At 51.2% G+C, this 206,713-nt stretch overlaps 5 protein-coding genes across 5 annotated transcripts; 4 read left to right on the forward strand and 1 right to left on the reverse strand.

Annotated features, from left to right (window-relative positions):
* The first annotated feature begins 58,438 nt into the window (after window positions 1-58,438).
* On the forward strand, window positions 58,439-85,647 carry Gpc1 (glypican 1). The gene is made up of 9 exons (XM_051154368.1): window positions 58,439-58,757; window positions 79,924-80,082; window positions 81,359-81,750; window positions 82,414-82,579; window positions 83,396-83,526; window positions 83,664-83,783; window positions 83,885-84,018; window positions 84,247-84,422; window positions 84,745-85,647. The coding sequence occupies exons 1-9, from the start codon at window positions 58,592-58,594 to the stop codon at window positions 84,975-84,977; spliced, it is 1,677 nt and encodes a 558-aa protein (XP_051010325.1). The 5' UTR covers window positions 58,439-58,591; the 3' UTR covers window positions 84,978-85,647.
* Window positions 85,648-87,421: 1,774 nt separating this feature from the next.
* On the reverse strand, window positions 87,422-137,295 carry Ankmy1 (ankyrin repeat and MYND domain containing 1). The gene is made up of 18 exons (XM_051154369.1): window positions 137,093-137,295; window positions 130,398-130,560; window positions 126,632-126,821; window positions 124,924-125,067; window positions 114,949-115,421; window positions 112,996-113,212; window positions 112,492-112,650; window positions 111,158-111,618; window positions 110,101-110,272; window positions 108,071-108,211; window positions 107,259-107,399; window positions 105,441-105,548; window positions 104,479-104,610; window positions 103,251-103,364; window positions 102,775-102,940; window positions 98,695-98,770; window positions 97,800-97,960; window positions 87,422-87,819 (listed from the first exon to the last, which is right to left on the reverse strand). Exons 1-18 carry the CDS (start codon window positions 137,151-137,153, stop codon window positions 87,704-87,706), a joined length of 3,195 nt encoding a protein of 1,064 aa, XP_051010326.1. The 5' UTR covers window positions 137,154-137,295; the 3' UTR covers window positions 87,422-87,703.
* A 3,597-nt stretch (window positions 137,296-140,892) lies between these two features.
* Window positions 140,893-150,816, forward strand: Rnpepl1 (arginyl aminopeptidase like 1). The gene is made up of 11 exons (XM_051154370.1): window positions 140,893-141,490; window positions 144,880-145,020; window positions 145,769-145,920; window positions 146,271-146,387; window positions 146,615-146,850; window positions 147,059-147,172; window positions 147,531-147,643; window positions 147,900-148,008; window positions 148,783-149,013; window positions 149,094-149,236; window positions 149,785-150,816. The coding sequence occupies exons 1-11, from the start codon at window positions 140,978-140,980 to the stop codon at window positions 150,076-150,078; spliced, it is 2,163 nt and encodes a 720-aa protein (XP_051010327.1). The 5' UTR covers window positions 140,893-140,977; the 3' UTR covers window positions 150,079-150,816.
* Window positions 150,817-161,793: 10,977 nt separating this feature from the next.
* On the forward strand, window positions 161,794-174,415 carry Capn10 (calpain 10). Its single transcript, XM_051154371.1, has 12 exons — window positions 161,794-162,197; window positions 165,343-165,474; window positions 166,682-166,878; window positions 167,605-167,822; window positions 169,322-169,463; window positions 170,310-170,476; window positions 170,715-170,977; window positions 171,736-171,938; window positions 172,080-172,341; window positions 173,617-173,816; window positions 174,040-174,085; window positions 174,354-174,415. The coding sequence occupies exons 1-12, from the start codon at window positions 162,057-162,059 to the stop codon at window positions 174,381-174,383; spliced, it is 2,001 nt and encodes a 666-aa protein (XP_051010328.1). The 5' UTR covers window positions 161,794-162,056; the 3' UTR covers window positions 174,384-174,415.
* Window positions 174,416-177,276: 2,861 nt separating this feature from the next.
* Gpr35 (G protein-coupled receptor 35) lies at window positions 177,277-197,859 on the forward strand. The gene is made up of 2 exons (XM_051154372.1): window positions 177,277-177,542; window positions 196,224-197,859. The coding sequence occupies exon 2, from the start codon at window positions 196,234-196,236 to the stop codon at window positions 197,143-197,145; it is 912 nt and encodes a 303-aa protein (XP_051010329.1). The 5' UTR covers window positions 177,277-177,542; window positions 196,224-196,233; the 3' UTR covers window positions 197,146-197,859.
* Window positions 197,860-206,713: the final 8,854 nt, after the last annotated feature.

A 206,713-nucleotide genomic window follows, 5' to 3' on the forward strand; every position in this document is an offset into this window, starting at 1 on the left:
TGAGAGCAAAGTCACTGCATTTTCCAGTAATTGCCTCTGCTTCTCATTTTGGAGGCTGTGCACCTGGGTGTCGAGTTGCTGGTTTCCCCACTAGCTCTGTGCCAGTGTCATGCAGATGCGTGGTGAGCTGTGGTAATGGTCACACGGGTGACTTTTCAGAAACTCTAAGGTCCAGTTAGCTAAACCACTGACTCTTGACTAGAGTGAAGAAACATCTAGAGGGTGAGTGAAAAATGGGTCGAGGGACTGGCATCTCTGCATACTGTGTCTGTACCTTTTGTTGCCACAGCCTTCGACCAAGACTCCACTCAGCTGTGTACAAAGGCACATTGGGTATCGAGACATGGTTCGTCCAAGACACTAATGCAGAGTGAACTCTACCTGTCAATCACTGGAACTGGGGTGTATTTCTTTCATGATGCCCCACCCCTCCCCTTATGCTTTCTCAGCAGCTCAGGCATTGAAGTCGCTTGACTTCATCATAAGCTCAGGCCGAACTACGAGGTCAGAATATTTATGCAAGATGAGTAACTCAGCAGCTCCTGGGTTAAGTCACTGCCCGTCAGCCTGCAAACCTCAAGGCCAGAATGCTATGCATGAGAAGAAAACATCTTTTGAAACCGTGCCCAAGACCAATGGACAACTGCCAAACTTTAGCCCACCCCAGGCAACCAATAATGCCTCAGTTCCCTTTGTTCTGCGGGCTCCCCTCCCGCTCTGCTTTTCCTTCGCCCTGAGCTGAAGTTGATCTGCTGGAGCTAACGTCAGAGTGATGGAGTCTGTCTGTCTGTCTGTAAGTCATGGTTTGCTCCTACTTCTGCTCTGCTCTGTGCACACTTAGAAAGCACCTCTCACCAGACACCATCCCTGCCAGTGCCTTGGCCTTGGCCTTCCACATCTTGCCTATTTGTTATAAAGGCAGGCAGGCAGGCAGACAGACAGACAGATAGACAGACAGACTAGGTTGATCTGTTACACAGCTTGGAATCCAGAACAGAAGGCTTCTCCCTTCTACCCTGAAGAGGGCTCCAGTTCCACTAGGGAACCTTGGGAGAAGTGTGAGTAGACACTGCCTCGCCTTCAACAGCCCTCCCTGGACCCTACCCCTGCCCCCACCCCCGTGCAGAGCTCCCTACCTCCAGAGAGGCCGGAGGAGCACTAGATGAGGGCTCCATGCCACAGAACATACCCTCAGACTCAGCTCTGGGGCATGCAGAAGAGTCTTCCGGCATCTCAAGTGAGGGACAAACTCAGCCTGTGTTCCTAAGCCTGAAATCCACCCCGCTGCTGCCCAGTGCAATCCCAGCCGCATCACTACAGCCCCAGGTCCACCTTGTCTGCCAGCTCTCAAGCCAATTGGTCTGACTCCATCATCTAGGCAAAGTAGTGGGGCAGCACTCTCCCTGTTTACCCACAGCAGCCTCACACCTCAACTCTAGGAGCTCCGGCCCACCCACCCATGAGGCTCCCAGGCAGCATGTGGTGTATGCTGATTACAACTATGGAGCCAGCCCCACAGTGTACAGCTCATCTAGCCAACCTGCCACCCTTACTAAGGCCCACACTCTGCACATCTGCACATCATCCTGCTATGAACGGCCCGGTTTCTACATGGCTTCTGTCGTATTCTTCCTTTGTAACAAACACATTTCTAAAACATTTGTAATCATGGGAGAAGTATAATGATAAAGGGGGTCATATGATTTCATGTAAAGCAAAAACCAAATCATATCAAGAAGAAACCCAAGTAAAATCTAAGGAGTGATGGGAAACAGCCTGCAGGTGGCTTGAGCATCTCCTGTTCGGTACCCACACCTAGCCCTGAAGGCCAAGTGCAGAGGAAGCACAAGCTCCTCCGAGGCTGTTCAGCACAGAAACTCTCCCAGGTCCTCAACTTTATTACTGTGTGAGCTAGTTTTATGTCAACTCTACACAAGCTAGAGGCACTTTTGGAGGAGGGAACTTCAACAGAGAAAATGCCACCTCCAGCTGGGCCTGTGGGCAAGCCTGTGGTACATTTTCTTAATTGATGAGTGGGTGTGGAGGCCCCAGATCACTGTGGGTGGTGCCATCCCTGAGCTGGGTGGTCCTGGGTGCTATAAGAAAGCAGACTGAGCAAGCCATGAGGAGCAAGCCAGTAAGCAGCACCCCTCCATGGCCTCTGCATCAGCTCTTGCCTCCAGGTTCCTGCCCTGTTTGAGTCCCTGCCCTAACTTTCTTCAAATATATACTGTGCCCGGGGAGCACAAGATAAAACATACCTTCACCTCCACAAGTTGCCTCTGATCATGGCGTTTTTATCACAGCAATAGAAACCCTAAAACAATTTCTACAGGTAGTTTTGTTCGCTTTCTGTAATGGACCCCCAAATTTAGTTTAGGGCCTCTCAAATACCTTCACGTTCTTTAAGGGACTACTACTTGAGACCTTCACCAATCCCAAGAGGAACCGACAGTATTGGCAGGGGGAGGGGGGGCGGAGGGGGGTGTCGGCAGAAGATACATTCCAACAGTGTAAGCCAATTGAGAAGTGGCTGACTCTCATGGATGAAAGTTCTAGAAGGACTGTGATTAACAGCATTGTTGCTTCATCCAGAAATTTGAAGTCATCTCTCAGACCTTACCATGCCAGCAACAGGATCCCAGCCCGTGGGCACTAGAAATGTGCCCTGACTACCCTGAGATGAGCCAAAAGTAAAACAACCTGATTTTGACGAGCCAGTAAAAATGTCTCATCTCCGAGTCATCATTTTTAATTGATTTACATACTGAAATGATGATATTTGTGTCACGTCAAGCCACTATGTTTATAGTGTTGAGCAGCAATTGGAAACTGGCACTGACGGGTATTTCAGCATCCATGAGGTCACCTAAGCTGATGATGCAGCAGTGGGTTCAAAGGGCAAGGTGACTGCACAGCACTGCTACAGCAGGACCCGCAGGCTGTCTAACCAACAGGCTGAGTGATGCAGGAAACTTCTATGGCTTCCATGTCAAAATGGACAAGCACTCTCACGGTTCCTGGTCCGATACATTTGTTTCGAATTACAGTGGTTAAAAAAGAAATCATGGAGGCTGTGGCCTGTTCCTGGTAGCTTACCTCTGCAGCCATTTTCACTAGCGCAGTCACTTCAGGGGGCGCAGGGCGGGAAATGAACTACAGCAGTAAGGATGGCTCAGGAAACTGTGCACACGGATTGTCTGTAGACAAGCCCTGTCATCATGGGCCACTATTTGCAAGGCATTATGTCAAGTGCCTCTCATTGCTCATCATGTGCAAATGGTTTGCTTCTTGTTAAAATCCAATCCTGGTTTGGGTTTCTCTCTGCAAAGCTCTTGATGAGGACAGGCTGCGTCTGGTTTGAGTCTGGTTTGGGTCTGGTTTGTGTCAGCTGCATCCTTTACTAAAATCAGCTCCTTCTGTGCCCCAGTGAGTCTGATCGTCTGCCATGATCTTTTGTGGCCTGGTCACATGAGATGCCTGAGCGTGCCGGACAGAAGTGTCAGCAAGCAAGCCCATGTCCAGCGCAGGGAACCGGAGGCCAGATGCCATTCTTAGCAGCCACCACAGGGCCATCCCTGTGGTAGCGGGAGGTGGCATCAGCTCTCTGCCTCCAGGATCCCCGGCTCCTTTGAAGTGCCAGCATGAGACAAAGTGAAAAGGATTTGCGTCAAATACGATCTAAGGGCACGTCACTCCTCGGTCCCCTGTCTGTGCGGTTCTGTGCCTTAGACGGGCCTTATCGCTGATGAAAGGCTGGTCGGGGGGATTAGTAATCAGACACACTCAACAATTTGGGAGAGCCTTGCTTTTTATTTCCTGGGAGTTCCCTCTTTTTATAAATCCTTAAGGAGTGTGTGCAAACTTCCAGGCGCAGCTGGCTTCCAGATGATCCAGGGGAGCGGACATCGCCACTGTGAAGTGACTGTGGTCTCCTTGGGACCCATGTGAGGAGCACCTCTATGATGAGAAACAGTGGGCTAGAAGCTCAGGGAGTAGTGAATCTGCTGGCAAGGGAGGTATGTAAGCAAGGTTGATACCATGCGAATCCTGTGGGCAGGGCTGCAGATAGGGTTGCAAACGGGCTGGGCTGTCAGTAAAGTTGCTTAGCCCTTCTGTTTTAGGTCGGCGCCCTGTCCTGTGGCTGTTTCAGTGGTGGGCAGACAGCCTTCTCAGCTCTCAAGAGCAAAAGGCATCGGTATTTTTAAAAAAGCCTAGATGTCAAGACCCATCTATACATCTTACTACTTTTTTCTTGCTGCTGCCCTGCTCAGCGTTGCAAGTGGATGGTGCGATATCTAACCAGCTGCAGCTCTGTACAATTTCACATCGGTGTGCCTGCTTGGCTGTGAGTCTTTTGGAAGTGGCTTTGGATCTCGGAGTGTTTGTCCTTGCTTTATTGTAGCCTCTTCAACATTTATGATGGTCTCTTCTCTCTCCAGCCCACAGTGCTCTTTTTGTTTTGTTTTGGTTCTTCTTCTTCTTCTTCTTCTTCTTTTTTTTTTTTTTTTTTTTTTTTTTTTTTTTTTTCTTTCCTTCTTTTCTTTTTTGGCAAGTTTTTTGGTTTGCAGGGTGTGTTTTTATTTTGTTTTGGTTTCCTTGAAACAGATCAAAGCATTAGGAAAGGGGTTTTCCAGCGGTCACTGTTGTAATCACCTGGGTCTCTGTATATTACGTATTCCCCTGTGGCTCTTAGGGAACCAGGAGCTCTAGGCATATGGGTACACAAACACACACACACACACACACACACACACTATACATATCATTTACAGGCACATGTATACATCATACATACACATACACACACACAAAGCACATATCATGAACATGCATATATCCCTCTCACACATGTGATACATCACACAGACACACACACACACACACACACACACACACACACACAAGGATAAGCGTCTGGCTCTAAATCCAGTCATACTGGTCCCATGAGAAATAGCCTGGGACCCCCACAATGGTAGGAGTGACAGTGCCATAGTGGAGCCTTCCTGGCCTAATGACCCCACATCTGTTTGTGGGTGGGACCTGACTGAGTGAGAACATGCTGGAGCCTAAAGGGTAGTAAGCTCTATGTCCACCCAGCATCAGATGCCTCCAAGCTCAGTCTTGGCCTCCAGGCAGACTCCCATCAAGACTCCTGCAAACTCACCAGCCAAGATACCCCAGGAAGCCACTTGGTGGTGTCATAAAAGATGGCTAGAGGTACACAAAAATTGCACATAGGCAAAGACTAATTCCCTTCGTGTTGACAGCTCTACATTTTAAAGACTAACAAGCTGAGTTTCCAAATGAAAGGCATGTAGCTCTAAGCCCCACAAACCAATGGCTCCAAATTTTAAGCTTTCAGAGCCGGGGCTGATAGCTGATAGCAGCTGATAGCTGCCGAGGCTCACTGCCCAGGGCTTAGAGCATCTCCATCCAGTTAGCACTCTGGAGATTTGAGTAAGAACCCTCAGCTCTCAGGCGTCTCTCTTGAGCTCTCCTGGCCTCCTGGAGCCCCGGCCTGCCAGCTCAACTCCCACTTCTGGTTCTTCACAGCCTCTCACGCTTTGTCAGTTCAGCTTCTGTAGCGTCTCTCGCCTTCTCTTTTCATCCACGGCCTATAGTCATTCTCTGGAACTCTCTAGCATCCTTCTGGTGTTCTGAGAAGTTCAAAGCTTCTTATATCAGGACCTAAGTCCCAGCAACTCTCTGAAACTATTCAGCTGCAGCTACTAAAAGCCCCATGCCTCTGTCTGCTTTTTACCCAAACAGCCCAGCAGACTCTACCCCATAATAAAGACCAAAAGTAGCTAAAAGCCCATTCACATGACACCTTGAATGGGACCTAACCTTTGCAACACCAGAGGTCAGTACCCAGGAGAGGAACCTGATTGTGTGGCAATAGAGGAATGGGCTGCTTCTTCCCAGAGTATAATTCCACAAGCCTCAGCCTTGCATGCGTATAGCATTGGATTCTGCCAGTCACGGCCATCATGATGTATAGATCATAGGCTTTTTGCTGAGTCCCTGGGGAGGTGATCTTCCTCCTCTCCTGAGTGGCTGCAGGGCACCCAGGTTCACCGAGAGGTCTCTGAGGCTTATGACACTGAGTGGAGTTGTCTGCAGCAGTCCCAGCTGGAGAAAGTTCTTCTCTGAAGCAGAAGCATGTGACTCCAGCAGCGGCCGTGGCTGCAGAGGTCCTGGCAGCTGAAGTGCAATCTCTCAAGCTATTTAAAACATTTAGGATGCCAGGACAGCCCAGCCAGCTAACAAAGGAGGGGCTGCTTGGGTGACAGCTCCCTGCTCAGGGCAGTTGGGCACCAGTGAGGGGTCTGGCAGATATCAACCAAAGAATCAAATCATCAGAGATCCCAACAGCTTAGTTCATTTGAAGGAAAAATTAGCATTAAAGGGTGCTTACCATAAAGATAAGAACATTCTTAACACCATTTAACTGTGCTTAACATAAGGCTGGAGATATAGCTCAGCGGTAGAGCTCTTGCTTAGCATTACTGGGGCCATGGGTTCGATCCCTAGTACAAGACACTGTCAAGGAGAATTGAGCATTTCTGACTCCATGCTTTTTAGCCTCACTTTCCCCAGTGTGGGTGGGACTGCAGACCTCCCACATACCCACACCCTCTTGAGGACATTAAGAATCGGCAGAGAAAGGACAGAGTATCTGCTCTAGATGTAACAGGTGTTTGCTGGCAGCTGCAAGCTCCCCACCCTGAAGCCACAGCCACCTACTCTCATGTCCAGCAAGAACTTTCCATCTGTGCCTCTCTTTACAGGTGTCTGGACAATAGACTGGTCGGGGAAAAAAATGTACACGTGGAAAGAAAAGACTGCCAGGAGCTAAGCTAGCCTCTAAGCTGGCCTTCCACACAGTTCCCTCTATGGTGCCAGACTGATCCATGTACTCCCCGAGAGACGGACCAGCCTATGGGAAAAACAAGTGAATAACACCTACAGGAGAGAAACACACAAGAAAAAGCATCCTGTCCCAGCTGGACCGCACCCTCCTCATTCCTGTTAACCCTTGCTGCATGTCTGTTCTGTGCTTCTTTCCTGGGATCAAAATGCAACATTTGCTGCACAGCCATGTGAGCCAAGCCACCTGTCATGCCATAATGTCAGCCACCCTGTGAGCAGCAGCCGCAGAAGCCCAGTCCCCACCTGCACCATGCATATAGGCTGCCCCCTCGAGTACTTGCAGCAGCTATCAGCGCCTCCGAAAGCTTAGGATTCAGAGCCATTTGGTTCGTGGGGCTTAGAGCTACATGACTTTCATTTGGAAACTCAGCTTGTGAGTCTCTAAAATGTAGAGCTGACAACATGAAGGGAACTAGTCTTTGCCTATCTGCAGCTTTTGTGTTATCTCTAACCATCTTTTATGACACCATCAAGTGGCTTCCTAGGGTAGCTTGGCCGGTGAGTTTGCAGGAGCCCTGATGGGAGTCTGCCTGGAGGCCAAGACTGAGCTTGGAGGCATCTGATGCTGGGTGGACACAGAGCTTACTACCCTTTAGGCTCCAGCATGTCCCCACTCAGAATGCCGGGTGCCACCCACAAGCAGGTGTCGGGTTATTAGCCCAGGAAGGCTCCAGCAGGGCACTGTGGGTCCTGTAGGCAGCACTGAGTCCGCAGCCCACCTGCACACCCTCTAACATTTGTGAGAGTGACAGGATGGACACAAACCCCCAAGATGCCTGGTATCCAGACCCGAGGGGCTCCAAATTCAGCACCGCAAAGCCTAGCTGAATCCTCTAAGGACAGTGAGCCCATCCTTCAAGCCTCCTGTGGGGGCCATGAAAGTGTTCATCCTTGTGTTCAGGCTAGGAAGCTTGGAGGCTGGAACTTTCCATGATTACCCATTAGTGATACACAGTGAGAAGGTCTGGAAGCTCTGAGAAGGAGTCGGTGGGTGGTTTGGTCGTAAGGGTAGAGGAGAGATGTCAGAAGGTGTGTTGTAATGTGAAATGCCCCGCCCCAGGGGCTTAGGTGGCTGAACACTTGGTACCTAGCTATTGGTGCTGTTTGGAGATGCCTTTAGGAGGTGCCTTTAGGAGATGATGGCGCCCTGCTGGAGGAAGGTGCATCTCCTGGGTGCTTTATTGATGCTTTATTGCACAGCCCCATGTCCTGTTCCTTCTCTGCTTTCTGACTGCTCTACCATGTAAAGAACTGGTCTCACACACCTGCTGCCATGCCTTCCCCACCATGCCGGACTCTAACGCTGTGGAACTGTAAGCCAAAATAAAACTTTTATTCCTTGAGTTGTGTGCTTTAGTCTGAGTACTCTATCAAAGCAACAGAAGAGAAGCTAAGACATACAGTGTCCGAGAACCTGCTTTTGACATTCAGAGGTCCCTCTTGCCAGAGTAGTGTTTGCTTTGTATAAGTAATGTGTGGTAGAAGATGTCATGGCCATGATGAAGTGGCCTCCAGGCTCTCATCTGTCCCCTCATGAGCCCCTGAGGACCATTGCTTGGAGGTGGCCTCTGCCCATAGTTCCTAAACAGTTTAAGACACCAGCTTATTCCTCCTATTAGAGGAATCTGGAATTCCACCCATGGAGGCTGACGCTGTCCAGAGGATGATGACAGATGGCACTGAGGTAGGAGTGGAGCCTTATCAGGTGCCTCACAATACCCTGTAACTCTACATCCAGGGGATCCACATACATGTGCACATACACATGTGCATGTACATGTAATTAAAAATGATAAAATTAAATGTTAAAAAAGATTAGTGACACACACTAAAAGACTCTGTTTCAAGAAGCAAAGTGCATGGTGCCTGGGGAATGACACGATCGGTCCCTGACCTCCCTTATGCACATGTACACATGCCACCACTATAGCCATCACACAATGATAGTCTTAGAAATGGCTTTGCCAAAGAACCTGACATGCTCCATGCAAGGGAGGACCCAGATATCCCCCTGGGAATGTTGGAGGGGCAGAGCTATAAGACAGAAAACAAATCCAAATGGAGAGTCAGGAGACTCGGTGTCACATCTGTTATCCAAAGTCACAGGGGACAGGGAGGCAGAAAAGCCAATAGTGCAGCCCACGAAAGAGTGACAGGGAAGACCTCACCACAAAGGAAGAGCAGAGACTACTGACAGTTAAGGGAACACTGACAAGTCAAGGGATGCTATTAGGAAAAACACATACCGTTTGGTGTGTCAAGGGACTTGGAAGAGCACATTCTCAATGTCCATGGAAAAGCAGAACCCTGAGAGAATTGGTACCACAGTGCCAGCTTGTGCAACGCAGGAGACAGCCAGGAGTGTTCTCAGAAGGGAATTAACTTTGGCTCTCTAGCCCAGCCCAGCCTTTCATGCAAGAGACAGAAGCTCCTTGGACCTCCAATACCCCAGATGGCCCCAACCACATCTGTTGGACTCACTGCAAGAGCCACTGCAGAGAACTGGGCACCAACAGGACAGGGCTGCAAAGGGGTGGAAATGCTGATCAGAAGGCGCCTGGAGTGACAGGGACAACAGGGGCTTCACCCAGAGAGCTAGAGGAAAGCTGCAGAGGCCACTGGGGCCCTTATTCCAATGGACAAGAGACCCTCATGAGCAAAGGCGGGGGGGGGGGCTCTAGTAGGACCCAGACAAGCACGCATCTCAATGAGCCTTTCTGTTGAGTCTTCTGTTTCCTTGGGAAGTGTGAGCCTGAAGAGTGATCAGTGTTCATGAGGACAAGGGTGTGGTATAGAGACTGTTCAGAAATACATGCCAGCAGCTGGGAAGAGGGCTCAGCTGGTAAAATGCTTATTGCTCAAGCAGGAGGACTTGAGTTCAATTCCCAGTGCCGACAGAACCAGCTTGTGGGACAGTGCACGCTTGTAATCACAGCACTGAGGAGGTGGAGACAGGCGACTTCCTAGGGCTCCCTGGCCAGTCAGTCTAGTCAGGCTGGAGAAGCCCCAAGACCCAGTGAGAGACCCTGTTTCAAAAACAAAGAGTGGATGGCTCCTGAGGAATAACACCTGAGATCAACCTCTACTCTCTACTTGTGCACACAGAGGTGTGTGCTCACACAAACATACACAGACAAATGGACACACATGCAGACACACAGTCAGACACACACACACATAAAGATGCACATATACACAAAGATGCACATGCACACACATGGAGACAGACACATATACAGATGCACACACACACACAGACACACACTTCCATACGTAGGATTTTTTTCCTCCATTTTTGAAATTTGTTACAAACAAATGGTCTCAGAAGAGGAAGACACGAGCCCTAGACATGTGTCTGTTCCCTGTGTGGGCCATGGAGCCTTAGTGTACTTTGGCTTTCTGAGCACCGTTGTCCTTTCTGCCCTAAGTGTAGACTCCAGAGTAGCCAACTGGGGCAGACCCCGGTCACAGCAGTAAGGACAGGAAAGCTCACCTCTGAATGCACAAGCAGAAGGCAGAGAGGGTACAGTGAATGGCATAAATCACTCGAAACTTCAAAATCCACAGCCAGCGGCAAACCTCCTCTGGCAAACCCTCATCTTCCCAAAACAGCTCCACCAACTGGGGACCAAGTATTCAACTGTATGAACCAATGGAGGTTGCTCTCGTTCGAACCATGGTAGGACACCCTGCCCACGCACTCCACCAGTGGAGTGCAGGGAACTCACAGAAATAGGAGGATAGCAGCATGTCCAGCCTATCCTTAGAAGGTGAGGGGGTCCTGGTACGTAGAGGGTACCTTGAGCAAGGTCACACCGTTCAGATCTTATAGAACCAGGATGACATGCTGTCCTCCGTGGCAGTACCCTTCAGCCACCGCCTTCTGAGTTTATCTTCCTGAAAAGCCTTTGGCTTAAAAGTAATTGGAAATTGATTTTTATTTTACTCTGTGGTCCTTGGATTTAAAAGGGTATTGTTCCAGAGCAAGCTAAGCGTCTTCCTCGGCCACAGCATGCCCCCCTACCCCCAAGGACAGTAGCTGTTTCCTAGACGCCCCCTTCCCCACAGGTTCTCCCACCCCAGGCCTTAGACACAGGAAGTCCTTGCCAGGACAGAATTGTATTCCCAGCCCCAGTGTTCTGAATTTCCAGCCTCCTGAATGCTCACACAGAGGCTCTTTTAAATGGCCTCCATCATTTTCAGAACACAGACCACAATGTCAGCTGTGACACCGTCATTGTGTACAGAGCCACCTTGCTCACCTCAGAACATCAGCTTAAACAACTCAAGTGGGTAGCCAGCACCTGCTGCGTACAGAGTTCATACAGCCAGCAGGAGCTCTGACACCACTGAGGCTACACCTGAGGCCTCTCGGCTACTGGCCCTTCCTATCCAGTGCCAGTGGAGCAGTCACTGCCCCCGCCCCCCCCCGTACCACCCCCAACCCCCCCATCCCCCATCCCACTAGTCCATCTCACTTCACCATGGTGCTTAGATCCCTCCACCCAGAAAGCTCTCTCTTTATTCCCATTGGCCCAGCCAAGACTCCATTGTGGAGGAGAGGCTGTGTCACATCTGCACTGCACTCCCCTCCCCTAGCTCATGAAAACCTCACAGAACCCCAGAAGGGTCACTCCATTTGTAAAGATGCCTCGACTTCATGAGGTCCAGACTCACTTGGGAGATGCCGCTTAGCGTGTCTGTGAGTGATTCTAGATTCGTGCAAGAAGGGCCTGACACTGTAGGCAGCACCGTTCCCTACACAGTGGACCCTGAACTGAATAAAAAGAAAAGTGGGGGGGGGGTGAATACCAGCATTCATTCATCTCCCTACTTTTTGTTTTGTTTTGTTATTTTTGTTTTTTGAGACAGAGTTTCACTGTGTAGCCCTGCCTGTCCTGGAACCAGCTCTGTAAACCAGGTTGGCCTCGAACTCACAGAGATCCATCTGTCTCTGCCTCTGCCTCCCCAGTGCTGAGATTAAAGACATGTGCTACCACCACCACCCAAAGACTCTCTCCCTACTTGTTAACTCTATACACAACGTCACCAGCTCAAGCTCCTGCCATCAAGATGAACCAAATAAACCTTTCCTTCCTTCTGCCGTGCATTTAATCACAGCAACAAGAAATACATGGGCTTAGAGAAGCCGAGCCTTCTCCCAAGCTTTCACATCAAGAGGGTGTGGTGAGCCCTGCTCTGATCAGCCAGCTCTCAAAGTCCCCATGAGCTAACCTTGGCTGAATGTGAGTCTGTTGACCAGCCCTGGCTCAGAACCTCCAAGACACCCAGGAGACCACAAGAGCCCTGTGCCAGTCCCCACCCACTGCCAGGTCTCCTTCTTGGACCCACCAAGTAGGAGTCAGGAAGAGATGGTTGGCTGTGGGGACAGAACTGCTTCCTCACAGTTCTCGAGTCTTCCAGCTCATCAGCCTGCTTGTGGGTAACTGGAAAGGACGCAGCTCACTCCCGCCTGTGTGGAGTCCTTTACAGGAGGAGAGGTCACACCACATACTCTGCATGCCATCCCTTTGCAGGGCATCAAAGAGAACTCAAAAATACCCTCTTGTTCCCTATCATAGGGCCCTCCCTAGCCCATACCTACACTCCTAGGAAGCTGGGCTCATCCTAATTGGGTCATCAGGGGAAAAGGAGGGTAGCCCTGAAGGTGAGCCAGTCAGCGCTGAGCTGCAGCTTTTGTCATCTCACAGTCCCGAGTAGCAGCTATTCTCTCTGCCCTGAAGGTCAGGACCTCAACCCCGAGAGGACCTCGGTGTCCTGCCCTGCCCTGCCCCCACTCCACATGCTGTCAGGACACAATATCCCAGGGGGTCTGCCCTCCACCCCCTCAGCACACACAGATGTCTGTCTGTGCAGGAAGAAGCCCTTGTGGTGTGGTGGTTCAGGCAGCATCTTGGGCGATGCCTGCCGAATCTAGGATGAAGTCGCAGCCTGGCTTACTTAGTTCAAGCCTGTGGGTTCCGGCTGGCCAGAGCGCAGATGAGAGTTTCTTGGCTGCACCCTGGCTTCTGGATGTTCTTTTTCCTCCACCCTGTGGCTTTGGGCGCCTCAAGAAAGGCACAGCTCACAGCAGGCCCTAGGATCAGTATCTTTCCTCAGTGCTGGACCTGAGGTGCTCAGGCTATACAGGCATTCCAGGCTTAGCACCCCTAAAACATCTTTCTCCCTCTGGGAAGCTTTCCCCAAGCTCCCAAGGCTTTTTTTCAGCATAGCTTGGATTCTGAATCTGATTTTGGTCTCAGAGGCATGTTTGAGCTCTAAACTGGTCCCCCTCCCCATAGAAACTGAGCAACATGGCCACTCCCTCCCAAGGCCAGCAGTGCTGGTTGTGAGCATAAGGACACCTCTGTTACCTCTAACCACAACTGTCCAGAGAGCTCAGGCTCAGCAGGGCCAGTAGCAGCCCGCCCAGCTTCCTCGGTCACTTACGACCTCCAGGAACAGGCAGCCTTCTCCACTCTGAGATGAAAACCCTGAACCATCTGCCACAGACTCCAAAGCAGCCAGAGAAAAGCAAGGCTGCCCCTCCTTTACCCTGTGTGGGCCCAGAAATCCAAGCTGTGCAGTCCTGGGAGTACACCCAGTGACCTTTATTCTGCTCTGACCTCAGAGGCCCCAGAAACCACATAGTCCAGGAAAGCCAAGACTTGCCAGGCCACACAGCCTCAGCCAGCCCTGAAAGGAGTAGACTTACATGTGCCCCTCCCCAGTCTTCTCTTAGGATGTGGCTGTCAGCTGGCAGCCTGTGGGAATAGGGTTCCTTGCTTTCCTGTGGAGCAGGGATCACTTCCTTTGTCTGCCTCCCCAAGCCAGGGGCAAACATGGTGTCTCCATGGACATCCATTTTGGGCACTGAAGCTCCTGAGAGAAGCTCTACCCAGTGCAGGGTGTGAAAAGTTCAGTGTGGTGGGACAGGATGGCTCTTCCTAGGCTCAGGAAGCTATGAGCCAAGGGCTGGGTGGAGGTAGGATGGTGGTTAGCTTCCGGATCTGCTCACAAGTCCTCTGCTGGGATGAATCAGGAAGAAGCTGACTCTTAGCCTGGAGAGGTAGGAATGAGACACACATGGCAGGCTGAAAGGACTCCAGGGCCCTCAGCAGAGCCCTCACTGTCAGAGCTGAGGAGCATGGAAGAACATGGACCAAACCAAAGCAGCTGAGACTCGATGGGGAAGAAGATAGAAATCCGGGGATAGCATCTCCCCAACAGGCATGCTCACTAGCTGACAACCACCAAGGGTGAGCACACAGCTCACACTGTACTGTATAAAGAGAAAGCATTAAGTATCCCGAACTAAGAATAAACACCAGCCTTATCTGCTGCTTAGGTTACCAAGAAGACACCCAGTGGGGACACTCAGGAGGGGCAGGGGTAACAAGAGGGATTAGAGAGCAGATTTAGCCCCTTGCTCTGAGAAAGGGCTCTGCGATGAAGTTGCTTACTCCACACAGGAGAGAGGGAACACTGTAAGCCTGGAAGGCATGGCCTCCGCTATGACCTCAGTCAGGGCTGATGACCTGTCGAGTCAAACTCCACATCCCAGCTAGATCGAGCACCGGGAGCATCTTCATCCATGCGGACACCTAATCTGAGTTCCAGTCAGGCCTCTGCCACTTCCTACACCTGAGCCCTATTGGAACTCAGGACTCCCCATCCTGAGGATGCTAGGACCATGCATCTTAGTAAAGGGCTTGTGAGCAGAGCTCCTTGGTTTCAAGGTTCCTGTCAGGAAGGACCCTTGGTACCTACCTTCTCTCCGAGGGCATCATGGACCCTGCTTCCCAGTGCCTGTTCTGTTCCCAGGTAGGGGATCCTTTACTTGTTTTTGCAGCTGAGGTATTCTGAAGGCAGACACGACACAGGATGGTCACATGGAGTACTTGAGGCCCTGTCCTACCGAAAACAAGTGTGGCTTCACCTTGAGTGCTTGGAAGGCAGGCCCAGCCAGACTCAGCCCCCAGATAGCACCTATAACCCTGACCCTCAGCTCCCAGAGCCACCTGCGCTGGACCTAGGACTTGCCTGCTACCATATTCCTATGGTCAGAAGGTTTACGTGCCCTAAATCCACATACTGAAACCTATACTATTGAGAGCCTTTGAGGATGAGTGCCTCATGAAAACATAGCCCTTATAAAGAGACTATCTAAAAAATAAGATGGAGAGAAATTGGGTAAAATACCCAAGGTTGACCTCTAGGCTACACACACACACACACACACACACACACACACACACACACACACACACAGAGAGAGAGAGAGAGAGAGAGAGAGAGAGAGAGAGAGAGAGAGAGAGAGAGAGAGAGAGAGAGATGGGGGGAGGTAGTCTCTTTGCCTCTTGCATCCGTGTGAGAACACAATGACACAACACCACCTATGGAAAACTTGGCCCCCAATGTCATAAAGAATGCTGCATCTGCTTCTGCCTTGATTGGATTTCAAGGTCTCCTGGGTGGTAACAAACAAGGTTATACTGTTCATGAGCCATTTTGTCTATGGGATTTGGGTTCAGCAGCCAGAACAGATGAAGCCTGGAGAAGGTGGGGTACTTAAAGTTCCCACAGAAATTCTGGAAAGACAGAGGTCAGATCAGTGGGCATGCTTTGTCCCCAAGGGCTACATTCTAGCTTAGGCTTGGGTACCTCTGGGTCCTGGGTGGAACATCTGGTATCCAGGGCCAGGCAGGTCCTATCTGGAAGCAGCCATAGCCTTTGGTTTTGTCCCCAGGCTGGAACAAGCAGGTACACAGGTGTTCTGCCAAGCATGCTCCATGAACATGTGTCCTTGGCCCATTGGCCTTCTCAAGATAACCCTACCCCCCAGTGACCTCCACCACCTCCTTCCAGGGCCCTCTGCCCCTCCCTCCTTGACCCTTGACCCTATTCCATTGCTCTCCCACTCAGAATTCCATGATGGGTCCTGTTGCCAAAGTATCCTAACACTAAAGTCACCTGTCCAATTGCCCTCCTGTGTCATCTGCTCCTACCACACCACACAACATTGTATCTGCTCCCTCGCCTGACCCACAGTGAAGAGATGCTTAAAGGTCTCTCCTCCCACTGCTGCTTCTGCACAGAGCTGCCCGGCCCACGGCCAAGGGCACAGTCTCCAAGGTGAAGAGCAAGGTGCATATTCCAGGATCAGAGTGCACGTTCAGGACACAGGCTCCGACCCAGGGCCAAGCCTGATGCAGTCCTTAACATTAGCTCTTGAGATACATGCAGGCAACAAGAGGAAGGGCAATCAATGTGGTTCTTCATTTGCATGTGCTCCCAACTGTGAGAGAGAGAGACAAGGCTAGCCCTGATGAGCAGCAAACCTCCCTGTTTCCTGACCACCTCTCAAGGGAAAATCTCAGGGCTTGGGAAGGCACAGGGTAGGAGGGTCTGGGGAGAATTTTCCAGACCTCCTATTTGCCAAGATACGGTAGGCCTTGCCATTCATCTGGGGGTGCCAGGCTCTTCCTCACTAACTGTGAACGCTACCAAGGCTGCCCTGCCAGCTTCTTCCTTCCAGCTCTGCTGTGATCCTGAGACCCAGCACAAGGCCAGCTTTCCCCTGCTAGGCACTGATCCCCACCCTCAGGCAGGGACCAGCTGTGTCTATGGGGGAAGAGAGGCCTGCAGAGGCAGTAGGAAAGGGACAGATGTGCAACAAGAGAGGTATTGTCCACAGTCTGATCAGACTCCCAGGAGCTCCAGGGGTGGGAACAGCTAGGCAAGGCTCTGAGCTGGAGGCTCCCAAAATAGCCAGGGTGCGGCTGGTGGCCGGGCTGGGCAGCTGACTTCACGCCACAGGCACGCTGGGCAGCCCAGCTGTCTGGGGCCGCACCTGCTCGGTCTGAACAGAACGCTGCCCTCCTCCATGGAATGGGATGGGCAGCCTGGGGCTTGGCCCACCCACAGCCCAGCTCCTGGCTAGGTCCCAGAGGGGCCCTCCAGGCCCACTGAAGCACCATATTACTCCCTGATCCTGCCCAATTGGGCTAAGCTTACCCCCTTGACAGGCTTGGGCCATTCAAAGAGGTGGGCTGTTGTCTGTGAAGGTAGAGACTCTGTCTTCTTCTTGGGACATCTCTGAGGGGAGAAAGAATAACTCCATGGGGCCCTCATGGGTAAAGATCTGGATTGTGGGTACCTCCCACTCCTCCACATCCACACTGCCTCACACAAGAGCATCCTCAGGTACAGACACCTCTCACTGAGGCAAATATACTCTACACAGAGAGAGAGACATACACAGACACAGAGACACAGAGACAGACAGAGAGACAGAGACAGAGAGACAGAGACAGACAGACAGACAGACAGACAGAAAGCAACAGAGAGAGACAGAAAGGGAGGCAGAGAGAGAGAGAGACAGAGAGAGAGAGAGACAGAGAGACAGAGAGAGAGAGAGAGAGACAGAGGCAGAGAGAGAGGTCCAATCCTGATATTAGGTCAGTGACATCAGAGTTCCTAATCCTATCCCTCAGTTAGCCTTTCCTGGCCCTTCTTCCTCCAAGTGGGATATAACTCCTAGCTGCACAGCCAGTACAGGAGCCCCAGCACCTGTGCAGGAAGCCTCAGGACTGGTCTGAGGTCAGACTCCACCCTTGAGCCTTCGCAGTCCTTGCTGTCTGTAGAGCCCAGTGTTCTGAGGAGCCCAGTGGTCCCAATGATACTCTGTCCAGTGCCAATCCCAGGCTTCCATACCCTTCCCAACATTGGATCCCATAAGGCCTGCATGTACTGTCCCTGCCTAACCCTTGCCTTGTCCTCCTGGCTGCATGTGTGATTCTGAGGTCTAGGGCCACCTGGCTCAGAGACAGTGGTGATGGGGGTCAGCAGACATTCAAAGATGTCCAAGATAAGGGTGTGTCACATGGCACGCCCTCACAGACCAACCTCCTGCATACTCTAGCTGCCTTACAAGGGCAGCCACTGTGGCTCAAACTGTCCTCAGAACAATAGTCCTGGGGACCAGAGAAGGGTGATACCCTGGACCCAAGGGTCTAGAGAGAGGCTAGCACATACGCTGCTGCAGCTGGAGCCAACACCTCAAGGAGTGATGCAGCCAGCCATGTTATCACCGGCTGTCCTTTGGAGAAGGGACCCACTCAAGCAGCTTCTGGCCAAGTTGTAAGGACTCATCTGGCAAATGCCCCTCCTCTCACATGTACTACATCATGTGATGAGCCTGTGGGCACAGTAAAGACCAAGGTCCCAGGGGAGGGAGCATCAGGTTCCTGAACTAAGGAGGGCCTACAGTCACATCAATCAAGATGGTACAGGTGATCAGGCCCCATGCAGGTACGGCAGCCCCAAGAGGTACCAGCTTTTCCCCTGCCCCTCAGCAAAGGGGTTGTTTACCTCCCCATCAGAAGCCCAGCACCCCAAAGGGCTACCAGTTCCACCCTAGACAGATACATCCCCTACCAGCACCCAAGAGCCTCTGGAGGGAAGGTCAGCTCCACGGTGCTCCAGGCTGTGTTAAGCAGGGATGCGCTATACTCTACTGATTTCTGAAGAGAGCTGGTACCAGCAGAGTAAATGTGAGGCTTGCCTGGCTGTAGCCAGCCTGTGGCCATTAATCTGTTTTGCTGACCCACGCTTCTCTGGGTCTCTTGAAAGACACGTCCTCAGCAGCTATGAGCAGATGCCTCAGTTTCTCCCAGTGCTCTCTTTTAATAAGGTTACCACTACCTCCTCAGCCAAGTGACTCCATACTTTCAGTTCCATGAGGTCCCTGGAGTGTCTAATGGAGGCCAGCCCAGGGTGCTGTCCATTTGTGGGTTGGACCAACAAACTTGGTCTTTATCTGGATACCTACACCACAGGTGTCTCTAGCAGCTCTTGGTGGCCTTTCAGCTTGCTTCTGAGTTCTGGCTGCTGGGGAATGCAGTAAGGGCCATTTGTGTTCTATCTTGGTGTCTTGGTGTCTATCTATATGTCTGGTTTTGGGCGGGTGTGGATAGACACAGAGACATTGAGATGATCTTTAGTGCCACAAAGCTCTGTGGTACAATTTCCCAAAGAGACTTTACCAGGTTACACTCAATGAGTGGCAGTCCCTCCTTCTGACACGGCGTTGTCAGTGTTTGCTTTGGCTAGTTGTGTGGCCCTGTGTTGGTAACCAACTGTAGCCCTAAGCACGTCTCCCTGACACCAAGAGCCTGGCACCTCTTCTTGGGCCTCTGAGCATCTGAGTCTCTTCTGGATGTGCAAGTCCCAGTGCCCTGCCTGGTGTCCTGTCCAGTCCCCTGTTGTTGTTGTTGTTTTTTGTTTTTTTTTTTTGTTTTTTTTTTTTTTTTAGTGATCTGAGGTTCTCTCTGCATATCCCAGACTCTGAAGCACATTAGTTCTGATGCTGTTGTTACCTTCTTCCGTTCTGTGCCTTGATGCCACGTCTGTGGGCTTCCCTCCCTCCCTCCCTCCTTCTCTCCTTCCCTCCCTCCCTCCCTCCCTCTACAAATCCTCATTAAGCATGTCACTCCAGTGCTCAGTACAAGCAGACAAAATGGACATGTGAAACAGCCCCGCTCTCTTCAGCTCCCCACAGGGTGTAGGCAGCTCCGAGGAAGCCCAGGACCTATCCCGTGGTAGATCCACGGAGGGAGCAAGATCAGGAAGACGTCAGGCTCTCAGACAGAAAAGTTGGGAATATTTTACTACAGGGCAGCTGCAGGGTGTTTGCGAGGGGCTGCGTGGGGGGTGGGGAAAGCTCAAGGCTCTGTAGCTCCAGATGACCTTGGTGCTGTGAAGCAATCAATCATCCCACCCCCTCAGTTCCTTGGGAGGTGCCAAGCTCACAGCACCCTCTTGGCATTAGTTCTTGGGAACAAGAAACAAAGAACACCCCCCCCCAAGTCTGTGCCTCTGTCTTGGTCAGTCCTCAGAGTGCCTCCTTCAGGAGGCTGCACAGGACGAGTTCAGCAAAGGAATCTGTCTATCCCTCTGCCTTTTAAGCTAATGTGGCTCCTAGACAAAGTGGGATAGTGATGACAGGACGGATGTAGAGAGGAGAGACGCAGGTGAACAGAAGACAGAGGGGGAGGGGGGCCTTGGAGAGCTCTACCCGGCCCATCATCCCGAAGAGAGGAAAGGAAAGAAAGTGGAAGGGATGGAAGAGGGGCAGAATGGAAAGAAGAAAAAAGGCCTCAGCTTTAAGTGTCTCGAATGGTGTGCACAGCACAGACCTCTCTGCAGCCGTGTGCAGTGAGCAGCTCCCCCTGAGAAATTAAAACTCTGGCACAGAGAGCTTTAGGTCAGAATGTCATGCCTGCCCTGCATGCCTCATAGCCCCGCCCCCCATTCCTGGACCCAGACACCGATGAGGATAAGAGCCGAACACTGCCTATCTGGAGGGGCAGACAACACGTGGGAGCTGGCGTCTGGAGGACTGATACTAATTAGGAGAGCCAGACAGGAACCTGAGGGTCTGTGAGCCAGACCTGCAAAACCAGGAAGCATTCATTCCCAGATGCTGCCCTGACACATGTCCCCTCCCTGCTCAGTACCCAGCCACATGCCCCACCCAAATGACCTCTGCCCCCATGCCTGGAGAGTGGCCCTGACACCTCCACCCCGACAGCAGCAGCTTGGCTCAGGACACTGAGCCAACACCTAAGTGGGAAAGACCTCTGTGAGGGCTGATGGGTTAGCATCCTCCCAGGGGTGCCCGGAGAAGGCTCCCTGGGCCAAAGTTCCTTCTGAGACAGGCAGCTGAGGTACAGCAACCCCTGCCTAACCTTGTCCAAACCTGTCTCCACCAAACTAGATAAAACAGAGCCAATGACAGGAGGAAAAGTTCTGAAGGGGGAGCTGGAAATTGATTCATAGTTGAGCGATTAACACAGCACGATTCTCTGGAGACTGAGAGATGGGAGGTTATATCTGGGGGCAGGAAGAAGGACTCTTTTGGAGAGGCGCTGAGTTAAGCAACTAGTCGTAGGGAGTGGTTGAACTTCCGGTAGGCCTTGGAGATAGGATACTATGTATCCCAAGCTGGCCTCCAATTTGCTGTTTCCAAGATGACCTTGGACTTCTGATCCCCTTGCTTCCCCATCCCAAAAGCTGTTATTCCAGACACGTGTCTCCATGCCAGGTGTAGGCAGTGTTGGATATTGAACCCAAGCCTGTGTGTATGTTAATAAGGAGGCACTCAACCAACTAAGCCGCATCCCCAGTCCTGACCCTCTACTACATAGCAGGTTCAAGACCAGCCTGGGATATATGAGATGCTCGCCATAACTCCATCCCTTTCCCACTCCCCATTATCTCCTGGTGTCTCAGGGTTCTGAGGGACCACAGAGAAAACTACTATCCCAACACTTCCTAGGGCGCATGGAGCTTCCCATTCCTGTGGACCGTGTCCCATCTTTGTGTCCACACAAGCCTGATGGACTAAAGGTGTAGACAGAGTTCTTAGTACCCTGAGCCCTCCTCAGGACCCAGGGGACATGCAGGTGTGGGCAAGAACCTAAGATGGCCAGAGGCATCTTTGTAGCTACACTTGACTTGGATACAAAGCCACCTCCTTTCATCTGTATGTTCAGAAATGGCCCTCTGCCCACAAAGATCCTGAGGACTTTACTAGCGCGACCCAGGAAGATTGAAAGCACACCTTCAGTCACATGACATTCTTACACCAGCATGTCTGCTTCAACTCTGTAACAGGTGCACTCTCTGCCCTCAACACCAACAACACCTTTCCCCCCAGCACACGAGTGCTTTTCCTATGTCAATCGCTCACTTAACCACAGGGAATATCTTAACAAATTCTGCAGAAAAAAAAAAAAAAAGGAAAAAAGGAAAGAAAAGAAAACAAAGAACCCCTCTTCGTGTGAATGCAATCAAGGTGCATAAATTAGCTTGGTTTTTTTGTTTTGTTTTGTTTTTTGTTTTGTTTTGTTTTGTTTTGTTTTGTTTTTGCTTCCCTTCTAAGCATTGTGCTTTTATCCTGGACGCTAGTGTGTGAGAGCCCATGGAGAGGGCAGGTTGGAGTTAGGAAGGACAAAAGGCACAGTTCTTTTAGGCTGCAAGATCATGAGGAGTGCACGCAATTATGTAACTTGTACTTTCCAATTTGTAAGGCACACTCTAAAACACCACCACCCCAAATCAGATACTACAGAAGCTATATTTTGTGACAGTCAAATTTTTAACATAACAAATCCTTCCTTAGACGTTTGTACAAAAGGACCCTAGGACGGCTATGGACACGGCTCCATTTGTAGAGTGCTTGTTTAGCTAGCTCTGGCTCCAGGGCCCAGCCGTGCAGAGAACCAGGTGTAGGGCACGCCTGTGATGCCATCGCATAGGAGGTGGAGGCAGGGAGATTAGAAGTTCAAGATCATCCTTGGGTACACTGTGAGTTCCAGGCCAGCGTGGGTTACACAAAGCCCTGCCTCAGAACAACAACAAAAAGCAAATTAAAGAAAACGATCTACTATCTACATCAAAGGAGCGATTCCAGCGATAACCACAACCCCTTGGAAAGTGGGAGCGATGCGAACACTAGGTAGGGGCATGGGAATCCTGACTAAAGTCATCCCTCCGCAGCTGGTGCCTGTCTGCTTCCTGAGGCTTGTCATATCGTCATCTCTTCCTGCATTCTCCCCCGGCCCTGGCTCTCCCTCCATTTCCATCATGGCTACCATGGCTACTTGAGTCTGATAACATGAGTTGTTCCTGCTGGACCCTGAGCTATGGTGGATGACCAGGCAGAATGGCACCCGCAGAGATGTCATTACTGTGAGAAGCAGGAACACCATAGACATCTAGGTGAGATCAGGAAGGAGTGGCCATTGCTAGGAGGTCCCAGGGAGGTACCAGTGTGAAGAGCGGGTAGACACTGCTCAAGGAAGGGGAACATAGTCCGATGGGCCCCTTTTGAGCCCAGGAGGGCTGAGCCAGGTTGTGGGGCACAAAGTAGCAAGGGAATGGGGTCATACTGAGAGGTGACCTCATATGACTGTCACTAAGCATGGAAGGGCAGGTGAGAGAGAAGACAGAGGAGACCACAGAGTCCAGGTGACAGATAAAGCAGGAAACAGAGAATGTAAAGGCCAGAGGGGCTTTGGTGGGAACATCACAGAGGCCTTAGACTGTGCTGTGTCCAGGTGGTGTTTCAGCCCTCTGCCATGCTATAATCATTTCTTACTCTAAAATGTTTTCTTCCTGCCTCTCCTCAGTTCTCTATTAGTCCCTAATGCTTATCCTCGCCACCCAGGCTCCATTCTTGCTCCCCCTTCCTCTGCACTCACATTCCATGCCACACTTGACCTGTAGACCTGACCTGACCATGCTATCATATCCAGCCCAGGTCTGGACCCCACAGCACACACCTCTGAGCAAAACTTTTAGCTGTTCTGGAAGGTACCTCAGTATTCCTGTGCCAGGAGCCCACCTGACCCAGATACACAGTGAGTGGTGCCCTCTGCCTTCCCCATGCTCAAGCCACAGAGCCTGAAGGTACTGATGTGACCCCATGTCTTCACCATTTTCAAATCCAGCTTCACAGCAAATGTTCTCTGCTCCCTGTCCTGCCCACGCCCATACCCCGCCTCCACTGCCTTCCTGCACATAGTTATGTGCAGATATGAGAGTGTCACCATCTTTAACACTCAGCTCATATCCTGAGTCCTGCGCCTCCCCCTGCCCCCGCAACCACCACCACAAGATTGTTGCTGCCCTGAGGTGATACTTGCCACTGCCCTGCTGACCCAGACAAAGTGGAGAAATGAGAACGGATGGGTCCCCTCTCCTCCCTGCCTGCTGCAACTGGACTGCCAGTGTCCTCCTGGCCAGAATCTACACCACTGGCTCTCTGCTTCTGGGGCCTTTTATATGGACTGAGCTACACTATAGGCTGCTTTGGGTCTCAGCTGTCGTAGAGCAGACCATGGGACCTGTCACCCTCCACAACCTTATGCGCCAAGGCCTCATTTTATACATACGCCTTATTGAATCCACACGGTATTGATTGGTAGTCTCTCTGTAGAAAGGGGTCAGGAGGAATTGCATATTCATGAGGATGAGCCCTCCATGTTTGTGGGACCCATGCCTTTGGAGACAACAAAATGTGAAGAGATGAAGAGAAACGTCATTTGTACTGAACACTCACTGACTTTTTAATTCCCTAAACAGTAGAAAAGAATAGCCATTTTCATACCCCTTAGCCTGTGTCAGTATCGAGCGATACCCAGTTATGGAACAAAGTCTGTGGAAAGATTGGCCCACATCTTTCTTCCCAAATCCCATGGGGGTGTTATATGACTTCAGCAGCAGAGGGCCTTTGAATCTTGACATCAGTACCCTGTGGACACAGAGGCTTTCAGTATTCGATTAGTTCTATTTCTCTTAACAGCCCTGATCAATATAGCATACATATTACTGCAAGTGCTCGGGATCCAGGCTCAGTTCTTCATGTATACACAGGATCTTAGCCCACTGGGCATCTTCCCACCTCTGAAAATTGGTTTTCTTTCATGAGCAAAAGACTTGGAAGATCATTCACAAAGTGGCAGGTGAACATGAAAGTGTTAATCACTCCAGAAATGAGAATTTAAGGCTCCCATTCCACCTGGAAAATCAAAAGGTCTGATGATCTGAGGACTCAAGGGTTAAAGCCTGTCAAGGGAGACACACACTCTGAGTGTAAAAGTGAATGGGGTTTCTGAGTAGCTTCCGAGCTATGCCTTCTGAAGTGGAACATTGCCGTCTCTGAAACACCCCCACACATGGGCCCAGATCCCTACGCTATAGACAGCAAGCATCCACTGGCTGGAGTCCAGAGGAAAGCTTGCAGGCAACGTGCTTTCACACAACCAAGCACAGCGGTAAAGAACAATACACTTCTATCCCACCAGAGCCGACAAACCTCACAAACAGAATCTGAGAAAAAAAAAAAAAAAGGCAGGCACTGCGCTGCACAATTTGATTGATGTAACAAATCACATCGAACAAAGCTGGGCAGTCTCATCTACAGGCTCAGCACAGTGATGGTGGAGCACCAAAGCCCATCCCATGTCTGAGTGGTGCTTTCAGGAGCATGCTCAACACTCACGAGTTTAAATGTTTCAAGCTGAATGGTTAGTTTTTTTGGACTCAATATATATATAAAAATTTTTTTCATCCATAAAAAGTCAAGTTTGGGGCAGGGAACCATGCATGAGCTCTCTTAGATGTACCCCGGCAGTTTGTGCTGCTCAGCTCTGAGTCCACACACAACATAAACCAGAGACAGGTGAGTTCACCTGAGGTGGCTGCTGCCTCAGATCCCCTCTGCTTCTGAGCCTCACGTATCTGTTTCCAATATTCACTGGCTCACCATCCCCGGCTCCTCCAAGACCAGAGATGTTAAAGGGCTCAGAAGAGTCTTAGCATGGCATTCTTGGCTTTGGAAACACAATTTATATCCACCACCGCCATCCCAAAAGTCAGATACTGAAAGTAAACTTTGTCCTCTAAGGATGACTCTGACTTTTTGGCTCTCTGTTCTGGAGCATAATATGGTGAGTCATGCTCAAGATCATTTCAGTTCCTACGCAACAAAAATGCACTCATGCCAGCCACCTGCTTTCTGCAGCTCCCCAAGAGGGGAGTCCCGTGGAGCTGGCTGGAGAGGCAGCCCCAGGCGAGAAGTTAAGAGATGACAAAGGACAGCCACCTATGGCTCTCCTGCATCTCCCTCTTTGTCAGGCTGGGTACCTGGGCAGCCTCCACTCAGTTTCCTTTTTCATGGGAAATTCCCACCTACCACAGACCATCTTCTCAGTCCTCTAGGCTGTGTCTGAGGACTGTAGAAGGTCATGTCCTGGGTCAGAGGCGCCTCTATCTGGTGTCCAGCCTCCCCTGAAGAGCCCAGTCCTCTATAGGTATCACTGACACCCCTCTCCTCAGGCCCAGCACCGTGCTTCCAATAGGCCCACACCTAAGTCTTCTGCTAGCAGTTGAAGTCTCTGCTGCTCACAATGGGCAATGCCTTCAAATGCTGCCATGCCCCCCCCACATGGGATTTGCATCCATGTACCTGGTAGGACATCCTTAGCCACTGCAGCATGGAACGGCAAGGCAGACCTCCCCTGGTTACTCAGCGGATGAGTTACTGGTGATGTACTGGTGAATGCCTAGGTCTCAGTAGGGGTTGGGCTGATTTGCAGCAACTGTCAATGTCCATGGTAGAGACCACCACAGTGGCAGAGTCATGATATCTCAGTGTTTCCAGCCACATATGCCCCTGGGTTCCTCATCGCCATCTATCCTGGCTTCCCAGCCTACCCTGCAGAATTAGGGAATAGAAAGTTTGAAAAACAAACAAACAAATAAGCAAACAAAAAGAGAGAAATATGAGTCCTGAAATTTACCTCCCCCGCCCCCCGCCCCAAGCTCAGCATTGAGGATGCTGCAGTTTTCCTAACTGAATCTCTTGTCTTTCATGTTTGTATTCTCAAGTCCCTAATCACTGAAGCACACTTTTACACAATTCTACACCACAAGTGAAAATGCAAGCGTACACAGGCTCGCTGAAGGGGTGGCATGCTGCTACAGAGAACCACACCGAAGGTTTCTGGGCTTTTCTGTGCTCAGAATTGTCAAATCATGTACAGTCACAGTAGACAGGTAGATGCTATCCCTGGATTTAATGAGACTATGTGGGTCTCAGGCATGTCTGAATGTTGTCTAATAGCCTCTGCGTTCCCAAGCCTGCACCAGAAGGGTGATGACTCACTCTTCTTACAGTAGCTGAGTCACGAAACCTCCCCTGGCTGCACAGTAGATCTGAAAATGACTCACGCATTGCTGAGTCATGATGTCCCCAGTCCCGGAACCTCAGAGCTGAAAGTTCCAGAAGCTACCCAGGGGCCCTCAGCTTTGGAGTGGCCCTATACCTGCTACTGTGGCCTTCAGGAAAGGACCTGGGAACATCCAGGCTCCTCTTCAGTTTCTAGCCTGAGGCACTGTAGTTGCACAAGCAGAGATTCTATCAGGCTGGGAAAAGATGTGATGTTAGGAAACACTTAGCCAGAGGTCCCTACGGCAGCCGAGGAGCATCTCAGCAGTCCCCCAGCAGGAGCCAACTGGCCAATACCTTACCAGGGTTACCTGGAGCCCTTCAGGGCCACACTCAAATAGCCTCTCCTTGCAGACCCTTTGCCCAGCACGTGAGCAGGGCCTCCCCAGAGTCTTCCTCAGCCAGGAGGAGACATGGCTAAAAGACAGCAAGACCTACAGACCTTCTCCAAACACCACACCCTAGCCAGGACCAACAAGGCTTATCCAGGACAGCACCTGACAACCTGAGGCTGCTGGCTGGCTCCTCAGCAATACAGGAGCCTGAGGCTCACAGAGAGACTCACCACCAGCGCCCCTGGCAGGAACACTAATTATAGAGTGGATTACCATTGGCCAGCCCAGCTCAGAGCAAAGCATCTGGAGGAGCAGCCGCTGAGCCTTAGAAGAAGACCTGGGGGCTTGTCCATGGGAAGGAAGCACAAAGAGTGTCAGGCAGGTACCTAAGGGACCCGTGGCCCCCAAGTGACAAGCAAAGCTCAGGTTTGGGAAAGGACTTCAGAGATCAGCTCTCTTTGACTCTGGTCACCAAGAGTCAAGGCTGGGCACAGGCTAGGGCCACTTTAGGGAACACACTGGTGATGGAAGCTGGAGAAGGGGCTAGACTGGAGGCCAAACTCTGTCTGGGCCACTGGAGAACAGACTGGAACTGAATAAGCAAGGCAATACAACCTGACTCCTGGTCCAGTTTCTGGTCCTGGCAGCTGCTGGTGAGACATAAAGAGATGGTCCAGGGACAGGAGGCTTGGGATAATTCAAAAGGGTTTAATAGCTTTGGGGTGGGGGGAGGGGGGAAGGAAGGGGTGGGGGAGGGATGGGAGGGGAGGGGAGGCGGGGAGGCTTCTGGAGGGAGGTTCCAGGAACCACTACTATATAGAGCTGGCAGAGAAGTCCTTAGTAGCAGGCTAATCCTGTGGCCCTGGGGGCATTGAGAGAGGTAAGGCACACACAGGAAGATGGTCCCCAAGTAGCCAATGCTACATGGGGCCAAACTGGGTCACATACAGGCTATGGACAATTGAGTGGCAGAAGCCTCAGTGTACTGTATGGACTGGTCAGGAATAGCATTTCTCGGGCCTCCCTAACTACTCCCATCAAAGCCCCTCAGCCCATTTGCTGCCTCCCTCAAAGGAGAGCGGGCCGGTACCGTAGATCATCTATGGGAGACAGACCAGATGTGAAGAGCTGAGCGCCCGCACACCCGATGCTGAAAAGCAGGTAGCGGCAAGGAACAGTGAGGAGCGAACAGGTCCATCTCTGTCTCTCATGCCCAGATCTGTGGTATCAAGCTGAGTTGTGGCAGAGAGTGAGCTAAGCCTTGTCTTCTGGGAGACGCTCTGGGCAGTGCCCAGAGAGGCTTCACAAGCACATCCAAGCCTGGACCAGCTTCAGAGTAAAGAAAGAGCCCATAGACTCTACAAGGAAACTCTACAAGAAAAATAAAGCCCTCCTCAAGTGTCCCACAAACCTGAGCCCTGAGGGGACTTCTGGAGCTTCATCTGACTGCAACAATCCCAGGGAACCTGTGGAGTGTGCAGAACTTCGCTCGCAGCACTCATCTGGTCAGAAGCCATGGCATATGTGTAGCATTGTGTAACAGGTGCAGTTCCGTCAGCATGTGGCTCCCCTAACAGTGGGAGTAGGGGCTGTCTCTGACTCTGTTGCCTGTCTTTGCATCCATTACCCCTAGCTGGGCTGCCTTGTCTGGCCTCAGTGGGAGGGGATGCACTTAGTCCTGCTGCAACTTGAGGTGCCAGGGTGGGTTGGTATCCCTTGGGGTGGGGGGTATGGGAGGAGAAGGACATGAGGGTGAGACTGGGAGGAGAGGAGAGAGGGGGCTGGGATCAGGCTGTAAAGTAGTTAAATAAATAAACAAATAAATATAAATAAATAAATAGTGTGGCTTTTGATCATCCATCTTTATATAACAGAGGGAAGCTGATCAACTGTGTCTTATACACATCGCATTTGACCCCAGTGTTTGGCCTTGGACGGCAACAGGCCCAAGTACCTGGGAGTTACAGAGCAGGAGGCCACCATCTCTGAACCCCATCAGACATGAAAGAGTCGAACATTCCTGGGCAGCCCAGTTGTCCCGTCCAGGTCAGGGGAGAATATGCCAGCAAGAGGCAGGCTTGTAAAGGAGTCTGAGCCACACCTACAGAACCAGAGAGTCTCCTCCGTGGAGACTGACCTCCGCTGGCCACTGCCAAGATCCAGGTCCTAAGAGAGCTGCACAACCTTCTGCAGGTTCAGAGGCCCCTCCCTCACTGCAGTTTGCTTTGTTTCCTGTGTCACACAGTGAACACAGGAAGTGTCTCCCATGGTTTTTCTTACATTAGAGCCACTAAGGTAAGTCTCTCACACATGAAGCACACCCTAAAGGCCCTGCTCCATCCCAGCGTCCTGAGGAGGCATCAAGGAAAAAGGGGTGTAAAGTGGGGGGCTGGGCTCTGTCTCCAAGGTGCCCGGGAAGGAGGTTGCAAAGCTATCATAAAACTGTTTCATTAAGGTAGAAGGCAGGACTTTCCTGCCTTATCAAGCTGTTTTCTTCCTGTTTTCTTCACAATAGAGAGTGCAGAGGTGTGACTTGTAGTGTGTGGCTTGGGGGAGGGGGTGCTCAGGGGGCCTGCACTGGAGTTGTACTAGTCTGGGCCCAGGGAATAGGGCTGTTCTGGACACCTCTGCCCTCTTGGACGTCCATCTTACCCTCGTATTCACACTTCTCAGCAGAACCAGTTATGTGAGCTCCACAGTTCTGAGATGTGATCATCTCCTGCACAAAACAGCCAGCTGTGCTGTCCCACAAACTACCTCATGGATCGGGAAAGAGGAGCCCAGGCAAGAACTAAGGTCTGTCCCAGGGAGACACCTCAGGCCAAGAGTCATAGACTCCTACCCATGCTTGTCTAGACATTGCTTCCTTTTTTCCAGCCTCAGTTTCCCTATTTGGGGATTGGAAGCAATAGAAAGTAAAGGAAAGGTTTCCAAACAAAAACAGAAACCTGGCCTTCAGGACAAGCAGGTAAGTTGGGCTGGACCCTGCAACTGCCCTCAGGACAGGCAAGTACCCTTGTCACTGACCTCGGGGACCCACAGCTGAGAAGGTAGGGGCATGCTACCTGCCCAGGCAAGGCCCAGCCTGGGAGGTTAGAGGACAGAGACATCAAAGGGACAGGCTGGAGCTCAGCCAGTTTCTCTCTAATGTCTTCCTGTGAGGCAATAAGTCACACACCCCAGAGGGGGAGGGGGAACCCACAGACAGAAAGCAGTCTCCCAAGCAGGGCCCTCATCAAGGGTCACTGGAGCTCAGGGGAGGCTCAAAGACTATCCCAGGACTCCAGGGAGGACCTTGGGGTTCTCCAAGAACCAGCCGCGGCTTGGTGAGTGGCAGCACACGTCTGTGAGGAGTGGCCAGAGAGAAGCCTCAAGTGTAACTTGTGCTTCAACTCACTACGGCTGTACTTGATCTCAAGGGACCCTATGTGAGCTGGGTGTGTCCTTACTCCCCAGTCTCAATCCTAACCTACATACACAGATATAGCTCCATCAGTCCACGCTTGGGTAACAACGCTCTCTGATCTCTGAGGCTCCACCCACTACTTCTAGACTGTAGGTGAGGTTGAACAAGGCCTTGGTCTTACCTCCAAGTACAGAGCCATGTTCTGTGAGGCTAGCAGGGCAGACAGGTCTCATAGCTGCCTTTGCCTTCTATTGAAAGACTCTCTCTTGGGAGGCCTGTAGAGAGACTAGGAGGGGAAGGCTTGGATAGTGGACAGAGTAACCAGCACTTCCTCTGAGATCCCGTGGTCCCCTGGTGAGCTCCAGGAGGCAGCAGGCATGGTAATTAAAGGGAGGTCTGGCTAGAGAGCTGGACACAGGCCTCTGACAGTGAGCCCATCTCCAGGTATACCCAGAAAGAGTGACCCACTCAGAAACAAGATGACTGTCTGTCAGTGGCCTTCCTGCTAAACAGATAAAACACAGCCTGTGATACCCATGAATGGAAAGGTTAGCATCATAGGGGTGGGACAGTAAACCTAGGACAGAGTGGAGAAGACACGGGGGTGCCTTTAGAAGCAGGAAAGGACAGGCAATGATTTCTCCAGGGGCCACCAGAGAGGCTAGGCATGATCCCTCCAATACTTCCATGTAAAGGCTCCACCCTTCAAAACTGTAGGAGAGCAGATTTCTGTTGACTTAAGCCACTGATTTGGGGGTGTATTTTACAGCCACCCCATAAATGTAAAACAGGCTACAGTGAGAACAACCTAAGATCTCACTATGTTCAGGAAGCATGGCCAGTTCTCACACAGGGAGCTAGCACAACAGGGAACAGGTAGCTGTTGTCATAGGCCACCACATCTCACACTCCCAGGGACAGTGAGGTACAGACCTGCTCATCAACCGTGCAAGACTGAGGGACTCAGAAATGCAAACCAATATCATTTAGATGCTAGCCCGCCTGTTAGCCTTTAAATTCACAAGAATGGATGACATGCTTCCTACGCTGTTTTAGTTCTCAGCAAATCATTGTTGGGGGGGGGAGGGGAACAAAGTAAGATGTGTCTCCCACTTCATACTAAAAGACCCCATTAAGTTCTTCCTGGGCCCAGAACGTTACCAGGAAGTTGGCTGGGGTTCTCTATCTGGAAAAACTCACAAACAGTCAGCTTCATCAGTATGGAGGGTTCTGGTCCTTGAGCGGCAAGAACAAAAAGGTTTAACTGCTTCGGAGGCATATAGCTCTGGGTCCTGAGAGCCACAGACATGTGGCTTCAGGCTCTAAAGGCCAGAGACTTATACATCGAAGTGCTCAGGTCAGAGGCCTGATGCTCAGGGCCTTGACTGTCAGTGGTCCCTTACTCAGCAGCCAGTGGTTTGTTTGTGACTTATGGCAGTGTCTGCAATGGCAGGTGATGGCCAGTGCTATCCCCCTCAGCTCCTGGGACATCATCTGTTGTTGAAGCACTCACGCCTTGGGAGCCAGACATCCTGGACCCTTAGGAGGTAGTAGTCCCCTGCCTCTTCCTGGTAACCAGGACCCACGGTCTCTCAACTTGACTCCTCACCACCTTCTGTCTTCCCTCTCCTTCTTGCACTGTGTTTCCACATCTCTTCTGTCTCCATCTCTGACTTTGCCCCAGGAATTTCTGAAGTGGCTTTTTGCTGCTACTGTCACGGCATCACTAACGACCATCATGGCTGCCAATGGGGTGAGGGCCATAGTCTCAGCCTTCAGGCAAGAAAAACCCACTCACAGGCAGTCTTTTATTGGGCTTAAATTTACAATCTGGGCATAGTCCAGGAGGGTATCTCTGAACATGCTCAAGAAGTAAGCCAAATATTTGGTGATAAAGCCAAAAAGAGGGCGTGGCATGAGTGTGGCATGCAAATGAAACACTAGACTGTGCACCAGCTTATAGTTCTACCAACCACAGGCCTCACATATGGACCAGTTATACACCCCACATACACTATTCACAAGCTTTCTACAGAACCCCTAGGGTAAGTGCTCCTGACCTTTGGCCCGGATGAGAATGGTTACAGGATAAACAAGCTTGTCTAGAGTTCACCAAGGCTTGTATTGCAGTGGTGTCTTCTAAGACAGGTGTGATGGTTGAAGAAAAATGGCCTTCATAGACCCATAGAGAGCGGCATTATTAGGAGCTGTGGCCTTGTTAGATGACGTGTGTCTCTGGGAGAGGGCTTTGAGGTCTCAGAAGCCCAAGCCAGGCCTACTGGCTCCCTGTCTCTTCCTAATACCCTCAAATCCAGATGTGGAACCCACAGCTACGTCTCCAGCACCATGTTTGCCTGCGTGCCCCCATGTGTCCTGCCACAATGACAGTGAACTAAACCTTTGAACCGTAAGCCAGCCCCAACTAACATTTTCCTTTATAGGAGTTGCCATGCAGCTAGGCATAGTGGTGCACGCCTGTAATCCCAGCACTCAGGGAGGCAGAGGGAGGTGGATCACTGTAAGTTCAAGGCCAGCCTGGTGTACAAAGTGAGTCCAGGACAGACAAGGCTGCACAGAGAAACCCTGTCTCAAAAACAAAGCAAACCAACCAAACAAAAAAAGTTACCATGGTCACGGTGTCTTTTGACAGCAATAGAAGCCCTAAAACAACAAGTGAGTTTTTTTTGGAGCAGGGGTGACTAGAGCAAGGCCTCCTGGGTGTGCCATGCTCATAGAGCAGTGATCCTTTATAACGTCTGTAGTTCTAGATGGGATCTCATAATGCCCAAAGAAGCCAGGCTACTATGAGGACAGTCCAACCAGCTTTGACAAAGTAGGTGTAAGGAGGGAAGGGTCTATCAGCTGCCACTCGAGGACTCACACACCAGCCCTGAGCGGTGCACTCCTTCACAGAGCACCAAAGGGTGTTCCTGATGAAGATGTAACAAAGACTCAACCCCAAACTAACCTCCACAGCAACACCCCTTAGCACTTAACCTCATCAAACACCCTCAGGAAGAGCTGGGAAGCTCTGATCTGGCTCAGAGCCGCTTGAAGTGATGACTCACCCCCATCAAGCAGTGGGTTTATGTCTTGCGTGTTAAGAAGATCAGCAATACGTGCTGAGCTGTGTTTACTTTTGCCCAATTTTGAGTGGCTTTGTGGAAATGTCATTTACATACCACGGAGTTCTCTCAATTACTGCAAACCACTTAGCGATTTTTTAAAACATATTTACAGAGTTGCACAACCACAACCCTGATCTGACTTTTAAACACCTTTGTCATCTCAAAGGAAAACCTTCTACCATTGGTAGTCACCTCCTTCCATCTGGTCCTAGATGTCCCCAGACCAACTGCCTCTAGCTATGTTGCAGGCATTGCATTCAAGTAGAGACTTGTAAAACCTGGTCTCTGTTGAGTGCCTGATTTTGTTAGAACCGTATCTATGCCCCATTCCAGGCCATTGCCATTTTATACTCCTGTGTGTGGATACAGATTCTGATTGTTCAGGAACCAGATGATGGACACTGAGTTGCTTTTATGCTGGGCTGTTACAATGTTGCATTTGTAGACAAGGCTTTGAGTGGCTGTGTGCTTCTGCACCTCTGGGGCACACCCCGGCAGAAGTTCTAAGGCACAAAGACCAGTCAGGGAACCTTCCAGTTTGCATCCTCCTAGCAGAGTCTCTGCTCATCGCAGGTATCTGCCTTTAGGCGGAAAGCTGAGATGCGCAGCAGCAGCAGCAGCAGCAGCAGCAGCAGCGTTATCTCAATGGCCCCTGAAGGCCCTGCAAGAGGAAGCACTAAGTTAGCAAGTGTTAAGACAGGAAAGGCCATGGGAAATTACCAACAGAAATCTAAAGACCTAGAGCCTTTGCCATGCCACAGGACCTACACTGACACAACATCTCCGGTAACCCAAGACCCTCAGAGCCCTTGCACAAGGCAGTACCCCAGAGCTTCCATCCTACTTACCCACACTCAGCTGTGGGAAACAGCAAAGCAGATAAGTAACTGACCTGAGACCATCTCTAAGGCGGCCTAATCAGTGCCCCATCTGTGGGACCAGTGTGGCAGAGGGTACCATAGGTTTCCAGCAAGGCAGATGCTCTTGTATGTGGGAAGATGGTGCCCACAATAGAATCTGGAGAAGGGAGCTGAGAGAGGGGTCCTCAGGTCCAAGCATGCCAAGAGGGAGGAAAGTACCACAGTAAAAGGGGGCTTGACCTGCAGGAAGTGTACACCAGGTTCTGGAGACTTGTGCATTTCATCTGTGGCTATAATTCACAAACAACGGTCATAATCTACTGTCTTCATCACCCTCCCCCACCCAAAGAAATCATGTCCCCAGAGCACCCTTAAGCCCTTTTTCTTTCAGCCTTAGAGATGGTCCTCATGCATGCTAGGTGAGCAGTCTCCCTGAGCTGCTTGCCACAGCCTGGCCTTAAACTTCCTCATAGCACGCGCTATGATAGAAGACAAACCAAATTCAAACCCTGAGCAATAAGCATCCCTAAACACAGTTTCCAAAAACTCATGCGGACAAAACTGCTACATGATAAGGTTCAGTGAAAGCAAAGCACAAGAAGAAAAGCCGCCACGGCAGGAGTGGCAAGGCACCTACGCCTCGCTGCACTGAGGGAGTGAGGCTGATAGAGATGTGGCCAGCATGTGACAGACACCCGGATGTCAGCCAGCCCGAGGCTTAGAAATACAGTGAATAGTTAGCGTTGGAGGAAAGGTGAAGAGGAGGGGAATATGCTGATTCTATCAACTCCGTAACGAGAGCATCATTTCCAAGTTCCTAAGTCAAGTAAGGATGAGACGATAGCATTCAGTGGCCACAAGACATCATGAAGAACTCTAACCCTGGGCTGGAGATAGAGTCAGGTGCTGGGTGACAGTGGAGAAGTCCTGGGCTCTAGCGCCAGCAGCTCAGACACTGGGTGCTGTGGCACATGCCTACGATCCCGGGACTCAAGGGGTAGAGGCAGAAGGATCTGAAGTTCCAAGTTGTTCTCATCCCAAGACCAAAGCCAGCTTGGGATGTTTGAGGTCCTGTCACAACAACAACAAACCTGTATGGAAGCTGATCAATTTCTGATGCTGAGTCTGGGTGTTCAAGAAGACAAGCTGCCTCCTGTGGTGTTGTGAGGTGAGGAAGCCAATCTTCAGCCAGGCTAAAAAAAAAAAAAAAAAAAAGCCCAACGTCAAACATCCACATGTCATCACACTTCTCTGCTGTGATAAAGCACCATGACAAAAAGGTTGATTCAGATTACAACTCACAAGCCACACTCTGTCTTTGAGAGATCAGGGAAGGAGCTCTAGTTCTGGAGGCAGAACTGAAGCAGCTGAGGCTGCGCCTTCGCTAATGGACTCTCCTGACACCAACCCCGAGCTGCTCTCCATACCCCTTCATGCCTTCAAAACTAGTACCCCCTTGGGTGACTCTTACACATTACCAAGTTCAGTGCCACAGTGAGTGAGGTACAACCTTGACCCCCTCTGGAGCACAGGTTCTGGGTGCTGACCCTGAGGTCACACTTCCCAGAAGGTTTCCCCTTAATGGTGAAAAAAAAAAAAGTTTAACTTTGGTAGTTCTGGTCTCTGGTTATTCACAGCCAACTCTCGGGCCTCAGCTGACCAGACACAGATTCTTAATCCAGAATATTGAATGGCCCATATAGAGCTTTAAGGACTCTCAGATTTTCCTTTGAAATGCCACAAGCCACACCTCTGTTGTTTTCATAGCTCTCAGGTTTCTGATCTTCCAGACTTACCAAACAGCCCACTGAGCTCTGAGAACTCCCCTGGCTTTTCCAGCCCAAATTCTAAACTCCTTCCACAGTCCTGTCAAAAACATGGCTAGGTCTGTCACAGTGATACCCCACTCCTGGTACCAATTTCTGTTTTAGTTACAGTTTCTTGTCGCTGTGGCAAAACACCATGACCAAAAGCAACTTGGGGAGGAAAAGATTTATCTCAGCTTACAACTCTCAGGTCACAATCCATCGCTGAGGGAAGCCAGGGATCTGGAGGCAGTGGCCATGGAGGAGAGCTGCTTACTGCATCGCTGAGGGAAGCCAGGGATCTGGAGGCAGTGGCCATGGAGGAGAGCTGCTTACTGAATTTCTCACTCTTGTTTAGTTATGTTGCTTCCTTTTACAACCCAGGACCATGGCCTTCAGGAGTTCCTAGTGGGTTGGGTCCTTACACACCACAGGCTTGCCCAGAGACCAATCTAGTGGGTGCATTTTTCTCAACTGTGGCTTCTTCTTCTCAAATGACTCTAGCTTGTTTGTACAAATTTTAAAAACTAACCATGATGAGATGTCTGGAATTAAGAAGTCTTCATAACACAGCAGGAAGGGTAAACCTTAAACACGTGCTTGGATAGCTAAAGGTACTTGAAAGGGGTTAGGCAGGTAGTTCACACTCAAGATCAAAAAGTGATGAAAATCATTGAAAATGAGGCAGATGAGCAGGGCACAGTGGTGCACACCTGTAATCCCAACACTCGGGAGACAGAGGCAAGTGGACCTTTGTGAGTTCAAGGCCAGCCTGGACTACAAAGTGAGTCCAGGACAGCCAGGGTTACACAGAGAAACCCTGTCTCCAAAAACAAAACAAACAAACCAACAACAACAAAAAAAGACAGATGAAAGGGTCTCATCTCTCCTGGGGCAATAAAAATACAAAGCTTTTTCCGCACTACTAAAGACTTGGATAGCTGTTACTGGTCGTAGTAAGCCTTTAGTACAAGCCTCTTTGATTGTCCTTTTCAAACATTGAACTTTAGAGGCCAAGGTGAATTGACTCCCTAGTTGACAGATATCAGACCCCTCCATGATTATCATCCAAGACTGCCCTCAGACCAGCCTAGATGCACTAAACACCCCATGTTCATCTTGGGAAAGCTACACTGAGACTACAGCTGCTTGCTGCCAAGGTGACTACTTCCAACTGCTAACACTGGACAAAATTTTGTCACCACAAAAGCCTTAGTGGAGTCTAGATGACTCTGAGTTACTTTCACCCAGCAAAGAAGCTAGTATTTCTCCTAGATGTCCAGCAAAAGGCCTGTGACTGGTACATTTGCATGAAGTTCTCCTGGGATCGATGCAAACACCTTTACCATACTCCCATCCTGACTACACAGCAGGCTGAGCCTCACAATGGAGAACCAGCTAAGAGACACTTTGGCTGCCCCCAGTTCTAGACTTCTCAAGTGGTCTGTTATTTCTCCTTTAGATCTTCACCATTGTTAGATGGGGCAGGGGTAGTAACAGGGAGAAAAGCTACAACAGAATTGTCACAGTGGGAACATCAACATTAGCCAAAAGTGTTATAGAGTGGCTAAGTCAGAAACATAGGAAGTTGAGGCAATGAAAGCAACAGGGTTGAAGATGAGAGACTGTGGACTTTGGTCACTGTATTTGTTCTAGGGATCTTGTTTGATTGAGAAGGACCAAGGGTCTCAGACAACATATTCCTAAAAGTTACAGCACTTGGCTGGTTCTTAGTTTTAACTGTCATCTTGACAGTTAGACACAGGTGACATAGAATCACCTGGGAAGAGACTTTCTATGAGGAGCCATTGTCTAGGTCAGGTTGACCTGTGGGGCATGTGTTAGTGGGTTTTCTTTTTAAGCTATTTTATTGGGTTCTTATAATTCTACCTCCCTTCCAACCTTAATTCCACTGTAATCTCTTCCAAGTCCCTAGACACTAGGTAGGAGGGAAAAAAAGATTAGAGGGGAAAGGGGGTGTAGGCCTCTACAGGCTACTTCTTGCTGATGAGGGACATAAAGTTCCTCGAGGCAAGTCCAGTCTTCGTCATCAGAATGTACAGCAGTCCAGCAACCCAGCAATAGCAAACACAGCAGCAGGATGAACCAGCAGCAGCAGCAGGAGCAGCAACAGGGGGAGCAGCCACCACTCCCTCTCAGGGCTCTTTCATTTATACCCTCTCTAGAGTCCTCAGAATTAAACCATCTGCAGCTGGCAAAGATCATGTCCCTGCTAGTGTACAAGGAAAATCATAATCACCTGATGTGAAGAAGCCTCTTATCCCACACCTGGGATTAAAGCAAAAACATAGTCATATAACATAACTAGTTTTTTAAAGAAACCAAACTGTCACAACAGGCATGTATCTTAGTTAGGGTTTTGTTGCTGTGAAAAGACACCATGACCACGGCAACTCTTATAAAGGAAAACATTTAATTGGGGATGGCTTCAATTTTCAGACATTTAGTCCATTATCATCATGGCAGGAAGAATGGCAGAGTGTAGGCAGACTTGGTGCTGGAACTGAGAGTTCTACATCTTGCTCCACAGGCAGCAGAACACAGGGTGTGGCTTGATCACATTTGAGACCTCAAAGCCTCACAGTGACACACTTCCTCCAACATGGCCACACCTCCTAATAGTGCGACTCCCTATGAGCCAAACATTCAAACACATGAATATATGGGGGGAGGGTATACGTATTCAAACCATGTCAGTATGTCTATTGGGGTGTTGTCTTGATGGCTTTAAGTGATGTGGGAAAGCCCAGCCTGAGAGTGGGCAGACCCACGCCTGGGTTTTGGACCTTGGCCTGTATGAGTAGAGACAGTTAGCTGAGGACATGCAGACACGCAATCATTGCTCTCTGAGTTTGAGTACGTACAAGATTCGCTGCTTCCAGCTCCTGTGGCTTTGGTTTTCCCCACAACAATGGGCTGCAATCTGGAACCGAGCTAAAATAAACCCTTTTGCCTTTGTCAGGATATTTTATCACAGCAACAGAAATGAGTCTAGAACACGTGTCACTACAGGCCTGCCAGACAGCTGTAGCACTTGCGGGCGCTGCCTGCCGACGCTTCTCTGCTTCCACTTACCGCCGACAAGCGCTAAAGATGATGACGGCTGGAGTTATCCCACAGCAACAAGCCTCCAACCTGTTGCCGAGAGCCTCAACATCTCTGGCTTCTAAAGGCTGGAGGAACAGAGTCCTACCATTCAAAATTTGGAGTTGGAAGCCTCTGGGTCTGTTACTCTAGCATCGAAGCTAAGCCTTGGTCACAGGGCCCAGGACTGCCAGCCTTGGGACAACTTCTCCTCACCTACTCATGATTTCTCCCTGAGTGGAACAAAAGCATCCAGGCCAGTTGACTGAAAACAAAAGCCCAAACACAGTCACAGAACCACACAGGCATGCTTGTACGTCTGGATCCTGGAGTGAGACCTTTCCCATACAGGATCAAACCTTAGAACCACAACAAAGTGGCCCAAATCCAGGACCTTTGCCACTGTTGGGGTGTGGAAGCAAACATGGAAGAATATGGCTGCCAAGCTGGAAGAGCAAGCTTTTAGAACTGACTTTCATAACCTACCTAGGGATTGGGAGCAAGATAGCTGAGCCAGCTGAAACCCAAAAGTGACAGACCCTGGGAAGACAGGAGACACATGGGGTCCCCTTCAGCAAAGCTGCAAGGCAGGTACATGGTACACTTCCAGTTTAGTAAAATTGTAAGGACTAGTATGAAGCCAGAAGGGATATCAGCCTTACCATAGTCACAACCCACCCATTGTCACAGCCTACCCATTGTCACAGATCTTATGGTCATAGATCCCCCCCCCTACGGTCACAGCATCTATAGTCACAGCTCCCATAGTTATAAACCCCATGGTCACAGCCACTCATGCTTGCAAGCCCAAGAGCAGTATTACAGGGCACGAGAGAGGAAGATGTCCCCTCCTTGGAGGTCTATACTGAGAGAGCACAGTAGGGCCCCCATGACTCTACAGAGCTTGCTGCTAGAACCCTTGCTGACTGGCATAGCATAAAACTTGCCCTTGGACGACAATGAGAACACAGCCTCATGTCTTTGACCTCTGGGCTCAGGAAGAATTTAGCCCTAGGACATCCCTAACCCATTTACAGGAGAAATATGCCCTCAAAATGTCCTAACATTTCTGTCCTGCCTGCAGGCACACAACCAACACCATTGACACCATTGTGTTGAGTGCACCTCCGAGCTGGCTGCTCCATTTTGAGGTCCATGCCCGCATTAGCCCTTGCCTTTCCTATGACTGAAGATGATACTGAGTGAGAAAGTACGCACGCAGGGCCAGCTTTGCCCTGCCCCAGACTCAGGCTTCCAGGAGGAACAGTAGGCGAGACCTACCCCCTTACCCCCTGACAGAACCCCCAGAATCACCCTGAGCCATGACATTCCAAGATTCCCCCATAGAAGCCACATCCCAAGAGTATATATCAGCACCCCAAAGGGACCCCTGCCTTCCCCATCCTCACTCCACACTGGTCATGACTCGACACAAGGCAGAGGCAGGCCAGCTGCCTGCTCTGGGGCACATGGGGTCATTCCCTCCCTCTAGGTCTCAGGCTGGGGTGGGAGCAGGTAGCAGGTGAGAAAGGACCAGGCAGGGGTTTCCGCAGCTGCTCTCAGCTAAACAGCGGAGTCGTTTCCACAGAGCTCAGGAATCCAGGCCAGTGCAGGGCTGGGCAGTTTTACAAGCAACTTCAGAAGATCTTGTCCCACACCCTGGAGGCCCATGCTGGGGAGACACTGGCTGGGCCTGCCCGAGCCTTCACATTTGAAGGAAAAGCATAGGGTAAAGAGTATCCAGGCCTGCCTCACAGTCGGGGCAGGAAAAACAACAAAACAAAACACTAGTCCACATGGGCCTCTCCAAGTCCATGGCCTGTGTCCCCAATATCCTGCCACGGCCTCCAGATCCACCGTGAGGCGTCTTGGCCTCCTTGTGTCCCAGTGTCTGAGGGAGTCCCAGACATGTGGGCACTGAAGACCCTTCCTTGATGCCCACAACACAGCTGTATTGAGGTTTATGAATTTTATGAACATCTAAATGTCCTCAGGCCACTGTTCCTCAGCTAAGAAATGTCGCAGTAAGGAGGGCACTAGGAAAGTCCTGGGACGCAGCCCAGGGCCACAGTGTGGTAGCACAGAGGGCCCAGCCCAAGACTCCCGGTCGCAGAGTTAAGCTTGTCTTCAGGGCTGTCAGCACCCACCTCAGATTTCGGGCAAAATCAAATCCTTTTTAGAGTTTAGTCAAAAATCTTGTGTTTTTTTTTTTTTTTTCAAATAGTTTGGGCTTGGCAAGTCTCAAGTTGTATTTTGCCAGGCCCTCCGCCCTCCTATAATTTAAAGGAGGAAAGAGCACAAGAGACAAAACCACTGTGCATTCCGAGGGAGCTGCGGTCTGCTGCTACTGCCACGATCGTCAGAATTTATCCAAGCACCAGAGAGGCCCCTCCCCAGCTCTATGTACTTTTAGTTTAGGTTAGGTTTTCTTTTTAGCTTAATTAGGTTAAGTTGGGTTAGATAATGCAGTTTAGTTACAGCAGGTTAATTTAGTTTAGTTGTTTAATTTACCCCTATCAATCAGGTGGTCTTTAAAGGGAGTTAGCACCCTCCCAGCCCAGGCCACTTATGTCATGTCACTAAGTTAGCATGTGAGTACCATGAGAAATAGGGACAGGAGGAACAGCCTGTAGCAGTTCTTGAAAGGAAACCCAAGCTCTGAGACCCATCCTTCGCCCTGTTCAGGGTCACTTCAAAACCTTTGCCTGGACTCCTCAGCATCCTCCTCCCCACCCCCCACCCCCGAAGGAAGGAACAGACAGCAGAGGCCACCCTGGAGTCCCAGAGTCTCAGTATCCTTATGACACAGGAAGGGGCTGGGAACAGAGCAGGCCTTGGCGCGTGGGGGATGCTTGGCCTAGGAATTCGTTGTGTAAGGGAAAAGGCAGTCAGGAAGTCAGGAGGGCCGAAGGGTAGCTTCTCCAGCAAGATGGTAGCCCAAGCCAGAGTTCCAAGCCGGCTTGGACAGTGGGATTCCAGAGACCTGGCTAGGCTTTAGGGACAGGCAGAGTCCCAGGGTCCCTTCCTGCTCTGCTTCCCAGCCCACCTGGAGCTGTGCATGCCTTGGTATATCTGCAGTGGGGGATGGTGAGGGCTCTGGGCCATCTGCAGATGGGCACCACACCCTGTGGTTGCCGCTGAGCCCCAAGCCCACATGTAATGACAAGGCTGGCCGGCCTGTCCCTAGGGCTCAGAGCCAAGCATCAACAATTCTGAGCACTGCTTTCTGCTCTCTTTCTTAAAAGACTCGGGATGGGAGTCTTCACTTCCACTGCACACCCAATTTTGCAGATCAACTGAGAAGCTGAGCCCTAGTGCACAGAGGCATACCAGGCCATGAGAGACCCAAACCAGCATCCAGCCCTCACTCAAGTGCCTCTGTCCCCAGCCCTCGGACAGCTCTCATGTCCACCTCTCTGAGTTTAGCTTGCCAAAGTTTACAAAGGTATGGTAGGGGCTAAGGAGATGGCTCAGTGAAGTGCTCACCATGCAAACATGAAGACCTGTGTTCAACACCCAGCACCCATGAAAAAAGATGGACACAAAAGCATGGACATCTAATCACTGGAGAGGCCCAGAGAGAGATCCTTGGGACTTGCTGGTTACCCATCCTAGCCTGCTCAGTGAGCTGAAATAAACCCTTTCTTCCCCTGAGTAGCTTTTGGTCAAAATGTTTTATCACAGCAGCAGAGATGAAATTAGAATAATGGCGGACTTTTAAAAATATATTACTTTGATATTTGTTGGCTTGGTTTTTTGTTGTTGTTGTTGTTGTTGTTGTTGTTATTCCAATCTAAAAGATGCCTGGGACAACTTAAAGGGAAAACAATGTATTTTGGTTTATGGCTTTAGGGCTAAAGTCTATGGTTGCTTGACTCTGCTGTTTCTAGGCAGGGGTGAGGCAGAGCATCAGAGCAGAGGACACAGGGTGGGGATTGTGTGGAGAAGCAGAGATGCTCACTGCATGGTACCAGGAGGCAGAAAGGGAGAGTATGGGGTGAATCTTCCCAGGACAGGCTCCCAGGGACCTGTTGCTCCAACTAAGTCCTACCTCCTAATTTACCACTGTTTCCCAATAAAACCATCACATTATGACTCCATTCATTCATGGCGTCAGAGGGCTTATGGTCAAGTCACTTCCCAAAGCTTAGATCAGAGCACTGCTACACTGAGAACCAGGCTTCAGCATGTGAGCCATTCAGAAAACACCTCATATCCAAAAGAGCACAGTGAAGGCAATGAATGTGCGTGTGTCTGTCTGTCTGTCTGTCTGTCTGTGTATCTGTCTGTGTGTGTATCTGTGTCTGTGTGTCTGTGTGTTTGTATGCATGTGTGTATGCATGTGCATGAATGTGTATGTTTGTGTTTTCATGTGTGTGCAAGCATGCACACATCTGTGCATGTGCTTGTGGAAACCACAGGACACCTCTGTGTCACTCCTCAGGAATGTCATCCACCTATTTCAAGACATCTCTCAGTGGCCTAGAACTTGCTCATTAGACCAGTTGGGCTGGTCCGTGAGAACCAAAGATCTGCCTGTCTCTGCTTCCCCATTGTTGGGATTACAAGCATGTACCACCGTGCTCTGTTTTGTTTTTGGTTTTTGGTTTTGTTTTAACATGAATTCTAGAGATTGAACTCAAGTCCTGGTGCTTGCAAGGCGGGCACTTCACCAGCTGAACCACTTTCCCAGCCTGAAATGGCATAATTTTATAAAAATGAGAAGCATAAATATTTTAAAATTAAAAGTGCACTACAGTAGCTGAAACAAATACACAAGTCCTGCACATGATCAAGCCCATTAAAATCCCAGTGTGGTCAGGGCTCCAGAAGGCCCACCCTATCTGAGGACTATTGGCACTCGATGGCTGCCAGGGACAGAGAGTCAGAGTTCGTTAGAGAGCATACACACATGCATACAAACACACAGACACACAGATACATACATACAGACAGACAGACAGACAGACAGACACACACACACACACACACACACACACACAGGCCCAGCGGATTGTCCTGCACCCAGGAAACTATACGCAGCACTAAGTGGACTCCGTGGGCTTTAGGGGGGAAATAATACCTGACGTTGGGGGAAAGTGGTGAGGGGGTGAGAATAATTGAAGAAAAGGCTATGGGGTGGATTTGATCAAAACATAGTAAATGGATGTAAGAAATTTTCAACTATTTAAAAAAAAAAACGTTATTTAAGATGGGCAGTGGTGACAAACACCTTTAATCCCAACACTGGGGATGCAGAGGCAGGCAGATCTCTGTGAATTCTAAGAAGCCAGGGCTACACAGAAAAACCCTGTCTTGAAAAACAAAAGGAAAATTAATTAAAATATAAGAGTTTTTTTTTTTTTTTTAAGTCCAAGGTATCAGCCACAGAGATGCTATGTTTCCTGAAAATTAGGAAGTGTAACTAAAACAATGATGAGCCAGGTCAACGGCTCTGTGGAGTGACCGTTACCATTCTGCAGTTGGTATCTGCTACACACAACAACACTTAGCCCTGCAGAAGATGGAGGCACAGGATGCAGCCCCACTTCACCAAGTCCCAATCTTGTACAGCACTTAACTTTTTGAGAAAGACTAACTAGAGAAGATGGAAGCAGGTCTATACAGTGAAAACTGTGAAACTTTGTTAAAAAGCCATCAAATAGATGAACCAAAGGGGAAAACTCGGCATACACAGTAAATTCTGGGATGCAGACTCAGGTTTGAGAAGAGGTCATTTCTCCAGGCAACAATCCATCAATTTCGGGAGATTCCAGCCCGTGCTTATGAGATTGACGGGTTGAGTTCAAGCTTCACATGGAAAATATTTGAAAGAAAGGTCAAGGCATTTTGGAAAGCCTAAAATATATATCCTGTAAAAACAGGATACTTAAAAAGTGCAGGCTTAGCCCCAGTACATGGCCAACAACAAGAGGGGACATCTTGAAGCTGGACCAAACACCTGCCAGCATTTCACACAAGTCACCCAGGGAACGATGAGAGCATCTGTTAGGGCAAAACCCCACGACCTGATCCTCTGTGGAGACGCCCTCACAGACGCACCCATAGGTGAACTTTGCTAACTCCTCACCCAGCCAACTGACAATCTAGCCAGAGCACCACACAGTTCCTGAATCCCACCCATTTTCCGCCCAACAGTTCTTGAGTTGCAGCCATTTTTCCATTGTTTTTGGAAATTTTTTAGTCCAATGGTGTGATTTTTAAGTTATTAGAAATCTGAACTTGGTCAGAGTCTTTTTTAATAAACCTCTCAAAATTTTGTATTAGAGCTGCTTTAAACATCTTTCACAGGGAGAAGAATTGGGATTGCTTTGTGGCATACTGTATATGAACAATAATTCTATTTATGACTGATAGTATCATACAAAGATACACCAGCTTGCTCAGAAATTCATATGATCTATGCATTTACCACATCCAAGAAACCCATCTAACTTAACATCTTTTAAGTCGTCATCATCATCATCATCAGCAGCAGCAGCAGCAGCAGCATCATCATCAATGTGCGTGTCCATATACTCCATGCTATCCATGGTGGGTGTGTGGAGAGCAGAGGACAATTCTATGGAATCATTTATCTCCTTCTACCTGGTGTTCTAGAGATCAAACCCTGGTCGGTAGGAAGTTGGGCCATCTTGCTGGGCCAAAAGCTCTATTTTAAGGTCAGAAAGGTTATTCTTTTGAGAGGTTCCAGGAACCTGGAGTTAACTCAAGGCTACAAGGACCTGTTTAGAATTTGGTTTGGGGACACTATCAATAATGCCAAAGGGTTTGAAACATTTGCCTAAGGTCCCAGGTCACTGTGAGACAAACCAACGTGGCAATATACAAAGTTGCATGGTGCTTAAGAAGAAAGTGACAAAGAATGTACATCTTTTATACTTTCCTTAAATGAGCAAAGGGCAATTAATAAAAGACAACATGAAAAACTGATAAAATACAATATCGTGTTGCCTAGGCTAATTGCTTAAAATATAAGGAGAAACAAACAAAATACAAATCTTAGATTCAATATCAACCCAAAACTCCAAAATCCTTGTCCTCTCAACACTGCAACCTTCAGCCTCCCATCAATGGATTACAGAACTTACTTTTTAATCATAAATAAATGCTGTCAGTCTTAGAATAGTGACAATAAATAAAATTCCTCCTTCATAGACCTCTTCCTTTCTATACACAGAGTAATTGCTGGGATTGGGTACTTGCTCATTGGTTTAGTTTGATAAGGACCTCACTATAGTCCAAGCTATGCTCCTGCCTCAGCTTGCAAGTGCTGGGACTACAGTTATGTGTCACCACAATTGCCAATTTTGTTCCATCAGGTTTGATGTTAGTGTCTTTTTTCTTTTGTATTCCATAGTCAATTGCCTTAAGACAAAAGTGCTCTTTCTTTCTTCTAATTAAAACATGCCCTACAGACTTTCCCTTATTAAAATCATATCCTTTCTTTGACCATATTAAATATACGGTCACACCCCCTTCATCCATGGTCTTGCTTTCCCTTTTCTTCAGCTACTGAGGGACAACCATGCCCCAAAACAAATATTAAATGACAAATTTATATAAGCAATCACGGTTTTAAGTTGCACAGTGTTTTGAATAACAGGAAGAAATCTGATGCTGTCTCATTGTGTTCGCCGGGGATGGAAAGCTATCCCTGTCCAGTGTGTCCATGCTGTGTATACCACCCACCTGCTACTCACACAGTGACCTCTTCAGCTGTCAGATCTACTGTGTCAGTATGAAGAGTTGAGAGAGACCACACCCCACCCTCACCCCCGCCACCCCACCCGTTGCAAAGCTTTTGTTACAGTGTATTGTTACAGCTGTTCTACTTTGTTAGTAGTAACTGTTAATTGTTAATTATCACCTGTTCGTATGTAGAGGGAAAATAGTATCCACTAGGATTGCTACCTACTCTCATTGGTTGGAGGCATGCCCTGGGGGCTCTTCAGAAGTTTCCATGAGTGATAAGGGGGAAAACTGTGATTGTTGTTCTTAATCCTATTACTTTGATAGTTTTAATTTCAGATATGAATCAGAATCTTAAACTATCTGTAACCTTAATGTTCAGTGAAAACTAAGATGCAACTTGGCCTCTGGGATCATCTTGACTACACTGACTGCGGTGGGAAGGTGGGCCTGTGTGGGTGGGAATCGCCAGCTGGGATGGCAGGAGGAAGGGCGCCCAGCCGCAGCATGTGCGCACCTCTCTTCTTCCTGATGGTGGATGTGATGACAAAGCTTCAGGCTCCAGATGCCTTGACTTCCCCACATGATGGGCTACACCTTGGACTGTGAGTCAGAATAAACCTTTTCCAATGTCAGTTTCCTCAGAGTATATTACACAGCAATAGAAAAAGAAACCTAGATGCTGAGGAGCCAAAGTATATCACTAGTTTCTCTGTAATAAGAAGTCAAAAGGTAGGAATTTAAAAGCACAGAGGATCTGCACAGGTATTTTCCCACAGAGGACAGGCCGTCTTACACAACACCTAAGTTTGATGGCTGCTTCTGAACAGGCTTAAGCTCTCTCATCTTATTCTATTTATTGTATATATAGGGGCGTCTTGTCTGAATCTGTGTCTGTGCACCACATGCTTGCAGATGGAGGCAAGAAGAGATCGGTGTACTCCCTGGGACTAGAGTTACAGTCATGAGCCATCGCCTGGGGGCTGGGAATTGAACCTGGGTCTTCTAACAAGAGAAGCCAGTGCTCTTAACCACTGAGCCATCTCTCCAGCCCCTCTGTCACTCTTTGGGTGTGTACAAGAATCAAATAAAGTCATATTTAGCTTGTATATGCAAGTCAAGCAAGGTTGGGCTCCCAGAGGCCTGGCTGGCCAGTGACTCCCTCCAGTCTCCTGTCCAATATGTATGCTCTGTGGCCTGGTGTGGCCATAACTAAAACAATGCCACATGCTGAGTAATTTATAAAGCACACAGTGTTTCCTATGGCTGTGGAGGCTCTAGTGGCCAGGAAATCCAAAATCAAGACGCCCACAGTCTTGCAAGATGGCGCCTTGAATGCTGTGTTTTCTGGTGGGACAGCTTCTGTATCCTCACATGACCTAGAAAGACAGCAACCCCACTCCCACAAGACCTTTACATAATGGCACTAATGCCACCAGTGGAGCCCCAGTCCCAGCACTGCCGCCCTGGAGACGGAGTTTCCACGCGAGTCTTGAAGAGGGATTTAAACCACAACAAGGTCTCTATGGCAACATGGCAGTGCTCTGGGTGTATGAAAGGTCAGCCCATGAGCAGTGGGCTGCGGACTGGAAACTGAGCTAAGGTCCCTGTCCCCGCCACCCCCCACCCCAGGAGCTTGGCAAGCTTCACTTCAGCTCAGTGGCTCCCTGTCCCTCTCCCTCCCACTGAGCAGCCCAACAGGACCCTTGGTGCCTCATCCAGAGTGAAACCTAAGGCTGCTGAGGGGTGAGGAAAGAGGTTGGCTGCGGACAAGCCCTCAAATCAAGAAAGCCAATGAGGACTGAGGCTAAACTGAAGGTGCTAGCTCCCGATGGCGCCTTCCCTGTCACGGAGAGAGCTGGTGGCACAGCATGGTAAAGACTGATACTCGGTGCCAGTACTTACAAAACGGAAGAGGAATGCCCTCCGATGGGATTTGTAATCCCAGCACTCAGGAGAATGGGGCGGAAGGGCTGCAAGTTCAAGGCTGTCTGGGCAACTTAAGGAGCTCCTGCTTCGAAACAGAAGGGGGAGGAGCCATGAACACATAGCTCATTGAGAGACAAGCCCTAACATGTACAAAGCCCTGGCTTCAACCTTCAGCACAAAGAAGGAGCTCGTTGCAGATTGTTTGACAGGAGACCGAGGCCAGCTCACTCTGGCTCCCTTGCTGATGCTAGTTTTTAACTCTGTTTTCTTTGGTCTTTTGAAGCCTTTACCTCCCTTCTACCTTCTACCAACCCCTTAAACTTGGGTGTGAGAAAGATTAGTGGGGAGAGAGCTGCGACAGACCCCTTTACTTCTTGGATCTGTTTGGGGGCAATACCAATCTCCAGTAACAACAAAGGCAGCAAGCAGTTTCCTCTGAGTCAATACATTGAAACAATTCTCTCCGTCTCCAAGTCAGCACACCATCAGTCTCTGGTCTCTCCAAACTGCTACATGCCACATGCCACCACTGCATGCTACACTTTCTTTCTCCTATTTATCTTCCTCAGAGCCGCAGACCATGCCTCTCTCCATGAGGGGCACGAGGCGGCCCTTTCCAGCTGGCAAAGACCACGCCCCGCAGGAGGCACTTATCAGCTGTGGACAAACCAAAATCCCACACTTGGGATTAAAATGAAAACATATTTATTTATATAACATAACTGAGTTTACAAAGAAATCAAAACTTCCATTACATTCCCTCTTCCCTCCCATGGCAAGGAAGAGACTGGCTCATTCTGTTGCCTGTCCTGTAGTGAGGAAGAGAAAGGCTGGTTGTAACAGGTCTTGCTAGAGGCCCCTTCCCAGGGTCGTTGGCTCTGATCTGTCCTGCAGCTATTGACTGAATCGCTTGCTTCTAATTGAGGTTCCAGAGGCCTGTTCTGCCCTTCAGCTTCCGATCAGAAGAGAAGCCCCGCGGCAGTGCAGGGCTGGTGGGGGCAGGGGCCTGTGCACATTCATCCTGAAAAACAGCTCCTCGGTTTTTAAGGACAGGGAAGTTGCCACCATGGCTCTGTTCCCCCAACCTCCACCACATTCTAACTCTGGTACTCCATGCAGCAGCCACTTTGGAAGGAGGACAGTGTCAGCCCTGCATGGAGCTGGTGCCACACCAGACTGCCCAACTTACTCCTCAGGAACATGCTGTTCTCTTGGGTTTTACTGGAATAAGGTTCTCACAACAAAGTCACCATAGACCCATTTATGCCATTGTGGAAAATACCTATTCAGCTCCTCTGCCCTTTCTACAGTTGACCTTTCTACCTTTGATTATAAAGCCTCTTTATACTTTCTGAACACTACATCCCTGTCAGGGGCACTTTGCAGGACTTTTCTCTGAGCCTCCGGGGTGTCCTTTTACTTTTTTTTTTTTTTTTTTTTTTTTTTTTTTTTTTTTTTTTTTGATAACACTCCCTTGGTGCAGAGTTTTTATGTTTGGTGAAGTTGAATTTATCTACTCTTTAAATTTTGTTGCTTGCCAAAAAAAAAATCACAGCCAGGGATCCCTTTCTAAATCCCAAAGGTTTTTACCTAGGATTTTTCTTCTAAGAGTTTTATAATCTTAGCTCTCTAGGGCTTTTTGATCCATTTAGTTCACCTTTGTGTATGGTGTGAGGGGAAAGTCTAGCTTCAGTTGTCCTGGACTCGCTTGTTAAAGGGACTGACTAGTCTTTCTCCCATAATAGTCTCGGTATTCTTGTCAGTGGCAAACGACCACAGATGAACAGGCTTTATGCCTGAGCCCTCAACGCCATTGGTCTGTATGTCTGCTTTGATTACCACAGCTTTGTAGTGAATGTTTAATGTGAGTCTCCAGCTTTAATATGGGGACTTTCTTGTGGCTACTCAGGGAACACCCTATGCTTCTTCCAGGGGCTCAGTGGCTAGATGACTGTTGACATACAGAATGGCACCTCCACCACCCTCTGTGGTCTCCAGCCATCTTAAGAAGAAAAGCGCTTTGACATGAGGCCCTCAGAAGGGTGACGCCGTCACATCTGTTTGCTTCTATAGAGACACTTCGGCCAGACTGCTTCTATAGAGACACTTCGGCCAGACTATCACCTGAGAGCAAGAGTCGAGGGCCAGGCCAACTATCAGTGCCACCAATCACCTCTAAGAAGGGCACTCCATTTCCTGTGTCCACCTTCTCCCCGGCAAGGCTAGGGCATGCAACTAGGTTTGGCTACTAGCTAGCTAACTTCTGGTCAGGTCACTGCCATAGGCTCTGGGTACCAGCTTCTTGGACTATACTCATCAGCTGTCGGGGGGGAGGGCATCGCTTCAGTATTATTCCCCACTCCTCCTCCTGGGTTGGCCAGTAGCCATTTGCAAGCACCCAACACCCAACACCATGGCTGGAATCCTCTTCCACCTCTAGCAGCACCTGGTTGGGTGAGACCAAACTCCCTGACCCATCCAGGATCCTGGAATAGATTTGTATCCCTCCCAGTCCCTCAGCGTGGCTAACCTCTCTTGGAGCAAGATGCTGGCACTCACAGAAAATGCAGACCCTGCTGTCTCTCCTCCAAATGTCAAGAAGCTATGCACCCCACCTGTCCAGGTCCACTGCCTTTAGCTCTTGCCCCCTAGAGACCACCTGCTGAAGGTATCTTTACAGGGGAGAACACATATGATATATTGAGTTACAGCTCACCTGCTAATGTTGTCCAACCTGCTCTCTAGGTCCTTGCAATGCCTCCCTTTATAACAAGATTCTACCTTATGGGCCCTTCTCTCCTGCCTTAGACCAGTGCCTACAGTGTACACCTGAGTCCTGCCTAGGACAACTTGAGCCTGAGTCCAAGTGTGCAGTGGCCTCCCCTGCCTGTCAGCTGCCAGCAAGGGTTACTGAGGCCACAGCCACTTCGCAGCAGGCCTATGGATCTTAGCCCCAGATGGAGGTGGGCATCCACTCTTGCTCTCTTTTTCCATGGCTGGGAGGTGAAGGCCCCCTGCCTGGCCCCTGCTTCTTGTCCAGTTCAGCTCTGAGGTAACTCTCCCTAGGGATCATCCTGTGAGCAAGATCGAGGAGTCCCGTCACTGCCTCACCAGGGGCAGCAGTGTCTGGAATGACCACAAGGAAGGCAGGGTCCTTCTTCCTCATTGCTCAGAGTGGCTGTGTTTCTGCTCAGCTGCCATATAGGATCTACTTTAGTGTTTTGGCCCTGAGTGAAGTCATATCTGTGGATGTACACAAAATCCAGATGGTGACATTGTCCAGGTGAGGAGGTGGGGGAGTTTCTAACCAGACTCCTGTTAGCTCATGGCCTTGTCCAGGGTAGGGTCAGAGTGTATGCGACTGCCACAGGGACCCTGGCACTGAATCACATACACAGGAGCTCTTCTAGGACACACTTTAAACAACAATGGAGGTCCCAAGGAGTTAGGTGGTGGGTGTTCTACATGTTAGCGGGCTCCTCCCTAAAGCAGAAGGAAGTTCACCGAGGCGGATGTAGATGGGGATGCCAGGGCTGGCCCCTCAGGCAGCACTAATCTCCACAGCTACTCACCAGGTATGTTCAGTTTGCCTTACCCACCTGGTAGAGGTGGCACACGGCTAAAATCCCAGACCTTGGGATGCAGAGGCAGGTGATCTCTGAGTTCTAGGGCCAGCCTGGTCTACAAAGAGAGATCTCCAGGACCCTACCTCAAAACAAAAAAAATGCCTTAAGCCTTGGAAACGACTGTTTGGAACACAGAATGAGACCTGGATCGAGGTCAGCTTAGGAGCCATGCGCATCACACAAGAATGATGAAGGCCAGAGGCCTTGCTGCCTCTTGAGGGTTCAGGAACTGTATGAGTACAAAACCCTTCATCTCCAACCCTCTGGAGCTTGAAGTGCTGTGAAGCCTCACCTGTCTTAGGGGAGAAGCTGGAATCTGAGGGAGGGGGCAGGTGGAGCACTCGGCTCAATAGAAACGCCCTTCCAAAGATATAAAAGGGGCCCTGTCACACACACCCAGGGCCCTGGGCTCTGTTCTGCAGGCCAAGTTCCTGTAGGCTTCTGATTGAAGCTGGTTTTTACAAAAGAAAGAACAACCGGGCTGCACGCGTTGTAGAAGAACAGACTAGAAGCTGGCAGCTAAGTAGAAGAGTTGCAAGGGAGGCAGGCAGAAGCCACACAGAGAAAGGAAAGCAGATGAGCCTAGGAAAACAGCCCAGCCCTTACTGTCCCAGGGCTCTGAGATTACCAGCACACTGGTTTCCTAGCACCTAGCAGCCATGTGGAGAGCTTTGTCCAAGCACATCAGACCTGGCTACTTGTGGTCAAGTTTCCTCTATCCTCAGTGACCTGTCTCGGGGTCAGGGCAGCAGAACAGAGAAAGGGTCCCAAGGATACAAGGACAGCTCGGCCAGGGCTGAGTATCTGGGGCAATCTCCTGCTGGGGCACTCAGACAGGGACAGAAATGGGCTTCTGCAAGGGCATAGCTGCAGCCCATATGGGTGGCCCAACCTTGTCTGAGCAGGCCTTCTTTCAGCTGGCCTGGGTACGGAGACATGCCCAGACTTCCGGCTGATCAAAGGGACGTGGGATTCAGCAGAGCCGAGCAGCTGCCAGTGTGCTTCCTTGATGTGGAGTGCCCGCAGGGGTTTGGGGCAGGCAGAGGGTGAGCACAGGTAGGACCACCCTTGAGCACAATGTGTTTGTGTTGTCTCCGTCCTGTACCCCCATGCACCTCATGCCCACTCCAGCAGCCCCCAACTCTTGGAAGCAAAGGCAGCTCTGGAACTCAGAACTCTGTACTGGGGACCTAATCCAGGACTGGGAGGACATTCCGGGGGCTTATTTAAGTAAATGGGGAAACAGGACCCTACTTGCCAGAGCCCACACAGGGGCAATCTTTAGGGCTGAGACCCCCATGTGAGACCTCAGACGTCATCCCAACTTAACACAGTAATGCGACTACATGTCCCCCAGACGTGGAGAGAAAAGGCAAAGTACGCTGCAGTTCTTAGGGCTGCAAAGGCGGGAAGGGCAGCTCTCCCCGGTCCATTGCCCAGGCTCTACCGAGGCACTCATGGCCCTGCTTCCTTCTGGCAGGGACTCTAATGCCATTTGCTGAAAGCTCTCTAGGGATGTGGCTGTCCTGATCCCCTGTGGTGCCCCATGCTGCCAGTGGCTCCTGAAGCCCCCTTTTCTCTCAAAGGGTCCCTTATAGCATTTGCTTCTTCAGGGTGCTTCCCAGGGTGAGCTCCCTTACAGAGATATGGGCATTCTAGGTTTTCCATAGTCCCCAGGCACCATCTTACCTCCTACGGGGTCAAAGTGCTGTCCCCTGAGCCTACTCCATGCCTTTGACTGCTGGCACCACTCTGCACCTGGAACAGATGGCAGTGACTCTGACTGCTGTCTCTTTGCAAGTTGGCTTTTGGAGCCGCCACTGGAAGAAGATCATGAAGCCAAAGAGACCATGAAACATGTTGCTTCCAGCAGCTGGGGAAGGTAGTGTCAGATCACAGGAAAGAGGGGGGAGGCTGGTAAGCCGGCTAGGAATCAGCAGATCTCTAACCTGTTCCCATGTCCCTCTGAGCAAGTGGGGCTCAATATCCATGTACCCCCCCACACACACACTCGCCCCAGATCCCTTCAGGACTCTGTGGAAGCTGGGTTTTTGGGGCAAGCACTCTGTTGGTCCTCTCTCCTCAGTTTCACACTCTGTGACAATAGAAATGCAGGTCCTAATACGTGCAGTAAACATCGAACCCCTACCCAGATCTTGCCAATGGACAGGACATTCTCCGCAGTTGAGTGGAGGGTGGGGACTGACTTCCACATGCACTCTGGTGCCCCATATTTGACCACACCCCCTGGAAGGGGAGGCCTGGTAGCACTCAAAGGAAAGATAGCAGGCTACCAAGAAGAGACTTGATACCCTATGAGCATATACAGGGGGAGGAGGTCCCCCTCAGTCAAGCCATAAGGGAGGGGAGTAGGGGGAAAGTGGGAGGGAGGGAGGAATGGGAGGATATACGGGATGGGATAACAATTGAGATGTAATATGAATAAATTAGTAACATTTTTTAAAGAAATGCAGGTCCTAGCTTCAACTAGCTTGGAGGAGTGCAGTCCCCCACCCCACTTCCTCTCCCCACTCATCTGATTTCTGTCTTACAACCATACCACACTTGGGCAGGCAAGGAGCCCAAAGCATCCCCAGGTGCTCTGTATACAGTTACCCCAGCACCCACCTTCCCAAAATCTGTCATTGTGACCCCATTCCCAGATGCTACAGGAGGCAAGCCCTAACCAAGTAAAACCCTGGATTTGACATCCAATGGCCTAGAGGTACTTGTGCCAAGCTATGCCATGGCATAGCTGAGGGACAGCTACATTGTTGCTTGTGTTGCCTCCTGTATGACTATATCTATAGCTGTAGCCAGGAACCCAGGGAGGGGCAAGTAAGGCAGGGTCTGGTGGGTGTGGCTCTAACATCAGGATTAATGAGGTTGCAGCCCTTTGGGATGCAAGATCGCTCTTAGCTACTGTTGCTCTAAAATGTAACCATTCTCCGGTCTTAGTACGCTGGTGAGCAGCAAAGGAGGAGACTGTATGGGTGAGGACCGTTGAGCAGGAGAGGCACTGGGGTGGTGTGGGGCCAACATCTTCTCTCTGTTCCTGCAAAGATCTTGTCACCTTGACTGCCGCTGGCAGCATCAGCAAAGTCCCCTCTGTCATGAGGTTGCCTCAGCTCCGGCTGCCTGAGCAGCTATTCCCTCTCAGCCTCCTTGCTTTTTATCACCAAGGCCTTGCCTACCTAGAGCTTGAGAGCCCTGATTGCCTATGCCTCTCCCTGCCCTTTGGCTGAAACCCTGTCGAGGCTATGGGCTGAGATGGTGGCAGATCCTCACGGTATCTCCCAGAAAGGATGGAGGACCTACCTCTGCAAACTCTTAAAGACAGCACCTAGCAGTGGGGCAGCGTGTTTCCTGTGCGTTTGGCTTATCCCACATGTTGTGGTAAACAAACACTTCTTCCACCCCCAGAGGAGACATGGATGCTGCCCTGTGACCTGGGTCCACCTGTGCAGTTGGTGAGTGGTGGACCCCATCCGGTCCCAGGTCTGTTTCCTTTTATCCAAGGCTGAGACAAGTGAGTTAGCTCAGGTCCCACCTAACTAGCTGTCCTGCTCAGTAAAAGTAGGAAGAGAACGTTGGTCATGGCATGACATACCCATCCAAGGTGACCCCCTCCCCCTGGGAGCACCAAAGCTACTGCTGTCCCAGGTGCCCCACCTTGCAAGGGAGGTGAGGGGCTGCTGGAGACCTGCCCACCCTTATACCCTGACCTCAGGCTTCTTTTGTCAGTTCCATAGCAATCCCTAGGCTGCTCACATATGTGGTCCCTCAAGGTTATGGAGACCCCAGTGTGGGGAGGAGCACCCCTCTGGAGCATCGTCTTGGCTGCCAGCAGTGTGACCCATGGGGGAAATGCTATGCTGCCCCTTTGCAGGTAGAGTGGTAAGGATTTCCCTAGAGGAAAGAGCTACCCCATCTATACAGGGCATCACTTGACCTGGGATCATAAGAAGGGCCATCATATCCTAGAGATCTGCCATTGGGGGCCCAGAAGTGGCTCAGCCAGTGAACCTGCTCCCATGAAACTATCAGGCTGGCCACAAAGAGGCATACAAAGGTGACGGTGACAGGTGACACAGAGGGTCCTCAGTTGAGCTCAGCCCAGGTTTAACCCTGAGTCGCTAATCCCCAGGCAAGCGGTAGGAGGCCAGAGGACATGGAGAGCAGCAAAGCAAGCAGGAGAAGCCTGGGGCCGGGTGCAAGTCCCCTACTGAGGGTGGCAGGAGCCCACGCTGGCCAACAGGCTGCAGCGCATGCAATGGACAGGAGCTGGGCAGTCAGGAAAAAGCGGTACAATGCAGGGGTTCCTGTTGTTGCTCTCAAGCAATGACTGTATGCATGGATGAACTGGGTCTAGACCCTGGAAGTTAGGGCAGGAAACCCAGCACCCCTGAGGTTGACAGGCCAACAATAACAGTTTAGGAGCCACTGATGGGAGGGGTAACCTGAGGCATGGGCGATTAGGGGTGTTGCCGCAAGCCCATAGACCCCCCAACCCCAGCCCCGGCTCAGCTCAATCCAAGAACCCTGCGCTCTTTTGTCTCTTAGGGTTTATCAACCAAGAAAGGCACTTCAATTGCTTTCTTTCCATTTCCAGATAAGGTATCTGGATTCACAGTCTAATCTCACTTATGATGGTCTCTGGGGCCTTCACTCACAGGGTTGAGGGGAGCAAGAGGGGCAGTGTCACCAGAAGCTGCCAAGCAAGAAACTCCAAACCTAGTACCACCAGCCCCTAGGTGGAGTGCCAGGCACCTTCCTTCCCTCCCCCAGCGCCCGCCCCTCATCATCTCTGCAGCTGCGTGACAGTTGGTGGTCCGCCACACCTGACCTGGAGTTGAGCTGCTCTGCATACTCTCCTGTTCACCCTACTCCTTTTTCCAGAGGTCACCTGCCACGCTGCACCCAAGCCCACAGACCTGCCTCTGCCCCGTTGCTTTTGTCGCCCGAGCACCTAAGGAGTCGCGAAGAGGGGACCAAAACACCCGCTGACAATCTGCAACAATTGAAGTAATCTGAGCTGGCGAAGGCTAGTTTTTTTGGCCAGTTTCCCGCCTTCAGCCCCCTCACCCTCCTCCAAAACACGTCAGAAGAGAATTGGAGCCCCGCAGGAGCGGCTAGAAAGGACGTAGGGAGGTAGGAGCTGTTGTGGGGGTGCAGGTGAGCAGGGAAGTGACCGGGACCGGGACTGAGTAGTGGAAGCGCTGAGAGAGCAAGTCTGGTACACTGAAGGATGGAGAGGAGCAAAGGGGTGCCGAATTTGGCTGTGGGCGGGGAAGCCCCTGATTGGCCGGCGGAGGACGTGATGTCACGTCCGGCGAGGAAAGCCCTGCCTCAGCTGCCCCCCCCCCCCCCCCCCCCCCCCCCCCCCCCCCACAGGTGGTGCCGCCGCCCTGGGTGTTAGGCGCCCTAGGGGCGCCTTCGGGGACCCTGGACTTGGCCTTTGAACTCCCGGCTCCCCCGCTGCTTCATCCGAGCGATGGAGCACATCGCGTGGGTTGGAAGGGCTCGCACGCCTCCCCCTCCGTAGAGCGAAGGAGAGCCGGGTGCGCCCAGATCGCGCCCCCAGCCGCGCCCCGCCCCGCCCCGCCTCGCCCCGCCCGGACGCTCCCCTCTTCCCGCCCGCGCTCCCCGCCCCTCCCTGCCCCTCTCGGCGGCCGCCTTGAGGCCGGGCGGGCGGCGGGGGAGGCGCCGAGCCGGGACTGCGCGTTCGCCCGCCGCGCTCTGGGCGGCCCGACTGAGCGGCCGGACCTCGCGCCTCGCGTCCCGCGCCGCAGCCGCAGCCGGCTTTTGTTGTCTCCGCCTCCTCGGCCGCCGCCGCCTCTGGACCACGAGCCGCGCGCGCTGGGACCTTGGCTCTGCCCTTCGCAGACTGGGCTGAGCGGGCCGGTCGGGACCAAGGGTGGAGGGCGGCCAGAGAGCCGCGGGCCCCGCCATGGAGCTCCGGGCCCGAGGCTGGTGGCTGTTGTGCGCGGCCACCGCGCTGGTCGCCTGCGCCCGCGGGGACCCCGCCAGCAAGAGCCGGAGCTGCAGCGAAGTCCGCCAGATCTACGGGGCTAAGGGCTTTAGCCTGAGCGACGTGCCCCAGGCAGAGATCTCGGGTGAGTGAGGGAGCTGCGTCCGGGGGCACCGGACCCCAGTACTCAGGAGATCTGCTCTGGGTCTCTACCCGCGCCGCAGCTAGCCCCGGGCGCCAGAACCCGCCGCCTAGACTTGGAGTGGCCTCCTGCGCCTCAACTGGTCTGTACTCCGCGGCCCTCGCCTCCGAGCTCCGATCCGCTCTGTTGCTTCCCAGTTCGCAGTCACTATGCGCTGGGGTCCCTTCCCCAAAGCGCTGTTCTGGCCCGGCTAGGGAAGACTACTGGACTCAGGCACGGTGCGCTCCTTTTGGGTCAGGGCTGGAGCTAGGTGTCTTCGGCCCCTAGCCTGGCCCAGTGTGCCGGCGGGGCGACAGTCTCAGCTCCGGGACAGCTTGCCTGTCGCCCTTGCGGCGAAGCAAGCGGTAGCTCAGGGGCGATCTGTTGGGATGCAGATCCTGGTGGCAGCGGGTTAAGAACTTCTCTATGCGGACTTCTCCCTCCGGCGTCAAGGGTTGTGTTTAGGAATTCACGCGGGTCACAGCAGGAGCAGCCTAAGTGGGATTTATGGGCAGATCCTATCTTGCAAGCCTGGCTTCCAAGGAATTGTGAGCCCGCTGTGCGCTTCAGGCGACCCCAGGGCTCGCGGGGATTCCTGCCCAGGAACTTATGCCGGCCAGCGCCCCTGCCCTAGCGCTCTTGAGGTCGGACCCGGCGCTTGGGGCCCCCCTGGAGCTGCGAGCCCAGCTGCAGGTGGTCGGCGTCTTGGATCCCGCCCAGGGGCCTTGTCATCTCTTTGTAAGAAGAGCGGCCCTCCTGGCGGCGGCCCTCGGCCTGCAGCGCGTGAGAGCAATCTCTCCATTCCCTCCCTTCCCGTCCTTCTTCCCTTCCTTCATCCTTCCCTTTTACATTCCCTTTACCTTTCCCCGTTCCCTTCCCTTCCCCCTTCCCTTCCCCCTTCCCTTCCCTTTCCCCTTCCCTTTCCCCTTCCCTTCTTCCTCGGGAGCTCTGGGAACCGAATCTTTATGAGCTTGTAAAGACAGTGCAGTGTCCTGAGGACCTCCCAAGCCCCAGGCTTCACCCGAAAATGTATGTGGAGTTTTTCTGGATAAGTGTAACACCAGGGCCTTGGTGAAGAGAGAATTCCTGCTGCAACTGAGGGGGCTTGCAGACCAGAGGGCAAACTCAACTGGTGCCTTAGAGACTGAATGAGCAAAGTGACAGGATCACTCAGAGGGCATGGCCTGTGGCCTAACCTTGCTTGGGAGTGGTAGTAGGTTACCAGGCCTTGGAGCCCCTGTTCCTGGGACGAGACAGGAACCCACAGACACCTTGCTTGGCCTGAGTCTCTTGACTCTCTCCCTCTCAAGTGCTCCCCAGTACAGGCCTTTCTATGCCTCTCTCTACAGGCAGCCCTGTCATTGTCAAGGCCACCTCCTGAACTCCTCTGAGCACTGTCCGCCCTGGTGCCTGGCTGCAGAGGGTGCCCTGTTCACTTTCTGCCCTCCTCCAAACACAAATAAATAGGAACTTATGCCCATGACATCCTTGTATATCTTTTAACCCTGCCAGACTCCAGTGCATGGCATGCATGGGCGCATACACACACACACACACACACACACACACACACACACACACACACACACCAGCTTCAGGCCTTCTAGCCTACAGCTCCCCTTGGCATGGCTAGGCCTACTCATCCTGATGCCTTCTTGGGAACTGTCTTGAGCTTGTACCCACCCACAGTTACTGGGCCCATGTAGGCAGAGACTAGTAGAGTAATCAGTGACAAGGGCACTGAGAGGGCAAAATAAAGAAGCAGAGGTATTGGCGCTTCCAGAGAGCCTAGATCTGTCCTGAGGCTGGGGCATTAGGAACTCCAGACAAGCAAAATGCTTTGATGTCTGTGATGGCCTCTGATACTGTCAGTCTGGCTGGTGTGTGTGTGTGTGTGTGTGTGTGTGTGTGTGTGTGTGTGTGTATCCTGCAGAATTACAGCAGTCATACCAGTTGGGGTCCAATGTTTGTTCAGGGTCACCCTATTTATTGGCATGCAAGGCCCGTGTTCTTCTACCTTGCCTATTTGTGCTCCTCATAGCTGGTGCCACGCTTCCCTGAAACGGCCTAGCCTGCACCTCACAGCCTTCAGAGTGGGAGAGTATCTACGCACCCCAGGCCACTGAAGACAGTATTAGCACATGGACTGAGAGGAGCAGGGTGACCTCCCAGGATAGCAGCAGCTCAAGGGGCAGCCAAGCTCAGGGTCCTGTCTGGTTCTGTGCCACCAGACCTGGACTCTAAGGACCAGGCGCCCTCTGGTGGCCTCTAGTGGCACAGTCCTCCCTGGAGCTCTAATTTCTTATGCGATCCCTTTCCTACAGTCCTGTCCTGAGCTCCAAAGAAGCCTCTCTTCTAAGGAGTGTGAGGATCCCCCAGGTGATAGTACCTGCTGTTCTACTGGAGTCAGTGGGTGGTTGGGAGAGAGCACGGGTGGCTTTTTCTGCTCCCATCTTGGGGACCAGAAACAGCAGTGGGTAACAGAAGACTTCCCTTTTTATCAAACAGCACTGTATCAGACGAGCTGGCTCCCCCATTGAGGGCACTTTTTGGTTTTCTAGATGGCCTAACCAGGCGGCAGTGATGACAGCTGTCTCATTCCATAGACAAGAAGCAGTCTGGGGAGGTAGCCACTATGGTGGTGCCCTCCCTCTATGCCAGGGCCCTACAAGGGAGCAAGGTCTGGGTGAAATTGCTAGGAGACCACTGATGAACCACAGACATGGCCAAGCAAGTCTCTCTTGGCTTGCAGGACTGCTCTGGGCCACGAGTGTTACTAAGTGTGCCCCATGTGGTTAGTTCTGTCTCGGAGTGTTCACTTTGGACTCCAGGGCAGAGACTACCCCTGCCTGGTCTGGGTTGTCACCACAGAGCCTATCCAGGCTACTGGCCCCAAGTAGGTTCTTGGTGAACAATGGCAGATCGCGACACATGCCTCCCAGAAGCTGGAGTGCAGCATGATGTGGGGGGTGAAGACGGCCTCAGCAGAGCACACACAGCCCTCCTTAGGGTCTCCAGCCTGGGCAGAAGCGGGGGCTGGGCATCAGAAGATCTGAGAACTGCCGAGCTTCTCCTGTGCCCCAGAGTCACAGTGTTCCTGCCTGCCTGCCTGCCAGCCAGCCAGGGTGGGCACCTCACACCCGAAACCCACACTGAGTACCCACTAAGCCCCCAACAGGACTCTAGGTCTCTATGTGGGCTCGGGAATCTGAGGTGCCTGGGCCCGGGTGCCGTTCGCACCTCTTAGAAAGAGTTGTCTGACTTTCTCCAGAACCCAACAGAGTCCATCCCTCAGTTGAGGTCTGTGGCTCTCGGAAGTCACTGCCCCATTCCCCCACTCTGCACCACAAGTTTCTATGCGCCTTGTTCCTCCCAGAGAGAGACGCCCCCTGTGTGGCTGAGCATGAAGCCCGAGGTGGTCCTCACGCCCTGGAGTGGCACTAGGAGCTTGACTTTCATCATCCCCAGCGCATCACTCGGGCTTCTGTGTGCCCAAGGGAGCTGTGTTCCAGCAGGGCCGTCCGTGTGATGCAATGGCCTGGGCCTTTGCTGTAGCACCGAGGCTCTCGTGCTGGACAGGCTATCCTGTGTCTCCATGGAAACTTCCCATCTTGGGCTCCAGAGGCTTTCTGCAGCGTCAGCACACACTGCCCAAAGCAATGGTGTCCATCCGCTGAGAGTGTCCACAGAGGCTTTTTTTTTACAACTCCCGCACAAGCACTTATGAGAGAGAGGGACCGTGTGAAACACTGGCTAGAAGAGGACATCAATGCCAAGGAGGCCACATGTCTGGCTTTCTTAGGACACTGTCTGGCTAATCCCAAAACTTGTACTGGCAGCTATATCTCAGAAAAGCCAGAGCAGACCTCCTTTTCCAGGCTCTGTGTTCTGGAAGCCTCATGCCATCTCAGCTTGGAGAACTCAAGTAGGATTTTGCAACGTAGGCCTGGTAGGGCCTCAGAGCTGCTCTCTTTACTCTGCCTTTGGCTCCTTCTCGGGGGGGAGGGGCGGCTAGAAAGTCCTTTAACTGACACTACACAGACCAGAACAATGACCCTTCTCAGGCTCAAAGCACGTGACACAGGTGACCCAGAGTGGACACAGAGGTCTCCCGGTTATGTTTCTTGTCAGCCAATGACCGGCAGAGGCAAGCTGATCTTCATGAGCCAAGTCCCAAAAGAGTAGTAGACAGGCAGACGCCCTGTATACAGGGCAAGCCAAGGAGTATGGCAGGTGGGCCTGCCAATGATAGCAGTCCTAAATGACTGCTTGTGCAAGCCTCTGGTGAGTCTCCTTCACCTCGGAAGTGCCCACCCACCTCCAAAGCACTGCCGATGTACTGTCATGCATGCCGAGCAACAGGGCTGAGCCTTAGAGCCAGGTAGTTTCACTCAGCATATGAACAGGCCTCCACTTATGCTGCTGTTGTTATGTCTGTGCTATGTTCCTATAATCAGAATCTAGGCTGAAGACACACACACACCACACCCCAAGCTTAGAGCCTCTGTCCAGCCCTGACCTAACCTGACTGTGGGCACAGTCATCTGCTACAGGATGTCACTCATGTCCTTTGGTGGCTTCAAGCTTCTGCCTCCTGCCGGAACCCAAGCACCTTGCTGATGTTCTGCTGTCAGCCCTTTCTGGTGGTGTGTGAGAGAAGGCCTGGGCAGGCACCTGTATTGCTGGAATTCTCCTGTATGAGATTGTTGAGGCATGGTCCCCTGGGTTAATATGGTCCTCTCTCTTTTCCTTGGCCTCAGCTCCACCCCGACACCATGGAAGGGCTGTTGTGGGTGAGAGCACAGGGCAGCCAGGGTTGGGTGAGATGAGGGTGCCTAGATCTCTTGGTTCTTTTCCATCAGCGCCCCCATGCCAAGGAAGCCACTCCATTATGTGACAAGAATCCTTGGTGACCCCCTTAGAAACCAGCTCACCTCATCTCCTCCTCTGCCTATGCCCTCCCACTGCCTTCTCATTGCCCTGTCATGTGACCCCTGCCTCCTAGGACAGCCCCTCCTGTGCCCACCCAGGGCCACCTCTACCACTGTTGTGCCCAGTGTTCCCCAGCAGGCACATACACCCCTGCTTTGACTCTCACCTGGTCTTAGGTCCATTCGTGTGCTGAAAACCCCACGGTCTTCCTTTATGTCGTGTAGGGGACCAGCCCTGGAATTTGCCAGCGTTTCTACTTCTCAGAGTCGCCGTTCCAAAGCACAGTGAACAGGAAGATTTTAGTTTATTGCTTCACGGTTTGGGATGCTGGGGGCCTGAGTGCAGGCAGCAGGCAGGGTCCTCCCTTGGTGTACCTGTGGGAGGCCGTGAGCCCAGCCTCTCCCAGCATCCCGAGATTCGCTGGTGTCCCTGGCTTGTAAACCCAACCCGTCATCTTCGCATCACTCCTCCCATACATCTGTCTCTAAACTTCTAATAAAAAGCACTAGTTGTCTTGGGTTAGGGCCCGCTCGCATGCTCTTAATAGTTAATGTCTGCAGAGATCTCACACCCAAATAAAAATTACACCCGTGAGTCTGGGTGAGGGAGTCATGCTTGAATATACAGGTTTTGGAGACTCGGCTCAACAAAGACACCGCGATATCTACATCTCATTCTCGGCGCTTGTTTGGCATTTTCCCATCTGGCTGCAGAAATCCTGGGTTCCGTGTTTTCTGTCACACCTCTCCCCCGCCTGCCCCTTGCCCTGCCCGCATGAAGCCCTCTCAGCAGAGCTTCTCCCCATGGCTGCCCCTGCCTCTCGGAAGGACCTTCCTTCCACATCCAGGTGGCAGGTCAGAGTTCTCTTGCCGATATTCCAGGTCTGACACTATGCCATCCGTGGCCAGAACTGTAACTGCTAGCCCAGGGACGCATCTCTGCTCTATGTCACACAACTGCCCAGGGTGGGCAGGCAGTGAGGTCGTAGCCTGAAGATCCTTGGCTGGCAGCCAGTGGCACCAGTGGTACCTCAGACAGGCCACTTGCGAGCAGAAGACTCAAGCCAGACCGGAGGATCAACCCTTGGAAAGAGAGTCTTGGAGGACAGTAGAGGAGCAATGAACGAGACAGGCTGAGTCTGCTGGGGAGCCCCACAGCATGCCAAGCAGGCCACCTCCCCCGGGGCAAGGGCCAGCCAAACAGGCCGCTGCTCACTTGTACAGAATGCTCCCTAGATTCTGAGGAGGACTTGGCCAGGTGACAGGGCAGCCCCTGGGGGCTCCGTCAATCTTGCTCCCTGGCCACCTGCCCAGCCTCCCCCACCCACCCACCCTGAGAGGCAAGGGCCATGACAGAGAGCAAAACAGACAGAGAGTAAGCCCCCTGCGGACTGAACCTAGAAGCCAGTGCCAGAAGGTCAGCCTGTTGTGTCTTTGTGTGGGCATTACAGGTGGATGAGGCAAGCCTAGTTGGATCCTGGCCAATGCAAGGGCTCAGGAAGGAAATGCTACAAGATGGCCAAGAGATAAATGCTTCTGAGATCTGGCAGAGTGGGCACTCCTTAGCAGGCAGAGTCCCAGAGACTGAGCCCAGAGCCTAGCCTCACCGGAGGCCTTCTACCCTATCTAATTCCCACTTATATTCAGAATAAGTCACTGTCCCAGCCCAGATTTGGCAAGTGCATGTGTGGGGTACCAGCCGATGGTACTAACCTGAGCACTCACAAGTGCCTTATTTGAAATAGGAGACCTTCAAGTAGGCCTGTCTCATAGGTGCTGAAAATAGTGTCCAAGCCGCAAGGGTGTGAGATCGTGGGGGTAGAAATCTAGTTTGCAAGCCACAGACTCCCTCAGGTACAAGAAGGAATGGCACACTAAGGCATCAGAAGCCTGCACTGAAAGGATCAGATCAGGAGACTGTAGTATAGGTCCTCAGGGGTCACGTGAGGACACACCTCTTGGCCAGCTGGCTGAGTGGACAATGGTACAAGCTCGCCTCCATCTCAGCTAGCCACACCCAGGTAGCTCTCTTAAGGTCAGAGCTCGCCTTTCCCTAGTCACAGATGTCTGAGCCAAGCTGGCCTTCCGCCTCCTGAAGGACAGCGGAAAGCTGTCCAGTCTGGAAGACTTTTTTTTCCCCCTTTTGTCCCTGACTCAACACATTTAAGATCTAATGGGAAATTTAGTTGGAGCTCCCAGACCTTCCCAAATCCTGTGGTCCCCAGAATACAAAATGCAGCTACACCCACTGGTTTATAGTGAGGTCGGTGTGTTTGGCTTGCAACACTACCAGATGTGGGACGGGAGGGTGCTGATGAGGCCTTGAACAGGTCCCCACCTCCCCTAAGCTGTCCTGGCTTACTGTCACCTCAGATACACCTTCAGAAGTATTCCCAACCCCCCAGGACAGCTGTCGAGCATATCCGTGGCTGTGATCTGTGGGTGGCCATCCCTCCTGTTGTGTCTGACTACCTGTGGTCCTCTGAATTCATCCCCATGGTAACCTATAAAGACGTTTGAGGTGTGTCCTCAAGCATCACGGCCGCAAGTGCCCGCAAGAGGCTCTGGGGGCTACAGGGAATACATCCCACTTACTTATGACCATCTGCCAGTCTCTGGGGAAAAAGCTGATGCCACCTGCTGCCGGGGTTGGCTCAGGCGTTTACACATCTGTGGTTGTCATGGAGCTCGGGACACACTGGACGACACAGTTATCTCGAAGGGTGAGGCTCTTAGTTAATTCATTGTAATTCTTAGTAAATCACCAAAATTCCTACTACTAATTCACCATTTCTAACTTCTGCCTCTCCCACACTCTTGTTGTATCAGTACCCAGCACTCTCTGTACATCCTGGTATCCTAGGACTCCAGATTGGCACATCTCATCCAGTATGTATGCAATAGAGCTCTGGGCTGGTGGCCGTACATGAGACCCCCTGGGCACACCTGTCCATGGGTGAGGTGATGCTCTCCTAGCCAGGATCCACTGCCTGGACCCTCAGCAGCGCACTGTTCCTAGCAGTCAGGGGGTCCTGTGCTTAGCATGCTTCCCCAGGAGTTGGTAGGAACTCCCACAAACACCAGCAGAAGCACTTGAGTGGGAGTCATAGGCCCACAGGTCATGGGGACCTTGGGGTGGGGAGCAGAAGTGGACTCAAATCCAGAAGGGTGACAAATAGGCTGTAAACGGGGAGTAGCAAGCCAGGGGTCCTTACAGGAGCACAAGTGGACCTCAGAGTTCAGGAGTGTGGGTAGGGAGACTGACCCCCAGCTGGACTGTCAACAGTAGGACCTAAGACTTGGCTGGTGTAGAAACCACCAATGTTTTCATGTCCCTTTACTTTTTTGTAGCAGATAATTTGGAAGGTGGCATGCCTATCACAAGTTGGAAACTCCAGTGGGCTCTAAACCAGCTATCAGGTCTCACAACATAGTGTGCCCACAGGGAAAGGTGCACTACTTTGTTCTATAACAGTCTCACGTGCTTACTGAGTCTTGCGGGAAATAGAGGCCGGCTCCTCGGGTCAAAGAGGAGCCCTGGGTGTCCTCCACGGTCCTCTCATTCCATGCTTCAGAACTACACTCAGTCCTGAGGAGCTGACAGCCTCCACCAGATGGCACTGGGGCCCAGAACGGAGCCCAGGTGGCAAGCCTGGCCAGGCAGCGCTAATCTGTGACTAGGGTTGGGATGAGAAATGGCTGTGATCACCAGCCTGGACAGTGATGAGGTATGGGAAGGACACTGCTGGAGCACCTACTGTGTGCTGGGTGCTGTTCTTGGTGCTGAATCGTGGCAGCAGGCAGAGGGTTCTCCAGCCTGTGCAGCTGATAGGGTCAGTGAAGGTAGGCAGGCGGCAGTCTCCCTCTGAGCATGGCCTTGCTTGGCCCACAACCAAGTGTTGCTCACATCATTTAAAAGTATAGGGTTGAGCCTGGCACGGTGGCACATGCCTGTAGTCCTGGCACTCAGAGGCAGAGGCAGGAGGATCTCTGTGAGTTCGAGGCCAGCCTAGTCTACAAAGTGAGTCCAGGACAGCCAAGACTACACAGAGAAACCCTGTCTCAAAGACAAAAAATAAAATAAAATAAATAAAGGGTTATGGGGGTGCTAGGAGACCACTATGATGGCTCAGCAGATAAATATGTTTGCTGTACAAGCCTGAAGGACCTGTTTGATCCCCCAAAACCTATGTAAAAGTAAAAAGAAAGAACTGCCTGCACAAAGTTGTCCTTTGACTTCCACACCAGCGGGACGCACATACACATTACATGGACATATATACGTACGTACGTACGTACATACATACATACATACGTGCAAGAAGGGGGCTGTAAGTAAGTGTGGCTCAGTGGTGGAGCTCTGGCCCAGCACATGCAAGGCCGTGGGTCTTGTCCCCAGTACCATGAGGAAAAGAATGTGCTGAGAAATGGGGAGTGCTCGGGAGCACTGAGGCTGACAGCCACACACCTGCCTGAGTGACCCAACCCTAGGCTGCACAGGGCTGCGGCAACCATATACCTGACAAGGCAATTTAAGGGAAGAAGCATTTATTTTGGCTTACAGTTCAAGGATGCAGCCCATCGGGATGGTGGGAGGAGCCAGAGGTAGCTGGCTGCGTTATGTCCACAGCCAAGAAGCAGATAGTAAATGGCTGGTGCTCAGCTTGCTTTCTCCTTTTTGTTCTGTTTTCTTGCCATGCTGGGGAATCTGCCTTACTTAGGTCGTTGCTGTTATTAAACACCATGAAACGACTTGGGAAGGAAAGAGTGTTTTTCAGGTCCATTTGTGCAGAGAGAAGCCAAAACAGGAATTCAGACAGGGCAGGAACCTGGAGGCGGGAGCTGATGCAGAGGCCATGAGGGGTGCTGCTTACTGGCTTGCTCCTCAAGGCTTACTCAGCTGCTCTCTGAAAGCTCAGGGATGACACCGCCCATGATGGACTAGAGCCTCCAATGTCAATCTCTAAGTACGAAAATGCCCTGCAGGCTTGACTCTAGGGCCATTCTTATAAGAGCATTTTCTCAACTGAGGTTCTCTTTTCCCTAAATGACTTATCTGTGTCAAGTTGGCATAAAACTAGCCAGGACAGGGGGCTGGAGAGATGGCTCAGCGGTTAAGAGCACTGACTACCCTCCAGAAGTCCTGAGTTCAATTCCCAGCAACCACATGGTGGCTCACAGCCATCTGTAATGAGATCTGATGTGCACTGTATACATAATAAATAAATAAATCTTAAAAAAAAAAAAACAAAACTAGCCAGGACAGATTAAAGCCAGCATACACAACCTGTGTGTGCTAGGCAAGTGTTCTACCACTGAGCTACGTCCCTAGACCCCTTTTCCTTCTTTATCAATAGACTACAGCCCACGAGATGGTCCTACACGTGTCGAGTGGGCCTTCCCATTTGTGCCCAATCTAGAAACTTCCTCTGACAAGCCAAAAAGTTTATCTTCTAGAGGATCCTAAACCCTACCAAATTGATAAATTAACCAACACAGAGGTGATGGTCACGCCAGTGGCTGAGAATGTAGTGGCCTGTCTCCAAAGCAGGGCAGGGCCAGAGGTCAGCTCTGTGACTCTGGTGTGGGGTACCTAACTTAGCCTGTGTCTCCTCCTTGGAGTGGGGCTCCCTGAGCTGCCCTGGCAGACACAGTCCATTCTGAGTGTCAGGAAACAGCCTCCAGAGCTTCTGTTTGGCAGAATGGAAGTCTAGGGTCAGTGTGGTGGCATCTGAGCTGAGCTGTGTGGAAACAGGGAAAGGAAGGCATGCTCTCTGGCTGTTTGTGCTGTGTGCAACCCCAGCTCAGTGACACTGGGCTCTGAAAGAATGTTTGCCTGGGCTGTTGGAGAAAGCCACACCCTTGGCTGAGAACCTCCTCTTAAGGAAAGTAACCTGCTCAGTGGCCATTATCCTAGCACCAAGAACATCCCCTCAGTATCCAAGCCTGGTCTGTTGGACCCAGCTAACCCATCCAGGTTCAAGGTTGGCTGTGTGACCAAGGGCAGACAGCTGTGCCTCTGTATTTGTTCTGTGCCCCTTCTGAGGAGCTAGTGAGGAACAGGAAGGCCTGTTCTTCCACAGTGCTGTTTCTTCCAGGCAAGCTGAGAGGGAGAAACCCTCAGGAGAGAGAGAGAAGGCCAGGATCTGGGGAGGCTGAGGAGCCACAGAGCAGGGAGGTCCTGACTGCAGGAGAGAGACCTTCAGCAGCAGCCCACAGTGCTCCCTCCTGAGGGCCTGTCATGGAAAGCCAAGAATCGCAAGGAGGGCAGTGTCCCCAGGACCCAGCAGTAGTGAAGACAGGGCTGTGTGGATGGCAGGGCCCCAATCACTCTCAGGGCCACTGTTGAAAAATGGGAGCTGACTTTTAGGAAGGAAGCCAAGGGGAGGAGGGGCCAGGGAACATCACAGGTCTCAGGAAAGGCAGGAGGGAACAGGAGGGTGTCACGGGACCAGCTTCTTGCCAAGCCTGTGCAGGTAGCAGCCAGCAGTGACAGCGTCTCTGTATTGGATCCCACGCCCCGACCCAGGGCTGATGCTCCCTTGGGTAAGTGCTGGCTTCTTCCTTCAACCTCCAGGGAGCCAAGCTGCCTGCCCAGAGCCCCACCTGTGTGGATCAGTGTCACTGGATCCCTCAGTTCCTCTGTCTGCCAGCAGTCAGTGCCGGAGGCTGAGCCTGAGTGCATACTGGGGGGGACAGGGAGGACAAGACACCACCTCAGAACAGCTATGTGAGCATCCCTAAGAAGTGAGTTGAGGCAGAGAGTGGTCCCAGAAGTGCTTGGTGGGGCTGAGAGGGGCCTTTCTGTAATGGGTTGTGAGACTTTCGCCAGTAACAGGAAAAGTGGTTCTCCAGCAGGGCCTTGGCAGGCACTTGCCAGCAGTCTGAGGCTTCATTCTCAGAAAACTTGGCCAGGACCAGACAGGAATTTTGCCGACCAGTGCAATGGCAACATCTGACTCCAGCAAGGCCCACTGAGCCCCCTGGTTTTGCAGGTGAGGGTTCATCTGCATCTCTCATATCAGCCAAGCCTGGGCCCAGGGTCTGATGTGAGTGAGTCACTTCTGGGAACCTCCGTCATCTCCTCTGAACTGTGTGCCTGTGGGCAGATGTCCACTGGTGACAATGACTTCCGTTAGACCACGCCCCATGTCTTAGTTAGGGTTTCTGTTGCTGCAGACAAACACCATGACCAAAAAGCAAATTGGGAAGGAAAGAGTTTGTCCTGCTTACATTTCTATTTCTCTGTTCATTAAGGAGGTCAGGACAGGAACTCAAACCGGGCAGGAACCTGGAGGCAGGAGCTGATGCAGAGGCCACAGAGGGGTGCTGCTTACTGGCTCACTCCCTCATAGCTTGCCAGCCTGCTTCCTTATAGAACCCAGAACCACCAGCCCAGGGCTGGCCACACCCACAATAAGCCCTCCCCCATCAATCACTAATTAGGAAGATGCTTTACCGATGGATCTTATGGAGGCATTTTCTCAGTTGAGGCTCCCTCCTTTTTGATAACTAGCTTGTGTCAAGTTGATATAAAACTGTTCACCAAGGACTGCAAGATACAGCCATGAAAAGGCAGGACACCTCCGTGGGGAGACAATGACTGGCTGCCCAGCATAGTATGCAGTTACTAATTAACCTCTGTCCCCATTAAACGCTAATCCCCTGTTCTAGTTTTATTTTGTTGCTGTTGTTAAAAACAAAACCAAAAACAACAACAACAAAAAACACCCTGACCAAAAGCAACTAAAGGAAGTAACGGGTTTGTTTGACTTAAATTTCCAGGGTACAGTACAGGAAAATCAGAAGCAGGAACTTGAGACATATAGACACAGCACAGCCACAGTAAAGAGCTGAGAAATGCAAGTGCACCTATGCTGATGGCTTGTTTGCTGTCAGCCTTCTTCACTCTTACCCAGGGCGGGGCCTAGCCTAGGGGATGGTGCTGCCTACAGTGGACTGGATCCCACAGACATGATCTAGATAATTCCTCACTAGGGCTCTCTTCCCAGATGATTCTAGATTGTGTCAAGTTGAAGGTCAAAACTAGCACACTCTCCAGACCTCTCCCCTGCTTCTGACATGCACAATCTCGCTCCCTGTCTCTTGTGGGTTTGACAGTACTAGGGACCTCACTTGGCTTCGTTTATTGAGCTTGATATCCATCTTATAGCATCTCAGAATTGCAATATTCCATTTTATTGTTATAATTTGTTTACCCATTCAAACACCTGTCTTTACTGTTTGGTTTTGTGCATACTGTATGTGATATTCTTCCTTCATTCCCCCTCTCTCCTTTTGGCTCTCTTCTTTTATATGAAAAATTAATGAATTGTTTATCTGAGATTCATGGGTAACTGGTGGGTGGGTGTGTGAGATGGCTTAGAAGCAAAGTACATTTGCTGCCAAGCCTGGTGACCTGAGCTGACCCACAGAACCTACATCGTGACACATGCTCTGTGGCTCATGTGTACACACACACATGAATGTAAAAAACAAAACAAAACACCCAACTGGCACAGGCACCCTGGTTCCCTGCTACCCTCCTCTAACTGTGCTTGCAGGGAAGGGTGGAACCACAGCTAGAAGCACACGCATGCCCTTGCTGGGCAAACAGAGGTGCTGTCTGGGCAGCCCAGCCGAGGGAAGCTGTCCAGGCTCCTGCCTCTCAGCAGAGCATGTTGATACCTGCTGTAGTCTTTGACTTCCGCCTAGGAATTCCCCTGAGATGGGAACCTAGGGAAGGCAGCACTGGTCACATGGCCATTTCCAGCCAGTGACCTTGGGCACGTTGATTTGCCACCAGGTCAGAGGTAGACAATGTGTGTAGAGGAAGGGATTCTAACCCTGAAGCCATACTTGTGCTGCCTGACTTGCCTCTTGAACTTGCTTGGAGGAAGGAGGAGTGAGCTGGTTATAGCGGTGGCCTTGTTGCAGGACCGTCCACGCTGGGCAAATGTGCCCCTGCCTATTGTATGTACACATGTTTTATTTAACATGAGAACTGACATAGCTGCTGGGGAGAGGTGAGAAAAAGGAAGTGGAGCTTACTGGGGGTAGTGAGGTGAGCAGGCCTTGCCACGAGATAGGGGCTATGCCCAGGAGGATGGCTACCAAGCCAGGAGGAACAGCTGGGCTGGCAACCAATGGCCCCGTGCTTTGCCGTGGGCTCCATCCTGGCTGGGTTGTAGTATCTCTTTACCATGTGTGCCAGTTTGGGATTTACAGGGCTATGGTGGAGCCTGAACTGTGTAGCTGTATTCCATGTGGACACATCTGAGGAAGCAGGACCAGCCTATCCCGTAGGCCTCCTCAGCAGCCCTGTGGCCCAGAAGTGGTCTGGTTCTCCAACTAGATGAGAAAACAGTGTAGAATGCCAGGATGGATGGTGTGAACCCTCTGTTTCACATATATCCTGCCTGAACCCCCACGCTGCCCCACCTGGGGATTGGCTATGAACAAGGAGGCGAGGCTGAGGTTCCTTGAGTTGGTGAAACAACCACAAGCCCTGAGTGGGCTCTGCCCTGCAGCCAAGTCACAAGGCATGGTCTTGGTAGACATAAACACTGGGGCAAAGCCTTTTGCACCAGAGAGACTTTTTGCCGTGCTGAGGCACCTCCTACCCAGTATTCACAGGTTAGGTGGCCTGAACGGGGAGTAGGTAGTTTAGAGGGCAGCCATTGGGTCTTCTTTTGAGAGTCTTCCAGGTCCAAAGTCCCTTGTTTGAACAGCTGCTCACCCAGCAGAGTCCTATTTCCCCGGCAGTGTGACTAGGAAGGCTGAGGGGACCTATGTATTTCAGGTAGGAAGTGTAAGTAGGTGGCTTTCCCCAACTGGAATCAAAGACTGGAAAGGGGAGGCAATCAACTGAGTAGGAGAGTAGCCTGAGAAGAGTTTGGGGCTAGTTTGGCTGGTATGGATGAGAGACACTATCAGAGACCTGGAGGCAGGGCCTTATGGGATTGGGTCCTCAGGGCAAGGGGTATTAGGACTGAGAGACTGTGGTGACCTCTGAGCACCCAGAAAACAGTGGAGAGCTGGTGTTCTGCTGGAGAGGGACCCCCTCAGTGCAGTCACCATCCATGGTCCTCTCTAGCTAGCCCTAGGTGCCCATGAGTATGTGCCCTGCCCAAGCCAATAAGCCAGAGTACCCACTTCATGCCATCCCTACCCCTGGCCTGAGACTGGCAGAAAAGGCCTGATCCACAAGTCATCAGAAATGCGGGAAAACACCCACTGCAGGCCTAAAATGAGGGGGAGGGGGTCCGCAGTCGCCTACTGTTTCCAGGGAGACAGGGGAGGGCGGCGCTGACATGCCATTGAAGGCTATGGGAGGAGGTGCGTCCCAGGGAGCCGCCTTCAGCTGTGTGCACCATTGAGACTGCCGCTGCCCTGCTGGCCTGGGCTGCGGAGTCCACCATGCTGCCCAGAGCCCATACCCTCATCTTGGCCTTTCCTGCTGAGTCCTGCTGCTCTGTATTTCACTGGCACTCGGAATCCCACTTGCCATCCGGAGTGCATCCACAGCTGGGGACACCGCTGGAGCAGCCATCCAGGAAGAGGGTTCTAAGTAAGGCCAGGAGGGTGCCCACTAAGCTGGTACCAGGCTAAGTCTCCTAGCCGCCATCTCCATCACCATTCCTCCCTGCATCCCCCTCCCCCCATGTTTTCACCTCTTATCTTCAGCTCCATTTTCTCACAGCAGCTGCACCCCAACCACAGCCTGTCTATGTCTTATTCCCTTCCCATCAAAGAGCTTGGTCACTAGCCCTGGTTTCTACTTAATGTCTCTCCAGCTCCCACCTTCATCCCATCCCCATCTCCCCGAAGTTGTACTGCACCATCCTGACTACCCCTGCCTAACCCCATCCTTCTGTTTGCACCCCCACCTGGCTGCCGCAGCACCCTTCCTCTCCTGAGCCCAACCCCCTGCCTTTCCCCCAACCCCCACCGCAGCCTTAGCGCACCCTTTCCTCCCCCCCATCTGCCGCGCCCACTGCGGCAAGCCCCTACCCTGCCAATCACATCGCCTTCTCTCCCCTCCCTCCATCTCCTCCTTGCCGCAGCCCCCCTCTAAGTGCCCCCCTATGCCTGCCGCAGAGCTCAGCACTCTGTGCCAGCCGCGCCCACTGCACCAGTGCCCCCTCCTCACCGCGCCGCCGCCAGAGCAGGCGCCAGCATCTGCAGATCCTGCTTGCCGGCTCCAGCTGCACAGAGCCATCCCTGTTGCGGAGGAGGCAGCGGTGGGAGCTGCAGGTGTCGCCCAGGCTTTGTTCGCCTGGGCCTGGCCTGATGCTGGAGAGGCAGCTGGCAGGAGCCCTTGCCTGCCCGGAGATGACCCCTCCCATGGAGCCCATAGAAGTGCCAGCAGCCGATGCCCCCCCAGTTAGGGGTCCTCATGCGTGATGGAGGCTCTTCTTGGTGATGTTGTCATTTGGGTGAAATGGAGACAGGAGTTTGGGGTCATGAAAGCATCCAGGAGGGTGGGAAATATCTGGAGTGAGGGGGAGGGTAATGCTTGGTGCTTTTCCCATTTCAGAGATGGGGTTGAAATGCCTTCCTTCAGGTGTGACCCTCGGGGACTAGACTGGTGCAGGTTTGTTGGGGACCACAGACAGGCAGCAGTAAAGGCCCCTGGAGCCTGGGCAGCCCTCAGAAAGTTGAGCCATTTGCTCCTGGCTCTTGGATACCACCGGGCTGTCACATGCTGGAGACCTTCTGCCTCTGGAAAAGAATCCAGGAGCACTGGGAGCTGGTTGACTTCTCCAGCATTGGTCAACAGAAAGACCTGCTCTCGGAGACAGCACCTGGGGAGGGGAGCGGAGGGGAGGGGAAAGGAGGGGAGCCGGGGCATCTCTCTTGGCTGTGGCAGCTGTGGTTGCTGAGAGCTAGCCTCTGATTAGGGGTGGTGTGGGAAGCAGGTTTTCCATTCTGTACCGTCTGTCCATCCAGTGAGCACAGGAAGCTTCTGGAGGGATGGGCTTGGGGGGAGGGAGTGTGGCATGACTCCGCAGTCTCTTGTGAAGGGTGGAGGGTTTCAGAGCATTGGGGGGGGCGTGCAGGACAGGTCAGAGAGGACCGTGGGCAGCATCAGAAATGCCCTCAGGATGCTGGACTTGGCTAAAGCCCTGTGGTGACTGCGATGATCAAGAGGGAGTGCTATCTCTGTCAGGGAGGAGCAGACGCTGCAGCTGGCAGCAGGTGGCAGGAGGGTGTGACCCTGAAAGGTAGGAAGCCACAGGCTGCTGTCTGCTCTGGAGGATAATAGGGGTGGGGGTGGGCGTGCAGACAGCCAGATCTGGGAAGAGGTAAAGAAGAGGTTGCTGCCCATGGGTTTGCTGCAATGGGGGCGCCATGCTGGGTGTCCCAAAATTCAGGAGCCTGGGAATTGAGGAGGCTTTGGGTTTTAGGGGGCAAGGCTTAGAAAAAGGAACTACGGTGGGGGAAACCTGCCATGAACAAATAGCTTTTCCCCCAGATGAAACCTGGAAGCCCCAGGGGAGGGCAGTACCCTAAAAACCAAGGAGGGAAAGATCTGAAAAAATGAAATCAACTCTGGTTGATAGAGATGGATGGGGTCAGAGGGGATCAATACTGCTGCTCCCTCACACCTTCAGCGCTGGGAAGGAGGAAGCTACTGGTGAGCTTATCCCTTTAGGGTGGAAGTTAACCTCCTTTCCTCCCCCCCCCCACCCCCGATCTCCACCCTGGGGATTGGACTGAGAGAAGGCACAGGTATTTGGGAGGTACTCCAGCGCTTCTCTGCACGTGTGGAGAGCTTTGCAGAGCCTGCCTCTGCCACGTTGAGCACCTCAGCTGACAGAGCCACCTGCGGTTCCAGCCTCAACTGGGCTAGGGTTCAGCAGGCAGTTGAGAACCTTCCTGCCTTTGACCCTTCAGCAAGCAGCTCTGCCCTGCATGGGCTTCTGGGCAGCCTGGCCCAGCCTGCCCGGGGCCCTCAGGCCGGTGCCCGGGCTCTGGCTCCGTGTCTTCACTCCCGTGTTTGTCCGAGGAGGGAGGGAGGGACGGGGGCGGTGCTGGGGCAACTGGAAGAGCGCAGGTCACCGGGCTGGCTGGGTGAGGTGGCCAGGCAGAGCTTGGGGGGGGGGGAGGGGCGGGGTGGGACTTGAGGGGAGACCGTCGGATGGGGTGTGTTCATAGTGGCTAACCAATAATCTCATGAGTCTCACACATCCAGAGCCCGCAGTGGAGTGAAGCAGGTGCCTGTTTCTTGAGTGTGTGTCCTTACTTAACCTCTTCTTGTTTCAGCTTCGCTCTCCCATCTATATGGTGAGGGGTGGCACCTGGGTCCGCCAAGATGGAGGAGAAGATCAGGGGAGAGGGAACAGTGGGAGGGGCCAGCGAGGATGTGCCCATCTCTATTCTGCCAGAGCTCTAGTGTGCATCCTGGTCCTTGATTTTTTTTTCCACCTGAAATCATAGGCCTACACCACATGCCTTTACCCTGGGTGCCCCTGCCACAGCTGAGCCCGAGGTGAACCCCATACTGACACCTGTAGCCTTCACCCAGCTCAGTGCTGGAGTCAGGGATGGATCTTCCTCTACAATGCTCCCCATAACCCTTCCTCAGGCTGTAGGAGTGACCCCTTCAATTCCCCTACTCAGAGAGAGGCAAGAAGCTATGGCCTGGAGCAGAGCAAATGGAAGGTCCTGTGCTCAGCCCTGCACCTCGTTGGGCAGGTGGTCTGCTCACTGTGCCCAGCCCTTCCTATTCTAGAAGAAGGGATTAGAACAGATGCAGACCGGGGCAGAGGGAGGGGGGGCACCCAGGCTTGCAGCTCCCAGCTGTCTGGACCCCACCCCATCCTTTTCTTGAGGTTGGGTGCTTGATAGCATGTTGGCTCCTAGGACCTACAGCCTCTGTGAGGGGGCAGGTACTCTGGACAGGAGGAAGAAAGCAGAGGGCACAAGGTAGGGGAGCAGTGGGAGGGGCAGTCAGCATGTGCCTCCTACCCCTGACCCCCTTTTCACTTGATTCCCCCAAGCACCCTTGAATCAGAATACAATTCCTTCTGTTCTCCTACCAGCTGTCAGCCACTGCCCTGCTCTGTGGGCCTTTGGGGACCCTGAGACCAGATGGGACTCAGCTTGTGGGGATGAAAGTCCCCACAGGGTTCTGGGATAAAACACAGCTCCCCTACCTCAGTAAGCAGGAGGAAGGGCCTCAAGGCCAAGCCTGAGACCTGAGAGAGCAGAGCTGAAGGTTGCAGTGCCGCAGGGTGCTGGAGGGGGTATAAAAGGGGTGAAGAGCCGTCACCTATCCTGGCTCTTCTTGCCGTCTGGTACCCCCCTGACACCTCCCCCCAGGTCCACATCTCCAAGCAGCTTTAGCACCTGGGAATATGTCTCTTCCATGTCATGTCAAAGTCACAGAGGCCACACACAGGTCCGTCCTGCAGCCCACACTCACACAAGACAAGAATGTGATCATGTCTCTTTTTTTTTTTTTTTTTTTTTTTTTTTTTTTTTTTTTTGGTTTTTTGAGACAGGGTTTCTCTGTGTATCCTTGGCTGTCCTGGACTCACTTTGTAGACCAGGCTATCCTCGAACTCACAGCGATCCGCCTGCCTCTGCCTCCCGAGTGCTGGGATTAAAGGCGTGCGCCACCACACCCGGCTCTGTGATCATGTCTCTTAAGGGTGAATTCACCCTCAGAATCATTCCTGAGGCGGGGGTCTCCACTCCCATCCGGTGGGTGAGGATTCACAGAAGCCAGGCCTCTGTCCCCTACACATAATGAACACATCCTGAGGTAGATTTCTGCCCCTATACACTTCGTGGTATGCTGTCTGCTTTCCTCTGGCTCACCTCAGAGTCCTCCATCCCGTGATGGCAGCTTGTAGCATCACATCCCTGAGTCCTCAGCACCTCACCTTTCCCGTCCTTCTACCTTTCCACCAACCAAGGTTAAGCAAGGTTAAGGCAAGACAGTCTTTGGCACCCAGGGGCCAGCCCTGGCACCTACTCTGGGCTCTGAAAACTGCATCTCACTGGCTTTCTGGTTTCAGCCCTACAATTATAACATCAAGGTCAGCATGCCAGGCTGAGGGAAGCTTCTAGAATCCCTGCTGGCCCTACCCTCTTTCTAGACCCTCCACCTAAGGCTGGCCACCTATCTCTACCTCTCCTCTGTCTGACCCGTCCACTTCCTGTGGGGGCTGTAGGGCTCTCCTCAGGCTCAGACACAGCAATGTGACCTGTGAGGAGGGAGTGGGACAGCCCAGGGGCAGGGGCAGGGGCAGGCCCACTGGGTCTTGAATAACTCAGCCTCTCAGTTCATTAGGACAAAGTCTGATCTGCAAGCCTCACATTCTCTGTAAACAGGTCCCCGAGGCCTTAGAAGAAGGGTTAACACATCCCTTTGAGAGTTTCTTCTGATACCAGCAAACTCTCTTGGGTGTGAGGCATCTGTCCAGTGTGTGCCGTAAAGGCTCCGTGGTAGACACTTCACGGCTGGTTGTGTGTCCAGAGCAAACCCTGTTTGCAAGTAGAAATCAACATTGCCTTGAGTGGTGCTGCTTCAGTGCCACCAGGAGCTGACACCCCCCACGTGGCAGCCGAGGATAATATGGGAGCGTGCCCAGCTGCGTGGGAACCTTAGGCCAGGGATTGGGTGGCCTCTTTGGGACCCAGTGCCTTCACGGAGCATGCTTTTCTTCACACTGGTACCCGGGGTCCTGCAGAATGCAGCCGCTGGCCCCATGGAACTGTCTTCACTGGGCGCTTCACTGTCTGTTGTCATTCAGGGGTGGCTGGCTGGCTGAAGCTAGGTGACCTCTGAGACTGGGGCGGGCCAAGAAGAGGCTGGGATTTTTTTCTTCTTCTTCCTCCCCTGGCTGAGGCATCTGCCAGGTTTCCAACCTAAGTTGGGCCCCTCCCTCTCCATGCAGTGTCCCAGCTGGCTCTTTGGGAGCCCTGCTACGGCTCTGCTTGTGTGCCTGAGATGCTGGGATATGTCACATAGTACTCCTGTTCCAAGGCTCAGCCCTCTGATAACTCAAGAACACCTGTTATCCCCCATACCTGAATCTTACCAGAGACCCTGAAGCACAGAGCCACAGGAGCCCAGACTTGCCCTACCCCCACCCCGTCCCTGCCTTCACAAAGGGCTCCTGCCCTGAGCGGAGCCGTGTCTTGGGCCACTTCTCCCCCTCATGCCACCTTTTCCCACCCCACAGGCGAGCACCTGCGGATCTGCCCCCAGGGCTACACCTGCTGCACGAGTGAGATGGAAGAGAACCTGGCCAACCATAGCCGAATGGAGCTGGAAACAGCACTCCATGACAGCAGCCGTGCCCTGCAGGCCACGCTGGCCACCCAGCTACACGGCATTGACGGTGAGTGGGGGCTGGAGGGCGGGGACTTGTAGGTGTGGGGTAGGACTTGGGACTATGATTTGGACGGTTAGTGTAAGCAAAGGGTTCCCCTCTTCCTGCCGGGTTTGAATGGAACAATGAACCCCAAGTTGTCAGAGCCCTGGGGAGATGGACCTTCTCCTCAGAGGGGAACAGCTGTTCTTGGAGTGCCTTTGTGTCCCCTGAGGACCTATAGAGGGCTAGCCTGTATCTTCTGGGGTCCATGTGGTAGGCCTGCTCTCCCAGCTCCCTGCCCTGAGGTGGCTGCCTCTTGGCCAGGGGCAGAAAGACTCCTGTGCGCTTCAAGAGGCCAAGTTAGCTGCCTTTTAGCACCACTTGTTTCCGAACCCCTCATGTGGTCTCACTGCATATGGGCAGAGAACAGCGGCCCAAACGATGATGGCGTGTTTAACTGGAACTGTGTGGTATTCGTGGTTAAAAGAGTCTCCTAGAAAGGTAACCTGTCAGCATAGAGGTTCATTGTCTCCAAAAGGGATACAGGGCCCAGGCAAAGATGCGCTCCCTGCCACAGGGTGGAGCTGGGAAAATAGAAACTGTAAAGCACGATGCTGTGAGTCTGTCTAACCGCAGCTGGGCCATAGCCTCCAGCAGACACCCCAGAAAATAGCAGCTGGAGATATGAGGGAGCCTCTAGGCTTCTGCGTACTCTGACACTCTGTTACTCAGCGTGGGAGGGAGGGCTCCATGCCAGACATGTGGAATGCAGTGAGACCTCCTCGGACCTTAGAAGCTGCTGTGCGTGCTCACACCTTTCCACCCTCACCACAAAATGTCCATCTGAGGTGCTGGTTTGCAGCAGGGTGGGGTTTGCTGGGGAGCAAGAGAAAGAGAAGGGTTGCTTGGGGCAACTGAGAACACTGGGGTGGTGAGAGAGACAAGGCAATTGGCAGGTAAGCAAGGGTCCTCTCCCAGTAGCACCCACTACTGCCCCTCCGAGAATGCATTGTGCATCTCAGCATCTGTTGATTTCTAAGGCCCAACTCAGGAATGGCCTCAGGAGCTGGCGGCTCCACAGGGGCCTACATCCCTACAGAGGGCGTTCCTGATTTCTGCACCCCTAGTGAGGAAAGAGAGGTCTCCAAGAGCCCGAGGGACTCCCTGCAAGATGCTACCCAGCTTTTATTGACCATATAAGCAGGTTCTGAAGAGCAGGGGGTATCCTACCAAGCCCATGAGTAGACTGGCAGAGAAACAGAGCCCCCTCAAGAGGTCATGCCTCTCCTCTGTGTGTGCACAGACCACTTCCAGCGCCTGCTGAATGACTCGGAACGCACACTGCAGGATGCCTTCCCCGGAGCCTTTGGGGACCTGTACACGCAGAACACTCGGGCCTTCAGGGACCTTTACACCGAGCTGCGCCTCTACTACCGTGGTGCCAACCTGCACCTGGAGGAGACACTGGCCGAGTTCTGGGCTCGGCTGCTGGAGCGCCTCTTCAAGCAGCTGCACCCCCAGCTGCTGCTGCCTGATGACTACCTGGACTGCCTGGGCAAGCAGGCAGAGGCGCTGCGGCCTTTTGGGGATGCCCCACGGGAACTGCGCCTGCGGGCCACCCGTGCTTTTGTGGCAGCACGCTCCTTCGTGCAGGGCCTGGGTGTGGCCAGTGATGTAGTCCGGAAGGTGGCTCAGGTACACATACTGCCCAAGGCTCTGAGCAGACCCTTGGGAGTCCCTCGTGCTATGCCCTCGGTGCTTGGTGTCCCCCACACTCCTCCCTATTCTCTGAGCCTTTTGGGCCCTCAGCTTCACAGCTGCAGCCCATTGTCAGTTGCTCACTGTGGGGCCTCACATGAGCGTCCACTCTTAAGCCTGTCCATCCGCTGCCCAGTCCTGTGTCCTTAGCTAAATGAAGCTGTGGGCAGGATGGAGAGGGCCAGTGGACTGCTGGGCTCAGGAAACAAGAAAACGATATAGCTGGGCCTTGAGCAAGCTGAGGCCTTGCAGGCAAGCACAGTAGCTCACTGCATGAGGCAGCGCATGGCAGGCCCACCTGGGGAAAGGGTATGGGGAGGGCACCAGCATTAAACTGCACTGCCCCATCTCTAGCTAGGTGCAGTAAGTCACCTCCCAACTTGGTTACCTTATCTGCTGTGAAGCCTAGTGACAGCAGGATGCCGTAGTGTCCTGGGACTGTGACACTAGAATGGGTACCTGAGACAGCCTGAGCTAGGCGAAGTCCCACAGCCAGCTAGAGCAAAGCCTGGATGTTCTGGCTTGCATCCCAAGCCCTTCACACTGGGTGACCTGTAGCACAAGGACAACAGGGGGGCTCAGGCTGCCTTTGTTCTCCAGGTACCTCTGGCCCCAGAATGCTCTCGGGCCATCATGAAGTTGGTTTACTGTGCTCATTGCCGGGGAGTCCCTGGTGCCCGGCCCTGTCCTGACTATTGCCGAAATGTGCTCAAAGGCTGCCTTGCCAACCAGGCCGACCTAGACGCCGAGTGGAGGAACCTCCTGGGTGAGCTCCGCCCCCAGGCTGTCTGGCCTGCCCTTGGGAGCACCATACAGGGGTCCTGGGAGGCAGTAGTCCCTAGCGTGGGCCAAATGAATGGCTTGAGGGCCTGATCTGGGCGGGGTTTAGGAGTCAAGGGACAGAATTTATTGTCCCAAGGCATATGGTGGAATAGCTGCCTCAGCATGCATAGACACCAGCACATAGGTGATAAATACCAATGTACATAGACTTACACGTGTGCAATCTGGCATGAAATGTATGCTACACACAGTGGGCCAGTCTGTGTGGTGTGCACAGACCAAGTGCAGGTGTGCCTACATGTACATGTGCTGGCATACACACTTGCCAACACGTATGAATCCCTCTGTACATCTGTTGATATGAGGCAAGTTAGCCTGCATACATGTTGGCACTATGAGTCAATATGTGCATGCCATTACATCTGTGCTGTATGAAAGCATGCACACGCAGACACAGAGTTCGTGTGTTCAGGGTCTGGTGTGAGGCATATCTACACACATATACATCAGCTTATGTAGTGGGCCAGCAGCTAGTCATGCATGTTCAACACCTGCATGAGCTAACATGGACATACATGGACACGAACTAGGCAAGATTACCAGATGGGCCTGTGTGTTTGTGAAAACCTATGCACTGTGTGTTGGTATCCACTCTTTAATGAGTGCTCTGAGCTGCACTGGAGTGTAAGATGGTACAGTCTGAATGTGAGCTCATGTGACCCTCTGACTGGTGCTGCCGAGACTGTGTCACTAGCGTGCACATGTGATGTATGTGCATACATCTTAACACCTCTGCCAGACTCCATGGTGCTCATCACTGACAAGTTCTGGGGGCCATCGGGTGCGGAGAATGTCATTGGCAGTGTGCACATGTGGCTGGCGGAGGCCATCAACGCCCTCCAGGACAACAAGGACATACTCACAGCCAAGGTGTGTGAGGGCCGGGGGCTTGTGGGGGGCGGGGAGGGTGGACACTGCGGGCATTGAAGGGTCTGTCCCAGATACGGCCCTACCTGGGCCTGAGAAACCCCGCTGTCCCTCCAGACCCCTCTTCGGTATCTCCCCAGGTCATCCAGGGCTGTGGAAACCCCAAGGTCAATCCCCATAGCTCTGGGCCTGAGGAGAAGCGTCGACATGGCAAACTAGCCCTACAAGAGAAGCCCCCGACAGGTTCTCTGGAAAAACTGGTTAGTTCAACCATCTCAGCGACCACACCCATGTCTACGTGGGCGGGGATAAAGGTAGTCTGTCCCCCAGGCTTCTCACTGGTCTGACTGACATCCAACAGGTCTCTGAGGCCAAGGCCCAGCTCCGAGACGTTCAGGACTTCTGGATCAGCCTCCCGGGGACACTGTGCAGTGAGAGGATGGCCATGAGCCCTGCCAGTGACGACCGCTGCTGGAATGGAATATCCAAGGGCCGGTAGGTACTCAGCACTGGCCACACTATGAGTGGCCTGGAGCGTGGCAAGCCTGGCTAGAGGATCACACACCTTCACCAGCTCCTAGCATTGAGCACATGACCCCAGCCATGGGGCCTGCGTGAGGCTCACTGGCTCTCGAGGTGTTGTAGGGGTGCAATGTGCTATATGGTTAGTCTCCTTTGCAAAAGCTAACGTAATGAGTTGTGGCTCTGACTACCCCTTTCCAGGTACCTACCTGAGGTGATGGGTGATGGACTGGCCAACCAGATTAACAACCCTGAAGTGGAAGTGGACATCACCAAGCCAGACATGACCATCCGGCAGCAGATCATGCAACTCAAGATCATGACAAACCGTTTACGTGGAGCCTATGGTGGCAATGACGTGGACTTCCAGGATGCCAGTGAGGCCCGCCGGGGCTAGGGTGGGCAGGGGAAGGGATCTGCCCTGCTCAGAAGAGGAAGGGTACGAGGCCTCTCCAGACTTCTCTGCCAGGGCCCCTCAGCCCTTTGCCCTCATGGATGCTGTAAGGGCCCCACGTCCTTATAGCACAGTTGAAGCCCAGCCAGGATATCCATCTGGCTATCATGGAACAGGTGGGAACAGCAGAAGGCAGACCTAGGGACTGTGTCTTCAGGTACAGCAGGCCGTAGACTCCCAGTGTCACCTAGCACTCAGGTGCCCAGGTAGGAAGAGCCTGCTATACAGCCTCCTGTCCTCCCCAGGTGATGATGGCAGTGGCTCAGGCAGCGGTGGTGGATGCCCAGATGACACCTGCGGCCGGAGGGTCAGCAAGAAGAGCTCCAGCTCCCGGACCCCCTTGACCCATGCCCTCCCTGGCCTCTCAGAGCAGGAGGGACAGAAGACCTCAGCCGCCAGCTGCCCAGAGCCCCACAGCTTCTTCTTGCTCTTCCTCTTCACCTTGGCCCTTGCAGCAGCCAGGCCCAGGTGGCGGTAACTGCCCCCTAGCCCCAAGGACTGTCTTGGCCAAAACATACAACAGACAATATTTAATTCCCTTGGCCCTCAAGGCTGAGGGTGGGATATGGAGACAGTAGCTCTGAGTGCTGGGGCAGGGTGCATGGGGATCCTGGCCTCCTGGGTCTGGCCATGCCTGTCACCCTAGCTTTTAATTTTGTATCAGGTCAGCTGCGAGCCAGTGTCCCCAAAAGCCATGTATTTCAGGGACCTCAGGGGCACTTCTGGCTGCACACTCCTCCCCTACCCTCCTGCACCACCCCCAGAAGCTCATGAGGCCAACCGGAAGGGTGACTTTTAGCTACAACCTCCTGGAGACCTCAAGTGAGCCTGTGCCTTCCTCTCCTGCCTCTTCCCACTGGGGACTCCCCACCAGACCCCATGGGTCATAGATGTCAAAAACTGAGGCCCATCCCTCAGCTCCCCAGGAAGCCTGCAGGGGACACCGGTATGTCATTGTCCAGGCTCTGGCAGGGCCTTCATGATATGCATGACACCTTCTACTCAGAAGAAGCTCTGCAGCCAGGATCTCCACACACACCAGACCAGGACCCTGTGCCACTGTGGAACTCAGTGAATGTGGTCCTCAAAGAAGACCCACTGTGGGGTTCCTCTAGTGTGACATAGCTGAGGTGGCAGCTGGCATGGCCACACTGGGCTTAACTCTGCCACACTACTTGAGGGTGTGCTCTGTCCTCCCACCCACACATGGGCTCACAAAGACTGGCCTTGGGGGTCCAGATGAGAAACCTCACTTCAGGGGAATAGCCAGCCAGCCAGCCAGATCTAGCCCCTGTCCCACTTAGAAAGGTCACCTGGCCACAGGGATGCTGGGTGGCTGGTGAAACTTCAGCTCAGGATCAATGGGACCTGGCACTGCAGGTCAGGAGGATGCCTGGGCCCCTTCCTGACCCAAGCAGCTCTGCAGGAGCTGGGGGAACATTGGCAGTCAAGGGCTTTTACAGACACGCACATCCAGACCCTCGGTGTCCTTGTCCGCTGAGCGCTGCATCTCAGCCTTCCCTGACAGCACTGGAGAGGCTCAGGCAACACTTGCATCCTGTTATCCTCCTGCAGCCTTGAGACCTGGGGGCACCTGGCTTACCGAGGCTGTCAAGGCTCCTTCCCCTCCAGGGCCTTGGGGATGCTGAGCTGCTATAGCCAGGAAGACAGTGGTCCTGATATGCTGAAGGCCTAGGAAGAGGCTGCTTACCGCTTTTTTGCTTTTGTCACTGGGTTAGGGAGGCTACTGCCAGCACAGTGAACCAAGGCCGGCCCAGTAGTCAGGTCCCCTGGCCCAGGATGGGTATTCTCTGCGGTTGGTCCATGGGTTTGTTGGGCCCATGCCCTGAGCACACCCACCCTGCCACAGCCCTGCTAGTGCCACTTAGACAGGGGTGGCAGGAGACAGACTTGGGCTCTAGGGTGTGAGGACAGCAGCACAGCACCCATGCTGCACAGGGCAGCCAGGATAGTGGCCAAGCTACTCTGTCCTTCCTCAGTGAGGCTCCCTGTCACTCAGCACCAGTGGATAACATGTGTTCTTTGAGTCCTTGTATGAATTAAAGGCTGGAGACCTACAGTGGATGTGACCTCATGTAACTCGGGTGAGACTTCACGTGTGTACATGTGAGGATGGCACATGCACAGATTGGGGCTTGTTGGAAGGGGTTTGAGCCTGGGTTGTGCCCCTAGTAAGGTCCTAGGGTTTCCATGTGGTGGCAATCATTGAACATCTCCAAGTCCTGCCCAGGAAGATGCCAATCTTTGCCAACTGAATGTGCCAACAGTCATGGGAGGAGGGGGCCAGGATACCAGGGCCAGCCAGCCTGCGCTGGCTCCACCTACCTTCCATCTCCTCTAACTCACCTCAATGCACGTGTCATTGTCTTACCCCATAGAAAGGTTCTCATGCCTACCAGGGTGCCTCAGGAGTACCCAGGGGAACAGTGTAGGGGCCAGGGATGCCCTGACACTCCAGTCTGTCCCAAGCTGCAGACAGGTTCTAAAAAGCTTAAGGCATCCAGGGCTAGCTCACCTTCAACTCAAGGAGCTGACCTGTCCTTATGTAAGCACACAGTGCCTACCTCCATGGCTAGAAAGCTCACTTAGTAGCCAGACTTGAAGAAGCCCTGCTCAGCCTGGTGTGGCACATCTGCTTTATCTGGGAGTTGTGGCCCACACTGCTGCCCAAGTACATGTTACAGTGTTGCCACTTGGTGAGCAAGCCTAGGGAGTAGAACCTCACCTCACATGCTGCTAGGCCACACATCTCAGGGAGACCTCCAAAAAGCTCCCAGAAGGGAGGCCCCTCCAAAGGGCACAGCTACTGCTGGGTGTCAAGGTTCCACCCAAGGATACCTGTAGTGCCCCAGGCCCAGGTGGTAGCTTCACCCTCACTCTCCGCCTCCTTGCAAGTCCTGGGAAGTCCTGGTGCCAAGTGGCCCAGATTCTTTCCTGGGAGTGGCCAGGATAGACAGCCATGGAGTGAGGTAGAGGCTCAGTAGAGCCCTGTGGGGGACAGATGGGCAACCAGCTGCTTGCTGGTGACCGCAGATGGAGCAGCGTGTCAGGCAGTCCAGCAGGTTCTCCGCTTTGTGTTCTTCGGGTTCTTTTTGAGCTGGATACACAATGACACCTGCTCCTGCATCTCATCCAAGGTCTTTGTGAGTTCAACATCTGTGGACTCCTGGTTCTGGCCCTTGTTCACGTTCTCTTGAATTTGACATGCAGGGACTTCTGACTCAAGCGCTTTTTGAGTTTGACATGCCTGGACTTTTGGTTCTGCTCTTCGTACTTTTGGGACTGGATAATCATTCTCTCTGAGAGGAAAAGGAGAATATATGAGCCAGGTACCCAACATGGGAGTCAGTAGCCAGGCCCAGAACAGGGCGGGCTCAATGACTTCTACAGCCTTGCCCTTTGAGTACCAGGCAAACGCCATGTCAGCACTTTGCTCTAAGCCCTGCTACAATGCTCCCCATGAGGCTAGGAAGAAGTCCCTTCTCTGCCATCACTATATCTCAGTCTTTTTTATGGGAACCAGGAAAGCACAGGCATGCTGAACAGCCAGCGCTACCCACCCCATCCCCCACCCCTGTGAGCATCATACACACCTGCAGGCAATCCTGCAGACTAGTGCAATGCTTTTAGCCCACACACATGCACTCACCCATACTCATCCATTCACATGCCTGTACAGTTTGAGCCGTCAAAGAATGGTTAGAGAGCCAGCAAGGTGACACTGTGGGTTGGTGGGGTGCTAGAAATCCTGGCAGCAAAGCTGTAAAGTTTGCAGGTTACTTGACTGAGGCACCATGGTGCCTGGTGAGGAACGGAGGCAGTCATTGTTCAGCAGTCTTTCCTCGATGAGGAATACCCCATGTACACAAAACAAATGAATTGCCTCTGAGAGTAAGACTTCAGTGACTAAACGCTTCCCTCTTATGTGTCCCAAAAAGATGAGTAGGATCACTTGTTTCCAGCACAGACCTACTTCTAAGCTCAATCTGATAGAGCACTGAAGTGAGCCAGCCAAAAGTGGGCAAGCCCTCAGAATGTGAAGCATCAACCCACGTAACCAGCCCAACCACCCTGTGTGATGACATGTTAGAAGGGTTGGATTTGACAGGTTACAGGAACCCCTTTCCACCCAAACATCAAAACGGGGGTGTGAATGTTTCACAGTCAACAGTACCTATGTAAGATTTCACATGGACTAGACCCTGGGGTGAGGACAGTCACTGAGAGCTACCGTAACCAGGCAGATAGATCCATGTGCCAGATGTAGAGCTACACCTGTGGTGGAAGATAAGACTGAGTCCACGTTTGGCCAAACACCATGAGGCAACAAGGTTCAGCTTCTCAGGAGAGACTAAGGTTGTACTGCTTCCCAGGCCCCCACAAGAGAGTCAGTGGCTGGTGGCTGTGTACAATGAGTGAATATAAAGGACTTGGAGGGGGTCACCCACATAGAAGCAGTGAGATCCTTTCAGAGAAAGAAGCCAAAAAGCTCTGGAGTGGTAAGCTGAGATTTGTAAATCACAATATGGCAACAGAGTTTGCCACCAGGTTCAGCACCCTGGGAACCAGATGACAGGCAAACCAAAATTGTCTATAGGTGTTACCAGACAGAAAAGGTGGAAAAAATGGCTATAAGGTTAGGACAACCCTTTGAGGATGATCTCAAAAAATAATACTTAGACAAGCCCCAGAAGAGGGGTGACTCAGAAAGCTTTACTTAAAGGCATAATAGCTAAAAGGTATCAAAATCTTGGTATGGGGAGGTTATCCACAGCTATGACACTCAAAGGATTCTAGCAAAATCAGCCTGAAGACGAATGCCTGAGACAAAACCAGGCAACAGCAGATTCATCACATAAGGTTCTCTCTCTCTCTCTCTCTCTCTCTCTCTCTCTCTCTCTCTCTCTCTCTCTCTCTCTCTGTGTGTGTGTGTGTGTGTGTGTGTGTGTCTGTGTGTGTCTGTGTGTGTAGAATTCTCAGCAGAAACCTTGTAGGCCAGAAGGGAATGAGATGATGAAACCAAAGTTCTGAAAGGAAAAATAACTTCCGAGCACTATGCTAAGACAAGCAGCATCCAGAAATTAATGTAAAATAAAGATATTCCCAGAAATAAGCTAGATGAGAGATTTCCAGGCATCATGTCCTAACCATTGCCTAACCAGAAGTGGCAACGGGAACTTGTCACATTGCCTTGATACCAACTAGCAATGTGAAAGCATGAAACTGTGCCACTCTAGGGGAGGAAGTGCATGGCTGGGCTCAGAACACTTGGCAGTGTTTCACCCTGAGTGAAATGTAGCTGTAGAGGTTTGCCAGTGGGCACGCAGTATAGAAAGACTAGCATAAAATGGGGCGGGGAATAACAATATAAAGTTCGCAAAGGAAAAGTCACTAGCAATTTAAAGTAGAAGTTAAGGCTCAGGGATCATTGCAGAATAGGGAGCAGGAAGATTTTATATGGCTAGAGGACCTGGACATATGCTGTAAGATGGTGCCTTCTAGACATGCCGGGGAGCCACAGCCATGAATCTCAAAAACATGGCCACTGAAACAAGACCTGCACAGTGACAATACCAATTAATGTGTCGATATGGGTGGGGGAAATCTCACAAGCCCCACTCTTAGAATAAGAACTACACGCAAGCAATGGCTTCTGGGAAAGGAATAGGTTATCCAACCCCAGGTGGTCAGCCCAAAATGCACATATGCAGCACTAAATGGACTCAGTAGGTTGAATTTATATATGTGTACATGTGTGTATTATGTGACTGATACCATTGAAAATGGCACCTATAAGCCAGGTGTGGCGGCGCATGCCTTTAATCCCAGCACTCAGGAGGCAGAGGCAGGTGGATCTCTGTGAGTTTGAGGCCAGCCTGGTCTACAAAGTGAGTCCAGGACAGCCAAGACTACACAGAGAAACCCTGTCGCAGAAAAGAAAAAAAAAGAAAGAAAGAAAGAAAAGGGCACCTATAGGCTCATATGTTTGAGTGCTTGGGTCCCCAGCTGATGGAGCTCTTGGCGAAGGATTAGAAGATGTGGCCTTGTTGGCAGAGGTGTATAACTGGTGGGCTTTGAGGTTTGGCTTTTTTTTCTCTGCTAAGCTCTCAGCTACTGCTCCAGCACATGCCTGCCTGCTGCCATACCTGCTGCCTGCCATGCCTGCTGCCACACCTGCCTGCTGCCATGCCTACCTGCCTGCTACCATGTCTGCCTGCTGCAATGCCTGCTGCCATAATGGTCACGGACTCACTCTGAAACTGTGAGCCCCCATAAATTCTTTCTTCTACAGAGATTTTAAAATAGGTCCCATGCAAACAGTAACTAAAAGACAACAATAGAAGTGTCTCTATCAGCCCAACAGACTTGCAATCCAAGTCACAAGGTCACTGTATGATCACAAAGAAGGCAATTCATCAAGTAGATATAATTGTAGATACATGTGCATCTAATGTCAGTACATTAAATATAAAAAATGGACACTGAGGGGAATGTAAACAGTAACTTCCGCATCGCACATTCTGTGATGAGTGTATAATCCAGACAGAACAAGGAAACACAGACTGGAAAAATATTGAGGACCAAAGGTGCTAACATGCACAGAGATAAATCCATACACGGCCGAAATATGCCCAAGCATATACACCCAGCTACTCAGCAAGGCCAGAATACGGTGGGGAAATGATGCCCTCCACTAAGCGGTGGCCCCCTACTAAGCGGTGTGCCCGCCCCCACTAAGCAGTGTAGCCTGCACAGGCCTCCTGGCTTCAGTCAGGGGACGCCAGGATCCAGGGGAAAACAGAGGGAACTGGATAGCTTCCCCAGGCTTCAAGAGAACAAACTAGCAGGGGGAGCCACAGTGCAGGCCTCAGCTACACTGCCTCTCCCTGGCTACCTACTGCTCCGTCTCCAGAGAACGCAGCAGCCCCCAGGCTTCCACAGGGAACCCTGGTGCCCATGTTCTAGGCTTCTATCTCCATCACAACCCAAGCTACCCTCTCTGTTGCCATCTGAGACCCTCTTGGGTCCATCCACAGCTCCCAAGCTCTGGATGGCCACCTGGCCTGGACCCTGGCATCATCCCACTCACTCTCCCAAAAGTCCAGGTATGGGAGGGGGTTGAGAACAACCCCTACTGCTCTACAGCCAGCCTCTAGCCCCATCTCCCAGACCCTGCCCTCCCTTGGTACCCCTGTTGACTTCCTAGTCTATATGGAGCCATAATCTCTGTGTCCATAGCCTTCCGGGTCTTGCCTCCCTCAGAGACATCCCCCCTCCAGATACAACTTGTCTTGATCCTGATTGCTGGCCTAGCCATCACATACATACATACATACATACATACATACATACATACATACATACATAGCTACATATATACATACATACATACATACCACTCCTGGCTCTTCCCACTAGAGCCCTGTCTTCATTTCCCACGCTGACCTGGAGTCTATGTGTTCTCTCAAGGCACTGATCCTTTGCCACACCCCATATCCCATCGCCCTGCCTCCTTGCTTCAGCCTCGTTCCCTGTGTACCTCTGAGGGCTCAGGCGAAAGGCAAGACAAAAAGGGTAGGGCAGCTGAGTCTAGCCAAAAGAAGAACCCAAGATTCCAGGTGAACTCTGAGAAGGGGGTTCTGGAGGGACTGATATTGAGACCCGCAGGCCTCAGAACCTATCTGGGAAAGGGAAGCCAGGTCTCAGGGAAAGGGCTCCTCATCTTTCCCAGCCCCCTCAGAAGAGTCTCTAGGTGCCTCAGCTTCATCAAGTACGTCAGTATCTGCCCCCTTTGTCCTCTTTTATCTCACCAGGAACAGGAGCACACGGGCTGGGCCGAGTTATAACCACTTGGGCATGCACTATGTGCTTTACACATTCAAGTTCCTGGGCAGCAACTGGAAGCCATCGGGACGGCAGCTCAGGAGCAGCCTGAAGACAGACGTGTGTTTCAGGCTGCACTGCAGAGGCTAAGCATCAGCTTTGCTCTGCTCATGGAAACCCTCACCACTTTCCCTGACCTTGGGGCGCCTGATGGGGTTTCATGTGCTGTTAAGCAAGCTGGACCCTAAGCTGCATCCAGAACCCCTGCTGCCACAGCTCAGCAGAGGGGGCCCTCAGGAAGCACAGGCCCGGGGCAGGTGTAACTACCCAAGGGCTGCCTGCCTGCCTTTACTTTAGGAAAGTGCCAACCCTAGCGCGAGAGAAGGAACGCATCATCTCCCAACAGGAGTATAGATTCGGGGTGGAGGCTCGGCAGATGAATAGCCAGGACACAGCCTGCTAGAAACAGGGAAGAGCAGCTGTTGAGGCTTGAGGCAGCTCCTGCCCCTACTGTCCCATCCCTGCCTTGGGACAGCACAGAAGGTTCAGCCAGTGGCCTCAATACTATGTCGGAATCCCTTGAAGGTACAAAGAGTGCTGGTGGCAGAAGCCACAGGATGAGTTCTGAGATTCTGGGACAAACAAGTGCTTGGACTTGCTCCTGGAGAGGGCTGGGTTGAAATGCCAGTGGCTAGCAGGTGTCTAGGGGGAGAAGGCCCCTCCCTCCACCTGGCCATGTGCCGGCCTCTCCTACTTCTATCCTTTATGTTCTCAAGTGACCCCACAGCTCATACAGGCCACCTGGCCCAGAATGCCCACAATATCCACAGATTGCTCAACAGCACTGCTGCAGCAGCGCTACTGTGTGGTGAAGAGGAAGGAGGTTCTGCTCTGAGCCCAGCTTTGGGTGTCCCGCCCCTTCCCTGCAGGCAGGAACAGCACTGGCATGGGACCACTTTAGAACTGCCTCACTTTTTCTCCTGTTTCTTGGTGTGATGGTACAGGCCTCCAACTGCTCTGGATTGCAAGCCAGCCTGATCCCATGGATAAGATAACTGCTCTGCAGGGGTTGCCGAGGCCCTGAGAAGATAGGGAAGGGGCTGCTCCTGGAGAGAGCAGAGGTACAGCTTCCTCCTGGGTCTCCAGCACCATCCCTGCCCTAGCATCTCACCTCTTCTCCCTAGAGACAGCTTTCCCAGCTAAGAGAGGTTTTATGGAACATATGCCACAAAGACCCTCCTTGCTCTAATGAGCATCCCCACCCACCCACCCACCCCCTTTAACCCTCAATTCTCTCCGCCATCACACAGCAAATGTAACTGGAAGTTCTGGAATGTGGGTTTCTAAGACACAAAGATCGAGGCATCCAGTCCTAACCCAGAGGGTGAGGGCTCCCAACAGATCATGCTGCTCTGAGCCTGCAGCTAACAGGAAAGGCACAGACAGGGACCCAGTGAAAGCCACTCAGTAGAGGTGGGCACTGCAGAAAACCAAAAAAGGCCAGCATGTCTGGGTGGGGCTAAAGATAGGCATGTGCTGCAACGGCAGGGAGGACAAGGGGTCAGAGCAGCAAGGTCAGGAGGAGTTGTTTAAGGAGTGGACAGAAACGCCAGGAACATCTAGGATGGTGAGGCGGGAGGGACGGGCCTCCACTGAGCTTTGCTTTTGAAGGCAGAGATAAGCTGACTTCCATGGGTAAGATGTGGAAGCCAAAGAGGAGGCAGGTGCAAATGCCATAAGAAGAAACGATGGAACCACAGCCTCACATCAAACCTGGAGCTCTCAGCACTCCCAGGCTCCCCATTGTCTCTCCTTGAAACCAGTCAACTGCAAAGTCCCAACAAGATAATTGAGTTTGATGACCAAATCCACAATCTATCTGAAAAGGTTTCAGGCAGATATGAGTTGGCTTGACCAGCAGACAGGAAAAGGTGTCACCGCACTGCAGGTTGAGGCCACAGAGCTTAGGAGGAGCTTAGCAGTGCATGGGGAGAGGCGTGGATACCAGTTCCTACTGACAATCTTGAGGAAGGCCCAGGCCTTTCAGTTCTAAGCTGATGATGAAATCGTGCCCAATTAAACAATGACATACTAAAATAGCTATAGACACCTGGGCTAAGTCACTCCTATTTGCAGTCCCGTCTGGAGACCACTCCCTCAAGCCTGTTGGGGATGGATACATCTGACAACATAATAGAAGCTTCGGTGTGGTACAGTTTGGGCTGCAAGAAGCCGCTTCAGAGGTGAGACCGAAAGAAGAGTCACTGCCACAGAGGACTCCATATCAGAGAATGAGAAAGAGGATGACAGAATATAAATATTACACCAACACAGATGTCACACGAAGTCACTCTGTGACACAATCTCTGCGAGCACACGTCAGAATATAGAGAAGGTTTCCTGGAAGCCCACAGAAAGGGTGAAAGCCTGACGAGTGTGTGTGTGTGTGTGTGTGTGTGTGTGTGTGAGAGAGAGAGAGAGAGAGAGAGAGAGAGAGCGGAGAGAGGGGAGGAGGAAGAGGAGAAGAGGAGAGATGAGAGAGAGAGAGAGAGAGAGAGAGAGAGAGAGAGACCCTTTGTAGACCGAAGGACAAAATGGCCTGACTAACAGTCTGGCACTTGGGGACACCCTCCAAGTGTAGTAACATTGGTCACAACTAATTTTGAAATGATGGGACCAACACATTAGAAATCAAGCTTTAGGTCACATTAACTGTTCAAGGCAAAGGTCAGCAGAGGGGTGTGTGTGCATGTGTGCAAGCCATCTTAGAGTGCTGTGTGCAAGCACAGATTAAAATCTAAATATAGCCCCCCAAAATGTTTAGAATGAACCCAGGGGTTAATATGATTGTCACTATTATCTCCTATAAAACCACTAGGGGGTGACTGCAAAAATGGCTCAGTGGTTAAGAGCATTGGCTGCCCTTCCAGAAGGCCCCGGTTCAATTCCCAGCACCCACATGGCAGTTTAGAACCACCTAAAACTCCGGTTCCAGGAGATGTGGCGCCCTCTTCTGGCCTCCACAGGCAGCAGCCGTGCATGTGACATATATAGAGACAAGCAGGCAAAACTTTCATACAGGATAAAAACTAAAATGGAAGGATAATTAGCACCTATTTTATACAGAGTAAAGAATGGAAAGGTTTCCATTTGGAGCAAATGTTGCAGAATAAATACAGATATACGGTGTCTACAGCCTTGTTTGGAACAAGTGATGCCCTTACTCTTCAATATGCATATGTGTACATGCCTGGCTAGGCCCCGCATCCCTGCATATATGGAGAGCTGTGGGGGCCCACTTGGAAGGACAGACAATGGGTGACAAGGGCCCTTTCTGGTATCCTGGAAACATTTCATTTGCCTGTTTTTGTTTTACATACGGAGGTGCAGAAGCATCTTCCTTGCTAATAGATGGAGTGGGGTGCTCCTGCAGCTGCTAACACAGGCAACAACACCACAGCCCCCAAGCCCCCACCAGCATTGGCCCTCTGGAACAAGGACCTAGGTCGCCCATGGTGACAACTGATTAGTGCCAGGGGACAAAGTTCCAGCACCTGCCTGTCAAGAGCCCTTCTTGGAAAGCCACGTATGGCTGAGTTCTATAAAGGGACAGCTTGGTCCTCTGTCCATGGGCCTTGCCTGCCACCTCTGTGACCCTCTACCTTAGAGTAGAAATCAAAAACCAGGCAGCAACACTGCTATGCTGCTGTCATGACAAAGGCTACCTAGCTGGGGTCTTCCCCGACACTCACAGGCTCTATAGCTCCTTTCTACCTCTTCCCCAGTGCTGCTCCCATCCACTCTGGTCTCTGTTCCACATCTGCCCCACACATCCTTAGGCCTGTCTACCTTCAGGCAAATCGAATGCTTCAATCCTCACTACCTGCCCTCCCCCCCTCTCGCCATGAACGTGGGTCTGATTCTCCAGGGCAGACTTGCCATTCTTGGCCACACCACCTTGCTCCATCCCTGCCCCTTTATCCTCATCAATCCCCATGACTTCCACTTCCACTGTGGCCCCAGGACAATCCCAGCACATAGCAGACAATGAATGCTGTGCAAGAGCAGCCTGGACCCCATGGGTAGTTAGAGTTGATGGAAGGAACCTTGACAGCAGAGAATGGCTCTTCCTTGGGGTTGGGAGATGCCTACAACTGGGAAAGCCAGTGCCAGCATGAGCCAGGAGCCACCACTGTCCTGTAGTCAGCTCTCTAGCATGGACCCGTGGCCTACCTGTCTACCAGCCCTTCTGTAGAGCACAGGCCAGCCCAGGCCCTATGAAAGACCAACATTGCAGGCATAACTGACATGCATAGGGATTCCAAGACTTGACCCAGATAATGGCAGAGCAGGCTACAGACTTGAGAACACACCATAGGTCACTTTATTGCCATGTCAGAAGGACGAGACTGTTGTGTCATGAAGCTGAAGTAGCGCAGACACTTCTTGCATGAGACCACCACAGGGTGCAATCCTGGGCTCCTCCCCAGGCTCAGCATCAATCACTGTCCCCTTCACTGAGGTCCTGTCACCCTCTAAGACAAGTCTTCCAAGTGGGGCACTGGGTAGAGAAGAGGAGGCACCGGGAAGAGAACATGGAGGGCCACCTGCTGGGCCTGAGCAAGAGTCTCAAGGGATAGATAAGCCTGGACTGTCCCTAGGAGGCCAGCTCCAGGAGCAGTGACCACTAAGCTTATACCAAAATGACAGTCCCTGTGCACACCCCCCCTACTCTCCAGGGGTAAGGAGAGCCCCCACCTCACTGGGCTATGGCCTACAATCAACCCTCCCTATGCTTGGACCAGTGCTTGCAAGTGCTTGCCTGCAGCAATGGCTTGGCAGGTACCGCATCCCTGGGCAGTAGATGATGCCCCAGATTACCAGTGCTGGAATACACCTGCCTTTCACCACCTCAGGAAAGCCAGGGAGAGAAAGAACGGAAGGGGAGGGGACAGAGTCAGGTAGGAGGAGCGGGGATGCCATTATAGAAGCAGATAACTGTTGGGACCCACATGGCTGATAGTTCTAAGAAGGACTGCTAGGCAGACACTCCAGAAGCAGCCCAGATGTTAAGTGTCTTAGGGTGCACATGACTAGAAGAGGCCCCCAGTGACAGCAAAAGTTCTAGGCACCCATGTCATGCCACAGCTTTGCAAGGAAGTGACATGTCCACTTTCCAGGAGGCAGCCATGCATAGTGACATCATGACAGATGAAGAAGAGCCAGAATGGCCCCCTGGCGTGCGCGCGCACGTGCGCACACACACCACACACACACACACACACACACACACACACACACACACACACACACACACACACACACTCCTAGCTGTAAATCCTAGAAAAACATCCTGAACCTGAAGGCAATGGTGACTCTCTCCCCGGGCCTACCTCCTTGTCCTGGGAAGCAGGAGGCCCCTCCCCAGCCTATTCCAAAACGGTATTCAACCTACTCATGGCTATGATGTCATTGCAGTCCTTTTTGTGGAATTCAGCCCAGGCCTTGGTCTTGCAGTACTTGCTGCAGGTCAGGATCCCATAGCAGCGGGGACAGGGTGTGAGGCGGACCCCAATGGAGCGACCACACTGGTAGCAAAACTTGTAAAAGGCAAGTCTGAAACAGAATCCCAAGGTCAGGTCTATGCTCACCCCTGAACTCCTGAGATATCTGTGCCCACCCATCCCGTCAGCAGGGCAGCCCTCGCATATGGACAGAAGACCTGTTATCACCTCCCAGAATGGTCCCCACTTGGTTATCCTGAACAGTTAATGTACACCAGGCCTTTGGGCCCACCATGGGTTCTAGAAAGACTGCTCAAACAAAAACAGTTCAACATGGCAGGCGGGGGCATCTTGCAATCCCAGGGAAATGGGCTGTAGGAAGTACCTGACTGACAGCAGAGGCCTCTGAGCTCCTGTTTGGGGTGAGACTTAAGACACAAAACTCCTCCATTCCCAAAGGAGATGTCCCTCCCTATCACCCTTCTCTCTCCCTGCCCTGTCCCTCAGGATTAAAGTTGCAGATGTCCCCAAGAATGCATGGGTCCTTCCTAGAGGGTGCACAGGTGACTCCTGTGTCACAGAAACTCCCTGCAAGGAGATGTCAGGGGCTTCTTGGAAAGCAAAAACAGCGGTGAGCTGCCCTAGGAGGGGGCCATCATCCTGAGGATGCAGACCTCAACTCTGCCCCACCTAGGTGACACTCAAGACAGCCCCGCTCACTGAGCGTGTCCTGAGACTCCATCTGTGAGCCTCATTCTGACCAGGACCTGGACAAGGCTATGCTACTTAGGACACAGAGAGAAGGTGGCTCCTAAGACTAGTAGGGCCAGAGCCTACAGCACTCACTGCTGCTTTTCCACCGCTGGGCTCTTAGACTGGGTGGAACCTCTCTTCTTCAGCCTGTGACAGGGGGACAGCTCCGCTGCGGAGAGATATGAGTCAGCATCTGGGGAGGGGGAGGCTGCAGCTCAAGGAGGGACCCCCACCCATCCTCTGCACCTGCATGGGGCTTACCCACCTGCAGGCCCTGCCTAGGTCCCCCTTCACCACCCACTTCCACTCAGGATTTGCCTCACTACACCGCTTTAGACAGCCTTGCCCAGTTCACAGACTCTCTGAAGGAGTTGGCCTGATGACCTCCTGTTTTTCTCTGAAGTCCTTTTCCTTGTTCTTTCTCAGAGGCCACTTGCTACTTGCTTAGAAACCTAATTTAGTGCAGTCTGCAGTGCTGGGTAACCTCATCAGCTTGGTGGGATTTAAGAATCACCTAGGAGATGAACCTCTGTGTCAGTGAGGGCACATCTAGACAGGCTTAACTGACATGGCTCCACCAACCCTGGAGATAGGTGGCACCATCCAGTGGGAGAGGAGCCCAGAGTAAATGAAAAGGAGACATGGCCTGAGCACCAGCATTCATCTCTCTCTGCTATGGGACCAAGGAAACAAGGTGACCAGTCACCTCATGTTCCTGTCACCGTGACTTTCCCCTTTTATTTCCCCTTAAATAAATGCTTAAGTTGCATGCATTAGGTGTTTTGTCATCGTAACCAGAAAGGGAACTAAACCAGAAAATCAGTGTTGGCAGGGAGGGGGAGGCTGCTGCTGTGACACATCTGGTCATGTGGGAGGAAATGTAGAAGAGTTTGGAGCTGCAGGGTAGCCAAGTCCTGGACTGTTGTAAACAGAACCCACTGAGCAGTTCTGGTGGGAGTTTGGAAAACCAGGATGCCTGAAGTAACATGAACAAGTAGGCCTCCGTTCATCAAGTTTTCTGACAGGGGATCTGGCTTCATTCTGCCCATGTCTGCGGAATGGGAGGGAGGACTTATTGCTACTGCGGTAACTTCTTTGGCAGAAGACAGCCTGGCCCTCAGGCTGTGGCATGGTCACTGGTCACTGGTCACTGTTACTCAGCTCAGCAGTGAGGAGAGCAGAGCTGGCATGGGAGAGACTATGTGGCTGCAGCAGAACTTGAGCATGAGGCTATCCAAAGTGTCTGGGAGTCCATATAATTCTAGAAAACCCGTAGATGGTTAGGCATGGAGCTGTAGGATTTGGTGTTTGCTTTGTTGGGATTTGGTCTTCTTTTGCTGTCTGTCTTGGATGGTTTTCTATTGCTGTGGTAAGACACCATGACCAAGGCTGTGGTCCTGGAGCTGGCAGTGGAAACAATGGTACACTTCTCCCTAATGACACCCCCCACATTAGGAGCTGAGTTCCCAGTGCAGAGTAGGAGGTCTTCTCAGCTTGTTTCTCCTGGAGTGGAATCCTGCCCTACCAACTGGTGGTCAGAGTCCCAGGATCCTTATGGGCACTGAAACTAAGACTATACCTCTATCCCACAGTGAAAACAAAGTGCAGAAAAAAAAAAGTCTATCTTCCAGCCACATGGGAAGTGCACTCAACCTAGAGTCTGGACTTCGAAGCAGGCAGCCAGAGACAGCATGGAGATTGCTGACCTCCGTGCTCTCTGGAAAGAAAGCCTCCTGTTGGTGCTTTCTTGGCTGTGGCATCCTGGAGTGGGTGTCCTGCCTCCCTGAGTTGGCAATAAAAAGAGGAAGAGTGGGCCCCAGTTTAACATTCAATACGGCACAGAGCTTAACAAATTGTGCTAACTAATCATTTCCTTACACCTTGCACGATCTTTGGATCACTTGTAAAAACCCTACATAGTGGGTGCTGCATTTGTTTTGTTTTGTTTATAAGTTTTGGTTGTCTTTGGTCTGCAGATGATACCAGGATACCATGTCAAAGGTGGATGCTAGACCTGCCATTTTATGAGAGCTATACCTATTGTGGAGGAGGAGGAAGAGGAGGAGGAGGAAAAGGAGGAGGAAGAAGAAGAGGAGAGAGGAAGAGGAAGAGGAGAAGGAGGGGAAGGAAAGGAAGAGGGAGAAGGGGGAGGGGGAGAAGAGAAACTGTCCCTTATACCATAGTGGCCTTCCTTCCCACACCTTTCATTAGGCAGGTCTGCTGACCACGCTCAGCTGCCATTATTTGGGAATGTTTTTGGTTTGCCTTAAAAAAAAAATAGTTTTACTAGCTATAAAAAAAATCTCAGCTGGGAGTAAGCTCTGAGGCTCAATGGTCAAGAGCATTCTTGGTCAAGGCTTCTTTTCCAGAAAGCCTATGTCACCTGCCAGCATCCACATGGCAGTCCCAGGTCCTAGGGAACCACTAGCCTCTTCTGGCATCTCTGGGCACCAGGCACACTAGTGGTACACATACATGCATGCAGACAAAATAATCATACATCTCAAAATATTTAAAGGTAGTTTTTTAAAAGAAAAGTAATGTCTGATGAGAAGCCAACTGTTGATAGTCATTTGAGAGCACATCATTTTCTGATTTTCCCCTAGCCTTTGGGTTTCTGATATTTCATTATAAAAATATTTCTATATTCCTTTGCACTTACATCTCTTGGGATTTCTCCTCTAGAACTTAGAGATTAGCACTTTCAGTGCTGGGCTGGTTGCTCCACTGGTTTCAGAAGTATGCCTGGGACCCGTCAGAGTGAGTCAATCGCTTTGCAGCTATTTGAGGGGAAAGTCCCCAAGGCCAGTGCTTGAGGCTTGCTCTGAACTCAGGGCTGGTCCTCTGCCCTCATTTCTCCTAGTTCTCTCCAGTAGCAAGCCATTCTGAAGTTCAGCCTGTGATACCAGTAGATCAACCCCCTCCCAGGTGCATCTCAGCACCGGGCCTGACCAGCACCATGTGCTACTGAAAAAGAGTCTGTTTCTCTGTCAAAGCTTACTGCTTTACAGCATGGTGGCAAGGCTCTGAAAACAGAGTAAGGAACGGCAAACCTCTCCGTGGGTGACATCCCCCCTTCAGGATCTCCTCTGTATGGAAATGAGAGGTTCTATGGTTGGGTCTTCTCAGATGGGCCTCATGCCTATGAGTTGTTATGGGAGATCAGAGGCCCAGCATTCTCAGTGGTACCCTACCCAAGGCATAACCTGTGCCCCACAGTGGGATCCACATATGAGGAGAGGCATCACCTTCCAGTCACACCAGCCAGAACTCAGCCTCCACACTGTCCAAACTGGACAGCTGCTTGTGTCAGGGTAAGTTTTATGCGTGGGCAGGGACAAAGGTACAAGAATAGTTAGCGACTGTGTGTGTATATGTGTATGTGTACACTAAGTAGGTTCTGGGCAGGGATGTGGCGTGCTAATATGGTAAAGGATGGGAATGTGAATAATGTGTGTGCATGAGAAAGCGTGGTAGTCCAGTGTGTAAGAGTGGGTGTGGGGATGGCTGTGTGTATGTGTGGGCATGGAGCTAGGAAGTATTTGTGGAAAACATGGATAGGTGAAGGTGAGTGTGTGGGGAGGATAAGCATATGGGGGGTTCGGGATATTGGGGTGTGAGCGTACAGGTGGGTAGACATGCATGTGTGCAGCAAGATGTGGCTGGGGGTAGTGGTGTGTTTCTCTGTAGGGGAAGAGTCAATTGTGTATAGTTGTGGCTGGATTTGTGGCTATAAGGAGGGTGTAGAGATTGGCATATATGCAGGGATCGGTGTGGATAAGTGAACCCCACATGTTTTTGTGGTGGGTGTTGGAGTGTGTGTGGGTATTACTTGGGGTGTATGGAGGTAGGGTGTATGGTAGAGGCAGTGACTCATGTGTGGGAGAGGGTTCACGTGGGTGCATGGGTGTATATTGGGGACGATGAGTACATAAGGCATGTGTGGGCATAAGGACATAAGTGTAGGGTGGGCAACCAGGATGTTGTGATAGAGTGGTGGGCACCTGGGCACATGTGGGAAAGTTTGTATCGGAAGGGTTGTGACTGTGAGAGTGCAACCATGAGGGGCCATGGACAGCTGTGGGTGAGCAGACACAGCTCTGGCAAAAGACAGGATGGTGTTGGGGCTAAGTATAGAGCTCGGAGATGCACAGTCTGTTGAGCCTCACCCACCTCTCTTGCTCAGGTACAGTGCCTTCATGTCCAACTGAGCCTCCTTGTTGAAGACGGCACGCCGCAATTGCAAACCCAGGTACTCTAGCAGCCTTTTCCGGGCCATGAATATCTCCCGCTCTGCTGGCATTAAAGCATGGAACGGACAGTGGGCGATCTTCCGGTCCTATGAGAGAATACAGGGTCACCATGGGTCCTTTGAGCTGCCACCCTCCATCCAGCCACACCCAGGGGTCATTGAGGACTTCAGGCCACCCCCAGCCCAGACTGCAGAATGACTGAGTGAGCGGGCCAGCTCTCCATCCTTTGCAATGTGACTGTGAAGACACTGAAGGACAATTGCTCATAGGAGCCCAAAGCACATGTTTACCATCATGCGGTCTCCTGCCCTGGAAGACCAGGCTTGGCTGTGGGCTCCCAGCTTTGCCCAAGAGAAGCCACGTCTCAGAGGGGTCCTGCTCAGAACAAAGCAACACCTGGTAGAATTTGAAGTAGCCATAGTCCACAGCTGTGCCCACCGCCGTCCTGTCACCCTGCGCAAGTATCACGGGCTTCAGGACATCTGCCCCGTAGCTAATGAGCCGGTCAATCTGTAGGACACAGATACTGTCAAGCACACAAGGTGACAGAAGCCATCTTCGACACTGGACTGTCCAGGGCAGCTTCACACATGACCATGTCATGAGGTGCATGGCTCCCAGGTCCTGTGGACACACTTAACAGGTGAAAGACGGCTGAAGGGCACCACCAAGCAGGTGGTCCCCTGCCTTCCACATGGTAGCCATCTCCCATGTGTGTGAGGAAGTCAGAGAGGAATAAGGTAGATAAGGTTGGCCTTCCAGCCCCATCCTGAGATGCCCCTCGCTGGAGAGGCCTCTTTGACTCCATTCATAGTCACAGTAGCATCGAAGTCACAATGGCTAAGACATAGGGACTCTCCTTTACCCGCTGAGGGATGCATGGATAGACAAAGGTGGCATGCACATACAGTGGAGCATCCATAAGCCTTCGGAAGCTACATCCAGCTTTACCCAACTCTGCGGCAACCTGTGCCAGCATGCCGGAGGTACAGCTGCTTCAGCGCAGCCTCCTGAAACCCTCGCTGAGCCATGACTTAGCCTGTATATTCTATTATGTGAGGTGCAAGGTGTGACCAGAGAGTTGTCAGGGTTCACAGTCAAGACAGGAGTACAGTAAAAGAAACTGACAGCTGCAGTTGACTGGCAAGTGAATCCAGGAGAGTGTGGTGAGCAACAGCATGTGGACTAGATGTGGTTTTCAGTCAGTAAACTCCAGCTGGGTGTGGTGGTGGACAGCACTTAGGAGGCTGAAACATAAGATTATAAGTTTGAGGCCAGGTGGGGCTACAGAACAAGAAACTGTCTCAAAAAAAGAAAGAAAGGGAGGAAGGAAGAGAGGAAAGGTGGGAGGGAGAGAGGGAGGGAGGGAGGAAGAAAGGAAGAAAGGAAGGAAGGCAGGCCACAATGTATAAGTAGCCCTGCCGGGTCCAGATACTGTCAACAGCTCAACACTAACCATTTCCCAAGCACTATAGGAGGTGGGTGCTGGATGCTGGATGCTGTATCCTTTAGTCTATTTTAGTCAAGACATGATCTTAGGCTGACCCAGCCTACCCGGCCCTGGACCCAGCCAGTTTCCCATCCCCCTACCTCTTCCCCAGCATCCTCCCATGCTTCCCCTTACCAGAGCAATCTTGTTGTCAGTGCTCCTCTGTTGCTCATAGGCCAAGTCACACACAACACACAAGGCAGTGCCCAGGCCTTTGGTCAGAGGCAAGTTGGGGTCAGCTCCCTGGGACAGGAGCTCCTTTACAACCTGGACACACAGAGAGATTCCTCAGCAACCATAAACCTGGGTACCCGTAGGTCCCACCCATGGGGAACATGGTGGGCGGGTGGGAAGGATCATGCACAAGCTCCTGAGGGAGGAGTTGCAGTTCTGCCCAGGGCCTGGTTCTGACAACATGTTTGTGTACATACCAATGCAGCTGCTCAGAAGGGTCCTGCCCCTGCCTCACTTTCTAGCCTGGGAAAGAGTGTGGCTCTGGGCCAGGTACACACCACAGCACATCCTGCCTGGCCCCTGTGGCCACCCCCCCGCCCCGTTCAACATTCATCAGTATCTAAAACTGTGCTGCATGCTGATTTAGGGCCTGACTCCCCCAGATACAGTGAGTGTAGGAAGGGGAGGACCCTCAAACCAGAGGCCCTGTTCAAAACCTATTGCTCCTAGTGGTGCCTGCCTTCCCACAGAAGGCGCTCAGTAAGCAAAAGTTAAATGAAAGAAGAGACGGATGAGAGGCTTTGGGTGGGTAGGCCAGTGGGAGGGTGGGTGGATGAGTAGGTGGGTAGGTCGATGGGTGGCTAGGTAGGTGGAGGAAAGCAGGCTGAATAGCTATATGGTTAGATTGGCAGGTAGCTAAATGGGTTAGTAAGCGGGGAGATTGGGCAGATGAACCAGTAGATGGGGCAGAGGAAAGAATTACAGAGTGGCCAAATGGAGGAAGTGGGTCAATGGTGGCAGAAATGGCATAGCTGCCTGGTGCACAGTACACAGCAGCTGGGTACACAAGAGCCAGGGGCACAAGGCAGGCACTGGGTGCACAGGTGCAGAGGGGTCAGGTTCGTGGGTGCTGATAGACTCACCAGGTCATTCCCACTGGCAATGGACAGGGAGAGCGGGGAGTGGCCGCTCCACAGCATGTTTGGATTCGCTCTGTGGGAGAGAAGGAGCCGGACTATGTCCCTGGCGCACTGCGGGAAGAAAGGCAGAAGCACATGAAGTCAGAGGCGTCGCTCCCAAGGAGCCCCTGCACACACACCAATGCCACAGATATAGCCAAGCCAAGCCAAGCACTTGGCTGCCCACTCCTTGCACCAGCACCACCAAAACAAAAGCTCCAAAGAGGGACACGGGGCAGGGGGCATGGAGGCTCCTCAGGCAGACTCCAAACATTCATTTATAAGAAGTGAGCAGGAAAGGCGCTGGTGAGTAAATTAGCTGGAAGTATGTTTTCAAAGGACAGAGGACTTAACATGACCATATCAAAGGCCCTGACCTTTGACAGGGATAATGGAGGGAAGTTCCTTCAGCCAGGACTACTTGTGAGTCTCCTTCTCCCAGGACTGTTGGTAACCAGTGGTCCCTCTTATTGGCCACACTGCATGGACTCCTCTCTAGGTGTCTTACATGCTCTGCCAACATTTTACCCTCAGGATGTGACAAACCCTAGGAGCTGGGACCAGTCTCCTTCCCCAGCCCCTTTCCCGGCAGCCTCAGCTACCAGGCCCATGATGCCAGAAATCTGTGGAGGGGCTCTTTGGAAAGTTTTCTCCATCTTCAATGGAGAATGTAGGTATGATAGCTGGGCTACTGTAGCCTCTGACCTTCGTGCCCTCACCACAGATGTCCCTATGACCTAATGACTGTTTTCCCATAACTTCCAAATCTGAAATACACACAAGTGGGAAAATGTTCAGGCCTAGGCCTCACGCTGGCCAGAGCTTTGATCAGCCTGCCTTCTTAGAATCTCCTGGCCCCTGTTCCCAGCATGGATTCACAGCTGCTCCCTGGGGTCCTGGTGAGGATGGCAGGACCCTAAGTCTAGCTCCTTCTCTGCCCTCTAAGGATGCTCTGATCTGATGGGCCAGTTGCTGCCTCTCACCTCCCCAACATTACTCATGAACCTGCACTAATGCCCTAGAACTCCCCTCCCCCAGGCTCCTGGTTTCCTGACCTGCCCTGGCCACTCAGTCTCCTCCAAGTAGTTCCCGGTACCAGGTACTAGCGTTGCTCAGATTGAGTCCCAAGGCAGATGGGAGCCAAGTGGATGCAGGGCTAGGGGACACATGCATTGGAGTGAGAGGATGACTAGGGGATGGGGGGAGTTGGTAGTCCCTCGATCCCATGCATGTCTGACTTAAGTGAAAAAGTAATGTCACTTGGCATTGCAGGCTAAGCAAGATGTGGGTCCACGCATGGCCGGGGAGCACCTTAATGCATGGGTACTCACAGGCCCCTTTTCATGTTTTCTATTCACTTTAACCTACAGAGTTCAACTCTGTTTGGAAAACGGTGGGTTTTGTGGTGGTTTGGAAAACCCAGCCCAGCAGCTTCGGAAGCACTGGCCTGGACACAACAGCCAGTTGTGTCCCAACCCAAATCAGGAAGCCAGCATAGCAAGGGTACCCACTCACGCCACAGCTGCCATCGCCTGCCCTGGCCTCCTACAGGGACTCACAGGTGCCCCGTGTGACACCCAAGCATGCTCATACTTGTGTAAATACATGGACACCCACACCACAACTTACAGATGAAACTTACATGCCCTTCACATTTGAACGCAGCTCTTGCCTGGCCTAAGGTCCCTCGTGCAGCAACCCTTGGGCCCAGGGCTCAGCCCATCCCTTCCCCCCACTGTCACACAGCCCAGCCAACCCAGATCAGGGCCCCACGTTGCTCACTTTCTTGTTGTCCTCTCGCTCACAGGCCACATGCAGAGGCGTGCGTCCACCCTCCTCTGGGACTATCGTGTGCACAGTATAGTAGTTGCTGGGTGGGCCTGGCTCGTTATTGAGCTTCAGGCTTGAGGGCAGGAGGTCAATCTGTGGAAAGCACAAGGCTTTCAGACAAGTCCTGTGTGTCCTTCTCCCCAGAGTGCCCGCTTTCAGGCTATAGATGTGGCTCTAAAGCCCCCACACAAGAGCCTCTGAATCCCCCTTGAACTGCCCTGAGTGCCACAGCACTCAAAACACTCTCTAGAGTGCTGGAGTCACAGGCAAGCACCACCAACCCTGTTTTGTTGTGGCGATGGTGGTATTTTTGTTTTGCTGCTGTTGTTTGTTGTTTTGTTTTGTTTTCTTGTGGTGCTAAGAGATGGAGCTCGGGGCTTCTGCATGCTAGGAAACCACCACACTACTTGAGCCCCATCCCCAGTCTCTCCTCCTTTGGAGACAGGGTCTCACTATGGAATTTACTACATAGACTAGACTGCACTGGAACTCACAGAGATCTGCCCACCTCTGCCTCCAGAGTACGGGGAATCAAAGGCATGAGCCATCATGCCTGACTAGACCCCCAGCCCTTAACCAATCATTTTTGCCTGGATTCTCCCAAGTGTGCCAGCGCTGCTTCTCCCATAGCCACTGTTGCGTGCTTATCCACTTAGCCTGCCCACACCAGGAGGGGCCATGGCCAGGAGCACAACCATCAGTAGCTTTTTATCACTCCTCCCCCTTGTCGGTAGGCACAGCTACAAGTCCATACAGAGCCGCACCTTGCCAGCTTTGTATATGCAGTCCTGGTCGGCTGCCTTGGCATCCACGTCAGTGACTGCATGGAGCAGAAGCTCGGTGATCTTGACACCCTCCTCCCCAGGAAGTGAGGCTGCGATGTGGAGCGGTGTCAGGGACTGCAGCTGCAGAGGAAGTGCGGTAAGAATGAAACCCTGTCTGCGGCCAGGCAGGTGACGTCAAGGTCCTTGTTGTCTCAGGCAACAAGGTGGCTCAAAGGAGATGCCTTACTGTGACAATTTCAGGCTCCATTGACACCGTCTCCTTCTCACCAGCCCCATGGGCACAAGACAAGGAGGCCCAGGAGGACGTGACTGATGAGTGGATTGTAACCCACCCACATCCAGAGCCACAGCTGTGAATGCTAGGCTTGGACCCAGTTGTTTTAGGCCATCTGTCTGACGCTTTCTTCTAAGGGTAGCCCCTCCTTGTCCCTGCCAAGCCCTGGCTCAGGTACCACCACCAGGAGCCACATAGCTCCTGACCAGCCTTCTGACTCCTCCCCCCACCCCTCACTGTCTGAAGTTGGTCCCCGATGGACTATCTCTGAGCTCCAACTGCTCAAGGTCACAGAGCATCCTGTTCTCAGAGTAAATACCAGCAGCTGAGACAGCCTAGCCAGAGCAGCCAGGCCATGGCCAGCAAGACATCCTCTACTTGTCCCCAGCCCTTCTGTATGATCTCATTCAAGTAGAAAGGTGTCCCTGGAGAATCCTCTCAAGTCAGGGTACCATTAACCCAGAAAGCAGAAAGAGCCCACAGTGGGTAGGTGTGATATGGGGAGGGAGGAATATTCCAACACTGGAAACCTGGCAAGGTAGCATTAGTTCTGCATGGCATATGGCCTGGGGCAAACCCCTGCAGCTGCTGGGATCAGAACCACAGACTTCAGACAAAAGAATGAAGTGTAGCTGACACCACTGAGCTGCGGTGAGGTGGTGTTCTTTAGCCTGTGTCATGGGGCAGTCCAAGAAGGGACACTGTGGTGAGATGGGAACTGTGCAGGAAGCTTAGCCTCACCTTGACCTTCTCCCTAGGGCACAGGGCCTGGGTGACTTTCAGGGACATTGGGAGTTGAGGTAGTGTGGTTTCTGTGCCTGGGGAAGGTACTTCCAGAGCTATGGCATGGGGAAGGCTGGAAGGGCCAAGCAGGGCTGCATGGTGCCCACTGCTCAGGAGGATTGGGTATGAAGGTTTAAACAAACTGAGCCCTGAAAGCCGAGAAGTCCACCAAGAATCTCCATGGCAGCTCTGGGTTTCTGTTCTCAGAGTTCCAGGGCTGCACATAGGCTCATGTCTCGAGAGCAGTGTGCTTGTCAAACACGTTTCCCAAGAGATGAGCCTGGCTCAAATGGGAAGTAGCTGGTGTCTGCTAGTGCTGCGCAGACCACTAGCTTCCAGTGTGGCCCGCAACAGTGCTCAGCCTGCAGGAGGGTCCACAGGAGGCAGAAGAGGCACAGGCCTTAGTCAAAAGGCAACATAGACACAAGTGTGTGGGCAGGAAATTCAGGTTTGGTTTTTGCTGACAGGATTTGCTGGGCTAAGGGACTTTAAACATAAACAATTTGCATCAATTCCTTCTGTCTCTCCATGAAGCTGAAGCCATTGTGAAAGAAAGTGGGTCTGGCCTTTGCTCCCCCACATAAGCCCTTGTCTTATGTTTGTTTCAAACACAGGGAAGGGAGTGCATTTAAAAAAAAAAAAATACACATGTCATGGAGCACTGTAAGAAACAGCACTCTTTCAGAGCCATATCTAGTAACACCATGAAACCGCAGTGGTAAGCCACCTTTCTCCTGTGATGTCGCCAATGTCACACACACACACACACACACACACACACACACACACACACACACACACACACACACCAGGTGTTTACAGGCATAGTGAACAGCAGCCCTACTGCTGGCCCTAAGGAACTGGTGGGGGGGCTGTGAAGAGGAACCTGGGAGTCTGTGTGTGCCCCACATCTATCCATGCGGCAGAGGCCCCTCTGGCCACTGACACCTACCTGTGGAGGATACTGAATATCAGTCCGGGCCCCACTCTCCAGCAGTAGTCTCACCCCATCCACATCCCCAGCCTTCACGGCGAGAAACAGGGCCTGCATGGGCACTTGACATAGGTTTGGATCAGCACCTCTACGCAGAAGCAACATGATGGTCAGCCAGCGGTTTCTGCGCCTGTAGGTACCAGAAGGACAGCATCATGGGATGGAGGGAATATATAGAGTGGTCACCACACCTGTGATTGGGACACATTTCTCTACACAGGAGATGAAGGGTGCTGACAACATAGACATGCTGAATACTCCAGTAGTCTTTCTTGAAAATACCCAAGGTCAGCCTTTCCAAGGCCCTGGTCCTCACCCTCAGAGGCCTGGAAGCATAGCTAACATCAGACCTCCCTGTGTGGCCTACCCCAGCCAACCTCAGCTTTGGTCCTGCAGGGCTTCAGCCTAGAATGGGTCACTTAACCTCACTGAGGTTCCTCATGAGATGAGAACTGGCCCCTCCCGGGGTGGGTGCCTAACAGTGAGGCACATATGCACACACCACACACTGCCCATGTATGTTGAAAATGCAGCCCCATCACAGTGCCCTTGCAAGAATGCTGTCTTAGTTAGGTGGTGAAAAAGCAACTTGGAGAAGAAAGGATTTCCTTTATTGTCCCCTCCCAGGTAACAGTCTATAACTGAGGGAAGTCAGGGCAGGTTCTGTTCTCAAGCAAAGCAAGAACCTCGAGGCAGGAGCTGATGCAGAGGCCATGGAGGAGGAGTACTGCTTACCAGCTTTCTCCTCATGGCTTGCTCAGCCTGCTTTCTCATACAACCCAGGAGTGGCAAAACCCACAGTGATCTGAACCCCTTTATTTCAACCATCAATCAAGAAAATGCACCACAGGCTTGCCCACGGGCCATTCGGGTGCTGGCATTTTCTCAGTTGTGGTTCCTTCTTCTAGCTTATGTTGACATGAAACTAGCCATCACAGGTTCCCAGAGCTGTGATGGGTACCCATAGGACCCACAGGACTCATCCTGGAAGCAATCTTCTAACCCAGTGACTTACTCAGCCATGGTCTGTGCCATTTTCCTCACAGTCCCTTTGTCAGAGAAGGTGGGGACCTGCAGCAGTGAACTGTAGGCCTGGGCACTCTTCTCCAGGATGTCCTTGGAGACATGGATAGAGTAGTTTCGCAGGCACATCGTAGAGTCGAAGTTTGTGTCAACACTGAACAGGGTGCTGGCATCCACATTTTCTACCGTGTCCTCCAGGTCTTTCTCTACCTCACTGCTGTTAGTCTTCACTGAGGAAATGTCTCGCTTATGAGGCACGCTCTTCCAGTTGATCGACTCCCGGGAGTGATCGGTGCTCAGGGCCAAGCCATCATCCAGGCTACTTGAGAGGTGCAATGGTGACCTAAATTCCTCTCCACCTGCGGTGGACAGGCTCACATCATAGATATAATCTATGCTTGGATCCCCAAACAGGAATGAAATTTTGGAGGTGACCATGGCTTTGGGAGGTTCCTATGACAAAGCACCAAAAAAAAAAAAAAAGTCTCATTAGAGGGAGAAACTGAAGCCCCTGTCTCCACAGCAGCCCCAGTAAGAACTTGAGTGGTGGCTCGGGCCTCCTTCAAACTCTACACACCCTGCAGGGGCAGGAACAACTCTGAAGTCACTGCCCTCAACTGAAGTAAGCAACTACTGCTCAGGGCTCACAGTGCCATCAGTGCCTCCTGAGCCTACAAAACATAAACTATTTAGAACCAAGCACTACTGTACAAGCCAAGGAGTAGCTGCTTGGTGAGACAACCCACTCTGGTTATTCATACACACAGGGCAGACCCTGTACTGGATACTTCATGCTAAACAAAATGACATCATTAAACTTAATTTTGCCACTTTGTATTTTTAATATGACTACTCAAAAAATCTAATTATATATGTGGCTTCTGTTGCAGCTTAACTTATATTTCTGCCCAGTGGTGCTGCTTCACATCTTCTCTCCTTAGGCCCCTTGGCTCTCAAAGAGAAGTCCCTAGACTGCTGACTTCCCCATAGCCAGGAATCTGTTAGAAATACAGATTCTCTGCCCCACGCCCCACAGCCACACTGTCAAGAAGGTCCCCCTTTCCAGCATGTTGGGAGGGGCATGCACTCCAGGCTGCAATGCATGTGGCCCATAGGGAACGCACGCCCCTTGGTACATGTGGCATGGCTTGGGATGCCTTTGGGAATTCTTAGGCGCCTTCCTCTGACCTCTTCCCAGGTAGAATTATCTTTCTATTCCTATATGGCCTTGGTTCACACATCAGGGAGGTGGCTGTGGACGTTTAGGTAGAGAGACAGTAGGATGCATGGCAGATGGTGATGGCATGGTGGCCAGCAGGGCCTGACCTGAGGCAGGGTCCTCTCAGCAATGTTGGGATGAAAAGATTTGCTGGGGTAGTAGTGGAGGAAGCACATGTTGAGGGGTGTGAGACCCTCATCCGAGCACTTGTTCACATCAGCCCCATAATCCAGGAGAAGGTTGACAACGTTACGATGACAGTGCACCTACAGAGTGACAAGATCGGACTCATGAATACAGGAAGCAGGGCCTGAAGAGGACGCCCTGGCATCCATGCTGCCCCTCATAAGGCTTCAGTATAGCAGGGCACACAATACTTGTGTTTAGCTTTGGTAAAGGGACAGTCAAGTGTGTGGTAGAGAAATGAATAGACCACTCCCCGCCTGCCTCCATTTGGCTTTGAACATCACACTTGGGTCGTGGGATTTTGCTTAGCAGCAAGGACTGGCCAGTTCCTATCAGACACTTGCTGTTAGAATGGGCCACACGAGGGAGCCCACAGGCCACTGCTCACACAGGGATGGGGGTGGGGGGTGGGGAGAAGGACTTACAGCGGCAGCAGCAAGTGCGGTGTAGCCCTTGGAGTCAGCCACATCAGCAGAAGCAAAGTTGTCCCTCAAGATTCCAAAAATCCAACTATAGTCCCCTTCCTCAGCCTTCAGGATCATCTCCTTGGAAATCTGCTCTTTGGGGCCACTGGGCCCAAAGCTGCTACGGTTCCCCGCAAGGATGTCAGCTATGTTCCAGCTGGTATAAGCATTCTTGTTCCTGGCAACACAACACCTTCATTGGTATTAAGAATGTGGATAACCCAACTCCATTCCATGAAAAAGAGGCCAGGGCAGGAGAGGGGCTACCTCCTTCCACCCCTCATTCTTCTGACCCCTCAGATTTCCCCTTCCAGGCTTAGGCTCCCCATTATCTCAGTATCTACCACTCCTTTATTACCCTGAGCCTGACAGCTGCACTGCCAGGCAGTTATAATCAGGATGGAGTACCCTGTGAGGGAGACGTGATCTAGAGGTGAAGTGCTCCGGGTACGTCCTGCCCAGCAACAAACTGCAACCAAACCTTGTACATGGCTGGCTCCTCTGGCTCACTCGAGTTTACTAGGAAATCTGCTCTTAATAGCAGGACCCTGAGTGAGCAAAAAAACTGCCATACACAAGGCCCCACTGCTCAGAGACAAGCACATACATCCCACCTTCTGCTTATTTGCTTTCTGCTGGAGTAATGAATATGTATGTCCCACACAAGGTCATCACACAACACTGAAGCATCCTGTATGCTGTGCTGCCATTCACAATAACTCATGGATTTTATTCACTCAATAGTTGTCAATGATTATAAGCTCAGTTGATGACTGCACAATGAATGAATGGCATAAGTGGAAGAATGGATGGATGGATGGATGGATGGATGGATGGGTGAATTGGGTGGGTAGATGGATGGGTGGGTGGGTAGGTGAATGCACAGATGGAATGGGCAAGAAGATGGATATGGAGGTATAGACGAAGTGGGTTAATGGATGGGAAGACAGGTGGATAGGTGTTAAGGGTGGTTGCGTGGGTGAAAGGATGGATGAGTGAGTGGATGAATGAATCAGTTGATGGCTCAATGGTGTAGGTGTGTAGGTGGATGGATGAATGGAAGAATAAACGGATGAGTAGATGGGTAGAAAATAGTCATTTGTGCCCATGAAATGCCCATTGATACCTAAGGGCAATGTTTAAGGATATAAGAAAGGTAGAAGGTGCTTGAGTATTTTAATTTTAAGGTAAACAGTTTCCTCAGGGGATTGCTGACTTCCCCGAGGCTCTGGGAATGAATGGTATATTCAGAGATGGCAGAGATGGGCCAGTTTTGATGGATTTCCTTGGAAAGGCCAGAGGTCTAATCAGTTTGCAGGCCTCATTCCTTCCCCACATCCCACCCTTGGCTCTCTGTCAGACCCTTCATTAACAAACAGTGGTGATCACTATCTCTACTGCTGTGTTGGTGTGTGCAGGGACTAGACTCATGGAGCCTCCAACAGCAGACAGGAACCTGGCCTTAAAGTGCATAAGCTCTGGCTTACAGAAGAGGGAAGGCACACAGGTCCAAAAGCTAAGGTTTGCCCTTGGGCATCCACTCAGGGGTTTCTCTTTGGGATTTCTCTTCAGTTCTGAGGAGCAGCTGCTCCTTTACTAAGCCACTCCTGGTCATTCCTCCCCCCAGGGCTAATGGAAGCCTGACGTCTTTGCTCCACTACACAGATACAGATGCCTCACAGCTCTACTTGGCTCCCTTCCTTCAGGGTATCTGAATGGTCTCACAGCACAGGGAGGGCTGTTTGAGACACTAAAGCAAATGCTGCTTGTTCATGCTCACCCAATAAGCAATGCTGAGAGCTACTTGGGCCCTTAGCAGCACCACAGCAATAGAGAACGCTAGAACCCTTCCCAAAGGGGACCCCTAGTACATAAGGAGACAAGATAGAGAGAAAGACTAGACTGATTGATCACCTGAACTTGTAAGTTTGCTTCTGCATTTTGACCAACAAAGGAGTCTCATTTGTTATAATCCAGGGTTCTTCATCCTCATCAAACGTAGGGATTTCGTCTACAAAGATGTGGTCATCCAGCTTTTTGCGCAGGGAGTCCGTCATGGGCAGGTGGTTATTGTCAGTCGAGTAGACATGCATATCCGGAGGCAGTGTTAGGTCATCATTCAGGAGAAACTTCTTATATTCATAGAAGAAGGGGTCCTGCTCCTCAGGAATGCGCCACTCCACCTTCTCCTCATCTGAGAGACTGATTCTCCGCCTTGAGCTAGTGAGGAAGGCTGAGTATTCTGGGTAGTTCAACAAGGAGAAGCCACCGGGAACCTCCATCCCCAGTTTGAGGAGGTGCTCACGGAACCACAGTCCAACATCCTGACTGCCATCAGGGTAGGTCTCGATGCCTGGCCCGAACCGTTGGTCCGCCTTATACAGTCCCTACAAGGGAAGCCCACAGGGCCACGAGAGACAATCAGTGCTGCTTTCTACTGAGTGACAGGTTCCTAAAATCAGCAAAAGAACACGTACTCCCGAGAGACGCATTCGTTCACTCCACACGCCCTGGCGGAGGAGGCATGCTAGGCCCTGGAACACAGCGAGTCCACCTTGCTCAGACAGAATATGGGTGTATGGAGAGAGTGCTGTGATGAGTTGGAAGACAAGGGCCAGACTAGGAGCGACCTCTCCTAGGTGAGAACATGTCAAAGAGCTGCAAGCTGGAGCCGTGATGGAGTCATACGGGTGGGTTCATTTCCTAGAGACTTCTGCTACACAGGCAAGGCAATTTACCTACAAGTGTCTATACTTATTTTTTTCTTTTTCTTTTTTTTGTGTATTAAGTGTCTATACTTATAAGGATGGAGAAACTACTGCCTGTTTTGTTGCACATTCACCTTATTTATTTATTTATTTATTTATTTCAGATAAGGTCTTCCAGCAAAGCTCACTAGGAACCATCCCACCCCCGTCTGTCACTCTGATCCACTCCAGCCCTAGAGTGAACCTTGTCCCTTGTGATATTAGCCTCCTCTCAGAGTATGTGGCTCTGCCTTTTTCTGGACTGATGGCCTAGAGCTGAACGTGTTCATGGGTGCATGAACGGCAAAGAGCCTTCCCATGGGAACTGGCCTCAGTCTCCCCACTCCCCACTCAGTTAGTTGAGGGATACACTGCCCTAAAAAAGGGCCCCCAATATGCTCCTTGCTCTCCACTCTGAGTGCCTGGCTGTGCTCACTGGTTTGCTGTCATGAAGAGATGACCCCATGGGTATGAGCCAAGAGGGGGAGAAGGATGGAATAAAAAAGCTGAGTGGAGAAGAGGAGGGTTGCACCTGGCTTTCTATGACCCCAAGGGAGAGTGCAATTTCTAGGCCTTTCCAAATGCTTCTGTTACCACCCACCTTGGGTATGCAGAGAAGGATCTCAGACAAGAAAACAGCAGGTTGTGGTCTGGTACAGGGGTCAAAGGCAAGTCCTAGCTTCCTGCAAGATGCGCCTCTTCTAAAGTGGCAGCAAAGGGTTTCTGGCAGTCACTGGGAAGTCAAAGGAAGACAGGGCGGCCAAAGCCATAGGTCTAAAATGTGGAAACTGTGGTTCCATGCCTTCATCCACCACAACACAATCTCACCTCAGCATCCTGGTGGGTCTGAGATGGGCACAGGGGATGTGAAGGGTCTATAGCCTGGCAGAGTGGCTAGTGAGACAGAGGAGGGCAGTGTCTGAGGATGGCTTCACTCAGCAGGGGAGCATTATGGGGTGGCAGTTACTCTAGAAGACCCTGTGAGGGGCAAAGGCAGTGGAGTGGGAGGTTCATAGGCAAAAGAAATAGGTGGAGTGGGACATAGTAAGGGGTCAGGTGGTCTGTAGATCTGATGGGCCTAGCAAGGAAGTCTCACCCTTATCTGGAAAGCTCAAGAAAAAAGTCACTTAGGTAGGAAGTGGTATAAGAATACAAGTAGTCCCACAAAACCTTCAACCCAAAATTTACCCTGCCCACAAAATATGCAGGAATAAAGATGGAGCAGAGATTGAAGGAACGGCCAACCAATGACTGATCCAACCTGAGACCCCCCCCCCCATTGGGAGAGAGCCAACCCTGGACACTGTTAAGGATATTCTGCTATGCTTGCAGAAAGGAGCCTAGAATAACTGTCCTCTGAGAGGCTCTGCCCAGCAGCAGATTGAAACAGATGCTAGGACAGACCCAAGACCAAACATTAGGCAGAGCTCAGGGAGTCTTGTAGAAGAGTGGGGCAACCTGTAGTGGTGACCTGTAGAAGGATCTGGAGGAGACAAGAATTCCACAAGAACACTAAGAGAGTCAACTAACCGAGGACACACATATGTAACTGATAGGCAGCTTGGTCTTCATGTGGGTCCCCTAGAAAGTGGAGCAGGGGCAGTCTCTGACATGGAGTCTGTTGCCTGCTTTTAGATCATTTTTCCCTAGCTGGGCTGCATTGTCTGGCCTCAGTGGAAGAGGATACTCTTAGTCCTGATGTGGCTTGGTGGGTTGGTACTGGGGGGGAGGGGAGGTGCTCCCCTTTTCTGAGGAGAACAGGAGGAGGTAGTGGGGAAAGAGGGTGGGAGGGTGGGACCAGAAGGAGAGGAGGGAGGAGGCTGTAATCAGGATGTAAAGTGAAAAAATTAAAACATCAATAAAAAATTTGATGATGATGATAAACTGGAAATTATAACATAAAAAAAGAATGCAAGTGGGCCAGGAAGAGAAACTAAGGAGCTAAGCAAGTCAAGGGCCAGAGGGAAAGATGCATTCCAAGGGAAAAGAAACTGTCTTGTGTGTGTGGAGTCCACAGGTGCTCTTGCTCACTGGTAGGAAAGAACTCAAGAAGATAATCCAAGAGTCAGCAAAGCCACAAGTTCAAGGTGGCTCCTCACGACAAACAGACCTGCATCCCAGCTGTCCCAGGGTCGAGGCAAGGGACTGCACACTCAAGGCGAAGCTGGACTGCAGAGAGAGCTAAAGGTCCTCCTGGGCGAGTTAGTAAGACCCTTTCTCGAAATATAAAGCTAAAAAGAGGGCTGGGGATGTAACTCGCTCTTGTCTAGTATGTACAAGGCCCTATGTTTAATCTTAATTGCATCAAAATTTATTCTTCAAAAGACATGGTTGAGGGAAAGAAAGACACCCCAGTGCTGGGAGCTGTTTTTAAATAATACTACTGATACTCAGATGGCAGAATTAGCATGAAGAGCTCTTTAACTGAAGTAGCATAAACAATGCAATTAATATCACTAAACAAATGGACAATTTACCACAAGAGAGATGCAGACAACAGATAGGAATGCCCAAGAATCAGCATTGCCTGCCACCAAGGTGCTCCACGCCCACACCACAAGGAGTTGACACAACGTGCCAACAAGAATTCTAATGTCCAAAAGATGACTGCCAAGTGCTGACAAGAATGTGGAGTCACTGTGGTGTCCCTTTGTTGATGGCTGAAATGGCATGGCCACTTTGCAAAGCAGCTGGGAGGGGTCTTATAAAACTGATTGCACACTTACCATTGTAACTATGGGCCTTACTCTCAGGTATCTGGCCAAGTGAGAAACAACACATGCATGTGCCTTCAAGAAGGCTGAGAGGCAACTGTTTTTAGTGGTTCACAGTAACCAAAAATTTGAAAGAACTCAAAAGAACATCTATTGGTGAATTAAAAACAAAGGAAGAGCACAAACAACAGCCAAACTGTGTGTTATTCATACAGTGAAACAGTTCTCTATAATAAAACTAAACGGAAGGTAGAAACATGTGGGGTTCAGAAAAATCACGCCCTGGAAAAATTAAGCCAAGAAGGAGACTACATCCAGGGTGATTCCTTTATAAGAATGTCAAGAATTGGCAGGGCAGTGGTGGCACACACCTTTAATCCCAACACTCAGGAGGCAGAGGCAGGTAGATCGCTGTGAGTTCGAGGCCAGCCTGGTCTATAAAGTGAGTCCAGGACAGCTAAGGCTACACAGAGAAACCCTGTCTCAAAAAAACCAAAAAAAAAAAAAAAAAAAAAAAAGAAGAAGAAGAAGAAGGAGGAGGAGGAGGAGGAAGAGGAGGTGGTGGTCAAGAACAGTCAGGTGTCATGGTGCACGCCTTTAATCCCAGTACTCAGGAGGCAGAGACAGGCAGATAGCTGTGAGTTCAAGGCCAGCCTAGTCTACAAAGCAACTCCAAGAGAGCCAAGGCTAACACAGAGAAACCTTGTCTCGGAAACAAAAACAAAAACAAAAACAAAACAAACAACAAAAACATGCATCTTTCAGCATGCTGTCTAAAAGGATGGAAGTATGTGCTCTTAGATCAAAAAACAGCATGTTAAAAACTAGGTGTGGTGGTGCAAGCCTTTAATCTCAGCACTCAGGAGGCAGAGTTCAAGGCCAGCGTGGTCTACAAAGTGAGTCCAGGATGGCCAAGGCTACACAGAAAAACCCTGCCTCAAAAAACAAACAAACATTTAATCCCAGCACTCAGGAGGCAGAGGCAGGTGGATCGCTGTGAGTTCGAGGCCAGCCTGGTCTACAAAGTGAGTCCAGGATGGCCAAGGCTACACAGAGAAACCCTGTCTCGAAAAACCAAACCAAACAAACAAACAAAGTATGTAATTCAAAATAGGAAAATGGATTTGAAATAGTCTAAGCCCATTCTTGTATTTTTCAAACCAAAAACTTACCCTATAATGTTGGGGGCAGTCCTCGAAGTATAAAGAGTGTAACATTTCTAAAATAATAGTCTGAAAACAAGATGATTTTTAAAAAAATATCCTGTCAATCCAAATGAAGGTTAGACGAGAGAAAGGATAATGTTGAACAGTGGGGTCAGCACACCGCACACAAGGCAACAGACTTAATCCCAAATGTACATCTACTAACACCGAACATGGCTGGTCAAAAGCAGATGAGGAACCATTAGCTAAACACATGATTTAAATTCTCCAGTAGCCAACTACAAAAAGTAAAACTTGGGGTAAAATTCTAATATTCTTTAAGACAATCTCAAAATAATGTATTCCAGGCTGGCCTTGAACTAAGTAGCCAGGCATGAGCTTAAGTCTCAGAACTTCATGATCCCACCCCTAGACTGCAGGCATGCACTGCCACATCTGGTTTATGCAAAGCAGCTTTGAGTGCTGGGAAAGGACTAAACAGGCTACATCTCCTGTCCTGAGGTGAAACTCATTTTATTACATTAGTTATATTTGGTTTGGTTTTTCCAAAATATCTCATTTAAATATACCTGCCATTCAAATCTCTTCAGATAGCCTGTGTGGGGTTTTTTTTTCCCCCCTTGATAAATCTTTGCCATCTGGTCTGTGAGAGCTGAGTGTGGAGCTCAGGAGAGCATGTTCCTAGCATCTGTATGACTCTGGGCTCCGCCCCAGCACTGCCAAAATAAAGAGCCTGGTGTGTCTCCAGCTTCACGGAACACCTTACTTGGAGAGACGTATTTCAACCATTCAATAGACGCATCACAATGGCTTGTAGCCACTGTGTGAGACCCGGCAGATCCAACTGTCCAGTGACCATCATTGAACTAAATTTAAATAGGCACATACACAGTTTCAAAAAGGAAAGAGAAGAATATCTAAAATTACAGTAACAGATATACCACAGTGAAGATAATATCCCAAAATATGTACTTTTATTAATATTGAAATTAGACGTTGGCACAGAGCTAACAGAATTCTCAACAGAGGAATATCGAATGGCTGAGACACACTTAAAGATGTTCAAGGCTGGGTGTGGTGGCACACGCCTTTAATCCCAGCACTTGGGAGGCAGAGGCAGGTGGATCGCTGTGAGTTGGAGGCCACCCTGGTCTACAAAGTGAGTCCAGGACAGCCAAGGCTACCCAGAGAAACCATAACTCAAAAAACCATAAAGCAAGCAAGCAAGAAAGAAATGTTCAACATCCCTAGTCAGCAGGGAAATGCAAATCAAAAGGACTCCGAGATTCCATCTTACACCTATCCAAATGGCTAAGATAAAAAATTCAGGTGACAGCACATGCTGGCAAGGATGTGGAGAAAGTGGAACACCCCTCCATTGCTGGGGAGTACAAACTTGTACAACCACTTTGGAAATCAATCTGGCACTTTCTCAGAAAATTGGGAATAGTGCTACCACAAGACCCAGCTATCCCACTCCTGGGCATCTACCTGAAAGATGCTCCACTACGCAACAAGGACATTTGCTCAAGTATATTCATAGCAGCCAGAATCTGGCTTTATTCGTAATAACCAGAATCTGGAAACAACCTTGATGTCCCTCAACCAAAGATTAGATAAAGAATCTGTGGTACATTTACACAATGGAATACTATTCAGCTAGCTATCAAAAACAAGGAAAGCTTGAAATTTGCAGGAAAATGGATAGAACTAGAAATGATCATCCTGAATGAGGCAACCCAAACCCAGAAAGACACATGTGGTATAAGCTCACTTAAGAATGGATATTAACCCAACATAGATGTCCCAGCGGGGGATCGGGACAGATACTGGGACATGCAGCTGGACCCTGGGTGAAGCAATGTGAATGGTATGGAAGAGTGGGGGGATGGAAAGATTGGGGGGGGGGAGTTGTCAGGACCTCCACAAGGAGACTATCAAGGTTGGCAGATCGGGACCCGGGGGGGTCTGCACAAACTGATGCATTCATTAACTGAGGACATTGCAAGCAGAGGACCTAGATCCCCGGTTCAGATGTAGTCAGTGGACAGCTTTCTCCACAGGGGGAAAGATGAGCAGTTGGGGGGGGGGGGGCTGCCTTTGACAAGAATCTGGCGACCTTGACTTGATCATTGCCCTTAGGGGAGATGCCCTGTGGGAGGGGCCCCAGAGGAAGGGGAAGCAGGCTATCCAGATGAGACCTGATAGCTGTGGTCAGATGGTGGTAGAGGAGGACCCCATCTGTCAGAGGTCTAGGGGAGGGGAAATAGGGAGGGAAGGTGGGAGCAAGGGGATTATAATCAGGATGTAATATGAAATAATAATAATAACAATAACAAAAATAAAAATTTTTTAATTAGACATTGGGTCATGAAACATTAAAGAGGGTTTTTGCTTGGTTCAGTTTGTCTTTTTCATTTGTTTGTTTTTGAGTGAGCCTCTCTCTTCTCTCTCTCTCTCTCTCTCTCTCTCTCTCTCTCTCTCTCTCTCTCTCTCTCTCTCTCTCTCTAGCCATAGATGTCCTGGAGCTTGCTATATAAGCCAAGCTAGCCTACAATTCTCCCAAGTGCTAGGACTAAACCCGGCCTGGAGAGATTATTTTTAAAGAAGGTATATCAATGTATTACAATAAAAGGACATAGAATAAATACCAGGGATATACAATAAATCTAAAAGTCTACCTATGAAATAAATAACATGGTCTCAAAGTAATGAAGCTGAACGTAGAACTGTAAGGAGTAATTAAATATTTTTTCAATGGTGCTGAGACATAGTCTAACTCTCAACTACTGGCAGAGTCAGTAGACAAAAGGTAATAATAAATAAAAATTTTAAATGTTATATTCAAAATAATACAAACAGCAAAAGTATGTGACTCAGAAAACATAATGGTCAACAACTGCTGAAATACATTTAAAAATTGGCCTTGGCCCTCCGCACATATGTGACAGTTATGTAGCTTGGTCTTCTTGTGGGACTCCTAACAGTGGGAGCAGAGGCTTTAGGGACCCTTGATTCCTACTGGGTTTCCTTGTCCAGTCTCAATATGAGGGGAGGTGCCTACTCATCCTGCAACTTGATGTGCCATGGTTGACTGATCTCCATGGGAGGCCTGCCTTTCTCTGAAAAGAATGGAGGAGGGGTGGATGGAGCGGGAAACAAAGGGACAGAGGGGATGAGGGCCTTGGGGGGGGGGGGGAGGAAGGAGGGGAAACTGTGGTTGGGGTGTAAAAAGAAAGAAAAAAGAAAGGAAAGAAGGAAGGAATAAATCAAGTGCATTTATTTTTTTAAATGTTGGTCTTGTGCAGAATGAGACGTTCAGCAGGTAGAGAAACCTGCTATGCAAACCTGGTGGCCTGAGTTCCATTCTCTGAACCCCTGTTAAAACGGAACCAACTCCACAAAGTTGTCCTCTGACCTCCACATAAGCAAACAGATTTAAAAGGCAAAAATTAACACTACAAAGTCAGCCGTGCTGGGTAGGCATGGTGAGAAAGGCCATTTAGGGAGCTGGGCAAGAAGATTGCAAAGTTAAGACCTGCCTGGTTACAGACTGAGTTCAAGGTCAGTCTGTGCAGTTTGGGTAAGACTCTATCTCAAAATAAGTAGTAAAAAAAAAAAAAAAAAAAAGGAGGGGGAGGGAGGTCTGTGGCTTAGTAGCAGAAGGTCTGCCATGCATGCGCAAGGCCCTAGGCTGCATCTTTAGCACCACAAAAATAACAATAACAAAAGCAAAAACACAACAACAACTCGACCATAGTCTTAGGTCATAACACTGGTAAGTACCCAGAAAATCAGTAGCAAAAACTCAGCGGAAGCCCATACTCTGAACCTAAAAACAATACTCATGACAAGGAACCATGGGTCAAAGACAATCAGAGGAGAAATTAAAATGCACTAGAAATGACAATACAAGGGAATCAAAACTTTGGGCCACAGAGCCAGTGTGTATGTCCGGTAAAAAGCAGGCAGTCAGTGAGAACTGCTTAGAAACTCACTGGGAGGTCTGAGGGGATTGGGGGATGGGGGGAATGCACAGGGAGGGTGGACAAGAAGAAATTGTTGGTAAAACAGAACCAAATGGACAGATCAGCTGGCTCAAAAGCTGACTGTCTGAAGGAAACAAATAACAAAATGAATGAACACCTCCCAAGTGAGGAAAGACTGCCTGAAAGGCTGCCTGGACTCTCAGGGAGGAACTAGTCCCACCCACAACGAGGCGCATTGCTATTAGCAAGAATCACTAGTAACACCAAGTGCTCACAGGGATGCAGACGGGCATCCTGCACCCATTGGACAGGGCAAAACATCATAGACAGGGAGCATGCAGACACATGGCCCTCAGGCTACACTTAGAAGTTGTCTCAGGGAAGTGAAAACCTGCACTTACTGTTTACATGACACACAAAAACCAACTGACTCTGTGCACAGCAGCTTTGTCCTCAATCACTCCAAACAGGAAGCTGTCTAAAGGTTTTTCAGTTAAGCTGTGGTAGTTTCCGTAACCAAAGAAACAACAGGAACACTGGGCTACCGGGTGAGATCTGCCCTGCAGGCCAGGAGGAAGACACAGGACTGCTCTGCAGGGCTCCCCCGTGTGGCCCTCTCTTGCAAAGGCACAGTTACAGGCAGCAGGTTAGCCCTGGCTGGAACTGGAGGAGACACTACAAAGGCATGGGGCGGTGATGTGGGGTGAGGGGGTCAATCTGTACCCCAAGTACACAAACCTACACTTGTCGAAACTTTTCAGAACTTTCTATTAATACAGCGCATACAATTGTGAATTATATGTAATAAATTAAGGGGTGGAAGGGCGTGTGTATTTTTCCCCCAGAGGGAGAAATATATATATAGTATTTTTAATCCAAAAGATACATAACTTGATAGCATCCCTCTGGGGATAGATACATTTTCATTTTTTATCTATATCCTTCTTATTGGTAGTATTATAGTCACTAAAATAAGAAAGCTACTTCTATTTAAACTGTTCTAGAACCCAAATATCTTTTTCTTCAATGTCCCAGATAATTGCTGTACACACTCCTCACCCAAATTCACAAAGGCCCCACCATATAGAAACACACAGTGGTACTACCCCTCATACAAACACACAGAGGCCCACCCTTCACATGTGTGTTCACACAGTAGCCTCTCCCCCTCATGAACGCACAGCAGCTCCTCCCCTCACATGAGCACTCAACAGCCTGACCCTCATGGACACATAGTGGCCCCACCTATCACATGATCCCAGGATCTCCTTACCTGGAATAACTTTGTTTTCATTAACATGGTGCCATAGCCTTCTCGTCGGCTGAGATAAAACATGCCTGTGAAGCTGGAGCCATCAGGCCATGAATAGGTGCCCACACCATGGCAATGGTCCTGGTAAAACTGCCCACGGTAGACCTATGGAGTGGAGAGATCAGTAAGCCTCCTGTCTGGGAAGAGCCACTTACCCTTGGAACCCCAAGCCTGGCAGTAACTGCTAAGCCAGGCACCTGATTGGCAGTGAATGAGGACCACAGGGCTGGGAGAGGCCTCTTAGGTGCCCAGACACAGGCTTCTTTCTGGCCAGGCAGCCAGCCCTCTCAGTACACCCTCCCTGCCCTCAAGACTCCTCAGTACAGGGTCCATCGCGAGCCTCCGTGCCCTTGTCCTGAGCTCTGCTGCTAAGTATGTCAGGTTAGTTCTCCAAAGGGCATGGGAGAGGAAAGGAAGATGTCACTCATCCTCCAGGCACTGTATATGGCCTGTACACTGTTAGGTGGCGTCTTCCTCTTCAGAAAAGGCTAGCCCAGAAGCTCTTAGGCATGACTTGTGAAGAAGTCATGAACGGTGGGCAAGTATACACCCAGTGATTCACACACCACCACCTTCATGCAACTCCTATGCTCTAAAATGCTCCCCCCAGGAAGAGGAGATGGCCACGGCATGCCTACCTCCATCCTGCCCCAGGCCACAGCTGCCTGGATAAACACAGCCTCCTGTCTGGGGCCGGGCTCATGGAGCTTTAGAAATGAGGCTGGAGAATCCCTGCTCCTTCTCCCGTTTCTCAAAGAAACAGGAGGGACTAGATGCTGGAGGGAGGACTAGGTCGGTAACCCCAGCCATGGGCACAGTTACAGAAACCCTTGCCAGAGACAGGGCCACATGTAGGCAATTCTGATTTCTGTAAGTCCATATCTGATTGCAATCCTTGTTTTGAGAATCTCTTGTCTCAATGTTATGTAAACACTGCTCCCCAATTGTCCCCAGATATGCCAATAAATCTGTTTACAGCCAGTCACCAAGCAGGGGAGAGAAAAGGGCTGGATTTCCTTGCCAGGAGTTAGAGGAGAAAGTAGCCCATGGGAGAGGTTCAGGTGATATCAGGAGAGGAGGTGGACCAGGGAAAGCTACGAAGTGCAAGCATCTCTGGGATGTACATTGGGAGGAAACCAGATTAGTTTAGAGGGTTAAGAATAGAATAGTAAACTGGGCTTGGTGGAGCACGCTTCTAATCCCAGCACTCGGGAGACAGAGGCAGGCAGATCTCTGTGAGTTCCAGGCCAGCCTGGTCTACAAAGAGAGTTCCAGGACAGCCAAGGCTACACAAAGAAACCCTGTCTCGAAAAACAAAACAAACAAACAAACAAAAAAACAAAGAAAGAAAAGCCAAAAGAATAAGAGGGGGATATGTTGGGTGGGCTGGAAGGAGTGGAAAGTGGGGTAAATATGATCAAGATGAATTGTTTACATGTATGAAACTGTTAAAATATAAATAAAAATAGTTTAAATAATAAAACATTCAACCAGAATAAGATCTTCTTCAGTCATAGCTCCCAAAACTCCAGGAAAGCACAACATGAGGCAGAAATGTGCAGCTTCCTCCTCTGAAATTCTGTAGAAAGCCTTAGCCTGGTGCTGCAGGCTGCTTAGAAAATCCACACCACCAGCTCTAGGCAGAAAGGCCCCTGCTGAAGGCACCTACTTCGCCTGTGGGCCAAGAGAACTCGCCGTATCCAAGCTTCATGTTGAGTCCAAATTCCCCTCTGTAGACACAGCCATCCTGCCACTCCTGAACCCCTTGAACGAGTTGGATATAGGTCTCTTTCAGGTCCTGCTCCCTCCGGGGGCCTTCAGACTCCTCCTCATCCTCCCTAAAGTGCACTGGAGGGTCCCTAGAGAGACAGGAAGTTAAAGGAGAAGCCATGAGGAATGCTGGAAGAGTGACTGTGTGCAGAGCATCACTCCTCTATCTCATGTCACTCTCTGGGTAACTCCAATGCTCTCTATTTCCTCAAAGGGAAACTGAGACACAGAAGATGCAGCAGTTACCAAGATTGCATAGGAAATGAACTCTGCAGGAATGTCACAAACTGGCAAGAGTATATATGCCTATCCCCGAGATAGGACCAGTCAGCCCCTCTAGTTATTTCCAGACAGATGTACCCACAGCTGGCAGTACCAACCCCAGGCTGGGCAAGAAACAGACACTTGAACACACAGGTAGACCCATGAAAGGTCGGAGAGCAGCTAACTGACAGACAAGTGGACAGGTGCAGGATGCATGTACAGCAATAGGGAGAGGTGTGTCCAAGACAGGTTTGCTTTTCTCTTGCATTCTGAAGGGATGACCTGTTACTTAGGCAACTCAGCCTAAGGCCATTGCACTCCCCTCTCAGCTCTCTTGGGATGCTGTGTGGCAACACCTCTGCTCTAGAGAGCAATCCCAATGTCTGGCAGCACACACATGGGATCCCTCAGAGCTTGGTTGTCAACTTGATTGTATCTGGAATCAACTAAAACCCAAGCAATTGGGCACACCTGTGAAGGACTTTATGAACTGGATCATCTGAGGACAGAAGATTCACAATAAATCCAGGCCACACTGTCTGGTGGACATGGAAGGAGGAAGTGTTTGCTTTTGCCTCTTGCTCTCACTCTTGCTGGCAAGTTCATCTATCCTGCTGCTAAGGCACTCCTTCATTGTTATTAGAACTAATTCTTTGGTATTACAAAAAAGACCAAAGAGGCCGGGTGTGGTGGCACACGCCTTTAACCCCAGCACTCCGGAGGCAGAGGCAGGCGAATCGCTGTGAGTTCGAGGCCAGTCTGGTCTACAAAGTGAGTCCAGGATGGCCAAGGCTACACAGAGAAACCCTGTCTCGAAAAAAAACCAAACAAACAAAAAAACAAACAAAAAAGACTGAAGATCAGCTGAAACACCCAGCCTTCTTACCTAAACAGCTACAGATTCTTGGTCTTTCTTTCGGGAGACAGCTATTTTTAAACTACCTAAACCACATCATGTAAACTGATTTAATACATCATATATATATAATGTTATGTATTATATATGGCAGAATATAACACACACATGTACGTGCGTGTGTGTGTGTGTGTGTGTGTGTCCTGTCAGTTCTGTTAGAGAACCTTGACTAACAAACCTCTGACCCCATGCACCAGCCAGCTCTCAGTGCCTGTAAAGGGCCACCGAGCCTAAGTTTAACATCCACCCAATAAATAAAATATCCCACTGCGAGAAGACAAAATCCACATTTGGTATATTCTGTTCTTTCTGTATCACTATATACAGAAAGAAGCCAGGAAGGACAGACATTCAAACTGTCATGATGAGTCTGAAGGTACTGCTGTGGGCTGTTGTAAATTCTTTTCAGGCTGGCCTCAGACTTAATGTGCAACCTAGGCTGATCTTGAACTTTCTTTTTTCTTTCTTTCTTTTTTTTTTTTTTTTTTTTTTTTTTTTTTTTTGAGATGGGGTTTCTCTATGCAGTCTTGGTGATCTTGAACTTTCAACCCTCCTGTCTCTGGCTCCCAGGTGTGGAACTGCGGGCATGAACTGCCTTGACAGCTTTGTACAATGTTGGGGAGGGTTAGACCCAGGGCTTTGTGCATGCTAGGCATGTCTGTCTAGCTGAGTCACATCCTAGGCCTTGAGTAATGCTAATGCTGAGCTACACCAGCAGCTCAGAAATGTCCTTCCAAGAGGTACTCAATCAAAGTAAGATCATTAGTGTGGGCCCTAGGCCAGTATGACTAGTCCTCAGAAGAAGGAAACCTTCATTTGGGGACAGAGACATACAGAGGGGAGATAAAATACATAGCCAGAAGGAGGAGCAGGAGGAGGAGGAGCAGGAGGAGGAGGACAGGAGCAGCAGGAGGACCAGGAGGACCAGGAGGAAGAGGACAGGAGGAGCAGGAGGAGGAGCAGGAGGAGGTCATACAAGCCAGGGAGAGAGAAAGGGCATCAAGCCTGAGTTCCTGTGATCTTGGGCATCTTCCTCCTGAATTACACCTGACCTTGGCACTTTGTTACAGAGATCCTAGCAAAGTGAGACCTGGCCTGCAGTTCCTCCCTTCCAACATGGCACACGGACTACTTGAATCATTTTGGAAAAGGCCTATCAAAAAAAGGAAAGAAAGTGAATTTTTTTCCTGAAGAAAAAAAAAATTGAAGCCAGTTAAGAATACAGCTGGGTGATCTATAAAGCCCAGTGAAGAAGCATTACAACTGGCACAGAAGGGGCCCAGTACCTGGCTCTGCCCCTTCTAATCATTTGTCTAACTAGGCTCCTGGCTCCCTTTGTGACTAAGTTTTTTCATCTGTGCGAGTCTTCTGGGCAGCTAGCTACCACAGACCACCTGTGTTTGTTTACTTCCCTGGTTCTAGGGGCTGAAAGTCCAAAGTCCAGGTATCAGCACATAGAGGGCTTGCTTCCTAGAGCCTTGTGGATGTGAACTCAGGTTGACAGAGAAAGGGTGGAGGGGGGGGGGAGAGAACAGAGCCTTGCTCTGGTCCCTCTCTCTCTTGTTGTAAGAACTCTAGTCCTGTTATGAGGCTCCACCTCACAACCTCACCTGAATTCAGTGGCATGCCCAAGTCTAGCCCAAAAGGACTATCACTTTGGGATTAGAGTGTCAACATGAAATTTGAGGTACATACGCATCCAACCCCAAACCATGGCAGGGGCAAGTACGATGAGTGCAGTGCAGATTGAAGGTCTATTTACAGGCAAGGCTCTGCTGAGGCTCCTGGCCCTAGCAGACCCTACTATTAACAACTGAGCGCGAAGGAGCTGTGCTGGAAACCAGATGGAACAGGGTCATTCTCTCAGCCATCTGGAAGTGGACAGGATTATGCTGACAATCCCAAGAATAGGCACAGGATACCAGCTGCCGCTTACCTTCCTTCTTTTCCCTTGGATTGCTATCATGTTGAGAGTTTTCTTCTGCAGAGGAAACTTTTACCCTCCTAGGCTAGGGAAGGTAATAGAACCTTTAGTAATTTAGTAATAGGAGGAGGAGGAAGAAGAAGAAGAGGAGGAAGAGGAAGAGGAGAAATAGTCATATTGGAGGCAGGGTCTCACAATGTAGCCCTAGCTGGCCTGGATTGCCCTTTGTAGGCCAGGCTGGCCTTGAACTGACAGATCTGCCTGCCTCTGTCTCCTCAATGCTGTGATGAGAAGTAGAGTACCACCACACCGGGCTCCCTTTGGTGGATTTTTTAAAAGATGTTATTTATTTTATGTATATGAGTATTCTATTTGCATGTACACCTGTATGCTAGAAGAGGCATCAGATCCCAGTGTAGATGGTTGTGAGCAGCCATGTAGGTGCTGGGAATTGAACTCAGGACCTCTGGAAGAGCAGACAGTGCTCTTAACCACTGAGCCATCTCTCCAGCCCTCCTTTAGCGATTTTTAAAGGCCTGCCCCAATACTGAATGCCAGTACCTTCTGGTGAAGAAGGTGTAGCTCTTCTCAGACTCCTGGCTCTCAGTGTCAGCAGACTGACCACTTTGCCCCTCCAGACCTCTGGAGCTGTAAGTTTTCGAGCCTTGGGAGTCCAGAGTGACACCGGAATGAACTTCTTCCATGTCTCTTCTCCTCTTCAAACCTAGAAGCAAATCTGTGATCACAATTCGCCCTCAGGACTGTGGACAGTGACAGCTGGGGGACCCGCTTGCAACCCTACTGGGCTCAGTGATTCCCCTTCCAAGTCTTCAAGTAGACCCCTCTAGCCCCTGAGGGCTCACTGGCCTTCCTGAGGAGGAGGAAGGGGGTTTCCTGGCCTTCACAGAGCAGTCGCCACCGCAAGGGCCGTCAGGACCCTATGGTATCTGGCTTTGCCCACTGACCTCGAGTCGCCCTCAGCTAAAACTGCAAAAACCTTCTCAGAGCAGCGGAGTAGATCCACTACAAGATCGCGTCACTGTTGCCCTGGAGATGGCCACGCCCAGCCCCAGGAATCTAAGCCAAGTTCAGCTGACTCATACTCCCTTCACTACCCCATTCCGCCCCAGACCCTGGACAAATCTCTGCCAACTCACTGTGATAGCCACGGCCAATCCCTGAGCTGGCCACGCTGGCTCTGCCACTGCCACCGCCACCGCTCGAGCCCTTCTGTGGACGCTGGCTCTGCGCGTGTCAGCCCTACGCTGTCAGTTAGCTTCTGGGCCAGAAGCTGCCAGCACTCCCAAGCAGAAAGCTGAGCGGAAGACCTTGGAACCAAGGCTTGATTAAGGCCCGCTGATTGCCACGTCTAACTTTATTCAGTGGGCACACACAAAACTCTAGACCATGACTTGTTCCTGGCAGAGGGAAAGATATCAAGGAGAAGGGCTTCCAGAAAAGGGTTGCAGAGAGGATGTAAAGGAATCCGCATCCAGAGGCACATTGAGTGCCTGGGTACCAGGGTGCCGCGGCCCCATGGGCCTTGGGAGGTGCTGTAGGAAGTGAGGCTGGGCCGAAACATGACATGCCAAAATTTTGTTTATACTCATAAATGTACACATGGACACTTAGCATACAAAGATCAAGAAGCTGTATTTCCAGTTTGCCATGCACGTTTCTCAGGCACAAAGGCACATGTCCCTCATCCCAGCACTTAGGAGACTAAGGCAGGAAAATCGCTGTAAGTTAGACCACAGAGTGAGAGACCCTGCATCCTTCCAATGCCCCACCCCTCCCCAAAATATTCAAAAGGGATGTTTTCAAAGTGTGTTAACATTAAGAAAACCTAGTAACATTAGTTTTAAATTTTTGGTGAACTGATACACTTGGCAGATTCCACAGATTGGAAGTTGGAAACTGATCTCAGTCCAACTTGCTTCAGCTAATTGGCAGCTTGCCTTGCACTGCCAGAATGGGTGTCTGCAAACAAGAAGGGGCCTACGAAGCCACTGCTGCTGCTGTGGAACTCAGTAACCTGCTGGCTGGGAGCGAGGCTTTTCTACCTGAACTGTTGGCGACTGAAAAGTTAACAAAGAAAATCACTCGAAATCACAAGTTAGACCCAATTTTGTCACTTGGAAGCAATGGTGGGAAAAGTGAAATTCCGAAGGACTCTGACTCAATTGCCTATGAGGAGATTCTCGGTTCTCACAAAACTGGGAAACAGACAGTACTGGGTGCCACTAATGATGTGTACCCATCACCTGGACCTAGCTCAAAATTGTCATCAGAGAAAAGCACATGGAAATATATATAATAATGTACTAAGTGAAAAACTTCACTGTTTAAGGTGTGTGTGTTCACTCTTGTTTTGGCCCTTTAGCTTTAAATAACTTAAGACTGACTAAATGATAAGTGAAAATGTCAGCACATTTGAAGCCATGCAAAGGGTGAGGTTAACGGCCAGCTTTCTGGTCTACCCAGCATTTCTGACTCAACAGCTCTTTAGCAGGCCTGAGAATTAGCCCCTGTGGCAGTTTCCATCTGCTGCTGCTGGAATGTAGTCCCTACTCAGGACTATTGAGTGGTATGAAGGGCAAGAGGGGCCTCAAAATCCAGGCTGAAGGTAGAACAGCAGGACCGTTCTGAGTAGGAGTATGCTGTCCCATGTGTCCTCCCGGGTCTTAAGCTTTTTAGACTTCAACCTATGATAAGATTGTTTAAGACAGCAACACATTATGCTTTCCCCCACCCCTTGGTTCCTTCTTTGTTCCTCCCCGCTGGCTGAGACAGGGTTTCTCTGTGTCGTCTGGACTTGCTTAGTAGACCAGGCTGGCTTCGGACTCAGAGCTCCTCCTGCCTCTGCCTCCCTGAGTGCTGGGATTACAGGCGTGTACCACCGTGCCTAGCTGACCTTTTTTATACTATGGCAAAAACAAAGCTCAGAAAAGGTTCATAAAGAGTTCACCCACTACATGCATACACCCAATAGTTCATGTATACTGGGTTTTTTGTTTGTTCTTTTTTTATTGATTTTTTATATTTTCACTTTACAACCTGACCACAGCCCCCTCCCAGTTCCACCCTCCCACCCCTTCCCTAATTCTCCCCCTCCCCTTCTCCTCAGATAAGGGGGAGAACCACCCCCAAAAGGAACCTGCCCCAGCACATCAAGTCACAACAGGACTAAGTGCATCCTCTTCCACTGAGGCCAAACAAGGCAGTTTAGCTAGGGGAAAATAATCCAAAGGCAGGCAACAGAGTCCATGCCAGAGACAGAACCCACTCCAATTACTAGAGGACCCACATGAAGACCTAACTGCCCGTCAGCTACACTGTGTGTAGGGGGCCTAGGTTAGGTGGCTCTTTTGATCTTCTTGTGGAGTTCTTGTCCCCGCCAGGTCTCTCTATCCATCCCCCAACTCTTCCACAAGACTCCGAGCTCCGCCTAATGTTTGGCTGTGGATCTCAGCATCGGTTTCAATCTCCTTTTGTTCTATTTTTTATTGAAAAAATAAAATGCTGGTCATGGCCCACAGTCCTGATTTGTCAACTCACACTAATGGTCAATCAGCATAACTTACCTGAGTCAGGACTCACCTCCAGGAGACCCCAGTTTCAGAACATATATCCAGCTACCCAGAGACTAGCCCTGAGGGGAACAGACTCAGTAAGCAACTCGTGAGCTCCACAGAGCTGAGCATGAGATATCAGGCCAGAGGCTTTGGAACAACACCCACCTTTAAAAGCTGGGGGTAGGGGAGTGGGGGTGAGGAGAGAAGGCACATGGAGTAATCCCAGAGCAGGATTCCTAGTCTGGTTTGATTCAGTGCTCCCAAACTGCCAGTTACTCAGTTTTTCCCAGCACCCCCTATCTTCACCCAAAGTTGGCTTCCACGTTGGCCACTGGATAGGACGGAAAAGCCTTTCAATCTTCTCCTCATACCCACAGCGTAATTCCATTCCTGATGCCATCTGTGGTGGTTTGAATAAGAATAGTCCCCAGAGCCGGGCACGGTGTCACACACCTTTGATCCCAGCACTGGGGAGGCAGAAGCAGGTTGATTATCAGGCCCAGCCGGTCACGGTATCTTAACACAGCCATAGAAAACCTGTCTCGAAAAACTAAAAAAAAAAAAAAAAGAAAAGAAAAATAATGTAGACATCATCGCAGGGTGTGAGGATTCCCTGACATATGGGAGCATCCAGAGCTTGCTCCTGGAGCCGGGGACAGAGGAATCTATGCCTGAGTGGATGGCTCCTATAAACCACTAAGGGAGTAAAGTCAGTAGAAAAACAAAACAAAAAACTACACCTACACCCAGCTAAAGACTCTACAATCCTGATTGGACAGTTAGGACACTGAGACCATACGAAGCTGGATCATTACAAGTTCAGGGTTAAGTGATGGTGGGCTCTCTTTAGTCCCTCTAATGTCCATTCATTGCCAACATCTGGTTCTGACAAAAGCCAGCATTCCTCAGGAACTAGTGAAGCTGTGTAAGTGCGTGCTACACATGTCAGAGTCCTGGGTCTTCACAGCCTATCCCTTACCCCAAACTTCCCCATCTCACAGGCTTCCTTCCCTCCAACTTCCCATTGTCCCTCTCCCTTGGTTCTCTTTTCTCTTATGTATGTATGTATACACTGCTCTGCCTGCATGTATGCCTGCAGACCAGAAGAAGGCATATCACATTTTAGACAGTTGTGAGCCACCATGTAGTTGTTGGGAATTGAACTCAGGACCTCTGGAAGAGCAGTCAGTGCTCTTAACCCCTGAGCCATCTCTTCAGCCCCTCTTTTCTCTTGTGTCTTCATCTCTTGCTTGCCTGTCGTGGCAAAGTCCAGTCTGCTGCCCATGTTCAGACTACTACTTTCTCTCTTTGCTCTGGACTCTTCCAGATGCTTCTGGCTATGCTCTCCCCAATTTCTACAATAGAAACCTTACGCTGGCAACAGTGGTGGTGCACACCTTTAACCCCAGCACTAGGGAGGCAGAGGCAGGCAGATCTCCGAATGTGAGGCCAGCCTGGTTGGTCTATAGTTCCAGGACAACCAAAGCTACACAGAAAAACCCGGTCTCGAAAAATCTAGACAAATAAATATTAAAAAAACAGAAAGCCCGCTTAATCATGCGTAGGAGCACTCCTATCCTCGGTTTATACACTAAAATCTCTGACTATTTGGTAAAACTGTTTGGACCCGGTTAACAGACTACTAGCCTCCACCCCAAAGGCTATGAAATATCACCAGAGTATCTGAAACCTAAATCAGATGTCCCCACCATTTTGCTGTTACCCACTTACCTGACATTTCCACCAATGTATTTGAAAAAATGCCTTAATTTTGTTCTTTGGCCATAAACGCTGGTGAAGCTTTCTACACTGGCACAAGCCATTTGGGTGAAACCAAATCCATGTTGCCAGCCACAGCCACTCACATTCACTCATTCCCCTTGAGGTTACAGTTGTTCTCTGACCACATATGGCTTTCATGTTCCCAATCAAGTTAAGTCAGCTCCTTCCTTTGGGGGTCAAACCAGGGAGGGTAAGGCGTCCTCCACCTGGGCTGGCAGTGCACTGGTTAGCACAAGAGGAGGACCAGGCTACAGACTACAGTCATGACCTGGGAGTCACCAACGCCTAGTAGTGGGAAGGGAGAGTAGGCACATTTTTTTTCTTTTTCTTTTTCTTTTCTTTTCTTTTTCTTTTTTTGGGCTTTTTGAGACAGGGTTTCTCTGTGTAGCCTTGGCTGTCCTAGACTAGCTTTGTAGACCAGGGTGGCCTTGAACTCACAGCGATCCGCCTGCCTCTGCCTCCCGAGTGCTGGGATTAAAGGCAAGCGCCACCACGCCCGGCTATTTTTTTTGTTTGTTTGTTTTTTGAGACAGGGTTTCTCTGTGTAGCCTTGGCTGTCCTGGACTGCCTTTGCAGACCAGGCTGGCCTTGAACTCACAGAGATCTGCCTGCCTCTGCCTCCTGAGTGCTGGGATTAAAGATGAGCGCCACCACACCCGGCTATTTTTTTTTTTCTTGTTGTCAGGATTATTGAAGAGTGGGGGAGGAGGGTGTAAGGAGTATGGAAACTAATTGACCTCTGATTGCAAATCTTAAAACATGGAAGTGGAAACAAATGTTTTCACTATTATAACAAAATTGAAACTGAAACAAGCTAAGTGTCTAGGGCTGTGAGATGGGCAATACCTTGTGAAAACTATTCCTCTAACATTCTGGGCAACAGAAAAAAAAAATATTGACTCTCAAAGACACTACTTCTATTTCTAGTTTAAAAAAAATATTTTGTGAGTGCTTGTATATGAGAGGGCACCCGTGTGCAGGTCAGAGGACAGCTTGCAAGAATCGGTTCCTGGCCGGGCGAAGTGGTGCATGCCTTTAATCCTAGCACTTGAGAGGCAGAGGAAGGCGGATCGCTGTGAGTTCCAGGCCAGCCTGGTCTACAGTGTGAGTCCAGGACAGGCAAGGCTACACAGAAAAACTCTGTCTCAAAACGCTACCTGCCTGCGCCCCCTCCCCCAAAAAGAAGCCGTTCTCTCCACTCTGTGGTTTCCAGGATTAGAACTCGGGTTATCAAGCTTAGCAAGGGGTGCCCTCACGCACTGAGTCATCTCCAAGGCCTAAGTAATTCTAAATAAGTTTTGGGAAGTCACAGTACTGACCCAAACAATTTTTTTTCTAAAAAGTACTGGTCTACGAAGACACAAATTTCGTGGTAGTTTTTATTGTACATGACCCACGTTTTACAAAGGAAAAGTTGAGGGCACCAAGAGGCCACTTACTAGAAAGCTATAACGGAAAGGAATAAAGCTGTAACTGACCTGTGGCCTGCCGTCCTGGACAGAGGGCCAGCCCTCACAAAAGACTAGTCACCGGTTTAGACTCCGCTTGCCTTGCAGCTCGGTCGCCAAGCTGCCGGCCCCGCCCACTGTCAATTTAGCCAATGCCGAGCCGAGGCCAGGAAAGGCTCCGCCCAACGGGCCGGTGAGGTCGCCTCCTAGCGGCCAGAGCAAGGACCCCGCAAGCGGCGACCCCTAGATGACCCTTGGGTCACTGGGGTCATGGGCACCCCTGAGGCTGCACCGCCGCCGTTCGCGCGCGTCGCCCCCGCGCTCTTCATCGGGAACGCGCGAGCCGCGGGTGCGAGCGAGCTGCTGGTGCGCGAAGGCATCACTCTGTGCGTCAACGTCTCCCGCCAGCAGCCCGGGCCGCGCGCACCCGGAGTGACCGAGCTGCGCGTACCCGTGTTCGACGACCCAGCGGAGGACCTGCTGACGCACCTGGAGCCCACCTGCGCCGCCATGGAGGCTGCGGTGCGCAACGGCGGCTCCTGCCTCGTGTACTGCAAGAACGGCCGCAGCCGCTCCGCCGCTGTCTGCACCGCCTACCTCATGCGGCACCGCGGCCACAGCCTGGAACGCGCCTTCCAGGTGCGAGCTTCCAGGGGCGGGTCTTCCGGGGCGGTCCCCCGCCCCAAAGACTGGTTCTTCCGGGGCGGGTCCCACCCTTCAGCTCAGGGCGGAGCCTCTGAGCCTGGGACTGTCAACTGCGATCTCTCACTGCAGCTTTCTTGGTTACAGATGGTGAAGAGCGCCCGCCCTGTAGCTGAGCCCAATTTGGGTTTCTGGGCTCAGCTGCAGAAGTATGAACAGACCCTCCAGGCCCAAGCCCTCCTGCCCCGGGAACCCGCTGATCTCGAGTAGGCGGCACCGTTCAGCGGCTGGGTGGCCAAGACTATACACTGAAAGAAGGTGTTCCTTCCCTCCTTTTTTCCACCAGGCAACTGGCCTCGGGTGTTGCCCCCTCTTGATAGTAGTACAGGAATGCCTACTGAAGAGGGCACTTCATCTACTCCAGCGAGTTTTAGGTAGAGAAATTGCGCGAAGGATGGATAGAAAGTCTGGGGAGCCTACAGTTGATAGTGGCAGACCAAACTCCTAGCTGCCTGCTCCAAGGGAGTGCCTAGGTTTGTAGGCATAACCTCTCCTTGCCTCCCCGACTTCATTCTGGTCCCTTAGACTTGAACATAGAGTCTCCCAGTAGGAGGTCATGGGCCCACCATTTTTAGTCTCACAACTGCTGTGCCGTGGAAGGGAGGCCTCTGCCAACCTCCCACCCCGTTACTTAACCTGTTTCAATACCAACACCTGACCTAGCATTATCAAGCTACCATCATGCTTTGTGCACCATCCTCCCCACGGGGTGGGCAGGCCCATCAGCTGCTACGTTGTGTTGATTTTTCTTCTAGTTTAAACATGACCTCTCTTAGACATCCTGGTTCCTTAAGAGCCCTGGAAATTTAGTCACGATTTAAAGAAGTGGTGAGGGAAAGGCAAAGAAAAATCCTGGGCCACGTGTGTTAATTACAGATGCTGTGCCCACTGGTGAATCTGTAAATAAATATGACGCAGTGAATAAAGCCCCAGGCTTGGTGCTTATAATTTTCTATTTCTCCCTGTTCATGGTCTCTGGGGCCTGAGAGGCCTGTCCACTTCAGCTTCTTCTTGAAGGTCATGGTCTGTCACCACCCAACATGATAGCCTCGGTTTTGCCCCTGAAGAGACTAAAAGGGTTAGTCCTATCTGCCTTTACGCAGTAAGACATATTTGGGTCCCCAGGTAGAGGGTTCTCTCTTAGAATGAAGACTGAACTCAAAGTTGAGGGAACATGAGGTACACAGTTCATGGTCACAAGGCTGGGGTGCTCGTGGACCCCACCTTCCCTACCTGCCCCCCACACTTCTGTTTTCTGGCCATGGTGATTTATCGATCACTGGTTCAAAATGCTCACTACACCTTGTACGGAACACTAGTCCTACAGATGTGATCAGCTAGCATTGTCCATGCTGGACTGCTGTTCAAACTAGCTGATCTGACTACTGAGCTTCCTCACCCAGGTCCCTTAGGTCCATCCCTTAAAAGAACCATTGCTACTATTCCCAGTCAGCCATTGAAGCTACAATGGCTTAGCAGCGAACAGGACTCCACACCCAACTTTTCACCCAGCATGCGTAGCTGATCCCTGCCCATAACACCTGCCAAGAGACCTCTGCCCTCCCATCAGGACAGGGCATACTTCCTAACCTGCTAACTTGACTATAGTCAAGTCACCTAGAGGTGACAAAGACACAAGGGACATAGGGCCTACCCACGTCAGATTGAAAGTTATCTGTGGAGTGTACTGGGGACTTTTTATTTCACTGGCTCTGTTTCTGGAGCTATTGAGCTGTAGCTTTGGACAGGCCCAGCTCACTAAACCTCTGCCCCAGGAACTACAAGGACGACCCCGACCCCACCCCCACCCCGCAACACTGTGTGTTCTTCTGGGGCCTGCAGTGTAACATCTGACTATAACCACAAGGGGGCACTCCGGGTAGCTTGTCGGCGTTAGTGGGCAGGGGCAGTATGATGGTGGAGGCATTTGGGGGCTTGGAGTTCTTGCAGTCCTCTGGCTCCACGGTGCAAAAGGTCCTCTTGGTCTCAAAAGAGCTGTGTTGGAGTGGAGGCCCATCCAGCCCACCTGTAGAAGTGGAATTAGCTGGGTCAAGGCTGTTTGCAGAAGAGAGGATCACTAGGACAGGAAGGATAAGACCCCAACCTCTGCAGGCAGGGGAACACTACACTCTACATCAAGAAGGGGAAAAAAAAAAAAAAAAAGCTGGCCTAACAGGACAGTGCAGCTGAATTGAGAATGCCTTTGTATTCAATCTGGTGGACAGGCCACAGCACACCTGAAAGCAGTGCCAACCTTAACTCTAGGTCCCTTCACTATTTTTATTTTTATTTTTATTTTTATTTTTTTAGCCAGGATCTCAGTAGCCTAGGCTGGCCTCCCAAATTACATATACAGCTGAGGATGACTGGGAACTTCTCACGCTTTTGTCTCCGCCTCCCAAGTGCTGGAATTCCGGATGCTTTCTGTCTGGCTGGGTCTTCCTCCCTCTAATCCTTGTCTCTGGATGATGGCGCCAGCCTTGGAGTTCCTGCAGTCTGAAATGGGGCCTCCACAAGGATCCCATGTAGTGCCAGCTAAGAGGGCCCGTGGAGACCTGAGGGGGGGGCCGCTGCTAAAGGAAGCCATGCTTCAGCGTTCAGGCTGCACCTGTAGCCCGCTCTCCAATTAGCTTCTCCTCTCACCTGTGGAAGGAGGGCTGGACCACTTGACCTGCAAGTGGGGAGCGTGAATCAGGACAGCTGGGCACTCCGCAGAAGTAACACTACTGTCACGCCACTATCAGAGCAGGAGGCAGAAGTGTGTCTCTCTGGATAGTCCCTCACGCCTAAAACCCCTCTTTCTCAGGATCTGTCCCCGCCTCCTGCCTATAGATAGCAGGACACCTCTGCCCACACCTTGTGTTGGTCCTGATGCTGGACAGATCAACCGTTGAGCAGCCTTGTTGAGCTATCCAAAAACGCCCCTGCGCCCTGTGCCCTGCAGCCCTTATATTGGAGTTTCGAGACAGAACTGCGTTCATCAGTGTGTCTTCAACTCCATACACGCCCCCAACAACAACAAAAAGCACACCCTAAAATATGGCCAGTGCAAAGGACAGCTTCTCACTGTGCTTAATTTAAATCTAAACGGCCACACCTTTATGGGCTATGTACTTGACAGCAGTGAGTTTTCCCAAGTCGCTTTGCACCCCATGGCTACTGCACAGGCCAACTGGAGAATTCAAAGGGAATCGCATTAGGGGGACCGCAAGAATTGTTCCCGGAATCTGAGGACCAACTGGCCGTGTTGTCGCTGGCGTCCCTGGGACAGTGAAGGTCCCGCCTCCAAGGCTGTCCCCCTAGCCGTAGTTACAGAGCGCAGGCAAAGGACGCACAGCATTTCTAAGCCCCTGCCTCGCGTTCTGCTCCGCGGCTCGCGCCACTTCGGCGCACAGGCCCGGGGCAGCACACAGCGCCCCCGGCGGCCGCCGAGCCCAGCCCGAGCGGGGCGGCGCACTGCGCGGGGCCGGGCCGGGCGGCTCCTGGCGCGACTTCCTGTTGTGCCCGCGCCCCGCCGCCGCGGCCGCCGCCGCCACCGCCGCCGTCGCCGTCGCCGTCGCCGCCCGGCCCCCTTGCCCACTGCCCGCGGCCTGCAGCGGCCGCCGCCCATGGATTTCACCTAGCGCCGGTGGCCATGGCGGCTCAGTGCTGCTGCCGCAAGGCGCCGGGAACCGAAGCCGCGCCCGCCCGCCCGCCACCCGAGCCGCCGCCCGCCCTGGACGTGGCCTCGGCCTCCAGCGCGCAGCTCTTCCGCCTCCGCCACCTGCAGCTGGGCCTGGAGCTGCGGCCGGAGGCGCGTGAGCTGGCCGGCTGCCTGGTGCTGGAACTGTGCGCGCTGCGGCCCGCGCCCCGGGCACTCGTGCTCGACGCGCACCCGGCCTTACGCCTGCACTCGGTCTCGTTCCGCTGCGCCCCAGCCACCTCCGAGTCGCCCTGCACCTTCGCCTTCCCTGCTCCCGAGTCCGGGCCCCCGCTGCCCGCCTTCGCCGATGCGCCTGACGCGGAGTCCACTGGCTGCCCGCTGGCCTTCAGGCTGGACCCGTTCACCGACTATGGCTCCTCGCTGACCGTCACACTGCCACTCGAGCTGCAGGCGCACCAGCCCTTCCAGATCATCCTGCGCTACACCTCCACCGACGCCCCCGCCGTGAGTCCCGCCCGGTGTGGGCACCAGGCCTGTGGGTGGTCAGCGGGGCTCAGCAAGCACCCCTCACTTTACTGATGGGTTAGATGATGTTAATCTACACCTTGCTCCTGAGACACCCACAGAGAGCGAGGGGCAGCCTGACCCCCAGGTGGCTGCGGTAATTCCCAAATGTTGCCTGCAAGTTCATGGGATCTTTGAGTGGCGCCCCAGGTCCAGGCCTGGTGGACAGTGTTGATACTGTTGAAACAGCATGTTTCTCAGGGGGCGGGGAGGGGAAAGACTTCCTGTCAGGTCAGGTGTTATGCCCCTATCTGGGTACGAGAGCAGCTGCTTGTGGGGCCTTGCTAAGCCAGCTGCAAGAGACCGACAATTGAGTGTTGTGGGACTGCCTGATACAGAAGGGCCACCCTGAGACATAGGCCTTCAGAGGGCTTTGAGGACAGGAGCGTCTGTTCTCTAGAACAGGGGACAGTGGGTGACAGAGAGGCCTTGTAGGCTGTGAGGCTTATCTTTGGGCTCCCTGCGCTGTATTGTGACATGCTGGGGCAGGTGTGGCCTGCCTCCCAGCAGACTCACAGGGCTCTGCTGAGGCCTTCGGCACAGGGCACCTATCATCCCACAGGCCCTGATGGAAAAGCAAAGGGTGCAGGCCTAGTGCTGTGGCGGCACAGCCAATGGGTTTGCAGAATGGAGCAGGACCTTTGACTCCTGAAACTTGGTGCCTCCCTCCAGCTCCCCAGATAGTAGAGAGTGCTCATGTGACATCTACCATGGATACCTAGTGCACAGGCAGCTCCACAGGGCCCTTGCAAAGTCCATCTGTCACTGCCTGGGGAGCCCAAATGAACAGGCCAGGAGCCACAAAGGAACAAGGTGACGATAAAGACCAGATGGGATTCACATCCGTGGCTTCCTGCACCCTTCCTGGGAGTCTTGACTAGGGCCTGCCACCACTCCCCAGAGTCTCTTGCTGGTCTACCGGTTCAGCCTCCAGCTGCTGTGGTAGTGTGGGGCCTCTGCAGGTGTTAGGCCTATTCCTTAGCATGCCAGGTGAAAGCCGAGGTGCACTGCCCAGCCTCCACTTGTGCATATGTGCTTGTTCTGCCCACGGTCAAGAGAGTGGTAGGAACAGAGACCTCATTGGCTGCAATAGACAAGGCCAGTGGACAAGGTTGGCCTGATGTATGGGGCTGTGGTTGCTCCAGCCAGGGAAGAGCTGCATAGTCCTCATAGACTGGGTGGCTCCAGGGTAACAAAGCCGACCCACACCCACGGAAGCAGATCGGCCTCTAGTCTCAGGCGCCTACTATGGTGCATAAGAGTTGAGCATCTCAGAACTCGCATCCCTGACTGCCCTGTGCCTAGTGAGGATACAGCAGGAGCCATGTAAGTTTCCCAGGAGCCCCTGACAGCAGCTCCAACTCCGGGGGGGGGGGGGAGGGGCGCAGCAGTTTGTGAGTGCTGCAGATTCTAGGACCCCTCTGTACCCCAGCCTTTCATTCCCCCCCCAGCAAGAACAGCTTTTTTTTTTCCTTCCCCTGCCCTACAGTATCCAAAGTTGGCTAACTTATTCCTTATCCACCAGACCACCAGCTGCTGTGCCCTGGGGCAGGAGACCCCCACCTCTAAGGCCAAGCCCAGTCCCTCTCTCCAAGGTAGTATTCTTGGGGTCTGGAAAGGCAGCCTGCCCACTGGAGCCAAGGCATGGTTGTAGAGCCCTAGGGTAAGAAGCAGAGCTGAGGGGTTGATGGAAGAAGAGAGGGAAGTGCTGCGGCTGAAGTATATAGCTGGTGTAAGGGGAGATGGTAGAGACTGAAGGACATTCGGGAGCCTGTCCTCCCAGAGTGGACCAAGAACCCATGGACAACAGGATCTACTTCAGGCATACTCCTTCATTCAGGTCCCTGCGTCCCAGGCTTCTGGAGGCTGCATTTTGGAGCTAGCTCTCCAGAGAACGAACGAAAGAAAGAAAGAAAGAAAGAAAGAAAGAAAGAAAGATGCACCTGCAGGTTTGCTGTGGGGAGAAGACAGTGATAGGAAGAGGTCCATGAACGCTGGCAAAGGCCTGACCAGGTCTATATGGCAAACTACCCACTCAAGTCTCCTACCTATTGACAGGCAGCCCCCTGAGTGTGGAGTCTGTGGGGGCAGGCATCAGTCTTTGAATGTGACAGGGTAGGAATCTCCCCCAGGACTGGGGTCTGTGGAGTAGGCATACCCCCAGGTCTGTGGGGCAAGGCATTACTCCCCAGATCTTGAATCTTTGGGAAAGGCACATCTAGGATCTATATGCAGACAGCACCCCAAGTTGGGGGCCTATGGCATAGGTTTCCACCGCCACCACCACCACCAAGGTCTAGAGTCTGTGGAGACAAGCCTTCCCACTGAGCTCTGGGGTCTGAAAGCAGACGTTCCTCTCTGGGTCTGGGATCTATTGAATGAATAAATAGCTCCCACACACAGAAGTTCTGGGGTCTGTGGGTCAGGCAACCTCATCCGCACATACCACAACGCCTTATCTGGAGTCTGGGAGGTGTCAGCATGGGCTCTGTCCCCCATGACGATAGTCAGCCTTGACTGCACACACTTGTCCACTCATGTGGACCCATGTGCCCTTGATCACCAAAATGAAACTATGTTTCAACAACCCTGTTGTCCAAGCAGAGCACAGTAGTGTGGGGGCTGACATAGCTTTGTAGCTGGGGCTCCTCAGCAGGGGCAGGACCTGGCCTGGATATCTGAAGATCCAAAATGTCTCAACAGCCATGGCTCGGGAAGGAGGTTGGCTAAGCTGGTGACCTTGGCCCTGAGAGGGCAGGAGGCAGGAGGGTGGGAGAGGGAAGAGGGGGGCAGCAGTTATTGGGGATTGCTCTTTGCTGCAGCCCTTCCCTCTGGTCACTGGCCTTAGAGGCCCTCCCATTGACACTCCTGTCATATGAGAGCATATCCAGACTCAAGCCTCACAGGCTGGCCAGCACTGGGGCTGACTCCCTCTATGCCAGTGTAAGGAAGCACTGGTTTCCCATGATTCCCTGCTCCTAAGACCAGCTTAGTTACTAGCCTGTGGGGGATTCGAACCCAGGTGTTCTGACCGTTTCTCAGTTTCCCTTTGGAAGTTCAGCTAACGTCACCGTGTCAGGCATTTTTTTCTTTTCCTTTATCATGGGCTGACCCCAGGCGTGTGACCTCCTGTCTCAAACAAGGCTGGTGTCTGGCATACACAAACAACCACTGAGTGTACCAGTGGACAGGTGGAGGCTGCGGGAGCAGATGTGGGCCTGGAACAAACACAGCAAGGCCCCTTCCCAGCACCCATTGCCCCCCTGGGCCCTAGACATAGAGCCCTGGACCAGGTGACAGTGTCTGCTTCTGTTTCACCTCGCCCACAGATCTGGTGGCTGGACCCAGAGCTGACCTATGGCCATGCCAAGCCTTTCGTCTTCACCCAGGGCCACTCTGTGTGCAACCGCTCTTTCTTCCCCTGCTTCGACACACCCGCCGTCAAGTGCACCTACTCAGCTGTCGTCAAGGTCAGGATCACAGTTGGGGTTGTTTCTGCCTCCATCAGGTACCGCAAGAGGCTGGAGCTTACAGCAGGCCCACAGATGGGCTCTGGCCCACCTCCTCTGTACTGCTAAAGGCCACTGTCTTAGTGCGACAGTCCTGCAGAGAAGTCAGAGACAGGCCTTACTGAGGTCAGGTGGAGGGACCAGGGCTGCAGTACTGATGAAGATGTGGTGCCTGTTAATTGGTTTCCAAGACCTCTAGACGCGCAGGAATCTGGTGGGGATTGTTGAGACACAGCCTAAGCATGGCAGCCTCCAGCTGGAGCTGATTTATGGTTCCAGTGTGTGGTCCTCTCTAAGGGACATGGTTCCTTGACCCAACCTGTGAGGCTATCTGATAAGAATATGAGGGCTTCCTCAAGGGTATAGAGTTCTCCGACCTGGGTTGTGGTGGTTTCCCCCCGGGAGATGAAGGGCTCCCTGATGGGACCATAAGGTCCCCTATCACAGATAAGGGGGTCCTCTGACCTGAATTGTGCAGTCCGCTATTGGGGATAAGTCATCCCTTAAAAGTGAGGCTCCCTTTCCTGGGAGGTGGGTGTGTCGGTAGACCACCAATCCTCAGTCTAGCCTGTTGCAGGCTCCGTTAGGGGTATGGATGGTTGTATCCTGGTAGACTGCCAATCCTCAGCCTAGCCCATTGCAGGTCCTGTTAAGGGTATGGGTGGTTATATCCCAGTAGACCGCCAATCCTCAGCCTAGCCCGTTGCAGGCCCCATTAGGGGTGCAGGTGCTGATGAGTGCCACGCGGAGCATGTATGTGGAGGAGGAAGGTGTCTACCACTTTCACATGGAGCACCCCGTACCCGCCTACCTCGTAGCCCTTGTGGCCGGAGACCTCAAGCCAGCAGACATTGGGCCCAGGTAAGGCCCCTCTGTACTCTGCTGCACTGTCCTGGGCAACTGTGGCTCAGGAGGCCAGAAGACGGCAACCCGTGCACGTGCCTCTTCATCCGTTGTCTTCAGACATAAAACTAACTGACCTACCCAGTGCCCTGCCAGCCATGACTCCCAGGGCTACCACATAACCAGCTGTCCCCTCTTGTCCTTACCAGCTCCTTCAGCTCGTTGACAAAAGGACCTGAGTTTGTCACACAGTTCCCCTACCGGTTGTGGGAAGGGCCATATCCAGGGAGCAGGGCCAGACAAGGCAGAAGGGGGATCCAGTAAGGTCCAGAGTTTTCTGCCTCGCTTCACCTTCTCCCTTGTGACAGGAGCCGTGTGTGGGCCGAGCCATGCCTCCTGCCCACAGCCACCAGCAAGCTATCAGGTGCTGTGGAAGAGTGGCTCAGTGCAGCAGAGCGATTATATGGGCCATACATGTGGGGCAGGTATGTCCTGTCCTTCGCTTTTCCTGGCTGGCTACACTCTTTCCCTCAGAGAAAGGAGTAGGGTTGGGCTGGGAACTACCTGTCTGACCATGTATTCCCTGTCCTCTGTCTCCTGGGAAGGAAGTAATGCCACAGGGCTGGGCCTCAGGTGGAGAGTGCAGTTGTGGGTTGCTGAGTCACGGGTCAGAGCCCCGCCTCCATTCCTCACCCTGCACCTGCCGGCACAGATATGACATCGTTTTCCTGCCACCCTCTTTCCCCATCGTGGCCATGGAGAATCCCTGCCTCACCTTCATCATCTCCTCCATCCTTGAGAGCGATGAGTTCCTGGTGATTGACGTCATCCACGAGGTAGCCCACAGCTGGTTTGGCAATGCTGTCACCAACGCCACTTGGGAGGAGATGTGGCTGAGTGAGGGCCTGGCCACCTACGCACAGCGCCGCATCACCACGGAGACCTATGGTACTGGCTGGAGCAGCTATGGCAGGGGTAGAGTAGCCTCAGGCCCTCTCGGGCACCAATTGTAAAGGGGCGCAGAGCCCTGTTTAGCCTCCAGCTTGACAATGTCTAGCAGTTTTTGGGGTTGGGTGGTGGGTGGAGAGTGGGAACCCTGCTACCGGTGCTCCAGCCTCCCTGACCTCCACTTTTTCTCTACTCTGACTCCACTCAGGGCCTGCCTTCACCTGCCTAGAGACAGCCTTCCGCCTGGACGCCCTGCACAGGCAGATGCGTCTTCTTGGGGAGGATAACCCAGTTAGCAAGTTGCAGGTCAAGCTAGAACCAGGTACCCTCTTCTCCAGGCTCACCCCTGGGAACCCATGTATGGCATCCCTGGGCCCTCCTTTCCTGGCTGTTCACTTCCCCTGCTGGGCCTTCTCTACCTCCCCATGCAAGGCTAGGTGTCCATAGCCCCCAGGGAAAAGCTCTTAGGTGCCTCCACCTGCCACAGTCCCATAGGGTCTGAACGCTGGTTGCCATGGGGGCAGAGCAGACTCCATTACTGTGTCCCCAGGGTGTTGATACTCATGTGAAGGACTGTGGCCCTCCCCCTGGCCTGCTCCTCAGGTCTAGACCACTGCCCTAGCCCCACCACACAGGACACAGGTGTCAAGTGGCATCCTAGACAAGGCGTTTCCCTGCAGGAGTGAATCCCAGCCACCTGATGAACCTCTTCACTTATGAGAAGGGCTATTGCTTTGTGTACTACCTGTCGCAGCTCTGCGGAGATCCCCAGCGCTTCGATGACTTTCTCCGAGTAAGCATACGGGCCCTACCAACTCCCGTCCAGAACTTCTTCCAGCTGTTGGAGTTGACCTTCTCTGGGGAGAGGGGACCAGACTGGGGGCCTGGCCTGCTTAGGTACTATCCCCTACCCTTTCAGCAGGGCCTCTGGGCCACTTGGACAGTAATGCACATCTTTAGAAGATGTCCTGGTGTGCCAGTCCTGCTCTGCCAGAGCTAAACACCCCCAGCCTTCCATGCCTGCTAAGGCCATGCCCCTCATCTCACAGGCCTATGTGGAGAAATACAAATTCACCAGTGTGGTAGCCCAAGACCTGCTGGACTCCTTCTTGACTTTCTTTCCCGAACTGAAGGAGCAGAGCGTGGACTGCCGGGCAGGTGAGACCACCTACCCTGCTGCAGGCCCAAGGGCCGGGAACAGAACGGTCGCAGTGGCCGCCCCTCCTGCACCGTGTAGGCCCGAGGTCAGGATGCTGAGAGAGTAAAGAGGAGTCTGTACCCCCCAGTCTAAAGGATCAGGCCAGGGAGAGGGGTACAGGAGCTCCCTGGAGGAGGTGGCCCCTAGGCTAAGCTGGCCGACTAAGCAGCCAGTAGGAGAGGGTTGTGGGAAGCGCTAGGCAAAGTGGTGGGATTAACCCTGGGCCTGGCTGGCCCTGCTTATGTGTAGCAGAGGTCCCCTGAGAGTCTTGAGGGCTCGGGGACCAAGGGAGGCACTGGAGGAGCTGGATGTCTACGGAAAAATAGTTTGCTCGAGGGCTTCAAAGTCTAGGAATGGTGGCCCTAAGTTTTAGAAGGTATGTAAGTGCTCTGTGGAATTGGCGGGGGATGGGGGGGCCTCAGAGTCCACGTGCTTCATTGAATAGTGCAGTGTGGAGCCTCCTCTGCCCCAGCTGTATACAGGACAGGCACGTCACGGGTGGAGATCCCTTGGTCAGCGACCCAAGCTTTCTGGCCTCCCTGTGTCCTTCATAGGAGCCCCCTCCAATGGCTCCAAGGGGAAGGCACAGACTTCCAGGGAACTGCTCATATTCTTCAAGGGCTGTAGGTCCTATAAAAGAGACCACCCACCCAGGGATATGCTCTGGGCTCAGAGTCTCCCGGGCAGGCTGCCCCAGCGGCCTTTCCCCCAGCCCAGGCCTGGTCTTCCTGCAGGGCTGGAGTTTGAGCGCTGGCTCAATGCCACGGGCCCACCACTGGCTGAGCCAGACCTGTCTCAGGGGTCCAGCCTAACCCGGCCTGTCGAGGCCCTCTTCCAGCTGTGGACTGCAGAGCCCCTGGAGCAGGCAGCAGCTTCAGCCAGTGCCATTGACATCTCAAAATGGAGGACCTTCCAGACGGCGCTCTTCCTGGACCGGCTGCTAGACGGATCCCCGTTGCCCCAGGGTGGGTCCCACAGTCAACAGGGGTAGCCTGGGAAAGGGATGTGGCTCCAGCCCAGCCCTGACCTGCCCACCACCCCACAGAGGTGGTGATGAGCCTGTCCAAGTGCTATTCATCCCTGCTGGACTCCATGAATGCCGAGATCCGCATCCGCTGGCTGCAGATCGTCGTCCGCAATGACTACTATCCTGACCTTCACAGGGTCCGCCGTTTCCTGGAGAGCCAGGTGCAGCTACATGCCCCAGCGTGATGTGGGGTGGGGGCAGCCTCTCCTCAGGGGCCCCTTTCACCCATCAGACTCTCCACTGAGGCAGGCCAGGCTTGTTCTAGAGATGGGGAATGGAAGCCATCAGGCCCAAAGTGAGATTAGAGGGGCCAGAGTACAGTTGAGACGGGAGAAGATGTCAAGACTAGTTCAGAGGGTGACACGAGCTCTACCACAGGGGGGAATGTTGGGCACCACAGTCTGGGGGCGGGGGGCGGCTCTCCACTGGCAGCAGCTGGGCTTTGGGCCTATAGGTATCACCTTTCAGGTCTGGGTACGGGGGCCATTCAGGCATCTCAGGCAGAGACCAGCATGCCCATTGCTTGCCCACCCCTTGCAGCCTGAACTCTGAGACACCTTAGAGGGAGAGGTAAGAGTGAGGCTGATGGGACGCTAGCATGTGAGTCCAGGCCAAAGCCCTCCTGTACATCTGGGGCGCATCTGGATCTGGGTGGTGGACGGTGGTGCGCAGGGAGAGCCTGCTGGTGTGACCAGGTTGCCTTCCACAGATGTCGAGAATGTACACCATCCCATTGTACGAGGACCTCTGCACTGGTGCCCTCAAGTCCTTCGCACTAGAGGTCTTCTACCAGACGCAGGGCCGGCTGCATCCCAACTTACGCAGAACCATCCAGCAGATCCTGTCCCAGGGGCTAGGCCCCAGTGCTGAACCCAGCACAGAGCCCAGCACAGAGCTGGGCAGTGCTGAGGCAGACACGAACCCAGACTCGCCAGCCCTGCTGCTCGGGGACGAGGCCCCCAGCAGCACCATCTCTCTCAGGGACGTCAATGTGTCTGCCTAGCCTTGATGGTGACTGACCCTCGACCTCCCAGACACCAAGATTGTGCCTTTTGTGGTCCGGGCCGCCATGACTGCGCCTTGGCTCTGGCCACGAGCTCTGTCCGAGACCATAAGCCCCTCCCATTGGCTTCAGGCCAGGGGCCTGGAGGAAAAGGATCTTGTGTCCATTGAGGCCCATGGACCAGAGCCCACCCTGTCCCTGCTCTCTTGCCCTACAGGCACCAGGGCTGGCCTATACCTACTATGCCTCCTGTCTCAACACTGACAGCCATGCCTCACCCTGGAAGCCAGCATCTGCTGGACACTGCCCTGGGGACCGTGACCCCAGCAGTCCCACAGGAACAACCACAATGTGCCTTACATGTGCCAGAGGTCCAGGATGTAGAGTCCTGGAAGTTTGCTTCCCTGTAGAACCCTGTGTCTGGCCCCTGGGCTAGAAGCCTTGCTTGAGGGACAGAGGGAAGAGGGGCAAGGACACAGGCATTTCACAGTGTGGGGGCAGAGGACAGAAAGAGAGGATGACCCTCTCTAGCAGGCCTCAGTCCCTGCACCTGGAGTCCAGGCCCCAGAGGTCCAGGGAAGGATGGCTACCTGGGTACCACTGGTGCTCTCTGTACCTGCTTGCTGGGAGAGACACCAGGCTGTGGGCTTCAGCCTGGGACCACTGCAGCAGGAACCATGGTCGCTGTCCCATTAAATCTCCACTCTGCAGACCTGACCTCCCTTTCCGGTTTGTCAACTCCCCGCCCCCCTGGCTTTTGCACCTACCCAGCTGTCAGGGGTAGGGCTGGAAGCGATGAAAACTGGTCATGGGAGTCCTGGCAATAGCCTGTTCCAGTAGACAGACCTCAATAGAGGCGGGAACTTTCTCTGGAGGCTGAGGTGTGCAGGGGGGCAGTAGGTAGCCCCTTGTTCTCAGCTCCTCAGTCAGACCTTTAGGACCTTAAAAAGGATATTTGTCACCCTTGTTCTGGACTTTGATCTGGCCACACATCTGCCTCTCAGCACTGGGGTACCAGAGTTCAAGAGAAGTGTGGGTAACAGGGACTAATGGTGGTGCTGAGACTGAACTCCAGCAAGCTGTGGGGTTAGACGCCTCCACTAACAAAGAGAAACTCCATGTTCACAGGGTGTCAAGTGCAGCTCAAAGACAAGCTGATGACAGGGCCACCGTTGGGAACATTTGGTACTCTGAAGCCTCCAACTTTGGCAGTATGCTGTGGCATGCCTTTTGTCCCAACCCACTGCCAGACCCCGTCCCAGCCAACTCCATACATGGTCACAGGAGACAGTGAGGTGAATAATTTGAAGCCTGTACCCGCTGTCCAGCCACCAGTCACCAAATGTCCCATTCACATTCCTTCCTTTTCAGGGCTCTCCCCTCAGCAGGGACAGTCTGAGTGTCCCCTAGTCATACATCCCAAATGAGTCCAGGACTCAGGGTCACCTCTCCTTTGACAGTCTCTGTGCACCCTGCTCATCACGGCACTGCCTGCAGCTCTACACTATTCAAGAGTGAGAACCACTCCTCAACAACCAGCAGGGGGCAGAGGTGACAACTGCAGTGGCACCTTGCAGAAGAGAGAGCTATTATCACCTGACAGAAACAAAGACTAATTTGCTTTGGCTGCTGTTTTAGGCCTTACTGGCCAGGAAGGAATGGTGGAGAGGAAAGCTCAGTCAGTGACACAGTGGGGCCAGGGATGGGGGTGGGGGGCTGGAAGGCCAGGCCCTAGGGACCTTTTGTCATCAGCCCAGGCCCCTAAATCTCTTAAAGGCTCCATAGCTTTCAAAACAGCAGCATATGCTGATAGCCACGTTTCCCAAATCGGAGCCTTGACTGGGGGTGAGAGACACTTTCAGCTTTAAAACACAATGGGCGGCTGGGGGATGCTGTCTGATCTTAAGCCCTCATCAAGTGGCATGGCCAAGAATCAAGTGCATTCCATTCATCTCTGTTCTCTCTGGCCCAGGTGCCACCACCCAGGGAGCCCACACCTGACAACATCCACACAGTGCTCTTCCACAGAATTGCTCTTACCTTGCCCTGCCAAGACTACTTTCAAGTCCGTCTTCTCGTTTCTTTCCTTTTTTTTTTTTTTTTTGGGTTTTGTTTTGGTTTTTCGAGACTGGGTTTCTCTGTGTAGCCTTGGTTCTCCTGGACTCGCCTTGAAGACCAGGCTGGCCTCGAACTCATAGCGATCCACCTGCCTCTGCCTCTCGAGTACTGGGATTAAAGTGCTGTGCCACCACGCCCGGCTAGGCTTCTCATTTGTTTGTCAACACAAGTTGATACCTTTGTGGTCTCTCAGAGCATTGATTCCAATTCTGGATGCCCCAACTGTACCCACAGTGCCCTCCAACCAGTACTTAAATCTGTATAAAATCAGAAATGAGCTGGGTACGGTGGCACGCACCTTAAACCCCAGCCCTTGGGGAGGTAGAGGCAGGCGGATCACTGCGATTTTGAGCCCAGCCTGCTCTACAAAGTGAGTCCAGGATTATACACACACACACACACCACAAACCTGTTTTGACCACCCCCCAATCAGAAATGACTCCCAGAAATGACAACCTAGGTAATTCTATGTTGGGGCACCTACCTAGAATGTCATCCTTGGTGTCTATCTGCCGTGGCTCTGCATGCCATTAGAGATATTCCGAGCATCACTTTCAACCACACCCTTGCATTTCTGGTCTGTATCCTTTCTCCAGTGGGCAAAGCTGGACTGCCTTAAAGCCTTTCCCCTGTAATTTCTTGCCAGGGCAGCCTGTAGCTGTCACTCACAGCCAGTGCTTCCTGCTTCCTCCACTGTACCTGCCCCATTCTTCTACACAATTTTTGCCTTGTGAGCCATCACAGGTGAGCTTCGACAGATGTTTTGCTTTCCCATCCCATGGCAAACCAGCATTTCAAAACTCAATGTGTGCTGTCCACCCACAGCCTACCCCAGTCAATACCACATGTCCAGTGTCCTGTTGGGCAGCACCCCTCCTCTGGGGGGACTTCTGCACAGAGACTAGCTTATACCCCAACCACAGGCAATGGTCAGACCACACAGGGATGGTGGGGGTGTGTTGCCTTTTTGCCCCCCCTGGAGCCACCTAGGAATCTATGCCAATGGAAGGGATTGTAAGTGTTTCCAGGCAATGTGCCAGGAATTAAAAGGCATGGAGGGGGTCTTGCCTATAGTACAAACTCTGGAGGGCCATATGCCATTTCTACTCCCACAGACCATGCTGGCCTGTGCATAAGTGTATTTAGCAGGTAGCACAAGTTACCACCAGAGGAGCTGAGGTTGTAAGGAAGGAAGGGAAGGATGAGCTAGGCAGGTAGGAGCATGGTGTCATGAAGCTATGGATAAGGATCTTAAAAAGGGACAGGGGGCCTGGAGAGATGGGTCAGTGGTTAAGAGCACTGAGGAGCTGGGTTCTATTCCCAATACTCAATATAGCTACTTGCAACTGTCTGTAACTCCAGCCTCAGAAGGTCTGACACCCTCTTCTGACTTCTCTGGGTGCCAGGCACACACATAGTGCACAGAGGTTTATGTAGACCAAGCACTCATGTCAAAGAAAATTTCAAATTTAGAGGCTGGGCTCCTGATGGAAGAGACTGGAATCGTAAAGCCTGCCCGAGGCAGTGGTATGAGGAGATGATGGGTCTGCATGTGGTCCCTGTTTACTGAGAGCCTTTACGCAGGTCCCTGAGGTCCAGCTAAAGTTTTCTTCAGGCTCTGTCCGGTGTAGTCCGGAATGTCCATTAGCATTCTCCTCCACAGAGACTTGGAGAGTGTTTTGGGAAACTTCCAACATAAAGATGAGGCACAGCTGAGCTCACCCGCTGGTTGATGCCAACAATGCACAGGACAATGTGGGACAAAGGCTTGTACTTGAGACAGCTGCAGGACACTGGCTGAGAACTTCAGAGCACACAGCCCAGACATAAACAGGAGAGGGTGTAAAACAGACTACACCGATAGGAATACGCCCTGTGAACAGTAACGGTGGTGACGGAAATGCCAGACACCTTGGACATTTTAAAATTAATATTCTATACACAAAACACTGGGGTTCATGATGGCGTTTTCATCGTGTATATTCCGTACTCACTTATTACCTTCTCATGGTCCCTTCTTCACCAACAAATTTCCTCCCATCCCTTTCTTCACTTGCTCCCTTTTTCCCTCCCTCCTTTATTCTACATATAGAAAAATGTGGTCTTTTTTTTATTCTACGTATGTGCTGCAATAAACAGATACACAGGTTTCTCTCTTGTAGGCTGACTTAGGTTCCTTCAGATACAAACCCAGAAGCAGCTTTTGGCTTCAGCAAACCATTTGTTGAAGAAACTGTTTTTCCCAGCATATGTTTTGAATACCTTTGTCAAAACTCAGATGTCTGCGCAGGCCCGATGACTCAGCATGTGAAAGTGCTTGCCACACAAACCAGGAGACCTAGGTTTCAATCAATCCCTCTACAGGTGAAAGGAGAGAACCAACTTCACAAAGTTATCTTCTGACCTTCCCATGTGTACATTACGGCATGCAGGTGTGTGCAGGTGCGGCGGGGGAGGGGGGCTTAGGGAGGGAGTGAAGGAGGGAGGGAGGGAGGGGGAGGGAAGGAAGAAGAGAGGAATTTAATGAGATAGTTGAATGGATTTACTTCTGGGTCCTCCATTCTATTCTATTAGTCCATGAATCTGAACCATTACTATGCTGGCTTCTCTACTATGGCTTTGTAGTATAACTTAAAATAGCTTTGCTGTTTCTGCTCAGGATCTTTTATGATAGCATATACATCTTAGGATTGTTTTTTTCTATTTTGTGAAGAATGTCCTTGGAATTTTGATGAGAATTACATTAAATCTGTGAGCCATTTCGGCAATAGAACCATACTAATTTTTTTTCATTTTTCATTTTTAAATAATTTATTCATATTGCATCCTGATTGTTTTCCCCTCACTTGTATCTTCCCATTCCCCCCTCCCTCCCTCTTTCACCCTATTCTCCTCCACTAGACCTATGACAGAAGGGGACCTCCTCCCCAACCATATGATCACAGCCTATCAGGTCTCATCCTGGTAGCCTGCTTTCCCTTCCTCTGAGTACTACCATGCCTCCCCACCAAGGGGAATTGGTCAAATGGGGGCACCAGAGTTCAGGCCAGAGGCAGTCCCCACTCTCCCCACAACCATGGAGAATGAGCTGTCCATTGGCTAGATTTGAATAGGGCGTCTAGGTTTATTGAATGCATTGTCCTTGAGGCCTGCACAAACTGCTGTACCAACCACATTACATTTTTTAAAAACACTTTTTGTTTTTCAAGATATCATTTCTTTGTGTAACCTTGGCTGTCCTAGAACTCATTTTATAGAGCAGGCTGGCCTTGAACTTAGGCTACCCTTGAATTTACAGAGATCCACTTGTCTCTACCTCCCTGAGTGCTGGGATTACAGGCATGTGCCACAGTGCCCAACTCATACTAAATTTTTTGTTTGTTTTTGTTTTTCGAGACAGGGTTTCTCTGTGTAGCCTTGACTGTCCTGGACTTGCTTTGTAGACCAGGTTGGCCTCGAACTCACAGCAATCCACCTGCCTCTGCCTCCCGAGTGCTGGGACTAAAGGCGTGCGCCACCACGCCCGGCAGAAGAGGGGATCTTAACTGAGAAAATAGCTCCATTAACCTTGCCTGAAAGAAAGCCCATGGGGGTATTTTCTTGATGGGTAATTGAGGTTGGAAGGTTCAGCACCCTAGGCATGTGGGCCTTTGTTGCATAGAACAACAAGCTGAGCAAGCAGCAAGAAGTACTCCTTTGTGCCTTCTGCATCACTCCCTGCCATGCTTCAGTCCCTGCCATAACTTCCTGCAGTGATAGAAACAGGGTAACCTGTATTCATTTTAAGGGTGCGAAGCCTCCTCTGAGAGATGCTGTCACTTGCCTAAGATGCACAGCTGATGTGTGGCTACCTTTACTTGGAAGTAAAGGATGAAATAAACCCCTTCTTCCTCAAGTTACTTTTGGTTATGTTGTTTTATTATATTAATAAAAAGCCTGAAAAAAAAAAAAGCCTGACTGGGTGGTGGCACAGGCCTTTAATCCCAGCACTTGGGAGGCAGAGGCAGAGACAGAGGCAGGCAGATCTTTGTGACTTCCAGGCCAGCCTGGTCTACAGAGCCAGTCCAGGACAGCTAAGGCTACACAGAGAAACTTTGTCTCAAAAAAAAAAAAAAAAAAAAAAAAAAAGACTAAGCCAAGCTGCCTGGTTTGCTGCCTCCCCCAAAGCTGCAGTGTCCCCCTTGTCCTGTATATTCCATCTGAAGCACAGGTTCTTTATTCATAACACAGGAGAATAACTACCTCTGGGGCTAGAATGGATCAGAATCCCAACACGTCAGCCCTTGGGATCTGCCCTGTGGGCCTTTCCTCATGGAAGGCTGCAGGGAAGACAGACATTGTCTCTGCCCCAATGTTGGCTGGAAGCTGTCTGTTGAGGAAAGAGAGAAACCCAAGCTTCCAGAACCTCAGACCCCCTTGCACCCGAAAGGGGACAGCACCACAGAAGAATAATCCGTACTTGGCTTCCAGGACCCTAACTGCCACTACTGCTCAGGACCCAAGAACCTCACCTCACTACGTGTTCGCTGAAAAGAGTTGAATCTGAACGCCCAAGGGTGCTTCTCTAGCCACGCTTCTCAGATTCCCTGAAGTGGGTGCCAGGCTCCCATCACCTCTTCTACTTGGAGGGCTCTAGGATGTGCATGGCTACAGGTGGTCCTTGGGCTCAGGACCTGATAACATAGGGGACCCACAAAATCCATACCAGCCTACTCCTACTAAGTCCCTTATGGGGACCAGAGGAAAGGCCTTTCTCAGAGAGGCAAGGCACCAGGCCAGCTCCTCAGCAGATGACCCACATGGGTTGCTGGATACAAACTCTTCCTCCTTCACATGCGTGAAGTGCCTTGCATTTCAGATCTGTGCATGTGCCTAACCCAAGCTCACATAAGGGTGCTTTTACACACTGTTCCATCTCATGAGCTTCCTAACCTGATGATGTGTTTGTCTCCCAGTCCTGAAGGACCTGTCTCTGTTGACACTCAGACCTCTAACACTTGCTGGCTTGAGGATACTATGTACATGCCATTCTGGAATTTGTGATCAACTTGTTTCCTCATCACTGCTGGAGTCACAGGCATGCTCCCCCACATGCACCCCCACACCCAGCTACAACATTGTCCTTTGTAACTACTCAGCATGCTCCTTTTAGGAAACCAAATCTCTTCTCCACCGAAGCTTCAGACACTGAGACAGACTTGCCTCTGACCCCAATGCCAAGTGTGATTTTTTTTTTTTTAAACGACAAGAATGCTACCTCCCTTCACTCACTCCTAGAGTCCTGATTCTCTTGTGACAACAAACCATGCCACCTGAGGTGGGTCACAAAACATGGAGGGCCTTCTCTTGAAGTTTCCTTGAACAAAAACCTGCCTGTGTGTAATCAGCTTTGTGCAAAGACGACTCATGGTGGCCACATAGTGGGCAAGTAAAGCTTCTCTTGAACTTGGAGTGGATCCTCCAGCTGCAAGCAAACATACAGATGTGCTCAATCCCAGTCTCACCTCTCGACCTTATGTTTTGAGAGACCCTAAGTCAGAACCATGAATGGCTCACTCCAAACTCCCAACCTGAGGAGGCTAAGACCGTATTGGCTGTAGTAGATGATACAAGCAGAATGCCTGCAGGTCTTGCCACAAGGACGTGCAAAGTTTTCAACAGAATAATTACATCTAAAGTGACCATATGCTCAGGGAGCTCTGAACTGAGGCGACTTGTCTGACAAACCAGAACACTTAGCAGTGTTACTGTCTGCCCCAGTTTCTCAGTACCTTGGTCTGTGTCTTTTGGCGTGTCATCACGTGAGTACAAGCTGACTTCAACAGTTGGAGGCACTCCAACTGCACATGTTGGCACTTGGAGGCAGGAATGGGATACCTGTCTTTGTATTTTCTGTGCACCACACTGGGAAGACCTTGACGGACCCCAGGCTGCAGTGTGTGTGTGTGTGTGTGTGTGTGTGTGTGTGTGTGTGTCCAGGTACTTTTCATCTACAATTTCACTGTAGTACCTATGAGGCACTTTTGAGGATTGAGAGATGGGATGCAAAGCAGGTGGCTGGCCCTGGGCTCTATGTGTGGGCTGGGAGGGGAAGTTTTTAGGGAATAGATTAAGGTACCTTGTTTGAGGCCTAGCCTCACCGGCATCCAAGGCTTGTTGGATTAAACAAGGCTGAGCTCCCAATCTGTCTCTCCAACACTGGGATTATAAGGACATTGTGGTTTTGCATGAAAATGGCCCCCACAGGCCCATAGGGAGTGGCAGTGTTAGGAGGTGTGGCTTTGTTGGAGGAAATCACTGTGTGTGGGGGTGGGGGTGGGGGGGGGCTTTGAGATTTCAGATGCTCAACCCAGGCCCAAGTCCAAGAATGTCACTCTCTACATGCTGTCTGCAGATCCAGATGGAGAACTCTCAGAACCATGTCTGCCTGCATGTGGCCATGCTTCCCGCATGGTGATAATAGACTAAATCTTTGAACTGTAAGCCGGCCCCAGTTAAATGTTTTCCTTTGTAAGAGTTGCAGCAGTCATGGCGTCTCTTCACAGCAATAGAAACCCTAACTAAGACAGATGTGCCATCGTGTTCAGCTATGTGGTGCTAGGGATGGAACTTAAATTCTCACACTTGTGCAACAAGCACGTTACCACTGAAGCCATCTACTCCATACTACCGTCTCACTATCCAGAGCCGGGGCACACCCTCCTTTCTGAACTTATGACCTCAGAGCTAGGAAGAGTCATGCTCCCTAGATGACTGTAACTACCAGAAAACAAAGAACAGAAACTAGTGCTGTTCTAAGAATATAGAAGCTGTCTGGAAAGTTCCCAGCAAACATGGCAGTCTCCCAAAGGCGACGCCCTTGGCTTAGTACTCATTCTTTTCTGGCAGCTATGAACTGTCCCTTCACAGGGGACACCTCACTCTCCCCTCTCCATAGCTGAGTTTGCCTCTTGTTCCCCCCACTAACCCTCCACCTAAGCTGGAAAGCTCGCCTCCCCCCCCTTTTTTTTTTAAAATCTCTGTAGCTCCATGGGAATGAAATGACTACGAGAGAAGTGCCCAGTGACCATTCGACAGTGGACATATTGGGGTTCAGAGGAAGATGCCCTAAGGAAGCCAGGGAACACTCCCTTGAAAAAAAAACCAGAGCAGGCAGAGAGGTTTCTGAAAGCAGGAAGAGAGATTCAGGTTTCAAAGGACCCCAAGACATCCATTGGCTTGCGGGGGGGAGGGGGGGAAGCCTTTTATTTCATTCTTCCCACTGGAAGTTGAGGGACTACATAGTGCCACTGTAATGTCCAGTATCAAGCTAGTGTCAGCGTAGTGAAGGACTCTGACATGATGTGGTGACATGTGAGGTTCCTTGCATGAAACCTCTGGCAGATAGGTGGTTCTTGTTATTCTGGGACAGGTTCTTGCTATGTGACCCAGGCTGGCCCCACAATCCTCTTGACTCTGCCTCCTGAGTGTTGGGATTATAGGTGTTCCACCACGGCACGTTTGGGCTCCTATGAGGACTTGTGCCATGAGCCAGCTGCATCCACATCCCTTTTCGTCTGTCCACCCAGAGTACTTCCAGTCCTTCTTGGTATCTTGGGACCCCAGCCCAGAGATAGAGATGGGCCAGGATGGGAAACAAAGTCCTTTCCAAATTGGCTGAGGGAACAAGGCTGCATACTGGAAAGCAAACAGATCAAAGGGATCCAGAATGAGGGTTAAAACAAGTCAATCGATAAGCTGCCCTAACTCCATCTCTGACTAAGGTACAAGCATCCTGCAGGCCTAGGCTACTGTCTAACCAGCATCAGCCACCTTCCTGGCTTCCCTGGCTAGTTTTATGTCAATTTGACACAAGCTAGAGTCATTAGAGAGGAGGCAGCCTCAGTGGAGAAAATGCCTCCATAAGATCCGGCTGCGAGGCATTTTCTTAAGCAGTGATCAGTGGGGGCCTCAGTGGAGAAAATGCCTCCATAAGATCCGGCTGCGAGGCATTTTCTTAAGCAGTGATCAGTGGGGGAGAGCCCTGCCCGTTTTGAGTGGTGCCATCCTTTGGCCTGGTGGTTTTAAGTTCTCTAAGAAAGCAGGCTGAGAAAGGCACCAAGAGCAAGCTGTTAAGCAGTACCCCTCCATGGCCTCTGCATCAGCTCCTGCCCTCACTGCTTTTGATGATGGATCGTTACATGGAACTATGAGCAATAAACCTTTTCCTCCTCAACTTGCTTTGGTCATGATATTTCATCACAGCAATAGCAACCCTAAGACACTGTTCTTTCCAGATTCTGGAGGTCAGGCTCTATGCATGACCCAGCCCTGGACATGGATGTGGCCTCAGGAAGTTGTTCTCCTGAGCTAACTAGGAGAATTTGTCACAATTATCCAAGACATGCAGGAAAAGAGCCAAGGCTATGGTGCTGCTTTCAGCCTGCCGGAGTCAAAATCATCTGGGTCAACACCGTAAGTAAACAGCATCCCAAAGAGGTATTGAACTATGTGGCTACTCTTCTTTTCTTTTTCTTTTCTTTCTTTTTAATAACCTCATCAACGAGATGAGTGTCCCAGGCCTCAAATCACGGCGCTGAGGCCTAGTGGAACCAAGGTAGCAGCGTCATTGCCACAGCAATAACTGCTGTAGGAGCAGCACAAGCTCTCACCGGCAGAAGGGGGCACCTGTCTAGGTCCCGGAGCAGCAGGGTAAGGGTAAAAGCTTGACCGTGTTTTTTTCTCTTCCAGAAAGTGGGTACTTGTCTTACCTAACTGCACAAAATGGATTTCACTCTGACTACCCTTTATCTAAGGCTGAGTAAAAGTGGCCCTGGGGAGGTCAGAAGGTGTGAGGCCTCTTCACCTCCTGTGCTTGACCCCATCCATATGAAGGCTCTTGCCTTTATGAAATGCAGTTGGAAAAGCAACAGGGAACAGTCCCTGGCTGGTTTGCGTCCTTCCTAGGAAGCTGAAGGCCAGGTCCCTGCAGGAGAGTGGAGAGGTCATTGTCCTCATCTTCCCCAAGGGACGGCATAACCGTGGAGCCCAAGCCCTGACGGTCACCATCCAGCCAACAAAACCCATGTGCCACGTAGGCGTTCACGGAATGCCCCAGCCACATTCCCTGGCCCTGTTTCGGATCCAGAGCGTCCGATACCCAATTGTTTTGAGACCAATGCCCAAACCTAGCAAGTCTCAACTCCGGTGACATCTCTGCCTCTCCAAGACAACAACACAAACACCGTGGCCACGGAGGGATCACAACAGGCCTTCTCGAGGCAGGTCCTCACTAGCTCTTTCAGAAAGTTGGAAGGGACCAGCCGTAAGCTAAGTTCCTGCCTGATACCGGAAGAGCGACGCATGCCGGGAAGTAGACGGCTCCTGTGATCAGCGACGTATGCTGGGAACGGCGCTGCATGCTGGGATAGGTAGTCGACAAAGCGACCTAAACCAAAGTTGTTTTTTTGTTTTGTTTTGTTTTTTTCTTTTTAAGCTTCCTGTGGGTCTCTGGACCTCGAGTTCAAGCGGTTACAGCGCGCCACCCGAGAATAAAGCATTCTGATTTATCAGGGTAGCGCAGCCGCCGAAGAAAACAACCAGGAACCCACGAACTCTCGTGATAACAGAACCTACGCGTCTTGTCCCAGCCTCCGAGCTGAAACGCGAGCGCGAGTAGGCCGATGTATCACGTGACCCGAGCACGGCACCTAGTTGGCTGCAGCCGGGTTACCTAGACAACCGAGCGTGCGGCGCCAGGCGGGTCTGCACCAGTCGTTCTCCCCGGCTAAGCTGACCATCTTTTGCAGCGACGGTCTCGCACTCGCTCCCGGGCGGCGACCGAGTTCACGGGCCGCAGATGGGAGCCCAGGGCGCCGAAGATGCGGGCGGTCCGGGACGAGACGCCGGCGCGGGAGCTCTTCCGGGACGCCGCATTCCCCGCCTCGCACTCCTCGCTCTATTACAACTTGTCCACGCCTCTGGCCCAGTTTCGGGAGGACATCACTTGGAGACGGCCCCAGGTGCTGCCGGGTCTCTCTCCCGGGCGGGTGTTCCCACCGACGTGGGCTCCGGGGTTAGCAGGACCCGCCGCCCACCTCTGGTAGTTAGTTCTTCAAGTCCATTCAGAAGAGGTGCTAGCTAACCCTGAAAATCCAGAAGAGGTAGCTACTCTAATTCAGGAGGACGGCAGCAATTGAACCGCTTGTCTTTTAGATGTTGACTTTTGGTTTGTACTAAAATATACTACTACCCAAAGTTAGGTAGAAGGGAGTTGTTCTGGTACGGAGAAGGAATTAGAAGCAGTGTTTCTAGGTCTATCCCACCACCCAAGTTTGGTCAGGTATAATCAATCCATCGTACTTTGAGAAATCTTTCTTGGCTTTGCTTCTGGCGTTGGGGTATAAACACCGAGAAGTGGCACACAACAGAAGGATTGTTGTGGTTAGCCAGCGCACATTGGGAAAACCTAAGCGGCTGCTTTTCGGGACTCTCTGAAATGGTACCGGCAGATAGAACTATGTATTGTTAAATAAATAGGAAAGGTCTGCTTACCAACCAGAGGTTTCTGGATCGACTGGTCAGTTTACTGCAGACGTATTCAGTTGCACAACTTAGCTTGCAGAAGCAAATCTATTTTATTGAGCCGGGAGCTAAGTAAGAATTGGTCATACCTGCTAATTATAGAGAAAGCTGCACTTTCTTCTCTCTAGCCACCATCAGTCTTGGTCATTTGCTGTTTGCACACGGATATGCTCCTCATAGCAGTGTCATGCCCTCGTGGCCACAAAGAGCTATGGTGGAGGTTGTTTTGGACTTGGTGCAGCTCAAATGGATACCCAGGCCTATTGCTTATGTTGGTGTTTTTAGAAGATGCTTGTCTTTGCTCAAAGACTACTGTGGGAACAGCTTGCTTTTCTTTCTTTCTTTCTTTCTTTTTTCCCTCCCTTCGAGACAGGGTTTCTCAGTTTTAGCCCTGGCTGTCTTGGAACTTATTCTGTAGACCAGGCTGGTCTGGAGCTCACAGAGATGTGCCTGTCTCTGCCTCCCAAGTGCTAGGATTAAAGGTGTGCGCCACCGCCACCTGCTACATCCTGGTTTTCTTGAGCAACATTAAGAGACAAGGGAGACTACATGAGGGCCAGAGCAGGAAGAGCCCTTGGAGTTTTTGTTTTTACTTAAAAAATGGGATTCACGTGATGACTCACAACCATTTTATATTCAGTCCTAGGAAATCCAGTGCTCTCTTTGGACCTCTGAAGATGCTACATGCGTATGGGTCACACACACACAGATTCAAGCAAAGCACTCACACATAAAATAAAAATAAATGGATTTTAAGTGTCTTGAGAGACCTGTAGAGGGCTTTCAGTTAAGGAATGAGTGTGTTAGGTTGTTTTAAGCTTTCTCTTTGATGACTAGGACACAAGATAATATCTTTTTGTTCTTTTGTTTTTTGAGGCGGTTTCCCTGTATAGCCTTGGCTGTCCCAGACTCGTTTTGTAGACCAGGCTGCCCTCAAACTCACAAAGATCCACCTGCCTCTACCTCCTTGGTGCTGGGATGACAGGTGTGGGCCAGGGCACCCGGCTTCTTTTTGTTCTTTTTAACAAATAACTATTTTACATTGTAGCCATGTGAGTGTATCACCAAGTTATAATTGTAGCAACAGTAGTAAACAAGACAGGAAAAGAACAATGGGAAAGAAACTCATTCCTGGGAAGGAAATTCTGGGCAGGGCAAGAATGAAGGCTGGAAGTTGATCATGATGCTTAGGTTAGCCTGACAGCTGGGTATCCCGGATGGGGCTTTGTAGTAGACAGCTTTGAGAATACTTGGGAAAGAATGGCTGTTTGAAATAGAAGCCAAAGCAGGAATCAAAAGTGATTTATTGGCCTATTGAAACAGCGCAGCAGATAAAGTCAGTTACTGACAAGCCTGGGTGCCACCTGGGACCCACATGATGGAAAGAGAAAATCTACTCCAGTAAGTTGGCCTCTGACTCATACTGTGGCACACACAAACATGCAAGATTTATGTAGATAGATGAAAATAGAAATAAAAAGAATGGCTTCTTGTTTCCTTGCCAGAGTGGTAGTTTGGTGGTGATCCTAAGCAGCAGCACCTGGCTTGCCTTCTTTGTTCCGGTGGAACTGTCAGACGGATCAGAAGCTCAGCAGGCATTTGATAGATGGGATAGACATTTACAGGCCAGCTTGGAAGAGCCACTCAAGGTCTGGAGGGCAGGGGGAGAGCAAGGGTCGTCAGACTTAGCCTTAAGCCTTAATGTATTGATGTGCAAGTGAGCACCCCAACAGGTAGTCAGCCACAGGTGAGATGTAGCAGGCAGTGAGGGCATTTATCAGAGGAGCATCACGGAAGCTAAAAGGAGCTTCCATGCCCTTGAGGGTTGGGGGCCAGCCAGAGATTCTGAAAGGTACTGAATGACAAGACATGCCTGTTAACTTGACATCACACAGGTGAAACTGAGGCAGCTGGGGGTGTGATTGACTGAAGAACAAGAGTGACTGTGATGAGAGTGGAGGGAAGGGGCAGTAAGGCTGGCAGTTTCTCTGAGAAGTGGTCGCTGAAGGACACGGTGCTGCCAGATATTAAAGATGAGAGATGGATCCCGCTAGCATGCTGGTGTGGTCAGCCCCAGGAGCGGGATGTCTGAACATGGAGAAAGGAGAAGGCATAGCAGGCCGAGTCCAGCTCCAAGGTAGTGGGAGGTGTGTGGCCAGTGGCTTCCAGGAAGCAGGAGGACAGGCTCATAGCTCAGGTGTGCAAGCAAGGGAGATGAGAATGTTTTGAGAAGAGAGGCAAAGGGGAAGGTATGAGATTGTCTGGGGATGTGGGAAATTGAACCCTGTAGAGACACAGACTCTCTAGTAGTATAAACGACCCAAATGATATTTGCCACCATGAATTTATAAAGTAGAGCTGATTTCTAAACTTAGTTTTTTAAAAGGGGTCATCCAGAATTGAGGTCTTGCCAATAAGGAAAGTGTGTAGAGATGCTCTATGGGAGAACTGTAGCAAAGGACATGCTGAGGAGAGGAGTGATGGAGCAGTAACCTTCCCTTCCATCTGCCTGCCCTGGATTCCTGTGTTCTTAGCTCGAAGAGTAGATACCGGCTGAGCTAACGCTAGATGACTTGATTTCAGGAAATTTGTGCCACACCTCAGCTGTTTCCAGATAACCCATGGGAAGGACAGGTGAAGCAAGGGCTGCTGGGGGATTGCTGGTTCCTGTGTGCCTGTGCTGCCCTGCAGAAAAGTCAACACCTCCTGGACCAGGTACAGGCCACCTCAGGCTTCTCCCCATTCCGTTCCTTCTACCCGCACAGCACAGGAAGTCCTTCCAAAAGCAGGGCCGTGCAGCATGGGTAGTGGGAAAGGCTAGGGCACCAAGACAGTGGCCCAGTTGTGTCCTGTCCACCAGACTGGAGCCACCCACACATTTGGGGCACAAAACCAGGCCAGCCTGTCAGGCAGAAGAAGGTCAGCAGAGATGTTTGTGTCTCTGGTTTGGAGTCTTCTTTACTTGATTGATTTCTTTCTTTTTTAGTTGTTTTATATGTAGGTTTTAAATACCAAGAGGGAAAAGGTCACCAAAACTGGCTTTTGACAGAGGCAGACTCTACAAGAAAGGCCTGGTCGGCTTTCCTTCCTCACACGCTGCTTGCTTTAGGTTGGCTCATTGCTCAGTGTTTTCAGCTAAGGCAACAGCATGGAAGGGGTAGCCCATGTGTGACTGTCTTGGGTCCTGGGCCCTGGCTAGGCTTGTCATGTTGTTATCTGTCCTTACAGCCTTATCGGCATCTAATTTTCCTATAAATGAGGGTGCTGATCCATTGTCTTCATGTTGCTGAGTGTTGGCGCCGGCACCACGTTTCATCTCCCTAGGCGCAGAGCCTGCTTTGGCTATTAGCAGAAGTTAGCAGTGGGCTAGTTGGGCCAGTGTCTGGCCAGTTTTGTGCACTCGGCTTTGAGAAGCAGGAAGAGCTGCTAGGCCTGTGGGCTATAGAAGCCAGGTAGTGGTGACACACACCTTTAATCCCAGCACTCAGGAGGCAGAGGCAGGCAGATCTCTGAGTTCAAGGCCAGCCTGGTCTGCAGAGAGAGTTCTTGGACAGCCCAAGCTACATAGCGGAGAAATTCTGTCTCAAAACAAAAACCAAAAATCAAACAAGCAAATGGGGTTAACTCCTGTCTGCCAAAGCTTTGTATTCAGGTCAAATGCTTATTTGGAGCAATAAAACATGCTTGGATGTAAGCTTTAGGGACATGAGTTATTTATGTGAAAATCTGGATTTTTTTTTGTCCAGTGGTTGAGTTTGCTGTGAGATGGACATGCAGATGGGACATCCAGCAGAGCAGAGCACAGGTGACAGTGGCCTCAGGTGTTGGCAGTGCTTCTGTTGAGGCCACACTGCTGGGACCCTGAGGAGCACACTGAAGCTGATCTCATGTTGTGTATTTGGCCTTTCTTTGTGCATGTTAGGTCTTCCCTCCAGGACAACCAGACTGGTCTGACCAGAAGTACCAAGGCTTCTTCACCTGTCGAATTTGGCAGTTTGGACACTGGGAGGAGGTGACCATAGATGACCGTCTGCCTTGCCTTGCTGGAAGACTCTGCTTCTCTCGGTGCCAGAGAGAGGATGTGTTTTGGCTTCCCTTACTGGAAAAGGCCTATGCTAAGTATGTATGATATGGCGGTGACAGGGCCAGCTAGGCTGGGTGGCATTAGCACCCAGGCTGTCCCCAGAGGCCCATCTCATCTGCCCTGGCCTGCAGAGCCCTGTGCATTCCTGACATGGATACTCTGCTTTCAGGACTGGGGTTTTGCCCACCCTGTCCACTACTTCCCTTCCCAATTTCCCAGCACTCCACAGAGAGGTCCTCCTCATTCCTCAGTCCCAACACAAGGATGCCCACATGTGTGTTTCTGTACATTCATGCCCAGTCGCATGGAAGCAAGGAGCCCGGTGTGGAATAGCACTTGCTGATTACAGTCCTGCTCTCAAGTCAGTTGCCAGCTGCACAGTTGTCCCTCCTACGTGGTGTTTCATCTTGCTGAAGGAGGCTGGCTGCTGGGCAGGCGTCCAAGCAGAGGGACTCGGAAGGCTAGCCAAGTGTCATTCTTGGGAGCATGGGGTTCAAGCTTCAGACGCGGAGCCTCTGTGCCTCCTCTTGTCCTCTGCTGCCCATGCTAGAGGGAGGATGGGTCTGAACCTGGGCAGAGAACAGCGGGGACTTGCAGGTTTTCACATTTACAGATGAGCAAAGGTGTGATACAAAGCAGAGGGGCAGTCCAGGTGCAGTGAACGGTAGGCTGGATGCTCTGGGGTATGATGGTTTGAGGGAATAGGAGAGGCAGGAAGGCAGGAGCAAGGTCAATACTGCCTGTGTTTGTTGGTTCCCCAGGGTCCATGGGTCCTATGAGCACCTGTGGGCAGGGCAGGTGGCAGATGCCCTGGTGGATCTCACTGGAAGCCTGGCAGAAAGGTGGAGCCTGAAGGACATAGTGGGAGCCAGTGGCCAGCAGGACAGCCCCAGTGACGGGGAGCACCGGACTTGTCGGCAGCTACTCCGCCTGAAGGACCGGTGTCTGATCAGCTGCTCTGTGCTCAGTCCCAGAACAGGTACAGCTTGTGGCTGTAGCTGCCTGCACCATTCTCTTGTTACAGAGAAGGAAATCTGTCCCTGAGAGAGCTGTCTTGGCTTTGTGTCCTCTGGTTGTCCCTCCTCCAGAGAGAGGCTACCCTCTTTTTCCTAGACCAGTCCATTCACCTAGGGCAAGGCAGGACCTACATTGTGTCCCCTGTTGCTCACAGACAGCTTAGAAGTGGAAACAGCATCTAAGCTGGCTACAGCATCATCTCTGCCCAAGTTGGTGACCAAGCAAAGTCCAGAGCTATTTTTTATCTTACACATCAAGCTTCATGAAGAAAAATTTGTGTATAAAAATAAGCTGGGTGCAGTGGCGCACTCCTGTAATCCCAACACTTGGGGAGGCAGAGGCAGGTGGATCTCTGTGAGTTGGAGGCCAGCCTCATCTACAAAGCAATTTCAGAACAGTCAAGGCTATACAGAGAAACCCTGTCTTGAAAAGCCCAAAACAAACCCAAAAAACAAAAATATGAATGAAAAGCTCACCTAAATAAAACTACTATAAACCACTTACAACCTCTTAGTGTACTTTTTGAATTTTCTCCCAAATGTGTACAACCTTTTCTGGGTTTGGTGTATGTTGCATAAATTGGAATATATTCCACCATTACTGGACCTGCTGTGGTTTTCTTGGTCCTTATAGTAATGTTAGATAGTTCAGATCTTTTTTGCTTTTGTTGCTGCTGCTGCTGCTGTTTTGTTTCCTTCTTTGGAGTTTAAGGCTTACTTAACTCAGGTAGTCTCTTGCCTCTGACTCCTAAGTATTGAGACCACTGCCACTATTACATGTCTGGCTAGATCTTTCAGATACAGTAATACTGTAGTGAACACCTTTATAATTTTCTATTCACAGTTAAGAACATTTTTGTAACATAACTCTGGTTATATTGACACTTCAGGTTTTGGAAAACACCTCTCTCTGGCAAAGAGCTGCTGGGGTCCACTGAAGTGTCAAGGGCTGGGACTGAAAGGGATACCAAGACTGGTAGCTGCAGAGCCTATGGGGCTAGAGCTGTGGTCTTGCAGGCACTCCTGCCCTCTTTCTGGTTCTCACCCTCCCTGGAATAGCGCTGTTCTCCATGTCAGGGCCCTTTGTTCCATGGTCTCTCGATTGGCCTCAAGTCCTCAACACTGACTTCTGGCCCAGCTGCTCCTTTTCCATCTGGATTTGGCTAGGAGAGGGTTCTCTTAGCTATGCCAGTGACAGTAATAGTGGCTTCATGCTTGAGAGCTGGGCCAGCAGTTACAGTGAAAACTGAGGCCCAGAGGAAGGAATTGTGTATAGCACAGTCCTTGGTGACAGTGAGCCAGGGCCCTTTATGGCACAGAATGCCAATGAGCACTGCAGGTAGCTGACCTGTGTTTAGGATCAGAGCATATTACACAGACAAGAAAGCAGGAACCTGTGTGTTCTGTCCCGTTTAGGGACATGGTGATGCCGGTCTTGCACACAACTGAGCTATTCTTACAGGTGCCAGGGAGCTCGGGGAGTTCCATGCTTTCATCATCTCAGATATGCGGGAGCTCAGGAGTCGGACTGGCCAGGGTATCCTCCTGCTGCGGATTCACAACCCTTGGGGCCGGCGTTGTTGGCAGGGACTCTGGAGAGAGGGGTAAGTACCAATAGGGGACTGCTTGTGGGAGGAAGCCACCATGCCCATCTGGCCTGTTTTGTGCTTATCACCAGCTGCCAGCAAAGCTCAATCTGTACCTATTTGTGCACCAAAGTGCTTGGTTTGTGTAGGTCTTGGAAGACCTAGATCATGCAAAATTTTTTAAAGATTTATTTATTTTATGTGCATCAGTGTTTTGCCTGTGTGTATGTCTATGGTCTACATGAGGGTGTGAGATCTGGAATTGGAGTTACAGACTGTTGTTACCTGCCATGTAGGTGCTGGGAATTGAACCTGGGTCCTCTGGAAGAGAAGCCAGTGCCCCTAACTGCTGAGCCATGTCTCCAGCCTGGATCATGCAATTTTTTATGAAGATTTTTTTTCTTGGGTACCTATAGGATAGTGAATGCCTGGCCAGGCTTTTGGTTGAGGGTTTCCTGCAGCCAAAGTCTTCAGTTTTAAGACCTGACTAAGGCAGGATTTCCTTGAGGCCTGGGAGCGCTAAGGCTCTTGGACTCCAGCTACCCACCGAGCCCAGGCTGGGTCTGGTGCCACCAAGAACAGCACTCTACTCAACATGACAGCTAGCTCCTTCAGAGACTAAAGGGTCAGTGCTCAGGTGTGATGGCATTAAGAAGGCAGGTTCTGAGGCGTGGGCTCCCTCTGGGAAGGGGAGGTTCTGATGGATAGCCAGCACACAGAAGGCACCTTCTATAGGACACTTAACAAGGAAGTGTGCTATCCCCAGCTGGCTATCCAGGGTCTCTCTGTCCCCTAAAGTCCCACTGCCTGGTGTGCCAGTTGACAGTCTACCTTGAGCTTGCACTGAAATGAGATTTCTTGCAGGGGTGAAGGGTGGAGCCAGGTAGAGCCAGCGGAGGAGTCTGAGCTGCTGGCACAACTCCAGGAAGGAGAATTCTGGGTGGAGGAAGAGGAGTTTCTCAGGGAGTTTGACGAGGTCACCATTGGCTATCCGGTCACAGAGGCTGGCCACCTGCAGAGTCTCTACACAGGTAGGACTGCCAGCAGGAGTAGACTCTGCTCTATGAAGCCAGGAGCATGTGCAGGCTGGCACACCAGGGACTGGGCACAGCCCTTTCCACCTGATTGACTGACTGGGGACCTGGAGAAGGGGAATGGGTGGGATTCTCGGAGGGTGAGCTGACTGCCACTAGTGTGCTTGCCCTGGCCTGTGTGTACAGCAGAGCCAGCAAGGTCTTCTTAAAGCTGACTCATGTGCTCTCCCACTAGAGAAGGTGCTGTGCCATACGCGGACACTGCCTGGCGCCTGGGTCACAGGGCAGTCAGCTGGAGGCTGCCGGAACAACAGCTGCTTTCCCTGTAACCCCAAGTTCTGGTTGCGGGTCTTGGAACCCAGTGAGGTGTGTGTGGCTGTCCTTCAGAGACCCCGGAAGCGCTTAATGGGCCACACCCGGGCACTGGTGGGTGCCAGCCCTGCACCAGCAAACCTCCCAGGCAAGGACTACCAGGCTGTGGGCCTGCATATCTGGAAGGTAACTCCCATCTGCTGGCCCCATAGTAGAAAGGTATGCAGATAAGTTGGAGCTTCCATCCTTGGCCATTGAGTTCTTTCCCATGTCCTCTGGCCTCAGGCACCCCTGATACACCAGCAGATGCAGTGATCCAGAGCCCACGCAGCCCACCCCAGAAGTGGAGGCTGGCCTGATCCCTGCAGTTCCCACCTTCCCCAGGGGAAGAGGTTCCCATCATACTAGGGCTGCTGTTTGCCTTGTCAACTCCACCTAGCTGGATCCTCTAATTCCTCCCTTTCAACCTGTATGTGTATAGGATTATTGTATGGTCAGGCTCAGACATTTGGTTAATTTTATGAAGTAGCCTGGTATATTTCCCGCAACAGGTCAGTCAGGAACTGCTGCTTGCTCACTCAGTGGCTGTATTCTGATCTTGTGTATCTTGATACTGTGTGGCAGCTCACACCACTGTTATTGTCCCTTCGTGAGTGTGGCCTTCCTCATGGTCCTTTCCTCTTGGAAAAGCATTGCTGGAAAGTACCTTCTCCGGCAGTCCTCAGGCTGCACTGGTCATGGGCCTTTTTGAACATAGTTCTAGATTTGTCCTCTCTGCACCTCTGAAGGAAGCCCTAGGTCTTTGGCATCTCCACCTGGCTCTAGAGGATGGATGCTACAGGCTGTCTCTGGGGGAGCTATGTCTGAGCAGTGAGGAGCAGGGAGGCAGAGACCCTGTGCATAGGTGCGGCTCTCTTCAGAGGCTCCTGCCTCCATTCATGCAGGTAGAGAAACGGAAGGTCAGCCTGCCCAGAGTCCTGTCTGCACCCCCCGTGGCTGGCACTGCATGCCACGCGTATGACCGTGAGGTCCACTTGCGCTGTGAGCTCTCTCCAGGCTACTACCTGGCTGTCCCTAGCACCTTCTTGAAGGATGTGCCAGGGCAGTTCCTGCTCCGAGTCTTCTCCACTGGGAAAATCTCCCTCAGGTGAGGAGCCATGCTAGCTGGGTCTCCCAGCTGTGCTGAGGTCTGGGGCAGAGTCGGTGGGGTGCTGAGGGTGAGGATAGGGTTTGGGCAGATTCCTCTGGACAGGGTTGCTAGTGCCTTCTGTACTTGTTTTCCTGACAGTGCTGTCAGGCCGGCCAGCAAGGGTGCATCACCTGCAACAGCCCTGCCTCCGGGCGAGTGGGAGACTGTGCAGCTGCGGGGCTGCTGGAGAGCTGGCCAGACAGCTGGGGGCAGCAGGAACTTTGCCTCTTACCCCTGCAATCCTTGCCTCCCCTTTTCCGTTCCCGAGGGTGCTGGTCCCCGCTACATCCGCATCACCCTGCACCAACACTGCCGACTCAGTGACAGCCAGCTCCACCCCATTGGGTTTCATATCTTTCAGGTGAGTTGGGCTCGAGGAAAGGCCTGCTGTGTCACAGAGCCTGGGCTCTGTGATGGGGCCTGGTGGTCCATCTGGCTGGCTTCAGGAAACTCACTTGAGGTTTCACAGTCTTTGTTCACTAGGGCCGTCTGGGCAGCTCACCTTGCTCCAGACACCCTTGTCCAAGGTCATTCCGTACAGTACCTGCCTCCTCCCTCTGACGCTGGGTTCTGGGGCTTCTCTTGGGATTCTGAGGCAGAAACCCAGCCTCACCTTGAGGTGGACACGGGGTTACTGTAGAGAGGCCTCACTCACTCATACCACAGGTCACACACTCAGTACCAGGCCTCACAGCCTATCCTTTCCCATGTCACTCAGAGTTGAAGGCAGGACTGGCAGGAACTGTCCTATAACAGAATCAGGTAGAGCAGGACAGCTGGGCTTCTATTGGAAAGGGCCACAGAGCTCAAAAGAACAGGCAAGGGAGGAGAGACACATACTTGGCCATTGCCCATGGCAGGACAGCTCGGTGAGCATGCTATAGCCACAGTCAGCAATCCCAGAAGGTTCCAGATAGATACCAGCATGGTTGAGGAAAAGCTCTCGTGAGCATGGCTCAGGACACATGCTCCAGGAACTCAGAGCCCTGAGGCTGTCAGTCCAGGGTAGCCACAGGTAATGAAGGAGAGGCAGAGAGAAGAAAGACGGGCCGTGCTAGAGGTCACAAGGGTCATAGGCTGCAGATTTCATGAGACTTCCCATCCCATGAGGCTGTTCATTTTGGGGCCTCACTTCACAGTGAGCATTGGCTGAGGGTGTGTCGGGCTGCATCAGGATTCATTGTGGTGAGTGGAAGCATGTGGACCTGGAATGCAGGTGACCTGGGGAGAAGAGAACAGGATTTTTCCATTAAGAAGGTTCTGTTGAGGGGAGGCAGTACAAAGTTGGATTCCTGGAATCATGAGCCGGGCCACCTGGAGCTCTGAATAGAGAGCCTTTGCCCGGGGCCCATCAGTACTCTACAGCACTTTTGTGTAGAGGCCTGCTTAGTGTGTGTAAAACTGGCCTCTGATGCCCTGATGTTCTTTGGGCTTGGGTCCTACTGGCAGGGCCCTGCCAAAGGTGTCCTGGCTCCATAGCTTCTCTCCTAGGCATAGGGGTTTGATAGCTCGAGGACTGAGCATCAGGTATCCTCGCTGAGCCGGGGCACTTTGCCCTCAGCTGGTGCTGTGCAGAGTGAGGACAAACCATGCCACCCTGGGAAGGCCTCCACATGGGATTCTACTGTTGCCTCAGGTTCCAGCAGATGGTGAGAACCAGGATGCATGTTCCCTGCTGCTCCAGGAGCCACTGCTAAGCTGTGTGCCACATTGCTATGCCCAGGAAGTGAGCCGCCTCTGCCTCCTGTCAGCGGGAACCTACAGGCTTGTGCCCTCCACCTACCTGCCAGACACAGAGGGTACCTTCACAGTGACCATAGCAACCAGAATAGACAGGTAGGGCTTCTAGCCTTGGAGGCCATCAGGGGTCAGGGCCCTCAGCATTGTAAGCCTTTCTTCCATATGAGTCTCCTGGTTGGCCCATGTCCTGGCTCCTGCCTTCCTGTCAAAACCAACAAGTGGGCCTGTGGGCTTTGGGACTCCTTGCTGGTATAAGGACCTGGGTCTGATGGGAGGTGTGTAAGGCAGCTTTGAGGATGACCTGACATTCTCTCCACAGGCAGTCCATTCACAGCCAGGAGATGCTGGGCCAGCTGCTCCAGGAGGTTTGTGTATAGTGCCCTTCCCTAGCTTGGCTCACCTGCCTACTTCTGCCTTGTGGTTTGGGGCCTTAATTCCCTCACCCTCCTCCCAGTAGCCTCACTGCAAGTGGCCTCCATCTAAAAGTATAAAATGCAGTGATCCCCTCATAAAGAGTCATAAGACAGAGCCTCCATGGGGCCTGGGAGCTGGGGCTGAGTCTCATTCTCAGGGTGTCCGGAAGAACATTGGGGAGCAGAGGGCAGGGCCCAACCTCACTTTCTCTCCCTGCAGGTCTCCTTCATGGCAGTGATGAAAGCCTGACTGCAAGTATCTGAGTGCTAGCTGTGGCCGGCCTGGGCCGGCTGCCACCCCAATGCCCAGCATCCAGGCACATCTCCAGCCACTGTGAGCCAAGCTTCTCATCAGCTCTTAGGGCTGGCTGTGGGTCGTGAGGCTAATGTAGGGTGCTTTGTCCTAAATGGAAGACGTCTTGGAGTCGACTGGTTGCAAGTCGGGGCTAGGACTCCCAAATGGCATCATCATTCCTCAGCGGAGGCCTGGAGATCCTGGGGTCCAGGCCTGCTGTGGACGGTTTTGTAGAATCCATAGACCCTTCTTGACTTTAGAAGCCTTACACCAGGCAGGCAGATGTGACAAGTGTTGAAAGGCTATTTATTACTTGAATATTTTAGGATATGACTTTATAAATAAACATGATTAATTTATGAATTGGTCATGCTACACAAAACCCACGGCCAGCATGGGTTCTGGAGGAGGTAGGGGATGGAAAGCAAAGACTTTGGCAGTTTGGGCCCCTCCTTTGCTTTCCTGACTGCAATCTCTGCCTGGACTGTGAGCTTCAATCCCAGTGATATGCTAAGGGTCCTAATCATTTCCACAGCGCAGGCCCAGTTAGATGGCTGGAATCGGGCAGTGCTGCAGGGAGTAGGCCGCCTGAACTGTACAAACTGACACTCTTGTGTCCTACTGTGACAGGCTTTGTCAACGTGGGCGGGACCCATAGACCTGTCAGATGCCTAAACAGCCCCTGCCCACTCACTACACAGCCATGAAAGAGAAGCCTACAATTTCTGGGGAGATGTCTGATCATATAGATGTGGACAGCAAGTATGTCCTCTTGTGGTCTGGACTTTGGACCATATTGAAGTGCTGCCTTCTCCATCCATGATTGGCTGGTCGCATGTCTGGCTGGTGGCCTTCTACATCAGCTTGTCGACCAGCCATGACTTCCTAGGGCAGCTACTTTGCTGCCACTGTGGATTGACAAAGGCTATCACGCGGCCTGTCTTCTTTTGGAATGGGAGCCCACCACCCTTGGTGTTTACCATGCCCTGTAGTGGCAGTTTCCACCATCACTTGGCCTGCAAGACTAGCTTAACTAGGGTGGGAGTAGGCCTGAGGCCTTGACAGGATATGACCTGGCCTTTCCTTTGACATGAGCTTAACAGCAGCTAGCTGCCTGTCTACAGCTGCTCCCTAGGCAGCCATCTCTGTCACCTTGGGAACTGGTCTTTAGTCTCCGCACCTACAGTGCCAAGTCCACCACCACACCCGCTTCCCATGCTCTCTGTATTCAACAACAAAGCAAATAGCAGTTGGACCAACAGAACACCCCACCCCTTTACCTGTGCTGAGTTCCTGTTCTCTGTGGGTAATCAGGAATCCAGTCCCACAGCCTAGATTGCCACTTTTTTTCGGACCCAGAAGCATACAGCAGAACACGATTTGGGGCAGCTTGTTTAGATAGAAACAGAACTCTCTCCTAGGACACTTGAGCAGCCCCAACCTTGGATTTAGGATCTTTAGAAGGATGGAAGCCAAACCCCCTGGGCTTTGGGTTCCTCCCCACTCTGTGACCTGGGCAAAGCTTCCTCCAAGCTAAGGCCCTGCTGCACTGCCGCAGCGCCATTCCCAGGGGTCCCTCTCCAACTGCTCCCTGAGCCAACATGTTTATTATTTGCTATCTCTTCCCCTCTCAATGGTGTCTGTCTTAGTAATAGTTTCAGGGACATCTTGGTGGGGAGGGCCTTATTTGATAGCCTACAGGAAGAGCCCTGGAGTGGCTGTCCCCTAGGAACATATCTCAGCCTCCACTCAGTGGGCTTTTCCCAGCTGACAGAGGGCCAAAGATCTGCTTAGGGGTTGTAGGCATCTGGACTCCCCCACCTCCCCACTTGCTCAGAGCTCCATGGCTGCTGGTTTGCCTTGGCTCCCTCCTCAGTGTGCATCACTCCAATGACCTGCAGGAGGCGCACTTGAGCTGCAGCTCACTCTTCAGGCCCATTTCAGCTAGTTCCCACCTGCCACGTTCTGAAGAATTCTAGGTGCCTAGCTCAGGCAAGAACTAGGAACAGGCACCAGGCTGTTAACACCTCAGGGCGGCCTTGGTTTGGAAGGGTGAGCATAGGCCACCATGGACTCTGAGGAGTGTTAAAGGGCTGGCAGGGAGTGGCACTCCAAGGCTATGGTGATCTGAAAGTTTTCCCCTCCCTAGTTGGCACCTTAGGTGTTTAAGACACAGGTGGAGGCCACAAAAGGGCTATTAGTGTTTGCCAATCTCTGTAGTGGCAGTTCCCACTGTCACCTGGCCTGCAGAACTAGTTTAACAGGGTGGGAGCAGGCTTAGGGCTTGGCAGGACCTTGGGCGTCAACCTGACAGAATTTAGAATCAGCCAGGAATACTAACTGAAGGAAGCAGACCCGTGCTGAGTGGAGAGCACCCTCCCCTGGGCTGGAGTCCCAGAAGAATAAAAATATCAGAATTTACCTCTGCTTCCTGACTGGATGCGATGTGACCAGCACCCCATGCGCCCATTGTCCTACCTCCCCACCGTGCTGGGCTATATTACTTTTCATGAACCAAAACAAATCCACCCTTCTGCTAGTTGTTTTAAGTCAGGTATCATAGTAGTGAGAAAACAAATACAGCATCCTTATAGCAGGGACCTTAGCCCCCTTACCTCTCCCACCATATGAGGCTGCAGCAAGGTGACCAGGCATGAACCAGCCACTCGGTCTCCAAGACCTTGCTTTTGGACTTGTAGCCTCCGGAAGTGTCTTGATAACCCTGTTTATAAGCCACGTGGTGTATAAAGCAACTCTGATGAGAGCAACAGGTTTCTGGGAAGAGCTGAGGCTTCTCAATGCAGCTTGTCTTCGATGGTGTCCACACAGTGCCTGCTGAGCACCCTGTATGTCTGCTGGCAGGAAGGGCTGAGGGTGGACCGGGCAGATCCAGAAGGGCGGGCTGGGTGTGTTTGTGTGAGAATGTCTCCTTCCCAGGAGACTTTGGCCACTCTACTAGCCCAGCCCCTTCCCAGCACTATTACTTCCTGTTCCAGGGTAGTGGGTAAGCGCCTCGTGAGGCTGTGTGCAGCCCAATCCTGGCTGTCCCTCTGCCCTTTCTCACCCCTCCCTCCTCCCAGCCTCAGTCCATCTTGAAGGTCCAGAGTCTGTAGGGTGAGTATGGAGTCCTGGCCCTGAGGGCAGGTGCCATGGAGGGGCAGCATGGGATAGGGGGCTAAACAGAGTGGGTGGGCTGCTCAAAGCCTTGGTAGCATCTTAGAGGACAGCCAGTAGTTCTCATGCTGTCATTGCATTCTCCCTTTTCCAATGTCCCCTTCTTCCCTCCCACTTGTAGGCTTATACTTTTTATTTATTTATTTATTTATTTTTGAGGCAGGGTTTCTCTGTGTAGCCTTGGCTAGACTCACTTTGTAGACCAGGCTGGCCTTGAACTCACAGAGATCTGCCTGCTTCTGCCTTCTGAGTGCTGGGATTACAGGTGTGTGCCACTATGCTCATTGCCTCTCTCGTCTCTTTTATCTTCTGATATTTGCCGATTTAAGCCAGCTTTGATTCCATTTGAAATTAATGGGAAAATCATTTTTTTCTTGGAAACACTGCAGCCTCGGATCCACTAGAAAGCCTGGGGTGGAGCTGTTCCATCAGATGCTGCTGTTGTTGTTTTCTGCTGTGATAGGGTAAGCTGGCTGGCCTTACTGGCTGAGAGCACTTTCTAGATTTCTCCGCTGAAAGGGAGCTTAAACTACGTCTGCACAGCTTTGAGCCATTCACTCACTGCTGAAAACCCCTGATTGTTTTTTTGTTTTGTTTTGTTCTCAGACAGCACCTACATAGTGCTGTCTCAGGTCTGGGCTGGGGCCACATTGCCTGTTAGCCATTCCGGTGTGAGACTCTGTCAAGGATGTGTGCAGTTTCCCTACCTAGACCACACCTCAGGCTGGGCTTACTTTAAGGTCCTGAGATACGTGGCTCCTTTGCAGCTGGCTAGGTGTCCACCTGCCAGGAAGGTGTGCCTACCTACAGCTGGTGAGGGCTGCTGGGCCAGGGAACAGTGTTTGTGTTCTGTAAATACCCAGGGCCTGGGTAGGTGTCATGTTAGAACACTGGTATTGGTACCTATGACTCTGCATCCTAGTTGATTTGGGCTTGTCCCTCATCCTCCAGACACAGCAAGGATGCTTAGCAGGAGGGCCACTCACTTACATCATCTCTTCATCTCCCAACCTCGCTTCATCCTGAAGACATCGCAGTGTATAGGTTGGGTGGCAGGCACACTACCTATTCCAGTGCCTTAGATGTGGCCAAGATGTCCAGCACCCCCACCTTGGGGCCCACGATCCTTTAGGGAGCCCATCTATACACAGGTAACCTTGGCATGCAGTCAATGAGATGGCAGATGAACATACAGTGTGGTAGAGCAGCTGGGGGCTGAGCATGGCCGTGCTAGCACCCTCAGGGCTGGGCCTGTGGTGTGAGGAGAGGACTTGGAAAACAGCACCCAGATAAGGCTGGAGGGGCAGGCAGAGACCTTACAGGACTTGAGGACTTGACTCTTAACCTCATGGGCAGTAGAGAGTTATCCATAGGGCTAAGTGTGAGTTCTTGGCTAAAGTCTTGAGGACCTCTAGAAGGCTGTGTAGCCAGGTGTGTGGAACTTGGGGGTGTGTGTATATGGGCATGTGTGGATGTAGGGGGATGAGGGTGGGTGAGTGTGTATGGGTATTTGTGTGTGTGTGTGTGTGTGTGTGTGTGTGTGTGTGTATGAGGGTGGGGGATGGGGTGGGAGTGGGTGAGGGTGTGTATGGGTGTCTATGTGTGTGTGTGTGTGCATGGGTATGTGTGGGTGTAGGGGGATGGGGGTGAGTATGTATGGGGGGTGGGGGTGAGTGTGTATGGGGGTGTGTGTCTTTGTGGGTGTGTGGGTGGGTGTGTATGGGGGTATGTGTGTTTGTGGGTGGGTGTGTGTGGGTGTGTGGGTGTGTATGGGTTTGGGTCCCCAGAGGAACAGTGTATGTTCTTAACCTCTGAACCATCTCTCTAGCCCTACTTAAAGCCTTTTCACTGTTTTTGGTTTATCATTTTGGGACGAGATGGCCTTTGTTCCCAGGCTGCCCTTGAACTTGTGATCCTCTTGCCTTAGCTTCCTGAGTGTGGGGGATTACAGGCATATACCACAGTGCCAGACTTAAAGCTTTTTATTTTTACAGAGACATGCCTTACTGCCTGACGTGTGGCCTGTTTTGAGAAGGTTCTATATGCATTTGAAAAGAATCCTTGTTCTGCTGTTGCTAGGCACGGTGTCCTCTAGGTTCCATTTAGGACAGGCCAACTGGTGCCCCCATGTAACAACATATCCTGACCAACTTTAGCTGCTTGTTCTGAGTTCCTTTGAAAGACATTAAAACTCAGTGCTGGTCGGTTTGGCATGAATACACCCAACCTCGCTTTCTTATTTGTGTTCAAGCCTTACAACTTACTCACTTGTTTTATATTGTTTTCCTTTTACTCTTAACTTTTCTTTGTATTTAAAGTGTATATCACACAGCCAGCATATTGTTAACCTCCTGGTTTTTAAATTCACATTAACCCTCTTCACTTTTATTTTTTTTATTTTATTTTTATGTGAACATAGGCCATTGCACACATGTTAGAGAACAACTGAAGAAGTCAGTTCTCTCACCCTTTTCTGAGGTGGATCGCTCTTCTTTCTTCTGCGTGCCGCAGCTGGCTGGCCCTTGAGCTTCTGGGATTCTCCTTCAGAAGTCCTAGGGTACAGATGTGGATGCGTGCTACCACATTTGGCTTTTTTTTTTTTTTTTGAAACAGGGTCTCTCTGTGTTAGCCTTGGTTGTCCTGGACTTGCTTTGTAGACCAGGCTGGCCTTGAACCCACAGCAAACTACCTGCCTCTGCCTCCTGAGTGCTGGGATCAAAGGCGTGTGCCACCACTGCCCAGCTTAGCATTTGATTTTTTACATAGGTCCCAGGAGAGAACCCACATCCGTGGCAAGTGCTCTTCCTTGCTGAGCCATCTCCTCAGCTCATCTTTACTTTTTAACTGGATTGTTCATACCAGGCTACGTTTAAGTAATTGTTGATATCATTTGGTTTGAAGTGAGCATCTTTGTTTTCTGTTTATGTCTACCCCTTGTGCTCTCCTTTTTTCTCCTATTTTGGATAGTTGGCACTTTGTTTTCTATTCCATTTTTCTCCCCCATCAGTCATCTTACCTTTTTGTTTTATTTTCAGTGATTACTATAGGTTTATCAGGTTTTTGTGTAATTTATTGATGATTAATTGGCAGTAGAAAAGAGGTAAGGAAGGGGGATTGAGGAACCAGCCTCACATATCTGCGGAGGGATATATCACTCTCTGAGTTGGCAAATTTAGGGAAAATTAGTGTTTGGTTGATGAAAGGGTTGGATAATGGGGTCATCTGGGCACTGATTTTAAAGCACTTTGGAGGCATCTAAGAGAAAACATGTGTTAGGCAGACCCCTGCATGGTCCAGCTCAAGCCAGAATGGGGGCTGGCAGTTCGGGCTCAGAAGCTTAGGAAATGGTGAGATAGTAGGAGTTTGTGGAGGATCTGCTATGACAAGAATAGGGCCCAGGACCACGGTGAGCTCACAGGAAGACTATGGGACTGTGAGAGGAAAGGTCAGAACAGGAGAAGCCAAGGTGGTGGCCTGTGTGTCAGCTACCACAGAGGAAGTGGTGTGGGCATCAGACAGATTCAGGGTAATGTTCAATAGAGACTCCAAGGTCACTTTAAGTTCTATCCCTAATTTTTCTGGTGGGTATCAGGGGTTTGTTTGTAGTATCCTACGTTTCACTAAAATCGTTTATCAAAACGTCTTCAAAGTGAGGCCATATTAACTTTGCTGGATGCTGTTGAAACAAGACAGTGTCTACCAGGCACACACTGAGAGCTAGTGACCTGGGAGTCCACAGGGACCTTAAGGACTGGGCGATCCATGTTTCAGTGCTGAAGGACTTGAGGGAATGGACCTTGAGAATGAAGACAAGTTTTTGTCTTCTCCTTGTGCAGCCAGGTCAGCCTGCTCTACCGCAAGAAGGCAAGAGATAGTTGGGAAAACCTTTATTGGGCCTTCATATTATAATGTAACACCAGGGGTTGGTAAATGGAAGACAAGTCTCCAGGACTGACCCCAGAAACCAGAAACAGTAAGGAAATTTTGTGTTGGTGTAGAGCTTTCAGATCCAACATCACCCAACATACGTGCCGATCATTAGCCTTGACTGTGTGCCAGCCAGGAGCAAACGAGGAAGCTCTCCCTAAGCTCTCCAGTGGAAAGATGAGCAGAGTCATTGAGTCACCAACCAAGGCTTTTCATGGCCAAAATGTAGTGACCCGTAATGGCTACAAGTGGCTGGACTAGTCATGATTGGAACATGCCCCCAAAGCAGAAGATGTGGCAGTGCTGTTTGTGGCTGGAGTTTCCTCAGAGCATCCACGAACGGAACAAAGCAGCTGTGCTGCCTTCATGAGAGTCCAACCTGATGTCAAAGAAGTGACTCCTTGGTTCACTCTAGGCAAATGGTATCTATCTATCTATCTATCTATCTATCTATCTATCTATCTATCTATCCATCTATCTATCCATCTATCTATCTATCTATCTATCCATCCATCTATCTATCTATCTATCTATCTATCTTGAAAGGTGAAGCTAGGGCTTCTATTTCTTTGAGCTATCTCCCTAGACATACACATTTGTTTACAATACAGACCTGTCATGGAATGAACATTCTTAACAGAGCCAGGTATGGTGGGTCATACCTGTAATCCTAGTGCCTAGGAAGCTAGGGCAGGAGGATTGTCATGAGTTCAATTTAAGTTCCAGGTCATCCCAGGCCACAGAGAGAAACTGTCAGAACTAGCTGAGATGGAGACATAGGTCCCTCTGTCATCTGCAGGAGCCTGAGGAATTCAGGGACTAAATGCAGGTAAAACCAGATCATTGGCTTTGATACACAAAATAACTTCAGGGCAAGCCTGTATCTAGTAGGTGTGTGGCTTTCTAAAAATAGAAAGGTGCTAAGGGCAAGAAGACACACCTGAAAGCAGAGTTGCAGTTTATTAAAAAGCAGTTTGAGCATAGATTTTAAGTACATGGTTAAGAAGACAAGAAATACAGAAAGGATAAAACACTCAAGTGCAAAACTTTCTCATGAGTTTTGTCTCTGTTTGTCACCGCCTTATCTTCCGTCCACCAATGCTTCACAAACCCCCTAACCAAGGACTGTTCCCCAACTGAGCTGGTCCGTGACAACTAAGACAGTTGGTACCAGGAGTGGGGTATTGGTGTGACAGGCCTGACCACACTATTTCCTTAGCATCTTATGAAGTGAATGATGGACTTTATTTTATTTTATTTTATTTTTGGTTTTTCGAGACAGGGTTTCTCTGTGTAACAGCTCTGGCTGTCCTGGAACTGGCTCTGTTGTCCAGTCTGGTCTCGAACTCATGGAGATCCACTTGCCTCTGCCTCCCAAGTGCTGGGATTAAAGGCGTGCGCCACCACCGCCTGGCTGAATGATGGACTTTAAAGGGCAATAACAGATTCATGGATTTAAACTTGTTATATTCTACTTCATTAAATGCATCCTGTTGATACCCAAACCATCCCTCCTTTGTCCAGTGCAGCCAATCTGGGTTGATGCCTGAATCCCTGTGGGTATTGCCTTTGTCATCTTTGTGGCCACTTGGTTCTCCAGGCTCATCTTGCACTCTTTCCATCCTAGGCTGCCTTTCCAAAGAATTTCTCTTGCTGTGCAAGAGATACGGTATTCAGAGCCTGTGGTGTAGACTTAAGGAGTGCTTGTCACTATTGGTTGAAGCTTTTGTGTCTAGGCCTTGTCAGTGGATAGAACTAAGAAATTTCTTGATTTTGTTTGTTTTTTGTTTTTTGAGACAAGGTTTCTCTGTGTACTTTTGGCTGTCCTGGAACTCACTCTGTAAGACCAGGCTGGCCTCAAACTCAGGGATCCACCTGCCTCTGCCTCCCGAGTACTGGGATTAAAAGGTGTGTGCCACCACCGCCCAGCTTCTTGATTATTTTAAAGAGGAGTTAAGTATAAAACAGACACTTTCAGTTCAAATTCCTATCATAACAGTGTCTGCTTAGCCTTACACATGATCACTGCACCCTAACCCTCAGTACTCAGTCATTCAGTTCTCTCATTCTCGGGCACACAGCACTAGGTAACAGGGCCACAGCAAGCGTGGTTGCTGAGGTGAGTGCAGGTTTGTGTCATGTTCTACAGTTTTTGGAATGTATTCATGTATAGGCAAAACCGAATTTTAAAATATTTGGAAATGATTATTGAAAACAGCCTTTTTTGATCATTCTTTTTGAGGGCAGGCTGAAAGCCTCGGGTTTCCTAATCACTCAGAAGAGCGGAAAGGTTATGTTATCCACTGGTAACACAACTAGCTTCGTTTTACTTTCACTGTTAAGGATTCTTAAATTTTAGTTTTGCAAGGCCAGCCATGGTGACATGCACCTTTAATCCTAGGAGTCAGGGAGAGGCGAGTAGATCTCTGAGTTCTAGGCTGGCCCAGTTTATATAGAGAGTTCCAGGACAGCAAGAGCTACATAGTGAGACCCAGCCTCAAAAAAAATTAAAGCCAAACAAACAACAAAACTTCCCAAGCTCCTGGCTCCATATAACTAAGCTATCAATTATCTGGGCATGGTGTAACACACCTGTGACCTCATCGTACTGAGGCTGAGGATCTTGAGTTTTAGGCTAGCTGTCTCAGGGTTGCTGTTGCTGCGATGAAACACCATGACCAAAAAGCCGGTTGAGGAGGAGAGGGTTTATTGAGTTAACATTTTTATACTGATGTTCATCATCAAAGGAAGTTGGGCAGGAACTTAAACAGGGCAAGAACCTAGAAGCAGGAACTGATGCATAGGCTGTGGAGGGGTGCTGCTTACTGACTTGCTTTTCCCATGGCTTGCTCAGCCAGCTTTCTTATAGAACCCAGGACCACCAGTCCAGGGATGGCACTGCCCACAATGAGTTAGACCCTCCCTCATCAATCACTAATTAAGAAAATGCCTTACAGCCAGATCTTATGGAAGCATTTTCTTAAATGAAGTTCACTTTTTTCAGATAATTCTAGTTTGTGTCAAGCTGACATAAGACTAGGCATACACTAGCCTAGGTTATACGGTAACATCCTGCTGCTGTTGTTGTTGTTTTAATTAAGTAAGAAAATGAATAAAAATTAAAAGAACATAAATTGTCTGGGTCTTGTGGCACAGGCATGTTTCCCAGGCTGACCTAGAGGCCGATACCAGAAGATCACAAGTTCAAGGCCTGCCTAGGATACAGAGTGAGTTCAGGACCAGCCTGGGAAGCTTAACAAGATGCTATATAAAAATAAAAGATAAAGAGAGTGTTTAGGTTATAGCTCAGTGGTAGAACATTTACTGAGCATGCATAAGGTTCCAGTATATTCCCTGGATACACACACACACACACACACACACACACACACACACACACAGAGAGAGAGAGAGAGAGACAGACAGACACACACACACACACAAAGAGAGGGATTTTATTAGGGTTGTTGTTTTGTTTTTTAAGACAAGGTTTCTCTATAAAGCCCTAGCCACCATGGAACTCACTCTGTAGACCAGGCTGGCCTGGAACTCAGAGATCCACCTGCCCCTGCCCTCTGAATGCTGGCATTGAAGGCATATACCACCACTGCCTGGCTGCCTGGCTTAGAAATAGATCTCAGACACAGAACACCCTGATTGCTTCTTACAGCTTTATGGTGCCAGCATCCTTCCTTCAGCCAGAGCCCTGCAGGTTGAAGGTTGAGGCTCCTGGGCTATTGCCACTCTGCGGGTCTGCGCTGCAGTGCTAACCCTGAAGTGTATGCTCACCACGCCCTTGCTGTCTGTGGTAGATCCCTAGATATGGTGTTATCATGTCAAATAATAAACCCAGCTCTCATTTTGCTTAGCATGGTTGAGTCCCCCAAACTCCCCTCTGGGGTTTGTAACATCTTAGGGATCAATGAGTCACACCAGAGGAAGTCACCCTGAGATTGTTATTCAACTTCTAAATGTGTTCCCGTTTGATAGAGTGGCCATGGTGCTGTAGAGAGCTGTAGTTCGTGCCTGTCTTCTCTTGACCATACTCATGCACATATCTTCTTCTGCTTTCAAGACTATCAGCCACATCTTGCTCAACCTCAGAGGAAGTGCCTCAGTGAGCTGGTGGCCTTGGGGTAGAGGGAAGGGTGACCTCTCAGGTCTGTTTCTCAAGAGAGCTGTCTCTGCTTGTCTGGGGTACTGATTAAGCCAACTCCTGTCCACCTGAGACACATTACCTTAGTCTACCCAAGCAGAGGGCTGGTGTCCTGATGGTGAAAGTCCTTCACTGGGAGACTGGCCTCTCTTGCTGGGTGTCAGCTTCTGGGTGGTGACATCCCACTTGCAGCCAAGTAAGAAGCTCACTACACAACTCACATGGGCTCGCTGTCTGTCTGTCTGTCTGTTTGTTTTATGTTTTTGTTGTTGGGGGGGTTGTTTTGGTTTGGTTTTTGGTTTTTTGAGATAGGCTTTCTCTGTGTAGCCCTGGCTGTCCTGGAACTAGCTCTGTAGACCAGGCTGGCCTCAAACTCACAGAGATCCCCCTGCCCCTGCCTCCCAAGTGCTGGGACTAAAGGTGTGCACTACCATCACCCAGCATGAGCTGGCATTCACCAGATTCCTTTAGTCTGAGGTTGCTGGCACAGTTCAGGACCTGTGAGCTTTTTTTCCCAGAAACCTGTCACAGCTCTGAATTAAGGGAGTAGCTAGAGGATAACCAGACTAGAGGTGGATTGAGTGGGGAGGATTTTGCTAGAGAGGTTTAGAGTGTTCATGAAATCTCCCAGAAGCTGGAGAAGACACGATCCCCAGTAGTGGGGGCTGGCGTGAGACCCGAAGCCAGCCTTTCAGTCAGGGAAAGGGGAAGGAAGGCCAAGAGTGCAGATAAGCAATCTGAGGGCAGCAAAAGGGCATTGAGGCTCTGAAGAAGCAGGAACTTGTGGCCTGGGTGGCACCCAAAGTCCCATCCCACCATCCCACAGGGGATTCCACGGCGGTCTGGCAGCACTAACACTCAGCTGCACGTTGGGAAGGCCCACCTGGAGCAAAAGTGAGCGAGCCATCAGGGTAAATGAGGCTGGAGGTCAGTGTTGGAGCCGGCACCTACCCTCCGCCTGTGGGATGCTCCTCCTGCCGTCGTAAGTCACCTGCTGTGATCTCTGGGCAAGGTTTTGCGCAGAAGGTAAGGATACTTTGGACCCGTTGACCTAAACCATCTGTGGGCACTGAGGGACGAGTGGACAGGAGGTTCCTAGAAGGAAGAACAACACCCACGTGTCTCTCAGGACATAGATCCACTGCTGGAGATGGCGCTGGCCTCCTACCAGAAAGGGATGAGTGGAGCAGGAAGGACAGTGGCAGTCACTCAGAACCAACCCCCTCACAATTCAGCAGCCCTGCAGGCCTGGGAACTCTGACTGCTCCTCTCAGGACCCTCTCAGGAGTGCTTTGGGATCGATCTTCTCAGGCCTTATTGGTGTCCCCTCAGGATCCCCTAGAGTCCTCAGGATTACTTCAGGATCTACTCAGATTATCTCAGAATCTCCTTGGGACTCTTGGAATGTTCCCAGGACCCTTTCATATGGATCCCCTCATAACTCTTTTAAGGCCCCATAAAACTCCCTTAGCTTTCCCCAGGGCTCTCTAGGAGCCTTGTTCAAGATTATTTTTACCCCCCGGAGATAGAGTTTCTCTGTGTAGCCTTGGCTGTCCTGGGCTTGCTTTGTAGACCAGGCTGGCCTAGAATCACAGAGATCTCCTTGCCTCTGCCTCCCTGAGTACTGGGATTACAGGCATGTGCACCACCACACCCGGCTCGTTCAAAATTCTTTCAGGGTTCTTTGTGTCCTCACCATGCCTCTTGAACATCCTATGGCAGCTTCTTCCTCTCAAAGCTCTCAACCTTCTGGTCTATGGAAGTTTCACTATGAGAGAACGGTGGGACTAGCTATGCATCAGCTCCAAGTTCTGTTTAAGCCAGGACAGAGGCAGAGAAGATGGAGAGGCTGATGTGGGCAAAGCTGCTCAGCCAAACCAGAGCTGTAGTCATTGTACCTGTGAATGAACTAGCTAGCACATTGGAGTGAGGGGTCCTGCTTCTGGGAGCAGCATCCTGCAGGAGCTTTTAGCAACACCTAGAGGGGCAGCCAAGGAGCAGCAGAGCCAGGGCTTCCACGGAAGAGTGAGGATGTCTGAGTGGGAGGCTATGCCTTCATCTCCAGGAAGCCTGGGCATATTCAGAGAGCCAGCAATTTTATCAAAGGACTCCGGGGTCCAGGGGTCTCAGCTACGACTGCTAAGAGCATGACCTCAGTGCCTTTCCTGAAACCAAGGTGGGTTCTTCTTCACCTCGCCACTTTTTTACTGAGATTATTTTAAATCGGCCTGAGTGAAAAATACAAGCATGTTTGTGTGGCCTGACAGACACCTAAGAAGGTGAGTGAATCCAGGCCTAGCCAGGCCCTGCTCTCTCAGCTCCCACCTTTGACTTCCATAGCTTTTTGGAAGGCATGCATGGATACAAGACTGTGTGTGGGCAGCGCATTTCTCAGTGGCCATAGGGCACTTCTGTTGAGGAAAAGATACAGAAAGTGGCTGCTGTCTACTAAGTCCTGCTTGTGTCACCTCATACCCAGAGGAAGTCTCCCCTGCCACTTATGACCTAAATCATTTTCAGTGGTCTAGGTTCTTGCTGTGATAGCAGAAAGTTGTGTTAGCCTGGGGAGCCTGGGGAGCCTCCTCTGTTCAAGAAGGCCAAGAGAGACTGGTGTGCAAGCATCAAGGGGCTCTAAGGGTAAAGTCTCAGATTGAGGGGACCCACAACAAGTCCCTGCCCTTGTGGCACCACGCCCCTCAACTTCCTGACCACTCTGTCTGAATAACAGACGGTCTCTGCTATTCACAGATCATCTCACAGCTGTGCACTCATTTCTTTATTCATGCAAACATATGGAAAGGCTCAAATACACAGACAAGTCAGGGCTAAGGCAGAGATAACAATGTCCCAGTCCCCAGTCCCCACCGGGTCACCTCTGTCACATCTGCTTAATGACATTCCACTCCCACCCCAGGCTTACTCTGAGAGGGTCTTCCAGGAGAACCCCAGATCCTGCCACTTCTACCAAATACTTGAGTGTGTGTTGCTGGCAGATTAGGATTTTGTAAAAGTTACTCCCCAGAAAAAAGCCTGGGCCATGTTATACTGACATGCTGACAAGGTAAGCACCAAGATGGTAGCTTTCCTCAGGTTCCAGCAGCAGGAGTCAAATCCACCCAGGAACAACGTGGCATGGGAAGTGCCCTGCAGCCGCAGTGGAGAGCGGGAGAGAGTAGACAGCTGCTGGGCACATGCCTGTAATCCCAGAACTCAGGGAGGCAGAGGCAGGCAGCTTTTTGTGAGTTCGAGGCCAGCCTAGTCTACAAAGTGAGTCCAGGACAGCCAAGGATACACACGGAGAGACACTGTCTTGAAAAAATGAACCAACCAACCAGACAAACAAAAAACAAAGTAGACAGCTGACATTAAAGGAGTCATTGAAGCCAGGCCCTGCAGAGGGGCTGCAGGATCCAAGGTGGGAGGGAGTGGATGGAAGGAGGGTGTGCCCAGGGGGTCTCACTGCCATTTCCTGGAAAGGATATCAAGTTGAATGCTGGGGGGCTTCCAGACACCGGGGAAGGCTTCCAGTGGGATCTTAGTGAGGAGATGGAAAGCTTGCGGTCCTAAGAAGGTGAGGGGCTCTGGTTCAAGTGGAGCTCGAGGATCTTACCATCTGTGGCCCCTTGTTGTCCTGTGAAGTGGGGTTATGGCTTGTGAAGTAAAGGGAAATGGCCTTGGCAGGCTGGGGACTGGTGTCCTCCAGGAAAGACCTGGTGTGGGAGCAGAGTGGGAAATGAGAGAGGCTGGACCATCCAGGACCAATGGATGAGTGAGGCTCATACCCCGAGCCTCCACTCTGCACCCATCCCTTGTGGATTCTAGTCCATGAAGCCCTCAGCAAAATAATATTAGACACGGGGTCATGTCTTTGCTGGTTTGGGGGCATCTGGTGGGGGAGGGGTGTTTTCCAGGAAGATGTTACTTCAAGACCTGACACCGTGAAGAGAGAACTGAAAGTGCCTGCGTGGAACCAGGAGATAGTTCACACTCTTCAGCTAGGACCCTATCTTGCTCAACCAGGGTCAAGGACACAGAGGGCCCTGCCTTCTGATCTCGTCTCCTGGGGCTGTGTCATCTGTGTGTGGTCAAATGGTCACCAGCTAGGGCATAGCACTGTTTTTTTTTTGTTTGTTTTTGTTTTTTTTTAAGGTTTATTATTATGTAAACAGTGCTCTGCCTGCATGTACACCTGCAGGCCAGAAGAGGGCATCAGATCACATTATAGATGGTTGTGAGCTACCTTGTGGTTGCTGGGAATTGAACTCAGGACCTCCAGAAGAGCAGTCAGTCCTCTTAACCACTGAGCCATCTCTCGGCCCCAGGCATAACACTTGAGAATCCCTAAAACAGACTTCAAGGCATTGTTTTAGTAAGACAACTGATATCTGTGTAGATCAGTGTCAATACTGTAGACAAAGACAGGGTCACCCTTAGTGTTCTTTTTGCCTTAGGCACTAGGTCAGCTGAGGGAGGTAGTTAAGGGAGGAGAGGCTCTACCCAACCTCAGTCTCAGGCTCTGGAGGTGGGTGGCCACAGTACATTAATCCTCAAGGGCAGGGCATTGCACTCCAATTGCCTGGAGGCCTGAGCACCTGTCTTGGCCAGTGCTCTATTCCTGTGAAGAGATACCATGACCAAAGCAACTCTTAAAAAAGAAAGTGTTGGGGCTGGAGAGATGGCTCAGAGGTTAAGAGCATTGACTGCTCTTCCAAAGGTCATGAGTTCAATTCCCAGCAACCACATGGTGGCTCACAACCATCTATAACAATATCTGGTGCTCTCTTCTGATGTGCAAGCAGAATGTTATATAGATAATAAATAAATAAATCTTTAAAAAAAAAAAAAGAAAGAAAGTGTTTAATGGGGGGCTGGCTTACAGTTTCAGAGGGTCAGTCCCTTATCATTATGGCAGGGAGTATGGCAGCTCGTATCATGATGTTGGAGCAGTAGCTGAGAGCTACATCCTGATTCACAGGGGGAAAGAGAGAGAGAGAGAGAGAGAGAGAGAGAGAGAGAGAGAGAGAGAGACTGACAGACAGACAGACAGACATTGAGGCTGGGCCTGGTGTATGAGAAGAAGGGGAGGGTCTGGAGACCTAAGTCCTCTGAGAAAAGGGATGGGCAGCCCTATAGAGCAGGCTGGGTAGTGAGTGGTGCCTTGAGTCCCCTGAAGAGACTAGGTTAGAATACAAGTGGAGGCTTGGTGGGATGTGGAGACAGGGGTGTGGCCAGCTTATTCCCTGTCCAAGAGCAGATGGTGGCTCAGAGGCCAGCATGACCTCCACATGTGGAGTGTCTTTCCGGAATGTATAGCCCTCTAGGTCACCAGGCTGCTGCTAGGGGAGAAGCCCGGGGGGGGGGGCGGGGGCAGAAGGTCTTGATGTTGCTTGCTGCTGTCTCAGCTATCTGTTCAGAGGGAAGAAACTCCTGGAGTGATGCCCTGCCCCAAGAGCCAGTCCATGTGACAGTAAGGGACCAAGCCTCTACCCAGCAGCACCTTCTACTGACCCACAGGGCAGATCCTGTGGCCAGAGGCTGAGGGGGGAGGGGAGATGTGGAGGATGAAAGCCCAGTGCAGTACTCAGAGAGGAGACACTTCTGGAAGCACGGTGGCCCCAGGTGGGAGTCTCCACAGCAGGCTGAGTGTCCACCTTGGGACTGAGACCTAGAAAAGTGGTGAACAGCACTGGCTGTGCCTGTGGCAACAGTGAAGAGAGTGGTTGAGGCCAAACTAGGGCTTGGCTTCCCTTTGTGCAAGGAGCTCAGCTTGAGAGGCAGGGGACTAGGGTGTCGGTCCCAAACCTGCCACCAACCGTGACACACTAGCCAATGAATTTCTTCTCTGGGTCTCAGTTTCTACCTCTGGAAAATGAAGAAGTGAAGCTCTCCCTAGCCCCTTGCTTTGAAGACAGAAACACTGTGGGGCTTATCGGCCCTCAGGCATTTGGGCCGAGGAAGGAAATCTGCAAGAAGTGTGGTCTGTGGCCCAGGGAAAGATCCCTGAGCTCTGAATGAAGATGGCTGTGGCAAAGAATGCCTACCGAGGCCCACAGATGTAAGGGACCAATCTAGACTAAGAGAATGAGCCCTGGAAAGGTTTCTGAAGAAGTGGGTTTGGCTGGTGGAAGGTCAGGAGTGACTGTCTGGATTTGTCTGTGGGCTGGCTGAGCCAGACCTGCCTCTGTCCATCCACACATCTGGGTCATCTGTGAGGTAGGAACGTGTGATGTGACTGTCAAAAACATTCTTCATGAGCATGGAAGAGAGGAAGCATTGCTACCTCCAGCCAGGGAGCAGGGTATAGGGTGCCATTTTGTGACCACAGACACAGCAGGGACCCACCCTGTCATGATGAAAAAGAATGAAGTGAGCTGAAAAAGAGGAAGTATCTAAAGGTTGGGCTAGGCTGCCTGGTTAGTCATTGCAAGTTGCTTTCTTTGAGGCTTCTCTGTAGGTATCAGCAGAGAGGTGGCAAATACCAGCTTCCCTTCCAGAAATCCCCACTTTTCAAGACAGCCTCAGGGCTGATGAAAGCAGCGCAGGAGGTGGGGGCAGGAAGCTGCCGCCTCCTTGTTGTTGTCATCAATAAGCCCAACAGCCTACTCAGCTTACTGCAGGCAGGCTTAAGACAGAGAGAGAGAGAGCTGTGAGGCTGGCCTTCCTCAGCCCCAGTGAGAACAGGTGTGTGACAGGCTTCCACATGGGCCAGAGTTGCGTGAGCCTTATCACTTGATGATGCCAGGCTGGAGACTATAGGATGGATAGGTAAGGCTGGAGCAGCATCTGTCAGGTGAGGTGGGGCTGGGCTGGGGTCCACCAGGGGAGGTGAAGGTGGGGATGGGCTGTGGCTGGCGTCTGTCAGATGAGGTGGGGCTGGGGTCTGTCAGATGGGTGAGGTAGAGATGAGATCTTTCGGATGAGGTAGGGATGGGCTAGGTCATGTGGGTGGCATTAAGCTGGGCTCTATCAGATGGCTATGCTTGAGCACAGTAGGGGCTGGGCTGGGGACTTGGGGGAGCTGTCAGAAGCACTTACACTCAGGACCAATGCGCTATTCTCCATAAGGGTTGAGGTGGGGAGGAGATGACACGAGCAGGAAATACGAAGTAACACAGGATGTTTCTAGCCTTGGTGCCTACCACGTTCAAGACTTCAAAGTCTGTTTTGTATGTGATGTCTTACCCTTGAAAACTAGAAGAGAAAAAAAACTGTTTGTGCCTTTGAGGAACAGCAGGTGTCCAGCCACATGCCTCTAATAGGACTCAGGGCATTTCTGAAGGAGTCGGCACCCTGGCATCGGTGGTTTCAGAATAATAATTCTGCAGTGTTATTCTGATAGTGTCTTATTCCTGCCTTCATATCTCAGCCAGTGGGTGGGGCCCCTAGGCCTGAGTATGAGCAGACCAGCTCTCAGGGGCCCATGGAGCCCCATTCAGACATCATGGTGGCTGAGGGATGGGCTTAGGTAGGCCCAGGCTCTCCATCTGCCTCCACAGGCTTATTTCAGGGCATCTGTCTGCTTCTCCTGAACATGAGGGTGCGCCATCTTGCCCAACAGAGGTGGAGGAAAGAGCCTCCCCTGAGCACAGCTGGCTTCCCTCCCTGTGTCAGCCCCATATTTCACACCAAGTAAAAGCTACTACCCTAAAAGAGCCATCTCCCCAACCCAGCAGCCACTGGCAGTGTCTCCAAACCGAACTGTGAGCATCCAGGCACTGGATGTGCTCCCCCAAGCACCTGTTGACGGCAACTCACCTGCAACTCTGATGCAGTTGCAAGTGTCCTGGCTACAGTCCCCTGTGTGCTGCACTGAGGCAAGGCCGGGACATGTTGGCTGTAGCTGGGCTCTGGGACTTGAAGTCCTGAACATTATGGGGAAGTATCCTAAAGCGCCAGGATTCCCTGAGCAGAGTGTTGTTTCTTCTTCTTCTTCTTCTTCTTCTTCTTCTTCTTCTTCTTCTTCTTCTTCTTCTTCTTCTTCTTCTTCTTCTCCTCCTCCTCCTTCTTCTTCTTCTTCTTCTTCTTCTTCTTCTTCTTCTTCTTCTTCTTCTTTTCTAATATTTTATTTAATTTTAATTTATGTGCATGTGTTGGTGTAGGGGTGTCAGGCCTTGGAGTTACAGATAGTTGTGAGCTGCCATATGGGTGCTAGGAATTGAACCAGAGTCCTCTGGAAGAGCAGGCAGTGCTCTTAACCACTGAGCCATCTCTCCAGCCCCAGCAGGGTGTTTCTTCTAAGCACCTTGACCTCTTTGAATCTTTCTTCCTTAGAGTTCTGTGTTGTCATTTAAGTAGACAGAGCTTTTGACCTGCCCCTACAAAATGTTGGGTTATGTTGAGACCGGTCTGAAAGTTTCAAGCTTGGGTACATAGCAAAAGGCCTCCGTGTAACCATGTAGGACAGTGGACATTAGAGAGGGCCCAAGGAACAGTCCCATGTCTCACCTCCATAGGCTTGGGTCACTGAGAAGGCAGACTGCTCCTTCCAAGCCCAGAGGTAGAGAGTAAGACTGCTTGTGTGGTGGTGCCATGTTCACAGGTGCAGAGGCCTCAGGTGGGAGCCCTGATGCTAGCAGCACGAGCCCAGGCCCCTAGATGCTCCTATTGGATACTGAACAAATTCCAGGGACTTCTTCTGCTGGAGGCTCCACAGGGTGCTTCTGGGAGTGAAGAGCAGACAGGAAAGAACGTCTTAGTGGGTAGTGTCAGGGGCTCTGAGGAGGCCCTGAGAGCTCAGCCTCCCCTAAGGGCCTCAAAACTCTGGGCCGTATGGAAGGAAAACAAAAGCCAAACAGCATTCTTGAAACTGATTTCTGGCAAATAGGCTGTTCTAATCTCTCAGATATGGACATTAGACACAAAAATATGATAGCTGAATATTCATCTGAGCCGGAATCTGTGCCTGGTTTCTTTAATGGACTGTGGCCTTATAGGTTCCCTGGAGACCAAAGAGAAATGAGCCCTGGCTCAGTCTAGTGTTCATTATCCTCCCTGTCTGCAATCACTGGGTCTGGTGCTTGTCCATTTCCTGTGTGGGGAAGGAAACATGCCTTCCATGTTTCCAAGGCAAATAGCCAGCTTGGGCCTGACTCTCCCTGGAAGCCAGCTCTCCTCTGTCATCTTCCCCAGCGGGACACCTAGACCTATGAGCCACTCAGTCCTGCAGCCCTTCCTGGTCTTGGTCCTCCATGAGGAACAAGGGGGTAGGCCAGGTGTCTAGTGTGTCTGGACCCTGCACTTGCTGGCAGTTTCTTTCCTTCCTTCCTTCTTTCTTTCTTTTTTGCTTTTTTTTTTTTTTTTTTTTTTTTTTTTTTTTTTGAGACAAGATTTCTCTGTGTCACCCTGGCTGTCCTGGACTGGCTTTGTAGACCAGGCTGGCCTCAAATTCATAGTGATCCGCCTGCCTCTGCCTCCCAAGTGCTGGGATTAAAGGCGTGCACCACCACCGCCTGGCTGCTGGCAGTTTCTTAAGTCAACCTCCTACTCAATGCTCTGGAGTCACACCACCACCCCAATGGTGGAGTAGCTGAGGCTAGCCCCAGAGTAAGGTGAGTGAGGGCATCTGATTGCTGTGCCACCTGTCATATCCTTGATGTCAGACCACTGCCACACCCCCCTAAGTAGGGCTTGATGAGCTCAGTAACCATCCTAGAGAGTGGATAGGGGAGCAAGGGACCAGTGTGGACAGTGGCCTTGAGATGTTCCTGACAATGGCAGTGTCAGGAGCCTCTGAGCACATCCAGGTCCTGGAGGGACAGGGCTATCACCACTAGGAAAACTGTGTACCCATGAGCTGAAGGTAGATATCCTCATCTCAGACACGGGCCTGGGATGGGCCCATGGGATGCAACAGGCCTAGTGGTGGCATGTCAGAAATTGCCACAGCTTTACAGAGGTGATCTCGAGCTATACTCTCTGTTGTCTGGGTGTTGGGGGACAGACTAGGCAGAGTGAGCACTGACAACACCTGTGAAGCAAATGTCTTCTTGCAACCGGATTGGGAGCAGAAAGCCATAAGACCCAGCCTTGGGATCCTTAAGCCCATAGGTGGAGTTGCCTCTGAGACCTTCCCACTGAGAGCTGCATGCTGGGTAAGGCTAGTGGGCATTGGTCTCTGCTCAGGACTTAAGCTCTAGAGAGTTGGAGGCTTCCTGGACAGGACTGTAGACACTCCACCTGTCTCCATCTCTCCTGCAACAGGCTGGCCCAAGGAGAAGAGGGCTAGGGAGATGGGTGGGGTCATTCTGTCTCTAGCTTTGGGCTGGTCACAGCAACATTAGGTCTTCCCATCGTCTCTGGAGGCTTTGGTCTCTCTACCTGTCCAGTGACCAGAGGTTATAGGCCTTGAGGGCGACTTTGAGATTTTTACAGTTTCTGTGGTTTCTCTGGGAAAGGTGTGTAGACGTAGGGACGTAGTGTGGTGCGTGCCTGCTCCAGAATTCCTACACAGAGGTGAGCAGGCCTTGGGACATGGGCAGGGCCTTCCCCTGGGACCCTTTCCTCCACTTCCCTTCACTCACTTCCTGACTCTCCTGCAGCCCTAGGACCATGAACACAAGTTGTGAAACCCTCACGTGGCCTGATTCAGTCAACTATGTCTTCAGCGTCTACTCAATCTTGCTGCTGGTGCTGGGCTTGCTACTCAATGGCCTGGCACTATGGGTATTCTGCTGTCGCATGCACCAGTGGACGGAGACCCGAGTCTATATGACCAACCTTGCTGCGGCTGACCTCTGCTTGCTCTGCTCCTTGCCCTTCATGTTGTACTCCCTGAGGCACACCTCAGACACGCCGATCTGCCAGCTCTCACAGGGCATCTACCTGGTCAACAGATACATGAGCATAAGCTTGGTCACTGTCATCGCCATGGACCGCTATGTGGCAGTGCGGCATCCAATACGTGCCCGTGAGCTGCGGTCCCCGCGGCAGGCGGGAGCAGTGTGTGTGGCCCTCTGGGTGGTGGTGGTCACCTCCCTCTTAGTGCGCTGGCGCCTGGGGTTACAGGAGGGTGGCTTCTGCTTCAGGAGCCACAACAGGCACACTTCCACCACCATCTTCTCAATGCTGGGATTCTACCTGCCACTAGCCATAGTGGTCTTCTGCTCTTTGCAGGTTATCACTGCGCTGGCACAGAGGCCGACCACTGATGTGGAGCAGGCAGAGGCCACCCACAAGGCCACTCGTATGGTCTGGGCCAATCTTGTTGTGTTTATCATCTGCTTCCTGCCACTGCATGTGGTCCTGACAGTGCAGTACTTTCTGGGCCTGAACACGTGTGCTGCCCGTCATGCCTTTAGCCGTGCCCTGACCATCACAGGCAAACTCTCAGACTTCAACTGCTGTTTGGATGCCATCTGTTATTACTACATGGCCAAGGAGTTCCAGGATGCAACTAAGGCTGGTACATCCTCCAGTACACCCCACAAGAGCCAAGATTCTCAGAGCCTGACCATCACCTAGACGCAGTAAACAAGTGCCCCACGGGCCAAAGAAACCTCTGATCTTTGCAAGGAGCCCCCAAATCGGCCTGAACCTGCTGTGGGCTTTGAGCACTCCGGGAGGTCCAGATGACCTAGAGAGACTGTACCTGCTCCTCTGAAAGAGCCAGAGGACTGAGACTGAAGTCCATCTTGAAGGGCCCTGGGACAAGAACATGTCTAGAGTCCCTGGGGCAACAGAAATGGGGCCTTGATGACCAGCCACTGAGTTCAGAATAGACCTCTCCCCTGGAGATGGTCCTGGTAAGGACCTCGGTGCCACCCAGGTGCAAGTGGTAAGGTGTGAAGAAGGAGCAAAGCCAGGAGACATCATCTCAGAGGGCCCTCTGATGGCTGCTTCCTTTTTGGAACCTCCAGACTTCATGTCCCAAGTAAGGTTAGGCAAGAAGGTAGCAGCTGTGATCTGGAAGTCTGTCTTCTAAGGCCCATGCTGTTAATGTTGCTCTGGTTCTCTGTTCTGGAAGGTTCCAGCTCAGGAGGCCCCGTGGTCATAAAGCCATGTTCGACAGTAACACTGCTGTTGAAGTCCTCGGCTTCTTGGTGGCATTTCCATTGTATGGTGGGCCTGTTGATCGCAAGGAATCGGCTGTGGTAGTGGTCTCCTGGAATTTGGTTTATGAGGAAGATTGACATTTGGCTTGTTACCCACGTTCTCTGAGGATGTGGCCCAAGGCTGTGATGGCCCCAGAGACCAGGATTAGCCACAAAGCCAGCTCAGAACCAGAACACATTTGGAGGTGTGGTGTCCCTGGTCTTCTCCCTCTGTGATTTGTCATTTGTTTTGGCCCGAATGCTGCAGCCATACCTAGAGCGAGAGTCCCTCAAACTGGGACTTGGCCCTCCCCACTCCCACTCCCACTCCCACTTCATCCAGCGCTTACTGCCTAACTGACCCGTATTTTGTATGACCTTTTCTGTAGAAACCAAGTCTATTCACCCTGCAGACACCAAAGGAAGGATTCCATCCGAGCATAGATTGGTCTATTGGAGTTACTTAGAAGAGCATGGTGACTCTTGGGTGGCTCCCTCACTGAAAAGCCCCACTCAGCATGTGTGACAATCACAGAAACCAGGCTACCAATCTCTAGTACACTTCCACCTCACATGTACCCTGGATGCTTGCTCTAGACAAGATGCAGCTGGGGGTATGAGGGAGCCATGGCTGGACCACAGGTCTGCTGATGCTCATCTCCCTCTAAGAGGAAATGCCAACCACTCCACAGTAGACGTTTGCTTATTGCATTGCTGTGGTTGTGGGCCAAGGAGTTCAGTGAGTCATGGCAGCAGGTTTCCTGCTCATGGCTGATAATCAACCCAAGCTGGAGGAAATGGCTTTTACCACACTCGGCCAGTCTTCCTTCGGGTTCTTCCTTTCTTTCCACCTACCCTTCTGCAGTATTCTCTGACCCTTTGCCTTGGAAGGGATGATATATGTATCTGCATAATATAAAATATATGATATACGTGTATGTGCCTATGATTCTTTTCTGAGTATTTGCCTCTAGACTACAAAAACAGACACTTATTCTAAGTAGCTTGACTGACAGAAGAGTCGAAGCACTGGAAAGGGAAGAAAATAGACATTTGGGGCCCCTGAAGCACCCCCTAGTGTGTAGTAGCAGTTCCCTGCCCAGAGCACCAGCAGTACACCCTTCCTTGATGAAGACGGAGCTCCACCCTCCTCAGGTAACCTCAGCTTTATGGGACACTCCCACGTTCCCACAGGCGAGGCTTGGCCATCTGTCCTGATGATGCAAAGAATGGGCCACAAAGTGAAGGACGGTCTTTACACAAAAGCTGCAAAACCAGCAGCACACTAAAAAAATGATGGGACAGTGAGATGGCTCATCTGGCAAAGGTGTTTGCAAGCAAGCCTGACAACCTGAGTTCAATCCCAGGAACCAACATAGTGTTGGGAGAGATCCATATTGTAGAAGTTTTCCCCTGGCCCCGCCACATACCCCCAAGCAAATAAATGTTAAAAAAAAAAAAAAACAAATAGCATACTAGGAAAACTTGTTGGCAAAAAGGAAAGCTGAACCACATACCACTACTGACCAAGGTCAGCTAGAACTGGCCAGGGCCACTGGAGTAGGTTCTGGGACACTCCAGAACATCTGAAGGTAAACTGTTAAAAACTGCATTTGACAGAGAATTTGTGAAAACACCTTCCCTAAAGCCCATTCTGTGTACTGGTAGTTTGGGGTTTTTTTTGTTTTTTTGTTTTTTGTTTTTTTGTTTTTTGTTTTTTAAATCAACTTGACACATGCTAGAGACATCTGCAAAGAGAGAACCACAAGAGAGAAAATGCCTCTGTGAGACTGGCCTGTGGGCAATCCTGTTTTCTTAAAGAGTAAGTGAGGTGGGTTTTATTCATAATAGCCAGAAATTGGAAACAAAAGAATGGATAAAGAAAATGTGCTACTTTTACATAATGGAGTAAACTCAGTCACTGAAAACATGCCATTATAGCCAGTCATGGTGGTACACACCTTAAATCCCAGCACTCAGGGAGGCAGAGGCAGGCGGATCTCTGTGAGTTTGAGGCCAGCTTGGTCTACAAAGCAAGTCCAGGACAGCCAAGGCTGCAGAGAAACCCTGTAAAAAACCAAATAACCAAACCAAACCAAAAAGACCCCTGGCATTATGAAATTCACAGGCAAACGGATGGGTGAGGCCCATGTGAAAAGAATGACAAATGACTTTAGAATTCATAGAACAAACCACTGGTTAGCACAGCCCTGATGGGTGTGCCTTGGGAGGCAGAGCCCGGAGGACTTCATGCTGTTATGGAGCATAGCTCTGCTTGCTGCCCTTGAGGTCACCACATCTCTCATAATCTATGAGTTGTGTGAAAACTCTAAGGGGGCTTCCAGCCCCTCGTTGGGCTATATTGCCGGCACTCACAATAGCAACGCTTGATCTCTTTCAGGCATTGCTGCCAGAGCAGATTAATGATTCATCTACCACCCTTGGAAAGAACCTAGAGACGTAGATTGTTAGCAATGACCACTATGTCTAGAAGAGTTTAGAAAAATAGATTGTTTAATAAGGCTAGGCAAGCCGGGTGATGGTGGTGCACGCCTTTAATCCTAGCACTCAGGAGGCAGAGGCAGGTGGATCACTGTGAGTTCGAGGCCAGCCCAGTCTACAAAGTGAGTCCAGGACAGCCAAGGCTACATAGAGAAACCCTGTCTCGAAAACCAAAAGAAAAAGAAAAAAAAAAGCTCGGTAAAGATGTTTTTGACAGTGGTTCTGTTGTATAAGATCTCGAGGAACAATCTGAAGTTCAGAAAAGTACACTCTTTAATAGTTGAGCTAGGGATCTTTTGAGGTTAGGAAGCAAGAAAGCAAGAGCTATGTCCCAAATTAGCATTAGTTGATGTGACTCTCTCGCTGACCCTGACTTTCATGGTGACTACTTTCTTGAACCCATTTTGTCCTCGGCTTCCTGATAAATTGTTAATGAGTAGATGTGTACCTTGAGGTTTTAAAGTAGAAATGACTAATTTTTTTAATATAAAAGTTTAGATTTGTGATTCTTTTTAGCTTTTTATAAGATTATTCTCTAAGTTAATTGATTCTTTGTAACTGCAAATTGCAGCCCGCCAGTAAACAGAAACTGGCTGAGAAAATTACCTTGCCTGCTTACACTTTGTTAATCTATAACAAGTTGCTTAGCTACAAATGTATGTGGGTTCTTGGGAATAATTTGGTTTTCACATTTGTTTTTCACCCATGTGAGGGTGTTGAAACATGTTTTTCTTACATATACTCATTGTAATCATTAACTTAAAGAAAAATAGAGTGTAACCTATATTCCCCCTTTCTTTCCTCCTACTCCTCACTTGATTCTCCCATCCCACACCCCCATTCATCCATAACTATTTACTCTGTTTCTCTTCCTAATGGATCTATCTGTATCCCCTAGACTCTTACTACATACATGTCCTCTGTGCTTCTACATATTATGGCTTGATTGTCATTGACCTAACAGCTAATATTTACATATAAGCAAATGCATCCCGTATTTGTCTTTCTGGGTCTCAGATACCTCATCCAGGATGATATTTTTCTAGTCCCCAAGGCCAGCTCTGACACCACAGGGTAAACTGAAGCTGGGTGTAGAATTGGTGGGGGCTAGAGCTGATGGCTCCTGACAGGGGCTGCTGTTGATAGTAGCCAGTGATTAGAGAAAAGGAACCACACACACACACACACACACACACACACACACACACACACACACGCACGCACACACGCACACACACGATAATGCAGTCCTGAACCAAGGTTATAAGCATTGACTTTCACTAGATGCAAGAGAACACTCACGCGTCAAGGCATGGTGAAACCACAGCAGCTCCTGGTAGGACTACTCATTTGAAAGGAGCCTAGAATGCTATCATTCTTTCTCCCCTACCTGAGAAGACAAAAAAGACTAAGTAAAGGGGCGGAGCGTAAACCCATACTCTCTAATAATCAGACCATGGCTGCTTGGAGCCTGAACCAGTCACTTGTCAGGATTTCTACAAGCAACCACAGCCTAACGCCTAATGACCGCTGGCACCTCACACTACATGGTATGAGGTGTTCCTGGAACCCCGTGTAATTCATATGATACACACATATCTTTTCACTCATCCGTTTGATCCTTACCTTGTTTCCTGTCCCTTTCTAGGTAGAGATATCGTATCTAACTTTCAGGTCCATTTTAAGTCTCTTTAAGACTCTCCAGCCTCTGCTTACACCAAGTTCCATGTCCCACAGTGGCCAAGAGCCACCTGGAGCCTTAAATGTCTTTTTCTATAGTCTCTAGTGTAGATTCCTCCTGAAGCATGGGGCCTTCATCCCTGGAGATTGGCTCACAGCCACCACTGTCACAATTACTCTTAAGGGCTTTAAGGGTTTTCTTCAAGGACCCCCTTTAGGAAGGCTTAGTCTCAATGGCTTCTTGGCCACTGGGCTAAGGTGCCTATGCAGCTGTCTATATGCAGCGCCCCTATTTTGGCAGTAAGGAAATCAGATGGATCTTCCAAGAATGGCCCAGGGCCTAAGGACAATGGATGTGGCTGTGTGGCTCCGACTCCCCTTACAGTGCAATCCTTTAACGCTCTTGGGATACATACCTTTCGGTGGGAGTTAATTTTTGTCGACTTGACACAAATTACAGTTACCTGGGGAGAGATCGTCTAAATTGAAGGACTGCCCTCATAGGATCAACCTGGGGTCACGTCTGCCGGCCTTTTTTTTTTTTTTTTTTTTTTTTTTAAATTTATGATTGTTGTGGAGGGGCCCGGTGACACCCCTGGGCAGCTGAACAAATCGTGGAGAGTAAGCCAATAAAACTGTTCTTCATTGCTTCTGTCTCAGTTCCTTCCTCCGGGTTATTACCTTGAGTTCCTGCCTTCAGGGTGGACTGGGACCTATGAGTCAAGCCCTTTTCCCAGTTGCTCTTGGTCATGTGTTGATAGGTGCAAGAAACAGTGAGCTAGGGCATCCGCCAGTGCCTCCTGATTCACAGCATTAGACCGTAAGGGCGCTTCTGTGTTCTAAGCCATCTGGACTTTCAGCTGCTATTTGCTTTCAGATGGCAGGATCCTTACACTCAGAATGCTGCAGAGTTTATTTGGTCCATCTCACTTTAGGGCTTTGGGTTATACCCCCTGACCCCCCATTTGGATAGGCCCTGGCTCAGGAGCTGTCTCCCCTTCAGCATCCTCCTGGAAGCAGCCTCCTTTAGTACGCAATGCCTTACTCATCTACAGACCAGACAAGCCCTCATCAAAGGAATCCACATCAGGGAAAAGCTATTCCCAACACGGGACTCAGGGAGGCTGCGCTCCTTGAGTTCTTTGCATGACCTTTGCAGGCAGGGCTGAGATGCTCCTCTTGGTAGCAGGGCTGGTGAGTCACCTCAGGGGCTGTTCACTTCTTCTGTAGCCCTAGGGCGGGCCATGGTGAACTTTGTTTCAGCTTTACCAGACATGCGACGGTTACTTCCTGGTGTCTCGGTTTGGAGGAGCCCATCATACGGTAAATCATACAGTAATAACTCTGTTTATTGACTACAAGTGTCTGCTGCTGTCACTTCCCCACAGTGATGGATATGACCCTGGGATGTTGGCTAAAATAAACCCTACTTTCCTGATTGGTGCCGTAAAGGTATTTTATCACAGCAACAGGAAAGTTAGTGAGACACTGGCTTCTGTTTGTTTAACTTTCTGGTGTGTTTGATACCTTTGGATTGCAAGCCATTAAAGCTCCATTTGTGGTTGCCTCAGGGATATCAACTATTATCATCTACAGGGACACTGTCTTCCTAGTGAGGACCCCTTGGCCACTGAATGACATCACAGAAACAACCTTCAATTTTCTGTGATAACCATCCACCTTCTCAAATATACAGCTCAATCTTTTTAGCCTTTTGATCCTAGGATTTTGTGTAAGAAGCACCAACCAGGCCCCTTAGCACCCCATCTCGCTTGCGAAGCTGTTTGAGAAGGAAGGAGATCTTTTTGATGATTTGACCCTGCTGATGTGTCAGAAAGTAGAGATTAAAAAAAAAAAAAAAAAAAAAAAAAAAAAAAGCCCAAACCAAACCAAACCAAACCAAACCAAACCAAACCAAAAAACCCGACCTTCCCCTATTCGCTAAAGACCAGGTCTTGATAGGCTGGAGCCTGACCACAAGCTAATGGCTTGTGATGCCTTAAAGGGTAAGTTCCCAGTAGCTAAAGAGCCCTGGTGCCTCGCCTCAGTTTTGGTCCTAAGAAAAGGAGCTGCTGTGCTCTTGTCTTTGCAAATTAAACCCCACACACAGGTCAAGGAGCATGGTCACTTAAAAACCGGATGATGATGAAATCTAAAGATACAAAATCTTTGGAGTTTAAATCTATACATGTGGCTGTGTGTGAATATTGTCTACCTGTGTTAGGTTTGTATATTCTTTACATGCTACCCAAGCGGCTTATAAATGGTCACATAAATTGAAATTTTTCTTTTAGTTCACAGAGTAGGCCAAAAAAACCTAACCAAAATATTGATTGGTGGCCAATATGAAATGATGGAAAGAGATAGAGAAAAGAGTTTTCTAGGACACAGGAGTAAACTTGTTAAGAGATGGAGATTTTGGCAAATTCCTACTACACAGGGTCCAAATCTCCTGAGTCGCTGGCTAGAATAGGGAGTTTTCTGGTCCCTTCTTAGGCAGAGATTGTGCCCCTTCATAGCAAGACATACTAATTAAAAGGTATTAAAAGATGTATTGGTGTCTTCCAGCACCCCCCTCCAAGATTTGTCAGACCACAGCTCTCAGGAAAGAGTCCAGGTGGAAGATCTGGGTGCACTGAGAGACTTGGAAGACCTTACCAAAAAAAAAAAAAAAAAAAAAAGCAAAAATGGACATGAGAAATGTGTGTTGGTGAAAAAAAAAAAAAAAAAAAAAAGATGGCTGGAGCAGCTGGAGCACTACCAAGGCTGACTAGAACTGGCTACAGCTATTGGAGCAGGTGCAGAGGCAATCCAGACCGCTCAAAAGTGACCTTAGCTCATCATGAACTACATGAAACATGGGGCATAGAGAAAGCTTACACCATACAAATAACCACAAAGGAGCTGCTATCTGTAACAACCCCCCTCCAAAAAACCCCACCCTTAAGTGGGTGCTGCAAATGCCCCAATCCTTTGTGAGCCAATGTTGAGCTTCTAACCTTTCTTCCAGCCCCAGCACATCTCCTTCCTCCCTTGGAGATGCATTTTTGTTTTCTTTAGAGGCAGGGTTTCTCTTGTGTGTAGCCCTGGCTGTCCTGGACTCACTCTGTAGACCAGAGGACTCAGAGATGCATTCTTTATACATTTCCTTGCTTTGTTTTTTAGTGTCCGTGTGTCCCTATTCAAGCATCTTGTTCTAGGATACAAGAACCTGGAACCCCTTGTAGGTGCCCACCACCCACCGTCATCCCGGGTGCACCAACGAGACAAACAGTGGTGCAAAGTAGAACTTTTAATCAGTGTGGCCACAGTAGAAAGAGGACCAGATATAGCAAACTCCTAAGTCATCTTTGGGATTCTGACATGAGCTTTAGGTTAAAACAGAGAACTGGGGTGGGGTCAGGGAGAGCTCTGTGTATGAAGTGGTCCTGGCCAAGGCGCATGCTTATCCTCAGATCACTGCTCCTCTGGGCAGCTTTGCTGCTCCCGGAGTCAGATTTAGGACAATGAATTGTCTCTGAACATTCAGCCTTGAAGGTGGCTGAGATAAACTAGGTACGCAAGACAAGGCAGAGATGCCAGGCTCACATCCTGAGCCTTGTAAGTGAGAAACCGGTCTCTAAAGTGCCCGTTCTAGCCTCAGCTGCACAGGGACATCTGGGGGTGGGGCCAGGGAGGCTGTGCCTCTGCAGCCCATCCCAGCCCTGGGGGTATAGAAGCCCTATATGGGTACTGTTCGTACATGAAGCTACCTATATGAACTCTGTTCACTCAATGGGTAGCTTCCCCAGTGGCCTCAGAATGCTATAGTGACCATGACCACCAGAGCACTGATTACCTGGGGACAGCCTGGTTAGGATTCAGTAGTTCCGTGAGCCAGAAGGTGGCCAGCCCTGAGCTATTCGACTTCTCGCTCCCACTGTATGCCTGGGCCATTGGGGGCTGATCCATTGTCCCTGATCAAGAGGCTCCTGCCTCACCCCCAACTTTCTTCCCAATGCTCATATCCAGAGAGAGGAGAGAAACCTCCTGCTCTGAGTCTGTCCCCTTGGGTGAGAGCCAAGAAAATTTTAGGACTTGTCCTTATTATCTGGACTCACTGTTGTGGCCACTCCAGAATAAGAACCTCCTAAAGTTTTCAGGCCAAGACCAGTGCTTGGGGGGGGGGGGCAGGGCCTAGTCACCTCCTAACACAGGTCTCGAGTGCACCCCCTCTGCAAAGGGACTGCTGTGGGTCAGAGAAAATTGCAGGCCTCGCCATCTCCCTAGCAGAGTACAACAACAGGGTCCTGAGCAGGCCCGGGTGATGTGGGCAGAAAAGGCATTTGCTTTCCAGGGTTCCTCAAAGCAAGCAAGCCAAGCATCAGGCTGGATGGATCCAAGCCTAGATAGAAGCTACCTCTGAGAAATAGTGTCAAACACTACCTACTTATGGCCCTGTGGGACTGCAGGCTCCAAGGGGTCCCTCTGTCTTTGTGACATTGTCAGTCCAAATAGGGGACTACAGTCATCCAAACGTTCATCATATTGCTGGAAAAAAATGCCAGGGCAACTGTGCCTTCTGTCAGGAGAAAGCTTTGTTTAGTCTGCTGCTGGTGTGCATGCATGACTACTGGCATTGACCTTGTGACCTGGAACCTAGAAAAGGTTCCTAGTGGCCCTAGTGACAGCAGTGATTGTGTCAGGAGAGTAGGGCAGAGAGGTAGGTTAAATGGAAGAAACCAAAGCCAATTGACAGTGGCCCCACAAAGAGCCTGCACTATACAGATGACCCCCTTGACCCTGGCGCCATTGAGCTTCTGACCTTTCTTCAAACT

Source organism: Acomys russatus, chromosome 12 (assembly GCF_903995435.1).
Source record: "Acomys russatus chromosome 12, mAcoRus1.1, whole genome shotgun sequence".
Taxonomy (NCBI): domain Eukaryota; kingdom Metazoa; phylum Chordata; class Mammalia; order Rodentia; family Muridae; genus Acomys; species Acomys russatus.

What these genes read in the sequence shown, in the direction of transcription:
- Gpc1 (XM_051154368.1), top strand. Translation starts at nt 58,592, where the DNA reads ATGGAGCTCCGGGCCCGAGGCTGGTGGCTGTTGTGCGCGGCCACCGCG. An exon ending in TAGTCCGGAAGGTGGCTCAG is followed by an intron (nt 81,751 to 82,413) that starts GTACACATACTG and finishes TTTGTTCTCCAG; the next exon opens with GTACCTCTGGCCCCAGAATG. An exon ending in AGGACATACTCACAGCCAAG is followed by an intron (nt 83,527 to 83,663) that starts GTGTGTGAGGGC and finishes GTATCTCCCCAG; the next exon opens with GTCATCCAGGGCTGTGGAAA.
- Ankmy1 (XM_051154369.1), bottom strand. Translation starts at nt 137,153, where the DNA reads ATGGCGGCGCAGGTGGGCTCCAGGTGCGTCAGCAGGTCCTCCGCTGGG. An exon ending in ACTGTACCTGAGCAAGAGAG is followed by an intron (nt 98,771 to 102,774) that starts GTGGGTGAGGCT and finishes ATCTCTCCGCAG; the next exon opens with CGGAGCTGTCCCCCTGTCAC. An exon ending in CCAGCGGTGGAAAAGCAGCA is followed by an intron (nt 97,961 to 98,694) that starts GTGAGTGCTGTA and finishes ATTCTGTTTCAG; the next exon opens with ACTTGCCTTTTACAAGTTTT.
- Rnpepl1 (XM_051154370.1), top strand. Translation starts at nt 140,978, where the DNA reads ATGGCGGCTCAGTGCTGCTGCCGCAAGGCGCCGGGAACCGAAGCCGCG. An exon ending in CCTCCACCGACGCCCCCGCC is followed by an intron (nt 141,491 to 144,879) that starts GTGAGTCCCGCC and finishes CCTCGCCCACAG; the next exon opens with ATCTGGTGGCTGGACCCAGA. An exon ending in CCAGCAGACATTGGGCCCAG is followed by an intron (nt 145,921 to 146,270) that starts GTAAGGCCCCTC and finishes CCCTTGTGACAG; the next exon opens with GAGCCGTGTGTGGGCCGAGC.
- Capn10 (XM_051154371.1), top strand. Translation starts at nt 162,057, where the DNA reads ATGCGGGCGGTCCGGGACGAGACGCCGGCGCGGGAGCTCTTCCGGGAC. An exon ending in TGTGCTCAGTCCCAGAACAG is followed by an intron (nt 167,823 to 169,321) that starts GTACAGCTTGTG and finishes CTATTCTTACAG; the next exon opens with GTGCCAGGGAGCTCGGGGAG. An exon ending in CCTGCAGAGTCTCTACACAG is followed by an intron (nt 170,477 to 170,714) that starts GTAGGACTGCCA and finishes CTCTCCCACTAG; the next exon opens with AGAAGGTGCTGTGCCATACG.
- Gpr35 (XM_051154372.1), top strand. Translation starts at nt 196,234, where the DNA reads ATGAACACAAGTTGTGAAACCCTCACGTGGCCTGATTCAGTCAACTAT.